The sequence below is a fragment of the Drosophila simulans genome, chromosome 3R, assembly GCF_016746395.2.
Source record: "Drosophila simulans strain w501 chromosome 3R, Prin_Dsim_3.1, whole genome shotgun sequence".
Classification (NCBI taxonomy): domain Eukaryota; kingdom Metazoa; phylum Arthropoda; class Insecta; order Diptera; family Drosophilidae; genus Drosophila; species Drosophila simulans.
The window spans coordinates 2,719,089-2,960,240 of NC_052523.2; the positions used below are offsets into that span (position 1 = coordinate 2,719,089).

Sequence of the window (241,152 nt, forward strand, 5' to 3'; positions counted from 1 at the left end):
AATAGATTTCGAAGTGACAGCACATGTTCCAAAAAAAAAAAGATTTTCTTACAAATACATTCTGCCGGTACAAAAAAAATATTGTTTGAAAATGTGTTGTGATTTTCTAAAAAATTTCCTCTGTAAAAGAAAATTACAAATGATCAATTAAATGGAAAGAGTATCAATGTTAACAACTAATTTATAATAATAATATTGCGGCGCTTTAAATGTTTTATATTTTGGTATAAATATTTACTTTTTTCTTTCTGTGACTTAGTCAGAGATTCACGTAATGCGCGGCGATTCCCTCCCAGCATCAGATGCATACGAGATTCGCTTTCACTGGGACACGTCGGTCTGAGCTGAGCTTTGGCTGATCTGGAAAAGCGTTTTCACACCGGTCGCCCGCCGCTGCTGGGGCCCAATTCATAAGCGCATTTTCATTGCATTTTCGCACATTCATAACTCTTTAATTAACTATTTTCAACACTTTCGTGGGGTCCGTGGCAATCGCATCCTGCTCGCGGTCATTTGCCGAGATCCGATGAGATCCAGAGGTCCACTTGCATTTCGCATTCAGCATTTCGCATTTGCACACCACAAACTCTCTCGCCCGGGGATGAGAAGATGACTTTCATTTGGCCGGACTCCTGGTCACTGTCTATTTGCGTACTTTTACCTGTCCCAGCCAGTTAGTTAGTCACTTTGGCCAGTTACTTGGTTAGTCAGAGACAGCTGTGGGTCGAGCTACTGGTGTTTGCCCGTCGATATCTCAGTCTGCTGGACGCCATCAGTGTGCTTTTCCAGTTGGCCATGGCAACTGTTTGTTTGGGCCGCATCTATTTGACAACGCATATAATTTGCGCATCCATCGCCAAGAAGGGCAGACCGCCGCATACCACGCATATTTTTCGCAGATGTATCCGCGACTTTCCCTTTTCTGAATGGGGTTATGATTATTATTATTGGCACTGTCACTGCCATTAGTTTCTGGTCGCTGACTTGGCGTTGGCATAGATTCTCTGCCCTGAGAACGTGATCGGCTTCTATTTGGAATATCTTATGAGCACACATAGAGAAAAAATCACCCATATCAATTTGTCATTGTCATTTTTATTTTAACAAGTCATTTTTCAGCGAACTTGAAAATGATTCCACAATTCAGATACCGAATCCAATACCAAAAGATTAAGATTGTATGCGATATTAAATATCAGATGCAGCTTTCAAAATACTTCAAAGTATAAATACCTTTTTTGCTTTTATTTATTTAATATATTATTTTATTTTATTATTTTTTTATTATATTAGACAAATTGCTAATTATTATGCAAAATAGCTGGATATAAATATCATAAAATTATCATTGATTTTATTCGAATTAATGTAGATTATAAAGATTCGTCACTAACTGCATTTTAAATATTACGTATTAACATTAATTAAATAAAGTGATATATTTTTAATAAAATTGCTTTATTAAAATTCAACTTTTTTATATTTTATGCTAATTTCATAATCTATTTTCAAATTTAAATTTTATGACAAAATTATAAAATGAAAATTATGAGAGCCGATTAAAATTGAAATATATTGATTTCTAACCGGCAGTAAATTGGAAATGCAAACTAGCCGTTCTGTTCACCTCAGCCGCTCGCTTCAAGCGCTCTACTGGCTTGAAAGGGAAATGCTTTTACTTACTTTTACAAAATCTCATTTTCAATTAAAGCCCAGACAATTAAGATTACGACTACGATTTTCGGCACTTTTGGCCCGCTCTCTGCCGTCCGGGTAAAAGTAGCTGGTTGTTTGTTCGCTGGTTTCCCACCGGCAGGAGGCTGCGTCTGTTGACAATGTTACATGAACTTCGGGCGAAAGCAGCGCAGCGGCAGCGACAACTTACAAATTACAGTAACAATGCTTTTCCAGCTGCTGGTGTACCGCTGCAGCGCGGCCGACGCTAACGGCGACGTCGATGCCGACTGCGCATTACCGTTGGCCGGCCAAACGAAAGACTTAAGCGAGAAACTTGCACGACTAGTTTAGGGGAACCGCTTCTGGGGGCCAGGGGGCAGGTGGGTCGGAGAAATGCTTTCGCAGCAGATGAGCATGCCGATGCCGAAGTCACTGCCACTGCCGCCGTATATAAATTGTCGTGTGCGGTGGAAAATTGTATCATTCAATCCTTAACCGTCTGAGCAGCTATACGGCAGCAGCAGTCAGCCTAGACCGAAAAACACAAAAATACAGTTTTCCATTTAAGAGAAAGTGCGTTCGCCGCCGAACTACGTGAAAGTGTAGTGTGGATCAACAAAAGGATTATTCAAAGAACCCAAATCGTTAAACGTGCAAGAACAAAAACCAACCAAACAAAAACGCATAATGGCAAGCCATAAAGTTACTTTCGGTGTCTTGTGTCTGGTCGCCTTGAGCGCCGCCCTTCCGGCTGAGGAGACGCGCGGCCACGCCCGCAACGCCATCGGCGGCGAGAACGACATTATGGATAGCATCTACAGCGACTGTCTGCGCAAGGACTCCGTCTCGTGCGTCAAGTACAAGCTGTTCAGCTTCGTGGACAAGGTACTCGGTGCTCGTGACCAGTTCGCCCTGACCGAAGGTGTGACCGTGGTCCGCTCGCCAGACGCTCCCCAACAGGAGGCCGCCCGCTCCATCTCCGGCGACGAGTCGTTCGAGTCCCTGGCCCTGAACCGCATCAGCAGCTTCCTGAACTCGCACACCATCAAGGTGGAGCTGAAGGGCGCCGACATTGTGCAGGCTGTTAGCTCCACCGGCCGTGCCCTCGAGGATGCCTCCGAGTCTCTGTTCGGCTCCAACGACCCCAACGCTCCCGAGGAGAGCCGTGGCAAGAAGAAGAAGGCCGCCAAGATCCTGGGACCCATCCTCGCCCTCGTTGCCCTGAAGGCCGCTGCTCTGCTGCCCCTGCTGTTGGGCGCCATCGCCCTGATCGCCGGAAAGGCCCTGCTGATTGGTAAGATCGCCCTGGTGCTCTCAGCCGTTATCGGCCTGAAGAAGCTGCTGTCGCAGGAGAAGCACGTGACCTACGAGGTGGTGGCCCACCCACACCACAGCAGCAGCCACTCGACGAGCCACGACTCGTACGGCAGTGGCTACAGCGCCGATGCCGGAGCCTCCTCTGCCTCGTACGGCAGCAGCGGTCACGGTGGCTGGGGACGCTCCATCGACGCCCAGGACCTGGCCTATGGTGCCCAGAAGCCCGTGCAGGCCTAAGATCACACTGGATCACACCACACAATCACTCAAGAAGCAAAATCAGAAACGCGAAATCACACGACTTGAGCTGCAGAGCTCGCCCGCGACTCTCGAAGAGAAACACACATTATTTATCGTTCGTTTTAATTAATTTATTAATTTAATTTATTTTATTTATTTCTCCAAGCAATGAAAACGAAAAAGAATGAACCACACACACACAAGATAATGTTAAACCGGACAGACACCAGAATCAGAACCATATATGTTAGTTTTTAAACTAATAACGCTAAAGTTAAGTTTGTAAAAAGAGCGGCCAGCGAGAGTTACCCCACAAGTTGCAAATACTCAGCCTTAAGTCTAAGCTCGCACAGCACTTCCAGCACTACCCATCAGCCAATCGATCACCCAATTGCTCTATATCTAGTGCACTCTCATCTGTCAGTTTCTACACCTATACCTCTATCTACATCTACATCTCCATCTGTTTCTGTTTCTGTCTCTCTATTTCTGTGCTTTCATCTAAAACTGCATACTGCCTATACCAAAACTCTGCCGATTGCCATGCAATCGCAGAAAAGTACAAATCCTAACTCTTTAATCTATATCTGTACGCTCTATCTCTGTCTGTTCAACTATGTTCTTCACATGCAATTCTAGTCTTACAATACAACAACACCAGCAACAACGAGCATGCCTACTATTAGCTTTAACTTACTAGCTCTAACTCTATCACTATCACTATCTATCAATCTAACTATCTATCTATCAACTGTCTATCATTTGACAAGCTTCCAGATCTTCCTTCCATTTCTCGCCTTCAACTGAGTCATAGTTTTGGTCATTCGCATGCCATCACTTGCCATAGGTCTCCGAACACACATCGCCGCACCAAACTGAACTCATTTTCCGGCTCTATCTCAGGGCCACTGTTTCCTCACTCGACACTCGACACTCGACTTCCACTTCGACTCTTCAACTTTCTCATTTCTCCTATCCGCCATCTCTTTCTGCTGCCTTTGCATCTGTCACTTTCTAGCGCTCTACTTTCCCAAAAAATGAAGTAAACCCCACTGCCACTGCCACTCACACATGCACACGCCCAGTGATTCCGCGTAATGTTAAAAGTATTTTTTTTTCAATATTTTAACTCCTTAAGCGTACTCTATGCATCCGAGCGACTCGAACGGCTTGTCGGCCCGATTGGCGTCGGGCTCACCTGCTCTGTGGACCTAAACAGATTTTTAATTATCAACTTAAAAATGCCTCGTTTATGACATTTGGAGAGCCCTCTAGCCAGCGGCTACAAGTTTCGAGTCGCCAGCACGTCGTCTACTTTAATTTAAACAATTTAAGCAAAGTCGTACGGCGATTTCACAACTTCTAACTTTATAACTCTATAATTCCGGCAACAGTAGTAAGATGATGATGATGAAGACGAAGAAGAAGCGTGAAGCTGCAGATGTGGGCAACTCACACAGATCACAAAACTCACTCACAAAAGAATGTAAATTCCATAGATTACAATCCCCACTCTCTGTCACATATGCATGTCATTAAACACAACAAAATGATGAAAACAAAACACAAAAAAAAAGTTGAAAATCACAGCAAGGAAGATTAATAAATAAAAAATCAATGAAAATCAAGACCAGTCTCTATAATTTATGGCATACCACGGGGTGAAAGCGAAACGACAAAACCGAAAGCTCTATGCATAATTCCAAAGACGAAAACTGGCCGTTGACAAGTCCATCTTGGGCCGAAATGCTTTCATTTCAAGTGAAATTGATTTGCGACCCAGTTGCCCCGGCGAATCTTAAAGATCTGCCCGTTAATAGGTGTAAATAATTATGACTCGAGTCTGGCCAAGACAGGTTAACGAAAACCCAATAAACCCCGCTGCTTTCGGCCGGCCCCAGAAAAAGAAACAGTAACCGAAACAGAAACAGAAACAGAAACAGAAAAGCCAGTTCAACATCGGCCACCGACAGTGAAAGTAAACAGTTAGGAAACCGAAACAGCAGCCGACAAGACCCCGAAAACAACCGCGATTGCAATGAAAAGTCTTGGAAATCGCGGCACATGGCCAAGACCAAGACGCTTTTCAAGCCGCTCTAAATGTGGCTTTTTCCACCGCTGCTGCCCAGCGAATGCCCGCGAAAACAAAAGACAGGTTAATGCGCATTAATGTTAACAACTCATTTGAGCAGCTGCCAAGCTTGAGCAAACATTGACTGACCAGTGTCAGTCTTTTTCTTCTATTTATTGTGGCGAACATAGAGCTCACTTAATCAACAGAGAATTACAAAAATTTCGGAATAAGCTTAGCTGAAATGTATCTCAAAGAAACCGCTTTGATGCCCCCAAATGTCAGTTAGAGCTTAAAAACAACTATTTGGGTGATTTGCCGGGATTATGCCTGCTTTTCAGCTTAGCGATGATTTCGTTTTAATTTCGAATCTTAACTTCATAACTTAACTTCATAATCATACATTTTAGGCAAATGCATACTAAATATCACTTTCCATTAGCATTTTGCGCTTCCACTGCCTACTGTATTTGGCCGTTATGTCCCACAAGACTCACAATCAGTTTACGAAATTGTTAACGTTCTTCGGCTCTTGCCCAGCCTATTTTCGGTTCTGATAGATAGATAGATAGATTTCGTTTACTGCTGCTGAACATGGTAGTATATGCAAATCGACTACCAAAATGAAAGCCCGACTCGGTGATTTGGAGCGAGCAACGGTTGTGCCGCTAGAGAAATGCCGCCTCAGCTGCGGCCAAACTGGTGCAGCATCAGCTGCATCTCATCGGCTGCAATTTCACATTCTGAAAACCAGATAAAAACCACAAAATTTGCAATAATTCATAAGAAGAGATAATGGCGATGGTGGGAGGGGAGCGAGGGGAGGGCTTTGGCGGAGAATCGTGCAGAGTGCCCAATTTGAAAGCAATTTCACTGTCAACTGGATGGGGGCAGTGGGGGTTAAAGCCAAGTGGAGGAGATCGGCTGGGCTGGAGGGGATGGGGATGCCTGCAAGGGCGTCGTCGCAGCGCAAAATGTGTGCAGAATGCTCAGCGAAATGAAAACGAGTTTAGGCTCCGAAAGCAGGTCACCAGAACGTACACAACAACCAGGGGCGGTCCCGAGCCAAAGTTGATTGTCGGCCTTGCAGCACTGCGCTTTCCAGCAAAACGCAGCCAGAAACCAGAAACCAGAAAGCCAGCAAAAATCGGCTAAAAGGAAAATGTACGACGAAGTGAAGAGCCAAAGTGCCTGCCTGACTAATAATATTATTAGGCGCTTGGCATTACTACCACCGCCATAATTTTCCGCTCCAGCACGTTTTTCCCACACTCGATACTCGACAGTCAGACAGGCAGACAAAGCACGCATCTGAATTTATGATTACACCAATTGCTGGCGGAGTTTTGCTCGGCGGCAGTTGGTTTAATCAACTGAGCGCATTTACGAGCTTTCATTGCTTTTGATTAATTGAAAGTTAATTGCCCACGAGCCCCGCCAAGCCGTGAAACAGTTTTGGTCACTCGAGCGCTTTCCGCACGCCTGATTTGCTGCCGCTTCTACTAGCGTCGTTTGTGGTCAATTTAAATTACGCTATCCAGTTAACAACAATCGATCGTAATTGTCGAAAGGCCGTTGCATCGCCATCGCCACAGCGGTTATGTTGTACATTGCGTGAGGACTTTGATTAGCAGTTCAATTTGCATTGCAGGTGAGGAACGACTAATTGCTTTCATTGCTGCGCTCTCGAGCGCTCGAGAGGCAAGCGGTTGAGTCGCTTTGTAAACCGCTGATGCCTAAAGTTGAGGTCGACATTTGGGTCACTTCATTAAAATTGTGGTCACAACAAATAACTAAATATTATTTAGACGTCTGATAAATTTTTTTACGAATCTATTATAACACTTATTTGCAAAATGTAAATGCAATGCAATGTTCCAAAGAACTGACCTCATTCTCTTAACTTCTATGGCGAGGGTCAGTAGACACTAAAGTACCAAGACATTAGAAGCCACTATTCTTATGTCTTTGGACGTACCCACATGCTTTTAGTTTATTATTCCCGTTAATCGTAGAGTTAAAGTGTATACTAAGTTCGTTGAAAAGTGTGTAACAGGTAAAAATAAGCTTTTTTTGATTATATATATGGTTGATCAGGACCCATAGAATAGTCCGAATAAGCGCCTCGATCTCAGGAACTAAAAATGCTACAAAGTTGAGATTCAGTGTGCATGCTCTGGCGGGATCTAAATGGAACTGGGGGATCTGGCCGGGATCTAGTGGGATCTTTGACGGCCTCTGGCAGATTCTTTACGGATCTGGCTGAATTAAGAGAGAGATCAATAGCAATAATGACGACACCTTAACATCTCCTACTTCTTTAGCACATTTTTTACAACGCTTACCACTTAAAAATTATTTGGCTGCTACCAATTTTTTTTTTCGTGCCGATTTGACACCTGCTTGCTAATTTTTTAACATTTCAATTATTTCAAACGCCACCTGTCGGCCATTTCAGCAAGCCAGATGTAATTAAATGTTAAGCTTTCTCTGCTTTCGTTGAGTGCGATCAAGTTCGTGTCTTGACTCTTTCGTTTAAGGAGAAGCACTTTTTTCTGCAGCACCTAAAAGTGAGCAATAGAAATGTTGTTTGTCAAAATGTACAAGAAAAAATAAAAGTTATCGCAAAAATTGGGTGACGACAGTGAATCTGCCCCAAAAGACTTGTAGAAAACCGAAAATGCATATGTAACGGTCTAGTAAGTCTGGCGCAGAGACAGAGAAGAATGGCAATGGCAACGGCAGTCACGCACGAGCTCAATAGCTTAGAACGGGCTAAAAAGTGGGAATATAATTGCGAACGAAACTGCATTTCGGCGGCTTCGCAGCGAAATCACGAAAGCGCAGCCCCGCTGGCCAACAGCATCTGGCTAATTGCCGTGATATTTAGACTAAGACAAAGCGTGAGTTTTTGTGTTTTTTCAATTTCAGGCAGCCGGCCGACATGCGATTTATCCGACTCAGGTATAAAATGCATAAGACCCACCGGCCAGCACTCAGTTGAGCACCCAAAGAGCAGCGCCCGGCGTCATCTCCCCAGTGTATGCCTCAGCTCAAGGATCGCCCAAGGATCCTTATCTCGTCCAGCGTCCAATAACAATACCCAGCGCAGTCATGATCAAGTACGTGTGGCATGTGGCTGCTCTGATGATCGTCTTCTGTTGGCTCTCCAGTGCCCGCAGTGCCAGCTACCAACATCAGAACCCGAACAGTCTGAGCTCGGCTCCCAGGCCCCAAGTCCAGAGCAGTAACCCCGGAATGGGTTCTACGGGCTTCTGGAAGGACATGTCAATGGTCTACCGCATATACCAACAGTGCTCGGGCGATAACATGTCCGTTTGCCTAAAGGTCAAATTGCTAACGGGTTTGGAGAAGGCCTTCCGATCGGCAAAGTCCCTCTCGCTCATGGAGGGCATTCAGTTCGTCAGTTCTGGTGGGGAAGGTGAGGAGACCAAAAGAGCTCCCATCAGTGAAAAAGATATTGAAGCCGTCTTGCCGAGAAGTGTGGACGCCAAGGAACAGGTCCTAAACAACATGATCCTGAAGCGGGTGGGCAACTTCCTACAGGATCACACACTGCAGGTGAGTGTAGTTTGAGACAGTGTAAAGTTATACAAGAACAACAAATAAATACTTTTGATTAATAAAAGGATACCTTTCGTAATTTTAAACTAACAAAAATACTAATCCGAACTAAATACTTAGTTTGACTTTCGTTTATTTAGAGAAATTATAAAAATGAGAGAAATTGTAATTGCTTTCCGAGTAATTTATAATTACAAAATGTGTATAATCTATAAAAGTCTACTATTCATATTTTAAGTCTTTTTGTAAACATTTATTCAACATCTTTTTTTTTACATTTTACTTCAGGTGAAATTCGACAACGAGGCAAATTCAGTGGAGGGTCGCAAGAAAAAGGAGAAGAAGGGCAACGGCGCCATGATCATGATCCCCCTTCTGCTGGGCGGCACTATTGTGCCCCTGGCCTACGGAGCCTTGGCCATGTTGGCGGGAAAGGCGCTGATTGTGTCCAAGCTGGCCCTGGTGCTGGCCTCGATCATCGGAATCAAGAAGCTGCTGAGTGGAGGCGGCGGCGGAAAGGAGTCCTCCCACGAGGTGGTCGTCTCCTCGGGAGGCCATTCCGGCTGGGGTCGGGAGCTGGACACCGCCTACAGCGGCTGGAAGCCGGCGGCCAAGGAGTCGGCGGGCAGCGCCAAGAGCCTGTGAGCTCGCATTTGCATTTGGAAAGAGAAGTAGCTCGAGATGGGAGATTCTCGGGAGATTATCGTGGAGAGTGAACCAAAGAATCGAGCGCCGCACGAACTGTCTGACTAATGTCTAGTTTAATTCGCCTAATCGATCCTTAATTTAACGAACTAAATGTGTGTGTTAGGTTTAAGTAAGCCCTAATTAAATATAGTAAATTCTGCTACCCGAAATTCGCATGAAGATGAGTTTTTTATGGTGTCGTGGCCGCTCCCCGAACATGAATTTATGATGACAATTAAGTTTCATTGAAACGGGCATACGTGCGTGCCAAAAATGGCAGACGAAGCTGCTTCGCTTTCTACCAAACTCAATTTCAGATGTATATATATAATGTTCCAACAGCAGCTGATTTTTGATTGGACTTTATACCAATGGTATGTAAGAATACCTAAAAAGAAATTTACTAAGTAGGTATTTAAAAATAAATGCTGTGCTTTCAAATTTTCTTTAGACACTATTCTCCGCTTCTCTATTATTGAACAAATTTGTTTTGTTTGCTCACATTGGTGAAAAATAATTAACATATTTGAACATGTAAAGTTTTCCATTTGGATTCCTTCAAATAATTTCCCTGTAAATTCCACAATGCAGAAATTGACTGCAACTGCACATGCAGTTTTCTGCTGACCTGCACTTGCTGAATGCAATATTCATAGATAAAATAATGCCCGGCACTTTCCTGGCTTCTTGGCTCTGATGTTTTCCCTCCCTGACCATTGTTGTGGCTACCTTCTTTGGTATGCGACAATTTCACTTTTGGGCCACTACACGAAATATTAATGAGCTGCTGCCGCTCAGTGTAGAACGTTGAACCTGGAAAACGACGCGACGTTCCCAGGCCCCTCGCTCACTTATTCAGTTTGTTAGTTGTGGGCGCCCTTTGCTGGCGCACCACTGACGTCATGGGGGGACTTTCATTAATTGAAAATTACCCAAGCGCACCAGGGGCAGAGGCATGTAAACAGCGCCGGGCTGCAAACTCAAGCCGGAGCTGAGCTGGGCTGAACGGAGCTGCCTTAACCCGGAATTCCATTCCAGCCAAGCGAAATGAAAGTGAAACTTTGAAAAGGTGTCAATTTTGGAGATGCCACTGAAAAGGGTTGGGGCTGCTAAGCGGGTGGGGCCGCAATTGGGGATTGTTTGCCTTGAATGTGCGATGCTTTAAGGCGGCTTTATCTCTAGAGCGAATATTTCGCATGCCTATTTGGGTCAGCCAACGAAATGGCCAACTATGGGCGAAGGGGGGCCATCAGTAGATAGCTTGCGAATTAATTGAGCACACTCAATTGAAGTGACTGGGCTTAACTGAAATATTCGACGCGTAAGACCTTACTAACTATCTGTACTGCCATGAAATAAACTGCAATTACTAAAACGTTTTAAGAGCTTTAAAGAGCACTTTTCCTCAATAAAAATATAACTTTGATTTTAATATCGTTTCAATATTGCATCACTCAATGTTTAAAGTGGCGCAGCTGAAGTTATATAAAATGTTAGCAATTAAATTACTTTTTACTTTCGTTGCGCACGCACAATGCTAATATATTTCTTGAATATATATTTAACTTGCATTATATTGACTGTTTAATACTCTAACTGGGAAAGAAAAAAAGTATTTCGCGAGTAAAATAGTTTGATAATTTTCAGATACATTCAAAATATTAAAAGAAGCGGAATAACTAAATTTGCAAGACAGACTAAACAATTTTTACATATTTCTCCAATTAGCTTGTGTGTAATAATGTAAGAAATTAATTGTTCTCATCCCGAAACTTGTAAATTAAAAAATAAAATATTTTAAGTTTTTTTTTGTCAGAGATTTTTCTTGTAAAGATACATATTTAGAAGCATTTTGGTCAATATAGATAAATCTAAAAGACGGTCTGAATCTGAAAAGGGCCATTGCCGAAAGGGCATTAGATGAGACACATCACAACGTGACAGTGGCTGGCATACCCAAATCCAAATCTACATCCACATCCATCCATATGTTCACGTGCACGGCATTTACATATTCCATCAACGGATTTTGGGCTCATGTTGCCGCTTTGGATAATCGTCTGCGAAATGTCGAGTGGCTTTGCATCTAGATGCGAGCTGTGTGTTTTGTGTCTGTGCGGTTGTTTTCGGCAGCATGCAAATCTGCGGCGTAGCTTTCTTTTGGGGCACTTGCTCGTCTAATGCGTGAATTACCGGCTAACGATGAGCGATGGACGCTGGACGGTGGAGCGATGGGGTGGGAGGCAGACGTGTGGCAATTTTTGAGTGCTGCAAATTAAAGCGACATAATGCCAATGAAACTCTCGTGCGACAGTCGCTGTGCATCCGTCGACGGCGATCGGATTGGCATACAAAAGTGCAGATACATTATGCGAGATGCCCGCTGGAGGCACAAACAAACACATAAATAAAAAGCAAAATTAAAGTGAAATTTCCTCCGCGGTGCCGCCGCAGCGCCAGCAAACTAGTTAATTTTCTATTTTACTCCAATTCAAGTTGCGGTTGCTTTCGACCATCGCCGGCCATCTTAAATGGCGCTCTTGATTAACCACCCACCGCCCACCCCCGCCGGACTACCACGAGTGTGTGCGTGTGTGTGCAGTCTGTGTGTGGGCAACTGCAATTTGAAATGAAACCGCTGCTGCCGGCACTTTCTGCTGCACTCAAGATTTACACAGTGCTGAAAGTGTGCCATCATCAGGTGGCGCCTCAAAGGTGCCTCAAATACGTTAGCCACTTTACAGCTCGTTACATTTCACCTGGGTCTGGTGTGTAATCAAATAGTACAGAACTAAATAAAAGCTCACAGTCCTTCAACCAAATAAATATGCAAAGGATTTGTAAAAAGTGGAAGCACAGGCAGGCGTCTAGTTGGGAAACAAGCGGCTTTCAAGAGCTTATCCTCCCTTTTTGCAGTGAGGTAGAAGCCTGACATGATTTTAAAGGTGTTGCAAACGTATTGTGTGCACAAACACAACATGAAAGTAAATATGTAATGGAAAATTCTGTTTATTTTGTGCCCTTTAGCTAAGCTAAAGGGTTAATTAAATTGAATTTAACCTGCCAGTTATTTCTAACTCTGAAGTGACCTACAAACAAAAATCCCTCCTTTTAAACTGTATAATGAAGAGCTGGCAAAGTTAATCCAGGTTAGTTATAGTTGCAGCCTTGTTTACGTAAAGTATTGTTCTAAGCATTAAACCACATGGGATTAAGATTCTTATAATTCCAAATTTTAGTCCTATAACTTTAATTCACAAAGCTTTCCCTTAAAGCGACACGTAATGCAAGAAAAGTCAACATTTAAGAGCTGGGCGATCTGTCTATTGGCCCCCTGAACAATTGGCCTTCTCCTTGTGGCAGGCAAACAGCTAACTGCCGCCGAAGTGTGTTGACAAACAACAACTGCCAATCGGACGAGCTCTGCCAGCGTAAACGGCGACCGCGGCACCACGGCCACTTCGGCGCACCTGTCCAGGTGTCGCTGCCGCGCCTTGGATGGTCGGCCACCAAGACTGTGCGACTCCGAGTGCGACTTCGGCTGCAACCTGGCCAGGTTCGTGGTCGGGTTGTTTATTTAAATTCTAAGCTCGGCTACTGTGTGCCAGGGGCCAAGCGGGGCAGTCGGGGGGCTCGGACCACTTGCGGAGCGCTAAAGCGTCAACGTTGTCGTTGTCGTCGCTGCTGGCCAACGCTGCCGCCGCTCTGCAGGCCGGGAATAAAACTCGATCCGCGTGCGTCTTCTAGCCACAGTTTACCGGTTGCCTTCTGACCGACAGATCGAACACGCCAATCGAGCGCAGTGCACTCAATCAAGTGAACACACACACACACATCCCCGTATCGCCAGGAAGTGGCAGGATATCAAATCAGCGCAGCAGTGTCGAGTGTTTGTGCGAATCATTCAAAACAATAAATACGAAAAAGGAAATACCCATCCCGAGCCATGTTCAAGTTCGTGTGCCTTTTTGCGCTGATTGCCTCCACGGCGGCGGCTACCTCGGAAGCGGACAGCCTGCTGACCAGCGCTTTGAAGATGGTCAAGGACTGTGGCGAGCGTTCCATGGTCTTGTGCATGAAGGTAAAGCATTCAGTGGCCAGTAGCCCGAGAGAAACCTATCCTAATTCCTGATCCACCCCAAAGGAGCGAGCCCTGCACTACTTCGATGCCGAGAACGGGGATGTGCGGCTCACCGAGGGCATTGCCCTGGTCAAGACCGATGAGATCCCGGTGGGTCGGTCCCTCAACGAGATGCAACTGCCCGAGGAGGTCGAGGCCCGGGAGGCCGAGGTGGACTCTCTGCTGGTGGAGCGCGTTGCCCGCTTCTTCGGCACCCACACGCTGCAGTTCAAGGTGCCCAAAGACTCCATCCAGGACATGCAGCGCGCCCTCGAGGAATGTGAGTATCTGGCTAGTACCCATCGAATCCCACATAAATTACAGTTCAGGTCTGGCCAAGACATTGCCTATTTGGGTTACTAATGCAAGCGACCAGTTCGGGCAGATGGCTCTGGCACAAATCCTGTTTTCACTGTTAAGTCGCCGCCATATCGAGGTCATCCTGTGATGCAGCCAGATGTCCACATAGCCACATGGCCATATCGCCACATAGCGGTGCATTGGCAGCTGGTTATCCAGATAGTTGGCTATTAATTGCACTTTAGTCAGGCAGTTAGCAAGGCTTACTTTCTTTTTGTGCGCAGCGGCTGCAATTTCCGATTTCCAATTTCTATGCGCAGCCACATAGAAAGCGGTCGATCCTGTTCGCTTGCTAATTATCTGTGCTCCAGTTGCTAATGAGCGGTCAGCTCCGCTTCAGCGAAAGTAATGCAAATCATATAACTAACTACCAAATCGTTCCCCCCTCTGCAGCTCGCGGCAAGAAGAAGGAGAAGAAGAAGTACCTGATGCCCCTGCTTATGCTCTTCAAGCTGAAGATGGCCGCCCTGCTGCCCCTGGCCATTGGCTTCCTGGCCCTGATCTCCTTCAAGGCCCTGGTCATCGGCAAGATCGCCCTGCTGCTCTCCGGCATCATTGGGCTGAAGAAGCTGCTCGAGTCGAAGAAGGAGAACTACGAGGTCGTGGCGCACCCGCACTACGAGCACGAGCACAGCTACGGCCGCTCGCTGCCGGCTGACGACTCCCAGGCCCAGCAGCTGGCCTACGCGGCGTATAAGCAATAAGCTGCATGCCAAATATTCTGAATGCTGAATGCTGAGGCAACCGTAATCAGTGCAATACTCGGAGGGCCGTCTAATTTATCTATTTATTTAATTTATTTGTATAGCATAGTTCATGCCAGGCTTACACACTTAAGGCGCCATCAAGAGAAATAGAAGGAAAGCTAAATCCCGAACCCACACAAATAGGTCTAAGGAATCAGCAGCTGGGGGCTGCCGCCAGAGGGGAAAACCTGGCGTCGTTTAATCTAATCTTAAAAATGACTGCCACTCTCGTATTAATACTCAGAGCTTTATTGTTTAAAACTCTACGCTTAACTTAACTTAACTCAACTGAACTCTTAACTAAACTATGAAACTAAACTGCCTAACTCTGAACTGCCGCTAGGCGCAGCAAAAGCCCCCCTGGCCAAGCCCTCCCCCACACAAATCAATAAAAGAAATGCCGCATTTATCTCGAACATGTGTATTGCTGTCTTGCTGTTTCAATCGAATATCGCTCATACGCAGCGAAGTGCTTTCACTCTTTCACCGGCTAAGGCGAACTGGGGCAGCGATATCAATTGCATGGGCGACACACAAAATCACGGAGCAAGATCGCCGGATTTCACTTGAGCCAGCTAGTCAGCCAGTCAGCCAATCAGCCAGGCGTAAAGCGCAGCAGAAGCCTCTTCCTCGGTCTCGGTCAGTCATATATAAACACATATGTATATCCAATGTCGCTCCAGAAACTGGCTCACATCTCGGCATCTCGGGAAAATCTAATGAAAGTTGCGACCTGCTTTTTTGTTTTTTTTTTTTTGCACACGCAGTGCAACACGTACGCCCCAAACAAATTGGGTGTGCGGATGAGAGCATGGATTCCAGTTCCAGTTGGGAGCACGCCCCGCGGCTGCAATTTATGGCCGTGGCCTGGCATCGCCATTCGGCATATAAATGGCCAAAGCCGACAAAACCCAAGGCTCAAAATGGCCAAAAGGCCAGGCCGCCGCCTCGTACGTCTTTTGTTTTTTGTTGGTAACTATTTGTAAACAACTGCAGGCAACTGGCAGTGAATTTCAAGTATTGGCGGTGAAAGTGTTTATTAATACAATTTCTTTTCTGTCGCTGCGCTTTGCAATTGGAAATTTATTAGCTGTCGGCCATTGCCCGCGACCTGGCAATGAAAGAAAACAAACTTTTGTAAAATTACCAAAGTTTTCGGCGACAACCGCACGGGCTGAACCGTAATTCCAAGGCCAAAAATCCTTGAAATTGGCCTAGCTGGCTCGAGTAACTTGGCAGGAGTCTAAACTTTTCGAAACTTTATCTGATCGCCTGTCTCCTTACTTCTCGCAGGGGAATTGGGCTGTTCTTGTCCTGGGGTGCTAAGTTGTCAGACACTTTCTTAGGGGGATATTCAAATCTCTCCCACAGCATAGACCGCGAAAATGCTCACCTGCTTGTGCTGCTGTTGCAGTCAAGTCTCTTGACGTGATGGCATCACTAAACCAAAGTCTTAACTCTTACTGGCTTCGCCTAAAAGTTTGCTAGGACTTAACTCTCGAACTCAGAGGATTATTCTACTCTTTTCTATGCCGTTTAGCTTCATTGTGAAACTGGTTATTTATTATTAAAAGAAACGTACATCTTTGTTATACAAGTAATAATGTAATGTTTTGAAACTTTTTCGATGTTTTAAAAATAAATGTAAATAATAATTAAGCGAGTATAGTTATGGAACTAAAAAAATGTATCATTATAAATATTATTGTAACAACAGAAAAAATCCGTACAATATATATCTCACAGCCCAAACTTTTTTGGAGAATCCAATGTTATATAAAAAATACATTGTTTGCCTTTGAGTTCGGGTTTTCCTTAACAACTAAGCCCCATTGCTTTACCAAACGTAAATCGGTTTCCCTCTTTTCCGCTTGTTTGTTTTCTTAATTGACTTGTGGCAATTTTCAAGTTTTTCTCTGTAAACGATGGAACATTTCTGGTAATTCCCTAAGCGTCTCCGTTTATTTAATGGACCGGCATTAGCAATGGTAATTGTAAATATTCCGCGTGGTCCGAACGGTGGCGCCTCCAAGTATTTCATAATTCCTGTGGAAATACAATAACTGCTTGCATAATGGCCGAGATGTGCGAAAAATTGGCCACCAGTCGACGCAGCTTTGGGTCGTGTGCACTGACCATGACCATGCCGGCTTAAATAAGAAGCGGCCCAAGACGATGAGCCCCTGGTTGGCGTTGATGTACAACAATTTCCGTTATTGGGCCATGTGCAAAAACAGCGCGTTAACTGAATGAGAGCAGATTTGGCCAAAAGACCAGTCGGTCATTGTATAACAAGATGTGGCGGATATAAAACAGAAGGGTCAGTTGGCCAGCGGGCTCAGTTGAGATCAAAACACTCGACCATTATGTCGCCACTGGATATCGTTTTGCTCCTGGTCAGTTTCCACCAAGTGATTGGCAGTGACTTTTCCGCCATGAGTTCGGAGTTCAAGCAGTGCGTTCGTGGATCGCAGAAACCGAAGATCAGTGAATGTTTAGGAAGATCCGCTCTGAACTTCATCCAGAGATTGGATGAGACCGATAACGTTAAGTTCGTGGAGGATTTTGTGACAGTGAAAAGTGAAACAGCTGCAGTCAGATCTCTGTCAAATGTGCTCGACACGGATCCAGTGGACTTCCGCGGTATCCTCGAGAATGCTGGCGCAGTGATGGGTCAACGGAGTATGGAGTGGCATATGGACGGCCTTTATCCTGGGCTTATGTTCAAAATAGGTCCCACAGCGGATGCGAATAGTGTGGCCGAGTTCGTCCTCGATGGAGCGGCGCAGGGAGAGCGACAATTCGGATTCGAAGATCCCTCAACCGGTATGATATCAGTGATTTCCAAATCGTTGCAGATACAATTATTAATAAAAACCAAACTTAATCGAAATAGATATTTAAGTATTTATTTATTTGTGCATTGTATTGTAAAACTAAGCTGCAGAATGAATACCAATTTATTTACTTGCACACATATGTTACCAGAGTTTAACATTTTAAATGAAATTGAATTTATTTACTTGCACACATATGTTCCCAGATTTTAAGATTTTAAATGAAATTGAGTTTATTTCAAGGTGAACATGGTAAAATGTTCAGAAATGTTCATTGAAGTATTAGTGCAACATTTTCTGTTGTGTTCGGTGAAGAAAAAAATAATAGAAGGACGTATGCAAGCCAAAAGACATCATTCCACCTTTTAATACTAGTCAATATTAAAAAATATTTTTTACAAATATTTATTACTACATTTTCAGGTCGCGTCTTGACCAAGCAGTATTTACTGCCCTTTCTTCTGGGCTTAAAGTTCAATCTGGTGGCTTTAGTACCCCTGATATTTGCTGCCATATGTCTGCTGCTCAAGAAGTCATTATTTTTGGTCAAGCTGGCCATATATGTGAGCAGCTTCTTGGGACTGGGCGGAATCGTTGGTGGACTTGGAGGATTAGGTGGTTTGGGCGGTGGTTTGGGCGGTGGTTTGGGCGGTGGTTTTGGAGGTGGCAGCTTTGGCGGTGCGAACTTTGGTTTCGGCGGCTTTAATGGCCACCGTCCAATTGGCCAATTCCCCGGAAAGACTACGGTATTTGGCCAAGGCCAAGATGAGTTCCACCACCAATACGATGTGCACGAGACATCCCCATATCGTCGTAGTGAACGAAAAGTTCGATTCGAGCAGCCTCGAATGGCGGAAACGCCGGGCCAAGCACCTCCAGTCAACCCCAAACCGCCCACTCAAGACCGCTTCTACGACTTTGAAAACCAACGCAGGCCAAGTAACAAACTATTGGCAGCCAGTGTGGAGCAGGAGGGCGAACTTCTGTTGAGAAACTTCCAGGATCCTCACCGAATGGAAGGCTGGCAGGCGGTGGATGTGAGATCGCTATGAGCACATAGTTTACACTTGAAAAAAACAATTGTGTATATAAAAATCATAGTGCGTTGTGTAGGGTATTTAAAATGTATCTATCTATGTAAATAAAACATCATTATCATTAACTAACTTCCCCCACAGACCTTAATTAATAATCTATGTAGACTATTAAATAAAACTTAATAAAAAAAAACAGAAGACAACGCTGCAGTAGAGATTCCCGACTATCAGATACCCGTTACCCGACAGAAATTGAAAAAAAGCGAAAGAAACTAAGGAATTGGAAATACATATATACTTAATGGGGTAGAAAAAGCTATCTTCTGCCGTTACATACTTATCTAACAATCTACATACCCTTTTATTCTACTACTAAAATGTATAAGTTATATAGTTTTTGTATATGTATCACAAAATATTCACCACTCTATTTTAATATGTTTGCTTACCCACTATAAATTATGATTAACTTAACGAGCACGTTACTAACTAAGTTTATATGTACTCTAGAACCAAAAGACATGATTTAGTTTATATAAATAAATAAACAATAAACATGATAGTTTATTGATCATTCAAAGGTACATATTTTTTCTAGTGCATCTAAACTGTAATTAGCGAAATGTAACGAGGGCTTTCCAAAAACGAAAGGTAACTTAACAAAAATTTCGGTTTCAGTTTTCGTTAGGTCAGGGTTCAGCAAGCAAACTTCCAAAAACATTTCTATTTGATTCCTATCAACAGAGCATTTTCGTGCTTTGACAAGCCCGTTAATTGTTACCCCCAAAAATGATCTAGGCACTATAAGTAACCGAGCAGAGCAATTGTCTGGGTTATTTGTGGTTCAAGAAGCGCTGAATAAGGTTCCATTATAGTAAATAAATATGTGGCGCGTCGTTTTACTACAGTGCTTTGTGTTTGGTAGTTCAGTTCTGTCTTTAAGTCACAAAGGAAACGAAACTTCAGCTGGCGCGTCCACTTCCTCATGGAGTCCTAGAAGTCTGGGCAGAATAATAGCTCACTGCATGGGTGGTGCGGATGCTTGGCAGTGTCTAGGCTCCGAGAGCGAGCGATTGCTGGATGGTGCCACCAGGGATAACAGCACCTGGCAGATCACCGATTACCTAAGCATCGAACCACAGGTTGGTTTCAGCAAGTCGGAGACGAGGCGTATGGATATGGGTTTACCCGGGAAACTATTGGAGCTGGTCCAGGGAAGAGCACTGCGTCTTCAGCTGCCACGCCAGTTGACCATTTCAAATGCCATCGATGACTTTGGCAGCGAGCTGGGCCTCGATCAAGGTACTTATGCGAGCGTAGATGATAAAGTCGATAAGTTAATAGGAGGATTTGGTAGTTTCGAAGTGCATGCAACATCCTACGATAAAGATAAAGATAAGCTAAAGAAAAAGAAAAAGTCTAAGAAAAAGAAAAAGAAGAAATCTAAGAAGAAAAAGCCTAAGAAAAAGAAAAAATCAAAGAAAAAAAAGAAGAAAGACAAGTATAAAAAGAAAAATAAAAAATGCTCCAAAAAAACAGGTCGCAAAAAGAAGGACAAAGACAAGAACATGGCGATGATGGGCGGCATGATCATGATGGCCACTCTGGCTCAAATGTTCCTAGGCAAGGTCATCCTCATCGCCGGCTCGGCCTTTATTATGGCCAAGATCGCCTTGGTCATATCGCTGCTGGTGAGTAGAATCTGTCCCTAGAACAGTTCCGTCCAAATTGTTGGCGCTACGCTTCTCTTCGCAGGGCAGTCTAAAAAAGGGTTCGACTGGTCACAGTGGTAGTGGAGGAGGGGGTGGCACGGAGCACGTGGTGGTCCACTCCAGCCACGAGAGCGGCTGGCACCGCAGCATGCCCACCCACGACACATACTCGCAGTTGGAGCAGGTGGAGGAGCCACCGTTGGGCAGCCATATGGAGTACTACCAGGCCTACCAGATGGAGCCACTGAAGCGCCGCCTGCATCAGGCGGCGGCCTACCCAGATCAGCCACGTCCAGAGGCCACAAAATCGACTCGGGGCTTTTTTTAGAGATTAAAATCAAACTCCTTGTGTGTCCATACAATCGAACACAATTATTATACTTAGAAATCACTAGCCAATAAATCTATAAGGATATACAAAAATAAGAGTCGAGATCCTCGAGGAGAAGAATAAATTAAAAAATTAATAAAAAAATATTTTACTTTTTGCAAAAGTGTGGGCGTGGTTTCACCCTTGACCGAAAATAAAAAGCAATGAAATTAAAATTCTTTTCTTTTTAATGCTCGATCTGTGGTAACATATTAACTAAGATAACTAAACTTAAACTGGAGGGCTGTCGAGTGTAAATACAAATTCATATAGATTGGGCTAAGTGGGAGCTTTTTGGAATCATTGGATCTTTGGTAGTAGAGCTGCTGACCCCGGAAGGAACTCCGCGGCTCCCCTTATCGGGATCCCTTGGCGGCGGGCGAAGGGGATGCGGCCACGTGGGGCATCCAGGCCTGGTAAGCCTTGTCCTGCATCATCATCTCGTCGTCGATGCTGCGGTGGTAGGATCCTCCGTCATGGCCACCAGTATCGTACTCACCCTGGTGACTGGACGAGTATGTGTGGCTCTGCTGCACCTGTGGATGCTTGACGATCTCGTAGGTGGTCTTCTCGCCGCCGTCGTGACCCACCAGTTTTTTCAGCCCGATTATAGCACTGATGATCAGCGCAATCTTGCCCACAATCAGCGCCTTTCCCGCTACAATGGCGATGGAGTGGTATGCCATCTTTAGAATAGCGGTCTTTAGCAGAACGGCGGCAATGAAGGGTCCCAGATACTTTTTGTCATCCTTCTTTTTGCGACCCTCGCTTTCGCTGGCTGGCATAAAGTAGCCGATCACGTGCTGCAGCCAATCTTGGCCATTCCGCTCGCCAAACCGCAGCAACCGTGGTAGATTCACCTGCAGCTGGTGACTATGGACAAAGTTGAGGAACCGCTCCAGCAGCAGGGCGTCCAGACTCTTCCCCGACATGTGCTCGAGATCGCGATTGCTGAGCTGGCTCTCGAGCAGGCTGGAGCGTCCACTCCGCGTGTCCTGGCTAAAGGACTCCCGTCGCACCAAGCTAACGCCATCCACGATGCCCAGTTGTGGGACCTTCAGAGCCCGTCCCAGCAGGCGAACTCCCTGTATCTTGCAGCACCAGAAAACGTCCTCGCTATCTGCACACTGCCCATAGATATGACGCACTGTCCGCAGCAGTCCGCTCTCAGTAGAGTTCTGATTAAAGTTCGACGGGGCTTCCATGGCCCAGGCCTGAAAGGCCGCCAGCAGCAGGGCGATGAGCAGACCCAGACGCGATTCCATTCTGTGCGTATCTCCAATCCTTGTGATCTCACTCTCGTAGTTCTCTCTATGCCGTTTGCTGCAGCTGCTGGGAAATCTCTTGGCCAACTGATCTTGTGCGCCAGATCGTCCACCAAATTTATACACTTTACCTTGCCACAATTAGCCAGGCAGCGTTGCAGTCGGTGTTGCTTTTGCTGCCAACACCACTACACTGGAAAAAGTAACTTAGCTTTATTAATATAGTCAATAAGTTTCATAAAGGGATTTCATAAAATAATCGTGTTGTGAAAATAGTTTTGAAATTAAAAAAGAAGAGTATATTGTATTTTGAGTATAAGGTAAATAATAAAAATTTAGTTATTACAGCAGAGATTATACATATATCTTCCTAATTACATTATTCGGTCAACATCAAGGTAAACGCCAAAAGTCTGAATTATTCCTAAACTTTAAAGATATTGTAAGTCAATAATATCATGCTAAATGGATAGTTTGGCCATGCCACCTATTTTTTCTCTATTTTTAGAATTTTTACACAATTTCCTGTGGTTTTTCTCCCAGTGCAACAAAGCTGTTGGCTATTCAGAGCGTAGTATGCATGATGAGTGCATGCGGCAGCTGGAAACTGCCTGCAAGCTGCAGCACTAAAGCAAAGCTTCGCTGCAGATTTAGTGCAACCGGCAGGCTGGATGCAGGGGCCAATTTCATTGCTCATTGCCGTAATTAGCAGATCTGGGCAATTATTCCAGTCTTTATATCGGCGGCCCGGCTTAATAATATTTTACACCAGATCCGACGCCCACTTTCATCGGCACAAGCTGTGAAACCGAGGCGAGAGCCGAGATCTTCTCCAGTCTCCAGTGCTTTCGATTGCTCACGCGAAGATTTGGGCATACATACATATTTATCAGACGGGCGCATCGAAACCGAAATGAATGCTGATTGGGTGGAAAATTATAGAATCACACACAGATGTGTCGCCAGCAGCAGGAAAGTTAATGAAAGTGCCGGCTCGGAATTATCCTGGCTCGAGTTCCGATGAACGAAATTGCTGGAAGAAAGCATGAAATTAGAGTGCCATGAAGGATATAAGATTGTAAGATTTAGTCCGAATCGAATTTGCTTAGTTGCTCATTAAAAAGCTTAAATTACAACCTATTAGTTCTGATATCGTGCCTTTTTAAAAGTAAATTTGCATCTTAATGTTAATATTAAAATTAAACAGAACCGTATGCCTTAATAATGAAAATAAAATAAAATATTTATGCTTCGGATTTGGCAAAAATGTGTCAGGATTTGAAAGGATTATCTGCCATTCTTTGCCAAGTTTGCCACGTGGATATGTTGGCTAATTGGATTTAAAAATGGCATTTGTTTAATTGGCGCAAAAATTTAATACCTTTATATCGACACTTAGTCCTAATAATTAAAAACGTTAGGTAATTGCTTAATTTGCAACACAAGCAGACTGCAGGCTCAAGTCCAACTTTTTCCGAAGAAAGCAAGCCACCTTTTCTGCCGACAACAAAGCCAACTTTATGCATACTTTCGGGCTGAAGAAGAAAGGTGAAAGTTTGGCCAGTGAATTTCGCAAAGTGTAGCAACTGAAACAACAAACGTTGGAACACCTCCGCGGCGCTCATGCATAATTTATGCTCGGCGCTCCTCATTTATGAAATATTAATTAAAAAAGCCGCGCTGACGAACATCTAATGATGGGATTTGCAATTTTATCGCAGCGAAACACGTCGCGGATAGTCGGACACGAAAAGTGTTTTTCTTTTTATTTTCCAGCGGGAAAGTGCATATCTCTGCATAAGTTTCGGCTTGTTCTACATAGCCAGCCGGAGGACAAGCACTGCATTCTGCGAATGTGAATGCAGAAATGCAAAACACTTGCCGCTGCATAATCCGTCGGCGATAATTTATGATAATGCACGTTTGGTTCACACGCAATCCGACTTTCGACGGACTATCCGCTGCTAATAGGCCGAATACTGCAGCAGCCCACAATTTGCAGTAATTGGCGTTTTGTGTTAACAGCGAGCAAACAACCGAACGCTTAGTGATCGAAGCCAATAGCAGCGCACACACTGAAAGAAATTACTTATTAAATCAAGCGCAAAGTAAAGCCGTAAATACACTTAAACGTTCAGGGCTAAATGACTTTCATCCTGAAGGTCGCTATCAGTGACTTAAAGTAAGTCCTAGTTCTTCCTGATCTAAGCCCAAAACTATTTCTATATGTATACATGCAAGATTATATAAATATTATATCTTATCTATCATTGGCATTTTTAAATCCAAAAAGGTTGTTTGCATATTTTTATTCAGAATTGAAGTCCGAAAATTATTTGATAATTCTTCCATAGTTATGTTTCCAATCTTATTTAATTTTCGGTTTAACAAGTATTTTTTCCTCAGTGCATAAACGAATAACTCCAGCAACGAACTTGGCCAAGATCGTCACGATGCTTTTCCCCCAGTCCCGGGCGATTTATTTGGCCTTTGTCTCTGCGTTCGACTCGAACTCAATAAGGCAGAATACACAATTCTGTGGCCATTTGGCTGGGAACCTTTTCGCCACCGAACAATTGCATAAAAGAAAAGCTGTGGTTTTCCGCCGCTGCATTTTCACTTTCACTCTGCGTTGACATCGAAGTTCGCCCCCGCCAAGAAAACCAAGATAGCCAAGCCGGAGATGTGGGCACAGGTTGCGATGGCTGGAGGGCAGCGGCAACTCGCAGGTCGCAGCTCGCAACTTGGAACACCCGCCTCCTCTCCTCAATCAAATTAAGTGCCGCGGGCCAATTACGTTTCACTCTGACCCCCAACAACTGATGAACTGCACCGCAGTTGCCACAGCGTGGAAAGCCGGAGCGTGACTATCGTATCCGATCGGACGGACCGACTGACTGCCTGCTGTCTTGATGAATTTATTATCCGCTCGTCCAGAGCTCTTGCCTCAAATTATACGTCTGTTCGTTTGTTTGTTTTGGCCCTATACAAGACCATTTTCACTCACCATTGCCATTGCCCCGCTCAGCTCGCCAGAACTCGGAGTCAATTCAATTTCATGTCTGATAATTCGCTGGCACGTCTCCTAGTAGGCGGCAAAAATACTCTGTGGCGAATTTCAATTTCATTCGCCCTGCGGCCAGCAACAAGGAACTCTCTTGAAAATAACGCTTTGCGTTTGTTTGCCAGCGAAATTATTCACAAAAATAGGCATGCCTCTGCTTTTAGGCACAGGAAAAAAATGTTTTCAACTTGGATCAATTGAATAGCTAAAACTAGAACATCATTTATTGATTCCAGTATATGGTTTCCAAGTTTATAAGGCACGCTTTTTTCAATGTGAGAGCAAAGCTTTTGACAATCAAATATAAACCATATACGCGGTTTGGCTATCTCTTAGCTAAAATCAATTTCATTTTTAAAATTAATCATTCTTTTTTTTTTGGTGCACTCCCGAAACAGTCAGTCTAAAAATAGCTTGTCACCTTTAAATTTCATTTTCGGCTATACTCGTTTTTGTGACCTGATATTTCCTTTGAGTAATTCAATCTGCATTATAACATTTGTACGCCATTTTAGCGATGTTCTTAAGGATTTCAAGATTTTCCGTCTTGGTCTGTCAGTTTAAAAATACATCTTTCGCGCAATTTCTTTTCTACAATGAAGCCGTAAAAAAAGTTTTACCGGATGACCTTGTGTTTTTAGCAGTGTGGTTTCCTAATTTTAGGCTTATAAATAGCTTTCGCTCTCCATTCAGTTAAATCGTTATACTAGATTTTTTCCGTTCTGTTCCAAACTTTTGCCCCCCTAATTTCATGTGCAGCTTAACGCAAAATTACCATATCTTTCCGCGTTGTCCTAATAGCATATCAGCGCTAAATATAATTTAATAAAGGAACGTATTTCATTGTGATTTGCCCGTGTGGTCCCTGATTTTTGAGTTAACAAGTCCCTCTTTTTCCTTTTGTGTGGTCCCAAAGACGCCAGTTCATAAATTCGTTTCCCCGCGTATTTGAATCTGCGACATAACGCACTTCATTTGGCAGCACCTCGAGAATACTAGGCAGTGTTTTGGGAATTTGGCAGTGCATATTTGCGGTGAAATTCGGAGTCCGTCGCAGGAGTCCCCATATGAATGGCAAAGCAGAGTTCACAGCAATGTTAAATGCCAATCAAGAAGGCCAGGTATCGAGGCATCTCGGCATCTAGGCATCGACGATTGCAGCTGGAAAAGTCGGCATCTGCTCATCAATCAAGCTGGCATTCAACAGGCCGCAATAACCACTCTGACGTGGCCGGTGAAGAAAGTGCTGTGCGAGTCAAGTGATTTTACAGACATCCCCAAAAGCAGCCACATCACATTAAGCACTGGCATTTCGCAATTCCGTTTAGTTTGGCCACATTTTAGGTGAATTTAATGCTCTGGCAGTGTCGTTTTCATTGCCAATGCCGTCGCCGACAATACCGGGCCACGGGCGAAGACTTTGAGCCATGACAGTCGGTTGGCCAAAACAAAATTTCATTTCATTGTGCACATTATTATAATTTTCTGGCCTCAGACAAACGGCGCCCGGGGCGGATACTTAATCCTGGGTGCAAATCTCACTTGAGGAATTTGCGCAAATAAATCACAATTTGAATACTCTTTTGGGGTGGGTGGGTCAAAAGGGATGGTCGAATTCGTTTTTTCTGTGCTTCCCTTGCGGTCTTCCAACAAATGACCAGGCTTAACCCCTTGCCAGGCGTACCTTTTTGCCACAAAAACGCTTTTCGACTCCGGTTCAACGGCCTGCATGGCCATCATGACCATCATGGCCATGGATGATGATAAATTGAGCGGCAGGCGAACGTGACAACGGCCGAAAAAGTGAAAGCCTCGGAAGCTGGGACGGTGAAAATGCTGGCCAAGGAATGGATGGTTGGTAGGTTTTCGCGCAACCTTTACCACCGCTCCGCTCCAGAGTTCACTGCACAGTTTGGTGCATGTAAACATGTCGGGTGAGATCGAGATGTAGTAGTATCTGCGATTTGCAGCTTGGGAAGGCTGTGTCTGGGGCTGGCGCTTTTATTTTATTATAGATACCTTTTTCGATTAGACGGAACTTTCACGGTTCACCGCCGGCTTAGGGCGCCACTCGAACTTGACTCTTTAATTGTCAGCGGTCAGTCGCTGCGATTTGATGGCATCAATTAAAGACGGCTCATTGGGGTCGGCTGCTCGACCATTACGCACTTTCGCATTGTAATTGGCGACACCTGAGAATTTAATTGCCCTCGCACACACACGAGTGTCCGGTGGCGAGATTCCCTGGTCATCGGTCAGCGGTCAGCGGCTGCGGATGGTGGACTGGGGTCTTACTGTACGGTCAGCCCCTGCACTCACCGATTGACTGAGTGGGGTGAGAGGCGGCAAAGAAAGCGAAAAGCAACGCATAATAAATCCTAACGGTAGAAGTAATGAATAAATGCTTATCCGCGATCCACTGAACTCCACTCACTGCAGTAAATCTGTATTCAAAGCTGTATAAATTAATGTATTCGTGCATGCAGTTGAATGGCGCAATTATACTCGCAATCGGTAGCGCCAAAAAGAAAAAAAAACATCTCTTTTACAAACGGAAAAACTTTGATCCAAAACTGGGTATATTATATGAAAATACAGATTCGCAAATTGAAGAATATTTGTACGAATTAAAGATATTTAAAGGGAATTTTATTAATGCCGCATTTTCATTTTTATTTATCAGCTTATATAAGTATACAAACCAAATCCAAATCCGTATTTATTGAAAGGCTGCACTCCCAATCAGCTTTTTATGAGTCAACTTAAATTTAACGCTTGTTTGTAAACTCTTAATTTATTGTAGAGCCTTGTAGCCTTACGGCTAACAATAAACAGATCAATTTTACGAGAAGGAAATTTATTTTAATAGGTAGGCAAACCCTCCTTTCCCAACTCATACATGTCTGAATGTGGTCTTCTCGCATTAACTGGCCATCTGACCACGTGACACCCGGCGGATTGGGAAGGCTGTGAAAAATGCTGCTGTGTTTTTCTTGTAAATTGTAAAGTCAAGTCCCCGGGCGGGCATAACGCTTAAGTAAAATGTTCGCAAATTAAATGAAAATCAGCGGAGGCAAAAAATTGGCTCGTGACCGTCGTGCCGGAGCGGATGTCCAAATGGCTGGCCAACTGGACAGGTGATGCTGCTGAAAGCCGGCGGCTTATCGCACCCGTCGTCGCTGATCCCATATAAAAGTTAATTAGCGTGAGATTTGTGCGAGCGTTTGGCGGTTAACTTTGATTAACGTCAATGCGGCGTCAAAACATGCTATAAAAACCAAAACCAACAGAAACAGCACCAACATGGCTAACAAGCAAACACAAAAAGCACACGCACACACCTAAGCGCAGTAAACATTTTCTTTTCGCTTTCTTTCGTTGTGAAAATTGCAATTTTTATTGCACAAAACCTGAGAAGGCAAACAACCCCCACGGCATGAAATAGAAAGTCTGCATTGGCCAAGTGCGAGTCGCGTTCTTAACAGCAAAAACAAAAAAAAAACAGCCAAGAAACAAATAAAACCGAAAGTTAAGTGGCCTTAACCCGCCAGAGTTTTTCGCACTCCAAGAATTTAGAACGCTCTTTGGCCGGTTTTATCGTTGCGGTAGGTTGTTGGCTTTTTATATACTTTCTCCGGGAAATTTCACACACATTTAAGCCGCAACGACTTCCATGAACCGAATGCAGCTGGCTGCTGCGATTACTGCGGTTGTTGTTTATTAAAATGCTATTCTTCTCTTAATTTTCTTGTTGTGGCTGTCTTTTGCTTTTATTTGACTTGGACCCCACCGCAAAGTGGCACAGAAAAACTGTGAAAAATCTTTTTGGCCAACTGGGAAAAATGCAGGGCGTGGCGACGCTGCCAACTCAAAAACTCGCCGCGGGCCAAAGGAAGCAGACAAAGTTGCAGCCGATCTTGCTGCTGCGATTACTGTTGCTACACGCAAACTTGACTTATTTTCTAAACATTTTAAAATTTGGGAAAAGTCTTGGATTTAAAGAAGCAATAACACTTAAAGCTTTGACCGGGAAAATATCTGTAATTTTAATGAAAATATTTTGCACGTTCACCGAACTATTAAAATCAATGAATTTATTATAATGAAAACAAAAATATTATATGGCTTAATCAACAATATAATCATTAATAATAGTTCACTTGGTTTAAAGCTCTTATAATCAAAAAATTCTATAAGATCCTTTCAATGTTATCATAAAAATATTCACAGATATCAGAGGTAGTTCCAGATCATTTATATATTTAATGGTTAAGAAAGAACTCTTTTTTTACGGAAAACGCAAACCGATTTTTTAAAGTGCACTTCGGTTGGCCTTGCCCGCGGAAAGCCGTTGGCACGCAGAGGAAGGAAGACAATTGGAATTGTTTCACATGCGCATGCGCAGCTCCGCAGATACTGGCATTTGATATGGATACATATGTGTCTGACATCGCACATTGTACTTAAGCAGGCACAGATGCAGTTACTCGTGGGCCACGGATGCGGATGTTTTTTGGACTGCAGCTGGTGCTGCTACACCCGCATAATAAGACGAAAATCATATGCTGGGAAACTCCAGGGCTCGAATAATGTCCCAAGTTTGATGGACATTTTGACAGGTCGACTTAGCATGGAATACAAACAATGATGCACATTAGTCACATTGCTCGGCGAGTGGCATTTGGAAAGGCGAGGAAAGGAATCCGATATGAAAGTGTCCAACGAACACAACCAAGGGGATCACATTCACGTCATGTAAACGTGTCGAACAATTTTCAATTTATTCACGTTTAGATGCAAAGCGATTTATGTGGTGTTATGCAGACATTTCTTGACATTGAGAAATTTGATATGAAACAGCAATATAAATGTATTCCAAATATGAATGGAATAAGAACACAACTTTATGGTAACCACATTACTATTGAATTTTGCTTACTTTTGTTTTGGAAATACTCACAAAAACATAAAATCAAACCTTCCATCTTAGCTTTCCATTCTTCTAAATAAAAGTATTGTTTTCGCTCACAACCCTTAAACAAATTGTTGCAAACTTTTTTATGGACACAAATTAAATGACCTCTGCGGCAAGTATAATATGTACAATATTTTCATCAGAATTCAAAGGACAGCCGCTTTTCAGGTTCACTGCCTCTCGGGGAAATCCCATAAATTTCCACTTGGTTTGGGACATTTATGACGGCTCCCCGGCGGCCAGTGAACCCAAAACGCTTTGGTTCTTCATTGTTAATCGAACGATGCCGACGCGGAAACAAAGCTGTGTGCAAATAAATACTCTTGCGCACCCGAAAGTACTTAATGCAAATCGATGAACTGCCCCTGGAAAAACCCAGTACCTTTCCACGGACGCTGGGCAGTGAAAGTGGCGTGAAAAAGAGGCGGCGCCGACGAAATCAAAATCTAAGTGAGTGGCCCAGAAAAAAAAACGCGGGTAGCTGGGCATGGATACCCATTCCGAAGTGCCGACACTTAAAGTGTGAAGCTGGGCCAGTGGCAAGTTGGCAGCAAGTAGCCGGCTTGGCTATTAGTGGGAAATGTTTGTGGCCGCCGGGCCATTAATTTGGCAGTTTATTAGTCGAAAATCGCTTTCCGACCCTCTGGGTCCGGCTCATACTCCTTTTAATGTGCGCCTGCCACATAAACCGATCGCCAAGCGAAAGCCCCCCAAAAACAAGAATCTAGAAAATGCATTTTCTCCCATGCTTCTTTTTGTTTTTGGCTAAAAGGTTTTGTTTTCATAGCAGCAGTCAAGCCGCAAAAAAAGCCACAATTATGCAGCACAGCTTTAGCTTTCCTTTCCCTACGCCAATCGCATGTGTGGAATCTCGTTCTATCAGATACAGATGTACATATCTGTAGATACATTTTTGTTGTATATATATTATATTTTGCTTACCAATTTGCCATCATGCGATACAACCCACCTGAATGAATGCCTTTGAATATCCCATGGACACCCTCGCTACCATTTGCATTACATAAAAAATGGCCATTGGCCACCGTTTAAAGGCTGGCAATGACTTTCTTTACGGCCCAAACTCGTTCTTGAATGGCGAAAACTGCTAAAAGCCAAATTGAAATTAACGTGTCAACGGCAACGGCAGCCAGTTGCAGAAATGGTCAAATGCCAAAAAAAGCGAACTCCTACCAAAAACCACTAATGCAACTAATATGTTTGGCCATAAACAACGAAAGCTACGGCTGGAAAAACAAGTCGCAACCCGTTGGAAATGCCTTGGCCTCGCCTCCGCCTCGCTGCTGGGCGCCTTGGTTCATTGAGGAGTGCTGCTGCCAATGATCTTGACGGCAGTGGAGATGACAGCCTGGCTATTTTCGAGTCAAATTGGTTTATGATACATTTATATTTCTTTATTCATATAATGCTAGCTCACAAAACCAATTTTTGACACTAACAGCAAGCTATACAGCTTTAACTTTAATATATAGAATATATTGTTTAAGAAAATAATTATATTACTTTATAGCATAGTACATTTGATACAATTTTTATGTTAGCTAATTACTGTAAAATAAATATATAAATAAATTTTGAAATATAATGAAAACTCATATAACACATTACCTTTAACGTTTATGGTCTCAAAATAATAGACATCAGATAATCGACACTATGCAGCTAAATTCACTTCGGGCTGTGGAAAACTCAAGTACCAGCACTGACGCACGCTTTTTCCCCAACGCCGTGGAAAACCGAGTGGGAAAAAGAGCCAGCACGAGCTGGGGGCCCGAAGTCGCCGCCGACGAAGCCGAGGAAAATCAAATTGCGATCAACAGGCCGTTGAGCGAGCGCAGAAAGACAGAAAGAAAGAAAGAAAGGTCTATAAAAGAACAAAGCGCGCCAAGGCTCGGCATCAGTTTGATTCGAGCTAGCAGCCAGAGCAAGTGGCTCCCAGTGACTCCCAGACAAGGATTTGTGGCCGAAGGACTAACCACCCACCCACCTGTGTGTAGCACCTGTCGCGCGGTGTGCCGCGAGTGTTGTTGTCGTTAGCCGGGAAAAGTGTGAAAAGTGCCTTAGAATGATATTCAAGCAGTGGCCCTGGCAGGCCCTCATCAGCCTGCTCTCCGTGTTGTTCCTCGCCAGCAGTTGTGGGGCGGCCACCGAGCAGCTGGGCAGCCCGCCCAGTCCCAGCCCATCCCAGAGCGCCGGGGCACGGACCCTCCTCAGGGTCTACGACGAGTGCACCCGCGCCGAGGCCGGATTCGTGCCATGTCTGAAAAAGAAGGCCATATCCTTCATCGACCGCCTGGCCCCCATCGACGCCATCAACGTGGCCGAGGGCATCAAGCTGGTGCGCCTGGAAACAGCTCCCCGTCCGCCGGCCGCCAGCGAGAACGAGCTGGAGTCCTCGCTGCCCCGATCCGGCAGCGACCGAGATGCCAAGCTCACCAACATGCTGATCGAGCGGCTCAGCTACTTCTTCAACGGGCACTCCCTGCAAGTCAGCTTCCCCAAGCTCACATCCGATGAGATTGGACGCGGACTAGAGGAAGGTAAGTGGGCTGGGTGGGATTAAGGGTTACACTGATGGTAAATACCGAAAAACACTTCGGTTTTTAACCAATGAATCGATTTTCATATAACACATTGCCTGTCAGCCTGTCAGCAGATTTTCGTTTAGAAAGCAGTTACTGATTACTAATTTAAAGTAGCTCAACTTTTATTGTTTTACCACTGCCATCAATGAGGGAAATGAATATTTTTCGTAACAGCAAAAGCTTCATCTACGTTGTTTATTTTCTCCAATTAGTATCGCAAGTATGTTATTTTACCCTACTGGCTAAATAGCCAGTGATAACATCAGATCTCCTGGCCTCTGTCCCCGAATTGCCTGCAATTAACCCAAGATTTCTTGGGTAAACAAATCGATCCACCGCACAGCGCCAATCATCACTTTCTGGGGGCGGTCTAATTGCGGTTACCGCTAATACCCCAGTATTCATTGCGCGTAACAGTGACATAATTTGACTCCGGCTATGACTCTGGCCATATCGCCGGCAATTTCCAGGTGCTTATTAGAGCCGAGAGAGCCGTGATAGTGGTCCAAAGCGTGTGTTTATCTCGGGCTGGCAGTGACATTCGCAACTGCATCGTCAGCAACCGCTGGCTGGCCCACTTCCTGGCTTATCATTTCTGCATTGTATGTAAACAGGGTGAGTGGGCTGGCCGGGGGGGCGGAAGAAATGGGTAGAAAGGCGGGAAGGAGGGAGAGGTCACATTGTACTGGCTCTGGGAAAATGCGCAATTGTTTTTAGTTTTCGTTATTTTATAACGCGCACACGAGAAAACCCGTTGAGCAACTCAGGACTGACCCAGAAACCTTAACAACGACATCAGCCAGACAGACGGTGGCGACAACGTCGAATATAAAATGTCATGCCAGAATTTCGTGTTGTCCAAAAACAGCCGAAAAACATGGCATGCGCTGTAGCTTTGCCACCACGAATCTAAGCCACTCTAGATTTAATTGTCAAGTCAAAATGCATTCAAAAATTGTTAGAAAATCGAGAAATTAGAGAGCACGTACATCTTTATTTAAAAAATATATATTCTTATATTATATTATTTAAAAACAATTATATTAGATATTATTAAAAAATACCTTATATTTACGAAAAATTATATTTGAAGTTACTTAGCAATATCTCCAGTATACGTTTTCCCCAACCTTGAGACCAAGTAACTAAACCCTAAAAGGGCAGAGTAGGACGCTCTAAAAGCAAAAACTAAGCCATGTCTAGATGACATGACCATGTCAAATGCAATGAAAGTGGCGACCACGTTTCTCCGGCGAGGCCACGAGAAACAACTCCTCGACTAGGAGGCCAGTGGTATTGGCATTTCCATTTTGAATGCGGGCTGTCGTCAATTACAAATTACAAATTTGACACAAGCACTTAGGCAGCATCCACATCAAGATCGCAATGCAGGCGATGCAAAGAAAAGTGAACTTACTTTCACGCCTCATGAAGTTTTTCTTTTACTTTCAAATCATTGATCAAGATTTTTAATCGATGCGAGGAGCTAGAGTCAAGTTGGCCAACACTTTCTCAATGGCACAGCCGTTTTTGGCTAATACTGGCTCGATCGACTGAGATGCCTGTTTAAATCTGGTTATGACTTTCCGATCATCGATCTTTTGGGCAGCATTAGTCGCCATTTTCATTTCCATTTCCATTTTCATGTCCATTTCCATTTCCATGTCCATGGACGTGCCCATGTCGAAATGCAATTTTACCAAACAGCCAGCCAGGCAAGTGAAATCGCCCGCAGTGTCCCTAATGAAGGCAGCAAAATGAAAGCCACACACGGTGCTGGCAATTCGGAATGCCAGAGCCTCTTTCAAAAGGCGTCTGAGTTTTCCCTGGGAAAATATTCCCATGCAGCCTTTGGTTAATTGAGCTGGCACTTTCACCGTTTCTCCAAATTTGCAGGGGTGCCATCCAAATACCATATCAACTTGGAAGATCTTCTGAGATTCAGATACTCGAACTATTGTTTTTGCATGCATTTCCTAGCGTCATTGTTTGTTTTTACTCATCTTTAAATAATCTTTTAGATCACATTATTATTTAAAATACTATATGAATGAAACCACAAATTAACAAATTATCCATATCTTTTGCAGGCCGTGGTAAAATGAAGAAGATGATGGGCATGATGATGATGGGCATGGCCATGAAGATGATGGGCATGATTCCGATTGCCATGGGTGCGCTCTACATCCTGGCGGGCAAGGCACTGATCATCTCTAAGATCGCCCTGCTCCTAGCGGGCATAATCGGGCTGAAGAAGCTGATGTCCGGCAAGTCGTCAGGCGGCAGTTCTGGCTGGTCCTCCGGAGGCGGCGGAGGAGGCGGTGGCTGGTCATCCGGAGGCGGCGGCGGAGGTGGCGGTGGCTGGGACCGACGATCCCTGACCGAGGCCCAGGAGCTGGCCTACCGAGCCCACCACCAGGAGCAGGCGGCCCACGCACAGAGCCACCCGCAGCTGCAGCATCTGCATCCGAAAGCAGCTGCGCCGCAAGTGACCAAGTCGTAGGACGGAAATTCAGATAGATAGGAAAGAGCAAGAGGAGTGGAGGAGTGACCTAAGTGTTACATAGCTGCATTTATCTTGTGGATAAATCACGGACGGCGGACGGATTGTAATTAGATATACACATAACTCTCTTTTTGCACTTGCACTGCTGGGCAGAAAAGATGACTTGATGCACTTCCAACGGTTCACTCGACGCACTGTGGCACCTATGGGTACATCGGATGAAATGTATCTAGAACGTGCGTTCCCACTGGGCACTGCGGATTTTTTTATAATGATTAGTATTTGCTTTAATCGATTATGTTTTGTTTTATGTATCGCTCTGCCCTGCTCTGTTCTTCCAGCCGGGTTTACTGTTGCTGAACCCGGCCTCTGCATCTTTTTTTTTTCAACCTGTATCTGTGTATCTGCAACTCACTGTGCTTCAATTCCTATGGCTAACTGCACTTGCTGTTTTCAATTACCTCTCGTACTTCCGCTTCTGCAGCCTGCTTCCAAGTCCAACTCACTCCACTGGCGCACTTTGATTAACTCTAGCCTGTCTAACTGTACGTAGCCACTAGGTGTAATAATTTATTTAACTTTATTATTTATTTACCAGCCGTAAGTGTAAATCGCATGTAAGCAGCAAAGTTTTCAAAAAACAGAAAAGCAAAAAAAATGTATACAAATAAAATCACTGATACCAAGCGAAGGGCAGGTTTCTCTCGTGTTGAAGGGGGGTGGGTGTGTGTGGGCCAGACTAAAGATACTCGACCAATATCATAAGCTTCCTGTAACCATTTGCCGGAGACTACTTCCGCTTGCCTTGGCCAAATCCCAATAAAACTTGGCCAGCTCCAGCTTCCATTAATTCCACTTGTAGTGTCCCAGGGTGTTTGTCCCATATTCGGCAACCTTATGGCCCACGTTTATTGCCCTGGCCCAAACACACAAGACAAGACAACGGAAATTTAAGCGAAGAAGCAAGTTGGTCCACAGTTCAGCTATGTAAGGAGGAACAAGGAGGAAAGTTTGCTTGTGCCAGTAAAAGAACGAGAATTTCCCCTTGACTTTAATCATAACTGAACGCACCAGGAATTTCTAGAGGGAACCATATAATGAATTACGCAAAATGAATCATCATCCAATTAGTGGGGTTCTGAGTCGAGTAATGGATGTTGCTTGCATGTGAAAATCTGTGGGACTGAGTTACGTAAGTTAAAGCTGTTGGCCAAATCAACTTTAATTAAGGATTCAGCTTGTCATTGTGTTTCAGCACTTGTAACCCGGAAGCTTGTTAAGGCGTCCTTCATTCAAATTGCCCAACGGCTGGCAGTATTGCCAATCAATTCCGCATTTTACATAACAAACATATATATGTAGAAAAAACACACGATTAAAGAATAAAGTTAAACTGTCCCTTCTCCCATAACGACGCATTTAAAATGTATTTTTTTTTACCTGTCAATACAAAGAGAGAGGCAAACCAGAATTTAATTTAAATGAACGAGATCGATATTGAAACCTTATCAGTTTGTTCAATGAATAAATTGTCGAGCCTCTTACAAAATTAACTAATTATAACCATCTTGATTTCAAGGCTAATATTACACAAACATTGTGGGAAGTTATAAATAGTTATTGAGTTTATCTTATGAGCAGAATATTAAATTTTTTATACGTAGACCTTATAACCTTTGGTTTATAACGAATATTTTAAAGGAAAGAAAAATCGGTATTTTCTCTGAACTAGGAAGTCTTTACATTTTTTCATTTTTTACTCAAGCTAAAAAACATTTGCAACTGTGAAACGCACTGGTTGATTCAAACCTGGAAAAAAAGCTTTTTTGCATCAATTTTTTAAGCAATTTCTTTTAAATTTTTTAAAAATTCCCCACTGAACAGTTAAGTTCGCTCCCAGAATAGTGACTTCCTAATTTGGGTCGCAGAGCACCCTAGAAATTCGAGATACTTTCAAGAAAATTTCTCACCAGAATTGGAACACCTTCTTAATGTCCAGAAATGAAGTGCTAGAATTAAATTAAATTAAGTGAGCCAAATTTTACATGGAATATCATTTCGTAGCGTTTTTAAACTAACGTTCTAAACCCAAAATCTAAAACCCTCCACTAAGAAACATTTGCCATCCGATTTCAATTTGTCAATGGGCAGAAACTTGCATCTTTTGTGGAAAATTCTTTTTATAACAATTTATATAATTTATTTAAATACGATCTTTTTAACGCTCAATGATAGAGTTGGCTAAGAAGTTCACAAAATATTAAAATAAATAAGCTGCGGTTAATGCATATTATGAAATACAAATAAAAAAGACAAAAAAACCGGATGGCCATAAAACCCATTTAATAGCTGCGATTAAATCTCAGCGTATGCAGTATAATGGCTTCTTCTGAAGGTAAAATTAGCCTTCCATTAAAAATAAACACATCAAGTTTTAAAAGTCCGAATTAAAGTTAATTTAAAAGTTGATATTGGAAAATATCGATAACTAAGGCATTCTGCTTTACAGACATTATGGTAATTGGAGATTGTGTCCCATACTAATATAGAACCATCGAGAATGGAAATAATTATTTGTTACAAGGTAAAAAAAAAGCTCTTTATTTATTTAAATAAGATTTATTTTTGCTTCATTTGTAAGTTCGCCGCAGTCTGCGGATCATCTCAAACTAGTTTCGCTAACTTGGAAATAACTGGCATTAAAAGATTCGGGTTACTTGGCTACGGAATGTTTTTTTTTTCAGGTACATAAACGAGTTTATATCCGGACTACATCTACATGGAGAGTGGTTCATCTGATCACTTCGTCTTCCACCATCCGGACTGACCACCGTAGCCACCAGCGTAACTGCCTCCGTAGCTGCCGGAACTCCAGCCACCTCCACCGTATCCACCTCCGTAGCCGGATCCGGAATCGGTGATCACTTTAATAATTTTGACAGTGCTGCCACCTCCGTATCCACCTCCGTAGCCACCTCCGTAGCCACCTCCATAGCCACCTCCGTAGCCACCACCGTGTCCACCTCCGTAGCCACCTCCGTAGCCACCTCCGTAGCCACCTCCGTAGCCACCTCCGTATCCTCCGCCGTAGCCACCGCCAGCTCCGGAATCGGTAATCACTTTAATGACCTTCACGGTGCTCTCGCCTCCATAGCCACCACCTCCGTAGCCGCCGCCGTAGCCACCACCGTATCCGCCGCCATAGCCACCGCCACCACCGCCCTTGAGCAGACTGAGGAGACCGGCGTTGGCGGTTGCCAGGATGGCTGCCAGAGCCAGAAGACATACAAATACCTGTAGGATATCAGTTTGTGTTTAATCCTTTCAAGAATCATTTTCTCAGGCAATACTTACTTTCATCGCGGACTGCGAACGCTCGAGAAGCACAAGTAGAACTAATGCCAAAAGCCAAATTCGCTTTCGATTTAAAGCTGCCTGACTGACCAAACCCCATCAAAGGTGGCTTAGTGAGTGGCTATGTGTCGCACACGCTTCACTTCCCTCCAAAAACAAGGTCTTTTGACTCATTATAGTGACTCCGAAATTAAGCAACAACTTGTGCAGCGCTCTGATAAAAGCCGGTGTGGCCGGGAAGATTCCCGAAATCAAATTTATGATTTCCATTAAAGCTGGGCGTAGGAAGAGTTTTGCGTTGAACTAGTTTTACGGCTGAGTTGACCGGGTTGCCAACAAGAATTGCCAATAGAATGCAAGCTGTCGTACAAAATCAAAATTTAAATAAAAAAGAAGACAAAACGGAATTAAAATGTTAAATCGTTGAAAACAAAAAATGCAGATCATAATACAATGCGATTTTATATATTACGAACTGTAATTGTAATTGTTTTACATACACTTACATCTAATTAAATGTGCTATTGAAGATTTTTATAAATAATGTACAAAAACATGAAGTCAATTGAAATAAAGAAATATTGAGCACATATTGAGTTAAAGAAACATAGAATATGATCTCAGTGTACAAATCGTCCAAAAAATGCAAGACTGTTGTCCCAGTTGTTAGCTAATCATAGTCCCCAGTCGAAAAAGCAGTCACATGCAAATTAGGCAAAATAAAAAATAAATGCTTTAAATATCTTTAGTTTGATCCACGCCTGATCATCTGTTGGCAGCATTCTCATAACACACATGAGAAAACCAAACAATGTCAAATGAAATACGGGTTTCGGACGCGTGCAGACAATGAAAGAAATAAGCTACAGTCACTCTCCATTATATTCGTAAGCCATCCGAATGTGGTCCTTTGGACACTATCAATCATGGCTAGCCGTTAATGGTCAAGCTCTGAAAGACATTTCAATTGCCATTCAGTCTAAGCCACAATTTGCGCCTGCAAATGGCCCACAAGCCCCCATTATCACATAGGCTCTTTCACTTATTCAGTACCATAATTCCATCCCATACATCATTCTGAATGCGGATAATGGAAAAACAAAGCCCGAACGGAACTCGAACCGAGATGTGGGCTGCATTCGGCTGAGGATTGCATTGAGATTTATCCCAAACTCTGGCTCTAGTTCGGAAATGACATCGCCTGTGCTTAGATAACACTCTCATAAAAATGTTGGTAATAAACACAGACGCAAATATGATTTTTTTGTTGCCGTATAAAGTATATATTTTCTTGATCAAGCTATATAGGCTATATAGCCATGTCCTTTTGTTTGTCTTGTGCCTTGTTTTCATTGCAGGTAGTAAACAATCGAAACGGTTCGAATCTGATAAGACAAGGTATACTATTTAAGATACTTATTTTCTCGCGACTGTCTTTTCAAAGGTAAGCCCAAAAGTAAGCTTTACAGAAAGGCTTAAGTTGCGCAAACCGTTGAAAAGTCGGCCATATTCGTAGCCAACTTGTAAAAAAGTTAAATGGTGTCGCCCAACAGTATGTAAAGGGAAGGAAAAGCAATAAGTTAAGTGCAACGTTACAGAGATTGCTGCAAAAAGTCAACCTCTTTCGCCCACCGATTCACCTCTTAGTGCCCATCATCCACTTGGGGAAGATTAAACACACGGCGGCGAGGTGCACACCCCGCTGGCATCTGGTGGCAAATTCGGAGAGGCAATTAGCACGCACGGACCTGCAATTACTCGAATTTACCCATTGGGTACACTTTCCCAGGGCCAGAAACCTATATAGAATAGTGCAACAAGTGCAAGGCCACCAGTTGGACTTGTGGCTGCGAACGTGCAACAGGGCATCAAGGTGGCAAGGTGGTGAAAAGTGAAAACAGCCGAAACTCGCCTTTAAAGCATTGTTTTCTAATTAAAACCGACATGCCTGAATGGGCTTAGAAGCACGTGTTGTGCTCCCTGGAGCGTTAATCTTCGATCTGCCAATGAGACGCCCACTTTTCATCAGTGAAAATTTACATAAGTGGAAATTGGGAAGTGGACGGTGGTCGGTTACCTCCACCCAATCCGGTTACGCCTGACGGGCTAACATTCTGCATGTGTACACTCCCAAAAGCGTTCATCAACAAAGTTTCAGATACTAATAAGACAATTTAATAACTAAGGTAGTCAAACCTTACTTTAATACTTTACATTACCTTAAGTAATAGTAACAATATAGGTTAAGTATAAATCAAATAGGTTAAATAGAATCAAAGAGTTTTCTGAACCTGATTATGTTACTCAAAAACCCGGTTTTATATAGGTTTTTGAGTTATTTTAAATGAATTTAAATTTTAAACCCATTTTAACTGCCCTATTTCTCTTCGTGTGGGCCAGGTAAAAGTCTTGATTGTGAAAATCTATCTGGGGGATCAACTAGGCGCTTGACCGCAAGCAAAAGCCACAGCATTTTTCGGCGAAAGGCCGTAAAATCGCTCGACCAGAGAGCACCATAAATTGTCGAATGGCCCGTAGAATTTGGTCTACAAAGATCTCGGAACACTCACCTCCTCACAGTTCAATTCTTGACGGCGTGCGGAGTGCGTGTGTGAAGTGGCAAGCCCAGCCGAAGGATCCGCAGGAAAATTGAATCAACAATGTGGCAGCGACAGGTGTTGGTGCTCGGCATTTGCGGGCTCATAACAATGGAGGTGGCGAGGTGCAGCGCCAGTCGCTTTAATGGCGCCACTTCCGCCGGCAACCAGAACCCGCAGCTAAAGCTGGAGATGAATGCTTGGCAGCCTTTCACCCAGCACAACAATTGGCTCATCCTCCAGGCGACAGCACCCAGTTCCATGCAGCCGGAGCGAGCGGAGATCCGGGAAAGGCGAAAGGAACCGGAACGACTTCCTGTCAATTTCTACGCCTACAACCATCGCTATAACGAGAGCTCTACAACGCCGGGCGGAAATTACAAACCGAATCCTCCCAACGATCCATCCAGCTATGTTCTGGCCATCAGCCAGCAGATGCGGCGGGGCCAACTCCTCCGCCAGCTGCCAAAAGCGGAGGATGTCGAGCCGGAAGTTCAAAAGGTGGCTGCGACTTTAACCCACCCGGTTAATGGTGATGACGATAATAATCAAGATGATGAAAACAGAATCCTTCCCGGGGGACCAGGAGATGGCGAACAGGCGTCGCTCCGGGGCGCGGAATCCTACTTGGAGCCCTTTGAACGCGCCCTGGTGAAAGTGCGCGACTTCTGCGACGCCCTAAGAAGCGTGATTAGCGACGAGGCAGGTGGGTAAATTTAATGAAAACTTTATTAAATGTGGTCTAAATCCAGGAACAGCACATGGATTAAAGCGAATTTTTATTACGAAATTGGAGTGCACAACAACAAGAATATTAACTAAACAAAACTGGAATTGTTTTCCTTGTGAATTCAAATAGTAAATAAACTGCTGCCGAAACCTTAAAGTAATCTTGCACTTCCAAATTTATTCCTGGCTTTTCAGATGAGTTTCCATTATAAAAAACTATTTTCAAACTTTTACTATTTTGAAAAACGGGGGTATCTGAAGTTTTTACAAAAGCTTTTCAGTAAAGTATAATTATAAATATTTCAAAATTATAAAAACTAGCCAAGCAACTACGTTTAGCATCAATTAACCATATACAATATTTTAGAAAGTTATGTTGTGCCAGCACTAAAATATTTCAAAAACATCAATAATAATGTTTTTAAGTACATTATTATTAGACATCTAATGGGTTAAGTACTCTTACTATACTCAATAATTTTCTCCCTTTTCATGGTTGACTTAGCATAGGAGTTTTAAATTCAATGATTCTTGATTATTTTCCAATCCAACCCATGCGGTCATGCAAGTGACAAGCAACCATAACCTCGGGGCGGCTGTGACTGACCATCTAATTACGTGGCTAACTAGTGTTTCCGCTCCTCCAATCGCAGATGAGACGGGTTCAAATAAATTGGATGCCACCGCAGGAGAAGGAGCAGCCGCCGCACAGCCACCAGGTGCAACTTCAAAGGAGCTCCTGGTTCAAGGTCGCTCTCAACGCCTGGCATCTGCGTTATCCGAGGGCCGCAAGCTCAAGAAGCTGAAGAAGAAGATCCAGAAGCTGTTTTTCCCCCTGCTGATTGCCTACAAGCTCAAGTTCCTCACCCTCATCCCGGTCCTAATCGGCGGACTCACGCTGCTCGTAGGCACCACGGGCCTGGCCGGCTTCTTCTTCGCTCTCTTTACGGCTGTAATGAGCCTGAAGAGCTCCGGAGGTGGCGGCCATGCCAGCAAGTCACTTGTCTTGAAGAAGCTCTGATGAGTGCCGCCTTAAAACCCATTCAAATTACCTATTTGGGTAGAGTTGGCCAACTGCTCGACCAGCATTGAGTTGTCCGGTCGGTCGGTGGCTATAAGCAAGTGACGTCGCCGATTTTCAGCGATAACAACGACGCGCCCGCAAGTGAAATGAAGTATGTAAATAACAACAAAATCACCCATTAGTGAATTTTAAATACTCTGTCTTAAATACTGCTATCTTAGACACGGTCTTTAATATAAATGACAATTATTTGCAGCTCCATAAGATATTAGAGCTTTACGAAAACTACTATTTCTTTTTTAGCCTTTTAATTTATGAAAACATTTTTCTTATGTTAAACACAACACGGTTTGGTTTAAGGTTTTTCTCTTGCTAAAGTCAAATTATTTTATTTTTGCATAGATGGGCTGTTAATTGTAAGTATTTATTGATCTTAAAATTTTAAGATTTGACGAACAAGTCTCTGTAAACTATAAGATGATCGATCTTGACGACTTTAATTATATTTTACTGAGCATTAGGAACCATATTCTTCCTAAATTTTTACTAATTCGATCCACTCACCTATTTATAAATTAATATGCAAAAATTATAATATTCTCTATTTCTAAGTTATTTTTCATAATATTCAGGACGTGCTTACCGTTAAATTATTGTCATGTAAATTCAGTACAAAACCTAAAAATAAATCTTAAATTAATTTTATGTGTACCCAAGTAATTAAACACTTAGAACCCTTAAAGGGAGACGCATTAAACGGTGTTTCCAAATTCCCAATAATATCCATGCAGCGTAGTGTAACTTAAAGCAGCAACCGGATACCAAATACAAACACCGCTGACACCCGAGCTGCGATACATTCCGCAGACACTTTGCAGTTGGTAAGTCAGGGTTTTGGGCATGAAAAGTGACGACAGCAAACGCGTTAACGAATGTCGACTGCTGACTGCGATTAGTTCCGAGACACGCGCTTGCATTTGAATGTCTTTGGACGCCCACTGAATATATAGAGTCTATACTCGTAGTGGAGCTGGCACACAGGGCCAGAGTTACACATGTGCGGGCCAGCCAGATGATAAGTCCATTTGTCTCGTCTGGGCCACGCCTAATTCAGTTTGGACGTTATTCAATTTCCCGGCCAACCTGTGCTTCCATCTAGGCAACTTGTGTAATTGCAGAAGCTGTCTTCGCTGCCACCCTAATATTGGTGAAATTTAATTAATCCTATTACATTACATTATATACATTGCAGGCCATCAGCCAGGGGGCGTTGTCGGAAATTTACATAAACATGGGGCTCACGGAAAGCCTTTAAATGGAATCCAAAATATTCTCAAGGACTTCCATGTTAATGACCATGTTATTAATGAATTTTTAATATCATTTTCATTGAGTCTGCTCTGGACACACAAATTTGATTGAATTTTGCGGCAGCGTACAGTGGTTCCCATTGTATGGGGAAAGCGGCCAAAAATACTTTAGTTGAGGTAGACACTTGAAACTTAGCACAACATTTTCTTATTTTTGTATATGAAAAAATCAGCCGGATCGGACCACTATATCATATAGCTGTCATATGAACGATCAGTTTGAAATTAAGTGTTAGTATGTACAACTTTTTTTTTCAATTATTTTGAAACGAAAACTTCTACATAAGAAATTACCGAGACGGGATCGACTACGGAACCGAGTACTAAATATACTAAATACCATTATTTATTATACGAATGCCTTCCATTGCAGAGTAATGTCGATTTATAAGGTTTTTTATTGACTTTAGGGACAGCTTCACTTGCAACTTGCTCACGCTGCAATAATATATTGATATCAAGCTGTCTCTTTCGATGCTGTTCTAGAAGCGGAATAGCTAACCAATTATTTGGACAATTTGGACATTGATTTTTTTATTTTTGGCCTATGGGGGAACCACTGTGCAGCGGTAGGTTCATTTTAAATCGAAATATTAACTTTAATTAATAAGGCAAACAATGTGGGCTTAATTGCGGGTGTTTTTAAGTTTAGATAAATAAAGACTTCCAAAAATAACTTTTAATTGCACATCTTATGCTAATCCAATTTAATGCAATAGTATAACTTAATGGTAGGTATAAGTAGGTATGACACTAAATCTAAATGAACTTCTGCGTTTCCAACTTGTTTTTGACAAAAAAAAAGCAATTGCAGAGCATTTCCCTCAAAATGCTTTTCCGTGCACCAACTGCATAGAAATGGAAAAACCTGGCTGCCAAACAAAAAGAGCAAGTGAACCGAAGCGCACCGAGAAAATGCCTTCCGACGATAATGAAGAGTTTTTACTTGTTGATGGTGATGGTCGGAGCAATTGACCCCCGACAAGAGCGGTGCACACAACCCAGTAACAAGCACAGTAAACACAGTTACAGTGAAACGTCGGCGGTGAGCCGTTCATTAAGGCAGGGAAAATTTAATGTGTCCGTTCACGCTCAAGTAAAACTGAATCGGCGGTGCAAAACAGAATCAGCGAAACCAAGTTAGAACACTTGGGAAAAATCAGAATCATAAATCACGAATGAAATTATTCAGCTCTGGATGTTCGAGTATTTACCTTAAAAGGTAAGATAATAGATAAAAATCGAATGAATTAATGAATTTTTGATCAGCAGTACTTTTTATGAAATATGCTAATAATCGGCATATCGGATGTAATCGGATTTACAATGCTGAATAAAATTACTCAATATAGAAATTTTCGTCAACTAATGACTTTCTTTCAGTGCAATGGAGAAGCGATAGCGGTACAGAGTGGCCATCAATTGGCCAAGAATATACAGATACCCAATTGAATCAAAATGCAGCGGAGTGCAACGAAGAGAGTGCCCCATTAGCAGTAGTCTGCAGTGGGCGCCCACTTTTGATCAGTCGTCTGAGAACGGTGCAACGGTGTAAACATGTTCAAGTCTTCGATTTCAATCGCCGTTCTTCACCTGCTCCTTCTGGTGTCCTTTGGTGGAGCTTACACCCTACCACCGGTGGTGCAGATGGGTGGTGCAATCGTGGCCGCCGTGGAGCAGGACGCTGAGCAGGAAGCTGCCGCCGAGGAGCGGCAGCGAGTCGAGCGTCATTGGCTATCGATGGCCGAAACGCAGTTGCACAGCCTGATCACAGACGATTTGAGCCCCGAGGAGGTAAACAATATGCTGGAGACCTGGTCTACCGAAGGTAGGTTAAAGTCATCTTCCTCATATATAGAAAGTTCTTTCTTAGTGCACTTTACAATTTTCCCTGACTTACATTTATCTTTGATCTTCATAAACCTTCCCTTCTCATGAAGGGACAAATGGGTCTATCCTAACTCGCCTATGATTAAACTTCCACTATAACAATATATTTATTTTCTTTTTCCGTAGGTCGCGGTAAACACAAAAAGCAAAAGAAGCTTATGAAAATGGTGTATCCGCTTCTGGCTGCCGTTGCCGTTGCCAAAGTAGTTTTGCTACCCTTGATCCTGAAATGGCTGACGGCGCTTTCGACCTCATCGTTCGTCATGGGCAAGATTGCATTGGTCACATCCGGTATTTTGGCTCTGAAGTGGATTTTGTCTGGAGGACATGCACACGATCGCCTGGAGATAATTCACTCTCATGCACCACTCGTTAAAGGATTACACGCCAGTGATTTATCCTCCAGCGGAAGCAGTTGGATGCCCATTCGACAGCCCTTTATACCACTGGTCTCCAAAGACCCTAACTTGTACAAGCCATTTTTATAGGTTAGTTAGAAACGAAAGTGAGCGTGAGGAAAACAAAAATAATTTTATTTAAAGTACCAAAACTCAATGCCTGTTACATGTTTCGCAAGTGAAGGGCAACTCTAAAATATACCGCAGCACTTGGTGCAGAAGAATTAATGTAAATAGCAAATGTTAATGTAGCGTTAATTTGAAATCATATCTCATCATATTACTACAAACATCAGTTTTCCGGTATAGTGTTGGCCAATTGACAAATAGGGCCACGTAACTCCCAGCTTCATCAACGATTAATTAGCACATGACTCGCCCGACTTTGACGACGTTACGTAGCCGACCCGTTGACGAATTCAGCAGCGTACACGCAGCGCGAAAATTAACAGCACTGCGGTTCCGTTATGCACAAAACGGTTTATTGCGCATGCGCACCGTCGGTCAGCCCTCAAATCCCATCAAAACCCAAACCATCGACCAGTGACCAGAGCCAAGTCAGCAATGTCGTAGCTTTGGCTGCGTTACTTCCGCAAGTGCCTGTTGCAATAACCGCCAACAATCGACTTATGTAAAGAGCACGACCGAAAACCAAAGTCAACAAACAGGTTGACACAAATCAATCATCGGGCTGCAACCGGTGCAACAAAGAGCAACGATTCACGACATGGGTGGCCCAAAGTCTTTAACTCCAGGAGTGGAAGATGAAATATGGACAACTACAAAATTACAAATAACAAAAAATGAAAATATCACTACCATATTAAACGAAAATAAGATATAAATAGGAACAAATCAATACAATTTCATATATTTTCATAAAATTAAACTACATTGAAAAAAGTAAAAGAACGCTATTATTGAAATCCTAAATTATTATATACCCGGTTAGTCCAGATATTATAGTTCTCGAGAACTCGTCGTTCATATGGACAGACAGATGGACAAATATAAGCAAGTGTTTAATTTGCCTTGCTAGTGATTCTGAGTAATAATATTTATATCTTAAACCTTATATCAACATTAAAAGTTTGCACTTAAGAAATCATTACTCATTTTCCAGTTATGCTCATGAAGACAAAAATAGATCAAATACAATCATATTTATATTTAATTGTTAGATTATTAGCAAATAACTACTTTTGAATCAGTTTAAGATGGAATTTATTATCATTTGGCCATAAATGCTGATCCAAAAAGAGGACCCCATTACGTGCTAAGGCGTCGTGGTTGCCTGAATTGATGTTAGCAGCCTACGCAAATCGCGCCTCCGTTTCCACGCCCCAAGTGAAAGTTGTAGGGCGCCCAAAGCAAATAGACAATTGCAAGTGTGGCAGGGGCGGTCCAAAGATACATCAGCGGTTGGAAGACACGAGATACAAGACAGCAGATACGCGACCCCGGTATGCGCATGCCTGTCGCGTATCTAACAGATCGATCAACAACAGGGCGTATCTTTCTTTCTAAGTGAGACGTTGAAAGTGAAGTTGAGACCGGAGAGCTGGGCAATTAAACTGAAAAGGAAAAGGCGATGGCGGTGGGGAAGGGGAAGGGGAATGCGAAGGGAAGCCGCCGGGCGGTCTTTGTCATCGCATCTCTACCTTGGCTATTAACAACATTCTCAGCTTCGCTGACTGCGCAATGTTTGCGGCTCTCACGAGATTACTTAACCAGGCCATTTAGCATAGACACCGCTTCGTATTTGTTGTCTGCGCATTTGTGTCATCAATTTCACTTTCTTTTGGCCCAGCCAGATGGGTTAAACAAAGCGTTGATACTTAGGCCTGAGCTCGGACTAAAAGTGATCCCACAGGCGCACTTTGTCATATTTTTTCAGCAGGCAAAAATGGGTAAAAAAACGAAAAATAATGGCAGGTTTGGGAAGACGAGATTTAAAATACCCTTGTGGTCTTAAATTATTTATTTAATTCATAAAAGTTGTGTGAGAGCTACTTCTTACTTTGCAAGTTAAGTTCATCTTGTTACAAGCTTAAATTAATGCAGAAAAGTGTATTTTTCTATAACTCACTTACTCATTGAATGGAATATTAAAGTCATATAATATAATCGACTTTGTATGCCCGACAAGTTTCATACAAGAATAAATAAAGTGAACAATTTAAAAAATTCCTTTGGGGTGTCCAATCATGCGATGAGCTGGAGTACCCCTTGCTAGAGTATAAATAATATATATAAATGTCGCCGTCCCAAAAATGGCAAGTGCCCTAGCTCTCGTGGCAAAGTGAATTGAATTTGTTTTGGCTTTGAACCGCAGTGTGCCCGCAGGTAATGGCTATGAATTTTTTAAATGAAAATAGCATAACTAGCGCCGAACCAAAGAAACCGTTGAGATACAAAAAAAAACGTTTACGTTTATATATATGCGAGTATATGTATATGGATATATCCGCTCAATGCATGGAAAACGCTTTATGTTGGCGCTGCACTTTCTCAGCCGAGCGACAATGACAGCAACGACTACGCACAATATTGACATTTCATATTTGCGCAAATGAAAAGAAAATCAATTTCACCTGATGGCATTTCAGCGCTTAACCCAAAAAGCTTAAAAAGACATAATTTGGCTGTGGTTCGGATACTTTTGTGTTTGCAGATGGGAATAAATTATGTGTTTGCGGCGGATGACGAAATTCGTGTGGCTGTATCTGTGCTTCGCAAAGATACAAAAGCATCCCCAATTTAAGAATTCCTTGAACTTGGGTACCAAGGGTAAGCTGTACCAGCATTTTAAATCGCTAGGAGTAGAAATCAATAAAAGACTTGCCAAGGCACGTTATATACACCATTACCCCTGAAAATACTTTAAAATATTTAAGTAGCAGAATTGTTTAAGCTTCACTCCTTAAACAAAGAGCACAGAGCTGAGTAAAAAGTTATTAAAACAAACACAACTCCTTCTCATGCAAATTTCGTGTAGATAGCCTTTCATATACTGGAGTTTTCCTACTTGGCATATTAACGTTTATTTCAATTTTAATTTCCATCAAATCATTGGAAGAATGTTTTTGATATCTTGAAGGCTCATGTTCAAGGCTTAGAGTTCACACAGTACACAACGGCTGCCAATTCCAACTATTTTGCCATTTTGGCATTCGACTCGAACGAAATAAATTTCTATCTCTTACCCAATACAAGCTGCGTGTAATTTTCCCTGCTCCGCAGATTTATTTCTCCCCCATTGCGTTGGAATTCCAATAATGCCGCTGGCATTCCGTTGGCTGATATTCGATGAAAACACACGCAAATGGGTCAGTAGAACGTACGCTGCCCAAAAATTTAAAAAAACGAGCCTGCAAAGCCTCGAAATTCGAAGCGATTCGAGCCGGCTAATTTGAAAAGCAAACACACATGGGCCGAAAGAGAGCTCGACGGATAGCCAACCTGCCACACCCACATGGCCAAGTGGGAGGAAAGCGGCTATCGATTTATGGCAACTTGTTGCCGGCTAATTGAGCGACGGCCAGCAACAAATCGCAAACCGAAAAGCGCACAAATGAAACGGAGCTAATTGACTTTGTGTAAATAATAAATGCCCAACAGGCTGCTGTCAGAAAGGCATTAACAGGGGGGTAAGGTTTCGCAGAAAAAATCTTGGGAAATTTTATCACAGAGAAATATTAGTCAGCCTAATAAATATATTATATAAAAGAATGCATTGTTTAAGTATTTAATTAGTAATTTGAGTTAAAAACTACCTCACTTTCACAATTACCAAAACACCAAATATTATTACTTTTATTTTAACATTTGAAATTGCTATCAAAAACATCATGCAGTTTAAAATTTGTGTATCTTATAATTAAAAATTTCGCAGAAATTCTTAACTTACCATTTTGGAAAGACAAACATTTTACCTTAAATTACCTATATTTGTTTGTATTAATATTTGATCAAAATGGTAATTTAGATTAAAATTTTATGATTAACAAGATGAGGTCCTTTAAAAACACTTTTCTAAAAATGTACGTATCGAAATAACGATACTTTTTTTTATGTGCAACAGTGACAGTTCTTGGGGGCAGAAACCAAAAAGCCGCAACGAAGAAAAGAGAAATTGTTTATTGATTGGCATTTAGAAATTTTGTTTGATTTGACAGTTAGGCGGGTAATAAAACCCGACACATTATTGGCTGCGCGTTGGAGGTCCCCGGGCATTTATCCGTCGATCCATCCGGTTTAGCAGTGAGCACTGCAGATTGCAAAATTTTGGTTGGTTCGGTTTTACGCCGAAATTACATAACTTTCACTCACGAAAACGATGACGCGAATCGCCTGAATCGTATGAATGAAGGCGAAAAAGTGGATCGCGTATGAGCCAAGCCAATGGCATGTGGTTTATGATCATCTTCATCACCATGAATGAAATGCCGCCGCAGTGCAATCTGGACTCTGGGGAACTATGCAAATTGGCGCAGCAAGTGAATCATGGGGCGAAATATGCCCAATAAGGCATGCCTAGCACACTTTCTTTTTTTTTTTGGGCCGCTTTTGGCCGTTTTACGCGGCTAAAACAATAACCGAAAATAAAGGCGCGTCACTCATACGCAGCGTGTGACAAGCCGCCGCCCGCGGCTGGTTTGCCCAGCAACAATCAGCCGGCAATAACAATAACAATAAGCAAGACAACAAGCAACAGAAAAACAACAACAGCGCAGCAAAAAGGCGGGCAACAACATTGAGGGCAGGCAACATTTAGTGTCGCATTTCGTTGTAATATAAATGAAAGTGAGTGAGGCCGTTTCTTCCCCTCCGCTGAATGGACTGCCTTTAATAAGCTGCTGCGGGACAATAAAAATACAAATTTTGTTGCTGCCAAAAATTGAAGTTGTTTCGATTTTATAGTGGAGATCTTTTGTCGGAAACGCAAGATTTTACGATGCAATGCCGGCAGAGAAACTCGGCTAGCAACATAAATGGCCACAATGCAGGAGGCCGCGATAGCAGAACGTGACTGGGAAAATCATCGATGGCTGGATTGCTGGATGTCTGAATGGATGAATCATAAAATTCACACTGCCATTTGATGGGCTTTGCTTTGTAGAAATGTCTCAGGTCACTGGAGAAACTATATCGTTTGGGAATTGAGTGCAGATTTAGTCTTAGATATAATACATTTGCGTGTTGCTTGCAGAATTCCAAAGAAGGCAACGTTAAAATTCTGCCTGACCATTCTCACACTTCTTTTAGGTTTTCATTGGAAAAATTGCCTTTGAGATATAGATAGTGAATTAATACTGTCCTAAGGCATGCAAATGAAATTATCCTTGTCAGCTGAAAAAACCAAACAAGTGGGATATAAAATATATGTGGAATTAAATTCTAAAAACAGCAATTTATTCGTTACCTTATTTATTATTTTATTTTCAGTAAATAGCACATTCCTATCTTGTTCATTCTCAGTATAAGTATATGTGTGCTTTAAAAATTAGCTCCTTTACGAATCGATAATATAAAAGATAAAGGAAATGCTGTTTTAAACACCTGCCCCAAGGCTATTTATCATTCTCTCTGTTAGTGCAAATTCCTTTCAGCTTGTTATATAAATTCTCAATGACCTCCTGCTCCATCCACACAGCCAACCACTTAACTTTCAATTATTACCACATAGACACATTCGCCACACAGTCCAGTTCAATCATCGAAGTGCTAAACACTATTTCACCATATCCCAACAATAATAAAAACAACTACGGCAAATAAGACTGACCCATTTTAAGCCGGAGAAAGAGAAAAACACATTTTTGCGTTCATAAATGGGCTGCGTGAAATATACGGCAACCGGATCGGTTAAGAAGCGTCAGTAAATTAGCAAATATGTGACTTGGCCATTGCGAGAGTCGGATGAAAGCTGGGCGCAAACGCGAAGCCGAGGGCTCAGACCACCGGTAAACACCAGGGCCCCAGCTTCATTGAGGGCGTGTCCGTGGGGGCCCAAAGCCCATGCTCACGCTTCGACCACCTACACCGCGGGAAAATGCGGAGTCATTGCCTTTTTGTAAAAAAAAAACATTTTCTGTGTGACTTTTGATCTCAAGACCTTTAAAGCTTAATTGTGCTTTATGATGATGAGAAATTACTCTTTCTTGTCTTAAATATGAAATATTTTTTTTTAATATTTAAAATTATATATTTATGTTAATGTTTTCCCATTTCTCTTTGCTTAAATACAGGTGATCTTTAAAAGGGCAGGTATTGATAATACCTTTAACATGATTCATTCTTTGCCTTTTAATATCGAGGTAATTTGTGTAATCAACTAAATATAAGAACATGTTTACTGTTTTTTGTCAATAATGTCATTGTATTGGGGAGCACGTTATCCATTCAATCTTAAACACATGATCTCATAATACATTTTATAAATTGTGCCCAACTAGATTTCAATTAGCTTCTAAATGAGCACCACATTTTGGTTTCAATAATCTGAGACTTTTCGGGGTTCAAGACAACGCAAGGAATGCGGTTACAAGTGATTCCGTGGACCACCTCGGTTATGTAAGCCAGCTGATTTTTGTCGCCGTGCAGACCTTAGCCAATAGGCCGACTGTTTACTCCAGGGCGCCCCTTTTGGGCCAATGGCCAAGACCAAGTCCAAGTACGAGTTTCTCTCTCCGCGACGCCAGCGTTGACGGATGACGACGTCGCCGGAGCGGCGCTGCCGAAAAAAAGGCAGCCCGAAATGAACATGTTCACTTAACAAACAAGTTGACTTTGTTTCCCCGCCGTTCTCTAGATTTATGCGGCTGCGTCTGCGACTCTTTTTTTTTTTGGGCCCTGTCTCCAATTTGGAGTTCGCTCTTTTCGCGTCTTGGCCATAACTTCCGCCGTCTCTCGCCGGGCTTTATTTAATTTACTTTTGAATTGTTTTGTAATGCGCACCGACTGCGACGCCGACCGAGCGGCTGAGGCCCAATATATAAGGCTAGATGTCCGGAGACGCATACATCAAACTCATCTCAGCGCTCCCTCAGAGAAGCAGCAGCCCGATCTCCAGAATCGAAACCCCGGATCAGCTATATTAGCAAGGATTAACCGCGTCTAAATACCAATCGATCGAAAATGAAAGTGTTTGCCATCGCTTGTGTGACCCTCTTGGCGGCCAGCTGCGCCTTCGCCGCGCCCAGTGTTCAAGACAACCAGGTCGAGGGCGACAATACCCTGGGCCGGGCCGCCCGGTATCTGGGCGCCTGTCTGGAGAGCGACGACATGGCCACCTGCCTGGCCGTCAAGGGCATCACCGCCCTCAACCGCGCCGCCAGGAGCAACAACATCGAGCTGGCCAGTGGAGTCACCTTCCAGAGGTGTGTGTTTTTTAACAGTGAAAGTGACTGGTTCTTGAAACAAAAACCAAATCGAAAGCGAAACTGAAACCAAAAGCAGAACGTGCCCGATAAAATCTTCAATCCGTGCTAGTTAAAGTAGTGGTTGCATCACAAAAGTTGGCTAGGAAAGCTACTTAAAATGAAATAATGATATCAAGATATGCAGGAAAGCTATTTAGATAGAAAAGGCAATTAAAAATAAATTTTGAGAAATTAGTTAATAGATAGTTAGACAAAACAACAGTTATGACATTCTAAGATTCTGATACCCATTTTCTTACTAATTTATAGATTTAAATGGTGAGCCAAGACTAAGGCCAAAAACACTTCATAATTAATGCTAAAAAATAGCAATCTTAAGGCACCATTTCTTACATCATTCCAAAAATTATGACAGTAAAATAATAAGTGGTATAATATGCCATTAGCGGCATTGGGGATATAAGTTGTCATGAAAGTTAAGTAAGTGTGAAAAAGTATTTATAAATTACAATATCATTTTAGGGATCCCGCCAGTCCCGTTTCCCGCACTGGAAAATCGATGAGCGAGCAGGATGTCTATGCCGAGCTGCCCCAGAATGCCGATGAGCGTACTGGTCGTCTAGTGGATCTGGCCGTCTCTAGCGCCGCCGATTTCCTGAGCACCCACAACCTGGAGTTCAAGCTGCCCGCTGAGACCACCCAGCAGGTGGCTCGTGCCCTCGATGAAGGTGGGTTTTGACTTGGGATACGATATAAAACATAGTTACCTAACATCCAATCGCAGGCCGTGGCAAGATCAAGAAGATGCTGGGACCCGTTGCTCTGGCCATTGGCGCCAAGCTGTTCGCCGTCATTCCTCTGGTGCTCGGTTTCCTGGCTCTGCTGACCTTCAAGGCCGTGATCGTGGCCAAGCTGGCCTTCTTCCTGGCCATCCTGGTCGGCGGCTCCCGTCTCCTGGGCGGATTCGGCAACAAGTTCGGAGGCAACTCCTTGGCCGGAGCCTACAACTCGAACGCCTGGTCCGCACCCGCCAGCGCCGGCTGGAGCTCGGGAGCCTCCTCGTCCTATCCCTATGCCCGCAGCATCAGCGAGGATGGGTCCGATGCCCAGCAGTTGGCCTACGCCGGTCAGCAGCAGCAGTAGAAGCGGCTGGGAGACAGCTCCAACAGATGTGCCTTCGTTTTGAAACCATTAGCCTGTAGTAATTTATTCGAAATGTAATTAACTAATTTATTGACACACCACGCACTCAGCACCCGCAAGTCAAGTCGAATGTTTGAATAAAACCAAGAGTATTGCACCCGAAAAAAATATAATCCGCAAATCCACGCACGTGGGCAGTGCTCACCTGTGGCCACAGACTTTCCCAGTTTCCCAGGGCTTTATTGAAATGCTGACAGACCCCAAAACAAATATGTGGAACTTTGTTCGCTGGGCGGCAACAAGTTTGCGGCTGGCAATTAAAACTTGTGGCAGGTTCTGTTGCTGAACACCAAAAAAACCAAAAAAAAAAAAAAAAACCCAAAAGAACACAGAAAAACGTTGAGAAAAAGAGCTGATAAGCTGGGGATTTAGTTTTTGGCAAGTTTGTGGCCTGCTCATAATTGGAGTTTCTAGTGGACATGTGACGGCCGTTCGGCATGTTAATTGTTTGCCAGAAACTTTCTACTTATGCTCATAAAAGTGTCACTTTGCGATTGAAAAGAGATATATGCGGCGATGTGCTACAATTCAGCTTTCTTTCACAGGCAGATTTAGAAGCAATTGAAATAGAAAACAAGCCACGAACGCCACTTGACAAGGGAGAATGAAATCGAAAGCGTTGAAAGCGCCAGAGTAACTAACTGGGCCAAATTGTGCATTAAGTCACCACCGGCGGGGCATACCAAATACGGGTGGGTCTCGCAGATCCATCGCTATAATCTCCTCTCCACCGCGAGCCCTAATGGAGCTAATGGAGAGGAACAACCGGCCAAGAATCTGGCACAGGCAATCCGAACACGTAGCCCCGGCGACTCCATTGAATGCCAATTAGGATACGGATAACGGCCGAGCGCCCGAAATCGGGCCACTTGCTTATATAAAATATATGTATGGTATATACAAAAAATAATATTCAGCCGGCCGACCACTGGCCACTGGCCACTGGCCACTTCCCTTTCGTTGACATCGCGACGTGCGTGGAAATATGGTCAAGAAACTGCCGGCCAGGTAGCATACGCATATGCTTTGCATAAATTGTTTTTGGATTTTTGGTATTGCCGTTCGGTATTGTTATTGTTATTGCAGCGGCGAGCGGTGCGTTTTGGATTTTTGGCCTGCCACGCGATTTCTAGCCACAAAATTGGTCAATCGACGTCGAATCGAAATGGTATAAAACGCGGGGGCAGTGCATTCAATTAATCACAAAGCGATTCCCGTTCACATCGGCAGCACTCACCAGCTCCAGGCAGCCGTCCCAAGGATTATAACCCACTCAAAGTCAAGACACCCCCAAGTGCTAATCAAAATGTGCGCGAAATTCGTATGTGTAGTGCTGCTGGCCAGCCTTGTGTGCGGCTCCATGGCCCTTCCCTCCCAGGACAACACCGAGCGGGACTTGGTCAACATGCTGAACCGCCTGGACGGAGAGGAGTCCGTCGCGCTGTTCGGCGGTCTGAGGATCGACCGATCGGAGTCGGGCCGTAGCTTCGGTGCATCCAAGGCCGTCGAGTCCTTCGAGGACCGCGCCGAGCGCTACCTGGAGACCCACGAGCTGAACCTCTCCTTCTCCGGCGATGAGCAGGACGAGAACGCCGAGAACGAGTACACCGGACGCGCCATGGATGGTGAGTGATCTTGGTTCCTTTATTCGAAAAACATAGAATATAGATTAAACAAGAGAAAGAAAAATGCATGCTTTTAAAGTTTTCATATTGCGTTGAATAACTTAGATATTTAATATAAAGAGACATAAATTGTTAGAATGTTAGTAAGTCCGTGAGTTGATAGCCAAAGAACTTTGAAATAATTTAAACAAGTTAAAGGTTGCATTTGTATTAATTACTACAAAAACAGAGGCAATCGTGCGCACATAATAGCTTGGAATAGCTTTGGTAAACCGTCCCGGCTCTCAAGTCGTTCATGTTCTTTACGGTCAACGAACACTTCAAAGTCTACTTACCAAGGCTAAAAGTACTAAGGTCCACTCTGCTGTGCACAAAGCCAACTGCCAAAAGCAAAACTACTAGCACACTCAGTTGCGCTGACGAGAAGCGAAGTGAAAGCTTTCACTCGACTGCCAGGCGTTGTATACTTTTAGGAGCATGTCTAAAACCCCGCTTTCTCTTTACTTTCTCCCTCCCGGAATAAACAGAGTCCCGCAGCAAGCGCATGAAGAAGATGCTGCTGCCCCTTCTTTTGGCCCTGAAGCTGAAGAAGGCCGTCGTTGTCAAGATTATGTTCACCATCATCAAGTTCATCTCGCTGAAGGCTCTGGCCATCTCTTTCCTGGCCCTCATCCTGGCTGGTGAGTTTACCTTTAGTGATCTCAGGAAAAGCACTTCTTACCCACATTTCCCGCACAGGTGCCACCTTCTTCAAGGATCTGCTGGCCAAGAAGAAGGAACACATCACCACTGCCTACATCACCGGCAGCCCACTGAACGCCGACATCGTGCACTCCGACTGGAGCCGCAATGGTCAGGCAGGAGCCGCCGATCTGGCCTACAACCACTATGGTCTGGCCCAGCCCTTCTAAGCCGGAAAACGCCCACCGATCCATCCATCCCACTCTGTACTAGCCTCAATCTTTCACCTGCTATATCTTATCCTACCAAAGCGTCTCCCTTCTTCAACTTTCTCCCACTTCATCCCCATTTCCACAACCTATCCCTCTAAGACTTTCCTGAAGAATGGCCTAATTCGTAGTCAATAATTATTTAGTTACATTTAGTTAGTTAGCTGCGACATACCAAAAAAATCACAAAAAAAGAGAACTATTGAAACGGTCCCTCGACTCTTGGCTAGCCCAAAGGACAATGCTTAAGGATACTACGGCCAATCAATGATTGCGCCATATTTATTGCACATTTCCACATCCACATGTCTCTTGGCGGTCGTACATGTCACTCAGGTTCATCGAAAGCAACGAAGATTATGCCTGCTAAAGAGCTTACTTACTAAGTATTTATTCATACAACTTAAAGCAATTGAATAAAAATGATTCATCAAATGCAAAACCATAGACTCTTTAAACTTTTTGCCCGAGTCGCAAACTTTGGGAATGTACAGGTAGTACTTTTAAAAAGGCAATGACTTACATTATTTCTGGCTCAAAGCTTTCTTATTGAGTGTCAAAGGTATATCTGAAAAGTCACTAGGAAAAGTTTAGGCACTAATCTGGAAAGTGAAATTAGTGGCCTCTTAACTTAAACACTTTCCTTGAACCTCTTGCAAAAACAAATCCATTGAAGACACATTTCCGCTTAATTATATTAGCAAAATTGAGTTTGGGCCCGCGGCTTTCTTTGCGTCAACTTCCTAATTGATTTTTAATCAAATGTCCCACTTGGCGTTGGTATAAAAACACCACTCGTGCTGACCAAAAGTCAACAGAATCAATATGAACGGCTTAAGCAACAAACTCATTGGCTGTCAGATTAAATTCGCCTTGGTTGTTGGCCTTTTGGTATCCTTGGCCTGGACACTTCCTGTCGAGGATGATGGGAAACCCCTCAGCACAGAAATTGATGCTGTGAACACCGAGCAGCCAATTGAAGCTGCCCCTGTGGTGGAGGAAGTGGAAAATGTTGGACAGCTCCGATTCCCGCCTTTCAATAACAATGGAACCAAATTGTTCGAAAGATTTGGTGAAAAATTCAGGAACAAGTGGACCACAACTACAACCACAACGACCAAGAGTACAGCAGGATAAGCTATATAAGAAAAATTAAAAGGACCATAACCACCAACGATCAATATCCAAAAGATTGGCACATAATTTACACAAATATTTATTTAAATTAATTTTATTATGCCAGAACTAACATGTCTTACATTTTCAATAAAAATTAAAATATATTATGAAAGCATAAAACGGGGCATGTACTAAATGTGGGCAGAGATGTAAGAATATATTAAACAATATAAATATATATAAATATAAAACAATATTAAATACAATGTTTTTAAATGAGCAGTGTAGTGGATTCGATTACATAATCGTTCCAAGCACCCCCTATAATTTCAGTTGGTAAAATAAGACACCTGCTAGTCAAAAAGCAAAAATCAAAAGTCAACCAACCAATTGGTCATTAGCACTGCATGTAATCTGAATATTAAACAGGTCATTCTCGGCGTGGAAAGATAAATTTCTTCATGGCCAATACGAGCAAAGAAAGTAGCGAAACGACGCTGGGTCAGACACAAATGAAAATGAAGTAATAATTAACAATGAATTGTTAGTTAGTCCCAGTTAGGCAGGCAAAATGTTGGGTCTTAATTTATGAAGGTCCGAGGCACGCGACGTTTATCAGGCACTTGTAATTACCTGAATTCCCGAGTCTGGGAGAGTTTTCTTCTCGGACTCTTGGGGAATTCATTGGCTGGAACTTTTGGTGACAGAATTAGCCGGCCGTTTCGCAAGACCGACCTCCACCGCTGGCGCAGAGGAAAGCGAAAGTGCCGCCCAGTTGGACGCAGCTGACTGACGCTGGGAAGAATTTCGACCACAAATCGTTTGGGTAATTAGAAAAGCACAAGGGCCCCAGTGCGGACGGAGCACGGTTTGGTGAAAGGGAAATGGGAATGGAAACAGTGGCAGCGGGTATAAAAGCGAAGGCCTTCAAATCGAGATGATGCAGTCTCACAAACAGTCCCCATTGCAGTAGATAGCAAAGATGTTGCTGACCAAGACCCTGGAATATCTTTTTTACTTGGCCCTATTCGCCTTCATGTGCAAATATGCCACGGCTGCCAGTGTCCAGCCCACCGAAGTGCCTGCAGTTGCTCCGGAAACCATTAGAAAACCCCAAAGGGCAGAGAGCCTTCTCAGTGGCTGTGAAGCATCCTCCTTCAGTTGGATGTGCCTCAAGATCGAATTCGTTAAGATCATGGAAAAGCTCGCCGAACAGGAGGAACTTAACGTTTTGCCTGGAATCAGTGTGGTCAAGGATGAGAACGCCACCGAACTCAAGACATCGGAGCTCATGGCAGGTACGTTCTGGAAAACTAAAACATATGTTTAAAGACAAAAAATGTTAATTATATTCTATTTTATATAGAAGTGGCTCGCAGCTATCCCAGTGACCCGAGCACTCGCTTGAATGGCTATATAGTGGCCAAACTGGAAAACCTTCTGAAAACGCGGTTCCTACGATTTCGCCTGCTGGATGACAAGTCCCTCGTAGAAGGTCGCAAGCACAAGTTCGGCAAGAAAGGAGGCTTGGAGGCCCTGGTGGCGGCTGGAGTCATGATGAAGGGAATGCTTATGGCCATGGGCCTCGGGGCCATCGCTCTGATGGCCGGAAAGGCTCTGATGACAGCTTTAATGGCCTTGACCCTGTCTGGAGTCCTCGGTCTTAAGAGCTTGGCCGGCGGCGGGGGAAAGTCCACCACATACGAAATAGTGGCTAAGCCAATTTACACCTCCAGCCACTCGCACTCGGTCACTCACGAAGATGGAGGTCACTCCCACAGTCCCCACTTTGCCGCAGGAGGCGGTGGTGGTGGTACTGCCAGTGGCTTTGGCTACGGGGGATATGCTAGGTCCCTGAAAGTGGATCAATCAGCGAACCAAATCTAATAATTTTAGAAAGGAACCGACAGTATCATTACCTAATAATTTATTAATTTATTGTACTTTAAGAAACATAATACAACAGCAAACTCAGCATTGTCTTAGTTTTAATGTGTGAATTTTAACACATCAAATGTAACAGTTACAAAGACTTTTCCGATCTTCTAAATAACATGCATATACGTGTGTATAATCAGTAGTCAGATATTAGGTACGATTAATATGCCCAAGGTTTTCATAAACGACTATTAAGCCCACAAACCCACAAAGTTTCCACAACCACAATTTTAAAAGATATTACGATTTTTGTAATTTTTCCTGATTATATTGCCAAAAATAGTTTGGGCACTTGCACTCCAACGTCCACAAATTGCAACTATGTAGCGTTTTATCTTTTAATACTTTTATAGCTCCCAATATCTTATACGTCGAGACGGCCATGCCTAATCGTTTTTGCTAATCAACGTTATTTACACAAAATACTTTTCAAGCAAATGCAATTGAACAAATAGTTTAAGCTCGGATTAGTGCCTTTGCACTACCAATATCAACTGATATTGGAAAACACTAGAAGTCGAGAGTTTATGCACACTTATATAGCTAAAGTCTGCATTCCTAAAAAAAAAGTTTGCTAATATTCCATACATCTATCAATTAGCAGAATTATAAGAAACAGACTCCAATGACCAACTTTCCAATTTCAGCAAGCTTGCCCATATAAAACGAGAAATTTAGGAAGAGAACTACAGTTGACTTGGAATCACCATGGCGTCGATTTGTTATGGTACGTAAATAAAAATATATTCTTGTGAGTGAAAACTATAAAATCATATTTTTTCAGCAAGTGCCGTGGTAGTCTGCCTCTTAGGAATACATTTTTCTACGGCGGACATCGATCACGCAACAAAACCACTGATAGTTGGTTCCAGTGACCAATTATCAGAGAAAGAAATATTCCGTTCGGAATTGCCCATTCCCATCAAACTAAACTATAGGAATCAACAATTTCCTATTAAAAATGATAGGGTCCCGATTGTAGCATTGGAAAAGCAAAGAGCCACAAACGATAACAAATTGTCGACTGAAGGAAACGTATTCAAGGAGGCAATTTACCAAGATTATGATGAGCCTCCTACCGACTTCGCTCTGAAAAGGTTTTGGGGAAAGTGGAGGAGAAGGAGAACGTCTACAAGGCTCCCAACAACTGTAACCTCAGATCCAGCATCAACAGGATCCCCAACAACATCTACTGCCATACCGACATCCACAGGATCCCCAACAACATCTACTGCCATACCGACATCCACAGGATCCCCAACAACATCCACTGCCATACCAACATCAACAGGATCCCCAACAACATCCACTGCCATACCGACATCAACAGGATCTCCAACAACATCCACTGCCATACCGACATCAACAGGATCCCCAACAACATCCCCCGCCATACCGACATCAACAGGATCCCCAACAACATCCACTGCCATACCGACATCAACAGGATCCCCAACAACATCCCCCGCCATACCGACATCAACAGAATCCCCAACAACATCCACTGCCGTTCCGACATCAACAGGATCCCCAACAACATCCCCCGCAATACCGACATCAACAGGATCCCCAACAACATCCCCCGCCATACCGACATCAACAGCATCCCCAACAACATCCACTGCTATACCGACATCAACTGCATCCCCAACAACATCTCCCGCTATCCCGACATCTACAACAACCATGACACAGACTCCAACCACATCAACAGCAATTCCAACGTCGACGACAACCACAACACAGTCCCCAACAACTTCAACAGCGATTCCGACAACCACAACAGAGTCATCGACAACATCCACGGCAATTCCGACCTCTACGACAACCACAACAGAGTCATCGACAACATCCACAGCAATCCCAATATCTACAACAACCACAACAGAGTCATCGACAACATCCACAGCAATCCTAACATCTACAACAACCACAACAGAGTCCCAAACAACATCCACGGCAATTCCGACCTCTACGACAACCACAACAGAGTCATCGACAACATCCACGGCAATTCCAACTTCTACAACTACCACAACAGAGTCATCGACAACATCCACGGCAATTCCAACATCCACAACTACCACAACAGAGTCATCGACAACATCCACAGCAATCCCAACATCTACAACAACCACAACAGAGTCATCGACAACATCCACAGCAATTCCAACATCTACAACTACCATAACAGAGCCATCGACAACATCCACAGCAATCCCAACATCTACAACAACCACAACAGAGTCATCGACAACATCCACAGCAATCCCAACATCTACAACAACCACAACAGAGTCATCGACAACATCCACAGCAAACCCAACATCTACAACAACCACAACCGAGTCATCGACAACATCCACAGCAATTCCAACATCGACGACAACCACAACAGAGTCATCGACAACATCCACAGCAATCCCAACATCTACAACAACCACAACAGAGTCCCAAACAACATCCATGGCAATTCCGACCTCTACGACAACCACAACAGAGTCATCGACAACATCCACGGCAATTCCAACTTCTACAACTACCACAACAGAGTCATCGACAACATCCACGGCAATTCCAACTTCTACAACTACCACAACAGAGTCATCGACAACATCCACAGCAGTTCCAACATCTACAACAACCACAACAGAGTCATCGACAACATCCCCTGCAATTCCATCGTCGACAACAACTACAACCCAGTCTCCAACAACATCCCCTGCAATTCCATCGGCGACAACAACTACAACCCAGTCTCCAACAACATCAACAGCAATTCCAACATCTACAACAACCACAACAGAGTCCCAAACAACATCAACAGCAATTCCGACCTCTACAACACCCACAACTTAGGGTCCGACATCAGCCCCAATGGATATAACAGTAAAGTATTTTTTAATACAAAAGCATAAAAACTAATAAAGTGAAACAATAATATAATTTCTATTAAATATCTGTTAGTTATTGAATTTTATTTATGAAACTATGACTATTATCAAATGGCCATAAGGTATAAGTTCATAAATTATTTTTAAAAAGAATTTATTTGGGGTTTCTTACTTGATATAAAATTCCATTTCGTTATTAGTATTTATTGAACATTTCCACTTATTTTAATATTTTGAACACTGAACTGTTAATTCAAATTATCGGGTTTAAGTATGAACATATATAAATACTCAATAGAAAATTATGATTCACATTTATATAAGTTATTATATGTAAATAGTAACAGATGTCTACAAAATAAAAAAAAACATTAAGAAAATAACTTAAATGTGTCGTATTAATTTCAGCGTTTGGAATCTAGGCCAACAGACAAACTTCAGAATGCCAAAATTCATATAAAAACTTTCCCTTTTATTAATTAACACAATCATTAAATCTGGTTTGCATCGCTCTTTCCAATCCTAGCCTGGAATTATAGAAGGTTCAGCAAAATACAAGAGAACTAGAAAAGTCACTATGAATTACGTTAATTAGGATAAATCGAGGATTTGCTTTAATTTCCAGTATACGATTTTTTTATTCCGAACTGCATATAATTTTGCATTAATTTGCCTTTTAAAAAGGGTTCTTTCCAAATCAGATATAAACAATGAAGTAAAACAAATTAACCAAAGAATCTCACTGAACCACCAAAAATAAAACAGAAAGGTGTTGACATTTATGCAGTTTTCAAATGTACAGTACGAATCTATTTCTTACTTTAGGAATAAATGAAATACCAACTAGAGGTAAGAAAGCTTGGAGTAATGGACGGATCCTTATAAAAGAATATTTGTTGAAGAAACATCACTTAACATTCTGCTTTCCGAAAATAGCTTACATTCCTTTTTATATTTTAAGAAATAGAGAAATTAATCAATAATAATTTAAAGAGAAACGAATCAATATTTTTACAAATGAAGTAATCTTATGCACAGAGAACATCGCATAGTGAATTATATGTATGTTCTAAAGAAATTAGTATGTCAATTAGCAAAATTAGAAAGAATTGATTAACCAGTAACCTACTTTCCAACTCAAGGCAGACGTATAAAGACCGAAAAATTCAAAAATATGTTCAGTTTGTTTAACGTCGCCATGAAGATAATTTTAAGTGGTAAGTAAAAAATAATTAAACATTTAACTTTTTTATATTTAAACACGTATTTTTAGTGTTAGCCCTTGTCGTATGCCTTACTAGGCAATGCATTGGCCAATTGCACAGTGAGCAGTTACTGGCTGTGTTGAAAGCTAGTGGAGATGATCCCAAAACTCCACTGATTGTGCTTTCCAATCCCACAATAAGGCCAGCATTTGGGGAGTCAATCAAATCGGAACCGGATATGGAGACCACAGTAATTCCAGAATCTGCAACCACTATTTCACCAGCCAGTTTTACAACGGCTTCCACAGAGAAGCGAAATAAAAAAACACGACCTCCTCAGAAGCAGAAAGCTGGCCCAAATTATGAACCAAACCAGAGATTTTCAATGCAGGACCTATTGCTGATGCCCGGCATTTGGGAGAGCTCCCCAATTGTCGACCAGGGACCAATGACTACCCTAAACGCCCAACCAGTTTTCTATCCTGTTCCAGTTTATATTCCGTATCCGATGCCCTTTATGCTGAACCCACAGATACATCTGATGAGCAGACCGTCCAATGATAAAGTGGATGACCAAATCGCAATGGGCTTCCATGGGATGATGGGCGAAAATCTACTTAGAAGCTCTTTCCAGCAGGACAACGGGTCTGATTGGCACAAGATAATCGGGAATCGAGTGAAGCCGGTCAGCCAAGATGGCCCGAAAAAGTGGAGGGGAAAATGGCGAAAGACAACGACCACTACAACTACCACTTCCACAACTGAAGCTCCTGTTACAATGTCAACTGAGCCAACAAGATTGCTGTCGGATAGCAGTAACCAAAGTGATACTGTGCTAAAATCGATCGAAACCAATGTAAACAATGAGACAACTGGTGCTGCAAGCTAATTTAACAAAATAAAAGAAACGAATAACATGAAGCAAAAAAGGAATACCTGGAAGCTTAATTTGTATATGAGTGGTTAAGCCATTTTAAGAGTTTACTCCGTATTTCGTATTTCAACTGTATTTAAATAAAATCCGTGAAATCAAAATATTTTTAAAAGTGGATTTATTATTAATACAATAATTATATTTACATGAATTAAAGATTCTTATTTTTATACCCATGCATGCATTGTAGTCATAAATTGCAGATCTAAAAATAAAATCAAAAAATTTTTAATAATATAATTACTAAAAATTTCTTGTCGAATTAATCTTTAGAAATCTTTAAAGCTATTTATGCAGACATAAAGGGGCTTAAAAGGAACTGGAAATTAATTTGTTATCCGGATTAGCCAGACTTTACTGCGACTCCTCATCAATTCATTTAAAAAGTCAGCAGATTTGTGGCATACTTTCAGGCGGTCCGGTGTACTTACTTTCTCTCCATCTCTCTCCCAGTTTGAGAAAGGTAGTTCGTATCTGTGTGCGACTCGATTTATATGCACCTGTGTTGGTACGATTAAACTCACCTACCAACACCCAAAGTTGGCCGCATCTTTGGTGCGATGGAGCTGCCTCCATTCAGTTGGTTATCCACGCTCGCCGGTCAGCCACGTTTATCGCGCCACTCTGCTTGTTTTTATTGGCAGAAGCAAGCGTAAAAAGTGAAAGACACAACGGATTCTGGAAATCAAACTTAACAAATTTCTTCTTGTGAAAAGCGAAAGTGTCTGCCGGACAAATAACAAAACAACTCGCTAATTAGACACCACGCCATGACGAGCAACCAAAGAATTATGAGCCAATGGTGATGATCAGTGTTTGTCGCCGCAGTTACTGTGCGTGTTAATTTCCGGGGAAGCACCCTCGTTACAAGTGAGTAAAGTGAGGTAAAGTCAGAAAGTCGCACATTGCCTACACAATCGAATGGCCATGCAAATATCTGACCCAATTTCAGTTGCATGAGTGACCAACAGCTGGCAAGCCGGTTGCACTTATCAACCGAAAAAATGGAAACCCGTTTTGCAGGCGAAATGCGATGCATGTCGTCCGTGTGCATTTGGCCCAGTGGGTAAAAGTGAAATTCACTGCGGTCGCTTGGCTCCGCCAGCTGCCTTCGCTGGGTTCTTAAGCTCCTTAAAGACCTTCCCCCCGCCCACCTTGAGTTATTAGCGCATGCCAGATGGGAATCTCAACGCGCTCTAATACCCATTAGAATCCCAATTAGTGCTTCGCTGTTGGGCTTGCGTGCTCGACGGTCGTAAGTTCTTCCAGAACGAAGCAAACCGAAAATAAAAGAGTTATTTGCAGTGATAAACAAATTAGGAGCATGCCAGAAGAATGTAAACAAATGGCCGGGGCAAAAAGCCAAGCGCCAATTGTTGTGGTTCGCTCCACATAATCACACTTAATTGAAAACGAAACCTTTCAGAATAATTTGCAGGCGATAAACCGCAGCCATATGTGCATAATGCTTTTTATTCCGAGCACGAATTTGATTTTACTACACTTTTTATTGTCCATGGGCCAATAATTGCCAGTAATTTTAAACAATTTGTTGCGCTCCCCGGCAGATGGATAAAATGGTAAAAAGTACATTGAATCCGATCTGTTTGGACTTAATAAGCCATTAGTGAGTCAAGTTGGTTAACCGCAACGAAAGTGAGTTTGCTATAGATTTCTCTGGAACGCAACCGAAGAAATGCAGACGGAGTTAAAAAACTCTTAAAAATATTTGCACGCTAGTACAAATCACACCACACACTTGGCGAACTAAGTTACAGGCACGCACAAAGTGAAATTAGCAATCTATTAGATGCAATCCACATTCACTAGGCGTTCGACTGAAACCGAAAGTCGCTTCGGGCATCGGAACAATTTAATGAAATGCAAATATACTTGAAGCTTTACATAACCGCTTGTCGAGCGGAGCATTCGCGATGTTCGGATGCGTGTCAGCCCGAGAAATTGTCACATAAAAATGCAATAAAATCTCGCGGAAATGCTGCGACTGACAGTGGCAAAAAAAAAACAACTCGCAGGGAAAGCTTGTTACCTTACGAAAACGTAATCTGCCAGCCAGCCGAGAGCTGCTGGCCATTTTCAAGTGCCATTAAGATAGATGTAATTGAATCATTATTAAAAAGAGCACAAAGCACTCGAGTGAAAGCCAACAACAGAACGGCAGTCGTAAACAAATGTCTCTCGAGGGTTGCATAAATCCCAAAAAAATTATGCCAACACCGGCAATCCGTTAATATTTAATTTAAACACAAACAATTTCATCGGAAAGCAGATATAAAAAGAAGCCACATTAGCTAAATTATAAACCCAACAGATATTACTTTCTTCATTAACTAACCATTTTCATTCTGCTGTTTACTCTAAATACTAAATTAAAATAAACAACCTGCCCAAACTCAGCTACAGTTTGTATACTAAAATGTTTGAAGTCTTAAGCCATGCTTCTAAGCCGCTAACCTTTAAAGGCAACTAACGGTTGCAGCTGGGTCTTCGACTTGGCTTGAACCCGCGAAGAACTTACATCACATGGCTTGGTTTTTTTTTTTTCTTCTGGGGAGCGTGTTCTGCTGTCGCCGACTCCCTAAACTTGATTTAGCTGGCCATTATTTTTATAGCAATTGTGTACTCGCTGGCTTATGGCTATCTCTGTTGGCATGACATAAGCCGCCATGGCACTTTAATAGAATGCCTTTAATATGAAAAGCCATAACATCGCGAAGCGTTACATGAAACACATGTCGTTTATGCACATTACGCATTTGTACCGTCTGCAGAGAGCAACTAAGTAGCAGCTCGTTAAAAATAATAATAATAATAAGTGGTACTCCAGTATGCAGCTGTGCGCGTAATGCGGTCTAATTGATTGCATCGGAACATGATTATAGGCAGCTAAGCCGCTCGACTTTCATGTCTAGGCCCAAAATCAGCGACTATTTTCGGGCTAATTAGAATGCCGGGAAGGTCTCAGACGGGTTCAGAGCCAAAATAAGGCAGTAATAATGCGGTCAGAGTGCCAAGCACTCATATTGATATCTTGATCGTAAATGACATATTGGCTGAAGCACTTTCAATGACTCGGGAACAACAAAAGTCAAAAGGCGTACATACAGATGTCACATGTATGCCACCACAAATCTTTTGTTGCTCCTCTCATCGGAAGTGGTACAAGTAATGGCGATTTTATTTGACAACTTGATTGCTTTCTTTTGTCGCCCAGAACGGCTTTTCAATTCTGTTCTGGATTCAATCGCTGTGAACAAAAGTTAAGCTTTGTCGACGATTATTTTTTAGAACATTTTCATTTATTGGCTAATATTAGTAGGTCAACTTTGACTCAATCACGCTAGATACGAATGATAGAAAATCTATAAAGAAATATTCTACAATTCTTTAGCTGTATTGTACAATCCATTTTGGTTAGATATTTAATAACTTCATTTCGTATATTTTTATCAGTCGATCTTGACCCGTTATAGAAACTTTACGAAATTCAAAGAATATTGTAATTTGACACAGTAAAAAAGAAACTGTGGCCGGTCATCGATTTACAAGTCTGTCCGCTGTCTATTGACCCATTTTCTGGTATATCTGGATTTTAAGTTGCCGGAATAAGTACTTGTTAACCATATTGGCGCCATAAAAACATAATAAACTTTGTCGTTGTAGGGAAACCCGTTCATTGGACACCAAATGGCCGTGAAAAGCGCCGACTAGGGAAGAGAGCGTCGCAAAAACTACAAGGAAAATTAACGTCAAGCCAGCAGACAAACTGCACTCGAAGCAATCCGAAGCTAACTGGAAAATGGATAAACAAACATAGAGGAGCGAGTGTAGACGAAACAACTTTCAGCCGCGGCAAGAAATACAGTTAAGGTTTTGCGCGGCGGAAGAATCTAGGAAGAGCGACGTGTGAATGCAGGAGAAGATACCATTAACCAGCTACAAGATACAACCGATAGCGCACTGCAAAAAGTCATCGACAACCGACCGAACCGCTGAGAAGAGCGAAAAGCCAGAGAGCGACCGGTCTGCCTTAAACCTGGCCATGATCTTGGCCAACTGTTTGGGCCACAAAGCGCTCAGTTGTTAACCAGACGCGCACGCATGCACACACGAGGCGCGCGAACAGGTGATTTGCATATCCACGAGATACAAGTAACTTCCAGATACGAAACCGTTAGGCCGTAGGTGTGTCGCTGTGAAGTAATTGCAGGTAGCTAGCTAGATAGCCGACTAGAGCAAATAGAAAACGCGCTAAATGCGACAGCGAAATTCCAAACAAACCAGTCGAAAACAAACACAACGAAGAAAGTACATTAAAATCAATAAAAAAAAGAATTGAGCTGCTGCGTCCGACAATCAATGGAATTGAGTTAGCGTGCTAAGCCGAGTGCCTCATAAATTGATTTGTCGATTGGCTAATGGTTTCGCCAATAAAGCCGCCTATTGTGTCCGCTAAAACGAAAGGTTCCCAAACACGTACCCCGGTGAAATCAGCTAAATAAACTGTTGGGTTGCACTGAAATTGCAGGGCCAAGGTGCAATTCCAATAGGAAAAGACATAGCAATTGCACTTGCAATTGCAGGTTGAAGGTGTGAAGGAGCCGTCAGCAGTGCTAACTGGCTGAGTGAAACCAAAATAAAACGAAACTGAAATGCCCAACACATACAGTGCTTTGCCCCATAATTGGAGCTCAGGTGAGAGCCAGCGACAGTGGACATCCTCCAGTAGAAATCGCACCTGCCACCCAGTGAGCATGGCCAGATCAACGAGTGGCCACTTGATTTTCCTCCTCTTGATCTGCCTAATAAACTCAGCCGCCAAAGCGGATGGAACGGCTCGGAATGGTCGTCTTGGCCGTCATCTCTCCACCACTCCTTTGAGCCATCTGGCCATGGAACCGCAGCCAACCGAGGAGCAGGAGATGGTTACCGAGTCACCAACGGAATCCCCAGAGGATGTGGAGCTTGCGACGACGACGGAACTGCCGCCGGAAGAAGACTGGCAGCGCCTGGTGAACGCCACAGAGTTTCCCACGAGGAAGCCAATGGACAAAGTGGCTCCCACTGATTCGCTGCTCCTCAGACTGGCCCGGCGATTCGCCAGTGGAAACGAGCTGTGGGACGGCCTTGTCCGCGATTGCTATCTAAAGCCAGATGTATCCTGCTTCCAAAAGAACGTCTTCAGCTACCTGGATACCGCTCTGGATGTGCAGGACGTGAATGTGACTCAAAGGCTAAAGTTCTTCAAGAACCAAGTGGACTACCAAGTGGAAAAGGAGAAGGAGGAGCACTCGGAGGCACGTGCCGGTAAGTGGCAAGGAAATCTAAATCTAATCGATTTGTTGCCTTTTACTATTAGTAACAAGTTGCTAGGGTCACTAGTTGAATTATAACTGATCATAATATAAATACCACAGTTTTATTCATGTTTGGATAGATACAGCAGTTTCTACAGTGATAATACCAATTGAAATTTTCGCTTTAAAGGTTTTGGTTGCTTTTAATCCATGCCAGTTAGCTGACAACGAATTCCTGGTTTTCAAATTGTATATTTTTTCTGCAAATTAACTTTAGCTTAAAGCAACTTATGTAAGAGCCCTTGTCTATGCTCGCGTTTATGTGTGCGATCGGTTTTCACATCGATTCTTTTTCTCGTTTTGTATAGCTATGTATACCTGAGCACGTCCGAAAAAATTTTTTTTTTTTTTTTTTTTTTTTTTTTTTGGATATATTAATTTAAAACTGTCCTTCGCGGACAATCATTAAATTTGATGACTAAACTTAACGGTAGAGAATTAATTGATTACATAAATTGTTGCGAAACTATACAATAACTGTCGATATTGTATGTATGATGTATATAATAATGTATGTATATAATTTAATTTAATTTGCGTGTCTAATCCCAGAGAGGTCCAAAGGGTGTGATCGGTGCAGCCTCCTGGTGCGTTGACTGGTGTCCAGCAGGTCTTGTGCCAGGTTGTTTGGGTGGTCTTGAAGCCTCTGCATGTACTGCCTGCTGCTTTTCTTAATCTCATCCTTCACCCAGGGGAAGCTGAGGACCTCGTGTATAGTGGCATTATCGTGGAAAGGGTGAGCGTTTGTGACTGTGCGGAGCGTTTTGTTTTCGAATGTCTGGATAATGTTGATGTTACTTTTCGATGCAGTGCCCCACAGTTGAATGCCATACGTCCAGATTGGCCTTATGATCGCTTTGTAGATAAGGAGCTTAGTGGAAGTCGGTAGCTTAGATTGTCTGCCCATCAGCCAGTAGAATTCACGGACTCGGTTCTCCGCCTGTTTCCGCTTCTTTAGCAGGTGTGGTCTCCATGTAAGTCTCCTGTCCAGTGTAAAGCCAAGATAATTTGGATTGGCTACCTCTGGGATTGGGAACCCGTTGAAACTGACTGGTGGGCAAGTGCCGCGTCTAGTTGCGAAGGTGGTAGCGGTTGACTTGTCGCTGTTTACCGATATATTCCATCTCGTGTGCCACGTGTTCAGTAGATCTAGTTGTTCCTGCATAGTCTGGGAGGCCTCTGCTGGGGTATCTGCTGTTGTTAGGAACGCAGTATCATCGGCGTAAGTGGCTGCCATAATGTACTGGCTCGGTATCACCGGCAGGTCAGCCGTATACGCGTTGTAGAGGAGCGGACCGAGAACGCTTCCTTGGGGAACTCCTGCACGGGCTTCTTTGACGTCTGAGCGCGCTTCTCCACACCTGACGGCGAATCTTCTGCCCTCCAGGAACGATTTTAAGAACTTGAAATATGGCTGGGGCAGGCCGTTTTTGAGCTTTAGGAGGAGACCGGGGTGCCAAACACGATCAAAGGCTTGCTTAATGTCCAGCATTACTGCTAGGCAGTATTTCTTATTCTCAAAGGCGTCCAGGATATATTGCGCTACTCGGTGGCCTTGCTCTGGTGTCCCGTGGCGGCGCCTAAAGCCAAACTGGTGATCAGGGATCAGACCAGCCTCCTCAATCACCGGCAATACTCTGGTCAAAAATACTCTTTCGAGTATCTTGGAGAGTACTGGTAGTAGGCTGATCGGGCGGTAGGAGGCGGGATTGGCTTCGTGTTTACCAGGCTTCAGGATCATAACTACTTCGGCGCGTTTCCATGATGAAGGGAAGTGCCCCAATTGCAAGCACTTATTTATTATGGTCGTGATTAGTGACTTGCTAATAGGGGGGAGGAGCTTTAAAGCAATGGCATTGATGGCATCATCGCCTGGAGCCTTGTGGTTACCCATTGCCGCTATTAAATTGCTGATTTCCTCTTCCGTGGCCTGGGGTATCGACTCGGAGTCAAAGAGAGGTTCTGACAGGAGCCTGGCTGTTTCGGCTGCTTCATTTGGGGAACATCGATTGGCTGGTGTGAAGACTTCCTCCAAGTGCTCGGCGAATGCGTTGGCTCTTTCGGTCTCAGTTCTGCACCATGAGTTGTCTTGTCTTCTGATGGGCGGGATCCTCTTCAGTGGCCTCTTGATGCGCTTGGTAACATTCCACAGGTTGTGGTGGGGATCACCCGGCGCGAGATTACCAACAAAGCTGTCGAGGGCCTCCTTCCTTAGCCTGACCAGAGTTTCCTTCAGCTCCTTGGTGGCTCTGTTGAGAGCTGTTTTGTCTCTAGGGTTCCTGGAGAGGAACCAAACCCGTCGGAGACGCCTTTTCTCTGACTTGAGCTCATTAACCCGAGGATTCCAAAAGTGGACGTCTCTACTTCTGTCCCTCGTTTGGTTAGAGAACCTTGGAGCAGCATAAGTTGCTGCCTCCTGAATTTGCGAGGTGAGGTTCACAACGGCCGCATCTATAAGTTCAGGGGTATCCAATGGTGGATTAGTGACTGTCGAGTTGTTCAGCCAGTGGTGGTATTTGCTGATGTCGGACGTTTTGAAGATTAACTTTTTACCCGCGGATCTCAACATGGCTGAGGCGTAGACCGAAACGGCAATGGCACTATGGTCCGAGAGAAGGTCTTCCACCTCCCTGGTCTGGATTCTTGCCGGGTCCAGGCCGCCAGAGATCGCAAAGTCCAAGATGTCTGGAGTTTTTGCAGGGTCAGTGGGCCAGTATGTTGGCGTCCCAGTTCCGTGGCAATTGAGGTTGCGGGAGAGAACCTGCCTGCATAGCGCGCGTCCTTTTGGATTGCATACTCTGGAACCCCACCAAGTGTGCTTGGCGTTAAAGTCACCTCCTATGACGAATTTGGGGCCGAGGCTGTCCAAAAGCGAAGAGAAGCAATCGTCCGTGGCTCTAAATCTGGGTGGGCAGTAGGCAGCAGCTAAGGTAATGTCTCCGTGGGTGGTGCTTACCGATATTCGGGCGCATTGCACCCAATCCTCTTGAATTGGTGGTTGGGTGTCGAATTTGATGCAGCTGCGAATAAGGATGGCGGCGCCGCCGCGTGCTGAACCATTAGGGTGGATGGCTGACACGAGGTCATACCCCCTTAAGGTGAAGTAGGACCTGTCTGAAAAATGGGTTTCGGATATGAGGAGAATATCTGCTTGGTTGGTCTTGCAATAAAGCTCGACCTCTGGCCTGTTGTTGATCAGGCCGTTTGCGTTCCAGATGGTTATGTCTAGTGCTGATTGCATAGGGACTTACAGACGGTTGCCATCATCTGATTCATTTGACTCATTACCTTCTCCATCATCTGATTCGTTTGACTCATCGCCTTCTCCATCATTTTTTCAAACATGGCTTCCATTCTGCCCATTATTGTTTCCATCAGGTTGTCAAAATTGGCCTGAGTATGAGGGATGGCATGTGTCTCATCAGTTGCCTGCTTGACAGCGTTGGCAAAACTAACGTTAGGAGTAACCTTGCTGCTGCTCACAGTGTAATGGGCGCGTGGGGCTGAAGCCAGCTTTGGAGCGAGCATGCTTTTGGCCTTCTTATATGCGGGACAACCTTTATATGAGGCTGCATGCGGTCCTTCGCAGTGCAAGCAATGGGCCGGCTTATTATTATTTTTACACTCAACGGTTGGGTGGCTGTCTCCGCACTTGACACACCTGTGTTCTAGGTGGCAGTACCGTTGGGTATGTCCAAATGCCTGACAGCGATAGCATTGCGGCACGTCATTAAACTTTATCGGTGGCTCGATTGTCACCACTGATCTGCAAAGTCGCGTAACTTTATAGGCCTCCTTGTTGTTCTTGGCCGGCTCGAGATTGGCGAAAAATATGTTAAGTGGCTTTTTGGTACTTCTTTGGGTGGGGTTGTAGAGGTCTCTGACCTTGTGTCCGTGACGGTTTAGCCCATCCCGAATTTCCTCTGGGTCCGTTGAGTAGTGAAGACCTTTGATGACTACTCTATAGGCACGTTCGTCTCGGGGCTGGAAGGTTTGAAACCTTTTATTGGACTTGGCCAAGAAGTCCTTCAGGGCGGAGAAGCTTTCCTTGTCCGGGGTCATCACGCGAACGTTGTTGTTGCTTGCCATTTTCAGTGTGAACTCCACATCATTGCCAAGTACTCCAGCAATGCTATTAGTGAGAGCCTTGATATTGGTCACATCCGGTATGAAGATTGGTGGTGGCTTGAAAGTCCTGAGAGTAGTCTTGGGTTTGCCCGAAAAAATGCCTCTGCCACTTCCAGTAACTTTCACTTGCCGCGTTTTGATTTGATTTTTTACGATTTTAGCTGCGCCAGAGAGCAGCAAAGTATCTGCTGCGGCAACGATCTCCCGTTTATGTGAGTCACGGCGCTTTGACTGCTCTCAATTATGCGGCTATTTACCAGGCATCACATCACATCAGATGTTTTCTTTGGCTCATAGCATGGCCAGCATTGTAAAAAGCGGCCATTAAGAGCCATCGGGTCGGTCAAGAATTATGTAAGCGGCTAGAAACCATTAAACCATTAACTTAGGAGTTAATGGTTCTTCAAGTATTAAAGGATTAAAGTGGTAGAATTTGAATAAATTTCAAAATATTACGCTTAAGTAAATAAATAAAAATTGGTGCAGTAGAATTTTTTATGAAAGGATTAGTAATAAATATCAGTATTCCAAGTTAATTAAATTAAATATTGTTTAAGAAGCCAGTAGTAACTAGTAAGCTTTTTCTTTAATTATTCTTTCTTTAATTGATAGTCAAACATGTACATTCTTTAGTCTATTTTACCATTTATACAATATTAGCAATTTACAGGGATATTGGAGAAATCTACCAAATTAGCTTATGAAGATGTTTCGACAATTCACATTTAAGTCTAATTTTAGCTGTTTAAATGTATCTTTATAAGTGTTAGCCCCTACGAAAATGTTTCCAAGCGGAAGCGCGCAACTTCCACTTTCGCATATAAATGGAAAATTATTTTTAAGTACAACGCAAACTTTAGGATGTGCATATTTACTTCAAGTTGCGCTAGAACATCCTCATCCAGCATGCCGCCGAGTGGTGGAAATCGCTTTCAGGAAAACTTTCATTAACCCAAAAGCGTCACTCATAAATGTTTCACTCTTATAAATTCTCGAATACCCCGATTCCCAAGCAGCCAGTCCGGAAACCCCGATCGAGGAAGTGACCAGCGCTCTATATGGCAAGAGCATCAAGTTTGCCATGACCCACGATCTGGAGGTGGACCTGCCCGAGGTTATGTTCAATGGCGCCACCTTTCGCATCTCGCCGCGGGCCATCGAAGGCAACGGAATCATCGCCAAGCTGGAGCTGATTCCCAAACAGGTGGTCAAGGCCCGACTGGCCGGGGCGATAATCCAGAAGAAGATACGTAAGTAATACTCGCAATTTGTTTCCCCATCACGCAGTTGCAGATGCAGTTGCAGATGCTGAAGCAGATGCAGATGCAGATGCGGTTCTGCAGTAGAGGCCGCTTTCACTCTCTGGCCAAACGGCATCCAAAAGTCTGATTCGATTGCTACTTTCGTTTGTCCAGAAAAATTTCTACGCAGCAAACTGGTGCTGTCATTCCTCGCATTGCTGCTGATCATTAAAATCATCAAGATCAAGTTGTTCTGGCTCCTGCCAATCGTCATCGGAGTTGGTGCGGCCAAGAAGCTGCTGCTGAAGTTCCTGCTCTTCCTGTTCCCAGCGCTGTCGCATCTCTTCAAGCTCTGCTCGCACTACCAGCAATCCTATCACGCACCCGCCAAGTACCACCACCACCATCACCTCATCGATCATCATCACACGGTAAGCACCAGATGATATTGCACAAATTGCAACTGGAAAGTTGACTGGCAAAATTAGAGACGAGAGAAAACCATATGATAATTACTTAACTTGGTTTAAAATAGTATCAGTTGTTTGCCAAAAATGTAGGTTAGTCATGGATCAAGGCATAGGATTCGTGAAAATTGCAATGGTACTAAAGTATTTCTTAAAAAATTCTTTTATTTCCCAAGTTAGTTTGATTGCAGCTTAAAAGCCCATAAAAATACCATTTCATTATAATTGGCAAACATTTTTAAAATGAATTTTAATAGTTATTGGTAGTCATTTTACTCAGCATTCATTTTATTTGCTGTATCTGCTGTTGTGTGTAAATTTTACAACGCATGTAAAACGAATACATTTTGATGACACTGAGATATGACATTCGGTTAAACAAAAATTTCTTCGATTCCATTCAGTATTGCCAACTGGTTTGGGCTGGGCCGCTTATATTTCGGCCGTATTTTTGGAGAAATTTCATTAATAATCTCGATGGGATTCAGTGTTGTCTATAGGCCTGCCGGTCGGAAGTCGCTTTTGTTCGCGTCCCCGGAAATTCAATTAGAAAAGTCTAAAAGCGCGTCCTCCGCCGCCAGTTGAAAAGTATTTCCATTGAAGGTTCCCGACTCCGAGTTGGCATAGCACGTGCCCTGGAAATCTCGAAATGAGCTCACGATGACGCAGACAGCTCGCAGCTTGACATGTCGTCAAATCAAATCCGTCTTTCAATTGGGCCGTTAGTGGGGAACAGACATGGCTAAGTCAGTTGCCACCCGGTTTTCTCACGAAAGAGTGCACACGCGTAGATACTCGTATTTATGAGATGCTTATGCTCGCATACGCAATCGAAAATGCCGCTAGGAGTTGAAATTTAACTGGGACCCAGGAACCTGAGCTGTCGGGATAATCCGGGTCTCCATGTTTGCATACGGCAATCCTCCCTCGGTCGGATTTCCCCTTGAGTTTATTTCATAAAACGACCGCTTAGACAATTATAATCCTTTACACACGTCGTTTATTGGCGTTTAGACCAACTACGACAGCTGGAGAAAGTGCGATTCCACGGGGAACACTTGCAGCTCATCTTGTTCCCCAATGGAATATATGAATTTCTTAACATTTCAGGTGCTGAAAGAGGAAAGCATTGGCGGCCATAAAAAATGGAATATCGATAGGGGAGTAGCTCATATGAATTCCAAGTGTGAGTTTACACCCGGGTGGCCAATGAAATGCGCATATTTGCCAGACAACATGCAGTCTTTAAACATGCTCGCTGGTTGCCCTGTCTGCTTTCGCACTCGGTGTAAATTAAATTAAATCACAAAGTGAAAGACTTTCCATCCAGCCATGAGGACCCAGAAACACCCACTTAACATGTCGTCTGTTTGTGAGCGTTTGTCACCTCTTTGCTGGGAGAAGTTTTCAGGCCGCACAGCATGAAATACGATTCGAACTTGGCGCACAATAAAAATCTGAAATAATAGCCAGAACTTCAACCTCGAGTCCAATTGCCAGGCAATGACACAGTCGCATACATATCTCCGCATTTTGTTCGTTATTTACGACATTCAGGCAGTCATTGAACCTACTTTCTGAGTTAAAGCCATCTCATTCCCAAGACAAAGTCGCCAGAATAATGCGTATTATTTGGTCGGTTCAAACATGACTATAAATAGCCAACGAGATTTCGAGATTGGGGGGAGCACTCGAAAGGGAAGCCCTCCAGAGCAATGAGAAAAGTTTCGCTGCCGAGTTTATTAAATGTCATGTCGAAGCCTTGTATAGTAGCACCGACTGTTTTATTACACATTCTGAACGTTGAGTCTCCCATGGCAGCACTGCAATACAAATATGTTGCAATCAACACCCTTAAACTAAGTCAAAATACTAAAACTGGAGATTTAGAATCAAAATCTCAAATCTATGTTATTTCCCATTTATACTACATAGAACAACACAGCTAAAAGCTTTCGACTGTTATTCCTGATTAATTTATGATCAAACTTTGTAAACAAAAGTCTTAGATATAATAGGGAAAAGTCCAAAATGGATTGTGCAGAAAAAAGTTAAAATTAAAATTAATATAAATTACCGAGGGTATATTTTCCAGCAACAGATAGTAAAGTCTACAATTTGTTTGATTAATATTCATCCAATTCTCAGGTTGTTCCGCCATGGCACAGTGGTGAGCACCACTCGGTTCCGGAAATCATTTATACCCACCCGCCGAAGGGCCATCCGTCCGCCTATCTCCACGGCGCTCCGGTGCACGAGAGCTACGGACCCGGATTCGAGCACTTCGAGGGCGCCTGGGAGAACAGCGGTCCTGGCCTGGGATCCGAGTAAGTTCCGCTTCTCTAGACAGCACTCACGCTTTCCGCATCCGCATCCGTAACTGTTACTGTAACTGTCTGTGTCTCTGTCTTGTTTCTAAACCACTCTCGAACATACCACACACGCATGCGACTTGCATCACCGAACTATAGATACATAGGCGATATAAATCGCGTTGCACAAATAGAGGAGAATGCCCATTTCTTTAAGCCCCACCCGGCGAATGACGCCGGGGTCCTGCATGCTTGGGGCCTTGGCACCACACAACAGGCACAACATCAGACGCACCAGCCACATCAAAGATGGCCTGTCACCCAGCAGGCGAGGCCACCCACCCAACTCAAACAGCAGCAGGCGCAGCAGCAGACGCAGCAGCATCAGCAGCAGCAGCAGCTCAAGCTTCAGCTGCAACAGCAATTAAGTGCTCAGAAAGTACAAGCCTCTAGTCACAGTTTAAACCCATTTCAAAGTCAGGACAAACAAAGGTACATGCCACTCAGGGGCAACCGAAAACCAACAAACAAGTACACCCACGCACATGGAAACTCACTAGCACCGCCACAGAAAAACACTCAACACACCACAATACCCATAAATTAGGCCTTAATATAGTCTACTAACCCTGAGGGAAGTCCTTGTATTTTGTGATGTCTTGCTTTACAACAGTCTGCACTGAAAACCAGAATGCTTATTTTGTTTGATATATGCTCTTTTGTATAATAACCATTGAGTTCTAAATGCTTTATTATCTGCTTATTATCTTTAATATATGCCTGACCCTATATCAACTACTATCGATTTTCTGGAAGCCTGTTACTTATGTTTAAAGACCCATTTCCGGTATCTGTTTGTTTTCTTACCACTCCATATGTCCTTCCCGTTCCCGCTTATCCAAATGTAATTAAAATTCTTTAATGAAAGCCAAACAACGCCCGCCGCTGGTTGGCAATTGTTGCCAATTAAAAAGAGCAGCGAAAAGGAAATTTGATTCAGAGCTCCAATGGCACTATTGCCCCGCCCAGGCTGACCCACCCACTTAGCCACTCACTCACCCAACCAGCCACACCTGCCAGCGGCACCTAATTTCCCTCGCTTTTCCAGCTCAAGGCCGGCACACACGCAGCACCATCCGGTGTACGTCCCGGGACAGGGACACCATCCGCCGCAAAATGTTCCCGGACTGACGGCAGCCGCACAAATTGCCGCGCAGTACGATCCAGCGCGCAACAATCAGCATCCGCAGCAACCGCCGCAGCAGCCAAATCACGCTATTCAGGAGCCACAACTTTCGGTGCGTATCACATTACAGACCATTAAGTATGTTTACTACTACATTCGCACCATTTATACGGAATTCGCACATGTGCATTTATTGTACATACATAAAAAAGGACTCTGTGAAATCAGATATCCCACACATATGGTTATTGGTGGTAGCAGGAGTTGCGTCATTTCCATTTAAAACACACAAAACAAGGTCTAATAAAATGGGTGCAGGTATACTCCATACACTTGCAGTAACCAAATGGGTGAATAACGATTCGCAGTTAAATACTGGAAACGATACCAGAAACAAAAGGATATTTTTAGAATTGTTTCAAAAATATTTCTGAAATCCATTTCATTTTGTTAAACACAAGATGGACTTTATGTACTAAAATTGCTATACAATTTCCACTTTTAGTTTACTGAGACACCTGCATATTTTTTGGGATAAATATACATATAGTGATGGACAAAATGTAGGAAACTTTGCTGAGGAAATCCCCTTGGAAGAATTATAATATATTTATTGCTGGCTGGTCGCCCAAGTACTGTAACTTTCCCAGCCAGCGCTCTTCAGAGCAGCCGGTCACTGCCACCAACTACTTCTGGTCTGGTCCCATCATTAGGGGCTTCCATTTGCCGGTTGTACATTTGCACAGCTGGACAACGACGCACTCAAGCAGGCTGCTGCAGTTTCACTGGCAAACAATCGTCTGGCACATGGCTGTGTTTATTGACACTTTCCTCAAAAGTGCAAATTGTTTTCCTATGATGCAAATTGCCTTGTCCGCATGGCGGGCGTGTGTGTAGGTATGGTGACTCCTTTTCTCTTTTTGCCCAGCGACACCATTTCGCGGACTGCAAGCTGCAAACTGCAGGGCTTGCAAGCTGAATGGCTTGGCAAACAGTTTGGCCAGACCAACAAGCCTAACAGCCGGCTTACTGACTGACTAACTGACTGACTGAGACATGGTGACGGTTTTCACTTTCAAGTGAGCAAAATGCCGGCCATGTGGGCCCGGCTTTCGGCTTGTCAACTAAGCCATAATTAAAATGCACTTTGCCATTGCACTGCCCGGCAGAGTGCACAATCCGTTGACTTGCAAAACACCCCGCTGTTCAGCTCAATTAAATGAGCACACCTCGCCTTAACCAAGTTCCGAATATGATGGGAACTACGGAGTTGTCGGGAAAGTGTGCCAGCGGGTTTAGTTTGGTCCGATGAGCTGTCCGCCACAGAAGGTTAGCAGCTCACGCAAACTCAACCCTTTTCACACAAACTGGCATTTGCTGCAACTTCCCACATAATGTGTGTGCCACGTTTTCGACTTAGTCGCACGGCATGTTATTATTATAGTTTGGAACTTTTGATATAATTAGATTTTATGAAGAAGCTAATCCTACTTGAAGGCTTATCTCTAAGGTCTCTAATATTTAAATAAAATCAGTTAAAAACACTATTCAAACTCCCACCTGAATGAAGGAACATTAACCAACACTATAGTCTACAATCGTAAATTTAAATGATATCTATTTCCGGTTTCTGCAATCACCATTATTTCTTTGTAATATTCATATATTTCTTTGTAATATTGTATTTGACAAAGAGAAACAACCTAATTCGGTCGATGATAAATTTTCCAAAATGTTATATCCTACAGCCACTTTTATTATCATTACTATATTGAATAAATGTCAAATAGTTCGATTTTTCTAGTGCATAGCTAAAAAATGTCTCTCCTCTTGTCCTCCATTTTTTTCCAGCCCGAATTAGCAGCCCAGCTGAAGGAGGCTATCCGCATTCAGGCCGAGCAGCGGCTCATCCAGCAGCAGCAGAAGATACTGGAGCACCAGCCATTCGTGCAGGATGGACAGGTTTGCAATTGCCCACATCCGCCGCTCTCAGCTGCCACCATGATGAATAACTTGTGCGCTTTTTGTGACTTTCCAGCCGCTGTATCCGCTCAACTACGATCCGTTCTACAGTCCCATTCTGTTGAAAATCGACAAAATCATTGAGCAGCTCGGAGTGAAAAACGACCTCTGCAAGGAGCGCATTGTGTGCAGCATGTACAAAGATCCGGCCACCTACAGTCCGCACAGCAATTTCATTTCCGCGGAGCTGAGTCGGTAAGTCCTTAATAGTTATTATACCAAATACCGGATAATAATGGAACTATCATTAAATATATAACGTAGTAATAGGTCTGTGTAAAGGATTAGCGCAAGAATGGTATTTAAGGCTTTGTAAACTTTACTTAACATCAGATACTAAATCTCGCAGTTAGCACGAACTGAGAGCATAGTGTATAGTAGTGGTAAAAAGTATCTATGAAGTCTGCTAATCGAACGATCTCTCTTTTGGTCATAAACGCCCGAGTCAGGCTGTCTTTATGGCTTTATGTGGGCCGTGAACTCCGACTTGTCATTTGCCACAAAACGTGTCATTCTGTGCTCTAATTGCTCCGCAGGCATTGCAAATTGTGATGTCAGGCAGTCAAAACTGAGATTCATTTTGCCGCTAAGCCGGCCAAGTTGAATTGCCATGAGTTTTCGCTGCGGGTAAAGGCTTAATGGCCCACCACGAATTCGGTGCCCCATCATTGCCTTTCAATTAATAGGCAAGAGCGTGAAAAGAAAGTGGAACTCGGGGCTGTCGGAGTGCAGCTTGTCGTCGCAAGTTCGTGGCTGTCGCATCGCATCTCCTAATTGAACTGCACACTGCACATGGTCAGCCACGTGGAACTGCCTGCCACAGCCGCGTGCCAGCGTCACCATCGTCATCATGGGGTGGAGTGCAGCGGAGTGGAGTGGCGTGGAGTTTAGGTGGGTTCCACCCACGTCGGTCACTCAGCGGGCACTCGAGCATGTCGCAGACCAGATAAACTCCCATTTCGTATTCATCATATTTCTCATGGCTCATTATCTTTCGGGCCATGCCCATAGACTTTTTTTCCGCGCCGACAACAATGGGTGCAAAATTGTTAGGCCCGAGATAACAGCCTTAACAAAAATGCGAATGACAGCCGGGTGTCCCAGGAGGAGACCTAGTCCCTTATGTTCGTGTGATTTATGAGTCGGCGCGCCCAATGACAAGTCATTAATTGAGTGGCCCAAAGTGTGCTTAATTGCCTTATCGGGACGCCGAGTGACAAAGGCTAGGAGCTCAGGTTTTCGGTCATCGTAGTTGAATATTAATTAAAATAAATTGGACTAATGAAAGCCAGCGTTTGTTTAGAGCGTCTCCCGTTTGCAGGCATGCGCATCTATAATGACAACAATCATAATTAGTTGAAAGCGTATTGCTTCCCCGAATTCCAATTCAATCGGAAGAGCATCGAACTTATGAAAACAATTTTAGTGTCAGCCGAAGGCAATGGTCCTTATATTTTAATTAGACTTAGTTATTGTTCCATCAACAAGGTAAGGCATAATAACAAAGGGGCCTAATTAAAAATAATACGACACCGGTATGTACATACAAATTCGAAGATGCACTTTAAAGGAATAGCTGTGAACAATAGAAAGTAATTTACTTAAGCATAACTCTACCGAAACAATGGAAATAAATCTGATCAAAGAAGAAGACGATTTTAGGAATAGCAAGCAAGAAATTCAAACAAATTAAAAGTCCTCATGGATGGTTAACCAATCAAATTCAATTGAAAAACTGGACCTTTGCCAGATCAAGTTACAAAAGTTTAGGTTCATTCTGGGCCAGTTTTATTCGGCTGTAGCTACTTACTTGCGTAGCAGAGGCGGAAGATACAGGACGATATACTGGAACACATTAAAAGTCAGACAACACATCCTGGCACCAGGTCACGTCCTCCCATTCTTCCTCGGCGGGCAAAGAGCATAGGGAATCAGTTTTTCCTTGGCTGATGTGAGTGCGATTTTCCGGCCACCACCTTCTGCCATGGCTGACTAGTCACATGAAATCCATTAGCAACACCCCGCCCACTCAATCAATTGCCGCAGACGCCTCCAGTTTAAGAATTGCACGAGCGGCAGGATGAGGAATTGGTGTCGGTGGCTTTTGGCTGAAACACGATGTCTGGCACACAAAAGGCGCGTGTTTGTAAGCCCAAAAGTACGCAAAAGCGAGTCGACCTGCTCCCATGAAAACTTTACTGCGATGGGCCGAAGTGGCAAAGTTAATTAGCCGACTTCCTGGCACCCAACAAAAAGGCATTCATGGGCTTTGGCTTTGACTCTAAGGCCTGCAGCTGGAGGTAACAAACTAAAAACACTCAAAAGAATCCTCACCTAGAATCTGTTTTAAAATAATACCCATTGCGCTGCGTATTAAAATTAAATAATAGAAATTGGAAATTATAGCAAAATGTATAGAATTAATCAATATTTTATTATTTAAGATATATATATTTATAATTATGGGAATAATGGGAAAAAAAAGTTAATCTTTCCTTATTTATAACTTCTGAAGCACTATATATATTTATCTTAGGTTATAAAGGTATATTTTATAGCTTAAAGTAGACCAGCATTAAATTCAGTCATATAATTTTCGAGTGTATATAAAAGGCAAGATGAGAAGCATCTGCAGAAAATACCATTTAATTAAACACGCGAAAGTTGTTGGGCAAAAGTTTATCATTTTGTGTCTGTTGCAGCGATACCAGCGAACTGGAGCCCGTAACGCATGCGAATGAGGCAGTGCGTCGCTTCTACCGGCTAATTCAGGCTGCCCGGGATGGCCAGGATCAAAAGGACTGCCCGAGCCTGTACCCACAGTGCAATATGCCGGCCAAGTGAGCCGGAGGTCGCCAATCTTCGAGAGAGAGAGAGACGTTAAACGTGAACGAGCAACTTTGAAGTCAAATTTTCCTTGTTAAAAACCGAACTGTAAATAGGCTAAAACACTTAGACTAAGCTTAATTTATTTGTTAGACTCTTATTTATTTATTTATTTATTGTAGTCGAACGGTAAAAAACTAAATGTCAATTTGCGCTTTTTTTGTCACCTAGCCGCTGCTTTAATATTCATTCTGATTTTGTTCAATTTTACAAACAAATTATTCACTTCAATCGGCTGCGGTCAGTACACTTTTTAAATTTCCCACACACTCGTGAATGGCACACGAATAATTCACAGACAATTTACTAAAAATACCATATAATGAAATCAGAATGTTTATTAATTGCCGGCCAGACGGATGCGGCTGCAAATTCAATTAGTCAATACGCAAAAATTGTTATTAGAGGAGTTTTTGTCGCCAGCACATAAAATGGAAAATAAATTGAAATTGTGTTAAATTTGTATCTTTCTAACTTTGGGCGGTCAGGTTGAAGCAAATAAAGGAATTAAGAGAAATTTAGTCAATACTCGAATATTTGTTCATGAAAATGCTGCCACAAATAAAAGTAGAAAAATTGATTTTTAATACATTAAACATAAAAATAATTCTGAAGGCTAAACCACTCTTGTTGATTGAAAATTCAAGTTAAACATATGGTGTATTTAAATGTGCAACACGGTATAAACTTTAATATATTATGCAATAAATTCAATAAATCATGAAATCATGATTTCCATTTTACTCACAAGTATCAATTAAAAGGTTCAATAAAGCTGAAATTCAATTAAGTGTTTTCTTTAAACATTTAAAATGCTAAAATTATTTTATGAAATACTAACTAAGACTTTTTTGATTCATTAAAAAGTTATGAGCAAGTTAACAACCGCTAGGTGGAGCCAGTCAGTAATCTGGAGAGCAGTCTATTTCCTGCGTGCATATCGCCATCTCGCTTGCTGGGTAATAGGTATCTGATAGTCTTTTAAGCTAGAATTTAATTACAATTTGTACTATAATTTCTTGAATTAATTTCGTTTGAACCACGCACAACATAATCAATCATAAAAGCAAAATTGAATTGATTTGGGACCTGGTGTAATTTGGCATAAATATTTATACTTCTTTGACTTCGACCGCCTGGCTTTGGGATCAATGCTGCTAATCCAGGCTATGTTCATCAATATTTTAGAAGGTTATTTTCGAAACCCACATGCTGGGAATCACTCACTCAGACCAGCAGTTTCGATAATAACACGTTTTCTTTGCATAAATCAAGGCGCTGTGGGCTCAGCAGGAATGGCGTCTAATTGTCGTCGCTGGCAAACATTCAAAATGGAAGGGAACCTATTTGCATAAATAAATTTATTAGGCAATGTATTGGCGTGTTAGGGGCGACTTTGATGTCTCCATGACGAGCACGAACTCATCTGAAATTAATATTTATGTAAATTCCAGGCGCAATTAACACGCAAATGGCAAAGCTTTCACTTATTTTTCAGCATAAGTATTCGGTATTGCCCAAACAAAAAACAAAGCAAAATGAAAACCAACAAAAAAAGGCACAAAAAATACAACAAAGAGCGGAAGCTTAAGTAAGACATTAAGATTCCTGGGCCCAGCCAACTGCACTGACATCAAAACACCGATTGCCAAATTGGCAGCTCATTAAATGCCAAAGCAGCCCAAGTACTCCCCCCTGCTCGGCCCTTATAATTTTCTTGGGCTTGTCTAAATTTGGCCCACAATACATTTCCGCTATTCGAACAATTTTTAATGAAATCAAGTTGCACACTCCAAACACGGTTAATTAATTCCAGTAACATGAGTATTGTTTAAAAAAAAGTCTACCTGCTTTAAGTTGAAGGAAAAAATATAATTGGGACGGGAAAGAAGATCATTAAAGGACCTATTTTATTTTATACCTTTACACTAGGTATTCTTGTTTATAATTATCCTTAGAAAATGGGGTGGCACTTTAAATATCAAATAACTTAAGAAATGTAGCTTTTTGCTAAACATAATTTAGATTCTTTTGGAAGAAATGAAGCCAATTGATGTTCACCAGGATATCCTTTTAAGCTCTGCAAGCTCTAAGACAGGCAACAAAAACCAAAAATAAGGAATTCGTAATTTCCATATGCATCTACTTAAAAACTGCAGCCAGTCAATGTTCTGAATGTTTCTCCGATTTATAGGGTTTACATTAATCCATTGCAATTTCAAACTTTTCAAAAATATATTCACCTAGATCTGAAAGTTCAAGAACAACATTATCTTATGTGAATGGGATCTTTCTTTCTGCTATAATTTAAATAATAATTCGAAATACATCAGAACTGCACTGTGAGAGCACTAACATTAAGCACTAATTACTTAAGTCTAGAAACTATGCATAAAAAGGTTAGTCATATTTTATTTAATTGCTAACCGCAGTCCCATTTACTGAGGCTCATCAACTCCCCGCAGACCATAATGTTTTTCCATAAAGAAGCAATTAACTTCAAGGTTCAGTTATTCGCAAATCAATTACAGAAAATCGGTGGTTAACGGCTATTCCATTTTGTGATTATGGTTACCGATCTATTTTGACTCTATTTAAATCTTTTATGCATTTTATTTTGTAATAACGCAGAAGTCATAGAACAGTTTTGATTTAATATTTGATGCCCTACATCACAGGAGATAAATTAAACATTTAACTTCAAACATACCTCAGCTAAGAATTCATTTAATTCCATGCAAATGTTCTTAGATGTTCTAACAATTGGAATGTAAATATTAATATCTATTAAAGAACAAATCAAAGCGACTCGATTCACAATGGAGAATGAAATGAAATGGTATTTCTTAAGCTTCAGTGGTCAGCAGGTGCATTTGACTGCCCCCCGTGGGTACGAACGAGTATCCAATCTCGACAGCCGGCAACTGGAGAAGAAAGGGGCGCTGGGTGAGTGGTATTCTAATTGGGTTTCCAGGCACGCACCTCGGATTGCTGGGCACTTGATTTTACGAGCGGATCCCAGGCCGTCGATGCAGAAGAAGCCATCAAATAACTTTCAATTATGTGCGGCCCATTATGGCGGGTATTATGCGGGAAATCGTCGCAATGAGGAATTCCTACTCCTCCCACAAAGAGAACAGCGTGCCCATAAAACGTTCGCCTGACCCAATAGACTTCGAGTATCGGAATAGAATCAGAGGCCAGAAGCGCAGCTAGGGCCATACCTGCACAAAGGTGAAACTCAGGTGGTCAACTTGCGCTTTCCATGACTTTGACAACAAAGCGAAATGGTCGCTAAAGCTCGAGCCCAAAGCGGTGGGCAGAAAAAGAGCGCCGTGCGTACCTGGCATACGCAATTCAATTAGCAAAGTACCGTCGTATAAAAACCAAGCGGTGCCCATGCGACATTTGCATAACCCGCTGAGTGGCCAACGCGTGCGCACCACCTGACCACCGCACCACCTAACCAGAGAGAGAGTTGAGGACTAACCACCGTCGAAAGGATGAAGAGCACCGCCGCTTGTCTGATAGTCGCCCTTGCGGCGCTGTCCGCCGCCCACTCGGCCCCCACCGAAGGTCAGGTGGCGCCCCAGTCCGCCACCCAACTGGCCCTGGACATGTACCACGGCTGCCTGAAGGACCTCAGTGTTTCCTGCGTGCGTCCCAAGGCTCTGCAGTGGTTCAACTCCGCCCTCCGGCAGCCGGAGGTGCGCATCACCGAGCGCCTGTCGATCGTCCGTACCGCGGAGAAGGTCGAGTCCCGATCAATGAACCCGGAGGAACGCCTCTTCGACGACATCGATAGCTACCTGGGCAGCCACTCGCTGAGGATCCAGGCTCCGGAGTACTTCCGCACCTCGGAAGCCCGCTCCCTGGTGCCCGACTTCCTCATGTCGAATCCGCTCACTCAGGGAGGATTAGTTCCACTGGCAGCTGCTAACGAAGGTAAGAATTTAAAAGACATTTTAAAGATCTAAGACAGATTGGAAAAGTGATACCTTTTCTATATTATAATTCCAATTGAACATAGGATTTTTCAAAAAAAAGGTTTGAGTTTTGAGTTATTATTGAAATACCACTGTTTGTGTTTTACCATTATACAAAATTAAACAAAGTTAAAAAGATTTAGATATGACAAATGTCATTCTTAAAAACCTTTGTATTGCTGAAGCTAAGTAAATCAGTTAGGATGTTTTGAACTATACGATTTGTGAACTTTGCTTTACATCCCAACCCAACTATAAGCTCTATTTTTCCTACTTTTCCAGGACGTGGCATGATCCGCAAGGCAGTTCTGCCCTTCCTTTTGGGCCTGAAACTGAAGACCACTGTGCTGGTGCCACTGGCCTTGGGACTCATTGCCCTGAAGACCTGGAAGGCCATGACCTTGGGCCTGCTCTCATTGGTGCTGTCTGGAGCCTTGGTTATTTTTAAGATTGCCAAGCCCAAGATCGTCAACTACGAGGTGGTGCACTATCCCCATCACGTGGATCACGTGGTGCCGCATCACATTGAGCACGTTGTGCCCCACCACATCGAGCACATAGTGCCGCATCACATCGATCATCATCTGGAGCACCACATCGATCACCACGTGGATCTGCCCGTGGAGCACATCGAGCACCTGGAGCACCCATCGCCCGCCTGGGATCCACATGCCTGGGCCCGATCCTCGCAAGAGCCGCAGGATGCCCAGGACTTGGCCTACGCGGGTCAGAAGTGAACCCGAGTCTAGAGACCAAAACCCCCTTACGAAATTCGGCCAAACTGCAACCTTATTTATTTCGTTCTAAGTTAAGTAGCTGAAACACACCGCTCTCGGCGTATTGTTTATTTATTTATTTATTTATTGAGAAGTGTACAAAGCAAAAAACCACAAAAAGAACCAAACCCCCAGGGCGTTTTAAAAGGTACTAAGTGGGAATTAGCTCTGGTGTCCCTTTGTGTAAATACTACTGCAATAAAAACATGCAAAAACGATGTGCCTAATTGAAAACTTTTTGGAAGTGAAGTAGCAACCCCTCAGCAAAGTGGCTAATTATCCCCAAAACTTTTCTAATGCGCGGAGTTTCACTTTGGGGGTCTGTTGAATTTACCCAGGAGATTCCGGCAAATGAAATGCCACAGAATAATGAGTGCAACTTCTGGCCAAAGTGCCTGATAAAAATGCCAATGAGCACTTTTAGAAAACTCGGCAGACTTTCAAGGAGTTGAAAACAGCGAGCAGGGGGAAGCCACTGAGGAATCCCTAATGAAATGCACACATTTTTATATGCCACGTGGAAAAAGATGTTTTGTCCTAGGAATACACTGCGAAAAGAAAGTATTTCTTACCTTATGATGTAGCTTTAAAACTTGTACTATGGTCAAGTTAAGGAGTGGGTTCCGCTTACCCATCCTAACGATAGGTATAAATATAAACTTTAATCTTTTCATTAACTTTTATGATCTGTACTAGTAAAAATGGAACTCCATCTCATTTGTGGGCCTGTAAATATTTAATTTTCTTAACATACTTTCAGGGAATGGCCATGCCTGTCGCCACGGGGTACAAAATCAACCTGAAAGCCAAGTGGAACAATTTGCTTATTGCATTCTTTTCCTACTTGCTGCCATTCTGTCCGTTCCAGAGTGAAAATCGATGGCCAGCGCTGCGGTCATATCAATTGCCAAAGTCCCCCGGCCGACCGGAGCTCCTCACCTGGCGCAGGTGGGTTGGAAAGCTGCCGCAAACATACATCTCCTGGCCAAAATGTCGGCGGCGATGGCGTGAAACAATGCAAAATGGCAGTGGCGCCAAGGAAAAAAAGATAATTCAACGGCGTAAAAAACGAGAAATTGAAAAGCAATATCACCATTGAGCGACGACACTTCATTTATATTTAACGGCATGCACTTGGCCGCCATCGCTGGGCTATCGTTTCTACGCAACAATTTGGAATATGAAAAGTTTTCCAATTTCATTGGCTCGAAAAGAAATGCGACCGGAATGGCAAATTGTCCGCCAATGAAATGGTGAAACTTTTGACCGAGCCATTGGCACATCGAAGACCGAAAAAATGGCCGAGTGAGTTGCTATCAAATCAATTTTCATGGCGACAAACGCGTAATCAATGCACGAGATTCATATTTCAACCGTATTTCGAAATTCAGCGCATGACTTGGATTAATCGCAGCTGGAGGAGTATATCACTTTCGCTTTCGTTGAGGAAAAGCACTTTCTACTTCGTTGACATGTAGGTGGTCACTTTTTTGGCAGCCGACCAACCGAAGTCCATTGGGCCTGTCCGCCCTCATGTTTCTTCCCAAATTAATAATTATTATTATGAATTGAGTGCCGTAATTAGTTTGCGCAATTTTGCGTGAGTCGGCCGTATAAAATTATGTGTTGCGTTACATTAATTGCTAGTTTCTAGTGGTCAATAAACGGTTTATGACCACACGAAGTTCCTATGATTACATCCTGTTTCAAGCAAATGGCTTTAATCCAATGAGAAAGAATTTCTTAAAACAATGAATACTATGAATACCATGAATACTTTTTAAAAAACCCTCTAATCGATTGTCAGTTTTCAAGAGAGTCCGGAGAAAACACTTTTTTAATGAGAAAACTACGAAGGAGAACAATTGTTATTATAAACTTCTACTTTTTCCGCAACATAATTGGCTCTATTCCCTTTCCCCCTCAGAAGTTTTTCACAAACAATGGAAATCAGTCTGCTTGCCCTAGAGTTTCCAAAATTAGTTTACTTGAGCAAAAAATTTTGAATCTGTAGGATCCTAGCTAATTACCAAATGTCTGGCAGCAAGTTAATTGTGACCAAATTCAATCAGTTAATGGCAGAGTTCACTCCCCATCTTCGGTTTTCCCAATGGCACTTCATAGTATAAGCGCAGACTGTTGAATGGCGTTCCTACACTTGGAGAAATTTCACAGATTGTGTGATTATTTTGATTTTGACTCCATGCCACTTGAAAACTATTTGATTTGTTTACGTAATATATGGCAAATTCAAAATATTATGTCATACACAAATAAATAATAAATATTTATACAATATTTTCAAGGCTGTGTAAGTTCTACAATTTTGAACGATTTTTCTAAACCAAAATAAGGAATTGGTCCTATAATAAGAAAATATGTGTATTGTCCACCTTTAGTACTTAATAAGATTCGATTAATTTATAGCTTACTAGCGTATATTATTTATATATATTTTAGATATATATTTATTGATGATTTTCCACATGAGTTACATAATAATACAAAAACAAAAGGTAAACATTTTATATTAAGGAGAACATTCAATTTAAACCATTTTCGAAAATGAAGAGCAGCTTAAAAAGCATCGCAGGTACTTTAGATATAAATAATTTCAAGTGCAGCCATCCACCCACATAGAAAACTCTCGGATGCGAGTGGCACGCGTTCGAAATAAAGCCACATTAAGTATACGACACGTGGTGCGCCGAGGCACGCACACAGGCAAAAATAACAAACTTGGAGCGGCTCTGTCGCGTTCGCTTCATTCATGTCTTCTCCGGCCATTTCTTTTGCCCGGCCATTCGGCAGCGAACGAGTTAAAGATCCAGTGAGTATAAAAATCGTGAACAATAGAAAAACGATTATTAAACGCATTTGTGCCAGCGCAGAGGCCAGTTGTCCGTTGACCAGCGAACCTCGAATAAAAGAACCCGAACAGCAAAATGGCCAAGTTGCTCCTTGTGATCGTTGGTGTGGCGGCCCTAGTGGCGGCGGGACAGGCAGCCGGTGGCTCCACCGAGCAGATGCAGCGGCTCATCGCCGAGGAGCAGAGCAAGTGCGCCAGTGGCCAAGACTCGATGGCCTGCATCAAAGAGCGGGCCATGCGGTTCGTGGACAACGTGATGAGCAAAGACAGCTTCCAGGTGAGCTTATAACTACTGGGAATTGGGGAAACAAAATAAATTAATGGGGATAAATGAAGAAGTAGATACTCTTTAAAGAACTTTGATCTTTGTTGTACCCAAAATTAATTAAAATTATTATTTAAATTTTATTTCATTTCACACTTCACTAAGTAAAATATTTACCTTCAATTTGTGAAATACAAAATATTCATAGATTTTGAGCATATTAGTTAGCAGATATTTAGATCGTCATTATAACATAAATCCATTCTATGTACATCGCTTAAATAGGTTTCCAACCTGGAAGTCCGCACCAATGGAGTGAAGACCACGCCGATCAACGAAGCTCGTGCCAGCAGTGCCGACGGATTCCTGGACGCCATTGAGAACTATATCCGTGGACACGACGTGAGCATGGACTTGCCCTTGGCCGATGCCAAGGTCACCGTCTCGGCCCGCAACCTGGTTAACAATCAGCTGAGCCTGAACCTCCAGCTGAACGGCGACGAAGGCGATGAGGGCACCGATGTCGAAGCCAGGGGTAAGAAGGGCAACATCTTCAAGAAGGGTGGGTTCACTTTCCGCATGCCTTAATGCCACTTCAACTGGCTAGCACCTACTACAACTGGGACTTGTGTGAATTTTGCAGGCAAGAAGCACCGTCTCCGCAAGCTGGCCATGCCCATCCTGGTGCTCATCCTGCTGAAGGCCATCACAGTGATCCCCATGGCCATTGGCATCCTGAAGATCAAGGCCTTCAACGCCCTGGCCCTGGGCTTCTTCTCCTTCATTGTCTCGGTTGGTTTGGCCATTTTCCAATTGTGCAAAAAGGTAAGCCGGCGGCCATACTAAAACGCATCTCCAATTGTCTTCCAGGCTTTCGCTGGATGTGGTAATTAGTCAGCGTTTTGTGTGTGGGGATGATGTTGGGCGTGGAGTTCAAAGTTCGAATATCAATTTAGAGTCGTTTGTAGTGCATGTATGTATGTATAAGAAGTCGAGAGGGCGGCAGCAGCAGGGTAAGTCGAGCCAGAATCCTCGCCCACACTCTCCCGCTTCCCAACCAAACCACAAAACTGACTACCCAACCATCACTAGCATATTGAATATATACGTTCAGCTCCGATCGGTTTCTAGGTTTCTAATACCACGCCTGTTTTGTCCCCCAGATTGCTCATGATCACCATCACACCGCCCACATCACCGCCCATGGTCCTTGGGACGGCCGCACCTTTGGCTCCGTTCCTGCCCCCGTTGTTGAGCAGCCCCAGAAGTTGGCCCAAACCCTGGCTTACCAGGCCTACGTTTAGACCACAAGGATGAACCCCTGCGATCCCTGAGAGCCCGGAGGAGCAGTTGGAAGCCAGCAAGTGGGCTCAAAAGCACAGAATCATTTGTTAACTGTTAGGAATATTCGGTGACTTTGGGCCACTGTTTCACACTCCCAGTGCTGCTGCCCACTTAATTAGACTTTACTTATAATATTTATTAACTATTTATTGAAAACAAGAGCTTAAGCAAGCAGAGAAGCAAACACCAAAATAAAGTAGACAAATAAATGCCTTGAATATGCTGAAATCGATATTGTTCATTGAAGCCAAAGGTCCAGATCACAGACTTAACCCATGACATCCGGCCAAAAGCAGCCTGTGGCTAAAACCGCACCGCTTGAATTCCTTAGCCAACAGGCCTAATTAACGTTTCCACCCCAACTCGACGGCATTCTGAGCGTCTCGGCCAATTTCACTCGGCATACAATATGTATGAGCCATCGCCGGAACAGCAATTGTGTCCTAATTAGCCAAATTTAATCCGCAGCAAACGCCGACCCTCGGCGGCGAATCCAATTAAATATTCCACTCAAGCCGCGTTTGAGGCCCGGCTGGAAGAGTCGATTAAATTGATTAACTGCACATAATTTAAAAATTTAAATTTCCTCTTTTCACTTGCGCGAAAGTCGCCGGGCGACGAAAAGTGAAAGTCTTCCCTACCCATGGCTCCAGCAAAAAGGGACCAAGTGCCAATGGATCAGGGACATTTTCCAATAGAAAAGCGGCTCACCGATGCGTACTATACGTCTTGCAGTAGACATGAATCGATGGGTGGCCCAAATGGAAAATAAAAACTCGCAATAAATCCCTGTCATGAAAGCAAGCCTCAGATTTGTCTACGCTCAAATGCACCGGGAAGCTCCTCGCCGGAATTCACATGTGGCATTCTATTTGGACATTCTATTTGAATTACATGAATTCGAATTTCTACTTTTGAAGAGCAAAGTACTATTTTTGATTTTAAATTTTAAAGTAAATCTTAATTGTATTATATGTAAAAATCGTTCTTATATTATAGAATGTATATATATTGTATTTAATTCGCATTATTTGCAGTTAAACGAGATTTCGTGATTTCTCGTAACTAATTAGCATTTTGTAAATATTTTATATTTCGATAAAGTCGAGCAACTCAAACCTTCAACTTTTTTGATTTAAACCGTTTCTAAGTAAATTCGAATCATTCTTTATATTATGCATACATATCCTTGGGCTCAAATTGAATGCTTTTCGAGGGTCAAGCACCCATTTCACTGCATGTGTGTTGGGCGTGCAACAAAGTGTGAAAATCGGAATAATATAGGCATTTTTGGCCACTGGCCCCTCGCTGTTGGAAATTTTCACAGAATTTAAGCCAATTTAACAGGCGAACGAACCGATGTCGCAGGATTCCGAACAAGGATTGTGGTGGTGTGGGCAGGCGACACCTGGACAGTTGGCGCCGCTTTCATAATCGCTCGACGCTGTTTTGGTCAGCACACCATCATCGTCATCATCATCAGCATTGAGTTGAAGCCAAGACACGAGCTCATGGCAATTCATCGTACCGTTTAAATCATTCGGACCTTTTTTTTTGGCACGATCCGAGCAAAAGTGTGGCGCTAGTGAAATAAAGATTAGGCTGTCCACAAATTTCTTTTATCGTAGGATACGAGTGTTACACATAAAAGTAACATGTAGCTGATAGAAATGCCGCAGAGACACCTTTTGAATTATTTACACTGACCATTAGGTAATCTGTGATGATTTCAAAGATTTTGGCAGGCGAAAAACACATGGAGTGTTGTGTAATAATCCGGTGTTTTGAAAAATTGGTTCGTAAGTAGTGTTAATATCAATAATTCCCAGGTATACATCTTATCTGCATCTAAAATGCCAATGTGTCTTTTAAATGATTATTTTTAAGATCTAGTTTAAAATTCCCATTTAATCTTTTCGTCAAATGTAAACTTCTTGGAAAATTTTATTTTTAAGCTCTATTTTAAAATTCCCTATTAATCTGTTTGTCAAATTGGTAAGTATACTTTTTACCTAGCAGATTTTAATATATGTCTGCAATATCATTTAATTTATATCATTATATTTACATGCAAAATAGGGAACAGGAACACCCATTTATGTGAATAACTTAAAAGTGTGCCACCTAAATATAAGTAGCACGAAAAAATCGAAATTTCGTAATCCGAAGAAAAGCAAACAAAATAATAATTGAAAGCTCTGCAAAATCAAAGTCGTAGTTCCGCGTTCGAAACAAATCAAATCCAGTGGGAGTGGATATTGCAACCAAATCGTAGTTGAGTTCCGTACTGATTTCTTGTATCGAAATTTGACACAATACGCCGAAGTATGTACGTGTCTTCGATTTGGCTTTCTTGTGGTTGGCCGCGTAAGAGCAATGGGCCTGCATACTAATGGCCAACCAAAGTTATTTCCATCGAGGCGTCAATAATGCAACTTCAACTGGTGGGAGGGCCAGGTGGGCTAGGTGTCTGAGGCCGATATGGAAAGCGAGAAAGCTCGAGGGGCAACCCAGTTAACGGAGGAGAGGCTACTGTCTTTGGACGGGGTATGAAAGGGTGCTAAGGGTATATAGTAAATATGTTAGAAGAATGACATTAATCATTATTTGGATCTCTAAGGATATATTGTCAGGAAGCCATCCAGTTTAATAACCGCCATATCATGTGGAGGTCATTCAAACCTTTAATGATTTCTTCTCCTTCTCCTACACTTCATCTACAATATTCATTAAAATGTCAGAATAGTTTTGAAATTAAATGGAATCAATTTTCAGAAAGCTCTGCTTAGCTGATTTCAAATACGAAACACCCATCTAATATTCATACAAATCGAGACCAAAATCGAGACTTAAGCCAGCGACGAGGACCAATCATAGCTTTACAGCTCAAGATGTATACCACAAGTCCTTCATAAATAGTTCAAAAACAACCTGTTGCATGGCTTGGTGTGGCAACTGGGGGTACTTAGCATTCGTGACACTCGCCCACAGCGTTCTTGTTTTCTTTTCACTTTTTTTGGTGAAAAACTTTGGCCACTTGCTTTCCGTGGACTTGGCCCGTGGCTCGACTTTCGTTGCTCGCAGTGACGAGTGCGCCGCGTTGGACTGTCCAAAAACCGAGTTGAGCACTCCAAAAAACCAGCACGGGTCTCTTTGGCGCTCTGGGGGAGCGGCAGTATAAAACGCGAACCAAACGGCGAATCATCCAACATTGTCGCCGCATCGACTCCACAGTGAACACTACGCGCTCTGGTAGTGTCAGTAATATCTAGTTGTATCTTGTTCGATTGGAAACACAATGGCTTTCCGCTCCACGTCCTTGCTCGCGTTCGGTTGTGCGCTGCTGCTGGTGGCCTCCACATCCGTGTCCGGTGCTGCCATCGAGAACGCGGTGACCCCGCGGATCCACAGCTCCGACGAGCTGATCTCGACTATTGTGGATAAGTGCTTCCATGCCAATGCCATGCATTGCCTGAAGGAGAAGGTGCTCACCTACCTGGACACGGTGGCCAATGTGGAGGAGGAGGTCAGCGGACGCGCCCTGGGTGACGATGTCATCGACAAGGTCATTGTGGACCGCCTGGGCCGCATTCTGAACACCAACGAGATGAGGTTGCAGCTGCCACAGACCTTCTTCGCTGGTTCCGTGGTGACCTATCGCTCGGATCGCGGTTTTGATCTGGAGTTGCCCAAGGATGAGGGTCAGTAGTCATGCTAGAGTCACCCTTGATACGGAATGCGATTCTAATTCTAAGTAAATCCTTTAGGTCGTGCTGAGAAGAAGAACAAGGACAAGCTGTTCCTGCCCCTGCTGCTGCTGATGAAGTTCAAGCTGAAGGTGATCATGCCCATCCTGCTGGCTCTGATCGGTCTGAAGGCCACCAAGGCTCTGATTCTGTCCAAGATCGCCATCAAGCTGGTGCTGGGCTTCCTGATCTACAACCTCATCCAGAAGTTGGGAGGCATGAAGATGAACATGGTGCCCATGCCCGCTCCAGTTCCGGCCAGCGAATACGGAGTGCCCAGCACCACCGCCTCCTCCTACGACCCCAGCAGCTGGGAGCCCATGAGCGGAGGTCCCTACGCCCGTTGGGACTCGCAGAACCTGGCCTACAGCTCGTACCATCCTAGCAGCTCATCGTCCTACTCCTCGGGATCCTCCTCGGGATCCTCTGGCTCTTCCTCCAGCTACAGCTCGTCCTCTTAAATGGGGAAAGTCATTCGTCCAATTGTACATACCAAGGAATTTGCGATCGCTCCCAGGAGGGATCGCTGCGAGTCACACAGACCAAATGGAACCGGAACCTGCCCCAGGCCATAATTGTAGTCGTTAGGGTTAGGAACGCGAGAGTTTTAGCCATTCTTCAGCTCTAACCACATCCCCACTTAGCCTGATTCTACCCTCTTCATACCATCTTCTTTCTCATTGACTCTTCGTCTTTTTGCCCTCGTTACTTTGTCACAAATCGACCAAAAATCAAACTGAATTGAATTAATATTTATTTAATTTATTAAAAATGCAAAAATTTAAAACATGCATCAACGTTTTTTAGTACGGAAATGGGTAAATTAAATGGAAATCACTGTGTTCTTTTCGAATGCGAAATGCTCTTTCACCAGCTTAGCAAATTGTAAGGATCATTCTTAATTTAAACTAAAGAGTCCACAAATAAGATAAAATAACTTAATATTTATTATATTTTGTGGATCACTTTTGTGCCCATTATTTTTATAAATTAATCTGAATAGGCTGAGAAATTGAGAGAGAGCAAAGTCATTTGCATTCGATCTCGATCTGATTATGTTGAGCATACGATCTTGGCTAGATTTTGAGGTCGAAATTCTCAAATTGCGATCGTTGAACGCTGGTTTTTCTCTGAGTGTATATAATAGAATTTGAAGTAAGTTCATTGATGTGCCTTACTTATGAAGTGCTCTCGGAAATGGCAAGTAAATGAGGGGGCAAGTAGCCTAATAGTTTGTCAACTAAACGAGGTACTAACTGATTTTATAGTGCATGTTTTCCGAGCTGGCCAACACGCAACTGCTGTGGGTGGTAGTAGTGAACCATTAATTGGCCTGAGGCACGACAATTTGTTTTATGAAGTTGTAAGGAAGAAGCGAACTGCAAAGTACCTCAACTTAATGGAACCGACATCTGTGTTTGCTGCTTAATTGGCCAGTCAGAAAACATCTGTTAGATGCAATGGGTATTTAAAGCCAGCAATCAGCCAATTTGCAGTCAGTGAAAGACTTTCCTCACAATGTTGGCCAGCATATGGATTCTACTTTTCATGCGATTCGCGCCAAGCCTGAGCCTGAAATCCATCCGAGGAGTTCATCAGTCGGATACGGAAGTGAGCAAGATCATGAGGTCCATGGATGTGATACCAGATGTAATACACATCGGACCGCAGGAGTTCCTTAATGTGAGTAAAGCCTATATAATCATCTCATAAACAATCATTTAAGCATAAATAATGATCTCATAAAGAATCATTTAAGAGATAATGCTCGAGTATCTAATAATTTCAACTCCAATTTAGTTTAACCAAGAAAATGTATGCTTCACCTCCAATTCTCTAATTGTATTTCTAGGAAACTATTTAAAATTAAATAATTAAAATTAAATTATTAATCATATTATGAAATTGAATTGCTTCCACAATAGGTGACTTACCACGGACATTTAGCAGCACATTGTGGAAAGGTACTGGAACCCATGCAAGTGCGTGATGAACCCTCCGTAAAGTGGCCCTCGGCACCGGAAAACTACTACGCCCTGCTGATGGTGGATCCGGACGTACCCAATGCCATAACACCCACGCACCGGGAGTTCCTACACTGGATGGTCCTCAACATACCCGCCAATCTGTTGTCCCTTGGGGACGTGCGCGTGGGATACATGGGCGCCACTCCGCTGAAGGGAACCGGAACCCATCGGTTCGTCTTCCTGCTCTACAAGCAGAGGGACTACACCAAGTTTGACTTCCCGAAACTGCCGAAGCACTCGGTTAAGGGTCGCAGTGGATTTGAAACCAAGCGGTTCGCTAAGAAATACAAATTTGGGCATCCGGTAGCTGGGAACTTCTTCACATCCCAATGGAGCCCCCATGTTCCATCCCTTATCAAAGCCATCTCACACAATGCCCGTCAAGTAGCACACTTTTGAGTTTAGAATAAAAATAATGCCAAATTTATCTCAGAAGAAGCTATTGAAACTATGTCCGTATATGGATATTTAGGTCAGAGTACAGGACAATCATTTTTATATGTAGAAAAACATTTTAAATTTAGATACTTTAGGAAATTTAGTTTAGATTAGTTATTTTTACCTTGACCGTGGGAATCTGATTTCCAAACGACTATTGGTCTACTCTATTAACTATTACCCCGAAATATTTGTGTTCAAGTCGGCGTAGCTTTTAAATACGAAATTTTTGGCACCTCAAATTTCATTTTAGTTATAGCCCACTCAGCTAAAAATGTCCGATTCCACCGTGTGCTTCTCTAAGCACAAGATCGTGCCGGATATCCTGAAGACGTGTCCTGCCACTTTGCTTACGGTAAGCGAATACAAATAGCGCCTACAATCGTCCATGTCATTTCGCTGTTCCAGGTAACTTATGGTGGTGGACAGGTGGTGGATGTGGGCGGTGAATTGACACCCACGCAGGTGCAGAGCCAGCCAAAGGTGGAGTGGGATGCAGATCCGAATGCCTTTTACACGCTCCTCCTGACCGATCCGGATGCGCCCAGTCGCAAGGAGCCCAAGTTCCGCGAGTGGCACCACTGGCTGGTGGTCAATATTCCAGGGAACCAAGTCGAGAAGGGCGTGGTTTTGACCGAATATGTGGGTGCAGGTCCGCCGCAAGGCACGGGACTTCATCGTTACGTCTTCCTGATCTACAAACAACCCCAAAAGCTCACTTGCAACGAGCCCAAAATCCCAAAAACAAGCGGCGACAAGCGAGCCAATTTCAGCACCTCCAAGTTTATGAGCAAGTACAAGCTGGGGGATCCCATTGCCGGGAACTTTTTTCAGGCACAGTGGGACGACTATGTGCCCAAGTTATACAAGCAACTATCTGGCAAGAAGTAGTATCTTTCTTCTCATAATTAGGCTCCCAAATCCCCACAAAGCATGCTGTAAAGAACAAGAATCATGTAGAAACAGATAAATGTATAAATATCTATATATATATTTAAAAAGTATATATTTTTTTCAATCCAGTTCCTATAATTATCCAATTACCAAATGATATATTTTGCAAACGTAATCTCCGAAGCGAAACTTTAAACAAAGATAACTTTAATTACTGAGCATATTTTTTCCCAGCTGTTTACTAAACAAAAAGCTTCGAGCTTTGCTTTTAAAGTATGGCATCATGGCAAACTGGTTCCAGTTGCTGACCCACCTTGTTCGAAAGCGGAGCTCCTTTATATTGGTTTGCTCAAGATCTTATCATCTACCAAATAATCTCTCCACAAAGATGCTGCGAGTGCTATTGCCATTGGTGTGCTGCCTACTGGCCGTTAAAGCTGGCTCCGTGGAGGAGGTTTTCAGATCCCACCAGGTGGTCCCCGACGTTATTCCCGAGCCGCCGAACCAGTTGTTAAAGGTGGGGCCACTAACAAAACACATTAAAAAGATCCAAGTATATAAGAAGGATTACTATTTCTTAATAACTTAGATCTGAATAGTATGCACTCAACTACGTGCTTGCAGACCAAGTTAAAATATTTCAAACATTTAACACCCGAGCTTAATAGAAATCTAAATAAATATCACGTCACAACTTTCTGATCAAAGGTCACATACAAACTTTTTAAAGCTGATAGATCGCAACAATGTAAATCAAGCAAATAACTCTCAAATCGTTCCTATTCAAGGTCACGTACAGCAACAACCTGGTGGCCAAGGATGGTGTGGAGCTAACGCCCACGCAGGTTAAGGATCAGCCAGTCGTGGAGTGGGACGCTCAGCCCGGGGAGTTCTACACCCTCATCATGACGGATCCCGATGCCCCCAGCCGAGCGCAGCCCAAGTTCCGTGAGTTCAAGCACTGGATCCTCGCCAACATCGCCGGCAATGACTTGGCGAGTGGTGAGCCCATCGCCGAGTACATTGGCTCCGGCCCACCCCAGGGCACGGGACTGCATCGCTACGTCTTCCTGCTGTACAAGCAGTCCGGCAAACTCGAGTTCGACGAGGAGCGCGAGAGCAAGAGATCCCGCAAGGATCGTCCCAAATTCAGCGCCGCCAAGTTTGCCAAGAAGCACGAGCTGGGCAATCCCATCGCTGGAACTTTCTACCAATCCCAGTACGACGACTATGTTCCAAAACTGCACAAGCAACTTTCGGAGAATTGATTCCGTTTTTATCTTAAGCAGATACTATATGAAAAAACAATTTATAGATGTTAATCAAAATACAAGAAATCGAGATTACGGGTTGTACTTTCGTTATACAAAATTATAAATGGGATATGTTACTAACATTTCCGTCGTAAATTATAACTCACACTTTTAATTCATGGCACATATTGGCCCACAGAACTCATTTTGTTGATAAGGGGATTTGATTTACGGATTTATTAAGTGAAGTTGGTGGATATTGGTTGCTGTACGCTATCGCTATGGTAGACTACTTGCCGGCCGCCGTGGCCAGGGGATTCCTAAGAACCAGGATGACGGAATCGCCTCGCAGGAACATCTTCGATATAAACCGATCCTTGTTCACGGGTTTCACCTTCTTCTTGCCCTTGCCGGTCCGCGGCAGCTCCGTCCACATCTCCTTCACGTTTTCCAGTACCATGTTGCAGTGCCGATCGAAGGCCTTCACCCTGCCCAGCAGCTTCTTGTTGTTGCGGCAGTTGATGAGCACCTGGGTGTTGTTCTTCACGGACTGCGTGAGCACGGACAGCGGCCCGGTGTTGAACTCCTCCTCCTCCTGGCGTGCCAGCTCCTCCGGGGTCAGTTCCGATTTTGGTTTCACAAGAGCCCTGCAAGGAAGAAAGTTGATTAATATTTTACTCACAACTCGAGCGTGGTGCTAACAATGCAAAATGCCGGCGCACATGCCGCTGCCAGTTACGCCATTTCCGATGGTTGGTCCCATCTGCTCCGGTATACTTACATGGCGGATTATACTTATGGCTTATTAAATGCTGTTGAAAGTCTTCTTGTTTCGCTTCTCAGTTGGTTTTCTGCGTTTATTGTCGGCAAAATTATTCAGCGCGGCTTCGTTTTTTTTTTGCAGTGTTACCAGCTCTTAGAACGGCTGCACACGGAACGCACTCGACCAGCCCTGAAATTCAAAGCTAACTATCGGCGTTTGGCTATCGTAATTAAGTAAGCGTAATTAGGTAAGCTATTATTTTAAAAAATCTAGTTTAATTTGCGTTTTCCATTACAGCACATTGCATAAAATATTCAATATACGATGTGTTTACATTTTTAAGACCATAGGTAAAACATTTTTGTGGAAAGTTAATCAACCATTGACAATAGTATTTTCTAGTGTGCCAGCCTTGGTCACACTGCCTGGCACGAGTTGCGAATTGGAAGGAATTTGTTTTGAAAAGAAAAGTAACGAATGGAACCTGTGAAAGCGACGATGACCACTGACAAGGCAGAGGAGCCGGTAACCACCACTTGCTCCTACTGGGTGCCACGCAAAAAGCGCCGCTGCAAGATGACTGCAAATAAGGGCAGTGAGTTTTGTGGAGCCCATGCCCCAACGACAGCCACCACTGCAACTTCTGATGACAAATCTGCAGAAGATTCCTTCCAGGAACGAATTCCCTGCCCGCTTGATCACAAACATACCGTGTTTAAGAGAAAACTGGCCAAACACTTGACCATTTGCAATGCCAGGGATCAGGAAAGTTCACTGCCCTACATTGTGAAAGGAGTGAATTCTGGAGAAGATCTTAAGGAAACAGACGAGGAGTTAGAAAAATTCAATCAAATAAAGCTGCACGAGCTGGCGGACGAAGAGTTCTACAGTCTGATCGACAAAGTTAAGGAGCTGTATGACAAACACATCAATTCCAGCATACAGGAACTGCAGCTGGAGCACGAATCCCTTAAGGAGGAACTTAGTCGCAAGGACTACGGCCAGGAAACGCTACGCCAGCTCACCCAGGCCTCTAGCTTGCTGGGCATCCTGGAACACGATCACCAGCTGACAGATCACACGAGCTATGTAGAATTCGGAGCCGGAAAGGGACAATTAGCCTATTTTTTGGCCACCGTATTGCAGGAACAGAAGTTGAGTCACTCACAGGTGGTCCTCATCGACCGAATGTCCCTGCGGCACAAGAAGGACAACAAGTTGGCCAACAGGGAGGTGGTGCAACGCATCCGTGCTGATATCGCTGATCTTAAACTTTCTGCTCTGCCGGAGCTAAAGAAAACCCAACGAACGGTGGCTCTTTCGAAGCACCTCTGTGGAGCAGCTACAGACTTGACCCTGAGATGTATACTCGGTGATGGGAATGCCAGTTCGGACTACGTTCTCATCGCCCTGTGTTGCCATCATCGCTGCTCCTGGCGCTCCTACGTGGGACGCAAGTTTCTTCAGGAAGCTGGAATTGGAGCAAGGGAGTTCGCTATCCTAACCAAAATGGTCAGTTGGGCAGTTTGTGGCACGGGCTTAAGCCGCGAGCGGCGCAAGGCCATGGAATCGGCTGACTTTCAGCCCACCGAGACGAACACGCAACGTCTAACTCGCCAGGAGCGCGAACAGATTGGCCAACAGTGCAAGCGAGTTCTGGATTATGGACGACTGGACCATCTACGATCCCACGGATATCAAGCAGAGCTTAAGTTCTATGTTCCCAGGGATGTGACTTTGGAGAATGTGGTTCTGCTGGCCAGACCAACCAGCTCTAAGCTGGAGTGCCAAAATAAATGATGTTGACTTTAGTTAAAATGTGTTTCCTCTTCCTTGATTCAATGGCATATCCTGCTCCTGTATTTAAATTTTTCATTATTTACCTCTTAATGAGGTAAAAACAGGTAGCGATCGCACCTTCTCCATAAAAATGTTTTGAAGTCATCTTTAGTGACGAAAAATATTATATTATATTATTATAAATATAATATTATTTATCTAGAATAATTCATTAGGCACGCTTTATAAAATTATTTGCAAGGCAGGTATTTTGTTATTTCGAATAGGTACATTTTAAATATTTTTCCTTAAAAGTTGTAGAATTAAAGTTTTTCGTCTCGATCTATTTTGCATAATTTAAATGGGCCATACATTTATTGATTGTTACAAAAATAGAGTTCTGAATTGGAGAAATGTGCTGTTTTCGTTGACTCATTAGGGAATTTTTTGGGGTATACAGCTTGAAATGGTAAAAAGAATCGTTTTCGAAAATCCTTTTTGAAATTAATAAAACCAAAACAATGTTTCGCATATGGAGCAGCTGAACAGAAAAATAACATCTTAGGGCTGCAGTCCATTGTTTTAAAATACTTGTCTTTTACTATTTATTACATTTACATTTACCAACACGAACAATATTTTGGAGAATCTGACTATTTGAATTTAACTAAGCTATCGTTAAATAGTCCCATATCCTTAAAGACTTTGATGTTCTTCAACATTCACACAACCATTGCTCTATGAATGACCATAATTTAATCTTTCATTTACTAATCATTGATGGACTAAATCCAATATAGACTACGTTAGTAAAAAGTGCCCAATGTCCTTGTTATCCTAGCAATCTCCCTTTTTATGGGCTTGCTTTAAAGAAGTTTTTCAGACCAAAGTGGGCTAGTAACTGGCTAGGAATGAGTCTATTGAAAGGTAAGATGCTCTAAGCATTCTAGGAAAGGAGTCTCTAAGGAATTAGTCAGGACTAATGCATTACAGTACTTTCCAGGACTGAAATGGTTGGCTAAGACAAGTTTAAGATCATTCAATCTACCACCCGTTCCCAATTGTTTCTCATTGCTTCCCGATGTTAGCCCTAGAAGTTACTATGATAAACATCTTGGTCAGACGAAGAGATCTATGTAAATGGTTCTATGCCTCAACTCCTTATTTAATATATCCCTCTGTTTTAGATGTGACTCGACTATTAACCTAGAATTAAGTAAAAGCTGCGACTGGCAGCAACGTCTAATTAAACAGTTTTCCAGAATTTCCGGAATAAGAACTCCTCTAAGCCCAACCCCCAGGAACGTCTTCGGTGTTTGCCCGAAATGTCAGGACAAAAGGACCTCAACGCGGACACCTCGAGTGGCGAGCGCACGTCCAATCACAGAGCAAAACAATAATTGTTTACAAATTGTTAACACGGTCCGCAATAGTAGTAGATGATTGTCACTTTTGACGCGCCACGCCCCCTGCCAGGGGCGTCTCGGGCAAATAAAAATCCTCAAATCACGCTTTGGCACAAGGCACTACTACACTGGGAGAAATCTATGTCAAAGTATTTTAGATTTATATCTTAACTCGAATACGATTTAATATTATAATACGAGATTGATGTATAACTTAAACTTAATTTTTATGAAACTATATCTATATCTTATACAAGTATCTTGAAATTTTTAAAAGGTTTCTGGTGTTTGCATTCTAGATTTAAAATTTCTAAAATTAAATAAACTATATTTTAGTGATATTTTGCCTTTAGAAATTTGTTCTTTGGATTATAGGATTTTTAAAGTATTAACGACTATTAAAGTATAAGATGAACATTCCATTGAGATACAATTTTCCTCGCTAGCTAGGAAACATATTTTTGCTCTGTGTGACTGGTTTGCATATCATTTGCGGGTGTAGCACATCCAGGTGGCATATAAAACCGCCAATATCCGGGAGGTGCTGATTCAGTCCGCGGCGACTCTTTGGCTCATTGGCAAGCAGTGCCAACCGGTGACCATGTCGAATTTCAGTGCCTGCGCAGTGTGCGGCGATCAGAGCTCCGGGAAGCACTACGGCGTGTCCTGCTGCGATGGGTGCTCCTGCTTCTTCAAGCGGAGCGTGCGGCGAGGTAGCAGCTACGCCTGTATCGCTCTGGCCGGGAACTGTGTGGTGGACAAGGCGCGGCGGAACTGGTGCCCCTCCTGCCGCTTCCAGCGATGCCTCGCCGTCGGAATGAACGCCGCCGCGGTCCAGGAGGAGCGCGGTCCGCGAAACCAGCAGGTGGCTCTCTACCGCAGTGGCCGGAGACATGCTGCGCCATCTCAGGCGGCACCATCCCCGACGCCCCACTCCCAGGCGCTGCACTTCCAGATCCTTGCCCAGATCCTCGTCACGTGCCTGCGCCAGGCGAAGGCCAACGAGCAGTTCGCTCTGCTGGATCGCTGCCAGCAGGACGCCATCCTGCAGGTGGTGTGGAGCGAGATCTTTGTGCTCCGAGCGTCCCACTGGTCGCTGGACATCAGCGCCATGATCGACGGCTGCGGTGATGAGCAGCTGAAAAGGCTCATCTGCGAGGCCCACCAGCTGAGGGCCGACGTCCTGGAACTCAACTTTTTGGAGTCCCTAATCCTGTGCAGAAAAGGTAAAGTAGCCATGAGCTCCGTCTGGGCGGTAAAACGGCTTTTTAGGATTTAAAAATAAAAGTGGTCTGAAGATATAACCAATTTTTAATATTTTTACACATATTGAAGTGATTTCTTAGACGAAAATTTAAAATTAAATCCTAATCGGTATTTCACAATTATAGCATAATATAACTTTTAATGAAAAATTATACCCAAGCAAGATAAGCGTTTCACTTTCGATTTTAACAAGTTCGTATAAACTTTTCCAATAATAATTGTTTAAAAAAAAAACATAGAATCAGGAGGTGTCTTTTGAAACAGATGAACAATTGGAGACAGATTTAAGGCCTCTTAACATACTTCGTTAAGCGAGATGTTGTTGGAGCTTTATTCAAAGTCAAGTCACCATTAGTATTTCCTATTTGAATACTTATATCGATTGTATGTTTTTTACAGAATTGGCCATTAGTGCAGAGTATGCCGTTATCCTGGGAAGCCACTCCAATGCCGCCCTGATCTCCTTAGCCCGCTACACCCTGCAGCAATCCAACTACCTGCGTTTCGGACAACTCCTCCTTGGGCTAAGGCAGCTGTGCCTGAGGCGCTTCGACTGCGCGCTTTCTTGTATGTTTCGCAGCGTGGTCAGGGACATCTTGAAAACACTTTAGGCTCAAGTCTTCATATATCTTCGATATTAAAGAAAAACCTAGTCTCAAAGAGGTTACTGAACAATGACTGTTTTTCTGTTCGCCAATTCAACCATCTAAACTAACTTCGCTGTCAGAAGTTTACACCCATATCAAAAAATGCAATCCTAATTTAAAATTCTGTCAACAATCGTACATGGAAGCATTTAGACACGCCCTAAACTTTAATGGCATTGTGCAATTTGTTGGTAATAAAAATATTTAGTACAACTAGATTTATTGTAAATTAAAAAATCCTTCCGTTTTTAGATGTGGTATTTTTTGAAAAACACTTTTTTCAAAGGTGGCCATATCACAACACAAGAAGCTCATCGATATGTTGTGAAAAGTCACGGAGCGAATATATTCGTTCCTGCTCGCTATCGATATATTGATATATTTTTGCCATCGCTACATTGTCTGCTGCGGCCGTCTTGTCGTCTTTCTGTAATTATTTTTCGTATTTAACAAACCCGTGAATAATGTAAACCAATTAGTGGGTGATGCAAGGACCGAAAATGCGCGCGCGTTGCTAAAGAAGCTAGAAAGCGAGAAAGTTTGCGGCTCGCCATAAGATTGCTTGGCTTTTCCTGCTGCTGGTGCCTCTCGTCCGTCGGCCATTAATGACACACACCAGAGAAAACGGGAAAACAATACAGTGTGTGTGCGGTGTGGAGTGTGTGCGAGTGCGGCCAAGTGTTGTGGGCTCGGAAAACTCCAAGAAGCCAGTGGAGAAGTGGGGTCCACTCGAATCCGTGAATCGCAAGCGTTTCTTCTTCGACTGCAAGCGGCGTACAGGGTGCACCGTGCAAAAGAAAGGCAACCAAGGCATATTGTACCTGCAGTGAGTTCAAGTGGAGAGCGGTGGGCCAGTGGATAGGGAAGAGGGGTCTGGTAGAGAGCGGGGCGAGGGAGTTTCATTCATAAAAAGAGAGTGCACCGTTAGTCCAATTGGTCTGGCTTCCAATGCACAGACAAGCACACACACACCGCCTAAGGAGAGGTTGCACACATTGATTTTTCCAACTCACGTGTGTGTGTGTGTGCGTGTATGTGGATTAAAGGAGAACGTTTCAAGTGGTTTCCATGCCACATTATTCTGGATTAACACATTGCTGCTCCCGAATTTCCAGCCCAAAAATAAAGCAACCAAATGTCAACAAGCTGGAATGCCCCAATTCCCTCCCCCCCGCTACCAGCACACGTGACACGAGACAAGACATTTACATAAAGCTCTAATAACTAACAACATTTCGCAGTCGATTTGGCATTTAACAGTTGCCGCTCTAACGGCACATGTCCAGTGCCCCTAGCGCTACCACCTCCTTCCCTCGTTCGAGGAAAACCATATTTGCTTAGCACGGTCACAGGTAAAAGCGGAAGGGACAGGGACGCGCGGAAGCGGACGCAGAAGGGAACTGAAAAGAGAAATATAAAAGGCATAACATTTCCGCCTGCTGCTTTCGGCTGGCGTCCGCAACCAAAATAGACAACGTCGCAGCGGCAGAGAGTCGCCGTCGCCAGCAGTTATGCGTGGCCAGTCGCTAAATATGCACCGATCATAATCATCGTATCATTTGTAATGTTTACACTTTGTATATTGATACTAAGATAACTGAACCAAAATCTTCGGACAACAGAAGTTGTTCTTCGACATATTAAATCGGCAATCCTCTGCCAAATTGCGTAAAACTAATTCCAAGAATAAATTCTTAAGTTTAGTTTAGATAGAAAGATAACATAAAGCAGTCAATGTAATCGACTTAAACTTATAATCTCAAGAAGCTTGATCACAAACTTTAGCTCCGCATAAACGTGGCGAAGAAGTATGCATATGTTTGTGGCTTCTTTCAGCTCTTGGAGCAAGCGCCACGTTTGCGTCGCTGTTGTTGCAACATGCACCTAGGCCTGCGCCACTTTGAAAGTCCTACCTACCCTCCCTTCCGCTCCCCCGCGTCTGACAACCCCTGTCACTAATTTAAATGCCGCAAGTGTTGTCGAGTTTCCTGTGCCTACAATGTGTGTTTTTCTCATTAGGGAATAATTTTGCATGGGCCTCTGCAGAAGGAAAAACATTTTTATCGATTTTACCTAAAGTTCGACCGTCAATGAAATCAAACACAATGCGGTACATCGTTAACCCAATTCTGGGCGCCCACACGCTCCCGAAAAGTTTGTTGTTGCTTGATCTAAAAACGAATTCTCACCTATGTGTGTATGTTTGCATGCATATTGTATGTACATATGTATGTATATACTTGTATAGATCTCTGGGCAAGCAGCCAGTAAACCACTGTATGCCCATAAAGCCTATAGTACAAATATACAGTTGCGGTCAAGATTATATCACACAGCACGTTTACTAATTACCATTTATCGATACACCTTTACTTTTTATCTTCAACGACCGTATCTATTGAGTGAACAATCTACTTACATAGGTGAATTTAAAAACAATTAGCAACAAATCATTACACTTGATAAAATGGAGTCACTAGAAAGGTAATGGGAAATTGAACCGCATGACGCAATTTGATTTCCGTAACTTACCCTATGATTCAAGGGTTAATCTCTTATATATGTACTTATGTACATATATTGGTCACTTAGAACCCTTTTTCTGATGATTCAAATGTTGGAATTGATATTCCTATTTGATCCCCGCTATTAGGTTGACCACAGCTGTTGGAACTGTATGTTGATGTTTGTCCAACGTTTTCACACTTCGCCACCCCCTCGTCCCAGACGCTCCGCCTCCCGTTAGTTGCATTGACTCTTGACGCCTGACGTTGATAAATGAATCATAAAAGCAGCGCAGTCGACGTCGCCGGCAAAGCAGACAGGCGCCAAAGCCGCCTTGCTCTCTTCGCCACTCTGCGCTCCCACTCCTTTTCGCCCTCTCCGCTCATATGTTTGGCTGCGATGCCGCCCACTCGAGTGTGTTTATGTTGTTGTTGTCCGCGCGGCTCAATTTCCTCATTTGTGTTGCTGTAATTCCCAATGCGTGTGCTGCTTTGTTTTTGTTTCGAGTGCTAATCGAAGCCACTCTTGTTATCGCAAAGAATTTTTTATGGCCCTCGATCGCTTGCGTGGGCGAGAGCGGAGCAGCTGAGGGAGAGAGGATACCGTTAAAGTGTGTTGTGTGGGAACAGTGGTTTGCGTCTAATGAAAACTGAAATTAAAATGTAGTCCTTTAATGATTATTCAATTTTGGGTCACATTTTTTACCCCCAATGCCCCAATGAATATTTAGAATTAAGTATCTAAAAGTGAATAGATGTTGGTATACAATTATGACCAATGCGCACTTAACTTAAATAGAATTCTATTTTTGATACTTACATTAGTGTGCAATAATTGCGGAATATTATTATTGAAATAGCATTAACTAATTTATAAAATTTCCTTCGGAGAGTATACAAACTTCGAATACCCATATCAATCAGCTTTTAAGCAATGTAGGGGGCGGCACTCTCGCGAGCTGGGTGCTCCGACCCAATCTCTTGGAGCGATGTGTGCTGTTTGTTGCCTTTTGCCGGCTGCTCTAGTGGCAGTGACACTCGAGGGTGAGAGACACGCTGACGGAACAACTGAGCAGCGGGCCCACAGTCCGAATTAGTTCGCCGGACGGCCCATATTGATAAATTTATAACTGCGGCTACATCTCTCCTCTCCTGCTGCAGCCGACCACTGTGTGTGTGTGTGTGTGTTTGTGTAGGTGTTGTGTTTTCGAACATATTCAAAAAGCAAAACAAAGTGCTTTTCGCGTGCCAAAAAATCGAGAGCACACAGTTTTGACGTGATCTTCATGAAGATCGGTAAAAAAAGAATAATCAAAAGCCAAAAATGTATAACTTTGTGCAGAATGGTGTGAAACACATAACGCCAAAGCGTTCGCGAAAAATATATGTAAACAATCTATCTCTCGTAGTTGTATGACAAATTTGGGATTTTGTGGAGGCATATGACGCGACTGCAATATGGTGGGGAAAGAATACAGAACGAAATATATACTAAGATAAGCTGTGGAACACTTTTCGCGATAGATAACAGAAGGTTGGCACCCCTGGAATACTCCAAGCATTAAATCATTTCTGTACTGTTCCCAATTTCGAACTGTGTTGATGAAATCACCAATAATTTCTAAATAATTCGATTTAGAAAATATCTAATACATATAAATTTATATGTTCTTCTTGGGAAAAGCGCCTATTTGAAAAAATGTATAGGCCTCTAGTAATATTGAAAATATATCAATGATTTCAGAATCGTTAAGATAGTTGTTTCAAATTTAGTAAATTTTAGTTAGACAAAATACTTAATTATGGCCAACATAATGGTCCCTTTCTCCCACTCTCGACAGCTGTTTTCTGGGCGTAGAACAGCTGTGCATAACGGGGCGCTAGACGAAGCGGAGGAGGAGGAAGCAGGAGCTAACCAGAAGAGCCAGAAGCACCCAAAGACAAAGCCATGTCCAGCGAGGAAGACAAACCGCCGGCGCCGCCCGTGCGTCTCACCAGCAATCGGGGCGGCAACGAACGATCGGGAGGAGGAGTGGGCGTCGGCGGCGGAGGACTGGGAGGTGGCGGAATGGGAGATGTACCGCCCGACATGCGTCCGCTGCCCAAGGGTGAGTACATTTCGATTAGTTGAGCACGGCATGTGAAGACCGCTGGTCCGCTTAACAATGTGCTTCTTTCTCTTCTCCCAAAAAGAACCCGACGACTCCGACCGGAAGAAGAAAACGCTGAAGAGCAAGATCAAAGGATCGAAGCCCTCGCACACGGACTCCAAGCCGAACATCTCCTATCCCACGAACTTCGAGCACACGGTCCATGTGGGATTCGATGCTGTCACCGGCGAGTTTACCGTGAGTTCTCTATTATGCTCGTCTATGGACACCTTCAGTCGCGTTTGCCTCGCCATTATGTTTACGGCTTGCTGTCTAAGAATAGCAAGTCGGAAATCTTCGGTTTTCACTGCTTATGTCCTCCATTTGATAAGCTTCTGTACAACAAATTTATATGCAAAACACAGTCACCAACGACTTCAAGTTTCGTTTGCAGACTACATATTACATTTTTGGGTGATGATAGTAATTGCATTACAATTTAATGTATTAGTTATCTTCGAGATATTACAAACGCCCCAATCTTGGAGCATAAATTGAACAATTATTAATATTGCCAATTTTATAATCGATCCGAGATTGTAATCAAACCCGCGGCCTCGATCAGACACAAAACACCGAACTGCATTTCGGGTTTCTAAAATATTAAATTAAATCAAATAAATATTGCCCACCAGCTCACCCAAAAATCTCTTAATATGTTTTTAATTTGTTTTGACGCTCCCAATATATAACATACATATAAAACACTGTACTTCTACATACATTCTGTTGTCTATATCTATCTCTCGCGATTCTTGCTCTATATCAATTTCTATTATTATTCAAGCTGCCAATGAAAGTAAGTAAACTTCTCGACTAACTTCTCGGAACTTCATTAGTTTCTTAATAAGGTCTCATTGTGCTCCTTTGTCTGTAAATTTTGTCGAGTCGGTGTTTGTTTCAAGTTCGATCGATATTACTCATAGTTTTGTTACCCTTTGTTTGTTACTATTGGTTCATTCTTATCTCTGTACTCTCACAAAACTCCTACACTAGACCATACGACATTACACCGACACAGGCTGCCTAGAATTCGTAGCTGAAAGGCCTTTAGTCGCTGACCTTTCATCATTCCCCGATCACAATAATTGGCCGTGCATTGATGTACCCAAAATCCGAAATATTTTTTTACCCCACGCCTTCTAGATGTTCTCCCATCGCAGTAAATTGTTATTTTTAATTCCCTCTAACAATCTAACTTGTTGCCTTTTTCAGGGCATGCCGGAGGCATGGGCACGACTCCTGATGAACTCCAACATCAGCAAGCAGGAGCAGAAGAAGAATCCTCAGGCCGTGCTCGATGTGCTCAAGTGGTTCGACAACACTACCAAACAGAGGCCAAGTTCCAAGTACATGACAAATGCCATTACGACGCATTCAGGTTGGTCACTCAGTCAGATTTAAGATCTAGGATAATATCTTGTGATTGCTTTAAGTTTCACCTTATTTAAATAATTTATGAATACAGCTTATTTGTAATATTGAAATGCTCTCCTTTGCCAGGATCATCGCTCAGCCGCGTCAGCAGCAGCAGTCCGAGCAGCACGCCAACGGACTCGGAGCTGCACGGCTCCAACAGCGGAGGCAACCTGATTGGCGTCCAGTTGGGCAGTATGACTCTGGGTCCCAACGCCAACAACGTGGCCGTCGCTGGCCAAATTCTGGGCAACCACTACCAACAGCAGCAGCAGCACCTCCTTCAACAGCAGCAGCCACTTTTGCACCAGAACCACAACCAGCATCACATGGGCATAAGTCAATCGCACTCGTACAACTTTGTCGGACACACGGCCTCCTCATCCACATCGCAACATTCATCCGCTAACGAGGACGATATGCTGGGACCACAGCATCCGCAGCAACAGCCACCACCTCCACCGGTGGCCTCTAGGCCAGAGCGCACGAAATCCATCTACACGCGGCCAATCGAGGATCTGCAGCCAGCCATCATCCCCATGCCAGTGGCGCCAGCAACCACGCCTACAACGCCGCTGCAAAATCATAGGACGCCAGGCGGACCAGCGGCATCGCCAATGATGCACAACAATGCCACGACGACGCTGGACAAGAATAAAAATAATGCAAGTGAGTGCCGCTCCAGGATATATGGATCATAGCTTAGTTGCATCTACCTTATAAAGAGCCACGGCAGCAAGTCATGCGAAAATTATTATCAGCAAAACTCTAGAACGACAAGTACATTTTGGGGTTCAGTTAATATTAAAAATTCAATTCGAAACTGATTGAATATTTAGTTTATTTTTTGATTGCACTGTGAGTTTAAGATAATAACTTTTCTATATTGCTAAAATCTAATTTGCTGCCATGGCTCAAAGGTTGCGATGTGTCGCGATAGTTTACTATGTTGCCTTTTTAACACTATAATCCTTTTGAGGTGCTATTAACGATTTAATGAATGTGTATTTTGGTATTTGTATCGCCTCTCTGTGTTCTGTTCTGTTTTGTTCCGCTTCTAATTGCTGCTAAAAAAAAATAATTAAACAACTGCGACGACGCCAGCTCCAACGTCCCCAACAACCACAAAAACAACAGCAGAAACAGAAGGCACCGATGCAACATCAACTCTTTTGTCAGCTACTAATCCTAGTTGTTCTACCACTCCTACTACTGATCCTGCTCCAGCTGCACCTCGTGGTAGTCTCGTCGAGACAGCAACAGCACACGCTACCACTGCAGCAGCGACAGTAGTCACAGCATCAACGACTAATCACCATTCCTCTGCTTCCTCCTTTTCATCATTTCCTTCGTTCCACGACGACGATGGCACACAACACGCCTTGCCAACGATCCATTGTCCCACGCCGACGTCTTCCTCTCGCAACTCGACGGTTTCGCTTCCTGTTGCGGTTCCCCTACCGCCCATCGTTACGCCCGCATCGCCCACACCCGCCTCCGTTGGATCACCAGATCTGTACACACCGGAACCCACGGTAGCCCAAGTGTCAGCCGGTGGCCCAAGTCCTCAAGTGGCTGGAAACCAAATCGCCGTGCCCCAGGCAGCTGTGGCTGCGGCTGCAACGCCCAACACGCGGGCAGCCAACGCCAAGAAGAAAAAGATGTCCGACGAGGAGATCTTGGAGAAGCTGCGCACCATTGTCTCCGTGGGCGATCCAAATCGAAAGTACACCAAGATGGAGAAGATTGGCCAGGGTGCCTCTGGCACAGTGTACACTGCAATTGAATCCTCGACCGGCATGGAGGTGGCCATCAAGCAGATGAACCTTTCGCAGCAGCCTAAAAAGGAGCTCATCATCAACGAGATCCTTGTGATGCGGGAGAACAAACACCCGAATGTAGTCAACTATTTGGACAGCTACCTCGTGTCTGAGGAACTGTGGGTGGTCATGGAGTACCTGCCCGGCGGCTCTCTTACCGACGTCGTCACCGAGACCTGCATGGACGAGGGCCAGATCGCAGCTGTTTGCCGAGAAGTGCTGCAAGCCCTGGAGTTCCTTCACGCCAACCAGGTTATCCATCGCGACATCAAGAGTGATAACATCCTGCTGGGCCTCGACGGCTCAGTCAAGCTGACTGACTTTGGTTTCTGTGCGCAAATATCGCCGGAGCAATCCAAACGCACAACGATGGTAGGCACACCCTACTGGATGGCTCCCGAGGTCGTCACCCGGAAACAGTATGGACCCAAGGTTAGCACTCTCGCGAAACATTTGGACTTAAATATTTAAACATTCTAACGATGCTCTTCTTGTGCAGGTGGATCTTTGGTCTCTGGGCATTATGGCCATAGAAATGGTTGAGGGCGAACCGCCGTACCTAAACGAGAATCCGCTTAAAGCCTTGTACCTCATTGCCACCAATGGCAAGCCAGAGATTAAAGAAAAAGACAAGCTGTCCTCAGCATTTCAGGACTTCCTCGACCAGTGTCTGGAGGTGGAGGTGGATCGGCGAGCAAGCGCATTGGACCTGCTAAAGGTGAGTCTTTCAGTCCACGTGCCAAGCGGATTTCTAGCTTATGGGTTATCCCTTAAATTACTCCATTGCAGCATCCCTTCCTGAAACTGGCCCGTCCATTGGCCAGTCTGACTCCCTTGATCATGGCCGCAAAGGAGGCTACCAAGGGCAACTGATTGACAACCAAGAAGAAACCGCTTATTTAACCACTACTGATGAATTACTACTGCAGAAAACAACAAGAACAACAACAACAACACCAACCACAATAGCAACAATAACTGTTATGCATACGAACAGATGATGAATTATTAATGATTATGAGTACTATTATTAATTATTTATATAAACGTATTATATACACATATTATTATATTATATATATTCTAACGAGACAAACAGCAAAACTATGAATAACTGCATATGGCAAACAAGAGACACGCGTAGTTCAATTTTCACAAATCGGTTTTCTGTTGATTAAATACAGCAAAAAAGTCACACGTTGCTTTGGCCACCACATCATCGAAACATGTTTCCAACATTTGTTATACCAAAACATAAACTTAAATTTGTATAGATCCAAAATTTGTTTTGTGCATTTTGAATGCGTTTCAAATTATAAGCCTAAAGATCATGTAAAATGAGTATACAAAAAAACACACATACACTATAGTTGTCAACATTAAAACATTAGAATTGGTAACTCTTGCATTTAAAGAATATGAAAATATACATACAAATTTTTACAATGTATAAAGCACTTCATTTGATTTACTTCGTCATTACATTACATTTCTATAAGAAGCTTACAAAATAATTATATGAGAGTATGAACTTTGGAACGCTGTTACTAACCCTATGACTTGGAGTATTATCGCTGATTTTAGTAAAAGTTTCATTTAGTTCATAAACTGCTTTATTTAATAAAAATATATTTTTATATGATTTTAAAATTTGGTTTATTTTGCTCGATATTTTCGGTTCCCTCGCGTAGACTAAGATCCGAGTGGAATGAAACTCATTCTTCGCTGTAAACTCAAAGATACATCCTTTCTACATCCTTTACCTCCACCCGCCTCTTCTCGCAATTTTTTATGTCAAAAAGAAACATTTAATTGTAATAGAATAGATTAGACACATATAGAAGACACAAGGACACCTGTATTTTCCACGTGACAGCAATGCAATGTGGTTTGCACGACAAAAGACAAGAACAAACTAGCAATATATTAAAATTTAAATGTAATGAGAGAGAATTATAGGAAAACCACACTAACTGTTCAATAAATTCGTAGTAGCCACTAAATATAACTAGAAAATAAATGAAAAAGTGTAATAGTGCAACGTTCGATCGTGAGCCATGATGAAATGAAAACCAGTTACTTTGTGCCTAACCGAAACAGAAAAATGAAATCAATAAAAGCAACAACACGTAAATATTAAACAGATAGTAACTAGCAGTTGTAGTGTAACATAGAGAATCGAAATTCTAGATCGTATAGACCAGTCAACTAAAACACCAGCTAAGATAGTTAGATGCTTGAGTGGGTGCGTGTATATTGATTGGACGGGTGCTGAATGGATGGGAAGAAATAAGATTGTATACCTTCTATTCTTTCAATTATTAATAACAAGATCCTTTGTACAAAAGTTTTTTTTAATAAATGTTCGGTCGCGTTTAATTTAAAATATTTTTCATATGAATTGGGCATTTCGAAGAATACAAGTGCACAAAATTATAATGCAATCCTGAATTATTTAAACTTTATTGTATTAACAACACTAACAATCTAAATTTGTTTGGTTAAAGGTGTTTAATGGAAACATTTTGTAACATTCAAAACCTGCATGATTATAATAATAATAAGCGAAAACTGTCTGGATATTTAACGATCGTAACCCTCATCGACGTGCTATTAGGTTAGTTAAGCTCGTCCTAATATGTTAAAACACCAAAACCAGAAAGAACTTTATACAATCGAGAGGAATAAGATTTGTTTGCAACCATGATGGGGAGACATTATTTTCAATATTAGTTCCTAATACTACAACAATTTCCATATGGATGGAAGGAAGTCTGGCTTTGAAACGAATAACATTACGGATTATTGTATTTGTATTTATTTATAGGCATTAGAAAACTCGGCTACAGTGCAGCAAGAATGTGTATTAAACAATAACGGTCACGTTTAGGCGAACCGATGAATGGGTAAACAAGAACATATAGAATTATATAGAATTGCAAAAACAAATGGTAAATTAAGATAAATACATAGATGAAATCACAACTCTATCATAACGTATAAATGATCAATAAATATTTATGAATGAAAAAGCGTTTATTTGTCACTTTCAAATCGCTTTAATGTGTGTATTTTATTCAATTAAAAGATTCGAAGATGCGGAACTTCGTCTTAGTATAATAATTTAATTGTTATGATTAAATTGATTAGTTTTGTTTAAAATACCACTCTACTTGTTGCGGCGCGTTGACTCAGATGCTGTGGGTGGTGGCGGCGGGCCGCGTTTGTTGAGCTCCTCCAAAAAGCCGAGCACAATAGTGTTCCTCTCCTCCTCCATGTGATCGAGCACCAAATAGCTAGAAAGAATCACAATATTAAACACATGATTCAATTAACAAATATTGAGTTAGTTGCTTCTTACCGCTTGTCGTTCTTCAAAATGTCCTGAATCTCCTTGAGATGGTTTGGATTTTCCTTGATGAGATCACTGCTCTTGTGAGTAATAAATTTGCACTCTTGCAGGAGTTCCCGAAGAGAAGTCTTCGCTGTCATCGTTTTATCTTTGATGTAGTCCCGGAACTCGCGCTCGCCCTTGTCCGAATTGTATTTTAGGTATCGCGGATCCTCTTTGATCAGCTTCTTAATCTCTTTCCAAGTGCTGGTAAGCTGCAGAGTGCTAATCTCGTCGAGCATTTCGCGGAACCGCTCCCTCTTCTTCTTCATCAGATTGTCAATGTGCTCGTTGAATTTTCTGCAAAGATATTAAATTTATTGAATATAACTAATATAAATTTCAACAATGTTAATGTCTTACCGCTCGCGATCCTCACGGTCAAGGCTTTCGATTAGTTCCCAACGATGATCCTTCCGCAACTGTCGCTTGACCTCCTTCCACGTGAAGTCCGGCGTCCGCACCAGATCTGTCAGCAAAGCGGTGAAGTGACCAATGCACTCCTCGCGCATGTGATGCTCTCGCTCCTTGTCCCGATCCCTCAAATGACCGGCCAGGGTTCGCTGCACCTCCTTCTCTCGTTCCCGAATACTCTGCTCTACCCTTAGCTTCTTCTCGCGTTCCTTCTGCTTTTGCTCAGCCTCGTTCTCCCGTTGGCGAGCCACCTCGCTGTCGTCGCTGCCGGCTCGTTCTTCCCTTTCTGACTCTTCACGATGTTCACCCTCCTCCTATGAAAGGCAGCATAATTAAAATATGCTGATTAGAATATTGGTCTAAAACGCTTAAGGCGATTAACGACTCACCGGGGTGGTATCTCGTTTCTTGCTTTTCTCCGACTTGCTTTTTTCCTCCTTGACTTTATCCTTTTCTTCTTTGGATGATTTGTTCTCGCGGTCCTTGTCTTTCGAACGGCTACGTCCTCGATCCTTCCGACCCTTGTCCTTTTCCTTGTCCTTTTCCCTCCGATCTGATTTACGTTCGCGATGTCGCTCCCGTTCCCGTTGCTCACGCATCTCCCGCTCCTTCCGCTTCTCCTCCTTCATAATGTGCAGGTAATCCTCGAAGTACTCCTCCCGGTACATGGAGTCCACTATGCGGTAGCGTGGGTCCGACTCAAACTTTTTTTTGATGTCGTACCACCTGGTGTGGCGTTCGATGTCGTGACGCTCCCGCAGCATGTCCAGAAAGTCCTTGCGGATCTAGAGTTTTAAAGTGTTCGTGAAAGTAATATTGACATGCCAGCCATGCGGAAGAGAAGAGAAATGCGACAAAGAGATCGAATTAGAGGGGTCTTGAATTGATGCGGCTTCACTTAACACTCTATGCTTAATTGGCTAACTTAAGACTTAGACTTATTTTTCTTAAGCTATAGAACATAGTTACACGATTTGTGCCTGAAAGAGAGGGGGTTTGATTAGCGATTTCAGACGTAACTGAAAGAGAACGTTGGGTTAATTCAAGTCCTGCTGGCGTAGAGAATATGGGTCTGTCTTAAGCAAAACATCGATTAAAGGGAATCGATTTCCTCCACTATTCCCTAACTTATCTGAGTGGATCGACAAAAATCTCCAAAACAAATATTAAATTTATAGCTCTTTTTGTGTCTGAGATCTCGTCGTTTATACGGATAGTCGGACGGACACGGGCAGATCGGATATTTTTACTTTATATCGAAAACGTTATCTATTGCTATAAAAATTTTTTTATATAGATGCAGAGAAGAGCAAAATTTAAAGCGAGCGGACCACCTAAACCCTTAATTTCTCTTTTTATTAGCAGGCCTTGATGTTCAGACTTCAGCACGGCCGAAGGGTACAATAGTCGATAGATCTACAGTAAAAATATGGTACATGGTAAAAATATGGGGCAGAGAGCCTTCCAGCGACTTGGGCCGCTGCCTAGACCTGTCAGAGCAAAGAGCTGGATATTGTGGCTTTGGAATATCGTTCGTCTTTGCTCTGTGCAGGTGGGGATGGGGCTGAGTTCGGTTCCTTGGGCTTGCCTCGGTGAGGTGACAAACTGCTGAGTGTGTACATTATTTGTAAACAAAACGAAAATAGTGGGTTAATTAAATTAAGTATTATTCATACTGTTTGCTTAGCGCCGCAGAAACCTGCACACGAACTGCAGTCGCTCCGGATCTCTGGAACAATCCCTTTCTGCCTGCTTCCTGCTCGGCGGCATCCCTCCGAGAGCCCATCGCGAACTTCAAACATCATCAATCATGATCCCAATGCCAATCACATCATCGCAACATCCTCTTCATCACATCACATCGCATAAAACATCCGAGAGGGGCGACGTGGGGCGGAGTTCGGGAAGTGGAAATCACACCAACGATTATCAGGTAATTTTCAGTTTGGCAACCTTTCGATAGTTTTGTTTATATTGGTTTTATAATTGTATTTTTTCCAAATTTGTCTCTTATTGCAGAAAAACAAATTTAAATGTTTTTGCTTGTTATGTTTCAAGTAACTCACCACACAGATTGCAAACATGTGCGTGGTCAAGTAGATCAGTGGACGGCGATGGCAGACGGCGGGCGGAATAGACTGTCGAGGGTGTTGTACAGGTGGTTCTCGATGCTGTTGCTCTTGTGTATTTTGGTGTTTTGGGTGGTGCATTTGTGCTGTAACCTGCTAGCTAGTGGCTAAGGTATCGGGTGGCAAACCACCGGGAACCCAACACGTTCAGGGATAATGCATTCGATCAGGGTACGGATTCGGTATCATTTTCAGTTTGGTTTGTTTCGGTTTCGATTCACACGTTGTTTATGGTTTAAGAGTTAACAGAAAATCAATCACATTATGTAAATACGTTTGGCATACGGGTAAGTTATTAAATATATATATAAAGATATGCATTTATGTTTAAACATCGAGATACGTAAGGTGATGGGGTCAGGGGCGCCAGCATACCCTAGGCCTACCTGCTCTTTCTTCAACAGCTTGTCCTCCTTTTCGCGACGCCGCACCTCCACGATGTACTCGTTGAAGAGACTCTCTCGTTCGCGAACCTTCTCGATGGCCCGATACCGTTCGTCCTTGGCGTTCCTCTGGCTGAACTCCGAGAATGAGGATCTGAAAGAGTTTGGAATTCAAAGTATTAACAAGAACGTTTCATGAACAATTTACGGATGAAACGAAAGAATTAAGTAACCTCTTCTGAACGCTTACAAATAAATATAGGATAACAATCCTACCCAGTAATAAAACAAGGGAGAACGCAATAGTTCTTCGTCTATCAGCTTCTCGTTACTCATCTAGTGGGAGTGCAAGGTAAAAATTATATTTCATTATTTTAAGAAATAAGAAAATTGAGGCATTCTTAACAATTGCGGTTTCCGGGCGTTGGGATCTTCTGAATCTTCTAAAACAATCTTGCGATGCGTCTACGTCTCTAAAGTGGGACTCGGATCCCTCCGAATTGGTTTTACGTGACGTGTTCCACCTTGAAGGGATTTTCGGACATGAAGCTATTGGCGTTCACTGAGTAAACAACCCGGTAGCAATTTGAATGCTTTCATGCTGATCTATGGGTCACAGCGCCCTAATTTTACGCACCCGTTCCGCCGTAAATCAAAGATCGACTTTACCCGCGATATGGGTACCAAACCACAGCCACCATGAAACTCCGGTTGGACGACAACCTCAATGGGTAGCACCTTGGAAAGCATAAATACTTAACCCTTAGTACCGAAATTACAGGCTCACCCCTTTAGCTCCTACAAGCTCGGTTAGGGTCCCCCTATGCGAAACACCAGACGTACTAAGCCAGGGAAAATGAAGCCAAAGAAAGCGTCTTCACATCCCAACTGCGCTATGAAGCCCCAGTGCGGGCGGCGGCCGAGGTCAAGAGCAGCTCGGCTAGTGATCCTGTTCAAGAATAAATATACCTTATAGGGTCGGAAACGTTTACTTCTACCTGTTACATACTATTCAACGAATTTAGTATACCCTTTCGGCACTCTTACGTAATACGTAATAACGATATAGATGATAGCTAGCAATACTCACTTTCCATGCAGTCTGGCTTCTTCCATTAGGCTGCGGAAGTCCTCCCGCTTCTGGCGCATCTTGTTCCGCTTCTCCTTACGCTCCTCCTCGGCCCGATCCTTCACATACTTTTCAAATACCTGTTTGCGTTCCTTCGAAGTCAGCAGAAGATACCGCGGGTCGAACACGATCTTGTGAAGCTCCTTCTCCCAAGTGCTGAAAGCCGATACGTCCTTCTCTCGAAGCATTTCCTTGAATTGGGTGACGCGCATTTCTAGGGGTACTAGGGCCCGCTCCTTGGCCGCCCGCTGCTCTGCCTCTAGGGCGGCATCCTCTGCCCGCTTTGACTTGGAAACTAATGTTACGAAAGGTGTAAGTGACAGATATCCTTTCTGTGATTATAACAGCATGTAACTTACTCATTCGAACTCGTTTGGTTGGCACCTCTTCCACACTAGACTCAGACTCTGTGCGTATCTTGATAACCTCGTCGTCGTCATCATCATCCGCATCCACCCTCTGCACCTGATCCAGTTGCTGGGCTTGAACTTGCGATTTAGCCTGCTCTTGAGTTGCCTCCTCGCCGGACTTCTGTTCGGCTTCAGCCGACTTCTCTTGCGGAGTCTTCAGTTGCTCCGGACGTTCGTTTACCGCTTTGTCAACATCCTCACGATTTAACAAATCCTCGGGTCGATCCCAAACCGAAGTCCTAGTTGACGGATTGTAAAAGAAGACGCGGGAATCTCCAGTCCATACGACACACCATGGCGTTCCAGCGATGGGCGTACTTGTCACAGGTCGACTTTTGTCGGTTTGTTTGGCTGATGCCGCAGCCTTCTTCTGCTCCTCCTCCTTTTTTCGCTTCTCCTCCGCCGCCTTCTTAGCCTCTTTCTCCAAAGCAGCTGCCTGCGCAGCCTTTGTGTTTTCCGAATTGGCTTTCATTGCTGCAGCAGCAGCCGCAAAAGCAGCATGCGGATCAAATCCCGGCGGCCCTGATCCTGGTGGCATATGCATCATAGGGTTGGGTAGCAAGTGTGGTGGTAGGCCAGACGGAGCTGTTGCCACAGCGGGCGCCACGCCCGAGTGGGCAGCCATGCGAGCGGCCTCCATGTCCCTCAGCGCCTGCGGTTTCTCCCAGACACTCTCCCCTCGACCGGCGTGGAAATAGTACGGTCTTCCATCGGGAGCACGATGCTCTGACCACTCTGCTGCTCGTGCTATAACCGCCGGATCGATTACACCCGGCTTAATGATAAGCGACTTGGCTGGTTTGTCTTGCATGTGCTGCTGTTGCTGCCAAGGCGGAATGCCCACGCCCCAAGGTGCCCCAGCTGGTGCCGGTCCTCCAGGAAATCCGTAAGTTGGAGGCGGCATACAAAACGGCGGCTGTCCAAACCCAGGAGGCGCCTGCATTCCAGGTGGCTGGAACATTGGTGGTGGCTGTTGCCGCACATTGGGTGGCGGCTGGGAAAGCAGCGGTGCTGCCGCATTGGGTGGTGGCTGGCTCATCAGGTGCGGCGGCGGTTGCGAGGTAAGATGTGACGACACTGGTGGAATCTCGCCCGACGTTTCGGCTGCCTTGGCTTCCGTTTTGGCGGCCTGGACAGGTCGCTTGGCCATCTCCTCCACCTCCGCCTGGGTCATTATCTTGACAGCGGGCCCATCGGGTCGAGACCAAGTGGTTTCCCTAGTTACCGCATGGTAATAATAAGATCGACCGTCCTCCGCCTTGGTTTCCACCCAGATTTCCGGAGGTCCTGTGACTCCATTTGCTCCGGAAGGAGCTTGTTGCTGCGACTGCTGTGGCTGTTGTTGTTGCTGCTGTTGTTGTTGCTGTAGCGCCTGCTGCTGGGCTGTGTGCTCCCCGATGGGACGACCACTAAACGCATTGAAGGGCTTGCTCCTGTAATTGGGTCAAGGTAAAACAACTTTATAGCATTAAAACACCAGATTTTCCATGACAACGCACCTATGGGCCTCGTTTGGTTTTTCCTTGAGTATAGCAACGCCATTATTTGGGGTCTCCTGGCTGGTGCTACCACTACCACTGCCGTTTCCATTGAGACCCACTTCTGGCGGAGATTCCCTCGCCTCCGTCTTGCTAATCGGCGAACTGGCGCCATCGCTATCCATGCTCTCCTCTAAGCTCGCATCCATGGCACACAGATTTAACTGTACGCAATCTCTCACTTTTCGTTTACAAAATCCCTGAAAATTTTCTACACTTTTCTGCCGCTAGAGATGTGAATACAACCCAGTTTACTCGATTTATCGAGTTATCGACTAAAAAAGGCTAGGTGGCAGCACACGAAGGTCGTTGCCAGTCCGCTGTGACTCTGAACTGTATATTAAAGGTTTTTTTTTATCACGTTGACAAAGAGTTACATTTTGTTACATCTGATAGATAATATTTATAGAGTCTGCTTTATTATTAGCTCAGCATGACCCGATTGCGGGAAGAGTTAAAATCGAAGTGTTTCGGTACTATCTGTAATCCGTTAACGAGAACACTCGTTGCTTATAACTTCTCTCGCCCTTGCGAATCTAAGCCTCACTCGCCGATTACGCTTCTTTTTTTAGACCTGGCAAAATCCTCACGCTTTTTCGTTACCAGCTAGGAATCACTGAACCGCGTAACTCAGCGATTCAACTACCAAATAATTAAACGGTCTACAAAAAAAAAAATGTTTTTTTTTCATACATTTTTTTTAACAAATGAAACGATGCATATATTTATAGGAATAAATGTAAATAAATAAATTTGTAAGCAATAAATATTCATATGGATAAATTGAAAATGTCTTAAGACAACGTACTATTTAAGTTTTGTGTTGCATATTTTTTAATTATGGGTTGGGAATAAAAGCAAGTACATACTTGTAGCTGTTGTAATTATTATTATAGAATACGTGTGCGAAATGCATGAAATACAATCGATAATGGCAAGCAAGTTATCGATGCTGCCAACTATCTGGAAACATCGATAGCACAATAAGCCGCCTCCTTTTGTTCCAGCCCCATAGTAAACACGTGCAGTTGTGTTTTGTTGCAATGGGAAAAGTTCGGAAAGTAAAAACGCGGACGCCATCCGGCGTGGACACCTCGGCGGAAATCGATGTGGAATCAGCGGGCGAAGCGGAGGGCTGCGGACCCATCGAGGCGATTTGCGTGCACCTACAGCAGGCCAACGTGGAGGAGAAGCTGAACGGACTGCACTCATTCGCTGTGCTGGCGCTGCGAAAGGAGAAGGTTACCGAAATACGTGACAGCCAGTTGGTCCGGATTGCGGCCCCCCTGCTGTGCGATAAGGAGAGCGCCATCCGGAATGCGACGGCCGGCGCCTTTCGGAATTTGTCGGTGTTTGGCACGGAAGTGTGCGACTTCCTCGTTGAGAACGACGTACTTACCGCCTTGCTGACCCTGGTCCGTAGCTATGATCTGAATAAAAGTGGGTTCGAGAACGAGTTGCATGCGGACACCTTCCAGCAAGCAATCCATCTGCTACGAAATCTGTGCGAGAGCTCGCCCACCGCCACAGAAGCACTAAATCAGGCCAACTTCCTTTCCAGCCTGCTGCTGGGCTTCGACTACAGAAAGTTCGGACTCGAAGTTGCCATTTCAGTGGCCCAACTCGTACTGGTGGTGTCTGAGAACAACTCCAGCTCGTGGAACGTCCTGGCCAGCAGTACAATACTACCTGAGCTTCTAGTGGCTCCCACAGAAAGTCACGCGCAGCTTTATCTGAGCGCCTTAGCTGCTGGTATCCTGTGCAATGTACCTGCCTGCGCAGCCGCCCACACTCGGGAAATCCTTAACAGTCTGGACAAACTACTCTCCATAGATCCACAGGCCCAGCTGCAAAGCTGCAAAAACGAAATTCTAAATGCAAAGTCGAAGAACGAGGCCCCCGTGCTGGAAATCTCTATGGAGACAGAGGAGATGACGGAAACACAGAGTGCCAATCAGTCGAAACCGAACCAATGCGATGCCGAGGTGGCACTCAAGAACCTGGAGCACTTGCTAGATGCCCAGCGTCTGGTGGCGGAGATTATAACCAACCTGGGCTCCAGCGATGAACAGAGCAACTGGGACACGGATAGCGAGCATTCAGAGTCTGAGAGCGTGGCCGATTACGACATGGAGGACGAGACAGCTGACAGTGGATCGGGGGGACTGCCCGCCAATTTCTTGGAGACCATCAAACAAAACAAAGTAATCGAGAAACTGTGGCAAAAGGCTCAACCACTGCAACCTGCTGTGGAAAATCTTGTGTCCCAGCAAGAGAATATAAAGGAGAAAGTGGCAAAATTAAGAGTATCGTACTTGATTTGCCTCCAGAACCTATGCAATGTGCTGCCCGCTGAAGATTTGGGCGGCTGCAGCAACCTCTATAACATGTGGATGATCTTGGGTCAACAAGCCTTCAGGGGAAGCGAAGATGTATCCGTCATGGAGGCCATTACGTCACTAATGCGCTCCTCGCTGAGTTTGCTCAAGTCGCGCAAGGATCTTTTCGGTCAGATGACCGAGAATGATCTGAACATGATTATCGAGGGCGCTAGCAAGTGCACAGATATAAATATCCGCGTTAACTGGAACCGCATGCTGGGCACGCTGGGTTCTCTGCTCTCAGAGCCCCTGGTTAAGACAATAGTGCTTTTCCTATTGACTTACTGTGCCCAGGAAGATGACCTGTGGGCTCTGTCTGAAGGACTCGATGCGCTAATGGACATTTTCGCCGTGGACGACTGGCCGCAGATCATCGCGGAGTTGGAGATGTGTGATCGTGTCCAAGCACTAGAGGAGTTGTTCAAGTCTAAGATGCGGCAGCAGCGACGGGAGCTGAAAGAGCGGCGAGCCACAGTGCAAACAGTGAAGACTAACTTTGCACGCTTTGTTTATTATCTTAATAAGAACTGTAAAAAATAAATTAACCTGACCACTAATTAAAGCTATTGTTTAGTTTCAGAGAAACTAAGTGTAAACAATACTTTCAGTTCTTAAGCCTGCCAAAATATTTGTCGACGATAATAGAAACAGAAAAAATCTGTTAAATTTGTAACTTCCTAATTGTCATGCCTTTTGTATTTATTAATATTAAAATCGGCTCCCATCCACCTAAAAAAACGTTAATAGATTGATTGATTCCAAGAGCTAGAATGTAACGCAAATTTAGTTTTCAAGTTAGTTTTAGTTTTCCATCTGTTGAATCAAGTCATTCAAAGTTTAATCTCTGATAAATTTTATTACTGTGGTACATTTTTACAACTTGGACTTTATCTCAGGCGGGTTCTTCTCGAGAACATTCTTCATTTCGAAAAAGGATTGCTCGAGGGTCTTGGCAAACTTCAAGTGATCCGTTATTGGGCAATGGCGCCAAGCGGATATGGCCAATATGATGTCATTATCCCGAGGATTATAGCAGCAGGCATAACCATCGTCAGTCGCCGGGCCGTATCCCATGAAAGCATCGTATTTAGTGGCTACCTGTGAGGTGGACATGCGGAAGTGACTCGACTTGACAAAGCCTGGCGACTTGAAGAACTCGGGAATTGGCTTGCTATGCTCCAGAGCCATCAGCTTCAGTCCAAGCAGGTGACGATCAACACCCTTTCCCTGGAGAGCCAGCTTAGCATATGTCTGATGGGACACTACTGCTTCACGAAGCTTAGCGGCGCGTTCCTGGTCGGTAGCATTTGGGTCCTGCATAGCGCGGGAAAAGGCCAGGGATTCGTTGGAGCAAGAGCGTATGGTTTCGGTTCGTCCGCCGTCGAATATGCGCAGGTGAGCCGACTCATATTGCGCAGGCGGTTCCGAGTGCATTCTGTAAAACGTAAATGTATTCGGCTGCATTAAAAATCTGTAGGAGGATCTAGTTACTTGTAGAAGGCGAGCTGCAGCGCCATCTGAACAAAGCTGTCCGGACCCAGACGCTGTTTCTTTATGAAATCCTTTCCGAAGCCGGTGAATTTCAGAACCTTCATTTGGAGAGCATCGGCAAGTTTGTCCACGTTTGCCTGGGCGACGTTTAAAGATTTCTCTAGACTTTTATTGCTCGAAGAGAACTGAATTTTCTGTGCGGGAGCAAAGTCCTGTGAGCCAGTTTGCCCGAAGCTAGGGTCTTCCTTCCTAAAATGAATAGAATTGAAGTTGCTTCGAACCGTATGTGCCCCATTCAACTTACATCTTTTGCACCACGTAGTCCATCATCATCGCAATGGGCTGGCCCTCAGCCGGCGAGTGCTCATAGGTGAACCCGACGTTTCCATTGGGGTTTACCACCAGCTGAATAGTCTTGTCCATCCAGCGGTTGCCACTGTTCCTCTTGCTGCCGCTGCCATGGATCAGCGATAGAATAAGCTCGTCGGTCTCTTCGCCTTCCTTTAGGCTAGTACCCTCATCGAGTGAGACGGTGAACAGAGCACTCTGAATGGTCTTGAGGGCATCCCGGTTACCAGGAGTCTCAGCCAGATATTCGTAGGCTTCGGCCCAATTGTCCCTGGAGTCGGTGGTCAGAATACCATAGGGTACTCCCACTTGCGTTTCCTTCAACAAGATATTCTCCAGTTGAGCAGCTAGACATGGAGCAGCAATGAGCTTTCCCTCCTTACTGTATATCTTCAGTTGGTAGAAGTGATTCTTATAGATCACCACCACATAATCGGAGTCGGGATTGTATACGATCTCGTCGGTGCCCCGTCTGGGAATCCGACATGTGCCGAATACCTTGCCAAACTGGCTGTTGTCCAGCTCGTTCTTGCCCATTTTAACGATCGGAATTTGGTTGGCGTGCACCATGTCGTTGAATTCGCCCAGGCCATATATAACCCTGGCGGTATAGTCCACGAAAGCGCGTGAGTCCCTGAAGTTTTGCTTGGGAAAGGTCATGCCGGGACTCACGAACACGGTGACTGGGTCTCGGTAGGTCAAATAGGCAGCCTTCAGCCAGCGGTGGGCCAGCCAATTCTTCTCCTTGCTGCCGGTTTCTTCCAGGAGCAGCTGCAGTTCGCGTCCCTGCTTCTTCAAAAACTCGGAGGTGATTCCCTTTTGTTGTTGAAACTCCTCCGGCGTCAGCAGAGGTTCCACCGTGGTCATGAAGCGGTTCAGCGTTTCCTCCAGCGGCAGGACGTGGTACTTCAGCAGATTCGGCTGCTCCAAGGGAATGGTCTTCTGGACGGTGCTGTAGCTGCTGGCGGGCAGCACTTTCTTGGCGATTCCATTTGGAGACTGCTGGGCCAAGGAGTTCTTGGTCTGGAAATCAAATGGGATATTGATTACCGAACGGAGATTCACAAGCATTCCATGCGGAGCACTACCAAATTCCACAAAAGCTTTCCATTGCCACGGAACTTCATCTCGGCGTCGGGTTTCTCGAGGATTCGCTCAGACGTTGGGCTGCAAAACGGAGAAATTGTGTTCGAGTGTTACTTTGAAGTCCAACCACCGGTTGGTGTGCCTGTGGCACTGAATTAACCTTTGATATTTGTACATAATCTACTTCTAGCTATAAGGAGCGATAAACCAATGGCTCACGATTAGCAGCCCGCGGAGGAGGCAAGTGCAAGCAAAACGGCAGTTGCCAGTCAACTGGCCATCGAAAGAGCAGTCCACGTAGGCAGAAGGGTGGAGTGGAGTGGAGCCCAACTTAAATGCTATCAGCGACCGGTTTATTTACTTTCGCTCTCCCCAGAGTGCGTCTCTTGATATCCACACCTTGTGTTTCAGCGAAATACATGTTGTTTACCATCAATATAACCACTTTTTATGTAATCCTTAACTAATTCGACTGTCCTTGCCCATACAATGAAATAAGGAATTTAAGTTCACCTCACTCTTGTTTTGCTCCGGTTAATTAACATATATATATTCTATATATGTACATATATATGTACATATGTATGTTCAAATCAAAACAAGAAACAGCTGTTTTCATATAGCAACAAGTAAATAAACACTCTGTTTTTGGTTTTACTGTGCTATCAATGGAAAACAATCGATTAATATCACAAGCAATTCCAAAACTTCTTTAAAGCTAGTATTAAAAAAATAAGCAATACTATTAGTTTGCAATATATGTTTATGATAAGCTTGAGTACGTTTTGTGAAGACTATCGAAGATTTCCCAGCTCTAGTATCCATAAAAAAGTAGGGGAATTCTTTGGAGAAAAAATCATTTTGGTAAACTTTCGGCACGAAAGATAATGACAAAACGTGAATATTATAAGGAAGAATATCGTAAACCTTTAAGGGCTAAAACGTTTAAAACTTTTAATTTCATTCTTTTTTGGCTAAATCCAAAATTAAACTTTAAAACGTTACCTAATAACTTTTCCTATTTTTTTTTAAATAATAACCACACTATCAATAAAATGTTTAATCTGCATTGGTATTGCTGTATCATTTGAACTTTGCAAATTGTGATTTCACAGTTCGAACCATTTGGATATACGTTTTGAAAAACTAACGTTAATACGCCACGGTCTCTGGATGGAAAATGTTGGCTCTTGTAGTTCTTCTGGTTACCAGTTGTTTGGCCATTCAAACGGCAGCCACTACGACACCAGGTCCAGCGGTCACCGAAGCTGGTACCCCAGCTCCTGGAGGATCGCCAGATCAAGCCGAGCTAGGAAACAGCTCCTCTACCGAACTGCCGGACTACTGCGATCCCTCCTTGTGCCACAAAAATCTCAAACATGTGGCTTGCAACGCATCAATCGTAAGTTACTAAACTAAATGCCACGTGATAATAAGCAAATAACTTATTATCCAAACTTTTTACCATCTTCAGGAACTGCACGACAAGTGCTCACTGGACGCTGAGGTCATAGTGATAAGTCCAAAGGTGGAAAGATTCCTATTGGGTCGATTCAATGAGTTGAGGGATAGAGTGGCCAAAGGAGGGTTCAACGGACTGAGTCCTGCCAGTCGGATGGGCACCTTGAAGTGGAACTCGGAACTGGCCTACCTAGCTGAATTCAATGTGAGGGATTGTGTCCTGAGGCACGACGAGTGCCGGAACACGAAGTTCACCCAAAACGCCGGCCAGACGGTTGGGTATCGAGGCATTAAAGGAAAATTGCCAGAGTTGGAGGATATCCTTAGGGATATCATAGGGGTTTGGATGCGGGAAAAAGCCGGAACTTCGATGGTGACCATCATGAAGTATGCCGAGCAGGAATCTCAGTAAGTACTACTTAAAATATATAGGTATGTTTACTCGGGCGTCCTTTTGGGATTTGGTTCACATTTTGAACGTGAAATGATTATAATTTGTTTTTAAATATTTTATGAATCAAATCTAAGCTATGCAGCTCTTTCCAAACTTAAAGAAATTTATAAAAAGGACGAAAAATGCAATATAGCTTTGAATATTGCCTAACGAAACATATGGTTGGAAAAGGATTTTTTTAATTCAAGAAGAAACTATAAAAACAAAAACTAACAAAACAAATATTTTGACAACATAAATGTTGATATTGTAAAAAATTTTTAGTTACTAAAATAATTTTAGGGGCTTCAAAATAATGGACGCGAGTGTGCGACAAATGCCTTTGTACAGTTTTACATGAACTTTAAGAAGAGAGGAATCCATTTGATTTGTATGCCCAACCGCTCGCAGATTATATTAATTTAGGCCTAATGTTGGTTTCACTCACATTTTTTTGTTGATCTTAACTTTTGATATGATTTCCACAGCTACTTTTAACTATACCTCCGTTATGAAATTCTTCTTATGTTACATGCAGCCGTCCGCTTCGCGATCTTTTTAAGAATGAAATGATTGCATGTGGATTCCATTGGCCTCTCTTCTCTGGCGAGGGATTGCATTTCGCCGAAAGAAGAACTTAGCTTTAGAAATATTTAATTATTTGTTGGTCCGAAAATGATATATTTTATGTAAAGATTCGCTTGCAAATTTCCAGGATACATCTAAGAACATAAAATTGATGTGGGTTTCATGATTTTATTAGTATCTGAAAAAACTTAATTGATTAACTTCAACTTCTGTGTTCCCTTCTATCAGTTCGCCGAAGTACAACTTCTTGCAGATCGTGCAGGAGAACGCTGAATTCGTGGGCTGTGCCATCGTTCAGCAGTCCCGGCACGGCTGGATTCAGACGTTCTTCACGTGCAACTATGGCCACGCCCCGGTTGTGGGCTCACCCGTCTACGAGTCCGGGCAAAAGGCGGCGGAGTCCTGCAAGGCCGGAACGAACCCGAAATATGCACATCTCTGCGCCGATTCCGAGGTCTACGAGAAGGTTGCGCCGAAAGGAGTGAACGCGTCCAGTCCAGAAATTAAAACTAGAACTCTTGGCAAACGGGACTTTGTCATGCTCAACGCTGATGGAACGGCGCCAGCTGAAGATGGGGCACCGGCACCAGCAGCCGATGGAGCAGCAGCCGCGCCAGCCGCCGAAGGAGGAGCAGCTCCACCTGCCGAAGCTGCAGCCACTACAGCAGTCGACGGAGCAGCGCCAGGTGCCACTCCAGGAGTCACCCCGGTGGAGGGAGAAGGCTCCACTGCTGCACCAGCAGCTGGAGTGACACCCGCTTCCGGATCGCCAGGAGGGGAAGAAGCTCACGCGGAAGGGCTACTGGAACCCATGCCAAAGCCTCTGGACAGGGCTGCGCTGGAGAAGAAGTTCGCCCGCTTCCTGGCGCTGATAAAGCGGGCTGAGATGTTCCATGGTCGCCGGAAGATCGTGGTCATATCCAGCAACCATGAGGTGGATGATGACCGCGTGCAGCAGGAAGGCGCAGAAGCCGACTCAACTATTAGAACCATGGAAAGGGCATTATCCAGACGCAGAGCAATAATGAGACGCTCCATAGGTAGCCACATGCGCGGTCGTAAGCCAAGTGCCTTTTGGGCTCCGCAATGGATAGCTATGCCTTGAACACTACCTTACTGAGTAACAATTGCTTTAAAGTGAAATGTTTTAAATTAAATTTAAACAATAAATAATCGTCCCGTTAAATTGAATCCTTAATCTGATTTATAAAATGAATGAGTGAGAAAAGTATTCCTCATATTAGTAATACAAAGTGACTAACGAAAAGAATGTTAATTAATCGGGTAAACATAATTCAGCTAAAATCATATTTACATTCAGCACAAGTGTTTTTGCCCTGACACGAAATCAATAGAGTTGATCTAAAGATCGATCTCGCAGCTTTGTTTTGAGTTGAAAGTGGAAAGTTTTGGAAAAAGTGCATTTTCATTAAATCAACGTTTTTGAATGGGTTATCCCACATCTTATGCCTTTAACAAGTTTAATTTAAGCCCCTTTTTTATACTATTATCTGATAGCCTCAAAATATTTAACAATAGAGTCCATTGTTAAGATGTTTTTAACTAGTTCTAGGGAACTGGGAAAACTGTTGGCAGCCGCCCCTATATAAGTCCATCGTTTTACGGATCAGTCATATTAAGTCGACCCTCCAATCCGTTGAAAATGAAGTTACTTTTGGTTCTAGCTTGCGTTGTGCTCTACGTATCTCTCGCATGTGGCCAGAATCGTTGCGATGGACGTCCTAGGGGTATGTTTAATAATAGCATTTATTAAGTATACTTTAATAACTGATCTCTACACTTTCACACAGGTCGTCAGAATTGCGTCGGCGGCAAGCACGAAGGATTTGGGGGAAGAAATTGCCGGAGAACTGCCATGGACGAAATGTGGTACTATAACCAGAGAACCGGGAAGTGCCTTAAGATGAAGTACCTCGGATGTGGCGGCAACCAAAATCGCTACTGCTCCTTGAGACACTGTCAAAGGTCGTGCCCATGAATTTAAATGCCTTTATCGATCCTGATCCAAATCAGACAGACAGCCTATAATTCACAGCAAATAATAAATAGAAATGTTCTTAAATAAACATATTTATGAGAAATGGGTTTAAAATATCTATCTATTATTTAGTTGTATACGCTATATAGTTAACATATAACAACTTAAATGCAGATTGATACATGTTCCACAGGCATGTAAGTCGTATTTCTTAATTGTGATCTTTTCCTAGCACAATATTTGCACATGGATTTTCAAACTTACGAATATTTTATGGACCGACTTAACTTTAAGTAGACTATACCTAAGGCTTTTCACGTTGCATCGTCTTCCAGATGGCGTTCATTCGCAAGTGCCCTTCTCGCAGATGGTTGAACAAGGCTTCAACGGTCCCATCGACTGGCTTGCCTGCTCCGGATCTCCTGCAAGAGGCAATGTGTCGTTCGTAGCGCCATTTGCTCCTAAAGACTCTGTCGCAGTGCTCGCACACAGCTTGCTCGCCCTGATCGTCCTCGGATCCGGCGTCATCCGCCCTGGCCGCTTGACCGGACTTTTTGGGACTGGCCCACATGGGCTCCGGCTTAATAAGCAGTTGCGTCTTGTTTTTACGCTGCAGCTCCTCCTGGTGGTTGTAGCGAATGTGGTTGAGGATCTTCGAGGTGCTGGTCTTGGTGCGATCACAGAGTGTGCACTTGAGATAGGACCGGTAGGGCAGATGCTTGAAGCAGTGCTTTTGCAGTTGTGAGCGCACGGTCGTTGGTTGCACCTCGCGGCACTGCAGGCACATGGCCTTGCGCCCGGACTCCAGGATCTTAAAACTGTTCTCGATTATGTGCTCGAAGTCGTGCTTCTTGAATACGTGTGCCCGCCACCCATCCATCGAGGCGATCTCCTTGCCGCACTTCGGGCACAAGTACGATATGAGCTTCGTGAGGCCGTTGGTGGACATTTCCGTGTCGGAGTCGCGGCTGGGCGTCGTAGACATGCGTCGACGTTTAGTCGGTTGACTTATTGCGTCCGATTTCATTTCCTTCTTCAGCTGGGCCACTTCCTCCTTGCCAAGTGCATCGATCTCGATTATGACCACCTCCTGATTTCCTTGCTGCAGGTGCGCATCGTCTTGCTGCGGCTTCTCATCAGCTTCTCCTTTGCCGGCGGAAGTGCCATCATCAAAAAACTCCTTGCAAAGCGCATCCAACTCGTCGTCATACTTCGGCACCACCTCTTCCTCCTCCTTGCGCACAATGTCCTCGTAGGCATTCAAACACCGATCTAGATTCAGCTCGCTAACATTTGAAATGGGCTTAGGTGCGTTTACAGGAGCGGCTAGTGCTGTCACTGGCCGTGTTGGGGACTTTTCCATTTCTGTGTTTAGATCAATGTCCATCAGAGCCTTTTGCAGCAGATCATTTTGATTTCTTTTCGTGGAACCTTTGGGACGTCCTCGTGGCCTCACAGCCATCGGCTTCTCTGCATTTCCAGCTGGTGCTGCCGCAGTAGTGGGTTTCGCCTGCTGCCGCTTCATCTGGCGCAACTTGTTCTCGTACTTCTCGATCTCCCGCATGTGCGTGTCCAGTAGGTGAACGTTCAGAGCACGGCGCCTCGTATACGCCATGCGGCAGTGCACGCAGCGGTAGGTTTCACTGTGCTCCAGATGCATGAAGTAGTGGTACTGCAGCAGGGCGATTGTCTTGTGCGCGTTCTCCACCCATTTGAAGCACAGCTGGCACTCATGGAAGCGCTCGTCGATCTGGATGAAGTTGAAGTCGGAGTACGTCTTCTTTAGATAGTCGTGTTTCTGTGGGCATATTTCAAACCATTATTAAAGCAGAACTTGATTTACACAAAACCCGCAACTTGCCGTGTTCAGATGCTGTCGCCACTCGGCCTGAGTGCGGAAGGCCTTGCCGCATTCCGGACATATGTAAACCATGTGCGCCTCCAGACGCGCATTAAGCCGGCTTTGTTCATCCGAGAGCGTCACGTTCCGCGACATTTTCCCTAATATTTTACCAACCAACTGCAAATGAAATCCAAACAAACTACACTTCGCTTTGTGAATTTATCGTTATTTGCTATGGCGACAATCGCTTATCGAAGAAGAGATAATCGATTACCGTTACTGTGAACGGATATCGGCTGTCACTGTATTTTGATGGAACATGGAACAACTTTAAAGTTTTTAAATACCTTGTAAAGCTTGAATATGTAATCTTATAATAACAAACTTTTTCAATTTATTTATCAAAATCTCTTGGAATATATATTGTTTTCCTGCCCGAAAGCTACGATACACTTGCTTTCAAAGAATAACTGCACTTCTGTTATCGGGCATCACTAGAAAATCCAACTTTTCTGCCCGCGCCGCGAATTGTAAGAGTTCGGAAAAGTGTAAAATACCCAGATAGAATTAACATATGATTAGTCGTGGGTAAACATTAAGCCATGTCGAGCGCCTCAAAGTCGACGGTAAGTCTTTTCCCTGCCGCTTCCGACGCCAACACTAATTTGCGGTCTTCGCTTGATTTCATGCAGCCGAGCGCTGCCAGCGGGAGCTCCACGTCCGCAGCTGCTGCCGCCGCAGCCTCCGTCGCCTCAGGATCCGCCTCGTCCTCCGCCAACGTGCAGGAGTTCAAGATCCGCGTACCCAAAATGCCCAAAAAGCACCATGTGATGCGGTTTAATGCCACGCTCAATGTGGATTTCGCACAGTGGAGAAATGTGAAGCTGGAGCGGGAGAACAACATGAAGGAGTTCCGGGGCATGGAGGAGGATCAGCCCAAGTTCGGTGCTGGGTCGGAGTACAATAGGGATCAGCGCGAAGAGGCTCGCCGCAAGAAGTTTGGCATTATAGCGAGAAAGTACCGTCCGGAGGCGCAGCCTTGGATCCTTAAAGTGGGTGGCAAGACTGGAAAGAAGTTCAAAGGCATCCGCGAGGGCGGCGTAGGCGAGAATGCCGCTTTCTATGTGTTCACCCATGCACCAGACGGCGCCATTGAGGCATACCCCTTGACCGAGTGGTACAACTTCCAGCCTATTCAGCGCTACAAATCCCTGTCGGCGGAGGAGGCCGAACAGGAATTTGGTCGGCGCAAAAAGGTAATGAACTACTTCTCCCTCATGTTGCGAAAGCGTCTGCGCGGCGATGAGGAAGAGGAGCAGGATCCGGAGGAGGCCAAGCTAATTAAGGCAGCCACCAAAAAATCCAAGGAGCTCAAGATCACTGACATGGATGAATGGATTGATTCCGAGGATGAGTCGGATTCGGAGGACGAGGAGGATAAAAAGAAGAAGGAGCAGGAAGACAGCGACGATGGCAAGGCCAAGGGAAAGGGCAAGAAGGGAGCAGACAAGAAAAAGAAAAAGAGGGATGTTGATGACGAGGCCTTCGAGGAGTCGGACGATGGCGACGAGGAGGGCAGGGAAATGGACTACGACACCAGCTCCAGTGAAGAGTATGTGCCCCAAGCGATTCTGATAATAGCAATACAATGTGGTCCACATCTTCTAATTCCTTGTTCCCTATTCCAGCGAACCAGATCCAGAGGCAAAGGTGGACAAGGACATGAAAGGCGTGGCCGAGGAAGATGCGCTCCGCAAGCTACTTACCTCCGATGAAGAGGAGGACGACGAGAAGAAGTCTGATGAGTCCGACAAGGAGGATGCCGACGGCGAGAAGAAAAAGAAGGAGAAGGGCAAGGACGAGGCCTCCAAAGACAAAAAGAAGAAGAAACCTTCGAAGGACGACAAGAAGGGCAAGTCGAACGGCAGCGGTGACTCGTCCACAGACTTCAGCTCTGACAGCACAGACTCCGAGGACGACCTCAGCAACGGACCGCCCAAGAAGAAGGTCGTCGCCAAGGACAAAGACAAGGAGAAGGAAAAGGAGAAAGAGAGCGCTGCGAGCAGCAAGGCCACAACCAGCAGCAGCAATGCCAACAAGTCTCGCTCGGCCACGCCAACGCTCTCGACGGATGCCAGCAAGCGCAAGATGAACAGCTTGCCCAGCGATCTCACCGCCTCGGACACAAGCAACAGTCCCACCAGCACGCCAGCAAAGAGGCCCAAGAACGAGATTAGCACATCGCTGCCCACTTCCTTCTCTGGCGGCAAAGTAGAGTGAGTAATGCCGCGATATACTGGAATTCCTGATTATAAATTGATTTGTTTCTAGGGACTACGGCATCACCGAGGAGGCGGTGCGTCGGTATCTCAAGCGCAAGCCCCTGACCGCCACCGAGTTGCTCACCAAGTTCAAGAACAAGAAGACGCCCGTCTCCAGCGACCGTTTGGTCGAGACCATGACGAAAATCCTGAAGAAGATCAATCCCGTCAAGCACACCATACAGGGGAAAATGTATCTCTGGATCAAGTAGCCCGCAGTCATGTGATTTTAATGTTTCATAACTCAAATGCATTATTGTTCAATACAAAATATAAACGCACCACTGAAAATCGGTTATTAAATCAGAAACTGATTTTAACTAATTCATTGTAGTTGTAAAGATGAGTAACGCTAGTTGTTAGTTGTATATCTTAGTATTACATTTCGATATGGTTTCACGTTCTGAAGTTGAGAATTCTAAATTCTGTAGAACGGTCTGAAACAGTTGCTAAGAAAACTGGATTTGAATATTTTTTTCAATTTTGTTTACGTTTATGTGGGGATGGAAGTTACCTCCTCGATAGTTATCGAAATATGGGAGTAATCGATGTAAGAAAACATCGCCGTCAGGAAGCAAGCAGCAGCGATATATCGATTTAGTTCCAGCTCTAGCTCTGTATATGTGTGTGTTTTCGGATGGGATGTAAATTCTAATATCCGATAATTAGAAAAGTGAAGCAAACCCTAAGCGTTCTTATCGCGACTGTCATGCTCTTTCCGCAGCCACTGTGCTGTCCCCGCTGAACCTCGACCACCAATTAAAGGAACCCGAGGAGTCCAAGCCCCAAAAGGGAGCAAAACAAAGTACAACGCAATACCAGTGCGATGGCGACGAGTGAGGAGGCGAGCGAGTGCTGAAAAAATAGGATTGGATACAGGAACTGGCCAGAAGTCGCTCCAAACGGTCGACTTAGAGCTCGAGAAGCACTAATCAAGTGAGTGACCAGTGGGTGTACGCGAATGGGCGTCGGGAAAGCAGAAGGAAATCGCTCAGCTGCTTTGTTGTTGTGCTAATTGAACGCACACAAGCACAGTAGCAGGCACGCACACAGGGGCGCCTGAAAAAAAGCACAACAAAAGCGAATATACGAAATTGAAGTGCATTAACTTGTGGCTGCTGCCCCCAATCGAGCGCATTATCGCTTGTCCTTTGGCGCTTTTCACCTGTAACCCACCGTTGTAAACCATTCAGGAAATACCTACCTACTGCCCATGTATGTATGTATGTATGTGCGTATGCCCTCCCCCAAAAAGGAAAACCTTGAAACCACACTCGTGCCTTGTAAAGTTCAAGGTGTGCGTGTGTGCGCGCGTGTGTGTTGGTGGGTGGGTGCTGCGTACGCTGTGTAATGTGTAAATTGATATCGGCCCTCGAAACAAAGCGAATTAACGCGAATTGCATTCCTCGTCGCTAAACATTCAATCTGTATGTCGGGATTTTTAAAAACAATCCAGTCAATACATATCAGTACATATCTAGCTTCTTTGCAAGCGCTAATGGGAAATTATATACAAGTTTTGAAGATTGCGAAATGAAATTACTACTTATTGACACAGAATCGACAAGTTGCTAAAAAATTGTGAAAAAAAATATGCGATAGTAAACAAAATTTTAAAAATTTGTTAAACTACTTGTTTGTCAAAGGAGTACCTAAGGAATTCTAGTTCAAATCTTATTAAAAACAAACCACTTTTTTAGATACAATTTTGAATTCTTTTCTTTATTAAATGCCATGAAATGGAAATAGAATGTGTTACATGGTAGGATCACCTACTCACACCTGAATGCAAAGACTCTTGGGCAATCCGTAGGGCGTAATTCTATTAAACGCACGCGCCTCCCCAGATTGAATTTCGCATTGGAACAACGAATGTCGGCCTCCCATTTATTGTTTACCCATCCAATAAAAACAAAGTCACGTTCTCATTGGAGCCTTTGCTCCGTTTGTCTACCGATGTGCTAATGCCAGTGACGTTTTCTTTGTCAAATCGTAACTTTAATAAACATTTTGTGACATATTTGCACACCTCCTCTCGGCTGTGTGTTGGCAGAACGTATTAGCAGAATTTGTAATTTACGAATAAAAACTTTCCACTTTTTCTGCCCCAACTGTGGACCGACGGTGCGTCGATGTTTAGTTAAATGGGCATGCGGTCTGGGTTCTGGTTTTAGCATGGAGCGGTGTTCGCGTGACTCATCATCGGAACCTATTTGTTCCGATTACTGCAGCTGCCGCCCAAGATCTCGGCCACTATTTGATCGCGATAAAATCAATTGATGGCAAATTGAGTACAATAGCAGCCAAGGAGCGAAACGCGTTGATTTTTCTGTTCTGTTTGAAGTAACCATTAATGCATTCGCGAAAACCCGAACGAACCGTCTGCCTGACTGTGTCAACAAACAAACCAGCTGTAAGTGCAGCATGACTGAAGAAACGCAAATTTTTTCAGAGCAAGCAAATCAACAATACCCCCTGTTGGTCGTGAAATAAAAAATAATCATCACAAGCCGTTTATCTTATCAGCTGAGCTCTTTGTTGCCATGGCCTCGTAGGCGGAGGAGGTTTACCCCTAGGATAATAATCGAGTTGCAAAAATTACTTTACATTTTAGTAAATAAATAGTTATAGCATCCAAATAAGCATTCATAATATGTTAAATGAACATTATCTTTTGTTTTAAGCCCGAAGCCCAAGCGCACAGAATCGCTGGCGGTGGGACACAGATGAGAGATGCGAATGGTGCGGATGGTGAAGACAAATCGCTACAGCACTGGACATAGCGGACTAGAGCAATAACAGTACAGACCAAGGCCCGATCATCTCCAGAACGTGTGTCCTGCGCGACAGAATGTCCAAGAGGAGTTGCCACATACTCACCCTGCTGGGCTTGTGCCTGGTCTGTCATGAGGCGACCTTGGTCAGGGGCCACGTGCTGGTTTACCGAAAACCAACCAGCCAGGTAAGTTCGATTAGTGACATATTTAATATATTATTATTATTAATATTAAATACCACCATTTATGTTGTTTACTCACAGTTGATCGAGGAGTTCAATGATCTGCCAGCTCAATTCGGTCCCCATCTGCCTTCAAATGGTCTCAAAGTGTATGTGGTTCCCGCCAGGCGCCCCTATTACGGTTGTGATAGCCTGGACAGACCACCGCACCTGAATTACCCACCCTCAGCCAAATTTGTGGCACTTGTGGCGCGGTAAGCTAAATGTGGTTCATATAAACTCTTCAGTTTAAACTAACTCAAATCTTTTTTAGTGGCGAATGCGTCTTTGAGCGTAAGATACGAGTGGCCCAGAATGCGAGTTATTCTGCTGTGATTGTTTACAATAATGAGGGCGATGACTTGGGTAAGTGATTACACTTAGGTAGTACACTCAAAATATGATTTGTTAAAACCCATATTCAATTACAGAGCAAATGTCCGCCGACAACCAAACGGGCATAAGAATACCCTCGGTTTTCGTGGGCCACACGACGGGTAAAGCGCTGGCCACTTACTTCACGAACGATGTGGTGCTGATCATCAACGATGAGCTGCCCTTCAATATCAATACCCAGCTAATATTGCCGTTCTCCATTCTGATCGGCATGTGCTTCATCATAATGGTAAGAGATCTGCAGTTTTAACGCTGTTTTCTATACTAACTTAATTGGTTTGTTTGCCGAACAGGTTATCTATATGATCTACAAGTGCATCCGCGAGCAGCGCCGCTTGCGTCGCCATCGACTGCCAAAGAGCATGCTGAAGAAGTTGCCAGTGCTGCGATATACCAAGAACAATGCAAACAACAAGTACGACACCTGTGTGATCTGTCTGGAGGACTTCATCGAGGACGACAAGCTGCGCGTGCTGCCCTGCTCACATCGTAAGGGATATAGTCTTGGTTATTTGCTCAGCTTTAGTAGTTTCAGAATAGATCAAATGCTTAAAGATATATCTGCAACACCCGCAATAATGTTATCATATGACATCATCAGATAAATTGTATAATCCATAGACATTATATTAATTCGTTACTATTTGCAGCCTATCACACGCACTGCATTGATCCATGGCTTACCGAGAACCGTCGGGTGTGTCCCATTTGTAAGCGCAAGGTTTTTACGAAGGGCGAAGCGCGTGCAAGTCGGAGTCGACAGCCTTCTTTGGATAATGTTACGGATACGGATGACGACACAACGCCGCTGCTGCAGCAACAGCAGTCCAATGGCAGGCAGATGGGCCAAGTGAGCTCGGCTTCTTCGGCCGCTGGAGCAGCTGCTGGGAGCAGCTCAAGCGTTACGACGGCGGCTGTCGCTGGAACCACGCGACACGGAACCTTCCGGCGTGGGCACGCTGGTAGAAATCCGTTCGAGGAGTCCCAAAGCTCTGACGATGAGAACGGTACGTCTGCTGCCGAAATGAATTCTTTGATTTTGTTTAAATAACACACCCAATTACTTGTACAGCTCTGCTGGCCTCTTCTGTGCGCCCGGCCACGTCTTCTGGAGCACATGAACGCATCAATCCCTTTGATCGTGCTCCGAATCTACCGGCCCACCTAGCCGAACAGTTAACTGAGAGTCGTCGCTCGGTCTGGTCGAGAATAAATTTTGCGTAAGGATATATTTGTGATGAAGCTCAGTGGTAGAAGATGCATAACTTCCCTTTTTACTGCCTTTAGCTCGTTCTTCCGCCGGCAGCCAGCTGTTATTAGTGTGGCGGCGCCACCCTACCTGGAGCGCGTTGAGTCCGGTACCAGTGCCATGGGTCTGCCGGTGACGGGGACAATAGCTGTAGCCTCGCCCGCATCGAATAACATCCTCAATCCGAATTTAAGCGGCTCCTTCAAGGACGAAGACGATATGCCACCGCATCGCTCGATCTACGAACCGATAGCAATCAGCACGCCTGCAGCTGACACAGCAGCAGTCGACGATTCGGCGTTCCTGCAAACGCCCACGCAAGGCGGCATAGGCGTGGCCGCCCTGCCGCACAGCGCATCCGATCGCCAGTTTCTCATATGAGGCGAGCTAGTTCGCCGCGAGTCCTTAGCCTGTAGGTTGTAGGTGGTCGTCGATCCTCGAGCCATGAGCCCAGCCCGGGTACGAGTTTTTCGTTTGGGTTCGCGATCAGCGCTGTGGCTGCCAGCTTCTTTGTTTTAAACAATTAACAAATGTTTATTATTAATATTAATAAATATGTAGCCGAACCTTGTGTTGGACTGTGCGCTGTCCCACTTCCAGGGCACCCACCCACAAAAACCCACACAGACACGAAACACACACGCGTCATTTAAATGCGTATACAAATTGTGATTTATTTTATATACATTTTACAATTAACCCAATTGGCATACGAAATACCGCCTCGCCTGCAAACTCCCAACCAAAAATGTAAACGATAGACGGAAGAGAAAAAATACCAAGTTACCACATCTAAACATCTAAGATTAAATTGTTTACCTGATTCGCATTAATCTTTGATTCAGTTGTTCAACAAAAAAAAACCCAAAATATCCAAGCAACACTCAGCACCCCTATTAAACTGATTCACGAACATAGTTACGTTTTAGCTAAGATGGTCTTTTTATTTCGATGTTTATGAGAACTGCTTTTCAATACCATTACAATGGAAATAATTAAATCAAATGATTGAGAGGCACTGGCCTGTATATTGTACATTATTCTCGTTTTAACTAATTTTAAGTTTACTGTGTAGCATATGAAACTGAAATCCAATGATGCAATAGATTGTCAACCCATGTTTTCTTTTCAAATATGATCAAATTGTATTTCAAGTCAAAATCGTTGCCACACTCCACTAAAAGTAGGATACCTAAGCGCTTTTTTGTGATTATTTTTTCCCAAAAATAATTAAATATGCAACAAAGAATGCTGTTCACATGAAAACGAAATCAATTAGGGCATAGATGCAAATATATATATTTAAAAATGCTGTGGCAGTGTAACCTAAATTTAATTTACATTCAACAAAATAAACGTAATGGACATAAACTAATCAATCGTTTATTCTTCATAAATTTAAAATTCTCAGCTGTGGTATATTTTATTTTTGGGTCTACTGTCAATAGGAACTAAATAGGCTTCAAAACTACGAATTTTTCCTAGCATTCTCTGGAACACCAGGACACGCGTAGTACCAAAATGAAATAAAGCAAAGGAAAAACAAGGAAAGTTAGCATCGACTATCAGATACCTCCTACTTTTCTAGTGGGGGTGCGAGGGATCAATTAAAAATTCTTTTGGAATATCGCTGAAAATTTGCAAAACATATTTAAATCGATACGAAAATACTTTTTCGAAACGGTGATCGTCTCCCAATTGGAATGTCCAAGACATACCCATAAAATAGTATAGATTCAAAATATAGAAAAATGAAAGACAGAACGAAAGGGTGTGACAGTATTGGGATGTGTGTGGCTATCGATAGGAATAATATCAACAAAATCTCAAGACTTCGAAGTTGTAGCCTTTACGAGTTTAGTATACCGTATTGCTCTACTAGTATTTGGTATAAAAAGGTATCACTTTTAAAGCATACTTTTCGGATATGCGACAAAATGGGAGAAAAACAGATTTTTTAATTTCTTGGTAAAAGGTTAAAATCGTAAAATCAACTGGAAACTGCAAACATATTTGGAACATTGACTGACTAACAAATCAATGGAGATGTCCACTTACCAGTGTTATTTATTTCTTTCTGTAGTTAAGTAAATATATGCATAATAATTATTTCTTTCAACTTTGATAACAGTCGAGAAATAATATATTTTTAATACCAACTGGGAACGTAAGCAGCTGTTCGAATAAATATAGCCCAGTAGCCATGAATTGGTACACACATATAGGCTAAAGTAATAGTTATTGGATTGAAAATAGAAGTAAATCATTTTACTCAACTGTTAAATGCATAGGGGCAGACTTCCCCGTAATAAATAAATGTCCGATTTATACAAACTTTCATTTTAATATATTTTCAATTATTTTATAGTAATGTAAATATTTTATATAGGTAATACATAAATTATGTATGTTCAAATATAGTGAGTAATGCACGGAGACATGTCAGCATTTTCAAGTTATTACATAGTTTAAATCAATTTTGCTAGATTTGATGCGAGAGTGTGGTGTGATGATTAGGTGTGTGTGTGTGATAGGGTATGAATGTTTTGTACAGTTTCTCGGGTGTGTTCGTGTTGATAATTGATACAATTTCAGTTAAAAATTATTGTTATAATCGTTATCGATAAGCTATATACAACATATGCACTTTAGAACTTAGGATACATAACTAAAGAACGTGTCAACTACCCGGTAGATGAGACGGCGGCCACCAAGCCCACGTAGTTTACTTCACCACCAGCGATTGCTTGAGATGCCGCACCAGGCCGGATCCAATGTCCTGGACATCCGGCCACTGTCGTATCACAAAGATGACGAAACAAATAGACAAAAACGTGGTGAGAACGCGAACCCTGGATACGAGCAAACAAATATATTAGTTGTGTTCAACGTGAAATCGAATACACAAGTAGCTACCTCGTTTTGAGAAAAGGCATTATGATGCCTGCAGCGGTGGCCACAAGCAGGAGCACCACTTGCAGTATCGTTAATACCACATTGATGAGTTTCACAACCAAGGCCCGCGCATTCGAATTATCAATGCCCTCGACGGTGACATATTGTTGCTGCGACATGTGCTCCATTTTTGATATCTGTGGAGGAGCTCGCTTAGAATCGGTTTGCATTTGGCGTGGATTGGGGCTGGAATCCCCAAGCGTTCGAACTTACCCTCGTTTGACAGTTCTCGAGCACTTCGTTGACGTCACGTAGTCTTTCATCGCTTTGGTATTGTACTTTCTCCTCCATGTCGGCAATCGTTTGCTTCAGATTCTCAATTTCATTCTGTCGAACAAAGGCGGCAAGGCATGAGCACGAATGTCGGGCAAACTGCCAAAGCGTCAGCCAAGTGAACTACGAACCTGATGTAATTCCGTCAAGTCATTGATTTGCTCCTCGAGTCCCTCGGCACGATAGCGTTCACTTTCGAGTGTGGCGGTCAGATTGTTGAATTCCTTTTGGCCCGTCTATCGAAAATAGAAAAGGAGGTTCGAATATTAGTGGTAATAACACGGAGGTTCCGCTGGCTTTTCAATAGAACACGCGTACCTCGAGTCGTTCGATGCGCTCCTTGAGCTTCTCGTTCTCGGCCTTTCGCTCGGCCAGCTCTGTTAGCAATGTCTTGAGCACTATGTGGTATTGGCTGGCTCCCGACTGGCTTTTACCAGACCTATAAGCAAATATAACAAGCATAGTTCGTTAGGATCGTTCCCATCTCTGTCTTTGGTCAAATTCTTACCCTCCCGGTATGCTTTCGCTCGTTACGCTGCTGCATTCGCTGCCATTGTCACTGTTGAACTTTCCCGTGCCGCTTCCCGCTCCGCCGGTGTTGTTGTTCTGCCCGCCGCCGCCTGAGCCCGTCGAGGTTCCGGCTCCAGGCACTTGCTGCAAGCGCTCGCTGCCCAAAACATCGGCATTGGCAGACTGCATGCCCTGTAGCTCGGCCTCGCTCATCTGGTTGATGTTGTCGGCGCTGCCAAACTTGTTCTTGATCAGGTGCGCAAACTCTCGTGGCTTGGACATCACCGATCCGGAGAAGCCAGTGATGCCATCGCGGATGTTGCCTCCCACGTTGCGGAGACCCTGGCCGACATCCCGCAGCACCTCGCGCGGCTGACGGTGCTGGCTCTTCGTCTGGAACTGGTGATTCTGCAAGTCCTTGGCCCGCTTCGTGTAGTTGTCCAGCTTTTTCTGCAGCTGCGAGATATTGTGTGCGCTCTTCTGGTTCTTTTTCTCAAAGACAGCCTATCAAGGAGTATCACATCGATATTAATTATTTAATTATTGTAAAGAGATAAGTGATTGTGCATACCTTGATGCGCTGCAGCTGCTGCTTGTCTGCACTGGCTGCCAACTTCAGATACTCGTTGACATTATCTAAATTAAACAATTATTCAAAATGTAATTCTCTTGTATAAACTTTATACATTTTCCAGTCGATTGATTATCTACTCACCGTCTCTGGCAGTTTGCTCCTGTCGGATGGACTCCTTGGTGCATTGGATCTTCGTGTTTAATCGGTCGATGGCCTGAACGCTGGAGCTGCGTTCATGGCAGCGGCGATGGACCTTCTTGCTGCTGTCGAACTCGTCAGAGACGAAGGACGAGTAGTAGTCCTCGTTGCCGGAGAGGCGGGAATCCTCCAGACCGCTGCCCGTGCCGGCGCTTCCACCACCGCCGCCGCCGCCTCCTCCGCTCTGCTGTGGACCCAAGAAATCCGTCATGTCGTTGACGCCAACGAGACCGCTGTAGGCCAGCAGACCGCCCTGGTCAGAGCCATGCGTGCGTCGCTGGCGCTCGCGACTCCTCCGCCGGTGGGTGGGACTGTGGCTGCGGAAGCCACGAGCCACCACCCCGGCGCTGCCCAAACTTCCGGTCACCGTGTTGCCGCCGCTGTAGACAGCCGCCTGTGCAGCTGCCACTGTGCTGGATGAGGCCGAGGAATTGCTGTTCGTGTTCGCCGAGGCTGTTCCGGATCCGGACGTGGCCCCTCCAGCCGTAGTCGTCGCTGCTGCAGATCCTCCACCAGTTCCTGCGGCGGAGTGGGCAGTTGCTCCTCCCGCTGTGGCTGCTGCTGTCTGAGTGGCTGCCGCTGCCTCGCTGGCTCGCTCCCGGGACACTGGCGAATTGTGGCGCATAGAAAGGTACGACTTGGGTTATTTTGTAAGACTTATCTGCTTGTTTTGTCTTTGTTCAAATTTTGTTGATCATGAGGCGCGTTTGAAGCAGCACAAAAAAGTTCAGTTCTTAACGATCATTGTGTAGTGGGATGGATGGTGATGTAATGAGTTATTTTTAAGTTTAGCTCTTTTGTTTTATATGTATTCATTTCATATCCATGTCTTACTGATTACTTTTTCATTTTCATTTGAAATTAGATTTATTTTTGCTTCTCTATTCAGAGTTTGTAACAATTTTAATTATTTTAAGTTAAAATGTTTTAAAAGAATTTGATAAATTATTTTAGTGATCCGATTCCAGCTGTTTATTCAATTTTAATTTTATCACAAGTTGGAAAATTGCTTGTAAGATGACTTATCGAATTTCCATGAACGTAATGTTTTATAAAGCACGTTTTTTTAAAAATTAGTTTTTAGTTTCTTTAATCTTTAATTATTCACTTGATCTTTTGAGTTTGAAAATGTGTAGTTGGCTCACACACAAGCGCTGATTTATGGTTAAGTTTATTTGATGAATGTATAATGGATAAGTGTTGAAAAGAGTTATTTCAGTTTTTTATTGACAGCTGGACAGCCTGTGTTTGAGTCGCGGAAAGAGACAGACAACAAAGAAGAACAGAGACAAAAGAATCAGGGAGAAGAAAAAGAAGCAGTGGCAGGCAGTTTAATAGCGTTTAAATCGCGTGTTTTCGCTGTGAATAGAACCAAAATAAGTAGTAAAACGATTATGTGAATGAGTGCGTGGGTGTGGTGACGAAAGTGCATGGAGTGTGCAGGTTACTTGCAAAACAAATTGAGTTTTATAGTACTGGTATACCTACATTTGTCAATGATTCTGATTGGGTTTGCTTGATTTGCAAGTGTAGCTAGTTAGGCAGGCTAACATTCAACGGTTACAAAGCTAAACAAGGAAAATATAAAAAGATATAAACAAAAATATGTAAAGTAGTGTGCAATCAAACAAATAACAGATGTTAGGCACAGTCAAATGAATAATACAATGACCAAGGCACTCAAAAGTGTGCTATACTTTTTGCTTTTGATTTATAAATGGCTGTCCGTAAGCTTGTTGATGCCGAACTCGTGAATACATTGCGAATAATGGGCGTATAGGGGGGTGTATGGACGGTCTTTGGATTCTGGAAGATGAGTCATCGCTCAACCACAGCCGGGGTGGAAATTCATAATGGAATGACGTACAGTGAACCCCGAGGAAAATCTGCCAAACTAAACTAAGAGAGTAACATTTATAGTTAAAAAGTTAACTTAGAGAGTATGAATTGTCAAACGCCAAAGTAAACTAACAAAACACTATTATATTATTTAGATGTATGATAAAACGACCCAATCTCCTTACTTTCCATACATTATACTAATTATGCTGTAGATCTACAGCTGTAAAAACTAGTTGATAGCGGTATTATAATAGTATAAACCAACACTGATAGCTAGCACTCCCCATCGAAAATGAGCTTAGCCCCACATCCAGACTCCCAGATGAACATAAGCCCCGCTGATAAGATGCAGGAAGCTCCAGCTTTAACACGACCCAATCATTCCAATTAAGCGACTGACTAATGGACCAGAAGGAGCCCGAGGAGGGGATGGTGGTCTCGGTGCTTTGGGAGGAGGAGTCCGGAGGATTGGTAATCATAATTGATAATTACTTTGCTCGGTGCTGCGGCTGGCAGAGGGTGAGCGACTGGCGCGCAGATTCGAGCTGGAACCGCGGGATGGACGCAGGGGCTTCAGCGTTAGGAAGTCCCGATTCTGGTTCGGATTAGGGGCCGCATTAGGCGTTGTGTCCATTATTGCTGGCTGCCATTCAATGACCACGATTTCGCTGACTGCAAGGAAACAAGAGAAGCGAATAAATAACAATATTTTCAGTACGTTTTCTAGGCTAAGTGGCAAAGTCTAAAGGTGAATCAACCCAGTCCGCCAGCTGATAATCCGTGCATAATCGGATTATTTCATATATGTTTGTATACAAGTGTGAAGAAAAGTGGAGCACATGGAATAATAAATTCTATACATTCCTGGCATTTCTTGGCTGATGGAAAGCATCTTGAAAATTCAAATATCCCAAAAATAGTGTCATCGCTGACACATTTCAAGTGCTCGCCTCCAGATATGTATACAATCTATTCTTAACCAGATACGGTAGCAATTTGTTGTGGATACTCCCCCCCTTTACTACCAACCCACTGTATCAGAGAACCATACAGGGACTGATTATATGAGTTCTCCGCCTGAAAAGTATAGAACTCAAGTGTCTTGGGCGGCATGTCAATGATGTTCGTTTGTGGGAGGGGAGGGTCTTCAATAAAGACAACAGACGCCTCATCATTATCATTGTGTGCACCGCGATACGAATTGTTTACTTCATCATAAGCAGCCTTTTTGTCAGCACACCCATTTGGGTTCTCCTTCCATTAACACGCATATAATTCACTGTATTTAATCAGCCCAAGGGAATATTTCGAATTCCATTACATTTATGCTGCTCCTCAAGTGAATCGGTTAGACTTAGCTGGTTCGTCTGCACGGATGCCGTTCCAGATCGTAATCGGCTTTAATGGATTTAACTTTCACGCCCACTGAAGACCTACCCCATTGTTACTTCACTTGAACCAATTGAGAGTCCACAAGCAGCACTTTCCACTCACGTTCCGCTTTTTCTTTATGCGCTTTGCATTTTTCGGGTAATTTTCCGTTCGGTAAAACCCCTTTAAGCTTATCCCCACACATTTAACAGTGCCAGACATTTTAACAGTCTAACACTTTGCATGGCAAACGCTCGACCTGGTTTATAGCTACATATAAACATTACTAAAATTACAGTAAATATGAAAAACATTTACAATGAATCTTAAAACCAATAATAGTGTGCACCTAGAGGGACGGATTGAACTGAATATAAACATTATTATATTTACAGGGATATTGAATCAAGGGATTCAACTACAGAAATAGCATCGATAGTTATAGAGTATTTCTTTGAAGATTTGAGTTTATATTTATCTGTATATTAGATACGTCTTTGTTCATGCTGTAAGCCTTTGTCAAGTAAACTATTTGGAACGGTGTCAATGATTCTTAAAGTCATTGCATGATGGTATAGGTAGTTTCCTTAGAGATTCATTCCTTATAGATACATTTTATATCCATGCTAGCCATCACTTTTTTCTGTACCGAGAAGATAGTACCAAAAAAGAAATAAGAGGACAGTGATAGATAGATAAAGATGGACCCACTCAGTCCGTTGCGCTTTCAACCCAAATGCTCATCTGCACTTGACTGCGCCACAGCTGACGGGTTTGTGGAGGAAGTGGTGGCCTGGAGGAAGTGGAGGTCTGGAGAGATGGCATGGAATAGCATGGAATGGGTTCGGTGCCTTCAGCTACGACGTTTTGCTGTGTGAATCGAGCATAATCATTTTCCTTGTGCCCCTTTCTTTCAGTTTGTTTGTGAATTTTAATCAACGTATTTTGTAACCTTCTTCTGTTTTTCGTGCTTTGTTTGTTATTCCGCGACTCGCTTCCCATTCGCTTTCTTGCACAGTTGCTTAAACAGAAAACAAAACAATGACAAAATAACAATAAGCGCATTGATATAATATATCAAGCGAAGCGAAGAAAGTCCGCAACGAATTGGGAATGCCCTATACTCAGACTAACGACATTTATGATAATAATAACAATAAGTTCTGTTGGATACTATCTTCAGAGATTTAAAGTGATCCATAGTATTATGTAGATGATTAAATTACACAATTGAAAGGAAGGCAGTTCAAAGTTCTTTTAGCTTAACTTAAATAGTAATAAAAAAGAAAATTCAATTAAATGCAATTATCTGCTTACATTGTAAACTCAGCTCATTCAAAGTAAGCTTATCAATTTGTACTGAGCGAAACACAAAATGCTATGCAATGCAAATTGAAAAAGATTCAGGGTCACTGCACTCACGACTTTGAAAGTCACACGATGTCGCACATCATATCTCCTCTCGTGTTAACCTCTTTCTGTTCTTCAATTTCTGAGATGATTGTATGGAACAAGTCGCAATTTGTGGTGATAAGGAAGCAAACAGGCCAGAGTACAACCCATCTGCAGCGAATGTCAGTTATCAATAGTCTGTTTCGGGTGCATATGAACCAGGGAGATTCAGCAGTGAAAGAACGAATCAAATCGGTTCCGCATTTTTATCACTAAGTAGGGAGGGTGGTTCTGGTTCAAAGTCCAGAGATAATTGATAAAGGCCCAGACCTATGACACAAGCCAGTGCATTAGCATAAACCCGCAGGCAGTCATATAATAGCACTGAGAACTTGAAGTGCGTTAAACTTTATTGGGTTATATTGTTATACATATATAATATAATTTTAGTAAGATTTAAAAAATCTATTAGAAAGTGCTATTATGTTAAAGGTTGAACCTAATTAGCACCAAGATTTCTAGCATTTTTATACCCAACATTTTAAAAGCAGTTCATCTTTGATGGGAAATCATCTTTAATCAGGTTCCTTATATATAAGTACCAGTATTGCACAATCCTTTGTATGCATTAAGTTTCATTTCAATATGATGCTTGTATAACCTTACAAGCCTTTCCATAACAAAGTGTACAAATTGTACAATTGCCAATCTGTCCCTGCACTTTTGCATACTTAGAATGCAGATTCAATTATGCCGAGACATTTGCTAATGACCAACCACATCCACATGCCACGTTCCGCATGCAAAAATCTCGGGATTCCGACTCGGCAGCCCAGCTGGTTATCTTTTGTGAAGGTCGCCGCGCTTGGATTATAAATATAAAGAACCGCATTAAATTATAAGTCGTATGCACAGCCAGCGAGCAAGTAATTACAGAACTGACTCTCGGTCTCGTTTGCATTTTCACCCAGTCGGTCTGCCGCTCAAACATGGGAACGTGCCTCCATCCATTGCATACACATCACCCCGTGAACTGTGAGTAATTCTATCATTAGATGGAATTTTGTGGACTTTGGTCCGCATTTCTGCCACATAAATAATGCTGTCTGGAATAAATTCGAATTCAAATGACCTCACGGTACACAGTTTATTCCAATTGCACGGCACTAATTGGTTCCTTACGTGTGGAGACGATAGAATATTAAGTTATTGCACTACTCAAGGTTTACAACAGACCCTTGCATTCTTGTTCTTTATAAGGAAAACTGATCTATGTTTTATATACATTTGTAGAAACTGTAGGTCTAAATATTTATTAACTTGTTCGAGTGTGCGCTTTGGTTTCTTATCGCAACTCACAACAGCTTTGCCGGAATGTCAAACTCTCTTTCCGATTATATAAGAGCTGCGAAAACTGAAGCCGACAGTATCATAAATGTTGTGCAGGTCAGGGTATTAAAGCTTATGTACGTGTATGTACGTATGTATGTACAGCAGCAATTGAACTTTTCGAGAAGAATTGCAAAGTTTGCCCAACAAAACCCGTAAAAGTCAAGAAAAGAGGCCAAAGAAACATAAACAATTGTGACTCAACTTTCGACTGCTGGCCCATTACCTCAACAATTTAACAAGTCGCTTGGTTGTCAATGTATTTTATAGATGTTACTTTGCCGCCGTCGTTGTTTCAGCATTTTGCGTTGTGTTTTATTATTGCAGGTGTTTAAACTGCTGTTCGAGACAAGCCAAAGGTAAGTTGTAGCCTGATTGTGTGTTTTTTTCCTTTTCTTTATTTACGGGGGGCTGACGACTTTGTTCTCATTCGTTGCCAGATACAAAATGTGGTGGTGGTGGTGGAAGGGGGTAAGGTGGGTGGCAGGTGTCAAGTGCGAGTCGTGATTCATGCTAAGTGTACATAAAAACTGGGGAGAACGCTGTGGTCGAGTTGCTCGACTATCAGATACCCGCTACTCAGTGGCAGTGCGAGGGAGAAATTTCCAAATTCTTAACGATAGAAGCGGACTGACTTTACCTTTGTTAGAACAGCTTAAATCTACAATACTAGAATCCACTTGATTTATGTTTTATTTTACATGTAAGCTTTTGTTGATGCTTAAAAATAAAAGGTAACAGTTAAAAGCGATGATCATTAACAATTATATCTTTAAAAGCAGATATATCTATATTTTATGCTTTCTAATGACAGTCGAGCTTATTTGTATCGTATCTTTACATATTGAATCTGAAAATCCAAGCAACCTTAGAGAGGGTACCAAAAACAAAAGAGTTGCGCCACAAGTTGGCTTTGTGTTTTTGTTTTTTTTTTTTTTTTTTAGATAAGCACACTGGGAACCCTCATAATCGACAACCGCAACCACAAAAAATAACCGGGAAAAGAAAGGAACGACTGTGCTATTTTCAATAAGCTTATTATCGCTGCAATGGATACCCAGTGTATCTATTTTCAAACTGCCACCGAAAGATATCAGCCATTGCAATGGTATTTTAATTACAAACCGTATTTATCAATCAATCAGCCCAATGGTTGTGTTGTGTAAGTGGGAAAAGTGAGAGGGAAAACTTATTTCACTATCAATCCATAATTAGTGGGTAGCACGGGTGCAAATCGAATCAATGGGTCTTAGATAACGATAAAGAACAATCCACCGACTTTCTTTACCCATTAGCGAATTGTAGAAGTAAAACACAAAAAATATCTAGACAGCGTTCCAAGGTGTATCTGCAAACATAAATCTTTCTGTGAATCATTGTCGTAAAACATAAAGATAAAACTTGATTTATGGCCTAACCGCCGTTTTGTACTACTTACTGCTTTTCGAAATAAAAATAGTTACAAAATGACTTGGCAATTTCCGGTAAGTAGAGGTTCCCAGTTAAGCAAAAGTAATTCGATAAATATTCGATAAATTCGAAAGCACCAAATTAAGTCATTTTTCGTGAGATATGGGAATGCTTTAGTTTAGAAATAAACCCTACACATTATACTTAGGACAAGTTAATTTGTTGTTACTTTGACTCACGTGATTTTCCTCTGCTAACCAAGTTTTCATGTTTTGGAACTCTTCGCGGAAAGATTGCCTATCAACTGGTCGGTCGTGCTTCGGCCTTATCTAACGTCCCCAAGAAGCCCACACACCTGACACTAATCAGCCCTCAGGTGTCGGCTAAACCCACATCCAATTGGTGTCACATCGAGTGTGTAAATATAACATTTGATTCACCGCCTTATTGAAAACAAATGAAGGAAACCTGATATCGTTACCTCTATATGCAGAAGGCGGAATCGGAGCTGGAACGACTCCCAGGAACACGTCATATTGTTGACCAACATGCAAACTGTATTTATCTATATGACTCGGAACACCTTTACTATATATGGAAAACCCATTTCCTGTAAAAAAAAATGCATTCTGCCTCTGCAAATTATAAAAATGTGTCACAAGCTTGGTAATAGTTATCTTTGCTTGTTGAGATCGCGTAGTATTCAATTTTTAAATGGAATCCATTACACATTTTATCTTGTTTGCCAGCCACCATACTTCTTTATAGACATAGGATCGTAAATACTACCTAATTATCAGTTCAGTACATAATCTTTATTGCTCTGCAATCGCTGGCCATAAATTTTTCTGCTCTGTCACTAGAAAGTAGGGTTTTAAAATTTTACCAGGAGGGCAGCCAATATCCATTGAAAATGTGGTAAGTACTTTCGGATCGGTTCTTTCGACATTTTCTCCGCTCGCTGGGTTTTTCGTGTGGTTTTTGTGGTTCGGAAAAGTTTCGCAGTTAACAACAGAGTAGTCAGCCAGGCAATTACCTTTATGACAGTTATCCAATGCCTTATGCTACCAGTCTGCGGTGCCAATTCTCCATTTTCTCTCTGCGGGACCAGCTCTTCCGCTGCGGCTTCCCATTAACGCAATTGGTTTGTGCCACTTTCTTTGAGATACTCGCAGCACGAGTCCAGCATGTGGGGCCAACATGATGCTGCTGAAACTTGGCAGATACTTCTAGTGGACCAGAAGATGTTTCGCCCATAACTCATGGCACATTGGACACTATTTTATGGCCTGCTTCCACACCAAAGCAAGCAGCTGTGGGTGTTCGCTTTTTTATTATTTTTTTTTTATAATTTTTCCCCACGCTTTGTGTTTGCAAAAGATAGTCTATCGAAAGATCAAAACCTTGACCCCGCCCACAGGTGAAGGTTGCGCCACGTTGGATAATCGAAATGTTCTTGAAATGGAATTTGTTTTAGAATAAGGCAGCTATAACAACGATCTTGCATTTTATTTGATTTTATTTTTAATAGATATATGAAGCTATTTATCGCATTTTAAAATGTAATCAGTACAACTGATTAGTTTCCATTAATGACACCTATTCAAAATCAATCAACGGCGCAATCGAACTAATTTGTTTGCCTCATTACACAATAATTGCATAACTAAAATAAATATACCGCTTGTCCATAAACTAATTGCTCAAGCACGATTAATTTTTATGAAATTTTGCATATGATTATTTATATCACATATCGACCACGCCCCAAAGCCAATTGTTTCATCGTTCAATTTTGGGCAAAGCGCCTAATTGACTCTCGCTGCGGGTCAATAACACTTGCGTTGGCAAACAGAGACGCGGAAAGAGGAGGAGGAGACCCAACGAGGTTGAGTTGGGTTCGGACATCAATTTTATGGTGTCATGGCATTTGTCAAATGAGCCACTCCGAGCTGAACTTTAAGCCGGGCGGACCTTGGAGCTCCGCTCGAAACTCGAGAAACCCGAAACAGTTAGCGAGGTTCAGCAATCTTGGTGACTCACTGCTGCTTCTTGGGAAATTCAAAGAAAATTCGACACTTTTGCGAAAAGATATTATAGTAGGTATGTTCCATAATGAAGAAAGACAGCCGTTTTGCAAGGCATCTTGATTAATATTTTGGCAAATACTTAATATTCAATTGATAACTTATTGCCCATTTTCGATTGCCACTTTTAGTGAGCTGCTTCTGCCGTTTTTATATTGACCAATGAGTCGTGAGGCAGATATTAAACTGATTAGCACTGATTATTCCGGGAAAAATACTTGCGACCAATTTCTGAGATATTTGAATAGTAGAATACTCGTCTGCTTTCTCTAGAATCATGTTGGTCCTTTATAAATAAACCCGAAATGATTAAACTTTTCTCGCAGCCAATTTTCCACGTGTCTGCAGACTCATCGCATTGTGTAGAATTTTGTCACAGCTCAGATTGTCGTGTTCAGCTGTTGTTGATATTACTCATCGAATATTCGGACAAAGATCAACCTGCTTAACATTTTTACACCGAATGTTCAATGAATTGACCGACGAGCGAGCGTCGTCAGCAGAAGATCGCATGACTGAAATGCAAATATGAACAAATAAAGCAAATAAATAAATGCTATAAACAAATGAGACGCTGCGAGTGGCGTGCTTGAAATACAAACCCATGAAAACCGAGAAAACCGGAAAGGAAAGGAAAACACAAAGCACGCTGCCAATTTTTGGTCATTGTTTTTGTCGAGTGGTGGTGTACATAAGCCAAAGCCAAAATCCAGAACCGAAACTCACAAAGAAAACAGATCGGAACACGTTTTCGAAGGAGCCAGATTGGAGCATGAACAGCATGAGGTGGGCGGGGGCTCCAATCCCCACCCACTTCTCAAGCCCCCAAGCGGAATGATTCATGGGTGCCTGCCGCTGATGCCAAATCGCATTCGGTTGATGAATTTAAATTGTTCTCAACCGAATGCGTACACTACAACAAAAAAGGGGCAGCATGTACATACATATGTACATTCATATAAGTATATGCACATATGTACATACATATTTCATTTTTATTTTCAGAACAATGGAGCCTTTCAAATTTCATAATCGCTTTATGAGTGCCAACTATTCCGTGTTTTCTTACCTCTAATTGAATAATTACCTTTTACTTGTGATTTATTCATTAAATAAATTCACTACAAAAATTTAGTTATCATCATCAAGTTTGTTATGTTTTTAGAGTCTGGGCATGGCCATGTTTTTATTACATACATATTTATGTTTATTTTACTTTAACAATTCAATTGAGAAGCACTGATACTCGACCCACCTTAGTCATCAAAACCACATTTATAGCGTTTTCCATCCATCGCTTGGGTGCGACGCTCAGTTTCCTGCAAATTGTTGTCGCCTCGTCAAACAAACATTAAATTATTGATTGACAAGTCCTCAACCCTTTGCATTTTCCATCATTTTCCCGCTTTTGCACCGCCATCCGCGGCAAACTGAAAAGGTGAAAGTGAAAACTGCCGTTTCTATTGTCGTTACTCTCTTTTTGTTTGTGCAAAACAATTTAACAATTTATGTGTAAATTTTCACAACGGAAGTGGTTGAAACTTATGTGTGGGGCCACCACAGAGCGGCAACGGCAAAAATAACGAACAAAAGCTATAGTTTAGTTGAACTTATAAGGTCATTGTCATATTTGGTCATCTGGTCGAGCATATTTGTAGTGGATGAGTCACTGCCAAGCAAACAGATACATACGATCCTTCGCTAAAACACTTTCCCCAGAAACCAGAAATGTCTAGAGACATCTACATCTCTAGCTATTTATTGTTTTACAGCGAAATCTTTTTTTAAGTGTACTAATCGTTTCCGAGAAGATTTGCTACCTAAGCGTTAGGTATATTGCACCAAATCACTGGAATTTGATGAATAACCAACACAGAAACTGATGTATGGATATAAGCGTTTAATCTAAATTAGCATGCCTGACATCATCAGCTGGCCTGGCAAAGCCATAATCCGAAGCTCACCTTGGTAACTGAACTCTAATCTGCGAAAGAACTTCCACTTTGTGGCACTCCCTCGTCCATTTCTGCGTATTTCGCTGAGAACCCAGCGTTTCAATGGTCTGTGCTAAGTAAGGAAACATTGGGGAACAAATTGAACATTCCTTTATAAGTCAATTATGATTAATAAACCTAATCAGCCCGATTAGTACGGGAGTGGGAAAAAGTTCGCAGACGAATCTAATCAAGATTTGATGGCTGCTCAGACCTGAGGTAGTAAAAGTTAAAGTAGCATGTATTTAAATAATAACACATATATTTGCCGATTATATTTGTCTTCACAGGCGGAAATGCGATTGTTTTGGGTTATCTCTGGGTGAATTTTTAATTACTGAACTAGGGCTCTAGTGAAACATTTCGCTTGGGAGCGTCGCTTGTTGCCAGGACAGAAGCCATTTGAAGAGCCGGTTGGCCCTCTCTCTCCCTCTCTTTGCGTCTCTCTCTCTTTTGGGCACACGCCCAAAACAACAAAACAGCAGGGAATAAACAGAACAGAAGAAAAGTTGAGGAAAACAAAAACAATTCGAATCGAATCGGTTCAGTTTGAATCGGTTTAGTTTAGCGGGAAGTTCAAGAACAAAATAAAAGGCAGCACATTTCACTCTGCTTATTTTGCGGTTGCCTTAGCCCATCAAACAAACTTAATTAAATATGCAAATAATTTGCGTGCTTTCGTGCTCTTTTTTTATGCTCGACTGTATTGCATAATGCACAAAATTCGGAGATTAATGGATTTGGGAAGTCTCAAAAACTGGGACTCGGTCGAATCCGAAAGTAATTTATAGCGAGGTTTATTGAAAACTCATTTCGATCTCAGCTGTTCGAATTGAAGGGGAAGCGGGAAAAGAGAAAGCCAATTAATGCGGATAACAAATGGCTAAAGCCGAATTGATCAGTCATTGAGTGATTGGCAGTCAACCCGCTTCAGCATAAGAAAAAGTGGTAATTACGAAATGCGAAAGATCATGGTGGAAATTAATCACTTTACAGTAGGGGTATATTGTATTCTTGTAGAGGAAAATTTCACTTTCCGAAACAGCATAACTTCAGATTAACACTTCAATTAAAAGAAAAGAAAACAATAAAATGAATACTATGGTTCGAATACTTTTATTTCCCTATATCACCATGAATTAAATAAAAGAATGGCTGTGATTTTCGGTATTTTGGCCCCTGCTAATCGGCTATTTTAAACCCCTGTGGCTAGATAGCAAGTACAATGCCCTAATCTGCTCTCTCATAATCCAGCATTTTTCCACTCCACCCACCGCCCACCGCCCACCTGCTCTTTGACGTCATCGCAGACCGAAGTCTAGGTCTTCGCACTCTTGTGGGCTTTCGGAAACTCAAATTTATTCAGATTGGCGGTGGGGTGTTCAAGTGTTTTGGCGCCGTTGGCAACAAAGTGAGCAAAAGCAAATGCTTTTCCATGCTCGTGGCCGCTTTTGAATATCAAATCAAATAAACAAACAGAAATCAGAGCATTGGGACTAACGAATGATATTTATATGAAATATTTAATATGCATATGCGAGCGATGCGATGCGATCCCACAGAATCATAAATAAAATCATCAGTTGTCACAGGCCAAAAGAGATTAGTCGCGGGAGCGGGGGGAGGGGGCTGATCTGCACACGAAATTAAATAAATAATATAAACACTGCGCCAGAAATAGCTGACAAGCAAACGAGACCAGCGACCAAGAAAGCTACACTGAACAAAATTAGAATCTACACATTCCACACTTCTTCGCACAATAACTTTTAGTAATTTAAGATATTCTAGCTTTATTGATTTACTTTATTGATATATAACTTCTTTATAGTATACCAATTTATCAAATTCCACAATCTCTATACTTTTCGCTCTGTGTAGAGATAGCCTCGCTATAAATGCCGATTCTTTTCATTTTCCGTCCGCTTACATTTATCATGCCCGCTGAATTTAATTCAATTGCTGACAAAAACGTGTTGTTGTGGATTCAGCCGTGCCTGTCTCCGAACAACAACAACAGCAGCAACAAATGCAACAAACTATGATGACAACAAACAGGAAGATGAGTCCATAGAAAGCCAACTTGCTCAAGACGATCTCACACAAATGTGCAGCTAAGTGAATTGATCAACGGGAAGTGTGATTGTTGCCAAGCCACAAGACGCATTCCCTGCTATTATGTACTGAATTGAAGTCGCTATTAACGTTAATTGTGTTATGCATATGTCAGGGGGCGGGACGGGGGGAGGCGCTGGCTTCAACAAATGGTAATCAAAGTGCAATGCCAGGGAAAGTCAGCGATTTCGAGGAGCAAATTCATCGGGCGCGGTGATATGATCTCTGACAGCAAAGAGGCCAAACTGGTTCTGCTTAAGTAATTACCAAAGCAGAGTATTTCTTAATAACTTTATTATGCCAAACAAACTGAAATGAACAAAGGCTCCCGTACGTACATACGTACGTATATATTAGATTCACTTTTATCTGCTGACCATCTTTTATAAAACCCATGTCGGTTCACATCAGAGATTAATGGCTTGCGAGGCGAGCCAAAAATGAGGTTCTTGAGGCCCGAAAAAGTTTGGATCAGTGTTTTTTCCGCATAAAAAATAAGCAGGCAGGCCAACACACACGCACACACACGTTCGTGGGTCGCAGGTACGTGCGGGCGTGTGGTTGTGAGTGTGTTGGCCTGGTTGAGAGTACACTTAAATAAACAATTCTGAACCAAAAACAATATTCGGCACGCACTCACCTTTGCAACAACAGTTATGAAGGTGCAGCCACCCGCTCTCTCGCTGTCCGCTTTACACGCTCTCTGCCTCGCTCTCTCTTCTCGCTTTTTGGCTGCTGCAGCGCTTGATTTTTATGCACACATCAATTTTCAAACTGCGACGCCCTTTTTCCGATTTTCTCTCTCACCAACAAAACAACAACTGCCGCACTCAGCACACACACGCACACACTCTGTTAACAACAATTTGGCTCTTCACTTTTTGTGTATTAGATTTTCCTTTCGCTCTGCGCACCTCGCGAAAATTACTGTTACTCGGCTGGACAATCAGCGATACTTGTTGTTAAACAGCGGACGTCGCTTCTTACATTTAATTGGCTGCCCTTTCGACTTGTCTGCTGCCAGTTGCTGCACTTTACTTTTGTTTGACTTGACGCCTTCGTCTGCTCTTCGCCTTCGTCTTCGCTCCGATTTATCCGACACACGACCAACCGCCGCTAAAAATCAACACAGAGTAAGTGTGGTCGTCGCCTTCTTGACGAAGAAAACCAAAGGAAGCAAATATAAGTCAGAAAGAGCACCTGGTCAGCACCTGGTCACACCACCGAACGGTCCCGCTGACTTAAAACCGTGCTGCCAGACCGTTTTCATATTTTCATATTAAAAGTCAATATAAACATTTTATTCATAGCGCAAAATATGCGGGACCATATTACAAATAAGCTTTATAAGTTCTTTTTTATCTTGGGCTTGATATTTTCGATGCATTATGTTTATATTATAAACGATTTTTTATTTCTATTGATACCATGCGAATAAATTTGAAATTTCGTGATTATGTAATCTTTACGACTTTAGAATAGAAGGGAAAGGAACTTGTAAGGTGGTATGTTGACGCTGAGTGCTAAAAGAAAGTTCTGAATATAAATATTTAAATTTAAGTCATTGATTGGCGCTCATTTTTGCTTATGGGTCCCACTTTCGATTAGGAGTTGTTGGCGAAATCGCGGAACGGGCACACTGATTATTGTTTAGGGGACAGTGGGCCAAACCCAATTTGAATCAACCGCAAATACTGATATCAGGCAATTAATAATACTAAGATACAGAATGATCAATATGTGAATTGCATTCGTATGTGTATTTGTGTTACGTCCTTACGTCGCTAATTTCTGAATTAAATAGCTCAAAAATATTCATAAGTATCATGAAACAATTAAAAAAAGCTGTTATTAGATTACATGTCTCCCGTTAAAAGTAGTAAGTAAAAAGTACAAAAGAAGAAAGACATTCAGCGATCTATTATGCACGGATTTCTCATAGTTACTTAATGATATTCACTATATTATGTTTATCACAATCAATATAAACGGTTCGAATCATTCCATAAGTAACGCAATTTTGAGCAACCAAAAATCCCAACTTTTATGGTGAACAATCGATTATTCGATTCCGTTTTCGCGTTAGGCATTTTTCTACCACCCGTTAGGGATTCTCCGTTTCCCTTTTGTGTTTTTGTTTCTCTCTTTCGCTGGAACATAACGGACGTGTCGCTGCGTCGTCCTCCTCGTCGCGCGCGTGTGTGTGTGGTGTCTGTGTGTACTGAAACATTTTGGGGTCGTAGCAAATTGGAGAAAAATTCTTAATTATACAATACAATACTCGTGCTTGTTCTCGCAGCGAATCGAAGTGAGCTAATTGTGAGATTTGGCCGCAAAGGAAGAATACGAAAAGTTAGCTGAATTACGTGAGTAGCCAGTGTGTGAGTGTGTGAGCCAGAGCGAGGCGGCAAATCAGTACGGCGTGAAAGAGAAAGAGCAGCAAAATATAATTTGCTGTGAATGCCTCTGTGTGTACGTGCCTGTGTTTAGTGTGCATGTGTGCTAAAACAAATGCCTAAATTGCAACAAAGAAAATTGTATGAAATATACGAAGCGAAGAGCAGAGCGAAAGCGACGAAGAAAAAGAGGCTGCTGCTTGAAGAATAAGAAGAGGTGGAGAAGCAAGAAGAAGAGCAGCAGCAGCCGCCGCGAGTTTTTTCCGCGCGTGTGTTAGTGTGCATACAATTGTGTATGAAAAAGAATAAAAGCTAATCTAAAGTGTCAAACGTAATCTTGTATATCTCCGTGTTTCTTGCAGCGCTTGACAACGAAATTTATATTACATAGTAAATGCAAAATACAACAAAGGTTAATCGTATTGCTTAATCAGAGAACTGCGGTTTCAAACGTCTTCGTCTTCCCCATCTTCTTAACTGGAATGCAACCAACACCAAACAACCAAAACCCACAACAACAATAGCAACAAGATCGAATGGAGTAAAACAAAAACCAAGAACTTTAAAAGAGAGCAGTGAGAGAGAGAGGCGTCGGCTAACGGCTTATCAATTGACAAAGCGCGTGGAGAGAGCGGGAGAAGAAGCGGAGCGCTGAGTGCGCGAAATGTGAGTAATATATTTTAAACCGAAAGCGAAATAAGAACTTAAGAGTTAAGACCGGGAAAAATCGGCGAAGAACTCTTCTGAAAACGTGTAATATTAACTTTGGTGTGTTCACTGGTCCTACTGTTTGCCTCTCCGATAAGAGCGGAAGTGTAATATCAGGCTCGGACCTTGGGAAAAGTCAAACGTATTTATTTATCGGTTTCCCATGTGCCGGATACTCCGCAATCTGGGCCAGTTAATTATAACGTGTGGGAAGACAATGGGCGTTCGCCCAAACAAAAGTGTCATATAAGGGCTTTAAATTTAAAGTGGATAATTTATAAGCAGTCGTTTGACAACTATGTTTATTTGCTTTGAACTCACCTTTATTAAACGCAGTATACAGAACAGATTTTCCACTTTTTTTAACAAAGTAAAACTTTTTTTAACACGGTCGCAGCGTAACTTAGTGTCAACTTAATGAATATGAGATTTTAGTTTTGTCAAAATGTTATTTCTGAACATTGTTTTTTTTTTTAAATTATTGCTCATTTTGCCAACTAATATGATTAGTAACAGTAACAAGGTTTTGAACTTAACTGCTCATGCCCTGAATTATGATTCGAAATGGGTTGCTAATGAATAAACATTGCCATTTAAATATTCATGCGAGTTCCAACACTGCTAAATAATTTACCAGTGATTTCTGTGATTTTGGTTACGTCCATTAAAAGTTTTGAATGCTGTCAGTGGCAGCAAACACAATCCAATTAAAGGAACACACTAGACCCGAAAAGAGCAAAAGTGTCCAAAGCCAAGTTAGAGGGGTTTTTTCTTGTTGATTACAGGCAAAAGGATCGAAAACCATAAACCAATTATGACCAACTAGTTGAACCGGCTATACATTTGTATTTGTCTGCATGTATGTATGTAGATTTAGGCCGAAAGGGATTTGGAAAACATGCGTGCTATTTGGCCACTTCGACTTTGGCCATTTATCCTGACCGCAAGTTTTCTGTCAATTAAAAGTTGTTGCAACAGCATCGACTGTTTTTTGTCATGCATCTATGTAACTTTTTTTGCTTGCTCAAAAAGCGACTAAAAAGGATAACAAACGAAATATGCACTAGTCAAATTCCCAATAAGCTTCTCTGATTTTGCTTGCAAAGTTTCAATGTTGTCTAAAAATGTTACGAAATACTAGTAATTAAAAAAAATCACTGTTACTGTGTTAAGAAGTTGCATTGTCCCTCAGCACACCAGTTAACTTTAAGAATTGTTTAATACTTACATACTTGTGTTTTTACATCGTTTTCGAGTCTTTCGGTTCACTGTACTTCGATTGTTGTTGTTTTGGTTGCCGCTGCTGCATTGGATACACACGCACACCAAAGACACTAGAATAACAAGATGCGTAACGGCCATACAAATTTTTGGCACGCGATTTTTTGGCCGTGGCTCTAGAGGTGGCTCCAGGCTCTCTTGAGTTTTTGTTCGAGAGAGAAAGAGCGGAGAGCGCTACAGCAAACAGCTCTTTTCTACGCATACAGTGATAGCATACAACTGTATGTGTGCATACGTGTGCTCATGCATTGTAAATTTGACAAAATATGCCCTTCACCTTAGAAGTTCGTTGACTTTAAATCTATATTATTTTTAATTAATTGGCTCCATGCGAAAAATTCTTGTTTTGTCTTGCCTTAACGTTATTATTATTTAAATAAAGCTTAGAAATAGTAATAGCCGAATCTATGTACATCACAAAATAAATTTCGAAAATGACTTTATATTAGAATACTTGTCATTAGGGTATTCAGCTTGCGGCTTGAGAAAAATTATTATGGCAATGATTGTTGAGTGCTTGTGTCCGCACTTCGTGCCTGACGATATGACTTTTGCAACGAACTGTTTTCATATTTTTATTTATTTTATTAATTTTTAGTTTCTACTACGTATTATTATTTTTTATGAATTATTATTATGAAATATTATTTTTATTATTTATAAATAAAATTATTATTTTTTTATGAAATTAAAAAATAATTATTATTTTTATGAATAAAATAAAAACAAAATATAAATATGTAAACGGTAGCTAATTCGAGCGGCGATTTTAACAAACGAATTTAAAAAATTTTAAAATTATAATAGTCAGGGAATTTTTATTTTATTTCATCATATTGCTACGAAATTGGCCACAACTCCAAATATGTAAATTCGTTTCTTCGATCAGAATTGATTTCGGCCCGAAAATCGTCTTCTAGCACAACACGCAACATATACGCATTCTCGTCTCTTGTTTTTACTCACACAAGCAAGCAAATTCTATTATTAGATTTCTTACGCTCTCAGCGTGAGCGAGCGGAAAGAGAGCAAATTTGGCCTTCACCAAAAAAGTGGCTGCATAGTGCCAAACGAATGTATGGCCGTTACGCATCTTGTTATTCTAGTGTCTTTGCGCACACATAGTCGCAAGTAAGAAAAACAGACAGCTTTGCTTCCCACTTTATCTCCTGAATTTGCTGTTGTTGCTTTACTTTGTTGTTGCCATTGCACTTCGCTCTCCACTCCGCCTACTGTTTCTTCCTCGTTTTCTAGCCCGCTTCTTGCTCCTCCTCTTCTTCTTCTTCCTCGTAGCAGCTTTTGATGCCTGCATATGTGCATATGTGGGTATGTAAAGAAGAGATACCGTTGCCAGCTCATGCTTCTGTGTATTGGTAACGCTTTTTCTGTTTGGGTGCTTTTCTTGTCTTGCTGCTTCCCTCTTATCTTCCGCTTCTCTTCCTGGTTGATTCTTCTTCTTCCATAGATTACGATTTTGCTTTTTGGCGCTGTTTCTATAGTCATCGAAAAAAACTCTATTACAAATCAATTTCGATCGGTAAAAACTAAAAACTAGAAGCAGCACGGGTTCAGAAAACTTACTTTTCACATTGTTCGATTATAAATATATAAATATATCCTATGAACAATTTCGGCTGCCTGTGTCACGGCGTACACTCACACTATTGCGAATTGGCTGTGTATCTATGTGGGACAGAAATAGTTGCATTTTGGAGGTCTGCACTTTCATGGCGGAAACTCGAAAGCGAAACAATGCCATAAATACAACAAACACGCACACACACAGCCACCGAAACTAAAATAGATAAACAAATTCGTAAAGGAACAAGGAAAAACTTACAGAATGCGAGTGCACAGGGAATTCGTGAACAAAGATGAGGGGATTCTGTGGGAGGGAAGGGCCTGTTGAAAAATGTTGTTCACTGTTTAGAATTTAAACTTAAATTTAGAACAAAAAGTTCGAGAGCAGCTGGCGGAAAATCGGGAAAGTTACATACACATATAAACGGGAGAAATCGGCAATGAAGGATACATAAATATTTAAAATGTTTCAGGCGAAGAAGAAGAAGCGCCAACGATTAACTTTACATCTTTTGTATGCACGTCGTGAGCTTCGATCTTGTTTATTCCTCTCTCTTTTTATTTGTCTATCTCTGCCCCTTTCCACGTGTGTGTATAGTGCTTTTTTGACAGTTGAATGAACCCAAGCATTTATTAAAAAAAAAGAAAAACAAAAAACTAAATAAAAGCTATCACACACAATAACAAACAGAAAGAGCATGCAAGATAAACGAAAAAAGCTACAGTTGAGGACAATGCTGTAGTTTTACTCGGATACAGTTGAAAAAATCAAATGGAGACAAGAAAATTATTAGCCCATTTGTTTTAGACATTTCATTTAGACATTTAGCAAAATAAATATTCAACATTCCTAAAATGTATTTAATGGAATTTAATACGTGTATTTTATTTATACAGGTGTTCATTTGAATTCAAGGTTAAGAATTACGGAAATTTACGTTTGTCTTTTTTACGACACAAAGTCTGTACCATTTGTAAATGCCACGTTTTTTTTAAGCAATTACATTTTTGACTACGTACTATTTTGTTGACCCCAGTTGTAGATAGATAGTGAGAGGAAGCAGGGCAGATAGAGAGGGAATGAGAGCGAGGTAAAGACGGAAAAGCGAGATAGAGAGACCTCACCAGTCAAGCCACAAAAAGTAATTTTGTGTTTGAGCTAGCAAAAAAGAGAAAAACAAAAACAAACTGCGTGCAGGCCTTTCAATAAATGGCGGCATGGGCGGCAGAATGGGTGGAAGAGAGGGGGGAAAGAGGAGCCCCCTCTGAGGAGTTGGTGTGGAAGGGGAGAGAGAGAGAGGAATTGGGGTCCACAGCCAGACAGTAAGTGAAGTTTACGTGGAGTTGTTGGCCGGCAATGTTTGCTGGCTTTATTTGTTTTGCTTGCCTCTCTTTTTTCGTTTTTTTGTGCTGTGCAGCTTTTATTTTATTTTTATTGTTCAGATACGCTGGATATGCAACTTTGTGTGGGACATTAGATACAGGGAATTGGTTTCTGGTCACTGAAATAGCACAAAATGGAAACTCTGCGCTTCGGAATTGCAACTCGACTGTCTAAAAGAATTTAAGCTCAAGAATATGAAAGACTTTTGATTATTTAAAGGAATATAATATAATATTACTGTATTATTGAACTGTAAAGATGTTACAAGATGTTAACTACTTACAATGCTAATTAAAAGAATTTAATATAATATTAATATTTATCGTCTGTCCACGGAATAAAAGTGAAAATGATTTCTTCTTTGAAATTTCAGAGATAGATGATTATGGTTTCGCTTCAAGACATCTTCGTGCGCTGTTGCCAGTTTTCAGTTTCTGTATGTGCCCAAAGCCTAATGTATTTTCACTCGCCTTTGAAGTGGGTTTTCGAGTGGATGTGGGTGGATTTTTTAAGTTTTTTGAGTATGCAGAGAGTGGGCAGAGGACGTGGAGAGATCCTCCTTGATTCTTCATGGTGGCAATGGGATTATTGTGGTCTTTTTGATCTCACGTGAACGTCACATGCTCGTACGAAACACAATTCATTCATCGAATATGGGCTCCAATCAGTTATATAAATTGAGGTCGTTCTTTGGCCTCTTCATTCCCTTTTCCAATTTTTCGTGCTGATTCGTCGTTTAATGGGCTTCGCTTAAAATCGAATCAGCCTGGGACACACAAGTTTATATATATCTATCTATATATTCTATATATGCATGTACACACATATGTACATTAAAACCCCCTTTTGGGTCGTTGGCAATTTTTGGTCGCTGTTTTTCCAGCACGCATGACGCGCGCGTTTTTCGTGCTGTTCCAGTTTAAGCTTTAAGTTCTCGCTTGGCACATAAATCGATAAATGTTTGCTTAATTCTTTTCCTTTTTCCTTTACGGCTCCATCGGCCACACCTTGTGCTTTTGCAGGATGCGAACAGCGTATTGCTTTTTGTTTTCCGCCTTTGTTGTTTCGCTCCAGATTTCCCTGCTGCCTGATTTTCCACTGTGGCAGCAGCTGCCAATGAAAAGGCAAAACAGCATAACATGTGTTTGAAAGCGAAGCCAAGACAAACTGGCACCGCCTGTCGGAGTGAATAAGTTTAAAAAAAAGAGAAAAATAAAAAACATAAATTTAAGGGGGTCCCGGTCCGATGGACCCTTCTAGGGTTAAAAAGAAAATGCAAGCAAGGCGGCAGCTAGGAAAACTAATAAAATGGCTTTTCCAGTTGTCTGCCAAAAAAAGATTTACCAATTTTCCTATCGTAGGGCTACTTCGGATTGGGCACTTCATTCTTATTCAATTGCTAAACTTAAAATTTATAAAGAAATTTATATAGAAAATTTGAACTTATTAGGATAAAAATAAAGGTTTTCTTTACTGCTTCAATAATAATATACTGTTTAAATAATAATACTGCTTAAATAATAAATATTTCGTAAATATGTACCTTTATATATTTATTTATAGAGTGCAAATTTACTTATTATACTTATAATTGGAACTAGAAATGATGCTTAGCAATGTTAATATTTAAAATTAATTTAATCAGGGTATATAAATGCCTGCCTAAACGAGAATAAATAATATTTTTGGCTTTGTTTTTGATGTTTTTACTTCTCTTCTGATATAGCTAAAAAACGATGCAAAACATGTGTATTTTCCTTAGCTTTTCCATTTTCTTGCAAACACGTACGAGGCGATGGAATCGGGAGCTTCCTGGGCTTCCATTTGGAGCCGTAATCTTTGATCAAATGGCGTGATTGACTGATTTATCAAGAATTTTGGCATGTGCCTCCGTGTCAGAACAGGCTGTTGCCCATTTCTTTTTTGCTTTTGCAGTATGTACAAGTGATGAGGATTGGAATAAGACCAAAAGAAATGATATCTTTTGATGGAAAATTCGAACTAAGGCCAATTAAACTTTAAGCTAGAAGTTCACGTTGTATAAACACCAAAATAATCCTTAAAACGCAACTCAGTTTCTTTAAGTTGGTCCCTCAACTGTTGGATAATGCCATCATCAAATGTTGACAAATTACATTTTCTTTGGGTTTTGCAGATTCAAAGGCCAATCCCATAGATAAACAAGATGTCAGCGACTGAATACGCAGAGAAAACAACCATAATTAGTGGTAGGGAGGATTGGGAATAAAATGGAATAGATAAGGAATCCTTAGGAAAACTTTGCCCTTTTCTAGCCGTGGCATAAAATTACATTATTTCTTTCATTCACGGCTATGTGGCACGATGAGGAGTAGAGATAGGTAAAAGTTTCTGGCAGATACACTGGTATTGCTTCCCAGTCTTTAACTAAGTTTTTGTATCTATCGGGACGTGGGAAGTAAAAAACCACATGCGTTTGCTTGCAGCCAAGATAATAGCATTCGACTTTTGCACAAAATTAAATGGCCTTGAAATTGCAAGTAATAATCCGTTAAGGTTAATATTTCTGGAAATACCCAGTGGTCCTAATATGTAGCTGTAAAATTCAATAGTTTAATCATTTAATAAACTAAAAAAAATGAATCTGCTAGTGTTATTTATTCAAAAAATTACTAATAATTTAATAGATAATCTTGAAAAAAAGTTTCTATCTTTTTCCATCTCAATATCGATTCGCTATTATTTTGCTCGCCACTGTGTATCTTTGAGATGCTGCGGCATCCGTTGCTGCGGATAGATAGATGGACTTACTTAGCCTAGCCGCTGCCGTTATGCTAAAATGCCATAAACATAAACAAGGCACACACATGTACTCTGTGCCTCATCTATATTCCCGGATCCCCTCAGCCTCCCCGGGCCCCTTGGGCCACATTCCTCTTACATGGCAACAGGGAAAATCGATAACAATTTACGTTGCGTTGTGTATATATACCCGGGCATATAACTTATGTATTATGTGCTCGCCGTACATGCGCAAAATTCCACAGCCAACACACACACACATACACACGCACACAACTAAGTGCAACTTTTTCTCGTAGACAAAACAAAACAAAAAGCAACGAACAAAAGCTGGAAATCCAACACACCACCTACTTTGCCACCCCAAAAGGCCCACTCAAACGCCGCCCACACTTTTAACACCCCCTACTTTTCCTTCTCCGCTTTGGGCTCCTCCTTTTGCCGCTTTCCCCCCTCCCCATTTCCCAACCTCTCTCAGTCAACGCTGTCATTATTTTCATTTTCAACTTTTTCTTGTGCCATCTAAGCCAGCAGAAAAGCACCCACTCCCCACCCACCGTTCGACCTCATTCGCACAGTGAAAAGCTCAGCACACTTTTCTCAATGCCCCCGCCGCTCGGAAAATCCCTTTTCCCCCATTACCCACCCCTCTTGCCCCTCTCGCTCGCAGCTGGCAACGCACATTTTGATAACATTTTTGATAAAAATAATGCGGCAACAACGCCCCAAGCCCAATTTTGGGTAGAGTGGGGTGGGGTTGGATGGCACTGTCTGCTGAGGAGGCAAGGTGGATGGAGGGAGGGAGGAGGCATGGAGGTGGCCCTGGAGGACGGGGGAGACGTGCCAGGTCAGTGGGTGGCGGTTGGGTGGGCTGGCATCTTGTCTGCAGCTGTAGCTGTGCGTTTGTGTTTGTGTAACTAGTTTTTGCGCCCATTTTTACTTTGGCATTCTTGGCGCTGCGCTGTTGCCGCTCTTCACACACAGAAAGAAATCTTGCATTAAAATATATAGATTCTTTGTGATACGAATATTATTTCTGATTTACTAGCTAGTAGACTTTTTAAGAGGAAGTAAATATTCCTGGAAATGTATCTGGTAATGAATATTTCCCAAAACAGTTCTGATTATGAAAAGATTATTTATTTTTTTATTCGGAATTAGAATTGTCTTAAAAGTAATTTGTAATTTTGAATCTGTGAATATATTTAGCTTGAAAATTAGCATGCCATCTCATCGACCAAATATTGCCATAGGAATTATTTCTGTGTGCAGAAGCTCGAGGCTCTAAAGGCTTTTCTTATAAGCCATCTTGCTCTGGTTCACTTTGATGCTGATAATTTAATTCATTGAATATGAAGATAGATTGCGAGGGCTTCGCTTTCTCCAGGCCAGCATTTTGTTGAAATTTAAATTACTTCAAGTTTGTATTACCTTTAAGTGGAATATTTTGTTGCTAATATGGCTAATTAAGTTTTTGTTGGCTTAGCTTCTTGCCAGTTTAGATATTAAAGCACAAAGTCAAATGTTTAAAACTTCTCGCCCAACTAGAAGTGTTTTGTGATAAATTGTGGCGATAACAAAGCGAAAAGGAAAACAGGATGAAATACGAGCGAGATTGTAGACAAAACATCCTAATGGCCAATTAGATTGCTCAAATTGTGATAGCTTATCTGTGAAAATGAAACATGGACTTAGCTAAAGTTTAATTTAGGAACAATTTGATTTGATTTAAACGGTGTATTGTCCTATCTGCAGACGCATTATTTAAAAGCAATTAATTGTGATGCCTTTAAAGAGAATCAAATTAAATAACAATGCTTCCCACTTAATTTCAACTTTCTCATGTTCTTTCAACATATTAAAGTTCTTGCTTTAACATTTAACTTGAAGCACACTTGTAAAAGACACAAGGACGATGAATGAAGAAAATTTGCCACGCCCATCTCTTTCCATTCGCTGGATCACATTACAAATAACAACAAGGGGCATCTCGAGCCCAATTCCCAAGCCACCACCCACCATCTCCTTCATCCATAACTTTGACATTTTCACATTAATTGAATGCAAAGTCAACTTAAACAAAGAAAAGAAAATCAAATAACGGGAATCCGCCCTGACGTCCTTGCCAAAAGCTTCAGGGAAATTTAAATGCAGACGCCATTTTCTATTAGTCCACACATTAAATTTGATGGCGCGCCTTCTTATTCCACAGCAGAATATCCTGCCAGGACAGCCGCACCCACGACACCCTCGTATCCGCTCCCAAAAAAGTTTTTGCGAGCCCAAAATAAAAGCAGGCGAAACAGAAGCCGCTGCTCCTTGCTCCTTGCTCCTCCAGCTGCTCCGTTTCAGCCACTTCGTCCTTTTGGCCATCTTCGTCCTTCTGCCGCTGACAGCGCCCAAAATCACTAAGGCAGACACGAAGAAAGCGAAATGGAGAGTGAGCAGGGAGCATCTCCCCGTTGAACAGTTTGGGCCAAGTTAATAGAACTTGTAAGCCCTGACATGCTCCATTGATATGGTAAAGTGCAACTTATTACATACTTTCAACATGTGGCACGTGGCATTTATTCACTTTGCAATACTCAACAGTGTTAGTAAAGTGACCGAATCTAGTAACTTGACCTCGGCTGTGCAACAAAGGGCCCACCAACCTCTAAGGGCTCTACTTTTTCAGCTGCTGCTTTGCAATTTGAAATATTTTGCCAGGCACCGCCCAAAAAAAGTTTCTTCGGGATTTAGGGGAGGTGCGGATGAGGGGGTGATGAGGGGGTGGGCGTTGAGGGAGTAACTCCGCAAAATGATTATTTTTCATGCTTTCTCATTTCGTTTTACTGCCTCCGTTCGCACACACACACACACACAAAGTCAAACACACTCTCGCGCAGTCGGAAACTTTCACAATAATGCTGCCTTGGGGGTTGCTGTCGCTTCCAGCAGAACGAACACCACCCAACCACCCACCCACCACCCACCAGAAGAGGCAGAAGAAGGAGCGGTCGCCTCACGTGCGCTGCCTTCGGGAGCAGCGACGTCGGCAGCGGCATCAGCATTGTCTGCCCTTGATTTTATCGATTTTACACCGCCCCACCCCTCGCCCTTTGGCCTTTTTCGGCTGCTGGCAGCGACGTCAGCGCCACTCGAAAACTAGTGCTGCCCACTGTGGATTACCCCGTAAGTCCGGGGGATAAGATTCCATTAAATCGCCAGATGGTAAGCACAAATGCTTTATTCTTTCGAGCGATTTCATGTTTTTCAAAGTTTCAATTCCTCGCACGTTTGTAAGGTAAACAAATGTGTAAACAACTGGATTTTCTTGAACGTAGCCAGAAGTGGAAATTCAATATTGGTATGATTTTAGGAAAGCAAGATAATTCCAATATTTTATTCGTAAATTATAGCTAATTCATGATTTGGAAGGGGAGAGAATTGTAAAAAATTTAAACTGTTTTGCAAATAGTAAATGTATCATTTTGTTTATTTGTCCATGCATTAGCAATAAAACTTTCTCAGTACTATATAGATACTAATTTTAGATAGTTAAGATAATGAAAAAGTTAATGAGAAATGAACAGCACTTCAGTTAGTTCGAACACAAAATCCAAAAATAGCCAAAAATACATATGATCCTTGAATTTAGCCAGATTTGTCCGGAAGATAGCTAAATTTGCCACACATTCATTCATTCGCTCGGTCCGTTCTTCTCTGTCCCTCATGCGCGGGCATCCCTTTCCCACACACACACACACACACACACTCATAAAAGTGGCGCACAGAGGCTAAGCTTTTTGCACGTGTATTTGTGTGTTTGTGTATTCCCCGGCCGGCTCTTTCTCTCTGCCTTTCTCCGCTTCTGACAGTCTCGCTCTTCCTTTCTCTTCCTCTCTGTTTTGTATATTATGTGCCTGGCTTGTATTTTATGTGCTGACTGCCGCCTGTTTCGTTATTTATGGCATTTAACCCCACACGGGCGACGGGGGACGTGCCACCCACCTCCCAACCACCCATCCACTCACTGAAATTGCTTTATTCAACCCGATACACAGACACATTTACATGCGGCTAGTGACTATGTGTGTGTGTGTGCGTGTGCTTTAATCTTTTGCCGGCAAAAATGCTTGGCAGCGTTTTAAATTCATGGCGCTATCGACCATTTTTGGTGCATTTAAGTTTTCCAATTTTTCCGTTTAAGTGACCAACGCCCTCGTTTCCTCCTCTGTCTCGCTCCCACCCTGTGTCTGCCTCGCTCTCTCACTTTCTGAATGCAAAATGTTGTCCGAGGTCCGGTCTAAATGGCTTTTGCAATTAATTTTCAAATGCTTTGCTAGTTTTATTTGGTTTTAAAGTATATACATATATGTACGCCATGGTGCAGGTGCATTTTGTGTGTGTTTTTCTGGGCAGTCAGTTTAATTTATAGCTATTGTGTGTTAAAGTGAGCCAATCAATTGGGAAATGGAATAGTTAAAGCGCAAATATAGCAAAATTATTGAATCTACTCAAGAGTGTACCTAAATGAGCCATTTAAAAGTACATTTTCTGGACTTGAATTTTCATTTTCATTTATTGTCGGTTGTATCTAACATAGTCCGGTATGTAGGTCAAAATAACTTAAGCGGTATTTAGTTATATTATTACAATAAACGTTTTATATAAGGCACAGAAGCCATTGAATTGGATTTTTTCCAAATTTATTATTTAAAAAGTAGTTACAAAATATGTATAAAGCTTTTTCCAAAATAATATACGAAAAATAATCATTATTATTGAAATTTTAAGACCCTAACTATCTTATAGTTAGGGGACGCAAATATTATCTTGAATAATGTATTAGATCGTTATGGGAAAGTTTATCAAATCAAATTTGGTTCAGGGTCAAGTAAACATTTCAATACATTTTCAAGCAGATAATATAAGTAAGTTTAATCCTGAAACTACAAAATCACAAGAACTTATATGTAAATTACATTTAAATGCTGCGATTTGATTGTTTATCTAGCTTCTGCCATCCATACCCATAACTTAACTTCTTGGCTGTCTTTGGTTTCTGGGCTCTTTTGCTTATCGGATCTCAACTTTTCACCCTCTTTGAATGAGTGTGTTGCCCCCTGTTTAGATCGGCATAAAACAATGGCTAAATAACACAAACTGTCTACCGAACACGCCCATTTTTGACAAAGGGCTATTAACACCATTAAACGGTAAAGCCGGTAAAGACGGGAAAACGAGGGTCCAGGGTCTTCGGTCAGACAGAAACGGTTCTATAAGTTGGGTGTGGTACAGGTTTTTCACCCGCCTTCCTTTAAAACAAAACGCAGCACGCCAAGTGTAATAAAATGCGAGTCGCGTGCTTGGTCGTCATAAATATAAAACTCACAGGAAGGAAGACGCAAGTTAACCCTTCGTAAAACCCGCCCCTGACCTCCCATTCGCTGCCCATAAAATTCCAAGGTAAAGTTCTTAAAGTGCACAGCACTTGAAGTCAAATGTAAACATGACAAACATGTCCTTAAACTTTTTGCACACACTTTTGCGCTAGCCGTCCCTTTCTGCTGCTGGTCTGCTGTCTCGCTCTTGGCTCAACGCAACCCAACTCAACTCAGCTGAAACTCATTCATTGCATTTCATTCCACTCGACGTCGCGACTTGCCGTTGACAAGCCCTTTTTTACGCTTTTGCACTTTTATTTATGCGATAAAAATAAAGCGATAATAAATGTGGCGGGACAAAAGCGAAAAGTTATTGCACTCCACCCGTCCCGCTCACGCGCAGCTGGTGTGGCCGTCTCTTTCTTGGGCAGCAACAGCTGTTCAACCTAAGAAAGTTACTGCAGCAAAAGTTCAATTGCCTGGCTGGCTAACCAACCAACCCCTCCCTGCCGCCCTGGAAAACCCGTTCCTCTCCGCCACTGCACTGAATTTGCATTATTTATTAGCTGTGACTGTGCTTCGTTTCCATTTTGCATGTGTTGCGTAATATCCGCCGAGCCACTCTGCTATCAAGGGGGAAAGAGACAGCGAGGGGTCAGATATAAAAGAGATGTAGAGAGGTAGGTGTAGGTCAGGTCTAAAGGGGAAAATCAAATTACAAATCAGGTAAAAATCGATATAATCCCGGAACCCAATGCATTTGCATTTGCACGTACTTCAACAAAAAGGGTTATTGTTTTTTTAATCACTTGATTATAATCTATGATCAAAACACGGTTTTTATTCTCGTTTTAAGTTAGGAATAACAAATAATGTGATCAAATATGTTTCGTGTTCCGCCTCTAGATATCATCATACCAAACTATCAATCAAGTAATCCATATCAAATGAATAAACTATAAAGTTCTTCCCCGCAGAAGTCGCTGGTTTGATATTTCCCTCGATTTGCATATGGAATCAGTTTAAATTGTGACAGGCGTTTCCCTTCGAGTATTTTAATGACAGCAGATATAATAATAATACCTGCACCATCGATTAATGGGTAGTTGCAAAGAGCAGCTGGATGGATTGCCCCCTTTTCAATAACAAGTACCGTGAATTACTCAAGCGATGAGAAGGGGATTCAGTTCAATAGAACTTGGCTATACAATTAGAGGGACCAGAGCGAGTTAATTACTTACTTTTCATTTGCACATATTTGCAACCACTGTGCAACTTTTTTGTGGTTCACGGTTGGTTTTTGCTTCTACTTTCATGGTATTTAGCAAAATCAAACGCAATGGATTGTAATTTATACGATGAAAAAGTATGAGTATTATGGGTTTTCCGATGAGTATTAGAAATTTCTTATATTTCGTATATTTCCCCATAAGTAATAATTAATTTGATCATGGAAAACATTGTAGACTCGACGTCAGTGAATATTTATACTCATTTAACACATAAATAAAATCTGTGTCAAATAAACTTGGCATGTTTATGGCGCGTTCGTTCTCTTCGCATGGCAATTTTATTATTATTTTTTTAGCTGACGCTTTTTGTCTCATACATACATTTAGGGGAAGCGAGATGGAAGGAGCGGTTGACCTGCTTTTTAAAGCGGCGCGTGATTCACGAAAGCGGTACCAAGTTCAGGTGGAATAAAAGAGCAACGAACGAGTACACAAAAATAAAACCGATGCTAATGCGTATATGAAAATTGCATTTTTATTTTTCGCCCCAGTAGATGGCGCCACGTTGGCTTTCGTGTGTGCGTGCAAAATGCGATAAAAATCGCTCACGAAGAATTCTGATGAAAAAAAGACGCGAAATGGGCATACTAAAAATTATAACAGAAACAACAACTGATGTCTGTCATTCGTTGTTGCTGCTATTGTAAGTTATTACGCCGGCATATAACGGTAAATTGTATGCGGCTATTACAACACACACACACACAAACACACACATGCTCGCGTGGACAGGTGACTTGCGCGTGCGAAAGAGATGGCGTTTGAGGAAACTGAAAATTTGCCACCGCCGCTTGCACTTTAATGGGAAAACATGCCAAGGCGAGAGGAAAAATATACATAAATAAAACCAGAAAAAATTGAAGCAAGCGAGGCGCACAAAAAAAATGCCAAACCAAACACGAGTGTGCCAGACAGGTTGTTGCTAAGCGTGTGTTTGTGAGTGCGGAGAAAAAGGCTCAAATGAGACTCCAACTCGAAATTATTAAATTGCAGACGACGCTCCACATAGTCGGGCGGGGGCGTAGGGGGTCAACGGTGGCGCGAGGGGCGTGGACGCACAGGGGCGGCAGGCAAGTCACGCACCAAACGAGCGAAGAAGGCGAGGCAGCAACCCTGAGCAAAAAGCGGACGAGGCGAGAGAAAACAGAGCCGAGAAAAGGCCAAAATCGTCTGACTGAGCTGGAGTTACAGTCGTACCTGGATAAGTCTTCCACCCAAGTTATAATCCATGCAGTTCTCTGTTATTTATGACAATAGAATACATTTCACTTCTAGTCATTTCAAAATAAGATGTTTGAGCCAAACTCGATTTAACTAGAACTTGTATTAAAGTATTTAATACAAAAGTATATTGCATCTAATCAATAGCTCCATCTGACTGCGCTAGTTTGAACTTAATTCCATACAAACCATGCAAAAGTTGTATTTTAACTAAGAAATGGTTCATGTTAATTCATTCCCCATGAAGCTCCAATCACCGAAGTCGCACTGTAGTTCGTTGGGCTCTTAAAATGAGTGAGCGAGTGAGCAGCAGCAGCAGAAGAAGAGCAGCCCAATAGGAGCGGTTGTGGTGTGTGTGTGTGAGCGTGATAAAGGTCGTTGGCCAAGCAGCGGCGACAACAACAATGTTGCCAGAGAACGGGACAGCGAAGTATGAAGAGAGATAGCGTACAGAGAACACTGGCGATGAGCAACAAACACAGGGCGACGTATTTAGCCTAAGGGCATGAAATGTATTGCAGGTTTGTCAGTCGCTAGATGTTGTTGCTGCGTTCGCTGTTGTTTTGCTGTTCTGGTGGGCTATGTGTAGGCCGCGTCGCCTTTTGGTCGTCTGAAAAAAGAAACACGTTTCCTGCACCGACAGCAACTTCAACAACACCAACACACTGCATAGGCAAAGCCAACAAACCCACAAAACGCAGACGGCGAAGGAGACGGAAAGAGTAGGGCGGAAAGAGATGGCGGATTCCACTTTGTGTGGGTGTGTGGGGCAGCCTTTAAGGCCAAATCCGAATGGGACAGCGAAGTCGTAGGGCTTTAAAAATCCGCGAGATATGAGCCCATTATCCAGGGCGACCTGTGAGCGTTGCGAGGAACGTGCCAATGGAAGTCCAAGTTCAAGCTAAATTGCAAAATACTAGATACATTTCTAGTACACATTTTTTAAAAGTTAAAACATAAAAGTAACTATTAAATGTTTATCAGTGTTTCTAATACAGTAAATATGCAGTTTTGTACTCTCAGGAACTTCAGCATACAAATTGTTAAAGCAATTGGGCAAAAGAACCGGGCGAGACCTTGGAATATGAGTAATAACTAGTTGCCAGGGGCACTAAACCACTGCGATTAGCTCATACAAAGTCTTCTAACCAGCGGGGAGCTGAACAAGCCCAAGTTAATAACCAAATTCCGCTGAAGTTGCAAGTTCAAAGCTGAAATTAACGTAGCCTTAAGGCAAGCACGCACACTTCAGCGACGCTAATGCCAAATACTTTAAGCAATGACCTTTAAGTTCCCGCTGCCAGAGTTGAAACCGTAAAGTGGTTATAAATAATGGGTTGTCGTAGCGATAGAGAAACACCAAGGCGAATGCATTGCATAATCGAGGCAGCGTCAACAAAAGTAGACGACAAGTAGAACTTGTTGTCATTTCCTTATTTAACGTGACACTTGTTAGCAGCGCTTGCAGTGAATTGCATTGAAATGGAGAAGCTCTCCATCTTCTCCCTCGCTCTGCGCATGAAATGAAATGAACACCTGCGTTGGGCTTTGTTCGGTGTGGTTTGTTTTGGTTTTGTGAGTCGCTTTTTTTCGGGCCCCACTGTGAGGTGTGTGGCGTACGTGACTATCACTCGATGCAGTTATGCTGCTATTACGTAGTCGGTGCACTCACGGACACCAACGCCAGTGCAAGCACCAGCACAGCCGCAGATACAAATAAAGATACAGATACATTTACAGATGCAACTGCAGGCACGCGCGAACGAACACCTGTCACGAACACACACTCAACTCGTTCACACTATCGGAAACACACCGTGTAAGCGGCGATCTAATGCTGCGGGCTATCAACGCACATCTCACAGCACTGGTTACCATAATAGATCCTTTACTCTTTCCCAAAAAAATATAGTACAGAAATTATTTATTTGTATCTTTACTAACATACTTTGATTTTATTTGAAACCGTACTATGTTTTATTCAGGATAAAACTATTGTAGCAAATACAAATGCGAGCAATTAATGCTTATAAATACCCCATACAAATAAGTATAAAGATAAAATACACCTTGATTGCACTTTGCCATATTTATTACATAAAGACAGATACCTTCGATTCATGTTACACCTGGCTATCTGTGTTATTGTTCTGACCACAATTGTAGTCTCTCAAGCAGCTGCAGATATTTTTGTGCTGCTGTTGTCGTTTCACTTCCCAATCGTTCCTGTCTGACGTTCTTCCTCCTTTTGTTTTCCTATTGTTGCTGCGTCACGTTTTTCATATTAAAATGTTTGAAATTCTGATTGGAGTTCTGCCGCTGGCGGTGCAGAGCTGCCAACTGCTTTGTTTGTTTGCTTTACATTTTTCGTTAGTTGCGTGAGCGCTGTTGCCAAACTTCAGGCAGCAGCCAGCCACCGAATCTTGGCTTCAATTAAAACAGGTTTTCCATGAGACATTGCTCAGAAATAATCATGATCGGAATGATAGTCCCCTCCCCCCCTTCCTGTCTGCTTTCCTCTCCGTCTTACATGGGGCTTCACTTGTTGTGTCTGTTTTTTTTTTGTTTTCATTATTATTATTGTTAAATATGTTCACTGACCTTTGCCGAATTACCAGTTTCTTTTTTGCGTAAAACGTACTTTTGTTGATCGCGTATGGCTGATTTTTGGTCCGAAAACGTTTTGTATTCAAATTTAATACATAAACAAGTCGGCATATTTTCTTTGTGCTCATATATACACACACTGTGAGTCGAGAGGTCGACCTTCAACTTGATTTTTAATTAAGTTCGGTTCAATGAACTGAAACTGTCACAACGTCTGCTCTGCTGTATGTTTATTTTAATGTTTCCTTTTGGGCGAAATGCAAACACAAATGGGTTGCAAACAAATTATTTTCCTTTTTTTTTCTGTTGGTGTGAATATGGTATAAGAATGCATAAAAAATATATTAAATAATTAAATTCAACCAATAATAAAAAACTGACTTATAATCGACTTGCATTATTAACAAGCCCCTTTTTTACTGTTTAATCACTGACTGATATGAATATATCCTCTGCAAGGATACAATGGAAATACTTAATCCTTACTGCCTCTAAGAGTTGCCAAATTTCAGTAGGAAATTTAGTTACAGCTTCACTCGCCTTAATACTTTCTACACTATGCTTTCGTTTTACCTATCGTAACTCATCTCGGCTTGCAGCTTCCCATCCAATAGTTGTGTGTGCTAGCCATAATTCATGAAATTTAATCGCTTTTCTCAACTTACTTTGTACCTAGCCTTCCTCTATTTTTTTTATTTTCTCAGCGAACATTTCTTTTACTTTAGTTTATGGCTCTTTCTCTGGCGTTTAACCATAAATTTTCAGCCTCAACCTCAAACAACAAATTTTTTTCAATTTACATTTTTTACCATATTTCATCTGACGTTCCTCCCGGAAACACCAGCCCCTTTTCTTTACACACATTTATTTTGCTCTGTCACCAGGCAGCAACAACAGAAAATGTTTCAAGAGCGCTGCCACACCACCCATCCACCCACTTCGCGACCCACCAAGTGGAACTCCAGACCATCAGGAGGTTCCATAGCACAAACCCTGAGTACAGAATTCATGCTCTTACTCAACCCGAACCACCCAACAATGTTAGACAGATTTTATTACGGCGCTTTTGCTACTTATCCGGAAATACTCGTCGCACTCTTTCCACATCCGTGCACAGAGAACAAAGCAGCAGCGTAAAATCATCGATATTATTTTAAAAAATTAAGAATTCAGTTAAATTTGTCATGACAGTAGTTTCTTTTTTAGTGATCGGCTTACATGTTTAATTTCTTGTTATTTAAAGATACCAAATACTCGCAGGATAATGAATATTTACACTTTTCTCTCTGCACTGGCATTAGAGCATTGCACCTCAACCATCCCCTTGGGGACAACAGCGGAGTCGCTGTCATTCCTGGCTGGCAACCCTTGTGGCAGGTTCTTCTGCTACTCACACCATGGAAAATTGTTGCACTCCTGCCGCTCCTGGGGAAAACCCCGCCCCGCACGCCGCACTCCGCTCAGCCACCCCGTGGGTCAGCATTGTTCGGCTTTTCCCATATAAATTTCATCAGTAGTTTGGGCAACCACCGACCTGACAAACGCTACCCAGGAAGGATGTTTCAATTTCTATTTTGTTTTATATACTTTTGCTCCGTCGTTTGCTCCGTTTTTATCGGTCGTTTGAGCTTCTGAAAGTGGCAGGGCAACCCTGTCTGCGCTTGGAATAGAGAAAATTGGCAACATCGCTTTCTATTCTTGGGTTTTCATTCAACTCTGCCCGTTGGCCCTTGATTTGATTTTGTTGTCCTCCATCTGGGGGTGTGTATGTTGTCGCTGTTCTTTTGATTTGGGTTGGGTTGTTGGTTTTCTTTTCTTATACTTTTTGTTGTTGTTTTTTTTTTTTTGTCGTTTCTGCCTCACGTCGTTATTTCGCTCTACATTATTTTCTTTTAAGTCTGTAATTTAGACAGGCTTTTCTCTTATTTATTTAAGGCGTGCTGCAATTTCCTTTGAGTTCCCTATTGTATTTTCAACATGTTTTAGTAATGTTATTGGGCCCAACGGTTGCTTTTGGGTTTGCGTTTCGCTTTGATGGAGACTATATATATTGTTATTTGTGTTGCGAGCATTGGACCTTTCCTTTCATATGTTAAAAAAAAAAACAATGCTATCGTTTACACTTTTTTATGGAACCACACGAATTTCGATTGAATTTGTTGAGCTATATAAAACATAACTAGTGCATCAAACAAATCTATTTCACTTTTGAATGTTCAAGCACACGTGTGAAACACTGTTTTTCAGCAAACAAAGCACGAGAATTGCTCTTTAACTTTAAAGCCCTCCAGCATTCGGACAGTTTTCAATTAGTTAGTTTTTCTCCTTTGCTTTGATTTCATATATATTTTTTCCTGTTCCAGTTATGTCTAATTCACATCCCTATCTCGTTCTCCCCCGACATATTAGGTGGACATTTCTTTTTGCGTTTTTATAGCTTTTAACAATTGAAGCCTGGAGGCGATGAGTTTTAATTACTGACCCATTTCCAGTTGTTTCCTCCTACGCTGCGCTGTTGCCGCATTTCACTTTGATGCGCTGAATGTTTAAATGCAGCAAAAATAGTTAAATTACATTATAAAAATATTTTGTGAACAAACGGGAATTATTCATTGGTATAGGTATTATTGACTATTTTCCAAGTGGATTGAAACCAATGGAATCTTTAGTCAAAATTTGATATGATCATCAACAAATAAATCCTTCTCTTACTTTCCCTTCTAATAAAAAGTTGAAAATAACTAAAGTTGAAATTGAGTAAAGTTTTTATCAAATAATGTTATAGTTTAAAGCACTACAAAACAGTGTTGATTAAACAATTTTTCTTTTAAAATACAGCTCTGACATTTTTATGTTTTTGACTTTTATTTCACTTTACAATTAAACTAAATTATTTCATGACCTACATTTACTTTAAACTAAGTCGACTGCTTAATTTAAGGAGGGAAATATTGATATTTACTTTGTGCGCGTGTTGGGTTTCGTATGGAGTTCGTAATTATGCAAATTTACATTAACATAACCTACTAACTAAGCACGCAATTGAAACAAATGCAAACGACTGCCGCCCACTCCCGCCCACAATTTCGCGTGCCCCTCGCCCCCTTCCACTTGCAGAAATAGTTGACCTCGTTTTCTGGGGGCTTTGGCTTGCACACACTTTTACTGCAATTTTATTTTTTATACTTTCCTGCTCCGCTGGCTTATTTTTTTTTTTTGTGAATTAACCGAGAAGTTTTTGTTGAGGCGCCGCCTGGCGGTCTGCAGCTGTAGCTGTTATTGCTCTACCGGCGTTGAACTCATTTTGCATTTTCCATGCATTTCTGTGTTTTTTTTTCTTTTTTTGCTGCTCTGGGATGGCAACTCTGTCGCTGTTTTGGTTTTTCCGAGTGGGCGGGAAATGGGTTGGCCTACATTTGCCCTCTCCGAGGCTTTTATTCCGCTTCTCTCCCTCTCCATGTTGTTTGCGAACCTTTTGAAAATTGCGGCAGGTGCATTTTTTCCGCTTTTATTTCGCCAAAGCGGCATTCAGCGAGTGCATTTTCTTTCCATGTTTTCCACTGCCTTCTCCGCCGTCGCCCCTTCCCACCCATCTTTTTCCAGTGCTCTTCCTAGCATTCATTCACAGTAACCAAGGTAGACAGCTAGAGTGCGAAAGAGAGAGCTCGCCAGCTTTGTTTTATTTTCCACGTCCTTGTGCCAAAAACAACAACAAGAAGGGGTGGGTGGGTGGTTGGTGGTTGACTGGTTGAGTTGGTGGGTGCGGTGTTTGCTTTGGGGGAAACGCTCGCAAAAAAATCGATAAAGCAATTAATGCCAAACGAGTGGCAGGCTCTACCAATTTCCACCTACCGCGCAATCGGAATGGGAACGAGAATCAGAGAATCGCCAGCAGAGCAACCCTGTGCGCAAAAATAAACACGATGATGACGTTCTCGATGGCGAAGAATGAACGTCGAGAGGTCGGGAGGTCGAGGAGAGAACCATAGCCATAAACAGAAGCAGAAGCCAGAGCATAAAAGACGTCGACTAGTCGTCTGTGTTAATAAACCGCCCCATGACCACCAAGAGCGGCACCATCCCGACATCAGTTCCACTTACTCTTCTGCCCAATGCGAACTCAAACCACCCGCATTCCCAACTGCCTCTACTTGCATGCCCTTCGGAAGGCAACTGCCACTTAAAATGTAATTTAATTTAGTTAATTGAGGCTTATGAGTTAATTTTATTAATCAGAGGAAGTCATTAATCTCTATTAGCTACACATATTAGAGAATAAATCAAAAAATATAGCTAACAATCTAAAATCGATTAAAATATTTTATTCTGGTGACAGTAAGCGACATTTGTGTATGGTCAAATCAAGTAATTATTAATTTAATTAATCATAAAAAGGAAAGAATTCTTGTCTTAGCCATAACATTATTACTACTTGGATATATATTTTATATAACTCAAACTGTTCTTGAACATAGGAACATAATTGGCTGGCTTAGTTATTATTGTTTATTTATATATTATATTTATGAATTTTAATAATATCAAAATTGCAGGGCAAACCATTTTCATTAAGTATGAACTGATATTCTTTTGCTCTGCCTTCTAGTCGAATCATCTTTAAATTACCCATTGTTATTAGCTGATATTAAGCCTCAAGGAGATGATGCCTCTTCCTATCAAAGAAAAGTACACGCTTGAATATGAAATTTCTAAGCGCAATTTAGCTCGAGGCTAATCTGTGTCTTGCGAACATTGTTGATTAAACTAAGAGCATTATTTAAGGGCCCAATCCGCGGGGATCATGTCGGCAATCTCCAAACTAGATGAAAAGTGAAATCATTGATATTAAAGCTAATAAGGATTAAAGAAAAAGAAAGGAGATACAAGTTATAAGGTCTATAACTTATACAATCCTTAATTATTTTACAAAATAAATATATGTTAAATACTTTATTCAAGCAAATATAAGCTAGTTCTCTCAAAATGGCGATATTATTATGGATTTTGTAAAGTCCAAACAAACAGATTCCTCGAAAAAAGTCATCAATAACATATTTGTTCGCAGAACAGCCTAGTTTTGTGTTAATGTGTCTTTAATGGGTTAACTTTTCAACGGCTCTTTACGTATTTTTTGAACTCAAAGTTCGGCACACAAGTTCGCCCACATCACAGCATATTTTATAGGTTCGGATTTCTACAGCCCATGCCTTAGTTTAGTTTAGTTATTTTTCATCATTGCCTTTGCCTTTTCATTCCCTTTAGTCATGGCTTTTGGCATTTTCCACATTTTCCGAGCGCTTGGGGATGATATTTGGGCACTGATGATGGTTTTTCCGACCCAACCACCCGCAAAGAATGGAAAAGTCGGGTCGAAATGACTTATGGTTGGGTCTGGGCCCAATTCTAGCACCTCCTCGTTCAACTTTCTGCTTCTCATTTCTATAGCTGCGCTTTAAAATCATTTAAGGTCGAAAGTATGTGAAGGCTTTGGTTTCGTTTTTTGGGCAAGTTTTCTCCGACAAGTGCTTTATGGTAATTCAAAATCTATTACTGCCAGAGCTCTTGTCTAATTTGTGCTCTTCCTTTGAACTTTTGTTCACCTTTGCTGGCAGGCAGAGCAAACAACTTTTGTGGGTGGGGTCGCAGTTGCTCCCACTTTTTTTTTTATCTTTGGTTTCTTGGGGATTTTTTTGTGCATTTCAAGTTCTGGGTGTGGCAGCTCCAAAATGCGTTAATGGTGTGTATTTGGGTGAAGTTTGGCAACGGTGCGAAGAGGGAATTTAAAGGTTCTTGACTGGCTCTTTCAGTTTGCAGCAAGCAGCTGATTTTTATACGGTCCAAATAGCATTACTTGAAAGTTTCACAAATTGCTGCAAAAATGTAACTATACTTTTAACTTTATAACCAGACATTAGCTATGACAGGTACGTAGCATATGTGATACATAGGTTCGGCCCTTTTCAACACTATTTCCCGTTTATCGACAGCTTAATATAGATATCTCCACCTCACTCTATGTAAATTTAATTATAGTGCTTGCTGGCATCTCTGGCAAGTGGCTACGTAAATATCTTGCACATGTTTGCGCTGCGTTCTCGTGTCAAAAGCTCTGAACTTCCCCCGTGAAGCCATGTGGCTTCAGATGCAGCTGCTGCTGGAGAGGAAACCGCAGGACAAGAAATTATATATGTACATACATAGCGATTGATGACCTTCCACGCAGATCTCAAAAAGGGGAGCTCGAGAAAAAACAAAAGAGGGGAATTCCCCGTGGCACGTACCAAGCTGAAGTACCCTGGAGATCCCTCGTGGCAGGTGTTTGACTTGCAGTCTGGTTTTTGAGTTGCAGGAAAAAAAAGGGACAAATATGCCACTTCCTTCGCTGCGGTTTATGTCACATGGTTATGGCTTCGAGCTGTATTTACTCGCATTTGTTAATAAAAAGCATTTATAAGTAGGTCAAATAATTTCGTATCTTATCAGCAGTTTTTGTTGTTCGCTTGCGGGCATAGAAGCAGCATTTGATGGCCTCACATGCCACAGGTTGCGCTTTCATACAATTAATTCGCTCTTATCAGCTGGAAGTAATAAAAATGAATCAAAGTTTTGCCAGGCAATGAAAGATTCCTCATGTGATGGTGATTTTAGTGCTTGTAAAAATGCTCCACTTTCAACCAGGAAATAAAATGCAAAAGCAATGAATATGTAACAAATATTCACTGACTTTTTGTGCATTGCTTTAGCAATAATTACCGAGCGTAAACTAATTTGACCTTCGTACAGCAACAACAAATACAATTGCAAGCGAAAATAGATATAGAAAACGTATAAATACGTTTAAACGTGTAATAAATAAATGTAGAAAACATAACAGAAATCTAACTGTGCCGGAATGTTTAACTTGTTTGTTAATTGCTGGCCACAATTGCTGACCTTGACACACAATCGCAATCAGAATCACAATGCCCCATCGCAATCTCCCTCAGCCGCTCGAAATATTCATTTTGAGAACGGTTGCTGCTCGCATTTTATAGGTAATTTGTTTTATTATTTTAGTTTTGGATATCAGCAAACACAGCAGTTGTGTGGGGGCGAGCTAAACCGAGGCAGACAGCGTGGCAGGCAGAGCCATAAAATAAAAAAAAAAGGAAAGGCGAACGAGGCAAACACACGCAAATAAAAATAATATTGCAAAAACAGAGAGAGAGGAGAGAATAATAATAGTAACGAAACGCGTGGGCGTTGTCTGCTTTTACATAGAAAGAAAAAAATGAAAATTAGAGGCATAATTAAGCTAGTTAATGTGGTATACATAAATGTGACCAAATAAACAAACTATACAAAATATGTATATAAGTATTTTAATATAACTAGCTCTTAAAAAAAATAAATTTTGAATTCAATTTTTTCTTTTTATGTAAGTAGAATATAAAAAGACGGCAGATTGGAATTGTGTGCGTTTTAAGTTGATTAAAAGCGCGATGTTGATGGCCATATCCCCTTGGATGTCCCATAAAATTGTGTCAACTTTTCTCAGTATTTGTTTGTGTATACTAGAGTAGTGAAATGTGTGTCACGCCTCCATGGGCGTGCGAAAAATATGGAAAAGCATGTTATAAATAGCGCAGTGTTGCCTAATAAGCTGTGCAACTTTGAAATGAACACAGTTTATAGCTTTCAATTTGGGATGCATTCGAATGTATGTAGGTCGATATTGAAACAGAATATTGTTTGAATATTTTAATATTACAACTTCTACGACTAATGAACTTGTTTGCCGCATTTGTGATGAAGTTTCCAATGTGTTTTCATTGGCAATATGAGAAATTTCGCAAATATATTGCGGCTAGACAGTAGCCAAAGGACCAAAGGCATGCTACATAGGACATAGAATGGGATTCTTCGCCGTCTGGGCGAAATTTCCCCTAATGGAAATGAATATGCTTTTGTGATTTTCGTAATTTACGGTTGCTGCCAACAATCGACAACGAATATTTTTGGCGGCGACCGTAAGTTCAATGTCTGTTAAATTGGTATGTTTTGTATTATCGCCAATCCTCGATCTGGACTTTATACACAGTAGAGATGACTGAGTTCTCCAGCTAACTAACCATGATGTCATTGGCAAGAGCAGGTTATTATTTTAAGTAGTAAAAATATTTTATTGGAAACTGCTAGTAATGTAAACCTTTAGATACATTTAAACTTAATTTACTTGCCTTATTCTAGAGTCTGTGGCAGTATATTAGTGTTTAAAGGAACTCAAGGAACTCAAACATCTCTAACTCTTTTAAACTAGATTGTTGTTTTATCTATGATATTTATTACATGGATCTAACAGATTCTTCACGTCCTTATCACTTTCTCCTCTCTCCTCTGCGACTTTTCATTGCCACGCGCGCACATCTCTCTTAAACTGCAAATGACCGGATGGCGCTTAAATACTGAAAATAAAATTCATTGCCCGGTTATTGATTAACAATAAATTGTTGACGTCGTTGTCTCTGTCGCAATCGTTGTTATAGCTCACGTTGTGGTTTGTCGGCTTGACCGGCGAAATGGGCGACCTGTGGGGCGATGTATCCATGGATGTGGGCTTTTGGGGTGGGGCAGTGACCAAAGGGGTGGAAAATCGGCGAGGAGACAGATGCCACATGGAGCTTTTGTCTGGCTGTCTGTTGGGGCTGTCATGGTTGCAGATACGTATGTATGTACATACACGTATGTTTACATAGATACAGATACACACGCACGCGGGATGTATGGATACATACTCCAAAGTGGAGAGTGGAGAGTGGGGAGTAGGGAGTAGGTTGGCTGCCTGCGCACACGTGCATGCATAAACAACAACCGAGCGATGGTACATAGCTACACTGGTTTACATAATGTACTGCAATTTTGTTTGCAGTTGCCGCCAGACGTAGCTAGAATATATACATATATATAACCAAAGCTATCGTCCGAGTGTGAGTGCAGGCCAAAAACCCATTCAATTTAATGTGGCGCTTGTCTAGCCAAAAATGTTAACGCTAGACTGGATATCTGCCCCTCTATATGGGTTTACTGAAGCTTAAAGCTGCAACTAAGCCGCCGCAACGGTGATTTTCACAGCTTTAATTAGAAAATATCCGAATGACGGTAATTTTCAGTCATTCTTTAATTTGAGCCTCAGACCTTGGGGGTTGGTATCGATTTTCCGCGGCTGGCTTTTCCCAACCCCCCTCCACACTCCGCGGAAAGCTGTCGTCAACGCTGTTTATGCTAATGAAGTCACATTGCCGCTGACTTGTGTCTACGCCCACCCAAAATAGAAGGAGCAAAATGAATGGCATCGCATTAAATACAAAGTGAAAAAAGTTTATGAAAAAATCCCTAAAACGTGCCTCGCATGACTAATTAGCATAATAAACAAATATAACGAAAGCCACCCTGAACACAAAAAATATAGCGAAACTCACAGGGAAATGGGTGCTGCATATCAATGATGATATGTCTCAGTGACAGGCCAAACAAATTCCAGTGTGGGAATTGTGTTCATGTACTTTTAAAGCCCAACAATGTTTTAAAACATTTCAGAATCTTGTGAGAAGTAATTCATAAACCATACCCGATATTGAAACCCAAAAATATCGCAAGTCTTAAGTTTAATCTTATGTATTCATTTCTGAAATTAAAGGACTGCGAAAGTCGAAAAGGGATTAGCCTCCTTAGAGCTACACCAGTGAACACACTATTAGTATTGAAGCAATTAAGTCGCCTAAGGATAATTATCTATAATTACAACTAAATTGGGTAACCATATGCCATAAGGTAGTCTAGTAAATTTAACTCAGTATAACTATTTTGAACCCATCGAAATCTTTGGCATTGAACTGCATTTTCAATACTCGCCAACCATACAAATCATCGAATTCTAGACCCTGCATTTTTGTTTCCGCAATTTGTTTTGATTATGTTGCTTATTTATGTTTTTACCATTCTCTTTTCTTCTTTTCTCTCTTGTTACAGACTCAAACTAACAAACACTTTCAAACTGTACATAACTTACGGCGCGTGTGTTGTAAAGGCGTAAAGATAGCAGATTCCACTGAAACACTTGCCAATACTGGACAGAGTTGCGTGCAATATGCGCAACGGCTTTCGGCAACGAGCGTGCGCCACGAAACGCACTGAATCGAGACGGAACGGTGGGAATCTATAATGCAACAGCAACAGGAAGAATTCGATACAGAAACAGAAACTGCAGGGGGAAAGGAAAGCATTTGGAAAATGTTGTTCCCGAAAACTGAAGAAAATGCATCGTTTTCTTAACATCCAGCAAAATATCAAACTTCGCAACTATCATCAGTTACTTTTGTATTTTGTCGCTGCTGCTGGAGGAAGAGCGGAAGTGAGAAGAGGAAGAGGGACCGGAACCGGAAAGAGAAGCCTTCGCAAAGGAAGCAGAGCAGCAGCAGCAGTAACAGTTAAAGTAACGTTAAGAGCAAACGCAACGTAACGCCACGAAACGCAACGTCAAGAGTAGTTGAAGCATAATATTATTCTATTAGCCCAATACGTTAACCCAACGCTGCCACTGTTCCTAAGACACAAAATTTGACGACAACAGAGGAAGAAACCACTTGAAATAAACGTAGACCATAGTCGTAACCGTAAAACGAAACGCCAACGCCTCTACACAATATACGCTACTGAAACACGAATCCTATGCCAATTTTTGATCATCAAATCGTTTAGCACCTATCATAGACTCCCATAAACGCCTCATCAAACGTCAAAATCTCAAACGACACTATCGCAACTAGAACAACAAAAAGCTGACGTTGTTTTAGACAAATACCCAAAACCCCCACAAAAACAACGCCGATCTCGCCCCTTTGTCACGCACACCAAAAACACAACAAAATAGACAAAAATAATAAAAAAAAAGGCTGGCTAAGGCTAAGGAAAGCGGAAAAATATGGCCACACCCCAAGTCAAGGACTTGGTGTTGCGCTCGCCCGCTGGCTCCTCCGATGTCATTTCCTTCGCCTGGCCCCTGCAGATCGGACACGGACAGGACAAGCACGACAATGGCATCGACATCATCGACACCATTAAGTTCGTCTGCGATGAACTGCCATCGATGTCATCGGCCTTCGAGGAAACCAATCTCCACCAAATTGACACTGCCTGCTATAAGACTATGACCGGTCTGGTCGATCGCTTCAACAAGGCCGTCGACAGCATCGTTGCATTGGTGAGTGGATTTTCATTGTTATGGTATCGAAAGCAAAAGAAAATTGTCATGAATTGGAAATCAAAGCAAAGGCCACTGGATTTTAAATATTTTGTGATTTAAATTAAAATTATAATGTAATATGCGGTCTGAAGATAAAATTTATTGTAGTTCTTGATATTTTTCTTTGCAACAAATACCAGCTAATATTACGATATGAACTGTTCCTAATGTGTTTTCTTTGCTCTTAGGAAAAAGGAACTTCACTGCCCGCCGAGCGCCTGAACAAGTTCGCTCACCCTAGCCTTCTAAGACACATATTGCAATTAGTTTACAATGCCGCCGTACTCGATCCGGATAAACTCAACCAGTACGAGCCCTTCTCGCCAGAGGTTTACGGCGAGACGAGCTATGAGCTGGTGCAGCAGATGCTTAAGCACGTCACTGTCAGCAAGGAGGACACGTTTATCGATCTCGGCTCGGGAGTGGGCCAGGTGGTCCTGCAGATGGCCGGATCCTTTCCCCTGAAAACCTGCATCGGCATCGAGAAGGCCGACACGCCGGCGCGATATGCGGAACGCATGGATGTCATCTTTCGCCAGTATATGGGATGGTTTGGAAAACGCTTTTGCGAATACAAGCTGATAAAGGGTGACTTCCTGGTCGATGAGCATCGTGAAAAGATAACCTCATCGACGCTGGTTTTTGTAAATAACTTCGCCTTTGGGCCAACTGTGGACCATCAGCTCAAGGAACGGTTCGCAGATCTTCGCGATGGAGCACGGGTCGTGTCCTCCAAGTCGTTTTGCCCGCTGAACTTTCGGATCACAGACAGGTTTGTTGTTACTAAGATGACCAACTGTTTTTATACATTTATACTCACTCAAATTCATTTCTTGCAGAAACCTCAGTGACATCGGCACCATTATGCACGTCAGCGAAATTCCGCCCCTCAAGGGGTCCGTTTCCTGGACCTGCAAGCCCGTTTCGTATTATCTGCATGTGATCGATCGCACCATATTGGAGCGATACTTTCAGCGCCTGAAAACTAAGGGCGGCAACGATCACGAGAGCGTGGGTAAGTTCTGCAAACAGTGGGCGACGGAGTTGAAGGATGCACTAACCGGAAATCAAACACAAACACACACAAAAACAGTCATGTTCGCCATCACGAAATATTCCCAATCAATCAATCGCTGTCATGATTTTTCCTTTGGGACAAAAAATTTATCTATTCCTTTTGTATTTATCATATCAATTAAATCATCAATTGAAGTCTGTGATTGTAAATACGTTTAAGTAATGATAAGCTGAAAAGGAATATAACTGAATATGAGTATATTTAGTATTAGAGTTTGTGGATTGTTAACGATTTAAAAAGAGAAGAGAGAAAAGAAAGAGGATCGTCGCACTTGTGCGTATAGGATTTATTTTAACAAATCAAATTATTCAATGAGTTTCTCAAAAACGACCAAAAAAAAATGGCACTTAATCCATTCTAACGAGTATATATTATAAAATTAATTAAGGGCTATATAGGATAGGTGCACACAAGAGCATTCTTATTTGAAATAGATATTAACTGCTGCTTCTTTTTTCAGGAACTGTTCGCACGACACGTGATCGCGCCAAGCGAGAGGCGAACGTTGGCCAACACCATCACAACAATCATCATAGCAACAACCACGCCAACAGCAACAACCATCAGAGGGAGCGGGAGCAGTCGAACGGAGCTACCGCCACTGCCGCTCATCAGCAACGCCATCAGTCCCAGTCGCCAGCTAATGTGAGCGGTGCGGGAATAGCAGTTGCAGCTAGCGGGCAACAAGCAGCTTCCAAAACACGCCAACAACTGCAGCATCAGCATAACCAGCAGCAACGCAGCCTGGACATGGAAAGCAGCACGGAGAGCGATGGCGAGGCAACGAATGGCAATGGTGGCAATACCACCACTGCCACCAATACCACTTCCGCCTCCAATGGCCCGATGACTAGGAAAGTTTGGTCCGACTGGTGCAGTTCCAAAGGCAAGAGTTCGCAGTCTGACGACGAGGAGAACAACAACTCGAACAGCAATGGCGGCAGTAATGGTGGTAGTATTGGAGGAGGATCAGTTGGCCGGCAGGCTCGAGCTACTACCCAGAAAAAGCGCAAAAAGTTGACAAGGAAGGCTGCGATAGCCAGCAAATCTGCTGCCGCTGCCCAAAGGGAAGCGGAGGCGGCAGCGGCGGCGGCGTCATCCGTACCAAGCAAGGAGTCCAGTTCCAAAGAGGATCCACCAAGGGCTGCTAGCGCCGGACCTGGTCGCAAGGGACGCATGAAGAAGGGTGCGCGTGGCAGGAAGTCTTTAAAGATTGTTGGACTAGAAGCTCTGCATAAGCAAACAGTGTTGAGTACCTCCTTGGACACCATGACCAAGAAGCTGCCAGCAGCTCCTGGAACCGTGGATCAACAGCTTACTGCTTTGCTCACGGAAAACATGTCGCATGCAGAGTTGGATATTCCAACGGCGCCACAAGATACGCCTTATGCCTTGCAGATCCTTCTTGACGTGTTCCGTTCGCAGTACACGTCGATGATCGAGCACATGAAGTCAAGTGCCTATGTCCCTCAGGTTCAGAAGCAGATTGCCCAAGAGCAGGAGCGGATGGCCAGGCTGAAAAACAGGGCCAACCAGTTGGATAAGCAGATAAAAGTGCTGATCGATGACAGTGTGGCTTTACTTAAAGTGCGAATGAACGAGCTGGGCATCCATGTAAACTCACCCAACGATTTGATCGCCCAGGCAAAGGAGATTGTGGGTAGACATAAGGATCTACAGCACACTGCAAGTCGAATGAGGAACGAAGTAACCTTCTATGAGGGCGAACAGAAGCTGCTCCTTAACAAACAGCTAAAAAACTTACCCGAGTATCAAAAACTCTGTGGCACTGTAAATGGAAAGGTTAAGCTGGAGGTGCCCCCGGAACTTTCAGAGACCACGGCCCAGGAGCTGGTACTAAAGGAGATCGCCAACACACTAAGTCAACGAAAGAAACTTTACGCCCAGGTGTCCACCATTGAACAGGAGACCTCGGTTTTGCAGAAAACAGCAGAGGAAAGGTCCACGGCAGCGACGCTCTTGGCGCAAGGAACAAATATGATTGTGTCGACCGGATCATCTTCCTCCTCCTCTACCACTGTTTGTGCAAGTGCAGTAACGGCGCAGAGCAACAAGTTGAACTCCGTGAAGAACTCTCGTCGCAGTCGCGAGCATCGAGCGCGTTCCCAGGAGTGGCCAGAGGTTCCCGAAGTGGGTAAAATCCAGGAAAGCAATCCCGAAGTGCTGGCACAGAAAATCGTGGAGACCTGCCGCCAAATCGAAGCTGGCAAGTTCCAAGGAGCAGCTGCGCCCTCATCGCAAGTGAACGGCAAGAATAAAGCAATAATAGAGGTCCCACCACCTCCGCCCACTGTTCCAGTGAGCATTAAATCCTCGCCTGGACACCACTATAAGGACACAACACTGATGCCAGCACCCAAACAACAACAGCAACAACAGATGACGCTTTCCCAGCTTCCGAAGTGTGAGCTGCCCGGACTATCGGCTAGTCGCAAGCAGGAATCTCCCAAGGTTGCCAACTTTGAGGATCGGTTAAAGAGTATCATCACCACGGCCTTAAACGAAGATCAGGAGCAGCGCAGCAAGGCAGTGGAGTCGTCACCCTCTCCCTCTCCTCTTCACAGTCCAGCACCCAAGCGATCAAAGCAGCATCCGGCTGGAGCGATAAACCCTGCCCAGTCGCTGCCCAACAATCTGCACAACATCATCACCGTCTCCACGCAGGGTTTGATGCATCTTAATGCCAATACAACAATATCCCCAATAACACCACCACTGCCGGGACCAGGTGCAGGAGCCACAGCATCCACTGCGCCGCCTCCGCCAGCGAATCTTCCTTATGGGGCTTACGGCGGGGCAGTGGCCAAGACAACGGTATCGGGCAAGTACCAGGCAGCTAAAGAACCGAAGTATTCGCCAGTTAGACAGGCACCATTACCGCCTCCTCCGCCCTCCCACATGGCTTCTTTGTATCCAGCTGGACAGCAGACTACTCCGGCGGACCTAGGTTACCAGCGGCGACGCAGCTCTGTTAGTGCCACTAGCTATGAACACTATATGGTCCAGCAGCAGCAGCAACTCCAGCAACAGCAACTCATGCTAGCAGCCGCTGCTCATGCGGCCCAGCGTCAGCAGATGCGCGTAGAGGAACAACAGCAGCAGCAGCAACATCATCAGCAACAGCAGCACCACCACCATCCGCAACATCGTCTGCCGCAGCATGTGCAGCATCAGCATCCGCATCATCCCAATGAGTTCAAGGCACCGCCGGCTGACAGTCATCTCCAGCGATCGAGCAGTCGCGAGCAATTAATAGTGGAGCCACCGCAGACGCAACCGCTGGAGCTGTTGCCTCGAGCAAGTTCCGCCAATTCGGATTACAGCGGATATCGCATCCGTCCGCCAAGCAGGCCAAGCTCCAACTCCTCGCAACCAGATTACACGCAAGTTTCACCCGCAAAGATGGCTCTGCGGCGACATCTGTCGCAGGAGAAGCTGAGCCAACATGTCACGCCCCAGGCAACACCGCCGCTGCCCGGACACGGAGGAGCACCCACATCAGGCAAGACCATTGGCGATTTGGTGAACGGGGAAATCGAGCGAACGCTTGAGATTTCGCATCAGAGCATCATTAATGCGGCTGTGAACATGAGCACTAGTGGCGCTAGCTTCATGGAGCGGGCCTTCCTTAATGAGCGCTCCAACGATCGTTTGCTGATCAACTTGAATGCCCAACGACCCGAGAGAGTTCATGTTCGTCCGCTCTCCGAAGAGTCCCAGGATCCACAGCCCACCAGTTATGCTCAGGAGAGAGGACCTGGTGTTGGAGCAGCTGGAGGTAACAGCAATCTGGCCACTTTGGCGCATGTAGCCTACGCCCAAAAGGCACAGGGCGGCGCTCGAGCCAACGCAGGAACTGCTCCACCCGCAACCCACTCCTCCTCTGCTCGTTCTGGACGGGACTATCAGCCGGTGGCTTTGCCCCGTGCGGAGCTTAAGGGCAGCATTGAGGCCTATTTCCACGAGGAGCAGCAGCAGAAGCAGTCGAAGGGCGCAGGATCAGCAGGAGCGTCCTCTTTGCGGGGACCGCGTCTTAATGGTGCCAATCCTCCATTGGAAGGTAAATTGCCGGTCGTTTCAGTCCGGCGAGCTTGGACCTTCTAAGCGAATCAAATTTTATACGTTTTGAAATTTCTAGAAATTTGTGCTTCAGTAAATTTTAAATATGTTTAAAATAAAAGCGCTCTCATTGGCTTTTAACGATCGTACCTTAATTTTTATTATACACAATGTTTCGTCATCGAACTGGCTTACCAAATATATCTTGTATACCTGTAGGTCTAGCAGCATCGCTGCAGGATCATGTGCGCGCCAGAAAGTACAAGGAGGAGACCGAGGAGCGTCAACGACGAGCAGCAGCCGCTGCCTCGTCTTCGGCGGGACCGCCTCCTGGCATGGAACTGCCAACACACTATGCTCATCAGGCGCCACCAGCCCACAGCTACCACCACCATGGTGCAAGCATCAATGGAACACCGCACAAAGTAGAACGTAAGCATTCAGTTGAAGTAGAACGTAAGCAGTCAGTTGATTGCATAAAAATGAATTGAAAATATAGCTAGGCTTTTAGGTCTTGTCGAAATTTTCGGAAAATTAGTAACTCCACAAATTTAGAGGGCTTATTAGACTTTATTTTTCCAAAACTTTTTTTTGTTGTTTAATGATGCTAACATGTTGGAATTCGACAGTTTCTAAATACCTTAATTGTGTTTCAGTGGGGATAAAACGCAGCTCACCGCTGGCGCCGCATCAGCAACCGCCACGTCCCTCGAAATTGGCCCACTACGAGCCGCCAACGACGCAGCAGCAGCATGCCCATGCCCACCTGTACGCCAACGGACAAGTGCTACCTCCGCCGCCAGCTCATGATGCGACCACGCCCTCCCCGACGCCCTCGTCATCTTCATCGTCCTGCGGACGTCGAAGCAACAGCAACAATGGAAAGTTGCTCGTGGATCCACCTTTGCTGATGAGTCCCGAGATCAATTCACTGTTGGGCGACGAAAGGCCTTTGCAGCTGTCGCATCACCAACAGCAGCAGCAGCAAATGCTGCATCACCATCAATCGCAGCAACAGCAGCATCTGCAGCTGACCCAACAGCAACTGCGTGTAGCCCATCTTGGACATGGTCACAGCACCATGCCCACTTTGGGCGTACAACGCAATGGCAATGGCAATGCCGCCGACGATGGTAAGCTATACGTAGACCAAGCAAAAAACTCGACCAGGGTATCTGCACCCAAATATGCATCACAACAAGCACCACCACCACCAGCACACGTAGCATTCCCGCTAGAGCCACACATTCTTCACCAGCACAAATACCAACGACTAGCCACCCAAACGGTGGCAGAAGATCTGACCATGAAGCGAAAAGAGCAGGAATCGGATTCAGAATTCGAGCCGGAAGAGGTTGAAGTGTTGTGCGAAGATGCAGGTTCCCATAGCGGATCCTCATCGTCCAGTTCCAGCTCTCACTCGGGATCTGATTCCAGCTCTGACGCGCCATGAATTGCTTTCAAAACGCTTTACACATACACATGCACATCTGAACATAATTATACATTTATACCACCTATGCTTAGACTTTTGTAAATACAACATGCACAAAAAATGATCTTTTCTCACATCTCGTTCATTTTAATTGTTGTTCGTTCTATATAGTTTGGTTTTTGTCTGTATTTATTGTAGTCCTCAATGTAATTGTTGCTTGTTTTTGTTTTAGTAGACTTGCTTTTGTTTTATTTTGTTATGATTTATATTAATGCTTCTTGTATACTTTATGCCATCCACATTGAAATTTGTAAGCTTTAAAGGGTGAAATCTGACGGCGACCATCAATGAATTTTACCAAATGTAAATGAACAAATCTTTTAGTGTATCGCGAGTGAAATTTGGTTACATTTTCCCAAGCTCTTAGTTGGGCTTTACGTACACTTTCCACAAGCCTCAACAAACATTATAGTACAATATAAAAACGTAAACGACCATAAAATCAAAGCCAACAACATTCAACATGCTGAGATAAATCTAGCTCCACTTTTATTCTAAGCGTCATGCCAAATCAATCATCTATACCCACTGCATATAATAGTCACTCAGAGACATCAGCAAACACCAAAAAAACCGTGTAAAGCTGAATGGCTCCTTGTAAAAAACATACATAAGTATACAACACACACACACACCCCCATAAGCAAACATTTATTTCAAAATTAACCCAAAAAAGCAACTCCTGGAATGTTATTAATGCATAATTAATTTTCAATTATACTAAAATTCGAAGAAATCTGCAAATGCAAATTGGTAATGCTAAAAACCAAACCAAACAAATCAAACAAATTATGCCCCATCTTATCCAGCCTTCTTTATTATCCCCTTTATTATGCTCTACTCCATACAGTTAACGATTTGGCAACGCAACGTACTATAACTAATTACGATCCCAGACGTCGCCTTCGCACGACTTTGTCTGGCCCAACGAAACTATCAGCTGCCCATAGTAATCAGAATCTGAACGGATATGTTATGGCCGATAGTAGTAGTAGTTGCCCCACAGTACCCCAATAACCAATGATCGATTGCATTGAATTGACTTGCATTGAACTGAATTGAATTGAATTGAATTGAATTGATTGATTGATTGATTGATTGACTTGCATACCTCAAAATTCCTCAAACAAACTAAACAAAAAGCAAAACCGAAAACATGTTTGTTGTTGGGCGAAGATACGATCTTGTAATAACCATAAATAATAAGCAGAGTACAAAAAACCTGATGAAAAACAAAGATTTCAAATCAGAAACAACCTACAAAAGACAACTTTTAATTTTTGCGTTTAATAATTTACCTACTAAAAAAAGTACAGAATTTATATGCCAAAAAACAAAATTATACTTAAAAATCCCGAACAAAATTTATGAAATTTTAACGAGCATGAGGTAAGTTCTGTTGCGCCTAATTGGTTTCTTTCTTTTAATTATGATTTATATATTTTACTTTCATTACGTAAATCCTTTGTTTCAACATTCAACCACCACACTAAACACATAAAACACAAAAACACCCATAATAACAAAATAACACAAGAACATACCCTCCTGCACGCAAAGCGCAATGCAACTGTACCAAAAAAGATAATTAAATATGAAACAAGCTTAGGACAAGACGCGTTATCGCCAGTGTATCGTTACCCTTCCCGATTGACTTTTCCAAAACTCCACCGAAAATCACCATATCACCCAAACCAAATCTAAAATTCGCACAAGTACTGGTCGCGTTAGCGAGATAAAACTAATAATATTTTATGGTCATTCTCTACAGATGATGTTATTGCCGCTGATGATGAGACCCACTGGCAGCATCGGGTCAGCTCTGGTTTCGACCGCCTGGTGGCCTTCGCCAGCACTGAATTGGATAAGACACGGCGAAGCATCGATGGCGATACCGTGCCGGCCTCGATTAGTTGCAACACGTCTCCGGACTCGGGCATTACGCACAGCAGCAGCAATTCGGATGCGGTGCGCACATTTTTGTCCACCTCGTCCAGCTCCTCGCAGCTGGAGCTGCCCATAGGAAGCGGTGGTAGCAGCAGCAACAGCCTCTACAACCATCATGCCCAGCACAACAGCATTGGCATTGGCAGCAGCGGAGGCAGCCACCCACATCAGCAACAGCAACAGTTGCAGGCGCAGCACCAACAGCAGCAGCACCACCTCTCCGATCACATGAGCGACAGTAGCATGAAATCGTCTGCATCCTCATCGCTGCATGCTGGTAGCTCCCTGAAAACCGTGTCGCCGGTGGATCCCAGTGCCATCGAGTCGCCGCCACTCTCTGACGTTGGATTGCCCAGAACTCCCAGTCCCAGTGCAGCCAGTGTGGCCACTCCACCTTTGGCCAGTGGGCCGCCCGTGTCCGGGGACTTGGGTGGTATACCTCTGAAGTACCAGCGCAAGTCCAAGACCAGTTCGGAAAAGCACTACAAAAAGAAGTTCTGCGAAAGAAACTGGGAGTACGACTGTGATGAACTGCTGGCCTACTCCAACTCCAGTGCACCGCCGACGGCAGCAGATGCAGCGGGCAATGGGCCACTTAACTTGGATGCTGCCAATGCTGTGGGCGGAGCAGCTGCACCGCTCTTGGGAAAACCGGGAAAGTCGCCCAAGGAAAAGTCTTCACCGCACCATCAGCAGCAGCACCATCACAAGTCCTCCAAATTTCGGCCAAAGGGCAAGGACTGGGACTGGTCAATGGACAGTCGGAGCCAAACGGGCGAGTTGCTGGCCGCCAGTAACAACATGAACATTAACAACAACTCAACCACCACAACGAGTAATTAATTTAGTAAACTAATTTAGTTCAATTTGCTGAATGGAGCGTGTCGGAGAGAAATCCAGAAAAGTATGCAATGCTTTCATGCTTTTAGCCAGATTATTTGTAAATGGGTCAAGACGGATCGGATCCCGGATCCTCGGAATTATAATGTATTTGATGAAGATTTTTTGTAATTTTAACTAAATGAATTGTGTATGACTAGCTAACTTATTATAAGGCCCAGCTCTCCAATTGCCTTGTTTTATTTGATAATTGCTATCCACCCCTTTCACCAGTGTGTTTTTATTTCATTAATAATGCTAATTAGGCTAGGCGCGTTTTTCGTAATACTTTATAACGTTGAACCGGAAAAAACGCAACTGCTGATGAACAATGTTACTGATTTCTTTGTACCGATTACCAATTATTATGATTATGTATTTAATTTGAACTATTGTTTAATTACGTTTGTCCATAAGTTAAATGTTTTGTCTTTATTATTTCAAAATAAAATTGTAAACTAATTACACCGATTTAGTTTTGTGTTCATTATTTCTCTATCGCTTGCTTTTGTTCTAGAAAAGTAAAACAAAATTGCTGTTCGAGTTTCGCGAGATTGAATTGGGACCAACCCTAAAATTCCAAACCCTTTCCAGTTTTTGAGACGACGATGTGGATTGAAGGGAAGTTGCTTCCATTAATCAAATGTACATAAGGATAATAAAAAAGTCAGTGCAGCAAATATTTACTTTGCGCAATGTATTTACATTTTTGGGCAGCACGTTTACGATACAGAAAGTATATCCAAGTTTGGCACAAGCAATTTAAAGTTATCTTTAGAAAGTTTTTAGGCGTTTTTATTACATTTAATTTTTTATATTTCCACTCGCGTGTAGAAAGATAGTCGTCAGTGGGGTGTACGAGTAGCAAGCAGAGGATATACAAATACTTTAAATAATAATCGCAAAACAATAAAACTAAACTGAAGTAGTGGAATTAGTAACGTATACAACCAACATGCAACGTGCAACATGTAACATGCATTCGCAACCGCAACAGCAGCAAAAGCAGAACAACAAGTAACCTTATAAATTAAAGAATTTTCCACCTCAGCGAGATAAACAACAATTTTATAAATTATATTATATTATAGCAGGCATATACAAGATATATACATACATATATATTATATACGAGCAAGCAGTGTGGGAGCTAAAAATATCAGGAAACCAATTAAGCCGTAAACAGAGAAATAAATGATTTACAAGCATTTAATAAACCAGCATAAACCACAAATATTTAGCAAAACATAAAGAACTATAAAACTTATATGATTAACAGTACTTATAGCGAATAAAGGGAATTTCAAATGTGCTATTAGCGTAGTGTAATATATGAATAATAAAAGAGTAAATTAAATAATACCTACATGCAGTCAAGAACGAAGTTTGTACATCAAGGCGCAAAATGATTTTTATACGTAAATTATTATACTGATCCCAACAAAAGTTGTAGGAAATGAAATATTATTTTGGCGCTATTGAGCAAATAAATAAATAACATGTAAAATGCATATAAAATAATATAATCTTAAATAGTTAAATTTACATGTAAAATGTATAAAACGCAAAGAAAGAACGTAACAGTAAAACTATCGAATGGAGAAGAAACAGAAGAAAACATTAAGTGAGCACACACGCATATTACAATTAAAGGTATTATTATGTATATTTAACAAATATTAATTGCATATTATTATTTTAAACCTAAACGTTTAATAAAAAATATTAACATATAATTAACGAATATCCTGGTGTATGCTATGTGGGTCGGACTCGACGATATATCGACGTTCATACGGACAGACAAACGGACGGACAAGCGGACGGACATGTACCCTCACCATGTGGTTTTGATCAAGAAGATTTGAAAACCCTTACTTCCAGCTAATAAATACGAATTTATACGAATTTCGCAAACCTTTTTACTCTAAAAGCATCGGGTAAAAAAATCTTGAAAATTCGCATCAGATGAGAATTCATGTTTTAAAATCCGTTAATTCCGATAATTCAAGTAACTGATATAAGCCGCACCCTATACTATTTTAGTATTATAATTCGTTTAACTTTACTTTTAAATTACAAACATTTCATATTACTTCTTCAGCATGAAGTCCTTGTATCTTTAAAATTCGAAATAATTTCAAGCTTGTGAGTTTCAACACAGAATGTCTTTGGTTATAGAATGCATATCCATGTCCTTACAGCTAAAAAAAACATAAGCCATACTTCCAAACCAATAAATACTCTTCATTTTCGTTTTTGTTATCTGTATTTTATGTCATTCAAATATCTTATAAAAAAGTACAGTTTTGGTTCGTTTAACTTGAATGCATTGTTTCTGTATAATTGCATATATCTCCTCTAAAGTGTTCCCGGTGACAATATGTTTTATTTATTTAGCTTAGGACTATTGCTATTGTTACTCGTATATTGTTGGTTGTTGTTCAAAGCGGTATGCGGGGTAGGTGGCGCTGCTTAAAAATAAATAATCGTTAAAGTTTTGCTTTTAGTTTTAGAATTCAGCTGACAATGTTTATTTTAGGCTGGGTGCTGTTCTGGTTATTGTGTATTGGTATTTCGGTTGACTATAAATATGCATTTATGGTTTAATCTGAGGTTCTAACGAATTCATTTGATTCCCTATCCTTGCCTTTGTAAATGAGTGTATATTTAATTTTACTCGTATAACGGTTTAATAATCTATTTAAGTGTGTATACGTAGCTATCTTTTTGTTTTTAATGCATTTTTGTATGGTTGTATCTATATTTTTGTTGTGGTATATAATTGTTTTACAATAAAGCCTGAGGCACATTTATGATTTATTTTCTTTACATTTTTAAAAACATCTGGTCACAGAAGCGGAATCATGTTTAAAAACAAAAATAGGTTAGCGGTAATGTTTTACTTTGTTTTACAAACAAATTAACATTCATTTGCAATGTGAATTACGAATAAGAAGATTTAAGGCTAAACTTTGTTCAAAGCGCTAAAACGAAAATAAAGACTTTAGTAAACTGGGCACAAGAAACGACATTTCAACGAGAAATTCAGGCATTAGAAGACTCGAATTACACATGTGCGAAATTCATTTGCAGGACAACTAAAGTACTAAGCGCAGATCGGACCGAGCAACGCGAATTAAACAAATACAGTAAACAGTTATAACAAACAAACACTTACAACTAATAGAAGAATTAAACGTTTTCAAGATAGACAGATAAAGATATAGTGTAACAAATAGAATATGTCGATCGGAGTTGGATAAGAAAAATCAAAGGACTACACCTAGGAGCCCAACCAGTCGATGAACAATTGACGAAGCTCGTTATTCTCGATACCTTACAACACCATACAAACACACATTTAAATTTGACAATTTTGAACTGAGACTGGCTCCCTGCGACCCACTTTAAAATCCGCGTGGAAATCCCTCTAGAAATATATAGATATATATACTTATATATGTACAACCGAGGATCGCAGGAAGACAAACTCGTCGAGCGCCGAGGTTTGGTTCTATAGTTCTAGATGTACATTCGTTTACAGATACATTTTGTAAATTTGTTTCGTTTTTAAAACCGCTGCACACGTTTCCTTCATTCAGACTTTAAGTTCGTTTCATTTGTAATGTTGTTCAACAATAAAACTATGCACTACATACAGTAGGGGCAGCAACGGACTGGCTGCCCCTCCATCGTCATCAGTGTGTTAATGTTATTGTTTAGTAATTATAACAATATGCCAATTGCATACATACAACAAGGCCTGAGGGTAACGTTAGATTAAAGAAGTCGGCTCAAGCTCACACCTCTAATGATGTTGGACACTTCTGAAACCAATAAGAGGCACAGTTAAGCTGTTGATTAGTTTAAACAGGGGGAAGATAGGATTTTGTTGGGGGTTTCTTAGCTAGCGCGTGGCACGAAGAGAAAGCTCATGTTCGGGGGATGACAAGGGGCTTATGAACCAGTTTCTGAATTATATCGAGTTTCGGTTCATACTAGGCAAACAGAAATTCCATATACTCGGAACAGGAACAATAATAAAGGACTACTTAATAGATAACACACAAACTAATCAAACGAGACATCAATACGGCAGTAGGCGGATGATAGTGGGATTTACAATTGGTCCACATGCTGGAGCAGGCAGGCCACCACATTGGCATCCTCTTTTGCAGCTGACTGAACCTCGTTCTCCTCCACCGCATCCGGCTCCTGCTGCTCTGATATTTCGATCTCCCCCTGGGCTTTCTCTTCATGCAAATTCTAAAAATCGTCGAGTATGCCTGTGACACCAATCATGGCCTCAACCACATCGGCACTGCTCGGAGCACTGTCGTCGATGAGGGTGTCCGTGCTCAGTGCCAGCGTAGGATCCGTCGGAACACCTCCGCCTGCAAAGGCAGATGAAGGTAAGCTATCGATGGTGTTGCCATTTATGAGGAAATCGCGGTGCACCTCCGCCGGACTGTATCGGAAACGTTGAGTTGCAATGGGCGTCGTTGGCATAGACTTGGATATGTCCAGTGAATTGCGGGCACTGTAGGAGTGTGCGTAACCCAGCTGACTGTTATTGGCCGTAGATCCTTCCCAATTAAACGAGTCAGAGATGGTGAAGAAGCCATTTCCGACGCCACAGTTGCCTCCATTTCCAATTCCCATGACACCTCCTCCGCTGGACGCTGCACCGCCGCCGCCATTCAACGATGTGAGGCTGTTTTGCTGTTGATGTGGCAGTGGCGTTGAGGGCACTGATCGCGAAACAATTCCCGCAGAACCGCCACTACTGTAACCGGAAGATGAGCCCGCCGAGGAGCTGCATGTTGTTGCTGTGTGCTGGGTTATGCTGTTAAACTTTCTGGTGAAATTCGCGGAGAGAAGCGAGTCTACTTCCACTTCCTCGTACAGTAATCCTGATTCTTTCAGAGGCGCAGACTGCTGACTGTTGCTGTTCTCCGAGTAGAAGTTCAAGCTTGGCGATTGTTGGCTGCCTCTTCGTTGCAATTGGGACAACGGCACCGATTGTGAGCGCTGCATCTCCGACGTATCTAATTCATTTTCTCCCGTGAGCGCCAGACTCGTCTCCAGATCCATTGAGTTCTGATTGACCAGCGGATCAGCACTGTGGCTGCTGTCTGCAAAGCTGGATGTATTGCCGCCTCCTAGCGACCAGTTTCTACACATCCATTGGGGAAGAATCGATGGACTCGGTGGCGCGGAGGCAGACGTGCTTGTAGGGTAGCTGTACACATAGCCTCGACCCTTGCGATGAGCCCCTATCATGGGATCGCGGTTGTCGCAGTCAAGTGATTGCTGCTTGCTCAACAAGTTGGGTCTTTGCTTCATCCGAGTCAGGCCGGGACTAGCGAAGCAATTTTGACTGGGATTCGCCGACCCTGTGGCTGTTGGTGTAGTCACTGATCCATTGGTGTTTGGTGAAATGGGTAGGAAAATGCAGTTCTTGTTGCTACCATTGCTGGAGGCGTTGCTGAGGCTGATCTTTCTCTTGTTGTTGCTGATAAGCGGCAGCTGCTTGGAACGCTGCAACTGCAGGTTCTGATGCTGGTGCTGCTGTTGATGCTTTTTTGACATTAGGGCCAGAGACGCTGAGGCAGAACCCACTCCTGCCTGTGCGGGCAACATCGAAGGTGCCGGCACCGGCGCCAGCATCGCTGCTGCAGCGGCGACGACTGCTGCTCCGCGTCCGGGGGCGGGCATCGCCTCCGGCGCAGAGCCCATCGTCGGTGGCTCTTGTGGATTCTTGTTCTGTTCGGCAGCATCCAAGGAATTCAGTTGTTTTTCCTCAGCGTCTCCCATCTGAAAATATTGGAGCAGCTCGTTGTCGGGCTCCTCGGAGTTCTCCTCGTCCTCGCCAGGTAGAAAGTAGTCATCCAGCTCGTGCTTGTCCATGTTACAGATACTTATCACTCGCTCCCTGGGCAGTCCCAGATTCTCTGGCAGTCCTGAGTCTTCGGCGGCTGCCAAAGCAGCATTTTCCGCTGCCATCAAACGCTTGGCTCTCAGAATCATCATTTGGTTTCGGGAGGCCACCTTAGGTGTGGTGTCCACACTGCTCGACGGACTCACCGAACTGGTGCTCATCATCTGTGAGGGTGGGCCCATAGAAAGTCCAGGTCCCGGAACTGGGGATGTCCCAGAGTTCGGCGGTGGCGGTGTGGCCGAGGTCGTAGTGATCGTTGGTGGAACCAATAATCCAACACCGCTCGTTGTCCCACTGCTTGGAGAATTCGCCCAGAATCCCTTTGTCTGCTGCGCCTTCAAAACCTTCTTGCAGAAGATGTTAGAGGTGTAGTCCTCCACCTCGTCTTTTATGACGATGCCCGTGGGGGATACCTCCTGCTGGGTGAGTACTACGGCCGGCGAGCCCATCTCCAGGATTTTGGGCGTGAGGTTGCGGACAGCGCTACTGCTTCGCTGGTCTGTGGCTAGGTTCATGGGCGTTACCTGCTGTAGATAACCTATTGGAGGCTGCTGGGGATGAATGGGTGAGTCGATGATCTCCTGCTTGATCTTCATTATCTGTTCGTCGCTGGCCTCCTGGCTGCTACCCGCGTCTTGGCCAGTTACCAATTGATTGCAGCTAGATTCCGAGGATGTGGATCCCTTGCGTTTCTTTTTGCGCCGCTTTTTCAAAGGGCCAATGTCCTGTTAAGGAATACTGCATTAGGAATCTCTAATTTGGGAATATTTTGAAACTTACTGCTAAAACTCGCTTCTCCTTGGGCTCCCGAGGAGTGTATTTTTTTGTAGAAACTGTTGCATTGTTGCTCTTGATACGGGCGCTTAGATCCGCCACACTCTCCAGCTTAGTGTTTAGCAATTTTTCTGCCCAGCTGCGCACCACATCCCAGCACTCAGAGTCACCTCCTGTCGATGGTAAGCCACCCAAACTGGAGGCACTAGTTAGCTGACTGTGGTCCGAATTGGAATCACTTGCTAAGATCTGTTCCGTCTTGCACAGCTGCGGCAGTTGCGGGGGCGTCAACTTGGTCGTTTTCCGCATCGCCGCATAACAATAGCGAGAGTTTCCACGCGTTCCTAATCTCCGGGGACGAACGCCCGGAAATACCTGCTTCATCACCTTGCCGAAGTCTGCTGTGGACAGAGGTTTGATGCTGAGCCGTTCGCAATAAGCTCTATAAATGAATGGTGAAACCAAGTATTACTTTTTTGTAGGGCTATTCTAAAAATACTGCTAGTAATAGTATTTTTGTTTATATTTAGACTTTCCAACCAAGAGAAAGAAAATGAATGAAATACATTTTCACTGTTACCGTCTTCGTTTCAGTAATGCTCCAAATAAGAATGAAAAGAACTCACATATAATCATTGTACACATCCTGTTTTGGTATGGACACCTGTGCATCGTGCTCCAGATGGGAACGCACCCAATTGATGGTATGGTTAATCTCGGAGCGCGTTCCCAGTGGATTTTGTGGCTGCCTCAGCGGATCGGTGTCTGCGCACTCGCCAGGCAAGCGAAGATAGAGGAATAGCTTCTCAATGGGCTTTAGTCCCGAGACGCGCTCTAGGATCTGTGAAATCTGCAGCTTCGCATTGTCGCTGAACGGGAAGACGCACACGAATTAGCCAGGATAAACATAAGATTCTTCAGGCAATACTTACTCCAAGCTGGTCTCAATCACCTGCAGCACCCTTCTCATCTTCTCCTCGCTGGGCACTGATCCCGCTGAGTTGGAGTTGCTTAAAGCATTCATTACGTTTTCAGCAATGGTGGAGTTTATCACTCCACTGGCCGCTGGCACGCCCTCGTTCGGATGCCGTGGCCCAGCTATTGTCGGGGCGGAAGGAGCAGCTGTCACTGGAGTTGTGGTGACTGGTACTGACGCCGATGGCACTCCCGCTGTTGCTCCGCCCATGGCGTGCATGATCTTGCCCAGACCCAGTTGCTGGGCTGTGCTAAAGTTGAAGGCATTGGCAAAGGCCAGGCCAGCAGCATTTGCAGTTGCCGTGGCAAAGGGATTCGGAGTAAGCACGGAAGTGGAGACACCTCCACTGGCGCTGGCGGCATTGGAAAACGGAGGCGGCACAAAGCCGCTGGGCGTGGCTACAGGTACAGGTACATGGGTGTGACTCGTGGGCGAGATCTGGGCGGAGGCAGGTGCTCCGCCGACAGGGCCCACGGGCGTAATGGTCAAAGGGGAGCCCTTGGCATGGATAGCAGGTCCTTGAAATCTGGTTGCGCTGTAGACTATGTCCGCGGGCTGTAGACTGCAGTTCCCATAGGGATTGGCGTTGGGTTTCTGGAGTGGTAGTGCCACGGGGATCGGTTGAGGTATGGGAATGGAATTGGAGACTGGTGCTGTTGTTGCTGCTGGCGCCGCTGATTTCGTCCACTGCGCACCCAGCTGGCCGTGCTTCTCGGACATGTTAGGTGCTAGTGCTAGCGGCGCCTCCGTTTCCCTCCGCCTGCTGCTGCTCCTTCGCTGTTGTCTGCCTGCTGTGGTTTCTGGCCAAGATTAAGGGCGCTTCCGCTGGCAGGTTACGTAGGTGGCTGCCTGTGTGAGTGCTGGACTGCGTTCTATTGAGTGTGTGTGTGCCTTAGGAGATGGAGATTGCCGAGTCGATAACTGGCGCGACGAACATTTTGACGGCAGCGACGGACGAAGATACGGATGCCAGATAAAGTTGCTTTCCCATTTTCCCGTCAGGCGGGAGTGCGCGGGGCGTGGGACGTGAAAGTGCGTGGCGTTCTTTACTGCCAACGAGCATGCGATTTTCCCAGATACGCACCGATTGAACCGAAATAATCCATTTTTTAACGAGAGATAAGAAAATATCTTGCGTTCTGCGTCTCGAAAAATATGTGGCGTTGCCAGACTGCTGCATTGAGAAATGTGCTTTTTTTGCCAGAGCTTTCGGATGTAAACACGGTGTTGTATTTGCGATTTCGCTTAAATAAATGAGTGAATTACTAATAATTTTTATTCATTTTGCTGGTTCACCATACGCAATGTTCGCTTATTTATGATAAGCATGCAACGTTCGCCTTTTAGTGATCGTGCTGTTATCGTTATCGTTACAAGTCAAAAAAAGTGAACCATAGAACTGGTTCCTAGCTAAATTTAATCGCTATACATAATATTTTTTATTTAAGATAAGGCAAATTTAAACGCATTTGTCGTTTCTATAAATAATATTTAATGTAAGTCGTTGGTATTTGTATGATCGAATTCTCTACTCTATATAGATATATGTATATATAAAAGATATAGATATATATATATATATATATATATATGTTTTCACAAAGTATTTTTGAATTATTAATATTTTATTTCTGTTTTTACAAGTTGTTTGTGTTTTTAGGCACACTGCGGAATAGACAATTTTCCTTTATTTGTATACGTTGTATTATTTATATACGTTGGGTTTTTTAAACTCATTTGAAATAAATTCTAAATTAAATATATCTGTTATCGGTTAGCAACGGTTAAAAGAACAATTTTTTCCAAAATATTTAATATGCAAAATAAATTGTCATAAGCAACAAACATGTATTTTAGATTTTTAACTAAAAATCTAACTTATTTAATCCGCTTCCCGGAACCAGCGAAATGAACCACATCGTGTCCGCCGATGCTATGCAGCCCTGGTAAGGAAAATGGCGATGTCTTTGCGTTTCTTTTTTCAGTCGCTTTACACAACACTTTAGCAACACAAATTTTAACACTAAAATACTACGCGAGCGGTTTTTTAATTTAAATTTCGAGCAGGATTCCAGAATGCGCGTCGAGCTTACCCCACAGACGTGCCGGGTCTGCCTGGAGCCCAGTGAGCGACTGCAGCGCCTAGACGAGATCCGCGAGGAAGGCGAGGAGTCGCCGAACGAGATGTTGATTCAACTTTTGGGAGTCTCCTACAGCAATGTAAGTGAATCGCTAATCGCAATGCGAACTGACCATTCATCCATCCATCCATCCTGCAGCTGAACGACAGAGAACACATACCCGATGGCATCTGCAGGTCCTGCAAGGTGGAACTCAACATGGCCTACCAGTTTCGCGAGAAGGCGCTGCGCAAGCAGATGGAGATCGAGGAGTACTGCCGTGAAGTGGGCTTGCTGGACGAATCAGATGTGATGATGATCAAGGAGGAGGACGGCTCGCAGCAGCACTGCGACGAGGATATGTACATCGTGGAGGAGACCACCACCGGGGAAGAGGAGCACCAGGAAGAAAAGGGGCAGGAGGAGTACTTGGAGGTGGACACCAGCGATCAGCAGGAGTGCATTGGCGACACCATCGAGTACTTGGAGGACAACTACACCATCGAGATGAGCTCCGATCAGACCGAGATCGTGCTTGAGACTGAGAAGCAGTTCGAAGAGACACCGTCGCAGCAGTTGGCGCTGCAGGAGGCGGCCAAGGCAAGCCTGAAGGCCGGGCGCGGCCGGGTCCGTCGTGGATTAAACTCCCTAACAACTTCGGACGGCACTGAGAAGGGCGGCTATATCTGCGACGTCTGCGGAAACTTTTACGAAAAGCGCGGCCGGATGATGGAGCATCGCAGACGCCACGACGGCATCTGCCAATATACTTGCGAGTAAGTGCAGTCGGTAAATTTGAAGTTAAATCGCTAACCCGACTCCCGCCTTCACAGACTGTGCGATGCCAAGTTCCAGGTGCGCGAGCAGCTGAGGAAGCACATGTACTCCCACACGGGCAGCAAACCATATAAGTGCAGCTTCTGCAGTCGTCAATTCTTCTACGAAAGTGTTCTCAAGTCTCATGAAAAGTGAGTAGAAATGGAGAAGCCTCAAAATGGGCCAGACATAACTAATTTTATTCCTCCGATCAGTGTTCACCGTGGCATCAAGCCCTACGTGTGCAAGGTGTGCGACAAAGCGTTCGCCTACGCTCACTCCCTGACCAAGCACGAGCTCATCCACTCGGACATCAAACTGTACCGCTGCGAATATTGCAACAAGGACTTCCGTCTGATGCATCACATGCGCCAGCACGAGGAGACCAAACTGCACCAGAACGCCGTAATGCTGGCCGAGAGCATGAAGTTGGAAATGGTGGCCGAGCAGGGCGGCGGGAACGAGATCCGAATTCAAGCTCACTGACGCAATCAAATCCAGTAGAGTCTACTAATAAGATATAATCCCATATAATCAGTAGTACTAGTTTAAACGCTAAGGAATAGCGTAGTTGTAAGAATAAACTTCATACGTAAATAAAGGTTATTTTTGTTAAAAGTAAAATATCAAACTTGTTTGTTTTAGCAGAATGTGCAATAAGTTAAACAATTCAATTTATTTGATAATTGCAATACATTTTTAAAACATGTTGATATAGAAAATTCTTACATTTTAATGATGTAACGCAACCGCACCATATTTTTGAAAGAAAACTGCCAATCTAGTTGTACTAGTTGGTAAAATTGTTTCAATGTTCGCAACTTGTGTGCGTGGAAAGCTATGCTGAAAATTATGCAATAAATATGGGTGGCTTCATGACGGCGTGAGTAAATAAAATGAAATTGGAAAAAACCCAATTTGCACCTAGCGCATGGAAAGCACCAACAAATGTCCAATATCAAAGGAAGTTTCAAAATTACATGACTTGAATGCGTTTTTTTTCATTGGCCGCTGTCTCCTTTTTTTTAACTCCCCCGTGTATTATACCATTTTAGTGGAAACAAAAAAAGTTCTTATGGACATGGTAAAGCCTTTCGGCCCCTGGGGCTTTGTATTTGATTACGGGTGGTGATACACTGCGAGCAAAGCTGGGTACAATTGATTAAATTTAGTAACCAAGGCGCAAGTCATGTTTTTATTCCAAAATTTGGTTAAGGAATGAAGTTTAAAACTTATTTTTTGGGATAGCGATACGTTTAGGAACATATTTTATTTTTCTTTTGAAGCTGCTATGATATTTTTCCTAGTGGCGAGAATGGGGAGTGTGGAAGCTTGGGAAAACCAATTCTAACAAATTTGCACGCGATTTGACATGTCGAATCCATAAAAGCGCTTCAAACGATTGGATTATGGGTGTGAACGTCGAGCCACAGCCGCAGTCAGCCAAAACTCAATTGCCAAATTGAGATTCGGCCCTTTTAAACTGATTACGAGCCAGTCCAGGCTATCAATTGCAAATTTATTTCCCCCGCACCAGCCGAAAAAAACCCTTTTCAGGCGCTCACCTCCGTCCTTGACCTGGCCCTGACTTTGCATTTGTGGAAATCGAGTGGGAAAGTCGGGACTTGACTCATCACGCAAGTCCCGCCACCTTTTTCTGTGGCTAACAAATCAGCAAGTTTACGAGCTGAATTGCAAATTCCGCGTTGGAAAATCCCAACGACTTCTTGCTTACGAAGCAGGTGAAAAGTCGAAGAACTTTGTTTAAGCAAAAGCAAAAGTATTAACAAATAATTTAAGAAAGTGCCTGACCGGTTGACAAACTATTGTAAACAATTCAAAAGCTTTGCCAAAGAGTTATGCTTGATTCGAAATAATTCAAAGAGATAAGACAGCAATTCTTAAGAAGTACGAAATGACAGTATGTTTTTGAATTGTTTTTGAATTTTCCAGTTTTTGTGTCAATGCAAAGAAGTGGTTAAGGCGAAAGTTGGGAGTCCGCCTCGGAGCCACTCGTCCATTTTCCACAGTCACTTTCGCTCGCTCCCATCGAATATTCTGCATAATTCATGTATTTTATTTAAAGAAGATGCAAACCAAGAACACCCCCATTTCCAGGCCCCACTCAGCCCACTCGTTCAAAACTGGGGCAGTGCTTGTCAAATGGCAGCTGTAAACTAAATGCTTTATATTCATTTATTCCGGAGCATAAACAATGTGAACATCCTCGACAAACCGGAAGACTTGATGAGCTCCTTGTGCCTGGATATGTGCATGCTATGTATGTATGTATGAATGAATGTACATTCTCGTATGCGGTGCAGCACTGAGTGTGTGTGTAAGTTAGCATAATGTCGTGATGCCATGGTTAATGCATGTGCAACAGGATGCTCTTCCATTTGCGGTTGCCTCATCCGAGGAAATTAGTTGCTCATAGTCGAAGCATCCGCCAAAGAACGAGGATGTGAGTGAGAAAGCGACAACGTTTTATTCCATTGGCGAATTAAACAATGAAATATGTTCGATATGCAGATTAGCTGTAATTACCCCGCAGTTCCACAACTCATCGCTACGAAAAAACATCACAAAATCATCGGCCACGCCAGCACAACCGACGCTCTTCCGGCTCTCTCGCGCGCGATCTCTCTCCTCAAAAGAAACGGAACATGCAAAGACAAAAAATGTATGTTGTTAAAAGTAACGGGGACAAGCAATAGGGAAAAAACAATAAAAAAAATGGATTAACGGATTCCATTGGCGTGCCCATTGCACACGCCCTTTTTGGCGGCAAGATACTTTGAGAAGCAGACACAATTTGAATTGAGTGCTAGTGTTTAAGAAATTGGTAAGAATTTTCACATTAAATTGATTAATCCAGGTAATTCGAGGCAATGGATTCCTTGATGTTAGCTTCATGATGCCTTAATGATTCCTTAATGTTACATCGATGATACGTTGATGTATAGGCAACGAAAAATCTATGAAAATTTCTCTCTTCAATAATGAGTTGGGATTAACTGATTAAAAAACGGTGAAAAAGCGAAGAATAAGAAGATGATATACCCGTTAAAATTCACTTGAAAAGCGCAGAATAAAATCGATAAATTTGCGCTCTTTTAGCGGTGTTTGTGTTTTTTTTTTTCATATTGATGATTGCTGAAGTGATGATCATCACTTGTTTTTTTTTTTTTTAATTGAGCGATGATTAAGCGCTCGAAGACTTTGTTGATCGGTTATTCATCGATAAAAATTTGATGGATGGAACTGCAGGGTAATTTAAGGCAAATAGTTTTCATATGTCCATATTGCGTCGATCGAGTGATCAGTGAGAGATATATATTTTTAAACCCGTTAATCGTATAGTAAAATGCTATACTAGATTCGTTGAAAAGTATGTAATTTCCTATATTTTATCATAAGATGGGTGTGTTTAGTATTATAACACTTTATGACTAACACCAACGAAGGTCCTTTTTATTTACTTTTCGGCTAATATTATGACAGAAAAATATAGTGGTCCTATCCTATCTATACTACTTTTGGGAAAGTTTCAAGTTTACTCTGATATAAATAATAGTATTAAACGGACGCAGGTGCTCATTTTCTGTGCGGTGGATTTTTGATAATATGAATTCATTTTTAATTGAACTTTTCACAATTCGCTGATCAAATAATCGAAATGCAATTCAAATTGTTTCAAGTACTAATCGCATCCTTGACAAATACTATCCTTTGAATGGAGAAACCCATTTAAATGCCGAGAAATCCCCTTTAATGTAGCGCAACATACAAGTTAATCTTTTCCTTTGTGGAAATTAAACGAGTCCAATTTGCGAGGTTGACCTTTTATTTCGGATTCAAATTAAGAACTAAACATTGAGAATTAGAGTAAGCCCTAAGTAAGCTGTGGGTGTCTGGCAGAGGCGTCGGCAGAACGTTGTCGTCGTCGCTGATGGCGTGATCGGCAGCTAGGCGGAGCATTGGAGTGATTTGAACTCGATTGAACTGGATCGAATTGCAATCTCTGCAATTTCGGTGTTGCGTGGGTTCGTCGCGGCGGATGTTTATAATATTGTTGATTTAGGATTTTTGAACTCTTGTATTTCTTAGAATACTTTGTTGCACAATTCTTGCAGGAAAAGTACTAAGGGTTCATTGTATCGGCCGTCGAGAGGAGTAACAAAAGTTTCTGTTGTTAACTCTCCCCCCTCAGGATCCTACTTGTCCTCAAGTGGGTGTTAGAAATAGGGAATATTGTTGAATTCGGGCTGTATCGGCCTTGGCTTAAATTTACTATTAAGCGTGGGAGGCTCTTGTTGAATTTGAATGGTTACTTTCTCTCTGGGCTTAAAGTGGATTTTGGAGATTATTGAAAGAAGTATGACGGTGCCCAGTAAGCACAAGATCGCGATGCGGTTTATGGTAGAGTGTGTTGTTACGTTATTTAAGTGCTTTGTGTTTTTGATGTTGAGGGCCTCCAGTGATTCCAATGACAAAATTTTTAACCTCTCCACTTCTATGGGTGACATTTGAATTATTGGTGTTCCGGGTTTTAGGATAGATTTTTCTTTATTGTTGAATTGCTTGCTATTTATTTGAACGGTATCGTTCCAGAAATGAACCAGGTATGTTCCTTTTAGATTGTAAGTTATGTTGTTGTGTATTAAGTTGCCGGTGTAGTTGTTAAGTAATATTAAGCTGCCATCGATCTCCTCTATTTTCTGAATATGTTCTGCATTACTGAAGTCACACAGCGCTTCCTTTCCCTCAATTAACTTAGCAATACATTTTGTTTGTTTTAGATTTACAGTGTTTTCTTTTTTACATATTTTTAAGTAATTGGATATTTTACAATTTTTGGGTACATTAATGATTTCTTTTTGCGCTATGAATATTTCATTCGTTTCTAAGTGTACAATAAAGTTATTTTTTATAACGGGTTTTATCAACATATCTTGATAGGTAGTGGGGTCTAGTTCTGGTATTTTGATGATATAGATAATCGCTGTTTTATTATGTAATACTGAAACATCAACAAATTCTAGCATTTCTTCGATTGATAAAGAGGTAATATTGTTTTTTTGAAATATTTTATTTACTTCATTTAGTTCAAATTCGTTTAAAAGGAGTGTGTTAATTACGTTAATTTTTGCCCATTGAATGGCATATTTAATGTTTACAATTTCTTCTTTTATCAATCTGACCTGATTTTGCAGACTCGTTGCTATTTCATTGTTAAAATTGTTATCCTTTTTTATTGAGTTCGTAAGCATATTTGAGATTGTTGTTAAATTATTGATTCTACTTTGCAGTTGTTTATTAACTATTACCTGATCGTTATTGTTAGTTATAAGGCTATTTAAATTATTTTCGATCATAGTTAAGTCGTCATGATCCGGATTTCCTGCCACAAATTTCCAAGCGGAACCAATCCAATTGATTGATCGAGCTTTGCGATATTTTGAGGTCAGAGTACTTAATGCGGTAAATGCCTGAGCTATTTCGTGTGTTAGTGTATGGTAGAGGTAGCTTCCGTTTAAGTCATTAATTGTGTGTTCTCGTATTTTGTACAATTCTGTTTCTAGCTGTTCTAGGTCTATTAGATGGATTAATTTAGTTGATGATATTTGTAGTTTCCCTAATCCTTTGTACACTGAGACGGTTTGAGCGTCGGTGTAATTAGTGATTTCCATGTTTGCCAATGCTAATGGCAGAAGCATTAAAAATAAGAAAATCCTGTAATGGGGAAAAGGAGAAGAAGAAAAATCATTTATTCAGTGAACGAATTAATTTTTTTCGGGTATAGGCCGATCCCTCACGATCGGATCGATACCCGCAAACGGACAAAAATACTGAGTTAGAGGGTATTATTACTCTTGTTTTATGTTACTCTTGTGAACGATTCTTCCTGTTTCTGTGATAATAGTTGTATGTCTATTTTCTTTTACTGTTTCTTTCTTGTACCGTGGGGAAAGTTTAGAACCTAGTCTTGTGTTTTGCTTTATAAACACTATTTGCCCTGGCTCATAGTCTTTGATCTTATTGCGTTTTTCATTATGGTTTTTTAAGTCTGTTGCTTGTTTTGATTTCAGTTTTTCAATGTTATCTTGTCTGCTTTTGTCATATTCTCCTGGGTCAGTGGTTATATTTCTGCCAAAAAATATTTCTAATGGACGCTTTTTCGTTACAGAGTGAATTGTGAAGTTGTATTCGTAGACAGCTGAATCTAATAGTTCTTCAAAAGTTCGGTGTACCTGTTTAGTTTTTAAGCATCTCATAATTTCAGCGAGGGTAGAATGAAACCGTTCTATTTGTCCGTTTACGGAACTTTTATAAGGGGGTGCTTTAAAAATTTGTATGCCCAGCTGGTCTCTCATCATAAAAGTTATTGTAGCGGAATTAAAAGATTTTTCATTATCCATTACGACGTATTTTGGTACGCCAAAATAGAATAGGATGTCATGTAAGGGTTTTCTTATGTCTTCTATTGATTTTGAATTTATTAATTTAGCTTGCGCAAGTTTAGAAAATTTGTCAATTGCCGTTAGTACCAGTTTTTTTTCTGTAGAGAAAATATCTATATGGATTGTGTGTCCCGGAAACTCAGGAATTGGAGTTTCCATTATTTCTGGGTTTGTGGGATGCCTATCATATTTTCCTTCCTTGCACACCTGACACTGTTTTACTAATGTTAAAATTTTAGATTTCATTTTGGGAAAATAGTATTTTTCGGATAATTGGATTTTATTCTCTTCAGCATTTCTATGTGCCCTATTATGAGTTTTAAGGATAAGTTCGTCTTGATCTGTTTCATTAACTATGTCTTCTACCCGGTTTTGACTAAATCTGACTTTAAAAGATCGAAAATGTTCTGGATAAATTCGTTGTATTTGGCCCATTATATCTTCTGTTGTGTGAATGCCATTAATGACTGTGGGATAAAGATGTTTTCTTAAAATTTGTATTAAATCATCGTCTGAGTATGTTGGCTGCGATACTGTATGCCTATGGAATGTGGGAAATGGAAGGGTAAATTTATAGTCAGGTGGCTCTTCTTTAAGTATAAAAATTTGGTTTTTAAAAACATTAATCGGAGATTCAACATTTGATATCAAATTGTGGCTAGAACTTTGAGTGCTATGTTGAGTTGCTGTCAATGAATTAATTTCAACTTGTCTTGGTGCCCTCGATAGTGCGTCTGCTACTACATTTTCTTTCCCTGGCTTGTAGAGCAATTCTTTATTATATTCATCCAAATAAGACTTCCACCTTCTAATAGCTATCCCACCTTTCCAATTGCAATCGTGCGTAAGTGGTTCGTGATCGGTATAGATTTTGACCTTTGAACCACCGTAAAGATATCCCTTGAAGAAATTAACAGCCCAATGTATTGCTAACATTTCTTTCTTTGCCGTTTCGTATTGTTCTTCAGTTTTGGAAAGTGTTCTAGATATAAATGAAATCGGTCTGTTGGATTGTGATAATACTGCTCCTATCGCATAGTCAGAGGCGTCTGTCGTTAGTGTGAATTCCTTATCAAAGTCTGGGTATTGGAGTATTACATCTTTGGATATCAGTGTACTGCGCAACTGTTCGAATGCTTTTATTGCTTTATCGTCTAAGTGAATCAATTTCTTTGCCGACATTCCCTTTGAAATGCGTCCGTCTTCCCCTCTAAGCAAATCAGTCAGTGGCTTGGCCATTGTCGCATAGCCCAGTATAAACCTCCTGTAGTATCCTGATAGCCCAAGGAAGGATCTTAATTCCTTTAAGGTCTTTGGTCTCGGATAGTTAGCTATAGCTTCTACCTTTGTTGGGTTAGTCTCTATTCCTTTATCTGATATAACGAATCCTAAGAATTCTACTTTGTTCTTAAAGAACTCGCACTTGTCTAGTTGGCATTTAACGTTTGCTGCACTTAGTGTTTCGAAAATTGTTTTCAGATTTTTGCAATGAGACTCTTCGTCTTTGCTAAAAACAATAATGTCATCAATGTAAATGTAGCAAATGTTTCCTATGTGTTCTCTAAGGATGTCGTCAAGGGCGCGTTGGAATATTGAAGGGGCATTTTTTAAACCAAAGGGGAGCCTAGTAAACTCGTACTTTCCATTGTTTACGGAAAATGCTGTTTTTTCTATATCTTTCTCTTTTAATGGAATTTGGTGAAATCCGCTTTTAAGGTCTAAAACGGAAAAAAGCTTGTTATTACCTAACTGTGCAATGACTCCGTTTATGTCAGGTATAGGGTATTTGTCAGCTATTGTTACATTATTCAGTTTTCTATAATCAATGACCAGTCTATATTTTTTTACGTTGGAAGCATCCTGTTTTTTTGGAACGATCCACACAGGTGAATTATATGGGGAACGCGATGGTCGTATTATATCATTCTCTAAAAGGTCTTTAATCTGTTTGTCAACCTCAGCTTTTAAAGCCATTGGGTACTGATAAAATCTAGAGTAAACTGGTGTGTCAGTATTTATTCGTATTTCGGCTTTCACATTTGTGAGGTAGGTCAGTTTGTCATCCGGTTCGGCAAATAAGGTTGGGTAATTTTTGAGTAAGCGATTTAATTCAAATCGCTGATTGTGTGTAAGGTGATCCAACCTTGGTATTATTACATTGACTGATTCAAATTTTTTTTCTTTAATGGGAATATTCGAGCCATTTTTTAAATGCATTATTTGGTTTTTTGTGTCAATGACTGCGCCTAATTCTTTTAAGCTGTCATTGCCTAATATCGCGTCAAAAGTTTTGAGGGTTGGTAATAGGAAAAATTTAACTATTGTATTCAGATCGTTAAATAAATTGGCGTTTTTGTGATGAGTTATTTTTATATCGCCACCTACAGAGACAGCATTGAATATGGTTTTGTTTGGTAACGGGTTTGAGACATGTTTTGGTTGAATATAATTTCGATTAGAGCCGGTATCAATTAATATTTTTAAGATTTCTCCACTCCTCACCTTACATTCAAAATATGGCAGTGAAGAGTCAGTTACCCTAAAAAATTGAGATAGGAATAGTCATGCTCTGGTTCTTGGTCATTGCTGTCAATCACTTCTGTGTATTCACCAAGTGTTTGTTCATAGTCTGTCTGTTCATTTTGTTCTGCTAAAGTCTGTTCGTAATCGGCCATTGTCGGTGCTCCTTGTTCTGCCTCAGTTTGTTGTTCGATTTCAGTTTGGATATTAAAATTTCTTTGTCTTTTGGTTGGATCTGTAATAGGTATTGGGGGTCGTTTACCAGAGGCATCAAATTGAGGCCTGTTCATATAATTAATTTGCCTAGATTGAAGGCTTCTGTCCACGTCCATTGGCTCTGGTCGTGGTTGGGGTTTTGTTGCAATCGGACGAGGTGGTGGATACGGTTGGTGTGCTGGGGGTTGTGCTATCGGAGCTTGTCGGAATTGTTGCCCAAAATTATTCGGTGCTGGTCGGTATTGTGGGTGTCCAAAGTTAGCATTAAACACTCCTGCTGGCATGGGTCTGGGTGGTAGTATTGGTCTGGTTTGGTAACCCATATTATTGGGTATAGGTAGTGGGCGTGGAGGCGGCCCTTGAGGTGTGCTTCTAAAATTGTTCTGTTGAATTTTGCCCGAAGCGTGATTGATACGGTAAGTCTGGTTTTCCAACTTTAGGCACAAGTGCAAAGCAGATGGCAAGTCAGTGGGTTCTTTTATGCCCAGCAACCGGGGAAGGTCGCCACGGAGACCTCGGATAAAGGTATCTAAAGCTTTATCCCTGTACAACTTGGTCATAACCAATTCTGATTCCCTGCCCAATTCCATGCAACTTATTTTATTGAGTATTAGAGACAAATGTCTGTAAACAACTTGATGGAATTCTTCAACTGTCTGATTGGGCTTTTGGAATATTGTTGTCATTTGATATTCCAAGGTGGAAATATCTCGTTTGTCTGCGTAATGTAATGTTAAGCACTTTGAGATTGCTGCCCAGTTCAACGGGACATTATAAGAATCGAGGGCAATGTCTGCGATGCCTTTTATCTTATTTCGAATTGTGTGCAAAATACCGAAATACTTTGCTGTACCTACGGTGTGAGCATAAGTTTCTAATATTCTATCTACACTCCTTTTCCAGGAACCGAATTCAGCTGGGTCACCGGAAAAATCATGCAAAGATCTTACAATATCGGGGACTTTGTCTAAATCTTGTAAATTATGTTGATGTTCTGGATTAATACCCTGGTTCTCGACATTTGCGAAATCAAAGCTAGAGCTTTGACTTTGATGCAAGAGAGTTGGGAGTTGTTCGGCCAGAATCTGACGAACGATTTCGGCTAGTTGTTCGGGCTGTGCCATTATGTTTCTGTCTTGTTGATGTGTTTGTTGTCTTGCGACTTGTCTGTGTTGTTGAATTAGATTAGGTGCGTTAGGTTCTGTTCGGTTTATTGCCTCAGATTCTGTTTCTAAGTTGAGCACTAGTGGTCTAATTAAATTGTTGAAATTTGCCATAAGGAGAAATTTCCATTGAGGTAAAGAATTACTGTGATATCGAATAGTCAACTTGTTTAGTATGGTTACGCGTAGCTAAGTATGGTTATAGCAATAGAATCAATTATTTAAGTGTATAAAATGAATGAGGGAACAAAATATTTTAAATTGTGTCACTTAAGATTTGTTGATAGATCCGTTCAATTATTTAGTTAATTTATGTTTGATTTAAAATTTAAATAGGTCTTAATAATCAATAGTGTTTAGTAGTAAAATTTTATAGCACGTTAATATTGAAACTTACTCCTAATTTAATTATTTTATGGTAAAATTTAATCGCGTATTAAAAATTTTATTTAATTGAAATTTAAATTATGAATCATAAAAATTTTTTTTTAAACCTATTTAGTTGCGTATGAATTGTAATTTCTTTTAGTTTCGAATTTTACTTTATTTAGTTTTAGCAAAGGAACGTGATCAAAGAACTGTGTTCTGTTTAAAGTGAATTTAATTTATTTTAATTGTTGAAAACCAGTGTCTGGTTTTGCTCTTTTACCTTGGAGGGTCCCTTGGGATTCGCAAGATTGAGCTTGTTATACTGCTTTTTTTATTGGTAGTGCAGCGATATTTTATTTTATTGCTTTACGCTTATTTATTTTATTCACAAACTTTCGTCAATTTCTTTAAACACTTTCACTTTGTTTTTGCTTTTAACATATCGCTATTTTTACTTTGAATTATTTTAGTTTTCTTGACTTCTTATTACGTTTTAGGTAATCTGATTCACTTAACTCTACTTACATTGCTAACTTGATACGGCTACTCCTCCTGGTGATCCGGATGTTGTCCTTTTTACGTTGTTACTCGGGATCCTGCGATGCACACACGTAGAGGATGTTCTGCGGTCGTACCTTACAGAACACGTAGACCGCCTATGGGTTGCCTTTAGTAAATCCGCGTACCAAAGAATGCAACAGGGGTTTTTGGGACTGATGGAGTCGTACTAATGTACTAATCTGACTTAACAAGATTTCCTTCTCATCAGGTCCCTGTTCGGGCGCCAGTTAATCTTTTCCTTTGTGGAAATTAAACGAGTCCAATTTGCGAGGTTGACCTTTTATTTCGGATTCAAATTAAGAACTAAACATTGAGAATTAGAGTAAGCCCTAAGTAAGCTGTGGGTGTCTGGCAGAGGCGTCGGCAGAACGTTGTCGTCGTCGCTGATGGCGTGATCGGCAGCTAGGCGGAGCATTGGAGTGATTTGAACTCGATTGAACTGGATCGAATTGCAATCTCTGCAATTTCGGTGTTGCGTGGGTTCGTCGCGGCGGATGTTTATAATATTGTTGATTTAGGATTTTTGAACTCTTGTATTTCTTAGAATACTTTGTTGCACAATTCTTGCAGGAAAAGTACTAAGGGTTCATTGTATCGGCCGTCGAGAGGAGTAACAAAAGTTTCTGTTGTTAACTTACACGCTTGACAGCCACGCAAAAACAAGGGCAGCAATCAACGGAGGCGGGGGGAGGAGCTGGAGGAAAGGGGTCGGGATGGCAGGAAGGATGCTCCATAAACCAGGCACGCCACCGCCAATCAATAAAGCCCGAAACAACTGGCGCTCTGGAGCATCAAATATTTGTAGGTCTCGGCCAAAGTTAAGATGTGGAAAATCCCCACGAAAAAAGCCGTCGAACCATTAAAAGTAAACGCTGTGGAAAACGAACGATGTTTCCTTCAAACATGGCCCGACATTGGATGAGATTTGGCCGTAATAAACGCAAACAAATGAAATAATTTCGACTGCAAACAAAAGGGCATAAATTTATATATACATATTTACGTTTATGGCTGTATACATTATACTCGCTTTCGGCCCAAGAACTCTAGCTGCCCAAATATCTATACGTTCGCGTATCTATGTGTAATGTATTAGCGAAAAGGGCGGGGCACATGGCCATGGGGCGTGGCACGGTGGCCCAGTAGGCCTTGTCCAGTCCGCTTAGCCAAATTACGCATACGCACAGTTGTGCCGCTTGCGGGAGGCGCAATAATTCATGACACACGACACTCGGCGCACGACTCACGGATACGGATTCGGATGCGGACCCGGTCCCGGTCCCGATGAAGACATCGGCCACGTAAATTGGTTTAAGCTGACGGCAACCGACAGCCCACCCAATCTCCAAGCCCCCAGCATACCAGCCATCCAGTGGCACACCGACTTTGACCTATTGCCCGACCACGCAAAACTTGCACAGGAACGACCGGCCGAGGAGGAGGATGCTAAGGGGAAGGTGTGCAAGGGTACAGGGTAAAAAGTTGATATCTTAATATTCCCCTAATATTATGCTTCTTAATTTTCAGACATTTAATGCACATTTTCTTTAATTTCTTATGTTTATGTGTGGCTTTTTGGAGGAACATATATATCAGTTGGGATTTTCCTTAATGTAATTATTGTTTTATAAACTATAAACTATTATTTTTTCAGTGTATCTGAGCAAACAAGCAGTGGCGAATAGGGTTCTTTGGTCCTGTGGCGCTGCCTAAAAGGTTATGCCAAATTACGAGAATTTTTGAGGCTCAGCAATAACGGGCGCGTTGCTCCGTCGTCTGGAGGGGATTTCGGTCCCACCGGCTTCATCACTTCCGCTTCGGCTTCTTTCTCCCTCTCGCTTCCTCCTCTTCAGATATAAATCATTTAAATTAACAACTTTTGGTTTATTAACAGAATTTATTGGCAGCCGTTTCTGCAGCCTCAGCGTGCCGTCCGTTGTTACTCCTCGTACTGCTGCTGCTGCCGTTGAGGTGAGCACGTTTCGGGTTTCCCGCCGAAGGATGCCACCTTGCCCCCAAGGATAACGGCCGGTTGGCTCGATGATTTGTTATTTGTTAGTGAAATGATAATGGCAACAAATGAGCTTTTATTGTTCCAGTGACCGGGGCCTTAAAGCCGCGTCGTCATTGGCCCTCCGTTTCGATATAAATTCATGAAGGATAAGCCATTCAAAAGGGGATTTGCATAATTTGTTGCCGACTCCAGCCAGGAAGGACCCCCAATTTCCCATGGAGCCCCGCTCGCTTTTGCCACTTCTCTTGTTGCTCACAATACAACTCCAGTGAACAATGGAGCCGCAATTACAAAAGCTCACCAGGATGACGACCCACCAAATCACACTCAAAATTTGTTTGCTCAAAAGTGTAATTCCCTAGAAAAGCACTATCAATTACAACTTATTTGCTGATTATTCTTCTAAATTAACTTATTTGGTAAGAGCAAAGCTTGAAATATTTAAAAAATATCATTTTCATTTCCTGCAATCTACGCAGTAAACGTTAATTCCTACTTTTATTATTAATTTCATGTTTTGATCGCAAAGAAGTGCGTTTCTTCAGGTGCACGGACTCGGATTCCTTCTGCCAGAACGTCAACCTGTTCGAAGATGTTCCGAGTGAATCGGTTTACGTGCTGAATCCTTCAGGAAAATACGCTCCTTCCGCAGCTGCCTTTCGCTCCCATTAATCAGCCATTAATATTGTGTAAACCAAAACCGTTAGCAGCGTCAGATGCTTTTCACAAAATATGATTGTTTTCAGCCGGCGTTTGAAACTTAATTCTATTCAGTACGCTGGAATTCTGATTCGGTTTTTGCATTCAAATTTAAATATAAATTGACACGTGCCAGCCTTCGCAAACAATCAGGACACGCTCTCAGCCAAAAAAGGTCCGAAAGTGGGGAAATCGAATCTGCAAACAGGAGGAACAACGATGTGCACGTGTATGACTGATTATTTTGAACTCATCTTTTGGGTGGTGGCCGAGTCCTTGCTGGCGAGGTGGTTCTCACTTCCGTGTCCTTGGGCACAGCTGTGGATTTCTGCTCATGGGGTTGCAGCCAATTCAGAAGCGAAAGTGTGTTAAGTTTTCTTAGTTCTCCAGCAACGTATACCACCGAGGAAAGTCAAGCGTATTTTGTTGTAAGGTTTATTCTTGAACATGTTCCATTTCGATATTTTAAGAACCTTAAAAAATCCATTTAATTATATTGAAGAAGTGTCAGCCTGTCTTCTGTTTGTGGTAAAAATCAAAAGGCTTTACAGGCCACGTCATTTGAAAAGGAGGGAGCTAATTCAACTGGTAAATTTAAAACTCTACCCTTCTTCAAAATTCCATACACGGTGAATACTATTTTGTATTGCTATATATAATCGGACCAATAATTGAAAATCCTTAAGATATAACCTAACAGCCGCTGGCGTCTGGAATAGTGTCCACTTTTGTTAAAATCAGTTGTTTCCTTATTTGTTTAATAATAGAATGTGTCATATACACAAAATGACCTCATAAATCACACTCTAACTTAAAATTACAATTTCCCTTCAGAAAGGCATTCTTTCTTAAATAATTCATTTAGCTTAACAGAATAGTTAACTCCACATTGTGAATTCAAATCCGTTAATGATAACTTGATAAATATTTGTATCAATAAATCGCCACAATATTATTATTTTGTATTTACCCAATCGTTGCCTTAAGTTGTCCAATTGTTAAGAGTTTAATGAGCGCTGCTTGCCTTTATAAAATGGGAACGACGTTATAAAGATTAATTTCCGACAGCCAACACTTCGGTTAACTTAAATGGGACTCCGTCTGAACCCAAGCTCATTGAAAGGAAAATGATTCGTTGACCAACTTAAAGCTCGTAATGACAGACAATTTATTTTTGCGGCCTCGTGGCTGCAAATTGGACCAGTGCCACGCCCACAAATAAACTTTCCCTGGGTGGAGCAACACTGATGATGACAATCATTCCCATCGAAAAGTTGAAATCAATGTTGATGATCTCTAGGCCAGCTAAAAGTCGAAACTTCTGCATTGTTATCTATGGGATTTTGGGTTGGGGTGCGGTGATAAATGCGGCGATGGGGAGGTGGCGCCACCGAAGTGTCGCCAGCGGAGGCTTCGATGAAATGGAAAATATAAACAAAATCATTTGTCAAAACATTTCGAAACAGCTCTGCAAACGCTAGATTGTGGTCCGAAAATCGATGCTCGGAGCCTTCGATTTGCACAGAAGAAGGAGGATTTGTGAAGAAGGAAGCGGATTTGGAAGCGGAAGGACTACTGTGAGTGCGATTTTGAGTAGCTGGAGAAATATTGGTGTCAATCACTGGTGTTCGTAAACATAGGAAATCAACCCAGGATTATAATAGAAGCTGTTGTTTAAAAGTAGATTCTAAGTACTAAATTCCATACTGTTTTATTAAAAGGAAGGGATTTAGGAAATAGGTTTTATACTTTCCAATAGATTCAATTGTTAATGGTAATGCTAAAGCTCTACCTTTGCCTTTTAGTAATTCGAAAGTTTAATCAAATATTATTTTAAAAGAATTACTAAGAATGAACTGAGTTCTTTTATTATTTTTATAAGTATTCTAAATATTTTTCAGACTGTAGAAAACCAGAAACATAGTAAAAAAAACGTGAGATGGTCTGATTTTCATGGGTGTACAGTTGGCAACCTCTTCCACTGGCGTCTCCATTTTTCCTTTTCTGGTTGGGTTTGACTTGGTTTCGTGATTAGTGATAAGAGTGTATTCGTTTTTGTCCTGGTTGCCTCCTTTCCGATTTTGGTCCACCTTGTGTGAGCTCTGCTTTTCAGTTTCCTTGCCAGTCAGTCCGGTTCCCAGCATCGTTTGTCAAGCGATTTATTTCAATTATTGATGTTGATGTTGCCTCTTCCTGGTTATGTACCGAGCTAGATAAGGCAGCAGTGGTGTGGCCGAGCAAGTTGCCAGTTTGTGGGACACTTTTCCCAGTAGTTCACTGCCCTGTTTCCACATTTAAACTGACTTTTCAGCGCCGCCTTAAAGTAGGCAACTGGAGTGTGGCAATCGAAACTCGCACACAAGAGTGCAGATGGGCCAGCATATTTCCGTTTATAATTATTATTATAACAATGGCCGGGGATTTGGCCGGCGCATAATTAGTGAAATGTAAAAATTAATCAATTTCGTTATAACCCAATTATTGAAATTGCTAGCAATGCAATTAAGCCGCGTTTGCCCAAAAACGGTCAAACGACCACATTCAACGACCACTTGGTCCATGTCGCTGGCAGGACCGCCAATATAATAATAGCAAAGGCAAACAGCAGCGATATGGGATCCGATTTGGATCCAATGCGGGTCGAGTGCTGGTGCATCCGCATCCATACGTGGACTATATATATGTACATATATGTTCTGGCAACTAGAATCGAGAAGGGCTTCCCTGGCCCAGACAAATTTGCATTTTGTGTGATAGTAAATAGTCCAGAATGGATAAAGTTTTTCATTTGCATTATGACCAATGGCGCCCGAATAACCGACTTTTCCGCGCTAAAGATTTAATGGCTATATGTGCACACGGGGCGAGCGGAAAATGCCAAGAGTTTTCTCTCGCCATTGAGCAGAATTCCGTAATTTTGTCAGATGCCATGGCTCATTAGCAAATAAATATCTAAAATTTTGCTAAGGGAATTAAATGCCGTGAGAATAAATAGACGCATGATGTCTTTTTCGCGCTACGTTGTCAGTGTAAAATATATAAAACAGCTGTTTTTCTTTTTTGCACAAAAACAAGTAGATAGATATATAATAATTCATAATAATGAATACATTTTTCGATTGTATATGACTAATTATAACTATAATTGGTATTCGACCAACGTCGATGCATAAATGTGTGTCATTTGGTGGGCATAAGTATATACAATAAATCAGCATGTGTACATTTAAAAATAACTATATTTTGAAATTAATGTCATACAAATAAATTTAATTTTAAACAAAGTGCAATGTGCAATTAAATTCATTGACCCCAGAGTGAAAAGCAGAAAGCATTGCACTTAAATTAAATATGCAAATGTTCGATCCACATACGCGTAAAACAATGTGCCTATATAACTAAGTTAATGTATAAATTATGCGTATAAAAATATGTGTATTTTGTTTGCTGTAGCACGCTCCACGGAGTGGTTTATTTAAATGTCTGGACATTGATGCCGACACACCTATATTTGCTTCAGATACACACACATATATATGAAATGAATACATATATTTCAATGGATATTTGTGGCCACCACATACGAGCTTATGTGCTGCGGAGAATGCAAACACGTATTCAAAATATTCTGGAAGAAATGCAGCCGGCAGCGAACATTTCACAGTTGACTAAAATGTAAACACGAAGAAGTCGGAAAAAAGGAAAATCATTTTCTAAATATATACAACGGTGCTTCGGAGAGCGCAATGCGGGAGGAAAATGAGCGAGAGTGGAAAAGCGTTGGGAAAAGCCGAGAACAAAGAGCAATGCATTGGTCATTCGTTTGATTTCAAGTGATTTTCAAATTCTATAGGCTGAAGTCATAAAAAAGCTTATGCGAACAATTGAATACCCTTTTTATGCAATATGAATTAATTGATCACTACTACCGATACAAATCTAAATCTAATTATACTTAATCACTCAAAGTATACTTGACCATGAAAATTGTAATCAATTTAACTAGACACAAACATAGTTATCTAATAGACAGTCAAACCATTTAATTTTAACAATCTTCAATTAGATCAGAAGATTTCTAGACGTTCTCCAATCCATGATCCCTGCCTGAGTAGTAGGGTGTAGAATCCGTGTATAAATAAATTGTGTGTAGGTTTTCCCGAACGGCAACGGCAACAGCTGCATAGCTTTTGGAAAATTGGGAAAGCCACTCGCGAGTTTTCCGCTGGCGGCGATCAGTGTGCGAGAGTGCGTCGACGAGCGAGGACACAGAACCAGAAGCCAAGGAAATCAGAGGAAAACGTATCCGGCGGGAGAAGAAGAACCAACGGGAAAGCTGTAGCCAAGTGAAAGTGTGAGGAGATATTAATAGAAGGCCACGTCGCACACATATATCCGAGCAGCGGATAAATATACAGACCGTTCATAGGCGGTCCGTGAGATACACACCCGGAGGAGAGACGGAAACCAGGATGACGGACGTGCCGGAGCCCGTGCGCAAGTGCGCCAGCCTGTTGAAGGGCACGAAGAGCGACACTGAAAAATTCGCCGCCCTCTTTATGGTCACCAAGCTGGTCAAGGGCAAGGACTGCAATGCGGCGGGCAAGAAGCTGCTCTTCGAGGCCATAGGGTTTCCCTTCCTCAAGAAGCTGCTGGTGTCCAAGGATCTGCCCAACGATTGCCCGCCGTTAGTTTACAAGAGTGTCGCTCTCTCGATCCTCACGTGCTTTTGCCAGGAGGAGGAGTTGGCCACCCATAAGGACATCATCGACGCCATACCCACGCTCCTGGAAATCGTTGAGCAGGCCGATGACGAGGACTACGAGGATAACCTAATCGTGGTCAGCGAGGCGTACAGTTGCCTCAAGAGCATCGCCAGCCATGAGCCTGGTCAGCAGGCCCTTCTGGCTACCGGAGCCATCCCGAAGATGTCTCAGATCTACTCCGCCCAGAGTTTCCAGACCGATGAGGCCTTGCACCTGATTGTGCTGCTCGTTAAGCAGTTTGGAGTGGTATCCTGGCCCGAGGATCCCACTGCCTTCCATGCTCTGATCCAGAGGATCGCTTTGGACATGGAAACCGACGACACGGAGAGAAAGTACGAGCTCTGCCGTATCCTGGCTGATATCCTTATCACCTGCCGTCGTGAGATTGTGATCAATTCTCTGGAGGGCCAGATCTGGCCGGAGAGCTTGTTCAAGGGCTGTGGCGATATTCTGAAGGCCAAGATTGGTCCCAAACAAAGGGATCCTGCACTGCATCTGATAGCCACCACCTTGCAGGTGCTGGGCATTCAATGGGCCTTCATGGACGAGCAGAAGACTTTCTTCCTGCAGCTCCTCCAACTGGGAGCCATCGAGGTACGCATGCAGATGGATGAGAAAAAACTGGAAACCACCTTCAAGCAGGCGGAGCTGCTCACCTGCTGCTTCTCCATTCTGGAGCATTGCATTGAGTATATGGCTACGGATCAGCTGGACCTAGAGCCCAAAGAGAAACAGACCACTTACACGGCTCTCAAGGGCGCCTTCAACCAGGTTCTGGCGGTTTTGACCCGTGTTAGCCAGGATAAGATCAGGGAGAGCACTAATCCCAAAGATAAGAAGTTTGTGTTTGCCATCGTGAAAGTTCTGTCCGCCTGGCTAGCCCAGGAGACAACGGCCATGAGACCGGCCATCTACAAGCTGCTGCCCTTCATGCTCAAGGTGGCCAACGAGAGTTTCCAGGAGCTAAAGACCTGGAGGGCAGGAACTAGGGAGGGCGAACCACCCATCGATGTTCTGCGTATCATGCTTCCGGCTCTGTGCCACTTTGCAGTGGAGGAGGATGCCAGGAGAGTGCTCTTCACCCACAAGCAGGACGAGGTGCTGCTGGAATCCTTGGAGTTCTACTTCAGCATTGCCCACTGGAAGAGGCCGCCAATTCCGCGTGCTGAGCGTTTGAAGCGAATGAATGAGCCCGATCCGGTTCCGACTCCGGAGCAGCAGGCGGAGATGAAGGTGGCCAGAAATGCCATAGTGGCGCTGTGCAACATTTTGATGAACTTCACCGTCTTGGAGCCAAAGAAGGCTGAGGATGGACCGACTTTCGCTAATCTGCTAAAGTTCGTGGTGGAGAATCTGCCCGAACTGAAGGATACGCCCGATAACCTGGTCATCCACGGAAACCTGGCTGTGCTGGGCCTTCTACTGCTTAAGCAGCAGTCCAAGAAGGTTAAGCAGAACGACTTCTCCATCTGTCGCTACATCCAGGCCACCATCCGTTTCCTCTGGGATGCCTACAACATCGATGAGAGCAACGATCCCACCGCCCTGGTGGTGTCCATTGCCTACAAGGGCTACTGGTCGGATCTGTCGGAGCTCTGGTTCCTGGGCATGCAGACCATGTGCGGCGTGCTACCCCTGGTGCCATGGCTCTCCGAGTTCGCCCTGGAGTCCGGCTGGGCAGAGGGCATAGTGAAGACCCTGAAGAAGGTCAAGATCGGCACCCTGCCGGCTAACGTTAAGTCCGCGTACGAGGACTTCCTGTCCCAACTAGTGGACGTGAACGGCGATGTCCAGGCGGTGCTCAAGAAGGCCGATGCCCTGCGGGTCTGCCGCAATCACAGGATGATGGATCTGGGCAAGAAGCTCTTCGGCGACTAAGCCAAGCAAGGCACTCTCTGTTTCTCTAGAGGCATTTTTTGTGTGTGATTTGTGCGCCAGCGAAAAATGGAAAATATTTTGTATGGATTTTATTCTATTTTATATGCTCTATTTTAATGACTAAATACCTAAATTTATAAAAAATAAAATAAATAAACCAATTTTAAAAACACATCCGGATATAAATTTCGTTTTTCAGTTTTGGCTTCTCTCATCAAAATGTTTTACCATTCATTCGTTCTCGTTTTCGTTTGTTCGGGCCAACTCAGCGGAATTAGTTGAAACTTTTGCTTGTTTTCGTTCTTGTTGTTCGTTTTATTTTCGAACAAAAGCAATATGTACGGCCAAAACACGTCACATTCGTATATACTAGAGAAAAAATAAAACACTAGCGTTAAACAACGATGACGAGTGCAAAGGCTGACCGAAAATAATACTAATAATAAGTGAAATTTAATTAAAAACATGCAGCTAAACTTTTTGTTCGCATCGGAATGGAATGGAATGGAACGGAAGCGGCGAATTAATAATGTGCTGACGTGAAGTGACAACTTTTTTGGCCAGCAATTGTGGAGCGGGAAATGCATGTAACATTTCGGAGGACAACTCATTCGCCGTGGGATGAGTTGTGCAGATAAACCAACATAATTTTGCAAAATTAAACATTGAAGGAAAACATCGATTTCGGTAATAAACTTCCGATGCACGTTTTTTTCAGTAAAGTAATTAAAATGAAAGCATTTTAGTTTATTAGACCGGGCTTTATTAGCTTAGCACAGTTAATTAAATTAGATATTGAAAACCATCAAAACACTGTGGAATATTTGTTTATTTTCCCCAAATTACTGATTCTGACGTTTTAAAGGCTTTAATCAACGTGAAAGGCTTTTTAATTTGCAATAATATTTTTTCCAATTTAGTTGATTTAAGCCTGCAGTAACAAGGAAATGCGGAAATGTGATATCACTTTGCACATACTTCATTAAACTACTTTTAAATTAAGTTTTCCCCTCATTTTTATTTTTATCATTTATACAATACCATCAATGATGGTTCACCATTTAATTTTTATTTAAATAATTAATGCTGCTTGTTAGTATGTTCTCTTGAAAAGCCTGTCGTTAAAGGGCTTATCGGCTGGCTTTTGGATTTGCGACGACTACAGCCGCATCTGAGCGGATTTTCCCGCTGCGAGGCTAAATTGCTTGTTAGCCATGAATGAAAATAGAGCTGGAGCCGCAGAAGATGGTGAGGCAGCAGCTGCTAACCGAAGCAAAAGCCGGGCATAAATCTCCAATAAATCTTAAATACATATTGCGCCGCCTGTCGAGTTGCTCCGCTGCTGCTTCTGGCCCAAGGAATACCATACCATACATATTATGCGAAAGTATCGCTCAATCGTGCTATCTGCTATCCACTATGGGAGTCCTGCGCCCGCTCAACACCTGCCAGCCATTTCTCTTCCGTATCAGAGGGCTGGGCGATGGGCGCTGGGTTTTATTACGATATAATATTTTATTGTGTACCTTCAGATGCTCGGATATTTGGCTCTTCGCTACATTTGAGTTTCAACCCTTTTCGGCCAGGGCCACCTCACTTTTTGCTTTTTGGTCGGCAGTCCACAGAATGTGTAAATTTGCCTGAGCCGAGCCGTTTGTTGTGTTTTGTCACCGGAATTGCTTAGCTGTGCCAATTCGAAGGAGCATCGGAGGAGTGTGGGTGGGACTGGGGTGCGGTGAGGTAGGTGACCACCCGGCAGTGGCTTTGGATTTTCGGCTATTTGTGCATTTGACAAAGGTAATAAAAGGGGCCTTTGGCTTTTGAAGCATCGTCGCCTGCTTGTTGATTTTGTTGCTCTGTTTGTTCGGCTCAAAGCTATAAAATATATACAAATATATATGTATATGTGTACGGGAGAATGTGTTTTATTTTTATTTTATTTTTGTTGCTGTTTGTTTACCTCATTTTTTGGGCTAGCAAACATGCGCTGGCATTTTCCGTTTCTGTTTGTGTTCTGCGGGCTTAAATGTGTTTGCTTCTAATTAAAATTAAAAGGTTTTTTGTGGCCGACAACTGCGTGAAAGAAATTACAAATGTCAAGCGCATATCTATGACTTAAAGCACTGGTTATTAGGTGGCATTGCGGCACGGCACTCAATGATCCATTAATTCTGCCAGTGAACTCCTCAATCAGCCCCGGAGTAAGTGAAACGTCTGGGGAGAAGAGCTCATGTGGCACTGGATTCAAGAGGTTGTTGCAGCAACAAGTTGAAGGCACCTTGATTGCAATTAGTAGCATTCTACGACTTTGTTGCCACCTTAATGAAATGAAAACAAAGTTGGAAAAAAGGTAATGAAACGACGAAGCGGGCAGAAATTCATGCCAAGTCCGCACTTCATGGCAACGCTTTGAGAGGACTCGTTGACAAGGATCCCTGTCCACAAAGCAAACCTCTTAAGTTGTAAGCTTTGTTTCGCTCTGTGGGATGGGCTAAATATGTTTATACAGCCTCTGTCGGGGATCATCAGCCGGTTTTATAAAATATTAAAATTTTACTTACCTATTCGCACTATTCAGGACATTGGATAATGTTCTTGTCGTCTATATTACTAACTGTATAGTATATGTAGTATATAATGGTTCACTTTTGACCTTAATAATAATATATTATATTCAAACATCTTTCTTTTCGTACATCTTTCAACGAGAACAATTAAGGCCGCATGAACTGAGAAAACCTAAAATCAGCAAATTGTTGATAGATAATATTATTCATCAAATACTCAAATACTTTTATTGTTATTATATTATTATTTTATAGGGAATGAATAATAAAAACAGACTGACAACGAATTGCGCCAGCTTTTAACCTAAAGTCGGTTAGTGAGAATTGGATAAATTTACTGGGGCAGCTGAGAATGGTCATCGGAGGAGTTTATGCGGAAGGACTTTGCACCATTTAGCCCCTGCTTAACACCCAATAACAGTATCATGCGGATTTGATTGCCAGATTCAATTGCCACTTGTTGGTGCAAGTATCACCCGCAGCAGCAGAAGCAATTGCTAAAGTGAAAAGGGTGCGGATGATGCACGCGCAAATGCGCACCCCAAACGAAGTCTGGATCGGATTCCACCCCAAGCAATAATAATGGAATATCAAGTAAAAGCTGCTCACAAATTTCCAATTGAACGTAATGACCGACCGCGTAGGGATGGGCGTTAAAGAGTGCCCTTGGCACCTCCGTCTTCTAAGCGGCGGGGAATTGGTCTTGAAGAATTTCGAGTCCCCAGCAAATTAAAATTAATTCAGAGTCGGTGGACATCGAGGTAGCAGAAGCAGATGTTGCACTCCGAACGGGGCAAGTCATAAATTATTCAGGACACTTGTCAGCTCCAACTGGCAAGTATCCGAACAAGCAGAACAGTATCAGCAACATATGCCGCTGAAGGGGCCTTCAAACTTAATCCCGAGCAGATATCGGACGGATATCGGGTTAAGTTGCAAATTGAGTCTCTTCAAAATTTAAGCCGTGACCTTGTCGAATTGGAAACGCATGTCGCACGCTTTATAATCCCCATAAATTTGGTACGTCCCATTGAACTCGGATTATCGCATTCGGTCAGCAGGAGCAGCAGCAGCTTCGCGTTTTTTCCTGTGGGTGTTTTCAGGGGATCCTTTTATTATTTCGGGTGTTGGTAATTAAATTTGTCATCACGCTCAGCTGGCAATTGGTCGTGGGTCAACGGTCATAAAAACTGACGCCCAAAAGTAGGCAACGAAAGTCGAAGAGCGAAAGAAAGCGAATTTCACCAACGCGGCAGCGCTCTCACTCTCTTACTTTCTCTTCGCCTTTGGTGCTCCGAGCTGGAGCTTTTGTCCCAAAGCTCGCTTTGCACACATAAAAGCTCTGCGCGCGAGCCCGTTTCGGATTCTGTTTCTGTTGTTTATTTTCTTCGGCGCTGTTAATGATGCGTTAAATTTAAATGGCCATAACAATTAACGATAATTGCTATTGAAGTTATTATTGTCTTATTGTCTATGAGGATATTTTGAGTTTGAAATATTTGCATAGTTATGAACACCATTATGCTTACACTAATTGCACCCATTGCGCTTTTCCTCCTCGCTGTCTTAGTCAAAATTCGCGGCCTTCGCTTTCGGCAAGCAGGTCACTCGATAAGTGCACTTGTTGCCTTTCAATAAATAATTTTTATTACAGTTTCGGGCAGTTTGAGGTGGCACAAACAACTAATCCCCGCCAAACAAGGATTAAATTACCCAGCAATCGAAGTTCGAAACAAAGCGAAACAATTGCACTTTTTCTAGGGAGGTTTGAAGTCCTTTGGCAACGTTTATGAAACATTTTAACCCCACTGCCGCTGCTGTTCCGAATTCATTTCAATTCGATTGCCCGCCCACGCTGCGTATACGTAACACAATAAATTATCAAGTTATGTACCAAAAAAGACCGCACGTGGAAGGGCTCGAATTGTGGGAGGAGCCGTGGGTCCAGTGGGGTGGGAACTGTGCTCCTCCACCCTCCAGAAGGCAGCGTCAAAGGTTAGGTTGTGCCTCTGCCCAACTGGAAACACAATAAATACTGCAAGTGGGCGTCGTTTCTGTTTGCTCTTCGATATCAACAAGAAATTCAAATAAATGCATTTTAATGCCAGCAGCCTTAGCCGAGTGTGGACGCTTTAAAAGCTTTCAAATAGAATAATTTATTTCCTTCTCTGGAGACGACTATTCCGTAACGTGGGCGGTTGGTAGATGTGGGCGTGGGAATGGAAGTGGGCATGGCTGGGCAACATGGCGGTGGTGGGCCACCATCGATATCGCCGTACATTGATGTGTTAATTGCCGCAATTCCAAGGAGGCCAAGGAAACAGGCAATCACATAGACCAGGGTTGCCTACTCTTCACAGGAAGCACATATTTACTATGTGAAATGAAATTTTTGTATTAATTATAAAATATTCGTTTTATTAGATCAATTTACGTATTATGTAATTAGCTGACGAAAGTGTTGGCATCTCTTATATCTACTTAAGTTTGGAATGAAAGAGCCTGACAACCATATAGGCAATTTCCTTTGCCTTGCATGCACCATCACCCCCAATAATTCTTACACATTTTGTGTAAAAGTATTTTCCCTTTTCCATTTTTTCTTGCCTCTCTCGCCTTCCTGAAACAATGCATTTTATCTCGACCCTTACACATTTTATTTTTAATCTTTTCCATTCAGCTTTGACATAAGAACACACACACACACACAATTGAACGTGGAAACGCACATGGAACCAGAGGCTGAGACGCTTACTAATGGGGTGAACCAACTGTCTAAAGCGGGTTGCACTGTTTAACTGGTAAAATAGCTAGTTATGATAAAAAAGAAGCAAGTTCTAGCTTCAAATAGCAAGATATTTAAAAAAAAAATCGAAAATAAAAAGGTAAATTTAAATGGAAGTTAAGTGATTTTTTGTTAGGTGTAAGAACTTATCTGCCAACTAAAATATTAATCGAATTCAAAATTATTGTGGCCAGTTGTAAAATCTAATGGAAAGCGAATCCTAGGCTAATATTACCCCTTTAGTGCAACCCTAAACATGTCTTATAGGCAGTCCGCCTGCCGC

General features: G+C 42.7%; 42 protein-coding genes and 2 long non-coding RNA genes across 68 annotated transcripts; 34 read left to right on the forward strand and 10 right to left on the reverse strand.

Annotated features, from left to right (window-relative positions):
- The first annotated feature begins 2,128 nt into the window (after positions 1 to 2,128).
- On the forward strand, positions 2,129 to 4,818 carry LOC27207009. Its single transcript, XM_039295049.1, has one exon. It carries the CDS (start codon positions 2,365 to 2,367, stop codon positions 3,229 to 3,231), a length of 867 nt encoding a protein of 288 aa, XP_039150983.1. The 5' UTR covers positions 2,129 to 2,364; the 3' UTR covers positions 3,232 to 4,818.
- A 3,487-nt stretch (positions 4,819 to 8,305) lies between these two features.
- On the forward strand, positions 8,306 to 9,757 carry LOC6726937. The gene is made up of 2 exons (XM_016176187.3): positions 8,306 to 8,887; positions 9,179 to 9,757. The coding sequence occupies exons 1-2, from the start codon at positions 8,420 to 8,422 to the stop codon at positions 9,533 to 9,535; spliced, it is 825 nt and encodes a 274-aa protein (XP_016033433.1). The 5' UTR covers positions 8,306 to 8,419; the 3' UTR covers positions 9,536 to 9,757.
- Positions 9,758 to 13,300: 3,543 nt separating this feature from the next.
- LOC6726938 lies at positions 13,301 to 15,219 on the forward strand. Its single transcript, XM_002102304.3, has 3 exons — positions 13,301 to 13,658; positions 13,722 to 13,977; positions 14,451 to 15,219. The coding sequence occupies exons 1-3, from the start codon at positions 13,524 to 13,526 to the stop codon at positions 14,759 to 14,761; spliced, it is 702 nt and encodes a 233-aa protein (XP_002102340.1). The 5' UTR covers positions 13,301 to 13,523; the 3' UTR covers positions 14,762 to 15,219.
- Positions 15,220 to 17,141: 1,922 nt separating this feature from the next.
- On the forward strand, positions 17,142 to 18,782 carry LOC120285031. The gene is made up of 2 exons (XM_039295327.2): positions 17,142 to 17,629; positions 18,064 to 18,782. The coding sequence occupies exons 1-2, from the start codon at positions 17,170 to 17,172 to the stop codon at positions 18,690 to 18,692; spliced, it is 1,089 nt and encodes a 362-aa protein (XP_039151261.2). The 5' UTR covers positions 17,142 to 17,169; the 3' UTR covers positions 18,693 to 18,782.
- Positions 18,783 to 19,430: 648 nt separating this feature from the next.
- Positions 19,431 to 20,781, forward strand: LOC6726939. Its single transcript, XM_016176188.3, has 3 exons — positions 19,431 to 19,979; positions 20,217 to 20,368; positions 20,433 to 20,781. The coding sequence occupies exons 1-3, from the start codon at positions 19,562 to 19,564 to the stop codon at positions 20,715 to 20,717; spliced, it is 855 nt and encodes a 284-aa protein (XP_016033434.2). The 5' UTR covers positions 19,431 to 19,561; the 3' UTR covers positions 20,718 to 20,781.
- Positions 20,782 to 20,948: 167 nt separating this feature from the next.
- LOC6726940 lies at positions 20,949 to 22,126 on the reverse strand. Its single transcript, XM_002102306.4, has one exon. The coding sequence runs from the start codon at positions 22,022 to 22,024 to the stop codon at positions 21,116 to 21,118; it is 909 nt and encodes a 302-aa protein (XP_002102342.1). The 5' UTR covers positions 22,025 to 22,126; the 3' UTR covers positions 20,949 to 21,115.
- Positions 22,127 to 31,956: 9,830 nt separating this feature from the next.
- LOC6726941 lies at positions 31,957 to 35,866 on the forward strand. Its single transcript, XM_002102307.4, has 2 exons — positions 31,957 to 32,624; positions 34,760 to 35,866. Exons 1-2 carry the CDS (start codon positions 32,150 to 32,152, stop codon positions 35,170 to 35,172), a joined length of 888 nt encoding a protein of 295 aa, XP_002102343.1. The 5' UTR covers positions 31,957 to 32,149; the 3' UTR covers positions 35,173 to 35,866.
- Positions 35,867 to 37,774: 1,908 nt separating this feature from the next.
- On the reverse strand, positions 37,775 to 38,638 carry LOC27209243 (ctenidin-1). The gene is made up of 2 exons (XM_039295370.1): positions 38,530 to 38,638; positions 37,775 to 38,469 (listed from the first exon to the last, which is right to left on the reverse strand). Exons 1-2 carry the CDS (start codon positions 38,533 to 38,535, stop codon positions 37,975 to 37,977), a joined length of 501 nt encoding a protein of 166 aa, XP_039151304.1. The 5' UTR covers positions 38,536 to 38,638; the 3' UTR covers positions 37,775 to 37,974.
- A 1,135-nt stretch (positions 38,639 to 39,773) lies between these two features.
- Positions 39,774 to 43,447, forward strand: LOC6726944. The gene is made up of 2 exons (XM_002102310.4): positions 39,774 to 41,832; positions 42,509 to 43,447. Exons 1-2 carry the CDS (start codon positions 41,190 to 41,192, stop codon positions 42,874 to 42,876), a joined length of 1,011 nt encoding a protein of 336 aa, XP_002102346.1. The 5' UTR covers positions 39,774 to 41,189; the 3' UTR covers positions 42,877 to 43,447.
- A 323-nt stretch (positions 43,448 to 43,770) lies between these two features.
- LOC27207341 lies at positions 43,771 to 44,932 on the forward strand. Its single transcript, XR_001600384.3, has 2 exons — positions 43,771 to 44,047; positions 44,132 to 44,932. It is a non-coding gene; the product is annotated as an uncharacterized LOC27207341 (long non-coding RNA).
- An 849-nt stretch (positions 44,933 to 45,781) lies between these two features.
- Positions 45,782 to 47,537, forward strand: LOC6726945. The gene is made up of 2 exons (XM_002102311.4): positions 45,782 to 46,077; positions 46,266 to 47,537. The coding sequence occupies exons 1-2, from the start codon at positions 45,807 to 45,809 to the stop codon at positions 46,625 to 46,627; spliced, it is 633 nt and encodes a 210-aa protein (XP_002102347.1). The 5' UTR covers positions 45,782 to 45,806; the 3' UTR covers positions 46,628 to 47,537.
- Positions 47,538 to 53,524: 5,987 nt separating this feature from the next.
- On the forward strand, positions 53,525 to 55,233 carry LOC6726946. The gene is made up of 3 exons (XM_002102312.4): positions 53,525 to 53,919; positions 54,445 to 54,650; positions 54,707 to 55,233. Exons 1-3 carry the CDS (start codon positions 53,678 to 53,680, stop codon positions 55,063 to 55,065), a joined length of 807 nt encoding a protein of 268 aa, XP_002102348.1. The 5' UTR covers positions 53,525 to 53,677; the 3' UTR covers positions 55,066 to 55,233.
- Positions 55,234 to 56,317: 1,084 nt separating this feature from the next.
- Positions 56,318 to 58,142, forward strand: LOC6726947. Its single transcript, XM_002102313.3, has 3 exons — positions 56,318 to 56,750; positions 57,278 to 57,430; positions 57,489 to 58,142. Exons 1-3 carry the CDS (start codon positions 56,432 to 56,434, stop codon positions 57,659 to 57,661), a joined length of 645 nt encoding a protein of 214 aa, XP_002102349.1. The 5' UTR covers positions 56,318 to 56,431; the 3' UTR covers positions 57,662 to 58,142.
- A 210-nt stretch (positions 58,143 to 58,352) lies between these two features.
- On the forward strand, positions 58,353 to 58,969 carry LOC120285023. Its single transcript, XM_039295240.2, has one exon. It carries the CDS (start codon positions 58,526 to 58,528, stop codon positions 58,835 to 58,837), a length of 312 nt encoding a protein of 103 aa, XP_039151174.1. The 5' UTR covers positions 58,353 to 58,525; the 3' UTR covers positions 58,838 to 58,969.
- Positions 58,970 to 59,764: 795 nt separating this feature from the next.
- Positions 59,765 to 60,854, forward strand: LOC6726948. Its single transcript, XM_002102314.4, has 2 exons — positions 59,765 to 60,117; positions 60,186 to 60,854. Exons 1-2 carry the CDS (start codon positions 59,802 to 59,804, stop codon positions 60,704 to 60,706), a joined length of 837 nt encoding a protein of 278 aa, XP_002102350.1. The 5' UTR covers positions 59,765 to 59,801; the 3' UTR covers positions 60,707 to 60,854.
- A 611-nt stretch (positions 60,855 to 61,465) lies between these two features.
- Positions 61,466 to 63,678, forward strand: LOC27207133 (mucin-2). The gene is made up of 2 exons (XM_044923261.1): positions 61,466 to 61,484; positions 61,542 to 63,678. The coding sequence occupies exons 1-2, from the start codon at positions 61,466 to 61,468 to the stop codon at positions 63,614 to 63,616; spliced, it is 2,094 nt and encodes a 697-aa protein (XP_044779196.1). The 3' UTR covers positions 63,617 to 63,678.
- A 1,171-nt stretch (positions 63,679 to 64,849) lies between these two features.
- On the forward strand, positions 64,850 to 65,745 carry LOC123327301. Its single transcript, XM_044923351.1, has 2 exons — positions 64,850 to 64,868; positions 64,925 to 65,745. The coding sequence occupies exons 1-2, from the start codon at positions 64,850 to 64,852 to the stop codon at positions 65,743 to 65,745; spliced, it is 840 nt and encodes a 279-aa protein (XP_044779286.1).
- A 574-nt stretch (positions 65,746 to 66,319) lies between these two features.
- LOC6726949 lies at positions 66,320 to 85,869 on the forward strand. 4 transcript variants are annotated; one of them, XM_039294847.2, is made up of 10 exons: positions 66,320 to 66,660; positions 69,475 to 71,118; positions 76,310 to 76,546; positions 76,712 to 76,968; positions 79,153 to 79,331; positions 79,476 to 79,808; positions 80,425 to 80,614; positions 82,354 to 82,464; positions 82,541 to 82,719; positions 85,227 to 85,869. In XM_039294847.2, exons 2-10 carry the CDS (start codon positions 70,464 to 70,466, stop codon positions 85,366 to 85,368), a joined length of 2,283 nt encoding a protein of 760 aa, XP_039150781.1. In that variant the 5' UTR covers positions 66,320 to 66,660; positions 69,475 to 70,463; the 3' UTR covers positions 85,369 to 85,869. The 4 variants fall into 4 exon arrangements, with proteins under 4 accessions (XP_039150781.1, XP_016033438.1, XP_039150782.1 ...); XM_016176190.3 differs by having other exon boundaries at positions 66,321 to 66,660; positions 76,313 to 76,546; XM_039294848.2 differs by lacking the exon at positions 79,476 to 79,808 and having other exon boundaries at positions 66,322 to 66,660.
- On the forward strand, positions 71,717 to 74,016 carry LOC120284970. The gene is made up of 2 exons (XR_005544190.1): positions 71,717 to 71,904; positions 71,979 to 74,016. It is a non-coding gene; the product is annotated as an uncharacterized LOC120284970 (long non-coding RNA).
- Positions 85,870 to 88,217: 2,348 nt separating the features above from the next.
- LOC27206674 lies at positions 88,218 to 88,632 on the reverse strand. Its single transcript, XM_016182478.3, has 2 exons — positions 88,393 to 88,632; positions 88,218 to 88,334 (listed from the first exon to the last, which is right to left on the reverse strand). Exons 1-2 carry the CDS (start codon positions 88,630 to 88,632, stop codon positions 88,257 to 88,259), a joined length of 318 nt encoding a protein of 105 aa, XP_016033439.1. The 3' UTR covers positions 88,218 to 88,256.
- On the forward strand, positions 88,269 to 90,404 carry LOC6726950. 2 transcript variants are annotated; one of them, XM_002102316.4, is made up of 2 exons: positions 88,269 to 89,355; positions 89,679 to 90,403. In XM_002102316.4, exons 1-2 carry the CDS (start codon positions 88,914 to 88,916, stop codon positions 90,131 to 90,133), a joined length of 897 nt encoding a protein of 298 aa, XP_002102352.1. In that variant the 5' UTR covers positions 88,269 to 88,913; the 3' UTR covers positions 90,134 to 90,403. The 2 variants fall into 2 exon arrangements, with proteins under 2 accessions (XP_002102352.1, XP_044779268.1); XM_044923333.1 differs by lacking the exon at positions 88,269 to 89,355 and adding an exon at positions 89,534 to 89,585 and having other exon boundaries at positions 89,679 to 90,404.
- Positions 90,405 to 93,015: 2,611 nt separating this feature from the next.
- Positions 93,016 to 94,868, forward strand: LOC6726951. Of its 2 annotated transcripts, none has more exons than XM_002102317.3 (4): positions 93,016 to 93,318; positions 93,592 to 93,868; positions 93,950 to 94,131; positions 94,470 to 94,868. In XM_002102317.3, the coding sequence occupies exons 1-4, from the start codon at positions 93,118 to 93,120 to the stop codon at positions 94,608 to 94,610; spliced, it is 801 nt and encodes a 266-aa protein (XP_002102353.1). In that variant the 5' UTR covers positions 93,016 to 93,117; the 3' UTR covers positions 94,611 to 94,868. The 2 variants fall into 2 exon arrangements, with proteins under 2 accessions (XP_002102353.1, XP_016033440.1); XM_016176191.2 differs by having other exon boundaries at positions 93,592 to 93,841.
- A 2,969-nt stretch (positions 94,869 to 97,837) lies between these two features.
- LOC6726952 lies at positions 97,838 to 99,187 on the forward strand. Its single transcript, XM_002102318.3, has 2 exons — positions 97,838 to 98,351; positions 98,418 to 99,187. The coding sequence occupies exons 1-2, from the start codon at positions 97,949 to 97,951 to the stop codon at positions 98,855 to 98,857; spliced, it is 843 nt and encodes a 280-aa protein (XP_002102354.1). The 5' UTR covers positions 97,838 to 97,948; the 3' UTR covers positions 98,858 to 99,187.
- A 695-nt stretch (positions 99,188 to 99,882) lies between these two features.
- LOC6726953 (putative odorant-binding protein A5) lies at positions 99,883 to 100,855 on the forward strand. The gene is made up of 2 exons (XM_002102319.4): positions 99,883 to 100,079; positions 100,322 to 100,855. The coding sequence occupies exons 1-2, from the start codon at positions 99,915 to 99,917 to the stop codon at positions 100,820 to 100,822; spliced, it is 666 nt and encodes a 221-aa protein (XP_002102355.1). The 5' UTR covers positions 99,883 to 99,914; the 3' UTR covers positions 100,823 to 100,855.
- Positions 100,856 to 101,049: 194 nt separating this feature from the next.
- Positions 101,050 to 102,768, forward strand: LOC6726954 (protein D2). Its single transcript, XM_002102320.4, has 3 exons — positions 101,050 to 101,216; positions 101,270 to 102,272; positions 102,544 to 102,768. Exons 1-2 carry the CDS (start codon positions 101,136 to 101,138, stop codon positions 101,750 to 101,752), a joined length of 564 nt encoding a protein of 187 aa, XP_002102356.1. The 5' UTR covers positions 101,050 to 101,135; the 3' UTR covers positions 101,753 to 102,272; positions 102,544 to 102,768.
- On the forward strand, positions 102,138 to 103,170 carry LOC6726955 (protein D2). Its single transcript, XM_002102321.4, has 2 exons — positions 102,138 to 102,272; positions 102,544 to 103,170. The coding sequence occupies exons 1-2, from the start codon at positions 102,144 to 102,146 to the stop codon at positions 103,021 to 103,023; spliced, it is 609 nt and encodes a 202-aa protein (XP_002102357.1). The 5' UTR covers positions 102,138 to 102,143; the 3' UTR covers positions 103,024 to 103,170.
- A 52-nt stretch (positions 103,171 to 103,222) lies between these two features.
- On the reverse strand, positions 103,223 to 103,962 carry LOC6726956 (probable small nuclear ribonucleoprotein Sm D2). The gene is made up of 2 exons (XM_002102322.4): positions 103,790 to 103,962; positions 103,223 to 103,655 (listed from the first exon to the last, which is right to left on the reverse strand). Coding segments are annotated over exons 1-2 (360 nt in total). The 5' UTR covers positions 103,792 to 103,962; the 3' UTR covers positions 103,223 to 103,297.
- Positions 103,963 to 104,036: 74 nt separating this feature from the next.
- Positions 104,037 to 105,582, forward strand: LOC6726957 (tRNA:m(4)X modification enzyme TRM13 homolog). Its single transcript, XM_016176193.3, has 2 exons — positions 104,037 to 104,121; positions 104,174 to 105,582. Exon 2 carries the CDS (start codon positions 104,249 to 104,251, stop codon positions 105,569 to 105,571), a length of 1,323 nt encoding a protein of 440 aa, XP_016033442.1. The 5' UTR covers positions 104,037 to 104,121; positions 104,174 to 104,248; the 3' UTR covers positions 105,572 to 105,582.
- A 1,784-nt stretch (positions 105,583 to 107,366) lies between these two features.
- On the forward strand, positions 107,367 to 109,023 carry LOC6726958 (nuclear receptor subfamily 2 group E member 1). 2 transcript variants are annotated; one of them, XM_002102324.4, is made up of 2 exons: positions 107,367 to 108,182; positions 108,622 to 109,023. In XM_002102324.4, the coding sequence occupies exons 1-2, from the start codon at positions 107,558 to 107,560 to the stop codon at positions 108,831 to 108,833; spliced, it is 837 nt and encodes a 278-aa protein (XP_002102360.1). In that variant the 5' UTR covers positions 107,367 to 107,557; the 3' UTR covers positions 108,834 to 109,023. The 2 variants fall into 2 exon arrangements, 1 of the variants encoding a protein (XP_002102360.1); XR_001599924.3 differs by lacking the exon at positions 107,367 to 108,182 and adding an exon at positions 108,408 to 108,561 and having other exon boundaries at positions 108,622 to 108,742.
- A 122-nt stretch (positions 109,024 to 109,145) lies between these two features.
- Positions 109,146 to 119,138, forward strand: LOC6726959 (serine/threonine-protein kinase Pak). Of its 7 annotated transcripts, none has more exons than XM_039295877.2 (9): positions 109,146 to 109,298; positions 113,215 to 113,481; positions 113,567 to 113,721; positions 114,311 to 114,322; positions 114,739 to 114,904; positions 115,027 to 115,608; positions 116,044 to 117,191; positions 117,259 to 117,477; positions 117,549 to 119,138. In XM_039295877.2, the coding sequence occupies exons 2-9, from the start codon at positions 113,322 to 113,324 to the stop codon at positions 117,630 to 117,632; spliced, it is 2,526 nt and encodes an 841-aa protein (XP_039151811.1). In that variant the 5' UTR covers positions 109,146 to 109,298; positions 113,215 to 113,321; the 3' UTR covers positions 117,633 to 119,138. The 7 variants fall into 7 exon arrangements, with proteins under 7 accessions (XP_039151811.1, XP_039151810.1, XP_016033446.1 ...); XM_039295876.2 differs by having other exon boundaries at positions 109,220 to 109,695; XM_039295880.2 differs by having other exon boundaries at positions 109,222 to 109,695; positions 116,452 to 117,191.
- Positions 119,139 to 119,776: 638 nt separating this feature from the next.
- Positions 119,777 to 126,439, reverse strand: LOC6726961 (transcription elongation regulator 1). Of its 4 annotated transcripts, XM_016175897.3 has the most exons (8): positions 126,115 to 126,437; positions 124,565 to 126,048; positions 124,167 to 124,500; positions 123,080 to 123,230; positions 120,954 to 121,349; positions 120,514 to 120,878; positions 120,121 to 120,450; positions 119,777 to 120,055 (listed from the first exon to the last, which is right to left on the reverse strand). In XM_016175897.3, the coding sequence occupies exons 1-8, from the start codon at positions 126,300 to 126,302 to the stop codon at positions 119,929 to 119,931; spliced, it is 3,375 nt and encodes a 1,124-aa protein (XP_016033450.1). In that variant the 5' UTR covers positions 126,303 to 126,437; the 3' UTR covers positions 119,777 to 119,928. The 4 variants fall into 4 exon arrangements, with proteins under 4 accessions (XP_016033450.1, XP_044779392.1, XP_016033452.1 ...); XM_044923457.1 differs by lacking the exons at positions 119,777 to 120,055; positions 120,121 to 120,450; positions 120,514 to 120,878; positions 120,954 to 121,349 and adding exons at positions 121,932 to 122,410; positions 122,631 to 122,800 and having other exon boundaries at positions 126,115 to 126,439; XM_016175899.3 differs by lacking the exons at positions 119,777 to 120,055; positions 120,121 to 120,450; positions 120,514 to 120,878; positions 120,954 to 121,349 and adding exons at positions 121,932 to 122,517; positions 122,631 to 122,800 and having other exon boundaries at positions 126,115 to 126,439.
- LOC120285072 lies at positions 123,237 to 124,160 on the reverse strand. Of its 3 annotated transcripts, none has more exons than XM_039295882.1 (3): positions 123,714 to 124,160; positions 123,483 to 123,600; positions 123,237 to 123,412 (listed from the first exon to the last, which is right to left on the reverse strand). In XM_039295882.1, exons 1-3 carry the CDS (start codon positions 123,824 to 123,826, stop codon positions 123,323 to 123,325), a joined length of 321 nt encoding a protein of 106 aa, XP_039151816.1. In that variant the 5' UTR covers positions 123,827 to 124,160; the 3' UTR covers positions 123,237 to 123,322. The 3 variants fall into 3 exon arrangements, 1 of the variants encoding a protein (XP_039151816.1); XR_006541983.1 differs by having other exon boundaries at positions 123,237 to 123,638; positions 123,714 to 123,814; positions 123,864 to 124,160; XR_005544336.1 differs by having other exon boundaries at positions 123,237 to 123,638.
- A 675-nt stretch (positions 126,440 to 127,114) lies between the features above and the next one.
- Positions 127,115 to 129,410, forward strand: LOC6726962. Its single transcript, XM_002102328.4, has one exon. The coding sequence runs from the start codon at positions 127,197 to 127,199 to the stop codon at positions 129,072 to 129,074; it is 1,878 nt and encodes a 625-aa protein (XP_002102364.1). The 5' UTR covers positions 127,115 to 127,196; the 3' UTR covers positions 129,075 to 129,410.
- On the reverse strand, positions 129,371 to 132,235 carry LOC6726963 (carnitine O-acetyltransferase). Of its 3 annotated transcripts, none has more exons than XM_039295881.2 (5): positions 131,978 to 132,235; positions 131,462 to 131,540; positions 130,330 to 131,396; positions 130,026 to 130,274; positions 129,371 to 129,969 (listed from the first exon to the last, which is right to left on the reverse strand). In XM_039295881.2, exons 2-5 carry the CDS (start codon positions 131,498 to 131,500, stop codon positions 129,408 to 129,410), a joined length of 1,917 nt encoding a protein of 638 aa, XP_039151815.1. In that variant the 5' UTR covers positions 131,501 to 131,540; positions 131,978 to 132,235; the 3' UTR covers positions 129,371 to 129,407. The 3 variants fall into 3 exon arrangements, with proteins under 3 accessions (XP_039151815.1, XP_016033455.1, XP_016033454.1); XM_016175896.3 differs by having other exon boundaries at positions 131,973 to 132,235; XM_016175895.3 differs by lacking the exon at positions 131,978 to 132,235 and adding an exon at positions 131,620 to 131,768.
- A 354-nt stretch (positions 132,236 to 132,589) lies between these two features.
- On the forward strand, positions 132,590 to 135,132 carry LOC6726964. Its single transcript, XM_002102330.4, has 3 exons — positions 132,590 to 132,861; positions 132,934 to 133,328; positions 134,170 to 135,132. The coding sequence occupies exons 1-3, from the start codon at positions 132,640 to 132,642 to the stop codon at positions 135,044 to 135,046; spliced, it is 1,494 nt and encodes a 497-aa protein (XP_002102366.2). The 5' UTR covers positions 132,590 to 132,639; the 3' UTR covers positions 135,047 to 135,132.
- A 428-nt stretch (positions 135,133 to 135,560) lies between these two features.
- Positions 135,561 to 135,940, forward strand: LOC27208535 (kunitz-type serine protease inhibitor PILP-3). The gene is made up of 2 exons (XM_016184101.3): positions 135,561 to 135,689; positions 135,753 to 135,940. The coding sequence occupies exons 1-2, from the start codon at positions 135,605 to 135,607 to the stop codon at positions 135,938 to 135,940; spliced, it is 273 nt and encodes a 90-aa protein (XP_016033456.1). The 5' UTR covers positions 135,561 to 135,604.
- Positions 135,691 to 138,038, reverse strand: LOC6726965 (zinc finger protein ZFAT). Of its 2 annotated transcripts, none has more exons than XM_016175893.2 (3): positions 137,802 to 138,038; positions 136,245 to 137,738; positions 135,691 to 135,984 (listed from the first exon to the last, which is right to left on the reverse strand). In XM_016175893.2, the coding sequence occupies exons 1-2, from the start codon at positions 137,934 to 137,936 to the stop codon at positions 136,245 to 136,247; spliced, it is 1,629 nt and encodes a 542-aa protein (XP_016033457.1). In that variant the 5' UTR covers positions 137,937 to 138,038; the 3' UTR covers positions 135,691 to 135,984. The 2 variants fall into 2 exon arrangements, with proteins under 2 accessions (XP_016033457.1, XP_016033458.1); XM_016175894.2 differs by having other exon boundaries at positions 136,229 to 137,738.
- A 165-nt stretch (positions 138,039 to 138,203) lies between these two features.
- Positions 138,204 to 140,428, forward strand: LOC6726966 (general transcription factor IIF subunit 1). The gene is made up of 4 exons (XM_002102332.4): positions 138,204 to 138,409; positions 138,476 to 139,395; positions 139,472 to 140,059; positions 140,115 to 140,428. The coding sequence occupies exons 1-4, from the start codon at positions 138,386 to 138,388 to the stop codon at positions 140,314 to 140,316; spliced, it is 1,734 nt and encodes a 577-aa protein (XP_002102368.1). The 5' UTR covers positions 138,204 to 138,385; the 3' UTR covers positions 140,317 to 140,428.
- A 255-nt stretch (positions 140,429 to 140,683) lies between these two features.
- Positions 140,684 to 146,122, forward strand: LOC6726967 (E3 ubiquitin-protein ligase RNF13). Its single transcript, XM_016176201.3, has 9 exons — positions 140,684 to 141,040; positions 142,789 to 143,066; positions 143,145 to 143,317; positions 143,377 to 143,468; positions 143,534 to 143,727; positions 143,792 to 143,987; positions 144,149 to 144,505; positions 144,571 to 144,718; positions 144,786 to 146,122. Exons 2-9 carry the CDS (start codon positions 142,956 to 142,958, stop codon positions 145,126 to 145,128), a joined length of 1,614 nt encoding a protein of 537 aa, XP_016033459.1. The 5' UTR covers positions 140,684 to 141,040; positions 142,789 to 142,955; the 3' UTR covers positions 145,129 to 146,122.
- On the reverse strand, positions 145,227 to 164,031 carry LOC6726968 (transmembrane and coiled-coil domains protein 2). 2 transcript variants are annotated; one of them, XM_016175891.3, is made up of 10 exons: positions 163,845 to 164,031; positions 151,592 to 151,771; positions 149,201 to 149,863; positions 149,057 to 149,121; positions 148,484 to 148,989; positions 148,294 to 148,414; positions 148,107 to 148,211; positions 147,916 to 148,029; positions 147,664 to 147,839; positions 145,227 to 147,599 (listed from the first exon to the last, which is right to left on the reverse strand). In XM_016175891.3, exons 2-10 carry the CDS (start codon positions 151,731 to 151,733, stop codon positions 147,473 to 147,475), a joined length of 2,019 nt encoding a protein of 672 aa, XP_016033466.1. In that variant the 5' UTR covers positions 151,734 to 151,771; positions 163,845 to 164,031; the 3' UTR covers positions 145,227 to 147,472. The 2 variants fall into 2 exon arrangements, with proteins under 2 accessions (XP_016033466.1, XP_016033461.1); XM_016175886.3 differs by having other exon boundaries at positions 163,498 to 164,031.
- A 930-nt stretch (positions 164,032 to 164,961) lies between these two features.
- LOC6726969 (histone-lysine N-methyltransferase, H3 lysine-79 specific) lies at positions 164,962 to 205,981 on the forward strand. 4 transcript variants are annotated; one of them, XM_044923456.1, is made up of 9 exons: positions 164,962 to 165,526; positions 165,616 to 165,919; positions 193,486 to 194,716; positions 194,947 to 195,530; positions 195,598 to 195,773; positions 196,297 to 199,917; positions 200,136 to 200,348; positions 200,573 to 201,049; positions 203,183 to 205,981. In XM_044923456.1, the coding sequence occupies exons 3-9, from the start codon at positions 194,438 to 194,440 to the stop codon at positions 204,199 to 204,201; spliced, it is 6,369 nt and encodes a 2,122-aa protein (XP_044779391.1). In that variant the 5' UTR covers positions 164,962 to 165,526; positions 165,616 to 165,919; positions 193,486 to 194,437; the 3' UTR covers positions 204,202 to 205,981. The 4 variants fall into 4 exon arrangements, 3 of the variants coding, with proteins under 3 accessions (XP_044779391.1, XP_016033469.2, XP_039151809.1); XM_016176204.3 differs by having other exon boundaries at positions 164,962 to 165,223; XR_005544335.2 differs by adding an exon at positions 202,262 to 202,800 and having other exon boundaries at positions 164,962 to 165,919; positions 203,183 to 203,322.
- A 506-nt stretch (positions 205,982 to 206,487) lies between these two features.
- On the reverse strand, positions 206,488 to 213,325 carry LOC6726971. The gene is made up of 4 exons (XM_016175885.3): positions 211,888 to 213,325; positions 211,582 to 211,824; positions 210,962 to 211,397; positions 206,488 to 210,906 (listed from the first exon to the last, which is right to left on the reverse strand). Exons 1-4 carry the CDS (start codon positions 212,649 to 212,651, stop codon positions 208,507 to 208,509), a joined length of 3,843 nt encoding a protein of 1,280 aa, XP_016033470.2. The 5' UTR covers positions 212,652 to 213,325; the 3' UTR covers positions 206,488 to 208,506.
- A 523-nt stretch (positions 213,326 to 213,848) lies between these two features.
- LOC6726972 (zinc finger and SCAN domain-containing protein 12) lies at positions 213,849 to 215,491 on the forward strand. Its single transcript, XM_016176205.2, has 4 exons — positions 213,849 to 214,151; positions 214,211 to 214,827; positions 214,885 to 215,019; positions 215,083 to 215,491. The coding sequence occupies exons 1-4, from the start codon at positions 214,008 to 214,010 to the stop codon at positions 215,351 to 215,353; spliced, it is 1,167 nt and encodes a 388-aa protein (XP_016033471.1). The 5' UTR covers positions 213,849 to 214,007; the 3' UTR covers positions 215,354 to 215,491.
- A 17,539-nt stretch (positions 215,492 to 233,030) lies between these two features.
- Positions 233,031 to 235,691, forward strand: LOC6726973 (neurochondrin homolog). Its single transcript, XM_002102339.4, has one exon. It carries the CDS (start codon positions 233,346 to 233,348, stop codon positions 235,515 to 235,517), a length of 2,172 nt encoding a protein of 723 aa, XP_002102375.1. The 5' UTR covers positions 233,031 to 233,345; the 3' UTR covers positions 235,518 to 235,691.
- The last annotated feature ends 5,461 nt before the right edge of the window (positions 235,692 to 241,152 follow it).

What these genes read in the sequence shown, in the direction of transcription:
- LOC120285031 (XM_039295327.2), top strand. Translation starts at nt 17,170, where the DNA reads ATGTCGCCACTGGATATCGTTTTGCTCCTGGTCAGTTTCCACCAAGTG. An exon ending in ATTCGAAGATCCCTCAACCG is followed by an intron (nt 17,630 to 18,063) that starts GTATGATATCAG and finishes CTACATTTTCAG; the next exon opens with GTCGCGTCTTGACCAAGCAG.
- LOC27207009 (XM_039295049.1), top strand. Translation starts at nt 2,365, where the DNA reads ATGGCAAGCCATAAAGTTACTTTCGGTGTCTTGTGTCTGGTCGCCTTG.
- LOC6726973 (XM_002102339.4), top strand. Translation starts at nt 233,346, where the DNA reads ATGACGGACGTGCCGGAGCCCGTGCGCAAGTGCGCCAGCCTGTTGAAG.
- LOC6726949 (XM_039294847.2), top strand. Translation starts at nt 70,464, where the DNA reads ATGCCCAACACATACAGTGCTTTGCCCCATAATTGGAGCTCAGGTGAG. An exon ending in TCATCGATCATCATCACACG is followed by an intron (nt 76,969 to 79,152) that starts GTAAGCACCAGA and finishes TCCAATTCTCAG; the next exon opens with GTTGTTCCGCCATGGCACAG. An exon ending in CATTCGTGCAGGATGGACAG is followed by an intron (nt 82,465 to 82,540) that starts GTTTGCAATTGC and finishes GTGACTTTCCAG; the next exon opens with CCGCTGTATCCGCTCAACTA.
- LOC6726951 (XM_002102317.3), top strand. Translation starts at nt 93,118, where the DNA reads ATGGCCAAGTTGCTCCTTGTGATCGTTGGTGTGGCGGCCCTAGTGGCG. An exon ending in TGAGCAAAGACAGCTTCCAG is followed by an intron (nt 93,319 to 93,591) that starts GTGAGCTTATAA and finishes TCGCTTAAATAG; the next exon opens with GTTTCCAACCTGGAAGTCCG. An exon ending in TTTTCCAATTGTGCAAAAAG is followed by an intron (nt 94,132 to 94,469) that starts GTAAGCCGGCGG and finishes TTTGTCCCCCAG; the next exon opens with ATTGCTCATGATCACCATCA.
- LOC6726965 (XM_016175893.2), bottom strand. Translation starts at nt 137,936, where the DNA reads ATGTCGCGGAACGTGACGCTCTCGGATGAACAAAGCCGGCTTAATGCG. An exon ending in GGCGACAGCATCTGAACACG is followed by an intron (nt 137,739 to 137,801) that starts GCAAGTTGCGGG and finishes ATATGCCCACAG; the next exon opens with AAACACGACTATCTAAAGAA.
- LOC6726940 (XM_002102306.4), bottom strand. Translation starts at nt 22,024, where the DNA reads ATGGAATCGCGTCTGGGTCTGCTCATCGCCCTGCTGCTGGCGGCCTTT.
- LOC6726972 (XM_016176205.2), top strand. Translation starts at nt 214,008, where the DNA reads ATGCGCGTCGAGCTTACCCCACAGACGTGCCGGGTCTGCCTGGAGCCC. An exon ending in TGGGAGTCTCCTACAGCAAT is followed by an intron (nt 214,152 to 214,210) that starts GTAAGTGAATCG and finishes TCCATCCTGCAG; the next exon opens with CTGAACGACAGAGAACACAT. An exon ending in ATCTGCCAATATACTTGCGA is followed by an intron (nt 214,828 to 214,884) that starts GTAAGTGCAGTC and finishes CCGCCTTCACAG; the next exon opens with ACTGTGCGATGCCAAGTTCC.
- LOC6726963 (XM_016175896.3), bottom strand. Translation starts at nt 132,004, where the DNA reads ATGTTAATTAACCGGAGCAAAACAAGAGTGAG. An exon ending in GAAAGCTTTTGTGGAATTTG is followed by an intron (nt 131,397 to 131,461) that starts GTAGTGCTCCGC and finishes TTTGATTTCCAG; the next exon opens with ACCAAGAACTCCTTGGCCCA. An exon ending in GACTACGTGGTGCAAAAGAT is followed by an intron (nt 130,275 to 130,329) that starts GTAAGTTGAATG and finishes TATTCATTTTAG; the next exon opens with GAAGGAAGACCCTAGCTTCG.
- LOC6726944 (XM_002102310.4), top strand. Translation starts at nt 41,190, where the DNA reads ATGTGGCAGCGACAGGTGTTGGTGCTCGGCATTTGCGGGCTCATAACA. An exon ending in CGTGATTAGCGACGAGGCAG is followed by an intron (nt 41,833 to 42,508) that starts GTGGGTAAATTT and finishes CTCCAATCGCAG; the next exon opens with ATGAGACGGGTTCAAATAAA.
- LOC6726946 (XM_002102312.4), top strand. Translation starts at nt 53,678, where the DNA reads ATGAAAGTGTTTGCCATCGCTTGTGTGACCCTCTTGGCGGCCAGCTGC. An exon ending in AGTGGAGTCACCTTCCAGAG is followed by an intron (nt 53,920 to 54,444) that starts GTGTGTGTTTTT and finishes ATATCATTTTAG; the next exon opens with GGATCCCGCCAGTCCCGTTT. An exon ending in GGCTCGTGCCCTCGATGAAG is followed by an intron (nt 54,651 to 54,706) that starts GTGGGTTTTGAC and finishes ATCCAATCGCAG; the next exon opens with GCCGTGGCAAGATCAAGAAG.
- LOC6726959 (XM_039295877.2), top strand. Translation starts at nt 113,322, where the DNA reads ATGTCCAGCGAGGAAGACAAACCGCCGGCGCCGCCCGTGCGTCTCACC. An exon ending in CATGCGTCCGCTGCCCAAGG is followed by an intron (nt 113,482 to 113,566) that starts GTGAGTACATTT and finishes TCTCCCAAAAAG; the next exon opens with AACCCGACGACTCCGACCGG. An exon ending in CAAGAATAAAAATAATGCAA is followed by an intron (nt 115,609 to 116,043) that starts GTGAGTGCCGCT and finishes CGACGACGCCAG; the next exon opens with CTCCAACGTCCCCAACAACC.
- LOC6726967 (XM_016176201.3), top strand. Translation starts at nt 142,956, where the DNA reads ATGTCCAAGAGGAGTTGCCACATACTCACCCTGCTGGGCTTGTGCCTG. An exon ending in CGTGCTGCCCTGCTCACATC is followed by an intron (nt 143,988 to 144,148) that starts GTAAGGGATATA and finishes TACTATTTGCAG; the next exon opens with CCTATCACACGCACTGCATT. An exon ending in AAGCTCTGACGATGAGAACG is followed by an intron (nt 144,506 to 144,570) that starts GTACGTCTGCTG and finishes TTACTTGTACAG; the next exon opens with CTCTGCTGGCCTCTTCTGTG.
- LOC6726947 (XM_002102313.3), top strand. Translation starts at nt 56,432, where the DNA reads ATGTGCGCGAAATTCGTATGTGTAGTGCTGCTGGCCAGCCTTGTGTGC. An exon ending in CACCGGACGCGCCATGGATG is followed by an intron (nt 56,751 to 57,277) that starts GTGAGTGATCTT and finishes CGGAATAAACAG; the next exon opens with AGTCCCGCAGCAAGCGCATG. An exon ending in CCTGGCCCTCATCCTGGCTG is followed by an intron (nt 57,431 to 57,488) that starts GTGAGTTTACCT and finishes TTTCCCGCACAG; the next exon opens with GTGCCACCTTCTTCAAGGAT.
- LOC6726945 (XM_002102311.4), top strand. Translation starts at nt 45,807, where the DNA reads ATGTTCAAGTCTTCGATTTCAATCGCCGTTCTTCACCTGCTCCTTCTG. An exon ending in GGAGACCTGGTCTACCGAAG is followed by an intron (nt 46,078 to 46,265) that starts GTAGGTTAAAGT and finishes CTTTTTCCGTAG; the next exon opens with GTCGCGGTAAACACAAAAAG.
- LOC6726952 (XM_002102318.3), top strand. Translation starts at nt 97,949, where the DNA reads ATGGCTTTCCGCTCCACGTCCTTGCTCGCGTTCGGTTGTGCGCTGCTG. An exon ending in GGAGTTGCCCAAGGATGAGG is followed by an intron (nt 98,352 to 98,417) that starts GTCAGTAGTCAT and finishes TAAATCCTTTAG; the next exon opens with GTCGTGCTGAGAAGAAGAAC.
- LOC6726962 (XM_002102328.4), top strand. Translation starts at nt 127,197, where the DNA reads ATGGGAAAAGTTCGGAAAGTAAAAACGCGGACGCCATCCGGCGTGGAC.
- LOC6726953 (XM_002102319.4), top strand. Translation starts at nt 99,915, where the DNA reads ATGTTGGCCAGCATATGGATTCTACTTTTCATGCGATTCGCGCCAAGC. An exon ending in GACCGCAGGAGTTCCTTAAT is followed by an intron (nt 100,080 to 100,321) that starts GTGAGTAAAGCC and finishes CTTCCACAATAG; the next exon opens with GTGACTTACCACGGACATTT.
- LOC6726961 (XM_016175897.3), bottom strand. Translation starts at nt 126,302, where the DNA reads ATGGATGCGAGCTTAGAGGAGAGCATGGATAGCGATGGCGCCAGTTCG. An exon ending in AAACCAAACGAGGCCCATAG is followed by an intron (nt 126,049 to 126,114) that starts GTGCGTTGTCAT and finishes ACCCAATTACAG; the next exon opens with GAGCAAGCCCTTCAATGCGT. An exon ending in GACCGTGAGGATCGCGAGCG is followed by an intron (nt 120,451 to 120,513) that starts GTAAGACATTAA and finishes ATATCTTTGCAG; the next exon opens with AAAATTCAACGAGCACATTG.
- LOC120285023 (XM_039295240.2), top strand. Translation starts at nt 58,526, where the DNA reads ATGAACGGCTTAAGCAACAAACTCATTGGCTGTCAGATTAAATTCGCC.
- LOC6726939 (XM_016176188.3), top strand. Translation starts at nt 19,562, where the DNA reads ATGTGGCGCGTCGTTTTACTACAGTGCTTTGTGTTTGGTAGTTCAGTT. An exon ending in CGAGCTGGGCCTCGATCAAG is followed by an intron (nt 19,980 to 20,216) that starts GTACTTATGCGA and finishes CCAAAAAAACAG; the next exon opens with GTCGCAAAAAGAAGGACAAA. An exon ending in CCTTGGTCATATCGCTGCTG is followed by an intron (nt 20,369 to 20,432) that starts GTGAGTAGAATC and finishes TTCTCTTCGCAG; the next exon opens with GGCAGTCTAAAAAAGGGTTC.
- LOC6726969 (XM_039295875.2), top strand. Translation starts at nt 194,438, where the DNA reads ATGGCCACACCCCAAGTCAAGGACTTGGTGTTGCGCTCGCCCGCTGGC. An exon ending in AACACCGCACAAAGTAGAAC is followed by an intron (nt 200,349 to 200,572) that starts GTAAGCATTCAG and finishes ATTGTGTTTCAG; the next exon opens with TGGGGATAAAACGCAGCTCA. An exon ending in TGGCAATGCCGCCGACGATG is followed by an intron (nt 201,050 to 203,182) that starts GTAAGCTATACG and finishes CATTCTCTACAG; the next exon opens with ATGATGTTATTGCCGCTGAT.
- LOC6726964 (XM_002102330.4), top strand. Translation starts at nt 132,640, where the DNA reads ATGTTGGCTCTTGTAGTTCTTCTGGTTACCAGTTGTTTGGCCATTCAA. An exon ending in TGGCTTGCAACGCATCAATC is followed by an intron (nt 132,862 to 132,933) that starts GTAAGTTACTAA and finishes TACCATCTTCAG; the next exon opens with GAACTGCACGACAAGTGCTC. An exon ending in TATGCCGAGCAGGAATCTCA is followed by an intron (nt 133,329 to 134,169) that starts GTAAGTACTACT and finishes CCCTTCTATCAG; the next exon opens with TTCGCCGAAGTACAACTTCT.
- LOC6726971 (XM_016175885.3), bottom strand. Translation starts at nt 212,651, where the DNA reads ATGTCCGAGAAGCACGGCCAGCTGGGTGCGCAGTGGACGAAATCAGCG. An exon ending in GATGTGTACAATGATTATAT is followed by an intron (nt 211,398 to 211,581) that starts GTGAGTTCTTTT and finishes ATTCATTTATAG; the next exon opens with AGCTTATTGCGAACGGCTCA. An exon ending in AGGAGAAGCGAGTTTTAGCA is followed by an intron (nt 210,907 to 210,961) that starts GTAAGTTTCAAA and finishes ATTCCTTAACAG; the next exon opens with GACATTGGCCCTTTGAAAAA.
- LOC120285072 (XM_039295882.1), bottom strand. Translation starts at nt 123,826, where the DNA reads ATGCTTTCCAAGGTGCTACCCATTGAGGTTGTCGTCCAACCGGAGTTT. An exon ending in TTTGATTTACGGCGGAACGG is followed by an intron (nt 123,601 to 123,713) that starts GTGCGTAAAATT and finishes AATCCCTTCAAG; the next exon opens with GTGGAACACGTCACGTAAAA. An exon ending in AACGCCCGGAAACCGCAATT is followed by an intron (nt 123,413 to 123,482) that starts GTTAAGAATGCC and finishes CACTCCCACTAG; the next exon opens with ATGAGTAACGAGAAGCTGAT.
- LOC6726937 (XM_016176187.3), top strand. Translation starts at nt 8,420, where the DNA reads ATGATCAAGTACGTGTGGCATGTGGCTGCTCTGATGATCGTCTTCTGT. An exon ending in TACAGGATCACACACTGCAG is followed by an intron (nt 8,888 to 9,178) that starts GTGAGTGTAGTT and finishes ATTTTACTTCAG; the next exon opens with GTGAAATTCGACAACGAGGC.
- LOC6726950 (XM_002102316.4), top strand. Translation starts at nt 88,914, where the DNA reads ATGAAGAGCACCGCCGCTTGTCTGATAGTCGCCCTTGCGGCGCTGTCC. An exon ending in ACTGGCAGCTGCTAACGAAG is followed by an intron (nt 89,356 to 89,678) that starts GTAAGAATTTAA and finishes CTACTTTTCCAG; the next exon opens with GACGTGGCATGATCCGCAAG.
- LOC27206674 (XM_016182478.3), bottom strand. Translation starts at nt 88,632, where the DNA reads ATGGCCCTAGCTGCGCTTCTGGCCTCTGATTCTATTCCGATACTCGAA. An exon ending in CAAGTGCCCAGCAATCCGAG is followed by an intron (nt 88,335 to 88,392) that starts GTGCGTGCCTGG and finishes TTTCTTCTCCAG; the next exon opens with TTGCCGGCTGTCGAGATTGG.
- LOC6726941 (XM_002102307.4), top strand. Translation starts at nt 32,150, where the DNA reads ATGATATTCAAGCAGTGGCCCTGGCAGGCCCTCATCAGCCTGCTCTCC. An exon ending in TGGACGCGGACTAGAGGAAG is followed by an intron (nt 32,625 to 34,759) that starts GTAAGTGGGCTG and finishes TATCTTTTGCAG; the next exon opens with GCCGTGGTAAAATGAAGAAG.
- LOC6726948 (XM_002102314.4), top strand. Translation starts at nt 59,802, where the DNA reads ATGTTGCTGACCAAGACCCTGGAATATCTTTTTTACTTGGCCCTATTC. An exon ending in GACATCGGAGCTCATGGCAG is followed by an intron (nt 60,118 to 60,185) that starts GTACGTTCTGGA and finishes TATTTTATATAG; the next exon opens with AAGTGGCTCGCAGCTATCCC.
- LOC6726958 (XM_002102324.4), top strand. Translation starts at nt 107,558, where the DNA reads ATGTCGAATTTCAGTGCCTGCGCAGTGTGCGGCGATCAGAGCTCCGGG. An exon ending in CCTAATCCTGTGCAGAAAAG is followed by an intron (nt 108,183 to 108,621) that starts GTAAAGTAGCCA and finishes TGTTTTTTACAG; the next exon opens with AATTGGCCATTAGTGCAGAG.
- LOC6726968 (XM_016175891.3), bottom strand. Translation starts at nt 151,733, where the DNA reads ATGGACACAACGCCTAATGCGGCCCCTAATCCGAACCAGAATCGGGAC. An exon ending in AGCAGCTGCAGCGCATCAAG is followed by an intron (nt 148,990 to 149,056) that starts GTATGCACAATC and finishes ACTCCTTGATAG; the next exon opens with GCTGTCTTTGAGAAAAAGAA. An exon ending in TCGAGAACTGTCAAACGAGG is followed by an intron (nt 147,840 to 147,915) that starts GTAAGTTCGAAC and finishes GCTCCTCCACAG; the next exon opens with ATATCAAAAATGGAGCACAT.
- LOC6726954 (XM_002102320.4), top strand. Translation starts at nt 101,136, where the DNA reads ATGTCCGATTCCACCGTGTGCTTCTCTAAGCACAAGATCGTGCCGGAT. An exon ending in GTCCTGCCACTTTGCTTACG is followed by an intron (nt 101,217 to 101,269) that starts GTAAGCGAATAC and finishes TCGCTGTTCCAG; the next exon opens with GTAACTTATGGTGGTGGACA.
- LOC27208535 (XM_016184101.3), top strand. Translation starts at nt 135,605, where the DNA reads ATGAAGTTACTTTTGGTTCTAGCTTGCGTTGTGCTCTACGTATCTCTC. An exon ending in TTGCGATGGACGTCCTAGGG is followed by an intron (nt 135,690 to 135,752) that starts GTATGTTTAATA and finishes ACTTTCACACAG; the next exon opens with GTCGTCAGAATTGCGTCGGC.
- LOC6726966 (XM_002102332.4), top strand. Translation starts at nt 138,386, where the DNA reads ATGTCGAGCGCCTCAAAGTCGACG. An exon ending in GACACCAGCTCCAGTGAAGA is followed by an intron (nt 139,396 to 139,471) that starts GTATGTGCCCCA and finishes TCCCTATTCCAG; the next exon opens with CGAACCAGATCCAGAGGCAA. An exon ending in TTCTCTGGCGGCAAAGTAGA is followed by an intron (nt 140,060 to 140,114) that starts GTGAGTAATGCC and finishes ATTTGTTTCTAG; the next exon opens with GGACTACGGCATCACCGAGG.
- LOC6726957 (XM_016176193.3), top strand. Translation starts at nt 104,249, where the DNA reads ATGGAACCTGTGAAAGCGACGATGACCACTGACAAGGCAGAGGAGCCG.
- LOC6726955 (XM_002102321.4), top strand. Translation starts at nt 102,144, where the DNA reads ATGCTGCGAGTGCTATTGCCATTGGTGTGCTGCCTACTGGCCGTTAAA. An exon ending in CGCCGAACCAGTTGTTAAAG is followed by an intron (nt 102,273 to 102,543) that starts GTGGGGCCACTA and finishes TTCCTATTCAAG; the next exon opens with GTCACGTACAGCAACAACCT.
- LOC6726938 (XM_002102304.3), top strand. Translation starts at nt 13,524, where the DNA reads ATGTTCAAGTTCGTGTGCCTTTTTGCGCTGATTGCCTCCACGGCGGCG. An exon ending in CCATGGTCTTGTGCATGAAG is followed by an intron (nt 13,659 to 13,721) that starts GTAAAGCATTCA and finishes TCCACCCCAAAG; the next exon opens with GAGCGAGCCCTGCACTACTT. An exon ending in GCAGCGCGCCCTCGAGGAAT is followed by an intron (nt 13,978 to 14,450) that starts GTGAGTATCTGG and finishes CCCCCTCTGCAG; the next exon opens with CTCGCGGCAAGAAGAAGGAG.